Source organism: Chiloscyllium plagiosum, unplaced genomic scaffold (genome assembly GCF_037043375.1).
Source record: "Chiloscyllium plagiosum isolate Xiang-an unplaced genomic scaffold, Cpla_swu_hap1 HiC_scaffold_2, whole genome shotgun sequence".
NCBI lineage: Eukaryota > Metazoa > Chordata > Chondrichthyes > Orectolobiformes > Hemiscylliidae > Chiloscyllium > Chiloscyllium plagiosum.
In genome coordinates, this window is record NW_028270140.1 from 9,487,919 (window position 1) to 9,776,276 (window position 288,358).

A 288,358-nucleotide genomic window follows, 5' to 3' on the forward strand; every position below is an offset into this window, starting at 1 on the left:
GAAACATCGAATCTCCTGTTCCCTGGATGCTGCCTGACCTGCTGTGCTGTTCCAGCAATAAAGTTTCAAATTTGAGAAGGTTCCTCATGGCTGACTGGTAAGCAAGGTTAGATCTCATGGAATACAGGGAGAAATAGCCATTTGGATACAGAGCTGACTGAAAGGTCGAAGAAAGAGGGTGGTGGTTGAGGGTTGTTTTTCAGAATGGAGGCCTGTGACCAGTGGAGTGCCACAAGGATTGGCGCTGGGTCCACTACTTTTCGTCATTTATATAAATGATTTGGATGCAACCATAAGAGGTACACTTAGTAAGTTTGCAGATGACACCAAAATTAGAGGTGTAGTGGACAGCAAAGAATGGGCCAATGGGTTGAGGAATGGCAGATGGAGTTTAATTTAGATAAATGTGAGGTGCTGCATTTTGGAAAAGCAAACCTTAGCAGGACGTATACACTTAATGGTAAGGTCCTAGGGAGTGTTGCTGAACAAAGAGACCTTGGAGTACAGGTTCATAGTTCCTTGAAAGTGGAGTTGCAGGTAGATATGTTGGTGAAGAAGGCGTTTGGTATGCTTTCCTTTATTGGTCAGGGAATATTGAGTACAGGAGTTGGGAGGTCATGTTGCGGCTGTACAGGACATTGGTTAGGCCACTGTTGGAATATTGCGTGCAATTCTGGTCTCCTTCCTATTGGAAAGATGTTGTGAAACTTGAAAGGGTTCATAAAAGATTTATAAGGATGTTGCCAGGGTTGGAGGATTTGAGCTACAGGGAGAGGCTGAACAGGCTGGGGCTGTTTTCCCTGGAGCGACGGAGGCTGAGGGGTGACCTTGTAGAGGTTTTTAAAATTATGAGGGGCATGGATAGGATAAATAGACAAAGTCTTTTCCCTGGGGTTAGGGAGTCCAGAATTAGAGGGCATAGGTTTAGGGTGAGAGGGGAAAGATATAAAAAGGATCTAAGGAGCAACATTTTCACACAGGGGGTGGTACAGGCATGGAATGAGCTGCCAGAGGAAGTGGTTGAGGCTGGTACAATTGCAACATTTAAAAGACATTTGGATGGGTATATGAATAGGAAGGGTTTGGAGGGATATGGGCCAAGTGCTGGCAGGTTGGACTAGATTGGGTTGGGGTATCTGGTCTGCATGGACGGGTTGGACCAAAGGGTCTGTTTCCGAGTAGTACATCTCTATGACTCCATGACATGACTGAATATTCACCAGATCGGCCAGGAATTGGAGTCGGATTTGTTTTCAGCTCAGGAACTTGCTTTCGGTGGGGAACTGAATGAAGTTCACAACTTTGTGGAAGTGAATCCTCAATGCCTATGCGGATGGTTTTCTGGTCCAATTAGAGCCATTGGAGATGGAGACAGAGTGGGTTGGATGAAATGTTATTTAGAAACCCTGTGGCAACCATCACTAAGGCTGTAGGTTGTTCTCATGGTGAAATCTGCTAATTATAGCAAAACCTTCCGCTTCTCAAGAAGAATGTGAGCCAGAGACTGAGAAACTGGAGCAGGGCAGACAATCTGTTCGTGGCTGCTAACCTGGATGTAATGCTGGAGGCTGGAAGGGAGAGGATGGAGGTCCTTGAAATGGTAAATAGCAGCAGGGACATTTTTTTTGCTGAAAATTCCTCTTTGTCTCTCACGTCATGCACCTGTTCCTTCCTCGATGATCTGAATCCGATCAGAGATTCACAATTCTCAAATCCCACACCTCTTAGGAGGGCCATGTTATGGACCATGCAGCAGTTCACATCAATGGACGAGATGCTTGTAAGAGGTTATTAATGGCCACGAGTTGACCGGTTCACACCTCATCTACAGGAGGCTGATAAGCTTCTCAATGGTTACCTTACTGAGCAGATGATTTCCATTGTATCACTGCTATCCTTCTGTCTAATGCTCACACGGAAGAATGATGCTGTATCTCCCTTGTCTGGTAGAAATGATCAACACTTTGGGGACGGAGGATGAGGGAGTCAAGGCAGCTGCAAGAAAAGTGGCAGTAAAGGAAACTCTTTTGGTAGTCACAGACCAGTTGGATGTGAGGAAGGGGAAGGTCTTTCTGTTGCTGGATTTCACTGGCTGGTCACCGGTTGCTTTGGTGGCCACATGACTGCAAGCAATGTTGCCCCTCATCTGGGAAAATCCAGTGAGAGATGCAAATCCCAAATCCCACTTTGCTGACAGAGCCATATCCATCATTAAATGCATGTGCTAACCACCTCCAGTAAAGAGAGCCTCAGGGACCTGTGGAAAGCAGTGGTGTTCTAGATGCCACTAAAGTTTGCAATTGATTCTTGAAATGAGCCAGAAGTGAAGAGGTCCAAGATCATCATGACCACATCAGCCAATGGCAGGGGGACAATGATCAGTCCTATGAAGTTTGAAGTGTTTGGTAAGTACAGATGTCTGGAACTATCTGCCTGATACTTTGCAGTCTCCTGTGATTTTGTTTCTGAATTTGTCTCAATCATCTCTAGGCTGTTCCTACTTTTGCAGTAGATAGTGTATTGAGGGTTTAACCTTCATTGTGCTCCTGCTCCTCTTTTCCCTTCAATGCCCTCCTGATACCTGTAATTATGCCCTTTCCTGGAGACAGCTGCCCCGGTCACTATCCGGGGTCCGAAGTCTGAGAGGAGAAAGTGAGGACTGCAGATGCTGGAGATCAGAGCTGAAAACGTGTTGCTGGAAAAACGCAGCAGGTCAGGCAGCATCCAAGGAACAGGAGAATCGACGCTTCGGGCATAAGCCTGAAGAAGGGCTTATGCCCGAAGCGTCGATTCTCCTGTTCCTTGGATGCTGCCTGACCTGCTGCACTTTTCCAGCAACACATTTTCAGCTCCGAAGTCTGAGAGCCATGTCCCCACTGGCAGAAGGAATACTCCTTCTTATAGTGACCATCCAATGTTTCTTCACAGCCTTTCCCCTTGCTCTTCCACTCCTGTGATGCTCAGGATTTTGAATGCTGAATGCCTATTCTCCCTGCCAACTGCACAATATCAAAAGCATCCCCATATCAAAAGCCAAGTCCCTTTTTGCCCACTGACCCTTCTTCTGGGGTCAGTGTGATGTCATAAGAAAACTATAGTTGAAAAGTGTGGAGCTTGAAAAGCAACAGGTCAGGCAGCATCCAAGGAGCAAGAGAATTGACATTTCGGGCATAACTCCTTCATCAGGAAACTGACTGGCACTCAATTATTTAACTGCCTCCCTTCAGCTAATATGTTTCTGAACTTATAGGTAACTTGTCCAGCTCTCTGAACATTTCAATCTCAGACCCCAACAAATTCTCAATGAGCTTTTCAACAGTTTTGTTTTGGAGGAAAGCATGTAATAACAATTTAATAATAATGTACATACGCAGCTTTTGGAACATAAATTGTAGGTACATTGACTTCACAGACTCATTAGGAAGGATATTATTAAGCTGGACAGGGTTCAGAACAGATTTACCAGGATGTTGCTGGGACCAAAGGGTTTGAGTTACAAGGAGAGGCAGGATAGGCTGGGACTTTTGTCACTGAAGCGTAGCAGGTTGAGGGGTGGCCTTGTAGAGATTTATAAAATCATGAGGGGTATAGATAAGGTGAATGGCAGCTGTCTTTTCCTGAAGGTGGAGGATTTCAAGACTAGGGGGCATAACTTTAAGGTGAGAGGAGAGAGATTTTAAAAAGACATGAGGGGCAATTTCTTTTACACAGAGGGTGGTTTGTGTGTGGATGAAACTTCCAGAGGTTGCGAGTACAGTTAAAACGTTTAAGAGACGTTTGGATGAGTACATAAAGAAGAAATATTTGGAGGGATATGGGACAAGCACAGGCAGGCAGGACTAGTTTAGTTTGAGATTATGATCGACATAGACTGGTTGGACCGAAGGGTCTGTTTCCAAGCTGTATGACTCTATGACTCACACAGACACAAAAAGAAAGTTGGGATGATGGTGATAATGGGATTTTTCCTTAGGTATGCTTGAGCTGAACTTTGCCAATAGGTTTCTCTCTGATACTCCTTCATTGTCCACATGGTTTAATCCTACTATGTTGCAGAGTAATGTTGCTTTATCATTAACCAGTAGTGGTTGCAGCAGAATGGGAATGGCCTTGGGTTGAGGAGAAGCTGCCTTGGACTGGTTCTTTCCTCTTTCCCCAATGAATTCATCCTGACAGTATAAATTGACTACTTTTTCGACCCTCTGCCCACAGAGGAGTCTCTCTATGTCCAACAGTCCAGCCCACCATCACCCACCAGCTCTGAACAACCCCCTTCCCACCCCCCAAATCTCTTCTCTCACATTCCTGATGAAGGGTTTATGCCTGAAACGTCAACTCACCTTCTCCACGGATGCTGCCTGTGCTTTTCCAGCACCACACTTTTCGACTGTGGAAAATCAGCCCCAAATCTGAGTTGAACTCTGTTGAAGAAGCACCTCTGCAGTAGCAGCTCCAGGGTACAGTTGGCCTTAGGTGGAAGGAGAGTGGGATTCCTGTCCAAGCAAGGCTGGCATTTTCATTGCTGGACACACACCCTAGCAGTTATTGCCAGCAATGGGATTAGCACCTTGTAATTGATCTGGCATCTAACCCCAGCCCACCCCCATTCACTCCTCCCTTCTTCACGTGCCTTGCAAATTCCAGCAGGGAATGCATTATGCCAAATGGCCTCCAGATAAAGAGGAATTTACATTAATGTGTTGAATATTTATCAATAACCCCTGGTTAGTGCAGAACAAGCTTATTAAGGAACAGAAAAAAAGAAATAGATGTAGGGCATGGTCAAAAACTCTGTATCCCCTTTGAATTGCTTTTCATGGATAACGTTGCCATGGTCTCCGTGGTTTCTGGATAGGATGAGTTGCTAAAGGAACCTAATCTGCTTGGTGTGTGTAACATTTACTCTGTTGTTCATTTTCACCTCAGAAGCTATTGCTGCCACTTCTTATCTCATGACAACTTTTGGTTCTGCCGTTTCTTTAGCAGACACACATACAATCACCATTCAAGGCAATATTTAATGAATCCTACAGGATCAACATTCAATCTCTTCAAAGCATAAAACCTCAGGATCATAGTGGATGTGTGTGTAGTATAAGGCAGCAATCCTGCTTAAGACGGTGCATCTGCATTAGACTGCATTCTCAAAAACTCAGTACAAGGTTACACATAATAGCACAAAACACCAGACTGAATACCAGACATATGACAAGACACTGTGTTTTTTAGGTATTGATATTCATGTTGCATTACTTGTCAATAATGCAAGAAACATCCAGAATTTATATGAGAAAATAAAAACAATAGGAAGAAGAAAATATCAGCAGAATTTAATTCTATGGGCAGATTACACTGAATATGTCCCTTTTTTATCTGTGCCTGTCTGAAGTAACAACTCCCCTAATGTCCCCCACACTTGTTTATTGTTCCACAGATGCTGCCAGACCTGCTGAGCTTTTCCAGCAATTTCTGTTCTTGATTATGGTTCTCCAGCATTCCATCAAGCCAAGCAATCATAAACCTGCAAGTACTCATTCTGAGAGTCATAAACCTCTAGTTATCCACCATAATCACAATTTGGCACTTGCTGTGGCATGAAATGCTTTGCAAACTATCAATAAAAGGCAAGTACCGATAAAAGCTGATGTGAAAACCCATTAATAAAACAGGAACCTTAGAATGTAGTAGATTCTGGGGCAAAAGAGATGTGAACCTTCATTCTCTACTATAAGAAGCCCATGAAAACAAACTCAGAGCATATCATCAATTTAGAATTGAATGGATCTGAGCTGAAAGCTTCCTTAGACAAATTTAAACAACAGAGCAGGGATTGAAGTCACAAGATTCTTTGCCTTTCCTCTGCTCTGAGACTCAAATGGCAAGTGAGGGCAATTTGCTTCTGAATGGGAAATTATTTGTTTAAGTTCCTCCATCTCAGTCTCATGTTTATTTTAATGACTATAACAATTTTAATGATCCATAGTTTTCTTAAGGTCTCATCATCAATGGCTATGCTTTTTAGTGAACTTGGAGCATCCCACCATCAGGAGTACAATTTTACTATCAAATAGTTAGAGGCCTAGAGGTGGTAACAACCTAGAGATTTATACAGTTGCATGTTGGGAGGCAGTTTAGCTCAGTTGGTTGGACAGTTGGTTTGAGACAGCAGTGTGAGTTCAATGCCTACACCAGTTAAAATTACCATGAAGAACTTTCCTTCTCAACCTCCCCCTCACCTGAAGTACAGGGGCTCTCAGGTTAAATCACTGCCAGCCGTCTCTCTCTAATGAGAGATCAGACTCCCAGTTTGCTGATTTGACTTTTCCATTAGACCTCAACTTTACCACAGTCCCAATCTGCTCAATCCTTCCAATTCGATTCGATTCGAATTCATTCGAGTAACACACTTGTAAAGTGTGAGGCATGGGGGCCCTCGGGTTAAATCACCACCGGTCACCTCTCACTAATGAGACAGCAGCCCTCTGGTCTGGTAAGACAATGGTGACTGACTGTTGCACAAACTGAATGTGTGAAATGGCATGAGTTATAATGTATGTTGTGTTATTTTTTTGAGGAGGTAGACAGGAATAAGGCTAATGAGTTGAAGCACAAATGCAAAGTATATGAAAAAAATGTTGATCGTGAAAGATCAAGTGGCCCAAACAGCCACATGCACCACACATAATGCGGCTGATTTTTGCTTCTGATCTGTCTCGCTGAGTTGAGAAATATCCAGACTTGGTAAACTCTCTAGGTTAAAAGGTGTTCAGCAATACTCATCACGGAGAGGTGGGAGTGGAATCTTGTTCACTCCAGAAGCAAATTCCGTATGGGGAACTGATGCGGCAGGCTGGCGCAAAGGTTCAGCTCAGTTTTCTGGGATTTACCCCAGTTCTTTCAAATGTAATTGGGCACCCGATCCCTCACTCCTCACACATCACACTCCTTTATGCACAGTCCTGTAGTGATTGAAACCAAATGGATCTTATTGTCAATGAGATCCTTGATTGGGATTGTTAACTTGGGCCGATCAGAGAGCCCTGGATGACAGATACAAACCAGAATATCCTGCACACACACAACATGGAGAAAAAAATAAGCAGGAGTATCAGAGGTTTAATAAAAGGAAAAAAAAAACAGGAGTGTTAGTGCTTCTGCTCACTCTAAGAAATAAAAAAAACAGGAGTGTCAGAGGTTCTGAAAAAAAAGAGCAAGGGTATAAGACATCCTGTTCACTCTGAGAGTTGGCTCTGAGGGAGCTGGACCAGTATTCAAGGACTCTCCTCTTGATTGCTTCAGGAGAAAAAAAAACAGAATATCCTCACTTCTGGAACTGATTCAGAGCTGAGTGTTGAGAGCTCATGTACTGTGCAGATGTAAATAAAGGGTGACTTGGTGATGGGATACTGGCAGACGTACAGTTATTTCACCTCCTGTCCCTATTTCTGCACCTGGAAATTCTATCAACAGAGACAGGTGGCTGAATCTATGCTTCTCCAAAGTGGATTGTTATGAATGCTTGACTGTATTCCAAGACTGCCAAATGAGTTAGTATTGCAGGGATTCTGGCAGATTAGAGACATAGAATCATAGAGTCATAGAGATGTACAGCATGGAAATAGACCCTTCAGTCCAACTCGTCTGTGCTGACCAGATATCTGAAAATAATCTAGTCCCAGCACTTGGCCCATATTCTTTTAAACCCTTCCTATTCATATACACATCCAGATGCCTTTAAATTGCTGTCATTGTACTGGCCTCCACCACTTCCTCTAGTGGCTCATTCTATACACGCACCACCCTTTGTTTGAAAAAGTTGCCTCTTAGGTCCCTTTTAAATCTTTCCCCTAAATCTATACCCTCTAGTTCTAGACTCCCCCAACCCAAGAAAAGACCTTGTGGATTAATTAGCATTTGCAATTGATTTTGATCATTTTGAGGTTTAAACAAGTGTTATATTCTTTGTTCTGTTTTGTCAATGTATATTTGTTTAGACATGATTAAGAGGTGTGAAATGAGGAATCACTTCTGTTATATTTGTCCATATATTCATGAGATGTGGGTGCCATTGGCTGGGCCAGAACTTATTGCTCATTCCAGATTGCCCATAAGAAGTTGGTGGTGATTTGCTTTTGATCAACCCACAATGCTGTTAGGGAGGGACTGTCAGGATTTTGACCCAGTGACACTGAAGGAATGCCATTATATTTCCAGATTAGGATAGTGAGTGGTTTGGAAGGGAAATTGGAGGGGTGTTGATGTGCCTATATATTTGCTGCCATTATTCATCTAGAATCAGGTTTAAAAAGTGCTGTCTAAGGATCTTTGTTGAATTTCTGCAGTGCATCTTGTAGATGGTACAGACTGGTGCTACTGAACATTGGAGGTGGATTGACTGAATCTTTGTAGATGTGCCAATCAAATAGGTTACTTTATCTGAATGGTGTCAAGCTTCTTAAGTGTTATCAGAGCTGCTCTCATCCAGACAAATATTTCATCATACTCCTGACTTGTGCCTTGTAGATGGTGGAATCAAGAGGTGAGTTACCTGCTACAGGATTCCTAGTCTCAGATTGGCTATTATAGCTCATGTTATTATATGACTTTAGTTTAATTTAGCTTCTGTTCAATGATAATGATGTTGATAGTGAGGGATTCAGGGATGATAATGCCATTGAATGTCCAATGATTAGATTTCCTCTTGTTGGAAATGGTCATTGCGTGGCATTTGTGTGGTGTGAATATTACTTGGCACTTGTCAGCCAAGCCTGGGTATTATCTGGATCTTGTTGCATTTGAACACAGACTGCTTCAGTATCTGGGGAGTCGTGAACAGTACTGAACATTGTGCAATCATTGGCGAACATCCCCACCTATGATCTTGTGATGGAGGAAAGATAATTGATGAAGCAGCTAAAGATGTTTGAGCCAATGATATTACCCTGAGGGACACTTGTAGACATGTCCTGGAGCTGAGGTGACTGACCTCCAAGCACCATAATCATCTTCCAATGTGCCAGCTTTGACTCCAACTGGTGAAGAGTTTTCCCCAAATTCCTATTGACTCTGGTTTTGCTAGGGCTCCGTGTATTAAACGTAGTCTTGATGTTAAGGACAGTCATTCTCATTTCACTTCTGGAAGTCTGATTCCTGATGAAGGGCTTTTGCCCGAAACATCGATTTTCGTGCTCCTCGGATGCTGCCTGACCTGCTGTGCTTTTCCAGCACCGTCCTGATCTAAACTTCTGGTTTCCAGCATCTGCAGTCCTCACTTTTGCCTAAGTCTACTCCTTTGCCCATTGATATTATGAATGGATATCAACGGGCCAGGACAGGTCAGGAATACAGATTGGATAACTACTCGCATGCTTTTCCCACACCAGTCAAAGTGGATGGCACCAAGAATGGGAGTGGGAATTCTGGATTCAGATTCTGGATGAATTCTGGATTTAACCTTGGTACAGAAATTGGATGACTGTGCAAAAGTCTAGGCAAATTTTTTGTACATCAAATTATAACCAGTCTTCACAAAAACCTGGATTAAGGCAACCTCCCAGGAGAGATGGAACATAGATTAAAAACCAAGGCTAATTAAGTGGAAGAAGTCTAGAAAATGAATTTCAAGTGTGCAAAGAAAGAAAGAAAGTGGGTTATTTTACAAGGAATGTAAGTATAAGCAGAAAAAGAATGCTTCCAATGAGAAGTACTTCATTACTAACAATTCTCACATCTTAAAATAACAAACTGTTCATACTCCTCTGGTTTGGGTAGAAAGTCTCTTTTTGATCTAGTGGACACTGTTGACATTAAGTGTTGTTGGTGTTCAATCTGGCATGCTGCCATCATTGCAGAAGGTATATCGTGGAGCCCACAAAAAAAAGGGAAAATGTACCATATGGGTGTGATTCGTTGAAACAAGATGGGAAATTTCAATTTTGCAACAGCGAGTTAAGGTGCAGTGAAAAGGTAATGATGTGTTTACAGTATGTGTGGAGTTTTATGCTAAACTAGAGGCAGCTTCATTTTGTGATATATCTGCATGCAATGAACACTCATTAATGTGAAACAGTTTTCAACATAGCCCTGTATCTAAAGGTAAACTTAATGATAGACAGGAATACCGAAACACCCAGTTCATGGTCATTTAGACCCAACATACAGCAGTTGGCTTTGGGCAGTTGTGACTGAGGGAAGTCGGTTTTCAGGTGTACTATCTGGGGCAGGCTGGGGAGTGTTTAAAGGCTGATGTTTGGCAGTAGAGAGAACAAGCTGTCATCCTGGATTCTGTGGTCTGTTGGTTGGGGGAAGCAGGGAAGCAATGTGGGTGATTCAACACAGGGGTTAAAACATGTACGGTGGGTCTAAAGAGCACTGGGGTTCTGAGGGTTGAATTGAGGAAGCTGGCAGTGGGCAGAATAGCTGCAGTCAAAGGATCAATTCTGTTCGGAATGGAGGGAGATTCAGAGTCAAAACAGGATATTGGAAGGTCTCATCTGATGGTTCATGACAAAATCATTTAGGATAACATTTAGGCTGTTTCAGACACGTCACTGGACCAAAACATTACCTCTGCTCTGTCTCCACTGATGCTGCCAAATCTACTGCATTTTCCAGTAATTTCTGGTTTTGTTACTGATTTCCAGCATCTGCTATTCTTTGTTTTTTTGTGTGTTTGATCAAGGACAGTTCCACTCTGCTGAGCACAGAGTTAACAAGACACAAATAAGAAATGGGTTGCAGCTCATAATCAGAATGGAGGACAGAGCTTATGCTGTTTTTGAATTCAATGCTGGATCCTGCAAGCTGTAAAGTGCCTAAGCAGAAAACAAAGTGTTGTTCTTCAAGCGTGTGTTGAACTTCACTTGAGCATGGCGATATTTCCATCCTGGGCCTGTCAGCATGGAAACAAGATGTTTTATTAAAAGAGTAAGCAACAGGAAGTTCAGGGTAATCTAATGGAGAGAGGGGAGGTGTTCCGTAAAATGGTCACCCAATTGACGTTTCGTCTCAGCAATTTAAAGAAGTGAATGCAGTAGACTAGATTGAATGAAGTACACATAAAACGCTGTTCTACCTGGACGGTGTGTTTGTGGTCTTGAAAGTTCACAATCAGTAAGATCGGTGCTGTCCATTCTGCAGGATGGACTGATTTGATGTTTCCTTTGCTCTTCAACCTCCTGACTTCCGCCTCTACTTTTGTCAATAAGGCCAACTTGTCTGGCTTTGCAGAATTATAGAATTGCTTCCTGGTCAACATGCAATGTGGCCTTGTTTCCTCTGATAGTCCCTCGACCTTCCTGGAAGTCTTCAGGGTATTTAATTAGGATTTCACTCAAGCAGCCATTTTCTAACTGAAAAATGTGAAACCATTCCAGGTGAATATTTCGCAACCAATTTTTCCCCATCAAGCTTGGGCCCAAGCCTTTTACTACAATCAGTGGTAAGTGAACCAGCTGCTTAATCTATGAAGGTTCCCTGGTATAGGTTCTCGGTCTAGCCAAAGTCTTATGTGAACTTCAGGGCTGGAGTCCAGAGCAAGTTTTATTAAACATCAATTCTGCGATATAACCATGCTGGTATTGACTTCCATTCGAACCAGATGACCATTTAACCAAACATTTATTTTGATTGTTCTGATTTGGATGTTGCTAAGCAATTTAACTGTTCCATTCCAGATGTAGGTGGATTCTCCTGGATATAAGCCTATAAGTTATCTCACTCAATTTTGGTCTAGTGGGACTCTTTTGCTGCCTCGATCCACATATCAGCAGCAACTACAATGGCTTGCCAGCCCAGATCCTGAAGACAATTGTAACTGTTTGGCCAAGACTTGGCTTTGTTTTGGGGTTTTGCTGTTGGCTGCCCCGGGAGTTGCTCTGTTCAGGATTTGTCCTGAGTGAGGCTATACAATTGCCTTCACTCAAGTGGTCTTCCCCAGGCTCAGAGGGACTGGTAAGGGTGTCCACTTCCATCAGAATACTTTGTGATTCAAATGGAACAACAAGTGGTAGTAAAAGAAATTAAGGTGTTACAGGCATAGAATCTTGGATTGTTTCTTGACTGTGTTGTGAGTAAATCTCAGGCCTAGTAAGTTAGGCAGTGTAGTGCTGGAAAAAGACAGCAGATCAGGCAGCATCCAAGGGCAAGGCGAATCAACGTTTCGGGCAAATGCCCTTCATTAGTCTTCACTTTCTCCTATTAAATTAGGTAGGAAGAAACATAGTCTATGAAACAAAGGGATGAATTGAAAATTCAGTTATTAGTTAACGTTTTCATAGCATTAACAAAAATGGATGCAAGTAAAGAGAATTAGGCTAATATGTTTAGTCCATCTGCTTTTATAGAAATGCAACAAATGAACTCAGAATTGAAAAAGTTATGCTGAATAAGCTACTCAGAAATTGAGTCACACACATTACCTAATTATTATTACTTGAAAGACAAAATAGCACTGAGGAAATACAGATAATTTCAAATTTCAATTGCCTGAGGAATAGGCAGTGCTCCTTAAGGTGATAGTCTCATCTAAGTATTGTAACAAAATCTTATGAGTGCCTCATGAAATTCTAATGGCAAATCACTTAGGTATTAGGAAAGCTCATTCCAATATATTAAAATAGAATTACAATCACCCCATGGACTGGGGTCAAATACATGGTCAAAATTTGTCAGAAATGTCATACATGTCAAATGATGGAGAAATCTCAGCCCTCAATTAAACCTATGTCTTTAATTTTCATATCACTATTTAAGAATTATTTTACAAGCTCTTAATAGTGTGTAAGCCCTTTATCTAAAAGCTGGAACAGGAATGAATATATCTTAACGATTATGAATGTTTCTACAAGATTTCTTGAAGCAAAGCCCTTAGATATGGATAACTGAAAGAAGTGCAATCAAAGCAGAGGCCAAATTTTATGTGGAAAATATTCAAAGAAATGATGATTAATTTGGCAATAAAACAAGTTCCATCTTCTGCTTCTTGGTCACAATCTCTTGTACATTGAAAGATGACATCAAACTTTGAAACTCTGATTGGAGCTTATTATCAAAAATGTCCTAATGATTGGGATAAAGAAATTCTTTGTTACTATATTTCCAACAAGTCAACAGTAATTTGTCCCTTTAAAATAACATATAGACATGAGATGACCATTTAAAAAGCTTTAAGGAAAAATTGATAGATTGATGCTATGCTTATGTTTCCAGCTTATGTTTCACATTTCAGAAAGAAACTGATTAAAGTATTTAATTTGACTAATAAGCACCAAGAGGATGCTCAACAAACAATGAAAAATAAAGCAGACAAAATTAACTAAGTTAAATATTTTGTAATTGAAGACAAAGTGGTGGTGGTATTATCTGTCTCAGGAGAATGATTAAAAGCAATGTTCACTTCACTTTATCGAATTAAAAAGAAATTCAGTTATATGAGTATATAGTGAGACAGGAGAAAGACTAAGTGTTCTGTTAATATGTTCAAGAGGTATGGCAAGATGATAATCAGCAAAAGGTGTATTCACATTAGTGAAAGGGAGAGTACTATAAGTGAAAGAACAATTGAAGAATGAATTGGAAATTGAAAATTCTGAAGCTGGCCATTTTGCAATCTGATTAGATAAGATGGGGTGCTTATAAATCTAGAAAGTACCATGTCTTAACTTGCAAAAAAAAACTACTTAAGTTTTTTTACAAAAACTAATTTAGAATTATATATCAATTTGTGGAAATGAGCTTGGAAAAAACAGTTTGGCTGTTTGCATTGATAACCTCAGGTATGTATTAACTATAAAACAACGCCCTTATAGACTCAATTCAGAGAGATTATGTCAATTGAGCGAAGAGATTAAGTTTATGATGAGCAATGAAACTATTGAACCAAGTCTTAGTGGCTGAAGCTCACTTATCAGGATGATGCCTAAACCAGATGAGTTGCAAACATTCTGTATTGATCTTTGCAAAGTCTACCTGGTAACAAAATGGAACAAACAAAATTTTAAGATTGGAGGAATGCATTGAAAAAATTGGACTCAAATGATTTGGCTCAAAAAAAAACTTGCCAAAATGATATTGACAAGTTCACTTGGTAGATAGTGTCAAAGAAATATGGGTTTTTCTGGGTTTTATCAATGCAAAGTCATAACGTTTGGAAAGCAAAACGCACCAGCAATGTTCCAACAATTAACCAATAGATGAAGGACTATCTAACCATATTGTTTACATTATCAATTTAGTTGTTTCGAACCCAACTTAGGAAGAACATTTACAACACTTGACTGAACTTTGATCAGTTATTTTGGATATAAAATGCGATTAAGGTTGAACTTGTCAAAAATGAAGTGACTTATTTGGACCATTTTTTGGGACAAGGACATGGAGCACTTAGGGAATGGAAAATAAAGGTCTGTTTCGTTTTTTCTCATGACCATTGTTTGACAGCCGGTAAGTCCAATAATCTCCTTTACTTACATTCTAATTTCTCAAATACTGATGACAACTGTCAAATACAGTTCTTCCATTCCTTCCCTCTTAGAGTCGCTATAGAATGTGGCTATTGAGGTTACAATCACATCATACACATCATCATCACCATTATTCTCACTGTACTACAAGCTCTAACTTCCAAACCTATGATGCTAATTCGCAGAGCTTTTCAGGGAACATCTCTGGAACACAAGCACCAAACAACCTCACCACTCTGTGGCCGACCACTTCAACTCCCTGTCCCACTGTGCCAGGGACATGCAAGTCCTGGGCCTCCTCCATTGCCAAATCCAAGTCACCCAAGAACTTCAGGAAGAGCGCCTCATCTTTCACCTTGGAACCGTCCAACCACACGGCATCAACATCGACTTCGCCAGTTTCCAAATCTTCCCTCCCCCCCACCTCATCCCAGGCCCAACCCTCCAACTCGGCACCACCCTCTTGACCTGTCCTACCTGTCCATCTTTTTTCCCACCGATCCGCTCCATCCTCTTCTCCAACCTATCACAATTACCCCCCCACCTGCACTCACCTGTCGCCTTCCCAGCTACATTCCTCCCAGCCCCAGCCCCACTCCCATTCCTCTATTTACCTCTTATCCCCCTTCCCCCTCCACATTCCTGATGAAGTATTCATGCACAAAACATTGACTCTTGTGCTCTTAAGATGCTGCCTGAACAGCTGTGCTTTTCCAGGGCTACACTTTTTGACTCCAACCAAAACCTCTACCAACTGAAAAAGGTCAAGGGCAGTAAATTCATAGGAACACCACCGTTTGGAACTATAATGGTGTTTATTATTCATGATCGCAGGATCAAAATCCCTGAACTCTCTTCCTAACCTGTACTGTACCTACACATATGGATTGCATCAGTTCAAGAAAGTAGCTCACCACCAATTTCTCAAGGGCAATTAGGGACGGCCAACAAATGGGAAATTAAAGTGAAGTTTATGGGATGGGGAGTTACCTCAAGAGGCTTCTTGAGATTAAATTTAATTTTCCACATGGTGAGACATTCCCTGATGTTTCTTTGTACCAGGTTTCCAAAATGATTTTGAACATGATTGATGCTGAAATCAATAACATAGTCAATGACATTGCAAAGCTCATTGGAAGTGGCTTTTAGACAAGATGTCAAACATATATTTTAAAAAAAAATTTAGTTTAACTTATGGAACACACCTCAATAATTCACTCATACTTGTGGCCTAAAAGAATCAATAAAAAACATGTTGTAATTTATACTCAGCATGCAATGTCAAATGAATCTCCCATGCAGCATGCCAAATATTAGTGGACCACCCTAATTTATTGGGAACTCCTTAACATACAATGGATATTTCACATTATCACAACTTCTCTACTTCCTTGTTTAGGATTATTCTCACAATAACCTCACTTCCCAAAGTAAAAGGGAAGACAGGTAACAGTTTTCTCTAACTGGGTCCATTGAAGCAAGTCATTGAGAGATGGTCAAAAGCAGCTGGTGCTGCTAAAATGTTCTTTTCTAGATGCGTTAGAAACCTTTCATCTCGACAATTGAGTTCAAACACAGTTGTGCTATTTCCTGCTGTTATTTGTGGTTCGACTTTTATATGTGACATAGAAACAAAATTATTGACTCCCAGTTATATTTGTATCCAAATGGCAAAACAGCAAGTGGCCTCACTCTACCTCATGTGTAGAAGTCACATGAATCTCGTCACAATTGACCGTCCAACAAAATCTACAGCAATACCATCTTGCAAAACTTCATAATGTCAGCAAATTCAGAATTCATTGTAAAGGTAAGATTCCATCAAATGACATGACGTACCCACCATCACAACATAATCAGCAATCAATGACGCGCAGGCATAACAAGGAAACAGTGAGGTCTGCAGATGCTGGAGATCAGATTCGAGAGTGTGTTGCTGGAAAAGCACAGCAGGTCAGGCATTACCCGAGGAGCAGGAAAATTGGAAGACCAGCAGATGCTACCTGACCTGCTGTGCTTTTCCAGCAACACACTCTCAATGCAGGCATAAAAGTTCAAATGTTACTTAATGATGCTTTCATCTAAAAGCTCTTGGTTAAATGAAGTCAATAATGCACTGAGATAACATGTAACATGTACTCAACATGACTTTTTTTGTTTTATTCATGTTTAACAGTGTATTGGATGCTAATATTTATTTGGCTGAATTTGGGAAAATTGTTAACATGAATCACAAATGATGCTGAATAATAATAAAATGAATTTTTCGTGAAATCTTAATGCAGAGAAGAGATCTGATAAAGGGTCTGGCTATGACCATTATCCTACATTTCAGTTGCTGCATGATTTGCTGTGCATTTTTACCATTTTCTGTTTTTTCATTAACGTGCCATAATGATATTGTAAGTTTTAAATGAAAAAGAATACTTAAGACACATAAAATCAATGCACTGGAATTAAAACATCTTTTCAAGATTGAGGCCACAGGAGGCCACCTCATGTACAGAGGACCTTTTCAAAGCTCATTAAAACTGTAATCTCAGCCCTAAATTACAAAAGAAACGTTTGATATTCACCTGGCCCAAGCCAACATAATGAGTCCCAAGGTACAAACAGTTCTTGCTACTTCAATAGGCATCAAAGTAAGTCTTTGAAGTTGATTGGGTCAGGCAATTGAAAACCTGTTTGCCTCAGCCAAACAGTAATGACGAGACCTCCTCAAGAAGCTTTTGGATCATCAGCTTTCCTGGTTGGAATTTACTGAAAAGACAGATAGTTCTGTAAGATGGAGCGCGATAAAACTGACCATAGGGGTAATTTGATGCAGAACTCCAAGAAGAAGACTGTGAGGACCACTCTCGAGAAGAATCACTTTAACCAAGGGAGAACAAAGAGGAAAGATTTGCAGAAAACAGATCTCCAGCATCCGTAGTTCTTTGTTTGATTCTACGGTTAAATGAGCTATATTAATTGAGTTAACTAATATCTGATAGACATGCCTGATACATGTGGATTGTGCAGTATTGTTTCTTAAAAAGACAAACTCTTGTGCTTGATATAAAAGCATATCAATCTTATATTGTGTATTTGACATAAAGTACTCCCATAATTGGTGGGGAATTTGTAAGTATAAGTGACTATCTTTCTATCACTGGTCTAAGAAGCATTTGACACACCACACAAAGGTTCTGAAATGTAAGTCTTCTTGTGTCCACAGTTATGTATAGCAAGCCAAGTTGGAAGGACTGGAAATGACAATTTATGCAACATTCTGCAGTATAATCGTCTGACAATATTCATTCAACTGGGTGAACCAGTTGTGTCAAGTATCAGTAAACAACTCCAGCTTATAGTTGGTCTTCAATAAAGCAACAACAAAGAATGGGAAGAGTTGGTAAAACTGATCACATTTAGCAATTTAGCATTTGTTGAGGATAAACTGTGCATCCAGTCTTTTGAGCTGATGTTGGAGTCAAATCCCAAAGGTGAATAAGTACTTAAAATTCTGTTCTGCACTATTTAACTAATTTACCACAGTACTCAGAGCTAAATACTGCAACTCTAAATTAATTGACTATGCCAGAATGTTACACATTTAGTGGAAAAGGCATCCAGTTAGGTTATAATTAGTTACTTAACATAAATTACTGCTTAAAATGCTTATTATAATATTTTCACAGAAGCTATTTGATCTGATGCTCGTAAAATATTTAGATGGAAGTTAAGTTTAGGGATGTTTACAGCTGAGTAGTCTGTTCTTCTGGGTGTTGAGAACTAGCATCAATTCAAGACTTACCACATGCACTGAGACACTTACAGTGGAAATGTCACTAAATATTTAAATATTCCTCGATGTAAAAGCAGGACGTTAATTAACTGTAATGAATTGTAGCTGTGTCTTGGATTTAAAGTTAACCTCTGCGGAAAAGCTAAGAAACCGTAGTTCTTGCTTTATCCCAGCAGAAATTGTAACTGTGCTACAGCTTGATGTGAATTAAATTATATGGTGTGAAAATCACTCAGATAAAATTACCATTCAATTTGGTGGATTTCAGTGGTGCAGCACATTATTCTGTAATAGGATTGCCAACATTACTTGGACATACTCTTGGAGGTTTCATCACAAACCTCCCATTTACAACTACTTCACCCCATAAAACAGCCTTTTACAACAGTTTTACCACTGATAAAGAAAAGTACTCTAGTATACAAAATGTACACCATACTTGTTTTTTAACAGCTTGCTGCTTTTTATCTTTGGTAGCTTGCAAAAATAAACAGAAGACAAACCCTTAATTCTTGTAGAGTCTTAGATAGTTGTCAAGCTGACTTTATTGAGGCATTGAGTAACGAAGCACCCTAAATGGGAGCTGTAAGGATAAGCAGAAGTCCTAGCCGATATTTACCTCATAGCAAGGCCATACCAGCTTCCTTTTCTTTCATCGCTGAATGCTCTCAGTTGAGGAAGAATTCTTCTCTTGCAGCATGTTCCTGTTTTACAAAACCTTCACACCCTTTCTATTTTGAGAATTACAGGTTGCTGATGCCTGCAATCCTGTGGCTCCAATTTTGCGCTGTTTTCAATGTTTGGAATGATCATCACTTCCAGCCTGTGAAAGTGGTGAAACAGCACCCTGAGAATGGTGGGGAAGTAACGACCTGCTAATTGTTACCTTTGGCACAGCTGTTAAGCCTTTGACCTGGTGGCTCCTGGTGTTGGGCAGTAGGCCCATTTGTAATGGTAAAAACAATGACTGCAGCTGCTGGAAACCAGATTCTGGATCAGTGGTGCTGGAAGAGCACAGCAATTCAGGCAGCATCCGACGAGCAGCAAAATCGACGTTTCGGGCAAAAGCCCTTCATCAGGAAGGGCTTTTGCCCGAAACGTCGATTTTGCTGCTCGTCGGATGCTGCCTGAATTGCTGTGCTCTTCCAGCACCACTGATCCATTTGTAATGGTAATGCATTCCAAAATCATCAACTCGTATAATGACATCATGCATAAAATGACACTCTAGTCGATTTTGCTGAAGCTCCTCGGATGCTGCCTGAACTGCTGTGCTCTTCCAGCACCATTGATCCAGAATCTGGTTTCCAGCATCTGCAGTCATTGTTTTTACCTTACTCCCCTTCCATTGTTAAACTGTTTAAAAAAAAAACCAAATGCCTCTTTCTGAGGTAAGTTCCCTTCCAAGTTCACCATCCTGAATTGGAAATATATTGTCATTCCTTCACTGTCACTATGTGAAAATCCTGGAATTCCCTCCCTAGGCCATTGTGGGTCTACCAGAAGAATGTGGACTGCAGCGGTTCAAGAAGGCAGCTCACCACCACCTTCTCAAGGTCAGGCAATAAATGCTAGGCCAGCCAGCAAGACCCATGTCCCATGGATGAATCAGAAAAAAGTAAAAATGACTTAGACCTTGGTCCACAGGGCACAATTACAAATTATATGAAACTTGGAAATATTGTGAACCATGAGAAGAATATTGTTGAACTCTAAGGTTGGACGGTTTCCAAATGTCACCCCAGGAATCAGACTGGTAAACTGTTCTTGTACTTCCTCCAGAGCAAGCGTGTATTTCCTTAGGGAAGAAGATCATGAATGGACATGCAACAAATTAAATCAATGCAGAGAAATATGAAATTATACAACTCAGTAGGAAGAATGCAGAAAGATAATATAAAATAGAGGGTATAAGAAAGAATCATAATAAAGGACACCAAAATGTAAGGTACAAGGTGTATGTGCATAATATGTGTATTGAAAGTGAGAGGACAGGTTGAGAGAGTAGTCGAGAGTGTGGTGCTGGAAAAGCACAGCAGGTCAGGCAACATCTGAGGAGCAGGAGAATCGGTGTTTCGGGCATAAGCTCTTCATCAGGAATGAGGCTTGTGGGCCGGGGGTTGCTGAGAGATAAATGGGAGAGGCTGGGGCTGGGGAAAAGGTAGCTGAGAATGGGGTAGGGGAGAAGGTGATAGATCGGAGTGGAGGGTGGATCAGATAGATGGGCAAGACGATAGACAGGTCAAGAGTGCAGTGCTGAATTGGAGGCTTGTGACTTGGATAAGGTGGGTGGTGGGGAATGAGGAAACTGGTGAAATCCACATTAATTCCATGGAGTTGCAAGGCGGAAGATGAGGCATCCTTTCTCCAGGCATTAGGTAGTCAGGGTTTGGCGATGGAGGCAGCCCAGGACCTGCATGTCTTTGGTGGAGTGGGAGGGAGAATTGAAATGTTCAGCCATGGGGAAGTGGGGTTGGTTGGTGCGGGTGTCCCAAGATACTCTCTGAAACAATCTGCAAGTTGGCATCCTGTCTCTTCGATGTAGAAAAGAGCACATCTGGTGCAATGGATACAGTAGATGACATTGGTGGAGGTACAGGTAAAGTTCTGTTGGATGTGGAAAGATCATTTGGGGCCTTGGACGGAGGTGAGGGGGGAGATGTGGGTGCAGGTTTTGCACTTCCTGCGGTGGCAGGGGAAGGTAGGGTGTCACTCCACGACTCCCTTGTCAGATCCATGCCCCCTCACTAGCCCTCACGTCACTCCCAACAAAATTCTGACTTACTCCTAGTTTGACAGAGTAGTCAATAAAGCATGAGGCATCTTTGTCTTTATCCAGAGGGACATGGAGAACAAAAGAAAGCAATTTATTTAAATCTATACAAAAGGACACTAATTCATCTGGTGATGGGCAGTACATTTTAGAAAGAATGTGAAGGTATCAGAGAAACAGAAGGAAAGATTCATGAGAATGGCTGCAGGAAGCAGTCGCTTCATTTCTGTAGAAAGATTGGAGAAATGTTAATTGCTTTCCTGGAAAATGAGAAGGTTGAGAGGAGATTTGATTGACAAATGGTTCCCATTGGTGGATGGATGGAGAACAAGAAAGCAGAGATTTAAATTGACAGAAGACGCAATCTAGACATGAGGAAAAATAGTTTCACATATCATGTGTTTGCGGCCTGAAATTGAATACTCACAATTGCCTTGGAGATAGGCTCATTCAAAGCATTCCAGAGTAGAGAGACATACAGAGGAAACCAGTGGCTGGGTTCAGGCAAAGAATTACTTGGCTCCATTCTTCAACTTCAAAGAATCATTCCAGTGCCATTGCATCGACATAATTATTATGTAGGACGGATGCAGAGGACTGAGTAGTGTTCACAGACATTTCCTGGATTTACTGGAGGCTGTTATTGAATCTCATTGTAGCCATTGTAAATCAAGAAAACAAAACTCTTGGAGAACTCCAGCACTATTAATGCACCACTAGTGGCTTCATTGGTGCTGGGGGATCAGGGGACTCTATGGATCATTGCAGAAGGCTCAGGGGCAAGTGACAATGTGGTAAATGCCTTGAGTTTGGCCACAAAGCATCAGTGTCTCAAGGAGTCCAATGCCTTTATGAGGATTGTCAAGGTCAGTGAATGGAAGTCCCCTCCTCCTCTCTCCATCACCAACCACTGAAATCATTGGAAGCCCCTGGTGCTCAGAACTAGCACCCAACATCCAAATAAGCTACTTCATCTTCACATATCTACCAACATAGCAAGTTTCACATCCATCTCTTCCTTCTTCCCTACACCTTCAGCTATTTCCCATGACAGGCACATTCCCCAAACACAGTGCAATACACTCTTGTTCTTCCCTCTCTCTTGAACAACAAGGTGAAGAGGACCAGAGGAAATTTGGAGTGGGAAAGGATTCCAGTATCTCCTGGACACAGGTTTATCTGTGAACGAACTCATGGCTGAGAGCATTGGCAATGAAGTATTATGCCTCTTCTCAATTCATAGCATAGCCTCACTCAGCTGAATGTCATGACGATCAAGCCATTGAGTGCATGACTGCTAATGGTTTCATTTCGAATTCAACTCCTTTTGCTCACAACAAACTACCCTTTCTGATCTTCTGTATTGAGACATGCAAGAACTGCCACCAGTTCCCCCACAGCAGCTCCAGAAGCAAGACAGATAACCACAGCAGAGCAGTAAGCAGTAAACCCAGTCACAGCTCAGATACTGGTACAGGGTTGTATCAGGTTGGGGAGAAGGGCTCATGCCCGAAACGTCGATTCTCCTGCTCCTTGGATGCTGCCTGACCTGCTGCGCTTTTCCAGCAACACATTTTCAGCTCTGTATCAAGTTGGGACCTGGACATCACACTTCACAAGATATGAGTGGGCTGCAGCAAGGGCAAATGAAATGGATGGCTCACTGCAAACAGCCCAATAAGAACTGCAATGAGGGTCATATACAAGAAAGCACGAAGGAACATGCTGAGTATTTTGATGTGCTTCTCCAGCTCCACATCTATTGACTCTGGTTTCCAGCATCTGCAGTCCTTACAGTCTCCACGCTGAGTACATTGGTTGGCCTGCAATAAAGCCTCCTGTCACTGTCACAGAGCATGGAGAAACCCAGGTGTAATTTGATAGAGGGCACTCTACTTGGCTTTGCATCTTTTCAGCTTTGCCCCATCTCCCTGTCATGCTGCACACCCAGCAGAACCTCACTGCAGCAATGTCTATCTGTGTTGCCAGCTTTGTGTGGTCAACCCCGTATACCTGTAGCACAACATCACAAACCCTCCAGAGTACACCCAGAGATTTTGCACTAGCAGCAGTTCTTCAAAATCGCATTACCTGGAAAGTGTGTGCATGGTCCTTTAGGTAAGACTCATGCAAAGCTCCTTATGCAGTTGAAAGTTTGACCTTTATGAGTGATACGTAAATTTGTTAAACAATCCTGCACAGTAAAAATCTGAAGTATGAGAATTATAAGCAGCTGTCTGACTGTGTCACATCATGGTATCAGCAATTCAGCTGCTTCTGAATTCCCGGGCACATCCTTCTCAAGGTACTGCACTATGTGAAAGGTACTGCCAGTGGTTAATGGTGTAATGCGTATTTACAGCTGTAATTAGCTCCTCTAAAGCCACCTCCAGTGACGCTCTGAATCCAAATTTGAATACATTTTCTTTTCTTTCAGATGTAGTTTCTAATTGTAAAAATCAATTGGTTATGGCTTAATTTGGAGTGTAGAGCAAAGCTGCGTTCTTTCAGCCTTTGTTGGAACTTGCTGACTCTGAACGGGTCGTTTCCTCGTCTTTATATGAATTCTGACAACAGAAAGAAGGAGGTTGTTTTTATTTCTTTCCTCTTGACAGATTCATCAGCAGGCCCATCAATGAAACTGACTAACTCTCTTGCTTTGTCAGCTGACATCTCCTGTTGGGTTTAAATGTCAAGGGGCATCCCAGCAATAATAGGTGTGGAGATTTATATGGAGTGGCTGAATTAAGATAACAACACTAGAAGATACCAAATGTTGTCTTACTGCTCAGCTCTTACTGCCTCTAGCTCTAGCTGCATGCTAAATTGTAAACCTTCTTAGATACACTTCAATTCAAATGTCAAAATGTCAATATAGCCTGTTCCCAAATACTTAAAGCAGTTAATCCCAAACATGACAACAGCACTGAATACAACCATGGAATCAAACCATTCAAAGTGCGTAAATAGTTCTAATCACATTTATTCACATTGCTTCCATATCCCTGAAATCATTTATTCCCTCATTCACCTGTTCAATATAATACATTTATGCCTCCACCCTGGAAAGAACTAATCAGCATGATAATTCATGGAAAGAAATATTTCCTACTAAATCTCTTCCATTTAATCATAGAACCACAAGATCACAGAACAGGCCCTTTGGCCCATCATGTCCAAGCTAGCCAAAAGCAACCACCTAACTAGCATTCAACACTCAGCATTCAAAACAGTCTACTTCTCTTTACTCTGGTCTACCTCTTCAAGAAGCTAAACGTATATCAAATCATCATTGAGCCATGACATTTTCAGCAAAAGTGACCAGTTTCTCAACTACCTGTATTTTCTCATATCAGGCAACATTTTAATAAATTTATGTTGCAATTCCTCGTAAATCTAAAATTTCTTCCAGTACCACAGAGTCTAGCTGAGATATTATTAAGGCTTTATATCAATTAATCATACCTTTTATTTTTTGTCTTCTGTTAGCTTGTGACAAAACCTAAAATTCAATTAGCTATTATATTGCCTTATCAATTGGGGCACAGGCTTCTGTATCCTGCAAACTTCTATTACTAAAGCCCTTTGCTCTTGCACAGCATTGAACGTACTATAATTCAAAGTATAATTACTGCCGTTATGTTTTAACCAAATTCAATCACTTCACACTTCCTAGCGCTGTATTCCATGTGCTCCTTTTTATACTTTATTCCCACACATTAGATCTTTACAACATTACTTGGTCTCTGATATAATGAATTACTGCAAATTTCAATCCTGTCTCTTTGACTTTTCAAATTCAGGTGATTTAGAGGTTTCACTATCCTTCCAGAACATGTTCTCCTGGGTCTTTGGTTTGAGGATTGTTAATCATGGTTCTGTTCTAAACCCAATGAAATGTGTAAAGTCTCTCCCCACTAGAGGACCTTTTAACTTTTGGATGCCCTACACGGAGATGTTGTAGTTACTGAAATCATCTCATTTCATCATCTGATATCAAATTCAAACCTCCTGTTACAAACAATTTTTCAGACAGTGTTGCTAACTGTGAATCACCCCACAACCCCGCACCACCCGTTTCTACCTCCTGCCCAAAATCCACAAACCTGACCCATTGTCTCAGCCTGCTCCTGCCCCACTGAACTCATCTCTGCATACCTCGACACGGTCCTGTCCCCCTTAGTCCAAGAACTCCCCACCTATGTTCGGGACACCACCCACGCCCTCCACCTCCTCCATGATTTTCACTTCCCCGGCCCCCAACGCCTTATCTTCACCATGGACATCCAGTCCATATACACCTCCATCCCACATCACGAAGGCTTCAAAGCCTTCCGCTTCTTCCTTTCCCGCTGACCCAACCAATACCCTTCCACTGACACCCTCTTTCGACTGACTACTGGTCCTCACTCTGAACAACTTCTCTTTCCAATCCTCCCACTTCCTCCAAACCAAAGGAGTAGCCATGGGCACCTGCATGGGCCCCAGCTATGCCTGCCTCTTTGTCAGATATGTGGAACAGTCCATCTTCCGCAGCTACACTAGCACCACCCCCCACCTTTTCTTCCGTTACATTGATGACTGTATCGGCGCCACCTCGTGCTCCTACGAGGAGGTTGAACAGTTCATCCACTTTACTAACACCTTCCACCCCGACCTTAAATTTACTTGGACCATCTCAGCTTCCTCCCTCCCCTTCCTAGACCTCTCCATTTCTATCTCGGGCGACTGACTCAACACGGACATTCACTATAAACCGACCGACTCCCACAGCTACCTAGATTACACCTCCTCCCACCCTGCCCCCTGTAAAAACGCCATCCCATATTTCCAATTCCTTCGCCTCCACCGCATCTGCTCCCAGGAGGACCAATTCCGATACCGAACAACCCAGATGGCCTCCTTCTTCAAAGACCGCAATTTCCCCTCAGACGTGGTTGACGATGCTCTCCACCACATCTCCTCCACTTCCCGCTCCTCCGCCCTTGAACCCCGCCCCTCCAATTGCCACCAGGACAGAACCCCACTGGTCCTCACCTACCACCCCACCAACCTCCAGATACATCATATCATCCTTCGTCATTTCCGCCACCTCCAAACAGACCCCACCACTAAGGATATATTTCCCTCCCCATCCCTATCAGCGTTCCAGAAAGACCACTCCCTCCGCGACTCCCTCGTCAGGTCCACACACCCCACCAATCCAACCTCCAATCCCGGCACCTTCCCCTGCAACCGTGAGAAATGCAAAACTTGCGCCCACACCTCCCCCCTCACTTCCCTCCAAGGCCCCAAGGGATCCTTCCATATCCGTCACAAATTCACCTGCACATCCACACACATCATTTACTGCATCCGCTGCACCCGATGTGGCCTCCTCTACATTGGGGAGACAGGCCACCTACTTGCGGAACATTTCAGAAAACACCTCTGGGACACCCGCACCAACCAACCCAACCGCCCTGTGACCCAACACATTAACTCCCCCTCCCACTCCGCCAAGGACATGCAGGTCCTTGGCCTCCTCCATCGCTAGACCATGGCAACACAACGCCTGGAGGAAGAGCGCCTCATCTTCCGCCTAGGAACCCTCCAACCACAAGGGATGAATGCAGATTTCTCCAGCTTCCTCATTTCCCCTCCCCCCACCTTATCTCAGTCCCAACCCTCGGACTCAGCACCCGCCTTCTTGACCTGCAATCTTCTTCCCAACCTCTCCTCCCCCACCCCCTCTCCAGTCTATCACCCTCACCTTAACCTCCTTCCACCTATCATATTCCCAACACCCCTCCCCCAAGTCCCTCCTCCCTAGCTTTTATCTTAGCTTGCTTGGCACACCCTCCTCATTCCTGAAGAAGGGCTTATGCCCGAAACGTTGATTCTCCTGCTCCTTGGATGCTGCCTGACCTTGCTGCGCTTTTCCAGCAACACATTTTTCAGCAATGAGTTCAAGTGCTCATTATTTGTATTTACATGGAAACTTTGCTAGTTTTTGTTATTTGAATTCTCTGTCGCATTCAAAAAACTTCTGCTAACCCTATGTCATCACAGTTTTTATCCTACTCACCAAATGAAGTAATTTTCTTTCACTAACATTGATAATATCAATAGACTTTTTTTGGGGTTCCACCATCAATACCAATTGTTCTCTAACTGCCAGTTCTACAACTGTCTGCTCAATAGCTAACAGCTCCTTGACCTGTGGTTCTACACCTCACTGCTCCTTGACTGATTATTGCCAGACTGGCCTCTTTTTGTAAGCTTAATATAACTGGTTGTTCTTTGGCCTGCTCCCTGTCAATTGTAATTGCCAGACGAATAAGGTTGTGGTCATGACACGTATTCATGCATGAGAGTCAGAAGGCTTGAATGTGAAGTATGCATATGTCTTCAAATCTCTTGCAACCCTTTTGTTGCAGAGTTGCTTGTAGCATACCTTTAATCCTGAGATTTATAGCTTCCACAGAATGGAGTTCCACAGTTGTAGGCCGAACTGTTTGTTTTTCAGCCATACTATATAATCTGTTAATTTGGTGACACCCCAGTATGAAGCTTCAAATCAATGAGATATTGACATAAATTGCTCTTACCAAACCAATTTTTTTTCACATTTTTCCCTGAGTAATATATTGAATGTCTCTTCTATTTCAGATTCTACTATCTTATTTAGATCTTTGAGCAAGAAGGTATTCAAATTCCTGGTGCTCAGTAACTGTATCCTACCACTTGCAGCAAAAGCCCTTCTGAAGAAGGGTCATTGGACCTGAAACGTTAGCTCTGGTTTCTCTCCACATTTGCTCTGAATGGAGCTGCCTCAGGTCGGGTGAGTTTGGGATGGTAATAGTAGGAATTGTGTTTGATGGGCTGACCCCATTTAGCCTGACATTATTTATATAGAATGATAAGTCATTCTGTTAATCCTGTAAAATTTACAATTTTCATTGCCATGGAGAAATTTTGGGAGTTGGGAAGGGAAGACAACAATTTGAGCTAATTCTCTTTTGTGACCTCAACAATATCATTTTGCCATAGGGCAAAATTAGGCACTTTTCCACAGAATGGATAACGTAAAAATCAACTTTATGTCAAAATAATATTGCTGAAGCTACAAAATAGTCAAGTAAATAGTTTTGTTAGAAAAAGGCTATTTCATTGGCTGAGTGGAAGCAGTTCAAAAAACTAAATAATTGTCTTTGCTTGACAACGTCAAAGGAAAGTAAAATCATTGAAATGATTTACCACAGGTAAACATAAGGACAAACAACATCTGAACTATATTAGTATCATCACTGGCCCATAACGTCATCACCCTCCTTGCATCTGCATAGCTACATTCAGGTGGCATGGTGGCTCAGTAGTTAGCACTGCTGCCTCACAGCACCAGGGACCTGGGTTCAATTCCAGCCATGGGTGACTGTCTGTGTGGAGCTTGCACATTCTCCCCATGTCTGAGTGGGTTTTGTCCCACTGTCCAAAGGTGTGCAGGTTAGGTAAATTGCCTAGGTTAGGGGGAATTGGTCTGAGTTGCTTATTCTTCAGAGAGTTGGTATGGACTTGTTGAGCCAAAGGCCCTGTTTCCACACTGTAGGGAATCTTAAAAAATGAAGTTTTTTTCAGTGAAGAAAAATCTTCAAAGTTAAATATTGTGTACTGCACAGCAATGCAATCCATTTTCTAATCTGTGAAACAAAACTAATTATAGAACTGTATTACAAGGTTTATATTATCAATCCCTACAAACTAGAAAGATTAGTGTTCAAAAACTAAGCATCAGAGGGTCTGTGACACAATGATATGTATTCATTTGTGACATGGATGGCTTAGCTTTCCAACTCAATGTCTTGAATTATAGATGTTCTACAAATTGTCATCTGTTCCCAAGAAGATTTTCAAAAATGCGTTATCTTGCAGAATAAATAAATTCTGCCATTGCACTGCTTGGCTACTTGGTGTAAATTTTCAATTTCAATACTTTGTGCTGAAGCTTAAGAGTTGGGTGTGCATACTGAAGAACGGAACATGAGCTTAATCAAATCACCATCAAATGTCTTAATGGTAAGGTCCTAGGGAGTGTTGCTGAACAAAGAGACCTTGGAGTGCAGGTTCATAGCTCCTTGAAAGTGGAGTCACAGGTAGATAGGATAGTGAAGAAGGCGTTTGGTATGCTTTCCTGTATTGGTCAGAGTATTGAATATAGGAGTTGGGATTTCATGTTGCGGCTGTACTGGACATTTGTTAGGCCACTGTTGGAATATTGCATGCAATTCTGGTCTCCTTCCTATCAGAAAGATGTTATGAAACTTGATAGGATTCAGAAAAGATTTACAAGGATGTTGCCAGGGTTGGAGGATTTGAGCTATAGGGAGAAGCTGAACAGGCTGGGGCTGTTTTCCCTGGAGCACCAGAGGCTGAGGGGTGACCTTATAGAGTTTACAAAATTATGAGGGGCATGGATAGGGTAAATAGGCAAAGTCTTTTCCCTGGGGTCAGGGAGTCCAAAAGTAGAGGGCATAGGTTTAGGGTGAGAGGGGAAAGATATAAAAGAGACCTAAGGAGGCAACTTTTTCACACAGAGGGTGGTACGAGTATAGAATGAGCTGCCAGAGGAAGTGTTGGAGGCTGGTACAATTGCAACATTTAAGAGGCATTTGGATGGGTATATGAATAGGAAGGGTTTGGAGGGATATGGGCCGGGTGCTGGCAGGTGGGACTAGATTGGGTTGGGATATCTGGTCGGCATGGACAGGTTGGACCCGAAGGGTCTGTTTCCATGCTGTACATCTCTATGACTCTATGACTCTATAAATGTCAAAAAAAACTTCTTACTGAATGGAAGCAAAAATAAATGAGGAATGGGATTTCCTCTGGGAGGCACATGGGGGATGAAGTCATTTGCAAAGGGATTTCTACTGTAGGGTTGAATGTATTTTTGCAGAATAACTTAGCTATTATGCCCCATAACTATCTATCAAGCCCCCCTGCAGTGTCTCTCATGTCTGATTCCCATCTTAACACAAGCTGTCTCCAGAACTATTTGTCTCTTGTGAGTATCCCTGGATTCACCAGCTTACCCTGCATCCAGGCCATGTTTAAAATTCCGTGGTGTATCCAGACAAGCACAGTGAGTCCAGAGCTGCACTGAAGGGCCTGCTGCACAGGTGATGCAGAGGCAGGGCTCCCTCTTCTGCAGGCCCAGCAGCAGAGCCCATGAAATCAGAACAGAACAGAACAGAACAGGCCTGATCTGAGGTTGCCACCTGTGTTAAAGTGGACATCTGCTCAAGAGGAATGTACAGCTCCGTGAGGAGACCTTCCCCACTGTGACAGCATAAGTACTGCCATTTTTCTTCCTCACACTGACTCTGCTGGTGAACTTACTTCAAGCAAAGTTTCATATTCTCCCAATCTCATTAATGCCTGCTACATCTTCCCCAACTTACATCAATCCCCAACACCTGTAATTCTGCATGTCCAATTGGGTGCTAATTACTCACTCAGGACACCTTCCCATCTACACCCACTTTAATTTGCCTTAAGACCTGCTTCACTCTCATTCCAGGAGGAGAACAATAGAATCATGCCACTTGGTGCCACCTCACCTGTGTGTGTGTCCTTAAGTGTACAATGTCCATGCTGCAGCATTACAAAAGAGCTGCCAGTGCAGCTTGAGATGCAGTATTGAAATGCAGAAATATCCTGTAAGTGAATTGGAGATGTTCTCTGCATGTTAGACCATAAGACATAGGAGCAGACATTAGTCCATTCAGCCTATCGAGTCTGCTCCACCATTCAATCATGGCTGATACGTTTCTCAACCCCATTCTCACACTTCCTCCCCATAACCCTTGATCCTTTTGATATTCAAGAACCTATCTATCTCAGTCGTAAATATACTCAATGACCCGACCCCCACAGCCTTTTGTGGCAGTTAATTCCATGGATTCCCCACTCTCTGGCTGAAGACGTTTCTCCTTATCTCCATTCTAAAAGGGCTTCCCTTTACTCTAATACTATGCCCTCGGGTCCTGGTCTCTCCTACCAATGGAAATATCTTCTCAATGTCCACTCTGTCCAGGCATTCAGTATTCTGTAAATTTCAATTAGATCCCCCCTCATTCTTTTAAACTCCATCAAGTATAGACCCAGAGATCCTCAAAATTTCCTTATGTGTTCGGCTTTTCATTCCTGGGACCATGCTCATGAACCTCCTCTGGACCCACTCCAGAGCCAGTACATCCTTCCTGAGATATGGGGCCCAAAACTGTGCACAATACTCCAAATGTGGTCTGACCAGAGCCTTATAGAGCCTCAGAAGTACATCCCTGCTTTTATATTGAAGTCCTCTCAAAATAAATTCTTAGATGCTGGTTCATATCAGATGCCAAAGTCCATGGATGTGGGTGCCTATGGTTCGTGCCCATAGAGTATGTCTCAAGACATTAGGTGCCTAACATGGATTTCCTACAGAGCAAGTGGTGAGCTAAGTTTGCCTGGTGCCCATCTCTGATTTCAATCTGAGTTTTCTCAACATCTAGCTTGTTTGGTGAGTTTGATAAGAGAGGAAACTGAATATTAATGACATGGGTTGGGCTTGTCACACCTCTTGTCAGGACCATAGAAGATGGGGTGAGAATGTCCAGATCTCTGATTCTGCCACAAATCTCACTATCGTCCATGTCACTCAGCCGCCTATAAGATTCCACCCAAAGTATTTCTGTAATACAGTTGAACATGTCCCAAAGATGTATGTCAGATTAAAAGCAGTGTTGGAGAGGAATGGTAAAGCAAGAGACTAGGGAGAAGATTGGAGATTTTCAAGGGAATGTCTAGATGGAGTTGGGGAGTAAACAGAAAATTGGCAGGTTCTGGAGGATAAAGCAGCCTTGGACGTTATAGTAAGTGACTGAACTGTTGTTTTAGGAGAGAATAAAAAGAAGCTGACAATGAAAATTAGGAAGGAGAAAAGGGAATGGGTGTTTGCAAAGGGTAGCATACAAAGGAAAGAGAACATTGGGGTGAAGTTGCAGAAGCTGAAGGGGGAGTGGGTGCACAGCAAGAGGGAGGAATTGATGTGGGAGAGGACCACTGGTGATTTGAAGAGGAGCAAAGAATGTCATGGTGGTTGTAAATACAATGGAAAGGAAGCTGACAAAAAAAAAAGCAGAGGTAGTAAATGAACAAGTGATGTCAGTTGTGCGTAAGATTAGTAAAGGAGAGTTACAATTTGGAGTAAATTTAAATATAGAAAAAATGATTGAACATGGAGAAAAGCCATCAAAGATAACAAAATGCCTGCTGCTTTCCAAACAAAAGGAACTGGTATTGGAATAAGGTGTAAATGCTCGGTGTCTAATCATGTTATTCTGACATCAGCAGAATAGAATAGAACAGAAGATCATACCAAAGACATTACATTAGAAAGCTATATTCAGTAACCTGTAATCATGTGTTATAAGTGAATATATAAATTAAATATAAATTATATAACTATATAATTATTTAATTATAATTGGAAGTGTTACAGCACTGGAGAGAGTGAGACAGCTTCATTGTTTAGGAATAAGAACAATTAGAGATACAAATGACCATAACGTATGGCAACATAGTTAAAAAGGAACAGACTCAAAGACTGTATGTGTTGCCACCCAAGGTCCAGAAATGCAAGAGCTGATACAGTCTGCTAAATAAAGCAGGCTAGCAGCAGTATTAGTATAAAGCATACCACAAAGGGCAAAACCAGTAATACTTGGAATTGAACACACTGGCCAAACTGGAACTTCATGTTGAAATATACAAGATGAGTGGGACCAATGTATCTCATTCGCAAGAGTAGGGAATTGTGATTTTTCTGGTCACTGAGGGGTATATAATAGAACTGCCTTTGTTTGTTTTGACACAATGGCTACCATACTTAGTGAGATGCTATTGTAGCACCACCTTATGCCAGGGCTTAAGTACTGCAGATAGATTTGTTATGGTTGACGTTGATTGATGGTTATACAATGACTGATCATGAAACATCACATTCATAGTACCACCTAGAGCTGTAATATGAGGATGTTAAGACTGCTCATGACTGCTAATGCCTTGAAATAACTCCACAGAGACTGATATCCCATCACCAAGTCACCCTTGACACTGGTCCACCTTCTTCAGAGTCAGCTCTCAGTGACAGGATTCTCGATCAGTGGTACTGGAAGAGCACAGCTCTGACACTCCTCTTTTTTTTTTCCTTTTTTTCACCCGGGTGGCCAGTGACAAACATTGCCCTTCACATCAAAGGGCAGTGTTGTGTGATCAAAACAGTGAAGGGGAGGGTAGGAACTAAATCAAAATAGAGTTAGAGGGAGAAATAATGCACTCCACTCCCTGCGGCGCCCACCTCTCCCTGAACAACTCCAGGGTGTTGGTTGATACCGCGTGCTCCTTCTCCAAGGACACCCGGGGACACTCCTCTTTTTTTTTCTTCTTTTTTTTAAAATTTAACCCCCACACTACCACCTAAGTGCGGTAGTGCTTATTTTATCCCCAGCACCCATGGTGTGTGTGTGCAGGTGTGAGACACAACGAAAAACACAAGGTACACAAATCTTTATTCAATTTCCACCACCAGGAAGATAGGAAAACACCCGGGTGGCCAGTGACAAACACTGCCCTTCACATCAAAGGGCAGTGATGTGTGATCAAAACAGTGAAGGGGAGGGTAGGGACTAAATCAAAATAGAGTTGGAGGGAGAAATGATGCACTCCACTACTCGTGTTTACTTTTTTTTTGAGACACAGTGAAAGACACAAAGTGCACGAATCTTTATTCAAATTCCACCAGCAGGAAGACAGGAAAACACCCGGGTGGCCAGTGACAAACATTGCCCTTCACATCAAAGGGCAGTGCTGTGTGATCAAAACAGTGAAGGGGAGGGTAGGAACTAAATCAAAATAGAGTTTTAGAGGGAGAAATAATGCACTCCACTCCCTGCGGCGCCCACCTCTCCCTGAACAACTCCAGGGTGTTGGTCGATACCGCATGCTCTTTCTCCAAGGACACCCGGGGACACTCCTCTTTTTAACCAGATTAATGGCCCCAATCAGAGAACTCATACTCTCTGAGGTCTACCTGGCTGACCTCGTTACAATCTCTACATCCATAATAGATAACAGGGACAAATTAATATTTTGCAAAGAAAGAATTGTTTCCCATTATTTAAACAAGGTTGTTGTCGATATTAAATTTTCACTTACAGTGACATCCAAGAATCATATGTTTAAAATCATTGAAGGGATTTGGTTTATTGAGTTATCTAATTATTTCCATTACATTCGTGTAGAATTTAGTAAAATGGTCCTACATAGATTCTAACTATGCCTGTCTTTTTGTGAGGTTTTTTTCTGTTTTGCTGTTATAGTTTTACTCAGACTCCCTGCTTTACCTTTTTTGGGTATGTTAATAGTGCTGTTTCCTACTCTCACTCCTTAACTACAAAATTAATTGAGTTTGTTTCCAATTCCTACTTTCCTTCCCTTCCTTAAATCTCTGTCTTCATTTTCAGGCATAGGCTATTAGCCAATATTCATCAAAACCTCACGAACTCTGACACCCACCCTGACAATATTTCCTCAATTGCTACTTTGGAGCCTTTTCCTTTCTCCCAGTTGCTCCATCATCTTTTGCTGATGCAATATTTCATACTTGTACTTCTGATATAAATTTATTGTCCTCAATTATTAATTCCCTCTCACAGGGGGTAAACAAGGCATTCAACTATGTTTGATTCATCTCATATACTTCTACTCTCAATATTTTTCCCCACTCCCACAGCAATGAAAGGGTTTCCATTTCCTCACTTTCTACACCACAAGTAGTTGTACTCAATGGATCGTTCTCCATCATTTCCACCACCTCCATCACCACTTCCTCTCTTCTACACATTCTAAAGGGATTCCCCAGTCTACTCAATTATTGCTTCCCATGGCAACTTTCCAGTTTTGTTCTGGAAGTGCAATACCTGCCATTTTATCTCATCCTTTCTCAATGCCCAAAGTCCCAAATACACCTTCCAGGAAATCCACCACCTGAAAGTTCCTGTCCAAGCCACTCGCCATCCTGACTTGGAAATGTATCACTGTTCCTTCACTATCGTTCGGTTAGAATTCTGGAATTCCCTCCCTCAGAGTATTGTGAGTCAACCTACAGCACATGGACTGCAGATGTTCAAGAAGACAGCTCATCACCACCTTCTCAAGAGCAATAAACACAAACAGAAATTGCTGGAAAAGCTCAGCAGGTCTGGGAGCATCTGTTGAGAGAAAAGTTAATGTTTTGGGTCCAGTGACCCTTCCACAGAACTGAAGGTAGCTAGGAAAATGTTGGGTTTTATGCAGAAGATTGGGAGAGGGGGTGGGGCAGTGCAAGGAGTAAACAATTGGTAGGGATACAGCCCAAGGAAAGAAAAAGAACAGTTAGACAGATAAAGGAGTGGACAATGATCTGACTAGGAAAGTGAATAGCTGTTAATAGAAACTGTTAGTGGCTAATAATGGGTTGTGTGTAGTAGCTAAGTAAAAACAATGAATGCAGATGCTGGAAACCAGATTCTGGATTAGTGGTACTGGAAGAGCACAGCAGTTCAGGCAGCATCCGAGGAGCAGTAAAATCGACGTTTCGGGCTAAAGCCCTTCATCAGGAATAAAAGGCAGACTGTGTGATAACAAGGCATGGTGTGAGAGGGTGGGGGATGGGGCCTAGAAGAGTTAAAAACAGGCAATAAATGCTGGCCAGCCATCAACATCCATGTCCCATGAGTAAATTAAATAAAAGCAGGGACTTGTTTCAACTTCTTTCAATTTTGGAATCAATACTTAACAAAAATAAGCAAAGAACTGCAGATGCTGCAAATCAGAAACAAAATCAGAAATGGCTGGAAAAACTCAGCAGTTTTGGGTTCTAAAGAGTTCTGAAGAAAGGTCACTGGACCTTAACTGTTAATTTTGTTTTGGGTTCAATACTTCGTTAACCCAAGTACCCAAGGACCCAAGTATCTCTGAGAAACAAGAGAGGGATCTCATCAAGGTGAGGGAGACAGTCTGTGCTCAAAGAAGAGAACATTTTGCAGACCTTCCCAGCAAAGGTCCTGCCTTCAGCTTAAATGGTCATCAACGCCATTCCTCAATATCCCATCTGGCTCAGTCTTGGCATCATCACAACCTGCAGCAAAGTTGAAAAAGTCATTTGACAGTTGGGAAATAACAAGGCCTTTTGAAAAAGTTAAATCCCTGCCAAAGTTCTGAAGATTGTCTATAAAAGCTTCTACTAATTTTTATAAATGTGCCATATAAAGCAGTCTATCTGCATGCATCATGACTTGGTACAGCAGCTAGTCTGCCCAGGACCATAAGAAACTACAAAGAGTTGTGAACACAGCCCAGACCATCATACAAGCCTAACCATCCATCCAATGACTCCATCTACATTTCTCATTGCCTCGGGAAGGCAGTCAACATGATTAAAGAACCCTCCCACACCAGTTATAATATTTTCTAAGCTGTTCCAATGGACAGAAGATATAAAAGCTTAAACACACATACTAATGGGTTCAAGAACAACTTCTTGCCCACTGTTATTAGATTTCTGAATGGACCTCTCAAATTTCAAATTTAGTCTGGATCTCGCTCTTTGTGTACCTTCTCTGCAGTCATAACATTGTATTCCTCGCTCTGTTCTATCACCCAGTGCACTTTTTCATGCAGAGGATGGCACAAGCTGCCAGAGGAAGTAATGGAGGCTGGTACAATTACAATATTTAAAAGGCATCTGTATGGGTAAATGAACAGGAAGGGTTTAGAGCGATATGGGCCAAGTGCTGGCAAATGGGACTAGATTAATTTAGGATATCTGGTTGACCTGGACAAATTGGACCAAGAGGTCTGTTTCCGTGCTGTACATCTCTATGACTCTATGAGTTTTTATGGTATGATCTGCCTGTACTGCATGCAAAACAAAACGTTTCACTGTACGTAGGCACATGTGATAAGAATCAATCAAATCAAATCAAGTCAATTGAAGAATGGCAGAACTACACTGCTGACAGAGCTGTATAACCTCATATCCTTTACTTGGACAGAGCAGTGTAACCTGGAAGATCTCCGGGACATTGATTGCGATCATATTCAAAAAATGAGTACAAGTCTAATTGCAGTAACTACAAAGGAGCCTCCTGCTGACCATCACAGGCAAGATCATTGCAAGGATATTCCTCAACCACCTCTTCCCAGTAACTGAGGAACTTTTTTAGTTCTCAACTCCCTAACCCGGGGTAACATTTTACCTGATGTATCCTGTCTATCCTTTTTGTAACTTAGAATGAGATCACCTCTTATTCTTCAAAACTCTAGAGAACACAGGCTCAGGTTGCCCAATTTCTTTTCACAAGACAGTTCAGCAATCTTGGTGATCAATTCCGGTGAACCTGCATTGCATTCCCTTTAAGTTGAAAAGTGTGGCGCTGGAAAAGCACAGCAGGTCAGGCAGCATCCAAGGAGCAGGAGAGTTGAAGTTTTGGGCATAAGCCCTTCATCAAGGTTGTGGTGGTGAAAGGGAGCTGAGAGATAAATATGGGAGTAGAGATGGGGCTGGGGAAGATAGGTGGGATGGCAATAGGTGGGTGCAGGTGGGAGGTGATGGTGATAGGTCAGTGGGGAGGGTGGAGTGGATAGATGGGAAGGAAGATGGACAGGTAGGTCAGATCACATTAATATTCTTTCTGGAGACCAATACTGCACAGTATTCAAGATGTGGTATCTCTGAGCTTCCATTCAATTGAAGTAAGACTCCTGGTCAACTTCTCAACATACCATGGAAAAAAACTAATCCAAATACACTCCAGAAACTTGTCTTCTACTGTTTTTAGTACTCAATGGTTCACTCAGTATATAAGAATAATGATGGCTATACAACTGCAGAGCTGGAAGCCCTCTCTCTTCAGGCTTTTTCTCTCAATATCTGGAAAAACAGCATCAGGCGATAAAACAAATTGGAGAAATATCCTTTCCTTGAAAACTCAAAAATGTCTACAACTGCTGCACCACTGAGTATGGAACTTATCAATTAAAGATCCACAGTCCCAGCTTAAAACCAGCTTCTCAAGGATAGTAAGGACTTGTTTTAGAACCACATGTTCTATGATGCTATGACGGTTTAATTTTCTTTTTCTACTCTCCCCTTAACTTTTATTAGTTGGCCCTTTGGTCCATTGGACTCAAGTTGTAGTGTTGATTCTTACATTGAATGATCAGAGATTGTTCAGTGGGATCATTACTTACTGGGATCAGTATTCAGTGACGCTCCACTGAAAGCTCCTGTCATCCTGGCCACAGTGTAGTTAGTACAGGCCAGTTAAAAAATGTCAAATTATCCATGCATTTAACAGGAAGTTCAGGTTGTTGCAGAGGAAGCAATAGCAGTGCTGTCCAGTCCCAGATTGCTGTCATTGCTATTCCTCCGTCTTCTTAATCTTTCTCCATGGCTACCGGGAAGAAGACATCAAATTTGCTCCATTCCTTTAAATGTGGATCGAAAAGAATCCTTAACTGGGAGAAACAAATGATGCTCTTCTTTCCTGGTTTCCTGCACTTCAATAATTTCAAAATTGCTTGAACTTTGCTCCCCAACCCATTCCTACACCTACGTTCTAAGTGCAGTACAGTAATAACTGATACAGTGCTAAGAAATTGACATAAAGAAATTTCTTTTTTAATCAGGGCACTGTGGTATCTAAATGCTCATTAGCTTTATCAGTGCAGGAACTCATGGTGATCAGTTTCATGTATGACATTTTCCTTTGGAAAAACCTGTACTATTACACCAACACAGTTTTTGCTGTCCCTTTCTTTGGAAGATTATGGTAATTGAATTTTAATCAGAAAGCTCCAATAGATCTCCAAAAAAAGCATACCATACACTCTCTCTCCTATACACATACACACATTCTCTCACATACACATACTCCCTCAGACACACACTCTCTCATACACACAGACACACACTCTCTCACATACACACAGACACTCTCTCTCATACACACACACACACAGTCTCACATACACATAGATTCACACTCTCATACACACATACACACATTCTCTCACATACACACAGACACACACTCTCATACACACAAACACACACTCACTCACATACACACAGACACACACTCTCTCTCATACACACAGACACACTCTCATACACACAGACACACTCTCACATACACACAGACACACTCTCTCTCATACACACAGACACACACTCTCATACACACATACTCTCACATACACATACTCCCTCAGACATACTCTCTCAAATACACACAGACACACACTCTCATACACACAGACAGACACTCTCTCACATACGCATACTCCCTCAGACAAACTCTCTCACATACACACAGACACACACTCTCTCACATACATACAGACACACACTCTCATACACACATTCTCTCACATACACACAGACACACATTCTCATACACACAGACACACACTCTCTCTCATACACACAGACACACTCTCTCACATACACACAGACACACACTCTCATACACACACTCTCTCACATACACACAGACGCACACTCTCATACACACAGACACACACTCTCATACACAGAGACACACACTCTCATACACACATACTCTCACATACACATACTCCCTCAGACATACTCTCTCAAATACACACAGACACACACTCTCATACACACAGACAGACACTCTCTCACATACGCATACTCCCTCAGACAAACTCTCTCACATACACACAGACACACACTCTCATACACACACTCTCTCACATACACACAGACGCACACTCTCATACACACAGACACACACTCTCATACACACAGACACACACTCATACACACAGACACACTCTCTCATACACACAGACACACACTCTCATACACACACTCTCTCTCATACACACACTCTCATACACACAGACACATAGTCTCTCCCATACACACAGACACACACTCTCATACACACAGACACATAGTTTCTCCCATACACACAGACACACACTCTCATACACACAGACACTCTTTCTCATACACACTTACACACTCTCTCTCTCATACACACGGACACACACTCTCATACACACACTCTCTCGCATACATACAGACACACTCTCTCTCATACACACAGACACACACTCTCATACACACAGACACACATTGTCTCTCATACACACAGACACACACTCTCATACACACAGACACACATTGTCTTTCATACACACAGACACACACTCTCTCACATACACACAGACACACACACTCTCTCATACACACAGATACACACACTCTCTCATACACACAGATACACACTCTCTCACATACACACACTCTCTCTCATAGACACACTCTCTCTCATAGACACACTTTCCCACATATGCATACTCTCTCAGACACTGTCTCTCTCATAAACACACACACACTCTCAAACATACACTCTTTCACACACTCACACACACACACTCTCTCACACATATAGACACACTCTGTCACACACACTCCCACATACACAGTCTCTCACGTACACACTCTCTCACACATACACATTCTCCCACATACAAGCACAATCACACACACACTCTCAAATACACACACATTCTTTAACACACACATTCTCTCTCATACACAATCTCACGCACTCTCTCTCACACACTCTGTCTCACACACAATCTCACACACATAGACACACTCTCACACACTCTCCCTCTCACATACACACACACTCACACACAGAGACTCTCTCTCACACATACTTACACATACACAGTCTCTCACGTACACACACTCGCACGCACACACTCTCTTACACACACACACACACACACTCTCTCTCAAATGCACATAACACGGTGGCATAGTGGTTAGCACTGCTGCCTCACAGCGCCAGAGACGCGGGTTCAGTTTCCATCTCTGGCAACTGTCTGTGTGGTGTTTGCACATTCTCCCTGTGTCTGCGTGTATTTCCTTTGGGTGCTCCGGTTTCCTCCCACAGTCCACAAAATGTGCAGGTTAGGTGAATTGGCCATGCTAAATTGCCCGTAGTGTTAAGTGAAAGGGTAAATGTAGGGGAATAGGTCTGGGTGAGTTACTCTTCGGAGGGTCGGTGTGGACTTGTTGGGCCGATTGGCCTGTTTCCACACTGTAAGTAATCTAATCTAATCAAACATATAAGCTCTCTTTCACACACACACGCTCTCTCTCATACGCATTCTCACACACACTCAATCTCGCGCACTCTCTCTCTCACACACACATTGATACTTCCTCACACAATTTCTCACATACTCTAACATGCAAACACTCTCCCATACTTACATACACACAATGTCTCTTACACATACACACTCTGTCACACACACTCACTCTCTCATATCCATGCACTCTCATACATACGTTGTCGCAGACACACACACATATACACGTTCTCTCTCTCACACATACTCACACACACACTCCTTCACACGTTCACGCTCTTTCTCACACACAACCCTTACATTCTCTCAGACACACACTCACATATACTACACACACACATTCTCTCTCGCACACACACTCTCTATTCACAAACTCTGTCTCACATATACCTACACACTACACTCTCTCTCACGCATATTCTCTCACATACATGTGCAAACAAACACTCACATCTCATACTCCCTCAGAAACACATGCATCTTCAGACACTCTTTCACACACTCTCTCACATGTACCCTCTCCCACATTCTCTCACACACCCTTCTCTCACGTACACACTGACACACCCCTCATCCATTTACAGTTGATATCCAGCTTGTATATTTCATCTTACATTTAATAACTTTCTCCGGGTTAGTAAGCAATAAAATTCATCTTTCTTTCACTCAAGAAATCCTTGTAATTTGCTCCTGTAATTTTAACAAGCAACTATAACTACATGTTACTAAAATGTGATATTATTGAATGCTGAAAATAGTTTGAAAATTTGTCTTGTCAACTGAGGAGATTAACAAAAACAGAGAGAATTCAAACTTTCATGCCTAGTATGTGTATACTAGATACTGTCCTGCACGCAGATAAATGAAATTTGAACAAAAAGCTCCATTTAATAGTTTATTTCAACACACACGCACACAAACACGCACACACAAACAAATACACACATACACACATACACAAACACATACACACATAAACACAAACACATGCACACAAACACGAACACACACAGACTCGCACAAACACATGCACGCTTACACAAACACACACATATACACACATATACACATACAAACACATACACATACACACACAAGCATACACACATACTCTCACACATGTACACACACAAATGCATACACACACAAGCACATGCACACTTACACATACACCCGAGCACTCACATATACAAACGTACACACAAACACATTCAGGCACAGACACAAATACACACAGACACACACAAACACACGTACACACACTCAAACACATTCACACACAGACACACACAAGCACACAAATGCATATACACACACACAAACGCATACACATGCACACACACGAACACACAGATACACACAAAGATACATGCACACAAACACACAAATACACACAAACACACATATGCACACACAACCACACACATAAACACATACACACATAAACACACTTACACAAACAGATGCACACACATACCATAGACACACACAAACACATGCACACTTACACATACACACACCTACACACAGACACACACATACAAACACATACACATACATGCACAAACACACACATGCATACATGCACACATACACACACACGTAGCCACACACAACTACATGCACACTTACACATGCACACATACAAACACACACACATATACATGCAGACACACACACACAAATGCATACACACACAAAAACACATACACAAAAACACACACAGGAATGTGCAAACACATATACACACAAACACACACACACAGACAAACACACAAACCCATGCATAGATACAGACATACACGCAAGCACATACGCAGACACAGATGTGCACACACACACATGCACACACACAAACACATACACACACACAATAACACACACAGACATGTACACACACAAATGTAAACACACACATACAAACAAATACACACACAAACACACACATACATACATACACACATACACAAACAAACACATACACACAAGTAAATAGAACATAGAACAATACAGCACAGAACAGGCCTTTCGGCCCTCAATGTTGCGCTGACCTGTGAACTATTTTCAGCTCGTCCCCCTACACTATCTCATCATCATCCATGTGCTTATCTAAGGATTGTTTAAATCTCCCTAATGTGGTTGAGTTAACTACATTAACAAGTAGGGCATTCCACGCCCTTCCCACTCTCTGAGTAAAGAACTTGCCTCTGACCTCTGTCTTAAATCTATCACCCCTCAATTTGTAGTTATGTCCCCTAGTACAAGCTGACATCATCATCCTAGGAAAAAGACTTTCACTGTCTACTCTATCTAACCCTCTGATCATCTTGTATGTCTCTATCAAATCCCCTCTTAGCCTTCTTCTTTCCAATGAGAACAGACCCAATTCCCTCCAGACCTTCCCTCCAGACCAGGCAACATCCTGGTAAATCTCCTTTGCACCTTTTCCAATGCTTCCACATCCTTCCCGAAATACGGCAACCAGACCTGTACAGTATTCCAAGGGCGGCCGCACTAGCATTTTGTATTGTTGCAGCATGATATTGTGACTCCGGAACTCAATCTCTCTACCAATGAAACCTAACACACTGTATGCCTTCTTAATAGCATTATCCACCTGGGTGGCAATTTTCAGGGATCTATGTACATGGACTCCAAGACCCCTCTACACATCCACACTACCAAGAATCTTTCCATTGACCCAGTACTCTGCCTTCCTGTTATTCTTCCCAAAGTGAATCACCTCACATTTATCTGCATTGAACTCCATTTGCCACTTCTCAGCCCAATTCTGCAGTTTATCCAAGCCCCCCTGCAACTTGTAACATTCTTCCACACTGTCCACTACTCCACCAACGTTAGTGTCATCTGCGAATTTCCTAATCCATCCACCTATGCCTGCGTCTAAGTCATTTATAAAATTGACAAAATGCAGTGGTCTCAAAACAGATCCTTGTGGCACACCACTAGTAACTGGACTCCAGGCTGAATATTTGCCATCAACCACCACTCGCTGCCTTCTTTCAAAAAGCCAGTTTCCAATCCAAACTGCTAAATCATCCTCAATCCCATGTCTCTGTATTTTCTCCAACAGCCTACCATGTGGAACCTCATCAAAGGCTTTACTGGAGTCCATGTATACCACGTCAACTGCTCTACCCTCATCTACATGCTTGGTCACCTTCTCAAAAAACTCAATGAGGTTTGTGAGACACGACCTGCCCTTGACGAACCATGTTGACTATCTGAAATCAAATTGTTGCTTGCGAGATGATTATAAATCCTATCTCTTGTAATCCTTTCCAAAACCTTTCCTACAATAAAAGTAAGGCTCACTGTTCTATGATTACCCGGATCATCTCTACACCCTTCTTGAACAAGGGCACAACATTTGCAATCCTCCAGTACTCTGGTACCAAACCTGTAAACAATGACCACTCAAATATCAAAGTCACTTGACCACTCTGCTATCTCCTCCCTAGCTTCCCAGAGAATACTCGGAAAAATCCCATCTGGCCAGGGGGACCTGTCTACTTTCACTCGTTCTAGAATTGATAACATCTCTTTGTAACTAGCCTGGATTCTTTCTAGTCTAGTATCTTGTATCTCATTCTTCTCCTCTATAATATTCTCCTTTTCCTGAGTGAAAACCGATGAGAAATGTTCATTTAGCACCTCTCCGATCTCCACAGGGTCCACACTCAACTTCCCACTTTTTTCTTTGACCGGACCTATTCCTACCCTAGTCATCCTTTTATTCCTCACATACCTATAGAAAGCTTTAGGGTTCTCCTTTATTCTATTTGCTAAAGACTGTTCGTGTCCTCTCTTTGCTCTTCTTAACTCTCTCTTTAAATTGTTCCTAGCTGATCTGTAACTCCCCATCACCTCATCTGAACTATCTTGTCTCATCAACACATAAGCTTTCTTCCGCTTAAAAAGAGATGCAAACCACTTATCCCTTTCTCCCTGCCTGACAGGGACATACCTATCAAGGACACACAATATCTGTCCCTTAAACCAGCTCCACATTTCCATTGTCTGCATCCCCTGCATTTCGCTACCCACTCTATGTATCCTAATTCCTGCCTAATTACATTATTATTGCCCTTGCCCCATCGATAACTCTTGACCTGTGGCATGTACTTTTCCCTTTCCATCGCTACACTAAACATAATTGAATTATGGTCACTCTCTCCAAAGTGCTCACCTACAGCTAAATCAAACACCTGGCCTGGTTCATTACCAAGCACCAGATCAAATGTGGCCTCCCCTCTTGTCGGCCCTTCGCCATACTGTGTCAGAAAACCCTCCTGTACACATTGGACAAAAACTGATCCATCCGACGTACAAGAGTTATAGCATTTCCAGCCAATGTTGGGGAAGTTAAAGTCCCCCATAATGACCACCCTGTTCCTTTCACTCCTACCCAGAATCATTTTGTATGTGTATGTCTCTCTCCTCCACCTCCCTGGAACTCTGCGGAGGCCTATAAAAAAACTCCAAGCAGTGTGACCTCCCCTCTCCTGTTTCTTACCTCAGCCCACACTACCTCGGTCGACGAGTCTTTCAGCCACTGTTATACTATTCTTGACTAACAAGGCCACACCTCCCCCTCTTTTACTGCCTTGCCTGTTCTTAATGAAAGATCTAAACCCTGGAACCTGCAACATCCATTCCTCACCCTGCTCTATCCATGTCTCCGAAATGGCTACAATATCAAAGTGCCAGGTGAGCTGCAAGCTCACCTACCTTATTTCGGATACTTCTGGCATAAAGTAGATACATTTAAACACACACACACACACACACACACACACACACACATACACAAACACATACACACACACAAACACACATAGACACATACAGACACATAGCAAACACTGTGCACATCACATGCAAACACACGCACAAACACACACACACAAACACAGACACACATTCTCATACACGCACACACAAATGCATACACACAGACAAACACATACATGCAAACATACACACAGACATACACAGACAAACACATATGCACACACTCAAAGACACACATGAGCACACACACACAAACACATGCACAGATACAAACACACACAAACATACACACACAGATGCGCACACATACACCTACACACGCATGTGCACACACACAAACACATACACACACAAACATATACACATACACATACACACAAATACAAACACACACAAACACACACACCAAATTCAGATACACATTCACACACACACACACACAAATCCATACATACACATACAAATACACACGCGCACACAAACACTTGTGCACTCACATACAAAAACATATACACACATACAGACACACTCAGACACACACAAACACATACACATACACATGCGCACACACTCAGACACACACAGGCACATACACAAACGCATATACACACATGCACATATATACACACGGAAACACACACAAAAACATACACAGGCACACAAAAACATATACACACAAACACATACCCACAGACACACACAAACACATACATGCACACACACAAACACATACACACAGACACACACAAACACATATGCACACATACAAATACACACGCACAAACATACACACAGACACACACACATAAAATGCACACATACATACGCATGCATACTCACGCACTCACAAATGGATACATACACAAACACATGCACACACATGCACACACACAAACACACACGCATACTCATACAGACACATACACACACACAAACACATACATGCACACAAGCACACACACAAACACATACATGCACACAAACACACAAACAACCACATACACACAGACACACACAAACACATATGCACACTTACAAATACACACACGCACAAACACACACACATAAAATGCATACATACATACGCATGCATACTCACACACTCACAAATGGATACATACACAAACACATGCACACACATGCACACACACAAACAAACACACACGCACACTCATACAGACACATACACACACACACAAACACATACATACACAGACACAAACATACGCACACACACAAACATATGCACACACAACACACACAAGCACAAACACACAAACACGCAAATACATACACACACAAAAACACATATGCAAACACACAAGCACAAACACACACACACACAAACAGACATGCACACAAACACATTCGCGCACACATACACACAGGCACAAACATACGCACACTCACACAAACACATACATGCACACACAGACACACACAAACACAATGCACATACACACAAACTCACACATGAAGACTCACAGACACACACAAAAATACATACATAAACACAAATGCACGCATACAAACACACACAGACACGCACACAAACTCACACGAATGCATGCACACACGAACATATACACACACATAGACACATGCAGACACACACACAAACACAACCGCACACATTCAGAAACATACATGCACAAACACATATGTACACACAGACAAACTCACACAGACACACACACATACACAAAAAACATGTAAGCACACACACACAAACGCACACACAAACACAAGCGCGCACACACACAAAGACATACACGCGCACACACAAACATACACATATGCACACACACAAACATATATGTATGCACACACAAGCACACACTCACACAAATGCATACAGACAAACACAAACTCACACACAAACACATCCACACACAAACACAAACTCACACACACATACACAGACACACATACACACACAGACACAGGCACACACACAAACCCACACAACAAACACGTATACACACACATACACACACACATGCAGGCATACACACACACAAACACATATGCACACACACATACACATACACACATACATGCATGCGTGCATGCGCACACACACACATAGACATGCATACACACACAAACATGCATACACACACGCCTACACAAATTTTGGTTATATAGCCATTTCCATGATTTAGAGGTGCCATCCATTATTGTGGTTTCAATATAGATAACTTGAATTAAAGAAAAAAACTAAATGGATTTTTACATGTTGTTTCTGTGGATAATTACCTGGGAGACTTATCAGCGTCAGACAGACCTAATCAGAATAAATGGCAAAAGCACTCAAGGCGTCAAAAGCCTGCTTGCAGATTTTCTTTGGCATCTAAAATTTAAATGTCACTATGTTTCTCTGTAAACACATAAAAACTTTATAACTTTAGTAAACCTTTATTCTATTGGATTGACAGTCTCTAACACATTTATCTGAAAATAACTGATAAATATCAACAAAGAAATAAAAAGTTAGTCAGGAATTCCAAGTCGAGGGGGCATATCTTTAAGGTGAGAGTCGAAAGTTTTTAAAAAGACATCAGGAGCAGTTGTTTTACATGGAGAGTGGCTCATGCACGGAATGAACTTCCAGACAAAGTGCTGGACATTGGCACAGTGACAATGTTTAAAAGATATTTAGGTAAGTACACAAATAGGAAAGGTTTGGAGGAATATGGGCCAAATGCCGGCAGGTGGGACTAGTGTAGTTTGGGAACATGGTTGGCATCAACAAGGTCTGTTTCTATGTTGTATGACTCTGTGACTCTAGAACGCTAATTGCAGTGTACCTCTACATAGCCACTTACTCTCTTCCCATTGCCCCTGCAACAATACACTCACCTTCTGTATTGATGTTCAGACATAAAACTACCTTTCAAACAATGAACATCACTGAAAGAATACAACAGAGATAAGGACTTCCCCATTTAAAACCTATCAGGTTAATAAGACTTAGAATGCTCTTCTGGAAATAACAATAAAATTATGGAACACTATCACACAGTAGGTAGCCATTCAGTCCATCACACCTGTGCCAGCTCTTTGAAAGGAGTATTTGATTTGTTGAGTTTGAATGAAGTTGCTTTATGGCCCTGCGAATTTTTACTTGTCAAGTATTTATCTACCTTCCTTTTCAAAGTTATTACTGCATCTGCTTTGAGGAGAAAGTGAGGTCTGACCATCCAAAAAGGTTCCTGAAGAAGGGCCTGTGCCCGAAACGTCGAATCTCCTGTTCCCTGGATGCTGCCTGACCTGCTGTGCTGTTCCAGCAATAAAGTTTCAACTGCATCTGCTTTCACAACTCTTTCAGGCATGAACCCCAGATCACAGCAACATAAATATTTAGAATCATAGGATCTCTATAGTGTGAAAACACACCCAACAGGTCCACACTGACCATCCAAAGAGTAGCCCAAACAGACCCATTCCCCTACCCTATATTTAGCCTTGACTAACGTACCTAACCTACACACTTCTGAACACTATCAGCAATTTAGCATGATCACTTCACCTAACCTGCACATCTTTGGACTGCGGGAGGAAGCTGGAGCACCCAAAGGAAACCCGCACAGTCATGGGGAGGACGTGCAATCTCCACACAGACAGTCGCCTGAGGCTGGAATTGAACCCGGGTCCCTGACGCTGTGAAGCAGCAATGCTAACCACTGATCCACCGTGCCACCCTAATTTCTCCTCAACAAACATCTCGCTGTTTCTCCAATTACCATAATTCTATATTCTTTAGTTACCAATACTACTACCGGTGAAAACAATTTATCCTTAATTACATTATCAGAACTCATCATCATTTTGGACATACTTTGAATCCCTCCGTAATATTTTCTATCATAAGAAGAACCACCCCAGCTTCTCTGAGTATCCTACATTGATGTTAATATTCCAGTAAAAATCTTCAACATCCTTTTAAACATTTGGCATCTTCTGACAAAATGAAACCGTGCATTTATATAGAACAGCTACTAGAAAGCTGAAAATGCTTTACAACTCATTAAGGTACGTTTGAAGTGTAGTCACTTGTGTGAATTCAGAAATACAGGAACTACGTTGTGGGTGATATCGGCCCAATTGTTTTTGATGATGCTGACTGAGGGACAACTACTGGGAAGGACCAATGTCCCCTTCAACCTGCACAGTCATTCTGAAGTTCTTCCAAGGTTCTGCCAATGTCAATCTGGATGCTGTGCACAGATCTCAGAGCTCCATGTACCAAAATCAGATTAGAGGAAGTACTGTTCAGGAAATATGCTGTCATGTGATCTTTGATGACTCCCTGATAAGACAGACAGCCTGAGTTTAACTTGCCTTCTGAAAGACGATTCATCTGATAGTGCTGTACTTTTTCTATACTTCCTAAATCATCGATTCTGAGATCAAACACCGTCCTGATTTGAGAGTGACCAATGATCTATGACTGACACTTCTTTAAAGTGTGATGCCCAGCATTTGCTAACACTGTGGCTCAGTGGTTAGCACTGCTGCTTCACAGTACCAGGAGACGCAGGTTCAATCCCACCCTCAGGCGACTGTCTGTATGGACTTTGCACATTCTCCCTGTGTCTGCATGGGTTTCCTCCAGGTGCTCCAGTTTCCTCCCACAGTCTAAAGAGTGCAGGTTAAGTAGATTGGCTTTGTGAAATTGCCCCATAGTGTCCAGGATTGTAGAGGTTAGGTGGATTAGTCATTGGGAAAAATTGGATTACAGAGAGTGAGATTGGGGGGAGGGGGGTGATGGGTCTGAGTGGAAAACTCAGCTGAGTTGGTCCAACAAAATTTTCCAAAAACACATTTAACTTTCTGGATATCGAAGAGCTTCTTCTTGAAAATGGGAAGGTGCCAGGATCCCAAATGCATTTCACCTAATTGAATATACTGGGGGTTGGTGTACCTTCAGAGAGATGGGTGGTGGTTTATCTCTCTGATCAAAAGGAAGAGATCCTCATTTGAAATCTTCGGTAACAGCCTACATCAATATGCAGAAATGGGGTTTGATGTTTGCTCAACAAAATTGATATTAGATACATAAAGCATTTGGTTTCTCATAGGTCCATTCTCCTTAAGATTTGGAGACTGCATATTCCAAATTCTGACATTGTTTGCAAATGAATATGCATCCAGCAGAGGGGGTGCGTCACCAGAGACAAAGATTATATTCAAAAGCTGTATTTGACATTTACATTGAAATAAATGGGTTAACACCCTCCCATTAAAATAATGGAGAGAAGAATGTCAAGCAGACACATTAAATGGCCATCCGCTATTATCATCAACAGTCATTCTCAGCCTATGCTACTCTTTTGTGACTGTTAAAAAGGTTTAGTTGCGCCTACTACAAATAAAAATCATTACTTGTTTTTTAATGATTGCTGTGTGCAAAGTGCATATAAAAGTGGTTTCTCAAAACAGGATTAGGAGCTGAATTTTATGCTCTCAGATGCACCTAACTGCTAACCACTCAACTGTAGGCAATCTATCACTGTTTCATTGATTATTAATGCCAATTCTTAGATTTCCCTGTGGATGTTGACTACTTTAATCATGGCATTGTGAGCCGCCTCTCTAGTTACTCAACAGAAACAAAGCAGCATTAACCTTGTGTGTTAAACAAACAGCATAAACAGAGAAATTATAGAACACAACCAGGTATTTTAGCCAAGAACTTCCTTTCTAAATCATAAAGTCAAATCGTCATATGTATCCTTTCAGGCTGAGAAGCCCACATCTCTCCAAGCTGATGACATTGGCATTCAGTCTCATAGATTTACTATGCAATGCTGTGTCCTGGTCATCAGAACTGGGCATGGTGTCCAAGCTGTGGCCTGACCATAACACTGTATAGTTTGAAACCTCGCAGAGGGTGGTACACCTATGGAATGAGCTGCCAGAGAGAGTGGTGGAGGCTAGTACAATTCCAACATTTACAAGGCAACTGGACGGGTATATGAAGAGGAAGGGTTTGGAGGGATATGGGCTGGGTGCTGGTAAGTGGGACTAGATTAGGTTGGGTTATCTGGTTAGCATGTTAGACAAAAGGATCTGTTTCCGTGCTGTACGTCACCACGACTCTATGACTCTTGTCACTTTTTTTCTACCTTGAAGGCCAAATAGGTGAACATCTATGGACTTTTGTCAATTATTGTCCTCATTGCTTTTACATGTATTATCTGCACTTATTTCAATATAAAGTCAGTTGAAGAGTCAGCATAGAGATTGTACCTGTACTGCATTGTTATTAAATATGATCCTGGTTTGGAATCATAGCAACATGACGATATAATTTACAGTTTGTGATATATGCATCTGCATAAACAGGTATTTAAATAACTACACTTACTTGCACTATTACAAGTTTCACATTCAGATAAAAGATGTCACTAAATGAGCTTCTTTGTGTCTTTTTGTGGAATACAGAGGGTTCCCTATTGATGAACATCTGACTTACAAATGCTTGAACTTACAAACATGATCCTGTACAGGGGTGTAATTTTGAAGACCTGACATAAGAACACTTCCTGTACTTACGAACAGCTCATTATTGTGGCATTGTGTCACAACTTACTTACAAATCGAATTGCAAATAGACTCAGAAACAGAACCTGTTTCAAACCTGGAAACTGCCTGTCCATGGATATTCTGGGTAGATTCTTCCCAGGCATTGAATGACAGGGACTCTGGGGGAATATCACGTGAGATCAACAGTGAAGATTCTCCAAGTCAAAGTTGTCCCATTTTCCAAGCAAATGTTGCTCAGCCAGTTGAGACTCATTAACATCTCAATATTAGTTAGTGTTTGTATGTGGCTTTGAATTCTCTTGATAATGCTTGTGAACAGAGCCAGCACAATGTATAAGAGGAGACAATACAGCATTGGAATGAAAGAGGTAATGCAGAAGTGAGCAGTCATTGACAGACAGCACCAGCCTAGCTTCAATGAAGGAAACAGGGCATGACCATATCTGGCATAAAAACACAAAAATTCAGGCAGCCATGGAGAGAAAACAAGTGAACAATTCAAGTCTAGTTGACTCTTCATCAGAGCTTTGAGTACAAATGGTTAGAACAATGTAGTGCAGATATGTATGCATATCCAGCTGGTACTGAGTGCACTGAACCTACTTTTCCATGGCAGCTGCCAATCTGTCCATGCCAGGTGCTTGCATGGCAGAAGCAGTATAGTGTTAACTGCATTGATACTAACCTACAAACTTTGTGTCAGTCGTCTAAGTGCACTGGACAAACCTTCCTGCCTCTCTTCTGTCTGTTTGTGCACTAGAATGAAGTTCCAGGGCGGCACGGTGGTTCAGTGGTTAGCACTGCTGCCTTACAGCACCAAGGTCCTGGGTTTGATTCTAACATCTATACAACCATGGAGTTTGCGTGTTCTCCCCATGTCTGCATGGGCTTCCTCCAGGTGCTCCAGTTTCTTCCCAGACACCAAAGATGTGCAGGTAAGATGTGTTGGCCATGGGAAATGCTGGGTTACGGGGTGAGTCTGGGTGGAGTGCTCTTCAGAGAGTCGGTGTAGACTGAATGGGCCAATGGCCTCTAGCTGCAGTGTAGGAATTCCATGATTCTCAGTTGTTAACTGCCAAAGTGAGGGGATCCTCTGCAGGGCCTGAGCAAATGCCTGGTCTCCTGATGCTTTCTGAGAAAGCGATCTGCACGTTTCTTTCTTGAATAGTTGAGGACGTGTGAGTATCTCTTACCAGCACATTCTGATCGAGCTAATATTCCCACCAAGGTTCCTGCAGCTGAACTGGTGGAGGGTATGAGAGGTAACCTGGCCAGTACATTCTCTGAGGGACCTGTTGCTTCTTCCGCAGAAATGAAGGGAAGATTGTGAGAGGGGCCTAGTCTATTGGTGGCTGAGACAGTGCAAATGCCACTAGCATCCGCAGGAATTAAAAGTTCTGAACAAGGATTAGAAGTTTAGGCATGTTAAGGACACATACTCAGTGGTGGTTAGGTGAGAGCAGTACAGCAATGGGCGATATTCTTACTTGGTTGCCAGGACTAAAGTTGAAGTTTCACCGTCACCACAGGAACAGTCACGATCTTCACCAGCCAGGGCCATGATTCTCTCCTCTCCATCCTACTGTGGGCTATTTCCACCTATGAGCAAAATGAAGGATTGAGTGAGTGAAAATATCTGGCACAATTGTCAGTGCTGGGGCAGGTATGGGAGGATCAGTATGGTGTCCCGAGTGAGTGAGTAGGTAGTTCATAGCTGTTATGTTGCAGGACAGGCCCATTGTGTCCTCCCTAGCCTTCGGAGCATATAGTGCAGACGTCCACCTTTCCTCTGTAACCCTGCACATCATTTCTGTTTAAACAATCTCAGAAGCATCAAGAAGTCAAGAAAGGGAAGGGATGGAGGAGCTCAGGAAAATTGTGGCCACCAGAGAAGTGATACTAAGTAAATTGTTGGAGTTGTGGGCTGACAGGTGTCAGACTCTGATGTAATTTATCCTCAGGTCTTAAAAGAAGTGGCTAGTGAGATAGTTGATACATAATTTTTAAATTTTTCAAAAATTCCCTTGATATGGCAATGGTCCCATTAATCAGAAAACAGAGGATGTAATTACTTTATTCAAAAAGGGAGGGAGACAGAAAGTAAGAAATCTACATGCCACTTAGTCATTGAGAAACGTTTAGAAGCTGTTATTAAAGAAAAGATAAAAGGGCACTTGGGTACGTTCAAGATAATTAGGCAGAGTCAACATGGTTTTGTGAAAGGGAAAACATATTTGATTAATCTATTGCAGTTCTTTGAGGAGATAGCACATCCTATGGATTAAAGGGAACTGGTGGGTGTACTGTACTTAAATTTCCAGAAGACATTTAATTAGGTGCCACATCAAAGATTTTTGTCAAAAGTAAAAGCTCACAGTGGAGAGGATTGTGCATTGACCTCAGATCGAAGATTGGTTGGCTAACAGGAAGCAGGGAGTTGGTATAAATGGGTCTGTTTCAGGTTGCTAACATACAACAAGGATTGTGCCACAAAGATTGGCACTGGCCCTTCACCAGTTTATCATTTATGTACATGGCGTAGAGGAAGGGATGGAAGTTAAGGTTGCCAAATTTGTTGACAACACAAATATAGGTATAAAGGAGGCTTTGAAAAGGACACATGGAGGTTACAAAAAGGTATTGATAGTTTGTGAGTGGGCAAATGGAGGTTAATGTAGTAACATTACATTGCATTTTTTGGCAGAAAGAATAAAAGAAGCATATTTTATTAATGGTAAGAAATTGTAAAGATTGGCATTGCAGAATGATTGTGTATGAATTGCAAAAGATGAGTATGCAGGTCAAAAAAATAATTTGGAATGCTGATAGAATATTATCTTTTATCACTAGGGGAATAGAATAATGAGGCTATGAAACCACATTTGGAGCACTTTGTTGTCTATTAGCCATTTTATTAAAGGAAGGATGTAAATTTATTGGCAGCAGTTCAGCAAACTAGACAAATCTGAAACAACTGGAGTAAATGTAGGAAGGACATTCTCCTTTGTGGGACAATCTAGAACTGGAGGTCACTGTTTGTAAATAAGGGATCATTTACCTAAGGTAGATAAGGAGACATTTTCTGAGAAGGTTGGAAATCTTTGGAACTCTCATCCTCAAAAGGAAGTGGAAGCCGAGTCTTTGGCTTTTCTTTTAAGGCCAAGGTAGACAGAGAAATCCTTGATAAGCAAGTGGGTCAAAGGTTATCAAGGAATGGGAAGGAATGTGATGTCATGATCTTATCGAATGGCAGAGCCAGCTCAAGTGGTCTACTCTTGCTCCTAATTATTGAGTTCATGAGGGAAATACAGCTGGAAGACTTGCTTTAGCTTATTGCTAATGGTTGAAATCCCAATGTTACTCATAGAGCCTTATGATAGAAAATCAGGCAGCAGAGTTAACATAGAAAGTTGTGGAAAGGTGTTGCATCTGGCTGCAACCCAAACTAGGAGTTGAGACCTTCATTGTTATGGAAGGTTGTGAAATGGAAAACAAATGGAAGGAATCTCCACTGAATCTTATCTTTGAATATACATTTGGATGGGTATATGAATTGGAAGGGTTTGGAGGGATATGGGCCAGGTGCTGGCAGGTGGGACTAGATTCTGTTGGGATATCTGGTCGGCATGGACAGATTGGACCGAAGGGTCTGTTTCCATGCTGTACATCTCTATGACTCTATAAATAGAAACCTGAAGAGAACAACAGTAAATTCTGGAGAGCTGTGGCATACATTTTGGGTTGGTCACTTGAAAAGTAAGCAAATGTTCAAAATGTTGTAAGATAAGGGAACTCTGGGGGGTGAGAAGATGGAATAAAAAGTAGAACAGAGCTTTAGTATAAGTTTCTATAAGCTATAGTGTTAATGGGACATATCATGAAGTTTGATCTTCTGATAAATGGGCTGTTGGTATACTAACAAGTGCCAAGCAATGTACAAGTCCAACAAGGAAGAATTAGCTATTGTCCCATGACATTCAATGTCATTAGCATTGCTGAAACCCCCATCATCAACATTGTTGGGTTCACCATTGACCAGAAGCTTAACTAGATCAGTCATCAAAAACAGTGGACTTGTTGGGCCGAGGAGCCTGTTTCCACGCTGTAGGGAATGTAATCTAATCTAATCAAACAGGCCAGAGGCTGTTAGCTCTGTGAAACGTAACCCACCTCCTGTGTCCCCAAAGCCTTTCCACCATCTACAAAGCATAAATCAGGAGTCTGATGGATTCTGTCCATTTAAGAGGGTGCAGAAAAGGTTTACAAGGTTTTGTCACGACTGGAGGATTTGAGTAAAAGGATGAGGCTGAATAGGCTGGGGCTATTTTCCCTGGAGCATCAAAGACTGAGGGCTGACCTTATAGAGGTTTATAATATCATGAAGGGCATGGATAGAGTAAATAGCCAAGGGTTTTTTCCCTGGTGTAGAGATATCCAAAACTAAAGGGCATAGGTTTAAGGTGAGAGGGGAAAGATTTAAAAAGGATCTGCAGGGTAACATTTTCCACACAGAGAGTGGTACATGTATGGAATGAGCTGCCAGAGGAAGGGGTGGAGGGTGGTACAGTTACAACATTTAAAAGGCATCTGGATGGGTATATGAATAAGAAGGGTTTAGAGGGATATAGACAAAATGCTGGCAAATGGGACGAGGTCAGATTGGGATATCTGGTCAACATGGTTGGACAGAAAGCTCTGTTTTTATGCTGTATGACTACGACTCTACAAGGGGCTATACAGGATTAAGCAGTCTGGATTGGGAGAGTGTGTGTAAAGGAAGATGATACATGTAGTATAGAGCATACTAGGCTATGAGCTTTGGTGAGATGTGGGTGCAATAGCAAAGAGAAGGTAGGGGCACTTATTCTGATAGAGTGGAGGAGTATATTGACCTTCATGTGGTATTGTGGCACATTCCTCTGAAATGTGATCCACACTGACCCTGTGGGAATGTTAGAACAGCCTGGCAGTGTCTGGTGTTATGGTCTCCTTTGCCAGCCTCAGGGGAGGAAGATACCCATTCATTCCTCCAGGTCCCTCTTAGCAAAGCAGGGCACCAACTTTCCTTTGCAAGGTGGCTCCAGACAGACAAAGCATGACCAGGTGCATGCCTGGGATTGAAATTGGCATTAGTGCCAGGAATCATAGGATGTCCCAGCAGTGGAGAATACTCCCATCTATGGCGAGTGGGAAAATGCAATGAGTGGGCACCAAAGGGTCATGATGCACAGGTAATGAGCGGAGTTTAGGAAGGTAGTTAGGCCTCGTGGAGAAAAACCCTTCATGAAATAAACCAAAATTAACATTTTGCAGATTTCTGATAAAATTCAGCCCTCTGTGTTCTACTTTGCCACAAAGTTCTCTGCCTCCTAATCCAGCACACTGGTGGAAATATCACTGCAATTTCCTGCTCTCATCCAGAACAGCAACAGTCCAATTAATTTTGCTTTCAATTTCTATCTCTCGACTAAGTACCTAATGAAGGTAGACGAGAAGTAGCAGCGCTCCGAAAACTAGTACTTCCCAATACACCTGTTGGACTATAATCTGGTGTTGTGTGATTTTTAACTTTGCCTTTATGTGGTTCATCTTTGTCTCTTTCATCACTCAACTTCTCTTATCTTCATTCTGAGTATATACGAACTGATTCCCATAGTTCCATCAGTTATACCTTGCCTTATTCTGCTTCGTAAATCCCATTCTCTGTCCCATCTGTTCAGATGATGCAACCTTCACACCACAGCTCGCTTTTCGTCTTTCTCCTGAACCAAGAGTTCCCTTGCATCATGCTTTGTTTGTCTGATTTCTTTTGACTTCACTGCCCTCCCTTTCTGCCAGAGCTATGAAAGGGTTCTCCGCGTTCTCACATCTGACACCAGCCTCCATAGCCAATGGATCATTTAACTTTCTACAATATCTGAACAAACAACCTGGCTGTCTAGCATTGAGTTTCTGAATCTAGATCACTGATATACCTTATAAACAGGGATGATTCTGGCATGGAAAACCTCTGAGGTATCCCCACTCAGGTCTGCTCCCCAACACCATCATAATTCTTCTTTTCCTGCTTTTGAGACAGCTTCTTTTCTATAGCAGGGCTAATCTGCATCCTCACCATGTTAACCTAATCAGCAGCATTTCTTATGGAGGTAGCAGTATGTTTCACCATAGTCCTTTTGCATTGTCAGTTCCTCAATGATATCACAGGGGCTGATCAGGTAGAAATTTATCCTGAATCCAGGCGGAATTGCTGTTCGAAGATGCTCAACTTTATTCCTAAGAAAGCAAATTCATTATTTTATAAAGACTAAAACAAATTCATCTGTAATTACTTGAGCCCATTTGGCATCTTTGTTTGACACAGGCACTGCATTAACTGTTTCCATGTTGCTGATATCTTACCAGAATCCAATGATTCCCTCAGAATTATGGTCAGTGCCTCTAGTATCTCCTCCCTAGACTCTCTAGAATACCTACAAGAAACTAGATTGAAGGCAAAGTGAAACAGTAGGAACCATAACAGCTACTTAATCCCAAGAGAGCCACAGCTCAGTCTCCTGACAGGTGGTCAGTTGGGGCCATTGTTGATCCAGTTGAGACCAACTGCATTTGGGCCTTCTGGGAATATGCTCTTCTTTGAAGGGCATGAGCTGCTGGAGTCCTTGGTGTAATACTGCTGCCAAAACCCTGCCTTATTCTTGTGACCTCCAGCCCACCTTCATTCACTGGCAGCATGGGTTCACTGGTGATTGTAGGCCTCTCTTTGATGATCCTAGATCTCTCCTTGGTGATCCTAAGTCTCTCTTTGGTGGTCCTAGGCCTCTCCCTGGTGCTGCCAAGCCTCTCCTTGATGATCCTAACCTTCTCTTTCATGCCAGCTGCCACCACTCCTGATTGTGATGCTTGTAATGGACAGTTGCCAACCTGTGATTGGCCAGATACTACTGACGGGCTTGACTTATGTCCACTGGTGCTCTGAATATGGAGGACCCCCTACCGCTGACCAGTTTAATGCCTGATAGGTCAGTCCTCTAAACAGTTAGTTTACCCACATCAATTACATTAAATTCTACCCCATCCATCCCTGTGGATTGATTTGTTTTGAGCTCATTTAGTCTGTCTATGACTTCCATGTCATCTATACTGAAGTGTCTGATTATACTTGGCATAAATTTGTTTGGCAAGGGCTGGTAACTCATCTTCTGTTGTGAATTCTCTAAGGACGTAATCATTCAGAATATCTATTATTCTGTACTCATCTTCAGATTCAAGCCATTTGCATCTTTTATATTTATCTTATTTCTTCTCTGACAGTACTCTGATCCTCTTGGGCTTTGCTCACATACAATTTATAGTTGCATACGGTACATCTGTTCTGAGTATTATGGTGGGAGGATAAAAAGAATAAAGGATTTTTTTTTGCTGAGTTTAAGAACTTTCAGACTATGTATTCACTATTATAATTCTCTGGTAATTATGAGAATTGAACCACTTAGACAGACCATTGTTCACAAGATAAAACATGCCATTTCATCTTCAAGCCATTATGGTCACAAATTGACTCTCAACATTCTACCTTCTTAACCTAAGGCATATTTCCAACTCCAGCTGTGCATAGCCAGAGCCCATTAAGGCGATTATATGTCCAAACAAGCCAGCAAGCATCCAGCTGTAGTTTTGACATAACCCCTAGCTATGCAGCATATACACAAACTAGCACAAAATACTTACAGATAGTGGATGAAAATGAAGATCCTTGCTTTAAGCTTTGCATCAAATGTGCTAGAGGCTAGTGCTGAGTTTAAGATTTTACATATGCCTCAAAATCAGTTTTTGTTTCACGAATAAATAGTTGCCCACTGTGTAGTTTAAACACAAGCTTATCATTTACAACAGACTTAACTGAGTGAAAAAGAACAATGAATATTCAAAGGCTCAGCTATATTTTAAAATTTGTTTTGAACAGGTGTTATAATGACTGGCATACGTTATGATCTTTATTCTCTGGAATGATAATTATTAAAAGATAAATTAAAGGCAGACATCACAATGCATAATTAGGGTACAGTCTAGTACTGCATATTAACATAGGATCATGCCCTTGATGTGTGAGTTTTAGAAAGAAATAGTCCAATTTTTTAAGCAAAATTAGTATTCAGAAATTCTGCACATTTTATTAGGTTGTTATTATTGTATTACTAGAATTTTAGTCATTAGTGCTCTTTGAGCTAAAGTGACTCTCTATCAATACCTCAAAGTGTGCGATTATTTCATTTGAATAAATTAAAAATTAGTTGATTTCTCACAGGTTTAGTTCTTATTTGCAAGGTCTAGGTGTTTGATTTCTGTGGAACTTAATCTTGATATTGCTCGTATGACAGAACTATGGTTTTGAGAAATGTAATTTGTCCTGTTTTGTATGAAGAAAGGTTGAGGCAGAGGTGCCAAGCTGGCTGCTCAAAGCTAATAAAATAAACATCACGTGAGACCTTGGGTTTTTTAGAAGTTGGAAGAATAGGAGCAGCCTGAATGGGTGTGATCAATTCCCACAAAACCAGTCTTGAAGTTGGATGTGAAAGCTTTTATTCCTCTTTCTGTTACAGCTAAAAACTGGGGTTCTCTTCCTGCTGCTTGAATTGCATGACCGAGAATCTATTTTACTGAATTTGTCTTTGCCAAAGATTTGTTTATGAGATATTGCTATACTGAAATGGTTAAATAGTAGTAGTTAATATACAGAGAATGTTTTTATAGAATCCCCACAGTGGAAGGCTATTTGGCCCAACAAGTCCACACCAACCCTCCAAAGAGCATGCTACCCAGACCCAGACCCCTATTGAACCTGTAACCCTGCATTTCCCATGGCTAGTGCACCTAGACTACACATCTCTGGACACAAAGGGTAATTTAGTGTGGCCGATCCACCAAATCTGCACATCTTTGGACTGTGGGAGGAAACCGGAACACTCGGAGGAAACCCACGCAGGCACAGGGAGAATGTGCAAACTCCATAGAGACATTCATCTGGAGGTTGATGTTCCTGATGAATGGCTCATGCCCAAAACTTCAACTTTCCTGCTCCTCAAATGCTGCCTGACCTGCTGTGCCTTTCCAACACCACACTTTTTGATTCATGTTTCACAACATGCCTCCTGTAGCAGGGAGACCAGAATTGCATTCCAAAAGTAGAGCCGTAACATGGCCTCCCAACTCCTATACTCAATACACTGACCAGTAAAGATAAGAATATCAAACGCCTTCTTCACTACCCTCTATACCTTGGACTCCACTTCAAGGAAATATGAACCCACACTCTAAGACCTCTTTTTTCCCCAACATTCCCCAGGATCTTACCATTAAGTGTATAAGTCCCGCCCTGACTGGCCTTTCCAAAATACAGCAGCTCACATTTATCGAAAATAAACTCCATCGGCCACTCCTTGGCCCGTTGGCCCATCTGATCAATATCCCATTGTACTCTGCGGTACCCTGCTTCGCTGTCCACTACACTTCCAATTTTGGTGTCATCTTCAAACTTACTAACCACACCTCCTATGTTCACACCCAAATCATTTATGTAAATTATGAAAAGCCGTGGACCCAGCACCGATCCTTGTGGCACACCGCTGGTCACAGGCCTCCAGTCTGAAAGGCAACCCTCCACCATCACCTTCTGTCTTCTACCTTTGAGCCAGTTCTGTATCCAAATGGCTAATGTTGCTAACCGGTCTATCATGAGGAACCTTGTGAACGCCTTACTGAAGTCTTCTCGATCACATCCACCACTCTGTTATGGACTAGGTCAGACCACTCAAAGCATTCTTAAGCAGGCATCCCAAACCATAACTTTGCAATTTGTTTTGGTAAGTGTATAATGAAAATTACCTGGAGTAAGTTAGCTAAGTTGACGACTAGGTTTTAAAACAGATAAAACCTATTCATAAAATTATACAATGAAATACAAAGAACAGAATAAAGAACTCAGTTTATCCAAACTAGAATTAATTATGCTGTTCCGAATATACACAACAGTCACAATTAGCAAACCCCCTTAAAACACAGCAAAATGAAACAAAGGCTTACAGGTGGAAGTTAGAAGGCCAGAAGGAGAGAGAGTCCAGCAGCCTGTTTCCACACAGCTCACTGCTGAAATGACTCTAACTTAACTTGAGTTTCCAGGACTGGCCACTCCCCTTTCATTATGCAGGTTACTTCTAAAAACATGAAAGCTTTGGCCTGAAGTCTCATCTGTTTATGTATCAACAAAAAGGCCTCTGAGTACTCTTTTAGCTCTGTACCAAACCCAGCTGTTTCAGGGCCCGGAGTTTTTTATGACCCATCTGAAAAAAATCAAGGACACAGTAGCTTTGAGAGAAAGAACAGCTTTTTGAGAAAAAGGACCAGCTTTGTGACACCTCCCCCCTTTAAAAAAATGAACCATCAATATCAAAAGATGGCTTAATTTTTTACAACCCTTCAAAATCAAACTGGCTAGTAGTCTAAAACATACAGATACACTATACTATCTCTACACATGTAAACATGCACAACCGGATGTGAATTCAGGCTGTGCCACACCCGCCACCGAATGCCTCCGTATCTTATTTGAGTCTCGCTAACGCATCGGCTATCACATTTTCAGGACCTGCCACATGCACAATTGTCAAATTGAATGGCTGCAGCAACAAGCTCCATCTAAACAGGCTGGCATTTTTGTCCTTGAATTTCCGCATAAATGTTAATGGATTATGATCAGTGTGTCCGATTGTCTCAGATGCATTGCTGGTAATATAAACACTGAAAAGTTGTAATGCCAACACCAAGCTCAAAGTCTCTTCCACCACCACTGAATATTTCTGTTGATGAATGTTCAACTTCCTAGAAAAATACCCGATGGGTCTTTCTATTCCCTTGTCATCCTCTTGCGGGAGCACCGCACCGACACCCACATCACTGGCATTGATAGCCACCTTACAAGGCTTCATGAAATTAGGTGTGGCTCATACTGGGGCAGGGCTAACACAGTTTTAGGCTGTCAAATGCTTTTTAACAGTCTGCTGTCCACTGAAACGTCTTGCCATTTTTTAATAATTCAGTGAGTGGAGCAGCCACACAGTTAAAATTCAGCACAAATGTTCGGTAAAACCCATTTAACCTCAGGAACCGTAATACTGCTTTTTTCGTCGATGGTTTGGGAAATTCCCCAATTACTTTCATTTTTTGCATCTCATGCAGTCATTTGTCCATGTCCAATAACATGGCCCAGGAAGATGACTTGACCTTTGGCAAATTCACTTTCAGCCAGGTTTACCACCAAGCCTGCCTTCCGAAGTCGATCGAACAAGTCCAATAAATGCTACAAATGTTCCGTCCGTGAGTGACTAAAAATCACCAAGTCATCAATATATACCCTACAGTTGGGTAATCTGGCAATGGCCTTATTAGTCAGTCTTTGAAATGTGGTTTGAGTATTTTTCATACCAAATGGCATGACTTTGAACTGATATAGTCCATTTGGCATTACAAAAACCAAAATTGCCTTTGGTCTCTCCGACAGAGGAACTTGCCAGTACCCTCTGAGCAAATCCAACTTAGAAATTAAGTTGCTTATCCCACTTTTTCGACACAGTCCTCCAACCGTAGAATTGGATATGTGTCAGTCTTTGTAACGGCGTTGACTTTGCGATCGTCCATACATAACCATTGGGTGCCATCTGGCTTTGGCATTATGACTATGGGTGAGCTCCAGCCACTATAACTCTTTTCGATTATGCCATATTGGAGCATGCACTCCATCTCCTCCTGAACCTGTGCCACCTTTAGAGGGTTATGCTGATAAGGATGTTGCTTAACCAGAACAGCATCTCCTATATCTACATCATGCACAATTAGGTTAGTACTTCCCAGTTTATTTCCACATATCTCTACATCATGCACAATTAGGTTAGTACTTCCCAGTTTATTTCCACATATCTCTTGTGATAGTAATACCTCTTTCAGGTCATTTTGATTTTCTTGTGGAAGGTAAATCAATAATTTATCACAATTTTTGACAACTTCTTCATTGTCCAATTTGATTTGAGGAATGTCCAATTCAGTATCCTGCGATTGTGAATCTTCCTTCTGTGCTGTAATCATTAACACCTTCTCCTCTTGTTTTCCTTCCTGATCGAAATACCTTTTGAGCATATTCACATGACATACCCTGTGAGATTTCTTCCTGTCTGGAGTCCTTATCAAGCAGTTCACTCAATTTCTTCTCAATACGATCCACTAAACCTGGCCTTTGAAGGCTCACCTGTTCCTGGAAGTAACACCAATACCTTATCCCCAATTGCGAATTTGTCATTTCTTATCTGCTTCCTATTTCAATGCATGCCGTGATATTTTTAAATGCTGTTCCGCCAACTCCCCAGCTCTATTTAATCATTCTCTAAAATTTGACACATAGTCCAAATGGGTGGTCTCTGAATTTTTAATTTCTCCTTAATCAATTTTAATGGTCCTCTTACTTCATGCCCCAAAATTAATTCAAACGGACTGAATTTGGTTGATTCATTTGGTGCATCTTTGATTGCAAAAAGTACAACCGGAATTCCCTTATTCCATTTATCTGGATAATCCTGACCATAAGCCCTCAACATGGTCTTTAATGTTTGATGCCATCTCTCTAGTGCTCCATGCGATTCTGGATGGTATCCAGAAGATTTGAATTGCTTTATTCCCGCATTATCCATAACCTTCTTGAATAGTTTGAATGTGAAATTTGACCCTTGATCTGACTGGATCTCTATTGCCATTCTGTATCTAGTAAAAAAATTTGATTAATTCTTCTACAACACTTTTAGCTGTGATGTTGCATAATGTGATTGCCTCTGGAAATCTAGTCAATACATCCATTATTGTTAGTAAATGCTTATTACCACTTTTTGTTTGAAGTAGGAGACCTACGCAATCAATGAAGACTCTTGTAAAAGCTTCCTCAAATACCTGGAATAGGTATTAAACATGCACATCTGGCAAAATTCAACTACATCTTTGTGTAGTCCAGGCTAGTAAAAATGTCTTTGTATTTTAGCCTGTGTTTTCCTCACCCTAAATGACCTCCAAGTGGTAGCTCATGCCCCACTCGCAACACTTCCATTCTATACCCTATTGACAAAACAATCTATGAACTTCTGCCCATTTCTCATCTGCTTGATTGTGTGATGGTGTCCATTTCTTCATTGAGACATCATTAAGAGACACAGTAATAACGCACAAGGACACATTCACTTTCCTTTTCTGTATATGCCTTTTGATACAACTGTTTTAAGTTCTTGCCCTTCTGCTGTAACTCAATACGCTTAGCAGAGCTAAAGATACTTGTATGTTTACCTATTCCTGTTCCTGTTTTGTTCCACTTATGTGATCAAAAAAGGTCTCTGATAAAGCTATGTCAGTTCTCTGGACACTCCAGCCTCACTTTACATAACTGAGCACATTTTGTCTCCTGTTAGTACTACCTTTTCTGGCAATAATCCTTCAGGAGTACATATCTCCTCATCCTTCAGCATCACAGACTGAGAGGATCCTGTGTCCCTTAATATTGTAACCTTTTACTGGCTACTCCTAGTCTAGGTGAATAAACATTACCCTGGCATGTATTTTTTAAAGCAAATCTGCCACTTCCTCCTTAATCATTCTCTGATCATGTTGTACACTCTGAGGCAGTTGTCTAACTTTCCTTGTGCTTTTTGTTACTAGCCCAACAAAACTCCCAGGCTTGTCCGGTTTTCCTACATCTGGCTTTCTCCTAACCCACCAACACTGTGATTTCATGTGTCCCACTTTATTACAATGAAAACACTGGAGCTTTTTAACTTCTTTGTCCCCCTCGAGGGTTTTTTTTTTTACCCTGTGGAAAGTTATCCTTATGATCTTCACTGAGATCTATCTTTCCCTTTCCACATGAGGATTTCTCTTTGCCCTAGTTTCTATCCCTCATGGACTGAAATTGATTCTGGAAGCCGAACTGCATTTTATGGACCAGTTCATAATCAGCCACTTCAGCTGCTAGCCTTGTTGTTTTAACTCTCTGCTCTTACACATGAGTTTGTGCTACTTCCTCACTAAGGTTACCTTCAGCCTTCATTTCCAGTCTTTTAAGATGATTTTCATTTTTAAACGTCAGGTTTTGAAGTTCAAATACTCCCTCTTTCTCTCCCTCTCTCTGTTCTGCTGCTCTCTCTCTTTCCCTCTCTTCTGCTTTTAATTGTAACTAAAACTGTTTCAATTCTGCTGCCCTTTCCTTGTCTTTCGCCTCTAACTCAAGCTGCTTCATTGAATTCCTGCCATCTTTATAGATCCTAATGGTGTTTCCAGCAAAATTAAATGTTGAGTTACTGCTGTAATTATCTCTCCTTTCCTCACAGAAGCAGGCAGTTCCAACCCCAGCTTGTCTGCTAATTCCTGCAGCTTGGTCTTATTCACCTTTTGCAAACCTTCCAAATTCATTGCATCCATTTCCAAAAACTTTTTGTCGACGGAAAGAGCTATTACTATTCCAAGCTTTGTCTAACCAACCAAACCAACACCCGAAATAAAGACACTAGATCCTACCACTCCCTGTTTAAAATCCCACAAAGAGCCCCCAATCTGTTACAAACTAGGCCAGACCACTCAAAACATTCTGAAGCAGGCAGCCCAGACCATAACTTTGCAATTTGTTTCAGTAAATGTGCGGTGAAAATTACCCGGAGTAAGTTAGAGAGGTTGACTACCAGGTTTTAAAACAGACAAAACTTTATTCATAAAATTACACAATGAAACACAAAGGACAGAATAAAGAATCCTTACACAACTCAGACTATCCAAACTAGAATTAATTATGCTGTTCCGAATATGCACAACAGTCACAATTAGCAAACCCCCTTAAATGCAGTAAAAATGAAACAAAGGCTTACAGGTGGAAGTTAGAAGGGCAGAAGGAGAGAGAGTCCAGCACCCTGTTTCCACACAGCTCACTGATAAAATGACTCTAACTTAACTTGAGTTTCCAGGACTGGCCACTCCCCTTTCATTATGCAGGTTACTTCTAAAAACATAAAAGTTTTGGCCTAAAGTCTCATCTGTTTACATAGAGGCCTCTTCATACCCTTTTATCTCTGTACCACATCTAGCCATTTTGCAGCCCAGAATGTTTTATTACCTCTCCGAAAAAAATCAAGGACACAGTATTCTTGAAAAAAGGAACAGCATTTCGAAAAAAGGACCAGCTTTGTGACAGTTACTTCTTCAAAAACTCAATCAAGTTTGTGAGACTTGACTTCCCTTGCGCAAAGCCATATTGAATATCCATAATCGGTCCTTTCCTTTCCAAATACATGTTCAGAGTTCCCTCCAACAACTTGCCTGCCATCGATGGCAAGTTCACCAGTCTATAGCTCCCTGGCTTTTCCTTACCACCTTCCTTTAATAGTAGTCATGATTTGGAGATGTCGGTATTGGACCGGGGTGTACAAAGTTAAAAATCACATAACACCAGGTTATAGTCCAACAGGTTTAATTGGAAGCACACTAGCTTTCGGACAATCACCTGATGGAGGAGCGTCGCTCCAAAAGCTAGTGCTTCCAATTAAACCTGTTGGACTATAACCTGGTGTTGTGTGATTTTTAACTTCCTTAAATAGTTGCACCACGTTAGCCAACTTCCAGGCTTCCACACCTCATCTGTGGCTATCAATGATACAAATATCTCAGCAAGGGGCCCAGCAATCACTTCCCTAGCTTCCCATGGAGTTTGAGGGTACACTTGCTTAGGTCCTAGAGATTTATCCATCTTTATGCGTTTTAAGATATCCAGCACTTTCTCCTCAAGATGTCACTATTTATTTCCCCACTTTCTCTATCTTCCATATCTTTTGCACACTGATGCAAAATACTCATTTAGTATCTTCTCCATCTCCTGCAGTTCCACACATAGGCAGCCTTGCTGATCTTTAAGGGGCCCAATTCTCTCCCTAGTTACCCTTTTATCCTTAATATTTTGTAGAATCTCCCTGGCTTCCCCATAACCCTATTTGCCAAAGCTACCTCATGTCCCTTTTGCCCTCCTAATTTCTCTCTTAAGTACGCTCTTGAAGTCAAGTAATTTGACCAATTGAATTGCGTCTAGAGTGTAATGTCTAACACTTACCTTTAAAATGAGAAAAAGTTAGGGTCTATGGCTGTCTACTTGATATATTTTAAGGGAGTTTGGTCTGATCCATAACAATAGATCAATTGTCAGACAAAATGCAGTTTCTTCAGTGTTTTGCAATTGAACAATCAACAACTGTAGCATTGACAGGCTAATCAGCAAAAAACAAGGATGTTTACACTTCTTCAAGCAAACTTTACACAAATGTTTAGGAAATTCAAAGGACTTTAGGTAAATTTTCAATGTAATACTCATATCTATAATCAAATTTGAAGGGCTTATGCCCGAAACGTCGATTCTCCTGCTCCAGGCCTGCGGTGTTTTTCCAGCACCACATTTTTCAACTCTGGTCTCCAGCATCTGCAGTCCTCACTTTTTCCTACTCTACATGTAATAATGCAAGTGATATTGAAATCTGCAAGCGTTTGCAAAGTATGTGCACTGCTTCAATAATGAAGTCTTGCTAAGACTACACTATTTTAGTGAAACCACTTCTGGACAATTGTGTGCAATTTTGGTTGCTAAATCTACAATAGAATGTTCTTGCATTGGAGATGAACCAGCAAAATTTCAACATTTTTGTTGCTGGATTGGGACATCTCCCCTTGATGAGATATTGAGTAGGTTGGGTTTATATATTTTATTGATGGGAAGAATGTGGGGCAATCTCAATAAGATGTATAATATAATGAAGGGGCTTGTTATGGTGAAAGCCAAGAGATTGATTTCATTGGTTGGGGAATGTAAAAGATTGGGGTAGGGTGGCAATCTTAGGATGATGAGCCTGTCGTGTAGAACTAAAACTTTACCCTTGATGGTTGTGATTGCACCATCATTGAATAGATTTACGGCTAAGATATATGGATTTTCAATGTGTGAGGGAACCAAGGGATATGAAGAGAGAGCAAGAGGGTAGAATTGAAGCTCATTATCAGTCATTATTGTGTTAAACAAAGGAGCATGCTGTGTTCATGTACCTGTCTAAAGTAAGGAATAATAAATTGTCACTAATCGTCAAGAAACTGAATGTAGAGAGAAAACAAAGAATTATAGACCAATTACGCTGACATGAGTAGTAAAGAAAATACAATATTCCATTATGGAATAGTAATACAGTCTGAGTACTTAGAAAGCAGTAACAGGATAGGGCAGAGTCAGAATGGATTTACTAAAGGTAAATCCAGCTTGACAAACCTGCTGGAATTTATCAAGTACATAATGAATAGAATTGATAATGGAGAGCCTGGGGATGTGATTAACTTGGATTTTCAAAAGGCTTTTGATAAGACCCCACGTGAAAGACTAGCTTCTAAAATTAAAGCACATGGGTGTTAAAGATAGAGGCTTGAACTGGATTGAGAACAAACAGAAAATAAAAAGTAGAAACAAGCAGGTCTTTTTTCTGAGTGACAGCCAGTGACTAGTGGGGTATGCAGGGTCAGAGCTTCTGCCCCAGCTATTCACCATATATATGAATGATTGAGATGAGGGAACTCAAAATAATATCTCCAAGCTTGGAATCAACGCAAAGCTGGGTGGAAGGGTGAGCTGTGAGGAGAATGCATAGCAGCTGCAGAGTGATTTGAGTAGTGGGCAAATGCATGGCATCTGCAATATAATGTGGATAAATGTAAGGCAATCCACTTTGATAGTAGAAACATAATGGCAAATTATTATCTAAATGGGGATAGATTGGGAAAATGTTGAGCTGCAACAGAACCTAGGTATCCTTGTACTTCAGTCCCTTAAAGTAAGCAGGCAGGTACAGGCAGGAGGTAAAGAAGGTAAATGGTATATTGGCCTTTATAGCGAGTGGATTCAAGTACAGGGCCATGGTGAGACCACACCCCGAGTTCTGTGTGAAGGTTTGATCTTCTTATCTGAAGATAATGTGATGTTAAACATATGTTGAAACTTTATTGCTGGAACAGCACAGCAGGTCAGGCAGCATCCAGGGAACAGGAGATTCGACGTTTCGGGCACAGGCCCTTCTTCAGGAATGAGCAGAGAGTGTTCAGCAGGAGAAGATAAAAGGTAGGGAGGAGGGACTTGGAGGAGGGGCGTTGGAAATGTGATAGGTGGAAAGAGGTCAAGGTGAGGGTGATAGGTCGGAGTAGGATGGAGGCGGAGAGGTCAAGAAGAAGACTGCAGGTCAGGAAGGCGGTGCCGGGCTGGAGGGATCCGGCTGAGACAAGGTGGGGGGAGGGGGGATGAAGAAACTGGTGAAGTCCAAGTTCATCCCCTGCGGTTGGAGGGTTCCCAGTCGGAAGATAAGACGCTCCTCCTCCGACCGTCGCGTTGTTGTGGTTTGGTGGTGGATGTCCAATGACCTGCATATCCTCGGTGGAGTGGGAGGGGGAGTTGAAATGCTGTGCTACAGGTTGGTTGGGTTGGTTCGTCCGGGTGGCCCAGAGGTGCTCTCTGAATCGCTCCGCAAGTAGGCGGCCTGTCTCCCCAATATAGAGGAGGCCACACCGGCTGCAGCGGATGCAGTAGATGATGTGGGTGGAGGTGCAGGTGAATCTGTGGCGGATATGGAAGTTTCCTTTGGGGCCTTGGAGAGAAGTGAGGGGGGAGGTGTGGGCGCAAGTGTTGCACCTCCTGCGGTTGCAAGGGAAGGTGCCGGGAGTGGAGGTTGGGTCGGTGGGGGGTGTGGATCTGACAAGGGAGTCGCGGAGGGAGTGGTCTCTACGGAAAGCTGATAGGGGAGGGGAGGGAAATATATCCTTGGTGCTGGGGTCTGTTTGGAGGTGGCGGAAGTGACGGCGGATGATGCGCTGTACATGGAGATTGGTGGGGTGGTAGGTGAGGACCAGTGGGGTTCTGTCCTGGTGGCGGTTGGAGGGGCGGGGCTCAAGGGCGGAGGAGCGGGAAGTGGAGGAGATGCGGTGGAGGGCACCGTCGACCACGTCGGGGGGGAAATTGCGGTCCTTGAAGAAGGAGGCCATCTGTGTTGTACGTATTTTGAACTGGTCCTCCTGGGAGCAGATGCGGCGGAGACGAAGGAATTGGGAGAATGGGATGGCGTTTTTACAGGGGGCAGGATGGGAGGAGGTGTAGTCCAGGTAGCTGTGGGAGTCGGTTGGTTTGTAGTAGATGTCCGTGTTGATTCGGTCGCCTGAGATAGAAACAGAAAGGTCTAGGAAGGGGAGGGAGGAGTCCGAGACTGTCCAGGTGAATTTGAGGTTGGGGTGGAAGGTGTTAGTGTAGTGGATGAACTGTTCAACCTCCTCGTGGGAGCACGAGGTAGCGCCGATACAGTCATCAATGTAGCGAAGGAAAAGATGGGGGGTGGGGCCAGTGTAGTTGCGGAAGATGGATTGTTCCACATACCCTACCAAGAGGCAGGCATAGCTGGGGCCCATGCGGGTGCCCATGGCTACTCCTTCCCACATCATCTACTGCATCCGCTGCAGCCGGTGTGGCCTCCTCTATATTGGGGAGACAGGCCGCCTACTTGCGGAGCGATTCAGAGAGCACCTCTGGGCCACCCGGACGAACCAACCCAACCAACCTGTAGCACAGCATTTCAACTCCCCCTCCCACTCCACCGAGGATATGCAGGTCATTGGACTCATCCACCGCCAAACCACAACAACCCGACGGTCGGAGGAGGAGCGTCTTATCTTCCGACTGGGAACCCTCCAACTGCAGGGGATGAACTTGGACTTCACCAGTTTCTTCATCCCCCCTCCCCCCACCTTGTCTCAGCCGGATCCCTCCAGCCCGGCACCGCCTTCCTGACCTGCAGTCTTCTTCTTGACCTCTCCGCCTCCATCCTACTCCGACCTATCACCCTCACCTTGACCTCTTTCCACCTATCACATTTCCAACGCCCCTCCTCCAAGTCCCTCCTCCCTACCTTTTATCTTCTCCTGCTGAACACTCTCTGCTCATTCCTGAAGAAGGGCCTGTGCCCGAAACGTCGAATCTCCTGTTCCCTGGATGCTGCCTGACCTGCTGTGCTGTTCCAGCAATAAAGTTTCAACTTTGATCTCCAGCATCTGCAGACCTCACTTTCTCCCCGATGTTAAACATATTAATGCATGCAAAAAGGCCTCTTGGAACTCACTAACAAGAATCTAATCTTGCCATTCAACATTTGATTGGGAGATGTGACCTTTTGCTTTCGAAATCAAGAAACCTCTTGCTCGATTTTCTCAAGTTATTCTTCATGGCTCACATTGTTTGGAAGATTCTGCTCAAACTATCAATGAGGATAAATTGTATTTCCATTTCAATGTCACGAGACCAATTGTTTGTTTTAACACTGTGTCTGAGTCAAAGATACTAAAGGCATGTGGAACAAAAGTAGGTGTTTCCAAATTGTCTTTCAGCCATGACCTCACTGAATAATGAAACAGGATGAAAGGGAAAACATTTTATATCTGTTCCTATGTTCTTGAGCGTTTAGCTGGCAACATGCAAGATCTTTACTCAACGAAAAAAAAACAAATTTTATCTAGTTGCATTACTATAGCAACAGATAGCTTGAATCTTACAGAAGCCTTCAGAAGAAGTAAAGCCTTCATTAAAGGTTACCAAAGCCAAACTATTATAATATATAGGCACCTTGATTACTTAAAGTCAGAGGTTTTTGTTACTAATATAAATAGAAATCTTGATGTAGGCACTAATCAAATAATGGGTGGGAATATTCTAATGTGACAAATTCACATTTGACAAATTATTACCAAGCCTTTTCAAGGTATGATAAGTAAATGGCAATATTGAACAACAGTTCAAATCATGAAAGTAAAATACAATGCATTTTGACAGCTTCAAAAATGACTGCTGTGATAATATCTTACGTTGTGACATAAGGTTGATGTTTGAAAGCATTAAATAAGGTTTGGATATTCTGAGAAATATTCAGAATATGATTGTCATGAAACATAAAGTACTCTACAAAGTGAAATAGGTATGGTTAGATTTCCAAACAGAAGAGAAGGAGCATCTAATATCAGTAACCGGACAGAACCAATGACAGGTGAACTGTGAACTACTCCACTTTGTGGACTAATGAGACACCAGAAAGATTTATAATGATGATGGAGTACAGAGAATTTGATAAAAGGGCTTGATGGAAGTGCATGGCTGAAGCTGAAAACAATAGAAATTCACAAGGAAATCTCAAGTAAGGTAGAAAATATATGGTAATTTGTTGAGGAAGTGATGGCAGACAGGGGCTAAAGGAAGTGCACAGTGGAGTGCCAGACGATCAATATTGGAACCCCATTGTTGCTAATCTAAATTACTGGCCTAATTAAATGAAACACAATACCTTCACGCTAATGGATGCATTGGTAATTATCTTTCAAAATTTTATTAATTCTGCGATGGTCCCTAATACCGGAATGTTTCAAATGTAACCCTACAGAAAGGAAGAAGATTGGAAATAGGAAACTATAGACATGGTAGCCTGATGTTACTATTAGGGAAAATGCTGGAATCTATTATAAAGGATGTAGTTATGAGATAACTAATTGGACAGAGTCAATGTGGATTTATTCAGGGGAAATCATGTTTGACAAACATAATTAAGTTACTGAAGATGTTACTAGCAGAGTTGATAAGGAGGAACTAGTGGATGTGGAGTATTTGGATTTTCTCAAGACTTTCGAACAAGTCCAAAACAGAAGGTTAGTTTAAAAAAAGCACATACAAATATTCAAACATCGCTGAGGATTGGTTAACAACAAAAAAAATCAGAGTAAAAAAAATGAAGAATAAATTATTCGCTCTCAAGTTGACAGGTTGTGACCAGTGGGGTAACACAAATTCAACCAACATCAAGGATTTTAATGTAGAGGCCAATTATAATATTTCCAAGTTTGCAGAAGAGGCAAAGCGTGGATGGGCATGTGAATTGTGAAGAGGATTCAAAGAGAATGCAAGGGGATTTGGACCATTTGAATGAGTGGGCAAGATCAAATATTATGTGGATAAATGTAAGGTTATCCATTTTGGTCACAGGACTGGAAGTTCAGAGCATTATTTATAGAGTGAGTTTGGAAAATGTTGAAACCATACGGTTGCCAATCTATATTACTGACCGAATTAAATGCAACACTGTACTTTGGTGTTATCCAAAGAGACTTCGGTTCCCTTATTCATAAATTAATGAAAGCTATCACCAATTAAAAACTGATGCTGCAAGCAGTTTAGAAGGTAAATGATATGTTAATCTTTAAAATGTGGATTTGTATCAAAGACGAAAGGACTTTTGCCTCAGTAGTAGAGAACATGGTGAGACTCCAACTGGGTGTGTGCAATTCGGCTCCCTTTGTCTCAGAAAGGATATACTTGCCAAAAGAAACTATAACAGAGGTTCCTGCAATGATGGGACTGTCCCATGATGAGATGTCAAGGAGACCGGTCTGTGTTCTCTGCAATTTAGAAGAATGAGAGGTGACTACACACTTCTGAAAAGAATAGAGAGAATGGTTGCAGAATTGATTTTTCCCTGGCTCTAGGGTGAGGAACCAAGGGAGATAGTTTCAGGAGAAAGTGCAAGGCACTTAAGACTGGGATTCGGAAGTGTTATTTCACTCAGAGGGCAATAAGTCTTTTGAATTCTCTATCCCAGAGGGCTGTGGAAGATCGGTCATTTAGTAAGTCAAAGAAAGAGAGTGAGAAATGATAGGTTTCTATTTGCTGACAACATCAAGTGTTATGGAATATAGCACTGAGACAGATTATCAGCCGTGACCTAGAATGGCAGAGCAGGCCTGAGATTCCAAATGGCCTAACTCTGCCCCTATGTTCCTTTCATCACAAAGTAACCAGAGACCTGAAGAGAAGGAGCATCTAATATCAGTAATCAGACAGAACCAATGACAGGTGAACTGTAAACTATTCCACTTTGTGGACTAATGAGACACCAGAAAGATTTTTAATGATGATGGAGTACACTGATACAAGTGACAATGTACTGAGAATTAGGGGAAAGCACAGGGACTACCTCAGTTCAGAGGCCTTGTGCCAGCATGGAGGTCTCACCCTGGTGTGGAAGTCTTTGTCATCCTCAGCATCTAGGTGCTCCAGTGGCCCAGCAGATGGTCTTGTCCAGGACTTGTGGTCTTTGGCTGAGGCTTCCAGCCTAGTATTCAGCAGCCCGGCTGCGTTTTCCAGGTGTTCCATTGTTCCAAAATTGGCGTTCCCCAAGGCCAGGAAATGCTAACTGTGATGAACTTTGTCTTAATTTTTTTTGTTATTACACATGACTTCTGTCATTGATATAGGCATCAAGATGGGGCAACTTATAAAACCTTTCACTGTATTTTTCATTTAAAGGGCACGTGACAATCAATTGCTATTCCATTCAAAAAGAATGTGAGCATTTACTGTAAATAAAGCTTTTCATTCATGGAAAACACCTAGGATTCAAGCAGAGTTTGGGTAACTATTTGCAGTGAAGCATCATACACATGAGAAAACATGGTGGCAACAGCAAAGACAGTGATTGAAGTGAACCTCATGGTCAACAAAAAGAAAAGAATATGTTTCTTGGCTCACTGGGATGTTGTGGGTGCAACAGAAGACTGAAAAAGCAGATGCAGAAATCAGACAGCAGTGAGCACTAACTGGTAGACCATGCTCTGCAAAAGGTCCTTGTAGTTCACGTGTATAATGCTCTAAAGAGGACCAGACAAGTCGAAACTGTTGTTGACAAGGCTAAAGGTGTCCTTGGTTTATAAATAGAGGCGTAGCGTGTATAACCAAGGAAGTGATGCTACACCTCTACAAATCTTTGATCAGACCACATTTGGAATATTGTGTTCAGTTCTGGGCACCTTATTTAAGGAAGGATATTAAAGCCCTGGAGACAGTGCAAAGGAGATTTACTAGAATGACACCAGGAATAAATTATTTAGATACAAGGAAAAATTAGAGAAATCGGCCTTATTCTCATTGGAGCAGAGAAGATTAAGGGGTGACCTTACTGAGTTGTTCAAAATTATGAACAATTTTGACAGAAGGATATTTTGTTTTTGTTTTGACAGAAGGGTATGTCAGTAACAAGGGGTCACAATTTCAAGATTGTCAGCAAGGGAGCTAGGACTGAGATGAGGAGAAACCCCTTTACTCAGAGAGTTGTTAGGATTTGGAATACGCTACCTGGGAGAGGGTAGAGGCAGATTCCTTGTCAGGTTTCAAAAGAGAACTGGGTGTATATTTGAAAGTGATGAATTTAGAGGGCTACGGGTTAGGGACTAACTAGGAAACATTTTTTGGGAACCCGTTCAGCCACAATGGGTTGAATGGCCTCCTTCTGTACTGTAAAATTTTATTACCACAGGCTCAGTCAATGGAGCCACTCCAGAGCTCCATTGAGGTATCAACACGAATCATAGAATAGAATCCCTACAGTGTGGAAGCAGGCTATTCAGCCCATTGAGTCAACACCAATCCTCTGAAGAGCATCCCACTCACACCCTGGTTGGCTCTGTCCCTGTAATGCCACACTTACCATGGTGAATACACCTAGCTTGCATAGCTTTGGACTGTCAGAGGAAACCAACAGAGACCCAGGAAAAATGTGCAAACTCCATGCAGATAGTCACCCGAGGCTGGAATTGAACCTGGTTCCTTGTTGTTGGGAGACAGCAGTACGAGCCCCTGAGTCACTATGCCACCCTAGTCTACTGCTCCCGAGCTTTTCCAGGTGATTGATAGAATTGGAGACTCAGCAATCAGATTTGAAAGAAAAAAAATGCAAGATATTGAACAGCTTCAGGTGTGGAAAAGAAAAGGCAAAAGGACCTGATGAGTATTTATTATATGTGATGGGGATCATTGTAAACAATACTGTAAAAAGGCAGAGAATTGATAAAAATACTCCATTGTCTGAAGAAGTGTTGAGGACTTTAAATGTGAGGAGAAATTAAATAACAAAGCATTGCAAAATGTAATCAGAAAAAAACAGAGGCTCATGAAAAGCATGGATTTATTCACATTATACCTTTACAGGCTAGAAAATATTGCAGATATTAAGAGCTGAAATGCAGAGCTAATAGATGACCAGACCGTAGTTGGGGTTTCAGATGAAGCATTCTTCAATCGTTTGCATGCCAGAGAGAATTTGATTCTACAACACAGGGTTACAGATCACTGAGAAAGCCGAAGGTTAAGGGCAGAGCAGAATGTTCGTCTGAGGGGAAAATGAAGTGTGATAGAAGAAATTGAGCAAGGCAGTTCAGAACATAGACTGCAGAGAAGAAAGCATGTAAAAAGTGAAGCCCACCAAAATGTCGAAAAAAGTGCCAAACACCACCTTAAAAGGTGTGAGATATAGAGGGGAGAAGCCACCTAAATGGAACAATGACCAGGTAGGGAGAACACGATGTCACTTCTCTGGGAGATGGATCATTTGTTAAAAAAGTCTGAAGAACTTAATTGTAGAATGCAATGTACAACTGTTTGTGAAACCAAAGCATATTCCAGTTGGAAGTATCACAAAATCAGAAATTTATCATTCGCATGGGAAATCAACGAATCTACAGATATATTCTGGAGTGTCCAACTAGAAAGGAATGAGTAGACCAAGAAGTTTAAACTGGATACTGTTTGGAGTATCTCCATTTTACCAGCTCATTTTAAGTGACTTCAAAAGATTAAATTCCAGTCATAGAGTCATAGAGATGTACAGCACAGAAATAGACCCATCAGTCCAACTCGTCCATGCCGACCAGTTATCCCAACCTAATCTAGTCCTATTTGCTAGCACTTGGCTCCTCCATGAAACTACAGAAACATGGAGGAATATTATTTTAAATAACAGCTGCAGAGGCAGGGAAACCATAGAATCTCTGTTTGTCATCCACAGCCCAGAGTGCTCTTTGTTAAGTTTGAATACATGTTTAAATCTAAAATGGGGTCACTAAGATTGCAGATGTAGACCAAGGAAGTGAAATTTGAATTGCGAACATTCAAGTATGAAAAAAATTGAACCCAGAGTGCCATATTAACCTCAGGGATACTGCAAAGCTAATATATTTGTATTTCTTGCAGTTCTTGGGGCGAAAGGGATCAAAGGATATGGGAAGTAGGAGCAGGGTATTGAGTTGAATGATCAACCATGATCATATTGAATGTTGGAGCAGATACAAAGGCCTAACTGGCCTACTCCTCTTCCTATTCTTTTTTCTATGTACATACAAAGGGAAGTATCACACCCACTCTCGAATGAAGTTAAAACATAAAAAGATTCTATCATCAGACAAGGAGAAAAATTTCACCTGCTGCATAACTAATGAGGTGGTGTTCAAGAATGGCTACAATAACAAGACCTGACAGCTTAATAAGAATCTACGTGGCGTTAACTGAACTGAAAGGTTGCATTTCAATGAAAGGAGACAAAAGGCCTCAACATTGCCACTTCTATCTGAAGTAAAGTCAAATGGAAAGTAAAGGATTCTTGAGAAACAGGTACCCATCAATGAGTGCATGGGGAGGTTATGAGTGTGAACCTTTGCTCCCACAACAGGAGGACAGAGTTTGGTAAATTCCTGGTTTCACCAGCATGAGAAACAACACCAGTCGGTCAATTCCAGTGTTACGGGATGGAGGGTCACTGATGTTGGGTTTGCTACCCCAGCAAAGAGTTTTTGGGAAGATAAAGGAGAAAGTAGGTGCAGAGGCTGGCTAAGGAGAAGCATCCTTCAAAACAATACACTACTTCAGCCCTAACTCCTCATGCACTCCTAATGACACTTTATGCCATTCACCCCTTAATCCTTAGTGACAACCTATGATGACTGCCCTTCCCCATGGCCCTCTATAATCCATAACAAATGAACCACTTTCAACCAATCCTATGGCCCCCTCATACCATCCATGCCTAAATAGGCCCCTCTACCCACCTCCAGTGGCCCCTCATACTTCCCTTGCCAACCTATGCCCCTCCACCCATTCCATCACCCCTATGGACCCTGTACCAACCATGTGAACTTATGCCTCCACACTCAACTCATTTTCCTTACAACTTGCAAGTCAACTCACCGACATTCACCATGATCAAAACTATAGACATATGCCAAGATGAAATACAATAGTTTGAAACATCTTTGAAGAATCTGCTATTGAAAAGGACACAGGGCCATTAATGAAAATCAATTTATTACACGTAACTTCCTCCAACTACATATTTTTAGATTAGATTAGATTACTTACAGTGTGGAAACAGGCCCAACAAGTCCACACCGACCCGCCGAAGCGTAACCCACCCAGACCCATTCCCCTACATTTGCCCTTCACCTAACACTACGGGCAATTTAGCATGGCCAATTTGCCTAACCTGCACATTTTTTGGATTGTGGGAGGAAACCGGAGCACCCGGAGGAAACCCACGCAGACACGGGGAGAACGTGCAAATTCCACACAGTCAGTCGCCTAAGGCGGGAATTGATCCCGGGTTTCTGGCGCTGTGAGGCAACAGTGCTTGCCACCGTGCCGCCCACATATAAAAACAAACATTTATATTCACAATCCCACTTTGAAGAAATTTATAAGAACCTAGAACCAGGAGAAAGTGAGGACTGCAGATGCTGGAGATCAGAGTCGAGAGTGTGGTGCTGAAAGAAAAAGCAGGTCAGGCAGCATCTGAGGAGCAGGAGAACTGATGTTTCCGGCATAAGTCCTTTGACTCTGATCTCCAGCATCTGCAGTCCTCACTTTCTCCTCGTTGATTTCAACCCAACTGCAAAGCCTCTTCCAAGGATGCCTACATTAAAGAAGTTCTCCTCCTCTATTGGTGTTACTCCCAAAACATCAATTCTCCTGCTCCTCGGGTGCTGCCTGACCCGCTGTGCTTTTCCAGCAAAACAATCTCAATCAAGAACTTAGAGCTATCAAGTATGCTGTGAATGAGCAGACGCCTCACAATGGTAGTGTGAGGATGCACAAATAGTCATACTGGACAGATATTAGAATAATATTCTTCAGCTTTTATCAACAGGGAGAGTGAAATTGACTTCTCTTTACACTGCAGACATTTGTTTTAATTCAGAGCTTTAAGGGCCAAGTATTTAAAATGCCTTGGCAGCTTGAGAGTTCCAATGAACTTGACTATTTATTTGACAGGTTGACAGTTCCATTAACAGTTTGGCAATTTCAATGAGCTTATTCACGTTTATGCACGCATTCATGTCTAATTTTAGCAATCTCAAGACACAATTGACCTCATGCAAAAGACACCTAATTTCTTCCAATATGAGGGGTATCTAATTCTCCCCACAATTCAGATAATGTTAGACGTTTTCTGAAAAGTGTGGAGATCATAGGATGTGTTTTAGACATCCCATGTGCAAAGGTTGGACCTGTTTCCATGAGAAAAGTAATTTTTAAATTCCCAAGAGGCACAAGCAGACTTTGATAGCTTTCAGAAAGCAGAATAAATAATGTATGATGTATTTTAACAGATTACAAAAGATCATTATTTTAAAAATTACAATGTTTAATTTGGAGTTCACTAGACAAAACTGGGGTTGAAATTTGGTAATTTGCTGAGTTGTCTCACATGGACAGTTATTAAGTTTGCAGATGATACCTCGGATTACAGTGGGATCTTGGTGAGATGGGCCAATGGGCTGAGAAGTGACAGATAGAGTTTAATTTAGATAAATGCGAGGTGCTGCATTTTGGGATAGCAAATCTTAACAGGACTTATACACTTAATGGTAAGATCCTCGGGAGTGTTGCTGAACAAAGAGATCTTGGAGTGCAGGTTCATAACTCCTTGAAAGTAGACTCGCAAGTAGATAGGATAGTAAAGAAGGTGTTTGGTATGCTTTCCTTTATTGGCCAGGGCATCGAGTATAGGAGTTGGGAGGTTATGTTGCGGCTGTACAGGACATTGGAATATTGCATGCAATTCTGATCTCCTTCCGATAGGAAGGATGATGTGAAACTCAAAAGGGTGCAAAAAAGATTTACAAGGATGTTGCCAGGATTGGAGGATTTGAGCTATAGGGAGAGGCTGAATAGACTGGGCCTGTTTTCCCTGGAGTTTCGGAGGCTGAGGGGTGACCTCGTTGAGGTTTATAAAATCATGAGGGGCATGGATAGGATAAATAGACAAAGTATCCACGCCCCCCCTACAACCTACCCTCCCATCCTGGCACCTTCCCCTTCCACCGCAGGAATTGCAAAACCTGCGCCCACACCTCCTCCCTCACCTCCATCCAAGGCCCTAAAGGAGCCTTCCACATCCATCAAAGTTTTACCTGCACATCCACCAATACCATTTATTGTATCCGTTGCTCCCGATGTGGTCCCCACTACATTGGGGAGACTGGACGCCTCCTAGCAGAGCGCTTTAGGGAACATCTCCGGGACACCCGCACCAATCAACCACACCGCCCTGTGGCCCAACATTTCAACTCCCCCTCCCACTCTGCCGAGGACATGGAGGTCCTGGGCCTCCTTCACCACCGCTCCCTCACCACCCGACACCTCATCTTCCGCCTCGGAACACTTCAACCCCAGGGCATCAATGTAGACTTCAACAGTTTCCTCATTTCTCCTTCCCCACCTCACCCCAGTTCCAAACTTCCAGCTCAGCACTGTCCCCATGACTTGTCCTACCTGCCTATCTTCTTTTCCACCTATCCACTCCACCCTCCTCACTGACTTATCACCTTCATCCCCTCCCCCACTCACCTATTGTACTCTATGCTACTTTCTCCCCACCCCCACCCTCTGCTCACTTATCTCTCCACCCTTTAGGCTTTCTGTCTGTATTCCTGATGAAGGGCTTTTGCCTGAAACGTTGATTTTACTGCTCCTCGGATGCTGCCTGAACTGAATCCAGAATCTGGTTTCCAGCATTTGCAGTCATTGTTTTTACCTAAAGTATTTTCCCTGTGATGGGCGAGTCCAGAACCAGAGGGCATAGGATTCGGGTGAGAGGGTAAAGATATAAAAGAGACCTAAGGGGCAACTTTTTCATGCAGAATGTGGTCCATGTGTGGAATGAGCTGCTAGAGGAAGTGGTGGAGGCTAGTACAATTGCAACATTTAAAAGGCATCTGGGTGGGTATATGAATAGGAAGAGTTTGGAGGGATATGGGCCGAGTGCTGGCAAATGGACGAGATTAGGTTAGGATATCTGGTCAGCATGGGCGAAGAGACAGTTTCCATGCTGTACATCTCTATGACAGTTTCCTGTCTCTGAGAGAAAGAGTGCGCATGCGTGCTAGAGAGAGAGAGAGAGAGCGAAAGAGAGAGAGAGAGAGAGAGGGAGAGAGACCCTGTTTATTCGGATATATGCTGCTTCAAAAGAAAGAATAGAGGTTACAATTTGCCAGATTTTAAAATAAGCCAGACCCTGGTCTAAACAGCCCAGAGGTTAATACTATAAAATGATTAAAGATATTGAGAATGAGCATGAATCTTTTAGATCTTATTATTAAAAGAATAACTAAATGAAGCTTAAGATTGTCCAAAGTACAAATATTAGGTAGTTCAGGTCTGACTTTAAGTGCTATAGCAACAACAAAAACAATTTATACTTCGTTCACACCTCTAAGAGACACCCAAGGTGTTACGTGGGAGTATTATAAAAAAAACTCTAAAGATATAAAAGAAGATCTAATTTAGATGGCCATGTAGTAAATGTAGTTTTAAAGAGGTAATTTTCACGGAGTGTCTTCCAGGGGGAAGTCAAGCTAATGGGGCTGAAAGGTGTGGGGAAGGAATTCTGAATTTAGTTCTTTGGAAGCTTAAGGCATAGTCATCCATGGTAGAGCAATGATAACTGGTATTGGAGAAGAAGCCAGAATTAGAGGAGAGTAGATATTTTGAAGCTTGTGGTTTTGAAAGAAAACACAGAGATAGAAAGGGGTTAGATCATGAAGGAATTTGAAAACAAGAATGAGAATTTAAAAATCAACATTTGCTTCTCCAGAAGCAAAAGTAAACCCATGAGCACTAGGGAGTTTGGTGAACAGGCTTTGCATCAATTAATTGATTCTGCCCATAGACATCACAGGACTAAATATCCTTCTGACCAGTATAATCTGTTAAAACTAAACATTTCCTTCAACAATTTTAAAAGAATGGTCTGTTTAGGTATTATATTGAGGCTCCCACCCCTCCACATTCAGCAGTTAATCTTGGTCATGCATACTAATGACAGTCAGCTTACCATCACCTCTTTCTCTTCACTCCTCCATCGTTACTACTCCTTATCCACTTCACCTGATAAAGGAACAGCGCCCCAAAAGCTTGTGTTGGACGATCACCTAGTGTCATGAGACTTCTGATCTTGCAACAATTAAGACATGGGCAGCAGAATTTTAGATAAAGTAGATTTAACAGAAGTTAAATGGGAGAGACCAGCTGTCAGTGCAATGGTTTAATCTAGTGGTAACAAAAGCACGGTTGAATGTTTTAGCTGCAGATAAACTGAGTTGGGGCAAAATTGAATGTAATGATAGATGTGAACTTTAAAGGTAGAATGATTGTGAGTTTTGGATTTCATTTCCAGGATCAACTGTGCCACCAATGTTATGAAGACGCTGGCTAAATCTCAGACAGTCACCAGATTATGGGTGAGTCAATAGTTATGGCATTGAGTTCGGAGCAGGGTTCAAAACAAATGTTTTCAGATTTCCCAATATTTAACTGAAGGAAATTTCTTATAATCCAGTACCTGGACGTTGGATAAGCAGTCTGAAAATGTAGTAATGGTGGAGCAGTCAAGAGAGAGAGGTGATGGTCAGCTGACTGTTATTAGTATGCATTTGAAAATGACCATGATCAACTGCTAAGGGGTAGGGGCCACAAAATAATACTTCAACAAGTCATTCTGATAAAACAAACAAAGGTAATGTTAAATTTTAACAGATTATACTTGTCAGAAGGATTTTTAGTCCTGTGATGACTATGGGCAGAATCAAATAAGGGTCTGAGTGACATGGGCTATGGCAACATTTGTGGCAGAATTAGATGAGAAGTCAGACAAAGCCCATCTCGATGGCAGGATTGTTCATGAAAATGGTAAAATAGCTGGAGTAAACCATTCTATACAAATAATGATCTCGTCCCTGGTGGAGTACAAATGTAGCTCCATAAACTTTTCATGAAAAAGACACAAATGGAACTGGACATGAAGGATGACACATCAAGATTTTTGTAAAGTTAATGGATCTGCAATTTACCCAGTCAAGGGATTATTGTACCCCCCACCCGCCAAACAAAAGCTTCTGTTTCTTTGAGCATTGACAAGTACTAATGCTATCAGTGAATGAAGATAATCATAGATTCTCTACAGCATGGAAGCAGGTCATTCAGCCCATTGACTCTGCACCGAACCCCCCGAAGAGCACCTCACCTAGACCCACCTCCCTATGCTATTCCTGCAATGCCCATGGCTAATCAACCTAACTTACACATCCCTGAACACTATGGGTAATTCAGCATGGCCAATCCACCTACTTTGCACATCTTTTGACAGGGGGAGGAGACCAGAGCCCCCAGAGGAAGCTCACACAGAAACAGGGAGATTGTGTAAACTCCATGCAGACAGTGTGGAATCGAACCCACATCCCAGGCACTGTGGGGCAGAAGTGCTAACCACTGAACTAACTTGCTGCCCTAATAAAAGATATCAGTGAAATCTGTGAAATGTTTTGGGGATGCTGTCATATTCTTTATCACCATGTGACTATGACAAGTGATTATCCATGGATCTAAGGACAAGGGATAAATATTTGGTGACCAGATTTAGTCATTCTCTAACAATATGTACTAAGGAAAAGGTATTTTATGGGCAAAATCTCAGGAAAATGGATTTAGAGCAAATACCGAATTTTGTGAATAATCACAAATGTTGAGTTACGAATGAAGAAATCAGAGACATATGTGAAAATATGAACATTATAGTCACAAATACCAAAGCTGAAATCACTGGATTCTGTGAAAGGAATTGTACAGTGATTATGCAGTGATTAAGTGGGGATTATGCAGGAATTATGCAGTGATTATGCAGGAATTATGCAGGAATTATGCAGGAATTATGCAGGGATTATGCAGTGATAATGCAGGGATTATCCAGTGATTATGCAGAGATTATGCAGTGATTATGCAGGGATAATCCAGTGATTATGCAGTGATTATGCAGAGATTATGCAGGGATTATGCAGGGATTATGCAGAGCTTGTGCAATGATTAAGCAGTGAATCATGCAGAAATTGATGAAGTGCTCCATAAACTTTTAGCTGATCAGCCAAGCTGCAAGTTGATGACCACTCTTGCATGGAATCTTTCAAAATTCAGTACAGTTGGTTGGAGGCTATCAGCCTTATCAATTGGTTTATGAACCCAATGCCTTCTGTGCTACGTGGCAGTCCTCCTGGTTTAGAAAGTACTGCAATCAATTCATTTTTATCTGCAAATTTGAATGCCTTACTTGAATGCAATGGAAAATCAAGGCTTTGGATAGGGCTGAGCTTTTGGAGAAAATTTCACCAGGGAGAAAATTTGACTTTGACTAATTGTACAGAACCATTTAAGATGAAATTTATTTCAGGAGACTAGAAATATGATAAAAGCGAGTCTCACAGATAATGGAAAAGAAATAGATTGTGATGTTAGGACAGTAATGTCAAACATGGCAATCAAACTTTTAAGGGCAATTCTTCACAATTAATTGCAAAATCTAAGACTCTGAGCAGCTTAGTGAAATAAATGAGGCACCTTATGCTTCAAGTACTCATGAGAGTTTTTGCGGAGCAGATTAATGTTGATCAAGACATGTCTTATGGTAATATGAGGGATCACGGCCTACAAGACAGAGTTATCATATCCAAAGGACAATTTCCCAGAGTGGTCATTGACATAATTTCAAGTGGTGTTCTAGAATGGATGCACCAAGTGTGAGTCATGCAGGAAAAGCTACTGCTGAATTTACATTTTGGGCAAATGTTCAGGATGATGGTCAAGAAGCAAAATCCATGGACTGACAAAGTGGAATGGAAGAGTGTAGACTATGAAAGCTCAGTGCAAGAACTGATGATGAATTCAGAAGTGACTCCTGCATCAGAAAGCATAAGTGAAACTGAGAACGAAATCCCAATAAAACAAATTTACTGTAGCATTTCTGACAAATATTAAAATGCAAATAGTAATGATAGTTTCAGTACACAATTAAAGGCCAGGGAAAAAATTCAGAATTGAATTAAATGCAAGAGTTCCCATGATCATGAAGTTTTAGTGGTTGCAAATAAAGTTGAGGATAAACTTTTTAAAAGGTTAAGATGAAGGCAGGCAGGTGGGACTAGTTCAGTTTGGGATCATGGGTGGCATTGACTGGTTGGACCAAAGGGTCTGCTTTCATGTTGTATAACTCTATGACTCTATGAGGGAGTTCATTCAAGAGAATTTGTACTTATACTAACATACCATGTTAGGGACCATCATTCTTCATCACATTATAATATAAACATCTTGCACGTGGTACCTAAGGTTAAAGTGAAGTTGAATGTTAGAGTTTTGAAGAGTGGTTGGCTGACAGAAATATTAGAGTGTAGTCTCCCAGAGATGGAAAAGTAATGTTAAAAATTGTTTTAACTCTTTTGACCATATTTTCTTGGGGGACCTAGTTCAAGCAACAATATCCACAATGATACTACTCAGGGAGAAGTGTTTTAAAAACTCCAAAAGAGTCAGTAAATGCAGAAGGAAAACAATGGAAACTAAAGAAATACATCTATGGCATGCTTGATGCTTCTAACAACAGAACCTTTTTGATTATATCTGTTTTCTTTAAAATTGGTTGTGTTCAGATAAAATCAGATCCCACACCATTACATTAGTATCAAAAAGCAAATCTTTCAGGCATTTTCATGACACATGTTGATGATTTCTTATTGGGTAGTAATAAAAAAAGTTGAAGAAATATGAAGAAGTGTGGGCGGCACGGTGGCACAGTGGTTAGCACTGCTGCCTCACAGCGCCAGAGACCCGGGTTCAATTCCCGCCTCAGGCGACTGACTGTGTGGAGTTTGCACGTTCTCCCCGTGTCTGCGTGGGTTTCCTCCGGGTGCTCCGGTTTCCTCCCACAATCCAAAAAAAAAATGTGCAGGTTAGGTGAATTGGCCATGCTAAATTGCCCGTAATGTTAGGTGAAGGGGTAAATATAGGAGAATGGGTCTGGATGGGTTACGCTTCGGCGGGTGGGTGCGGAATTGCTGGGCCGAAGGGCCTGTTTCCACACTGTAAGTAATCTAATCTAAATATTATTAATTACATTAAGGGTAGCATTTAAAATGGGAGTCGGACTTATCAGTTTTTAAAAGTATTTTCAGTTTGATATTAAGAAAAGTAGGTCTTGAATAATTTTACATCAGTAATTCTATTCAGAGAGGTTGTCCAAGTTAAACACACCAGGTTAGCACACAAATATGGCGTTGTTTCCTGAGATCAGACACAGCAATTTCAAAGCTCGACTGAGCTCTCAGGCGAGATCAAATTCTTAGCTTTGTAGCTTTGGAGTTAAGTATTACAATGAAACACTCAAGAGAATTCTTCTGGGCACATATAATTAAATCTGAAGATTTCGCTACAGCCTGCTATAGAAAAGAAGCTGTTAAACTTGAAACCATCATCCCTTTATATTTCTTGCTCAGTGCCTCCTCCCTTCTTCTTAACTCTGACCTCTGATTCAAGTTCCATCTCACACCCCCAGACTCCAATCTTGCTCCATCCTCGGCTGCTGACTTGTCCCTCCCCATGCTGACTGGTGCTCACAAACACCCACAAACACTTTTCCTTCCTTAGACATAAGGGTCACAAATATTCTGTTCCTTGGGTCTGTATTCAAAAAATTAATCAGCCTCTCAGTCCATTGCAAATCTAATTTGGAAAATTTAAGTTGGTTCTTACTGTTAAAATCAATAGAACCTGAGGGTACACTGTTATTTCTGGGTTCCCCATCTGCTAAGCCTGCAGTTATTATCAGGGCTATGGTGTAAGTTACTGTAAATGGTCAAGAACTAATGAGAATCTCAGCAGGAGAATAATGTGCTAATAACACTCTTTTTCACAAATAATCAAGGCTCCAACTCTTAAATAGATGAAGGGAGCACACAAGTTTTGAGTAAAATACTGTGCAGGTACAATTTAAAAGGAATATAAACTCCTAAAGGGATGTAACGGAACAGGGGATATAAATTCCGACATAATTTGGAAAGATGGTTTTTGCCAACACTGAGGAAGAGACGATTAAATTGTGACAAGCAAAAGTGTAATCTAAGGAAAAGCCATGTGTAAGCATGTAACTAAGGCAACACAGAAGCTAAACCTCCCTTAGCATCAATGGTGGGGAATTTGTTGCGATGTTAGTCTCCCATGTTATTCTGCACACGACAATGTAAATGGGTTGTGACAGTTTTATGTTGCATATTAACTGGACCTCTGGCAACCAATTTAAAATCTCAGCATTTGGTTCTCTGCTGGCTTGAAGCCTTTGAAGCTAGTTCTCCACAATTATTGCCAAACTACAGAATAATACCTGCAGGTATGGCTAGTTGGAATGTAGACAGAATCAAGAAATACCACTTGTTGCTTACTACGGAATACCTTATTTCATGCATTATCATTAGAAACAAGGATATTCCATTTTGATTCCTCAGCCAGGAAAGCTTATGGAGTATCCTCCTCAAGTTTTGATCCCCTCAGGAATTTGACACCATTCTCCATCGCCTCCACAATGATATGCAAGCAGCAATCTCCACCAATGAAAACAACATAGATTCTATCTCAGTGAAGACTGGTTGGGATCAAACAAGGCTTTGTCATGTCTAAACTCTCTTTGCAAAACTGCACCTCAACTCCCACAAATTGCTCATAGACAAGGAGGTAATTTAGAGAAAGGTAGGAGTTCAATTTATGTCATCACCATTCCCAGACCAAGGTCTTTCCAATTTCAGTTATTGAGCTACACAAATGAAACTCTTATTTGGTTACAACCAGGTAAGCAGTGATGAACCAATGGCTCTCTGTGCAACTTCCTCAGTTAGTCACAATGTTTTGCATAATTTTTGCATGAGGCTATACCTCTCTCAATTAAAAATGTAGTTAATTATTATTGCTATGAGCAATAAAGAACCAATCATCTTTGTATATGTCAAAGTCAAAGCAAATTAAACTCAAGAAAAGAATAAATTAATTAATATCAAGCATATGGCCTTCGTACACTTGGGTTGTGCACACATGTCCACTTCGAAGAGAGATAAAAGAATATATAGCCTAGCATCTTTTGGTTTACTTTGAGGCATTAGGTTTCAACCTGAGACAGATATTGATTAGTTTTTTTTTTAAATGCAGTCAGTCATAGCAAGTTATGGAAAATTCTTGGCTCTTTGATAAACTTTCTTGGTAGGTATTTCCCTTGGATCTGACTGCTAACTTCTCCAGTGAGTGAAAAATGGAAACAGTAAGTATCTAAAAGGAATATTCTCAGAACCTCCCTTGAAATATTGGTTCCATTATGCATTTTCAAGATGGGGCTGTCTGTGGCAATCATATCCATATTTTATATTTGTTAGCGTTTTCCTGACACATAGTGGAATTCAATGGATGGAAGTTTGGCCTACAATGTGAACAATTAATTTTGATAAGGCTTTTAATGGTTCCATTATCAGAACTCCCCTTTCATGTAGATAGGTGGTGGCTTCAATTCTTCTCTCTGCATAATGAATTTCACATTTAGGCCTCTGTCTTGTAATTACTATAGTTACATCCTCATGCACAGACATTGGAAGGTCTCATTTATGAGCTTTATATTTCAGGTAATGAATTTTAATGTCCAGGTAATGACCACTTAGATGGGTTTTTCATCTGCAGTATTCAATAACAACTATGAGACTTTGCTTTGCATATTCATGTCGGAGTTTGACTAGTTTAAAGACGGGTAACTTTGGTGGCTATTTTTAAACATCCTAATTCATTTCACTGACTTTCTCTTAACCTAAAGCCAGGGCCTTTTATATTAGTCAATGAAATATTGAACATAAATAGTGCATAATTTATATCATCATGACAATGTTCATTCACTCAGAAACTGAGTACCAGCAATTTGTCAAGTCTTAGTCTGAAGTATTTGGGAAAATGGTCATTTCACTAAAGACCCCAAAACTAAAATCCTCTACCAACATGCTCCATAACGGTTTACCTTCTATAATAGATCATATCAACAGTAAGATCCTGGAAAATGTGGGCTGTTTTCCACATGTCCTATTAACAAAGACAGACATTGATAACAAAATTCACCATTGGTTCCAACATGCCAGTTCCCCCGTTGGTTGACTGAGACAAAGAAAATTTGAGGATCAGGATCTTAAATCTTAAAGAATCAGTTTCTCAGAACCAATTGAACTGGAGAGGAAACAAGTCATCCCCATTTCTAAGGGACTGCCTCAGAACAAGGCAATATTACACTGAAGTCATTATCAGCGGTATTAAGTTTGCTCGATGTTAAAACTAATCTGCTTATAGGAATGTCATAATAAAAATGCGAAAAAGTAAAATGTGTGTTTTTCTTGAAACAGAATATATATATACTTTGTGCTGTCACGGGCTCTCGCAAATTTGTTTAATCTATTATATAAAATGAACAAGTGTAGTTAATCTTTATTAATTTTAAAAATCAATCTTTTTCCCTTTATAGCTGTTTATTTATCTTGTTCCAATGGAGTGTAAAGAAAGAGAATAATCCTGGATTCTACCTGCTGTTGAATCACTGGTAAGGAGAACCTTTCTTTGTATGATAAACCTTGTCTCTATGATAAATGGAGCACGTCTACACACAATGGCAAAGTCAGCCTACATATGGTTGGCCAGTTGGAATGCCAGTCACTGCTGAGACTTGGACCAGTGAACAGAACAGTGTGACAGTACCCTGCTGTTTCTTCTGCTAAAAATGACATTATTTAAGCCTAGTCACATTCTCAACTAAATGAAAATGCCAGTTCTGAAAATAGCCACAAAATCCAAATGTCATTTCTCACACACACATCTAAACTCAATGTTATAAATGCATATATTGCAGAAACCAGTCATTTGTCATATTTCATGCATGACCAATGCCTTATAAGATTAGAAAAGTAATACATTTTATGACCTTTTACTGCATATTTCTAATTTTTATAACCTAATGGAAAACATATATTTTATATTTTAGTCTTGATTGAAAAGGTTTTAAAGGTCAGCAGGAAAACTAATGAATGCAAGTTTCTGCTTGGTGTTTTTCCTTCCTTTTAAAATATAAATTGAATTATATGATTAATAAAGAGAGAAAGCTTGTATAAAGTCAACTGATTACAAAAAGAAAGAAGATGACTTACATTTTTATAACATCTATTAGGATGTCCCAAAACCCTTTATGGAGTGGGTACAATCACAGCATTTAAAAGGCATCTGAATAAGTATATAAATTGGAAGGATTTAGAGGGATATGGGCCAAGTGCTGGCAAATGGGACTAGGTTAATTTGGAATATCTGGTTGGCATTGTCAAGTGGCACAGAAGGGTCTGTTTCCATGCTATACATCTCTATGACTTTCCAAATACTTTTGAAGGGGAGCCCTGTTATAATATAGGAACAGAAGAGACGATGGCCTAGTGGTATTATTGCTGGACTGTTAATCCAAAGACCCAGATAATATTCAGGGGACCTGAGCTGAAATCCTGCCATGGTAGAATTTAGCGGGTTGTGGCGTGGGGGGTCTAATGATAGCCATGAATCCATTGCCAACCGTTAGGGAAAATCCATCTGGTTCACCAATTTCCTTCAGGGAAGGAAACTGCCATCCTTAACTGATCTGACCTACATGTGACTCCAGACCCACAGCAATGTGGTTGACTCTTAACTGCTGAATGGGCAATAAATGCTACCTGGCCAGCGATGCTCACAACCTGTGAATGAATAAAAAGGGAAACAAGGGGCAACCAATTTAAACACAGTAAGTTCGCATTAATAGCAGTGTCACATAACCATAAATGCTTCTGAGACATTAATTAAAGGACAAATATTGGTCAGGAGAGGAGGGAGATACCCTGTGCAGTTCTTCAAAATACTGCTATGCTTTTGCAGCTACTTGAAAGATAGATGGAACTTTAGGCTGAATATTGCATCTGAAGGATGATGCCTCTGACAATCATCGTGCCTTCAGAACCATGCTGGTATGTTAATCTTGATTTTTTTTGTTCTCAAGTCTTTTCAGTGGGATCAGTCCATAAACTTCGAAACTCCAGAGACAAATTGATGATCATGTTTCTGACGAGCAGGAGAGCTCAAAAAAATGAGATCAGAACATTAATGTCATTCAATAAAAGAAGACTTTCATTTACTTAGTGCTTTCCATGACCATTAGATCTCTTAAACCGCTTTACATGAAATGAATTAATTTGTGAAGTGTATTTACTATTTCATTTAGGAACTGTCAGGTACGTATTCCCTGATAACAGTTAAAAGAAATCAGAACTCAAAGGAATTTCTGAAACCCTTTTGCATTCATATTTCTCGGTCGCATTTCACTTAGAATTTCAAAACTCACACAGCTGGACCACTGCCAGGTCCTTCCAGCAAGTGTTGAATCCATTTCACTGTTAAGATCACTTTTGTCATCTGCTTTTAATTCCCTATGATAGAAACCCCAATGGTAGACATTTACCAATCAGGCTAGCCAACAAAGTATGAGCCGAAAGAGAGCAAAATAAACTAGAATGAATCTTGGTAGCAATGGCTGTACCAAACATTTGTGACTATTAAATGAATACAGGCATCTTAGTTGTGCAGCAGATGGTTAGGGTGCCTGTGAGCTGTCACAATATTAATGAGAAGGGCAGTCGTTGGAACACACAGGACATTGAGGTAGTAGAATGGCATTCGAAAACACTAAATGAGCACCACCTACTGACACTTTCCACACATTGCACAATAAATACTCATAAAAAGATATATTTCTTTAAAAGCCTGCAATCTCAGGTAGCAAGGTTTTAGTCTCACTATAGCCCCCGAATTAAGATGTTAACTGGAAATGTGGCAAAACTGATTCAGATAATTTCCATTTCTTAAGCACTCATTCAGCAGGGAAATTAATCATTAAGTCAAATATGGGGTAAACATCTGAAGTGGAGAAAGTGAGGACTGCAGATGCTGGAGATCAGAGCTGAAAATGTGTTGCTGGAAAAGCGCAGCAGGTCAGGCAGCATCCAAGGAGCAGGAGAATTGACGTTTTGGGCATGAGCCCTTCTTCAGCAATTCCTGAAGAAGGGCTCATGCCCGAAACATCGATTCTCCTGCTGCTTGGATGCTGCCTGACCTGCTGCGCTTTTCCAGCAACACATTTTCAGCTCTAAACATCTGAAGCTCCCACGTTAAACAGGCTGGAACATTGTGACTGGACACAGAAAGGGACAAGAAAGGGATGAGCAGCATTGGAAACAGGTGAAAGAGCCAATTGAGTAGGTGAAAGTATCTTGGTGCACTGAGGCAGAGGCCATAGACTAAGAGTTCAACATCATTCCAAGCACAACATTTCTTAATCAAAGCACATTTTTGGGCTGTGTGTTCAAATATTTTTCTATAGCATGCATCTTTATGGTCGTGGATAGATTTGATACTTGATTTAAGTAGGGTTTGGGAGTGTGGGAGGTGGGATTTGTGAGGAAGCCAGGGCAAAGTTTTGTCTCAATGCTTGCATTGGCTTATCAGCTGTGGTACATTTGATAGTATCTATGTCGCTAGTTCAGAAGAATTTGAATTCAAGCTCCAATTCACTGAAAAGGGCCATCATTCAGAGAAGCCAATTGCCTGACTGCCCTTAGCTACATGGTAAAAATTCCATGGTACTACTCAAAGAAAAGTGCAGCATAGTTCTCTGATGTTCTTGCAAACTTGTTCCACACCATGAACACCTAAAATCAGATGAAATGGTCACAGGTATATTACTATTCGTGGAGTGCACAAATTGGTCATCACATTACAACAGTCAATGTACTTAATCAGCTGTGAATGATATAAGACCATAAGACATAGGAGTGGAAGTAAGGCCCATCGAGTCCACTCCGCCATTCAATCATGGCTGATGGGCATTTCAACTCCACTTACCCGCATTCTCCCCGTAGCCCTTAATTCCTTGTGACATCAAGAATTTATCAATTTCTGCCTTGAAGACATTTAGCGTCCCGGCCTCCACTGCACTCTGCGGCAATGAATTCCACAGGCCCACCACTCTCTGGCTCAAGAAATGTCTCCGTATTTCTGTTCTGAATTTGCCCCCCCTAATTCTAAGGCTGTGTCCACGGGTCCTACTCTCCTCGCCTAACAGAAACAATTTCCTAGCGTCCACCCTTTCCAAGCCATGTATTATCTTGTAAGTTTCTATTAGATCTCCCCTTAATCTTCTAAACTCCAATGAATACAATCCCAGGATCCTCAGCTGTTCCTCATATGTTAGACCTACCATTCCAGGGATCATCCGTGTGAATCTCCGTGTGCGCTCCAGTGCCAGTATGTCCTTCCTGAGGTGTGGGGACCAAACCTGGACACAGTACTCCAAATGGGGCCTAACCAGAGCTTTATAAAGTCTCAGTAGCACAACAGTGCTTTTATATTCCAACCCTCTTGAGATAAATGACAACATTGCATTCGCTTTCTTAATCATGGACTCAACCTGCATGTTTACCTTTAGAGAATCCTCGACTAGCACTCCCAGATCCCTTTGTACTTTGGCTTTACGAATTTTCTCACCGTTTAGAAAGTAGTCCATGCTTGTATTCTTTTTTCCAAAGTGCAAGACCTCGCATTTGCTCACATTGAATTCCATCAGCCATTTCCTGGACCATAAGACCATAAGTCCATAAGACATAGGAGTGGAAGTAAGGCCATTCGGCCCACCAAGTCCACTCCGCCATTCAATCATGGCTGATGCGCATTTCAGCTCCACTTACCAGCGTTCTCCCCGTAGCCCTTAATTCCTCGAGACAACAAGAATCTATCAATCTCGGCCTTGAAGACATTTAGCGTCCCGGCTTCCACTGCACTCCGTGGCAATGAATTCCACAGGCCCACCACTCTCTGGCTGAAGAAATGCCTCCGCATTTCTGTTCTGAAATGACCCCCTCTAATTCTAAGGCTGTGTCCACGGGTCCTAGTCTCCTCGTTTAACTGAAACAATTTCCTAGCATCCACCTTTTCCAAGCCATGTATTATTTTGTACGTCTCTATTAAGTCTCCCCTTAATCTTCTAAACTCCAACGAATACAATCCCAGTATCCTCAGCCGTTCCTCATATGTTAGACCTGTCATTCCAGGGATCATCCGTGTGAATCTCCGCTGGACACGTTCCAGTGCCAATATGTCCTTCCTGAGGTGTGGGGACCAAAACTGGACACAGTACTCCAAATGGGGCCTAACCAGAGCTTTATAAAGTCTTAGTAGTACATCTCTGCTTTTATATTCCAACCCTCTTGAGATAAGAGACAACATTGCATTCGCTTTCTTAATCACGGACTCAACCTGCATGTTTACCTTTAGAGAATCCTGGACTAGCACTCCCAGATCCCTTTGTGCTTTGGCTTTATTAATTTTCTCACCATTTAGAAAGTAGTCTATGCTTTTATTCTTTTTGCCAAAGTGCAAGACCTCGCACTTGCTCACGTTAAATTCCATCAGCCATTTCCTGGACCACTCTCCCAACCTGTCAAGATCCTTCTGTAGCCTCCCCACTTCCTCAGTACTACCTGCCTGTCCACCTAACTTCGTATCATCGGCAAACTTCGCTAGAATGCCCCCGGTTCCCTCATCCAAATCGTTAATATATAATGCGAACAGCTGTGGCCCCAGCACCGAACCCTGCGGGACACCGCTCGTCACCGGCTGCCATTCTGAAAAAGAACCTTTTATCCCAACTCTCTGCCTTCTGTTAGACAGCCAATCCTCAATCCATCCCAGCAGCTCACCTTGAACACCATGGGCCCTCACCTTGCTCAGCAGCCTCCCGTTTGGCACCTTATCAAAGGCCTTTTGAAAGTCTAGATAGACCACATCCACTGGGTTTCCCTGGTCTAACCTACTTGTTACCTCTTCAAAAAATTCCAACAGGTTTGTCAGGCATGACCTCCCTTTACTAAATCCATGTTGACTTGTTCTAATCAGACTCTGCTCTTCCAAGAATTTAGAAACCTCATCCTTAATGATGGATTCTAGAATTTTACCAACAACCGAGGTTAAGCTGATTGGCCTATAATTTTCCATCTTTTGCCTTGATCCTTTCTTGAACAAGGGGGTTACAACAGCCATCTTCCAATCATCCGGGACCTTTCCTGACTCCAGTGACTCTTGAAAGATCTCAACCAATGCCTCTGCTATTTCCTCAGCCACCTCTCTCAGAACTCTAGGGTGTATCCCATCGGGGCCAGGAGATTTATCAATTTTAAGACTTTTTAACTTTTCTAGCACTATCTCTTTCATAATGGCAACCATACTCAACTCAGCCCCGTGACACCCTTTAATTTTTGGGATATTACTCATGTCTTCCACTGTGAAGACTGACGCAAAGTACTTGTTAAGTTCTCCTGCTATTTCCTTATCTCCCATCACTAGGCTTCCTGCATCAGTTTGAAGTGGCCCAATGTCTACTTTTGCCTGTCGTTTGTTTCTTATGTACTGAAAGAAACTTTTACTATTATTTCTAATATTACTGGCTAGCCTACCTTCATATTTGATCCTCTCCTTTCTTATTACACTCTTTGTTATCCTCTGTTTGCTTTTGTATCCCTCCCAATCTTCTGATTTCCCACTGTTCTTAGCCACTTTATAGGATCTCTCTTTTTCTTTAATACATTTCCTGACTTCCTTTGTCAGCCAAGGTTGTCTAATCCCTCCCCGGTTAATCTTTCTTTTCTTGGGGATGAACCTCTGTACAGTGTCCTCAATTATACCTACAAACTCCTGCCATTTTTGCTCTAATGTCTTCCCGGTTAGCCTCTGCTTCCAGTCTATTTTAGTCAGTTCCTCTCTCATGCCCTCATAATTACCTTTATTCAACTGTAACACCATTACATCCGATTTTGCCTTCTCCCTTTCAAACTCCAGACTGAACTCTATCATATTATGGTCGCTACTTTCTAAGGGTTCCCTTACTTTAAGATCTTTTATAGAGTCTGGTTCATTGCAAAGCACTAGGTCCAGAATAGCCTGCTCTCTTGTGGGCTCCATGACAAGCTGTTCCAAAAAGCCATCCTGTAAGCATTCCATGAATTCCCTTTCTTTAGATCCACTAACAACATTATTTACCCAGTCCACCTGCATATTGAAGTCTCCCATGATCAATGTAACCTTGCCTTTCTGACATGCCTTCTCTATTTCCCGGTACATGTTGCGTCCCTGGTCCTGACCACTGTTAGGAGGTCTATACACAACTCCAATTATGTTTTTTTTGCCTTTGTGGTTCCTCAATTCCACCCACACAGACTCCACATCATCCGACGCTATGTCATTCAATACCATAGATTTAATTTTGTTCTTAACTAACAAGGCAACCCCACCCCCTCTGCCCACCTCTCTGTCTTTTCGATAAGTTGAAAAACCATGGAGGTTTAACTGCCAGTCCTGACCCCCCTGTAACCAAGTCTCTGTGATGCCTACTACATCATAATCATTCACTTTTATCTGTGCCATTAGTTCATCGGCTTTGTTATGTATGCTACGAGCATTCAGGTAAAGTGCCTTAATGCTAACTTCCTTATCATTAGAGATGTTGGAAGTCATATGTCCTAAGTTATCCTTGCTTTTTACTGCATTCTCAGTCTGCCTCAATTTTAAATCCGCCTGGAAACATTCTATCCTGCTGCTTATCTTGCCATTTACCTCCATACTCCCTGTCGCTTTCACTTTCCCTTCCCCCCAACTCAGAAGTTTAAAGTCCTACTGACCACCCTATTTATCCTCTTCGCTAGAACATTGGTACCTGATCGGTTCAGGTGGAGACCGTCCCAACGGTACAGATCCCCCCTGTTCCAAAACTGATGCCAATGCCCCATGAAGTGGAATCCCTCTTTCCCACATCAATCCCTTAGCCACGTGCTTACTTGCCTAATTTTCTTGTCCCTATGCCAATTGGCACGTGGCTCGGGCAGTAATCCGGAGATTATGACCCTTGAGGACCTGTGCTTCAATTTCCTGCCTAGTGCTTCATAATGCCCAAACAGGTCCTCCACCCTAGTCTTGCCTATGTTGTTGGTACCAACGTGGACCACAACAACTGGATCCTCCCCCTCCCGCTCCAATATCCTTTCAAGACGGTCGGAGATGTCTCGCACCCTGGCACCGGGCAGGCAACACACCATGCGAGACTCCCGATCCGGCTTGCAAAGGATACTATCTATCCCCCTAATTATAGAATCCCCTATAACCACTACTTGTCTATTAGCTCCCCCCTCTTGAATGGCCTTCTGGACCATGGTGCCGTGGTCAGCTGGCTCATCCTGTCCAGAGCCCTTTTCCTCATCCGAACAGGGAGCAAGAATCTCGTACCTGTTGGACAAGGTCAAGGGCTGAGGCTCCTCCACTCCTGAACTCCGGTTCCCCCTACCTGCCTCACTTACAGTCACACTCTTTTGTGCCTGATCACTAGCTGAATGTGAATTACTTAATCTCCCAGGTGTGACTGCCTCCTGAAACAAAGCATCCAGGTAACTCTCCCCCTCCCGGATGTGCCGCAGTGTTTGAAGCTCAGATTCCAGATCATCAACTCTGATCCGGAGTTCTTCCAGCAACCAACACTTGCTGCAGATGTGGTCACTGCCGTTCACAATGGGATCAGCCAGCTCCCACATCATACAGCAACAACACATCACCTGCCCAGCCATCTCTGCTTAGTTAGTTAATTAGTTACTTTGTACAAGTATGAATTAGAATACCTTCTGATACCTCTCTGCTATAGTTTTTTTTTTACCCTAAATAAGGACTTGATGTATACACACACAAAAAAAAACAGAGTAAATTTTTAACTAGTCCCTGGTAAAGAAATAAAAATCCTTACCTTAAAAGAAAAAGCAGAGTAGTTAAGAAGGTTAGAGGAGGAGGGTGGGAGGAGGGTGGACCACTCTCCCAAACTGTCTAGATCCTTCTGCAGCCTCCCCACTTCCTCAATACTACCTGCCTGTCCACCTTACTTCGTATCATTGGCAAACTTCGCTAGAATGTCCCCAGTCCCTTCATCCAGATCATTAATATATAACGTGAACAGCTGCGGCCCCAACACTGAACCCTGCGGGACACCACTTGTCACCGGCTGCCATTCCGATAAAGAACCTTTTACCCCAACTCTCTGCCTTCTGTCAGACAGTCAATCCTCAATCCATACCAGTAGCTCACCTCAAACACCATGGGCCCTCATATGAGATTATGAAAGGTTTCATATTAATGCAATTCTTTTAACAATAATAATGACCTACTTAAATCAAGTATCAAATCTATCCCTGCACAATCATAAAGATGCATGCCATAGAAAAACACTTGAACACACAGCTCAAAAATGTGCTTTTATTAAGAAATCTTGACCTCAGAATGATGTTGAACTCTTTATCTCTGGCCTCTGCCTCCATGCACCCAAGATACTTTCACCTACTCAATTGGCCCTTTCACCCATTTCCAATATTTTTCCTCTACCTGGAGCTCTTTTTCCTGGCTTCTTAACTTCTTTTGATCCTTTCATTTAGAACTGCCACAGTGATAGCAACCACCTAAATTCTTTTCCTCCTCTCACTCACTCAAATATGTCACCATCAGAATTTACTGCATACTATCAGAGCTAAAACTGTCATCAAACCTACTGATAAACAGTTGTTATTGTTAGCTGATGATCTGACCTCTACAGTGCAGAGGCTGAACACCAACTCTTCCATATTTCTACTGGCTTCCCCCCTGGCATGACCCTATCACTGAACACCAAGCCATTATTTCACAACATTCACTGAACTCATTTCTTCTGAGGATTTTCTCTCCAGGAATTTCCACCCCAGTTCTGTACAGTTTGTCTTCCCAAGATTCACAGCTCGGATTGTTCTTGAAGAGCTATAATTTCACTCTGTGAAATGTACTCCTGTCCAACGACAATTATTTCTTCCCCTTCTACAGTCTCTTCATATTCATAACATCAACTTCTCTGCTGCTCTCCGGCAGGTTAAAAGTTTGCAATTTCTTGGCCATAACTGTCTCTTCTTTATTAAGTATATGCAATTTCTTCATACCCCATCAGGTTGGCCTGAGAGTTCTCTATTTCTTCTGCAAACTGAAGCCCAACCAGTCCTGTATTCACTACCCACTCCTCCAACTGGCTGAGCTTTGTGTCACTCTGAAAGATTTATTCTTCAACACCTTCAAATAGGGTGTATCCACATGTCCCCTAGCTCTACCTGCCTTGTGTATAATATGTTGGGAATGTTTTATTCCAGTTCCCCACCCTTCGTTGTTTTCTTTTGTCACACATTAACTTTAACTTTCAATTTCCATCCTTCTCTCACTTTCACATTGCTGATTCTTCCCTTCCCACCCTCAACCACTCTGTCTGCATTACCATCAATCCATTATTAAAGGACATCAATTATGAGCCCTCAGATTCCCATAGTTATGCCAACTACATTCCCTCTTAGCACACACATGTAAGAACTCTCATCAACATCCCACACCTCCACCCTCAGACCCCACCCCTCCAACAGTAACAAGGACAGAAAACCCCCGGTGCTCACCTTCCACCCTACCAACCTTCGCATAAACCAAATCATCCGCCGACATTTCCACCACCTCCAAACAGACCCCACCACCAGGGATATATTTCCCTCCCCACCCCTTTCCGCCTTCCGCAAAGACCATTCCCTCCATGACTACCTGGTCAGGTCCACGCCCCCCTACAACCCATCCTCCCATCCTGGCACCTTCCCTGCCACCGCAGGAATTGCAAAACCTGTGTCCTCACCTACTCCCTCACCTCCATCCAAGGAGCCTTCCACATCCATCAAAGTTTTACCTGCACATCCACCAATATCATTTATTGTATCCGTTGCTCCCGATGCGGTCTCCTCTACATTGGGGGGACTGGAAGCCTCCGAGCAGAGCACTTTAGGGAACATCTCTGGGACACCCGCACCAATCAACCACACCACCCTGTGGCCCAACATTTCAACTCCCCCTCCCACTCAGTCAAGGACATGGAGGTCTTGGGCCTCCTTCACCACCGCTCCCTCACCACCCGACGCCTGGAGGAAGAACACCTCATCTTCCGCTTTGGAACACTTCAACCCAATGGCATCAATGTGGACTTCACCAGTTTCCTCGTTTCTCCTTCCCCCACCTCACTCCAGCTCCAACCTTCCATCTCAGCACTGTCCCCATGACTTGTCCTACCTGCCTATCTTCCTTTCTACCTATCCACTCCACCGTCCTCTCTGACCTATCACCTTCATCCCCACCCCCATTCACCCATTGTACTCTTTGCTACCTTCCCCCATTCCTACTCCCTGATCTCTCACCTCCATCCCCACCCCCATTCACCTATTGTACTCTATGCTACCTTCTCCCCACCCCCAGCCTCCTCTCATTTATCTCTCTACCCTGCAGGCACTCTGCCTGTATTCCTGATGAAGAGCTTTTGCCTGAAACGTCGATTTTCCTGCTCCTCGGATGCTGCCTGAACTGCTGTGCTTTTCCAGCACCACTCTAATCCAGAATCTGGTTTCCAGCATCTGCAGCCCTTGTTTTTACCCATTGTCCTCCCACCTGCAACTCTTCACAGAAATTGCAATACTTACTCTTTTATTTAATCTCTCCTTACCTTGGCTGTCTGTCATGTATTTCAAATAATTTATTGACTTGCACTCAGTGACAGTCTACTGTGCTCTCGCTGATTCACGCTCAATTGCATTGTTATTCACTCAAATTCTCAATCATACTTATTCATTCACCCTAAGTTGCAGCATCTTAATACTCACCCCTTTACTTCCAGATACATTTACTCAACCTTCCCTTAATCATTCAAGTTTTCACACATTCATAGATCCTATCATTTTCTCACTCACTAACTCACCTATTTTACATACATTCACTTGTTCACTCTTGTTCATTCTCAGACTATTTATTCGCCACGAACTTTAACCAGGAGAGCTAGTTCTGGAGCCTTTTGTAGGTTGGAAGAAAATCTTCATGTTGACCTTTTTGTGAAGACTATGTAATTTTAACCACAGGGCTTCATATGCATTATCTTGGAGTCTACCCTAAGAAACTATCAGGCCATTTGGTACTACCACATAACAGGCCATGAGTCTTAGTTCTGAATGAAACAGTGAAACAATCCTCAGCATGAAGATAGTGTTGAGTAACCAATACCAGTCCAGAAAGAGTGAAACAAAGCTGGTGTTCTGTGGTTGAAAAAAAAACTCAGGAGAAGGATAGAGCTGAAACTATTCTGTGCACACTTGTATATTTACGAAATTATGTGATACAAGCATATGAAGGCCTATGACCAGTGGTGTGCCACAAAGATCGGGGCTGGTTCCACTGTTTTACATCATTTATACAAATGATTTGAATGTGAACATAGGAGGCATGGTTAGTAAGTTTGTAGATGACACCAATATTGGAGGTGTAGTGGACAGCAAAGAAGGTTACCACTGAGTACAACAAGATCTTGATCATATGGGCCAATGGGCTAAGGAATGGCAGATGGAGTTTAATTTAGATAAATGTGAGGTGCTGCATTTTGAAAAGGGAAATCAGGACAGGACTGAGACACTTATTGATAAGGTCTGGGGGATTGTTGCTGAATAGAGAGACCTTGGAGTGCAGGTTCATAGTTCCTTGACAGTGGGGACCTGGGTAGACACGTTATTGAAAACTGCTTGCCTTTATTGGTCAGAGCATTGAGTATAGGAGTTGGGATGTCATGTTGCAGCTGTACAGGACATTGGTTAGGGAAGTCTTGGGATACCGCTGGTCTCCTTGCTACATGAAGGATGTTGTTAAATTTGAAAGAGTTCAGAAGAGATTTACAAGGATGTTGCCGAGGTTGGAAGGGTTGAGCTATAAGGAGAGGCTGAGTAGGCTGGGGCTGTTTTCCCTGGAGGGTCAGAGGCGGAGGTATGATCTTATAGAGGTTTATAAAATCATGAGGGGCATGGATAGGGTAAATGGCCAAGGTCGTTTCTCCATGGTAGGGGAGTCCAAAACTAGAGGACATAGGTTTATGGTGAGAGGGGAAAGGTTTAAAAGGGACCTAAGGGGCAACTTTTTCACACAGAGGGTGGTACATGTATGGAATGAGCTGCTAGAGGAAGCAGTGGAGGCTGGTGCAATTATAACCTTTAAAAAGCATCTGGAGATGCCTGAGCCCTGTTTGCATGTGTTCCTGACAAACACACCCAACTAAAGGAATCAAAACAGATACTGAAAAATAGTACTATGTTACACTCAGTTATGAGCTTAGCGCTGAAAGGAAGCTGTTAAAGAATAAAGCTGATTAAGTTCTTATAGCTCCAAACACCAATATCCTAATCATGTCCCATGTGTCATTTAACTCTGAAAAGAAGGGCACTGAGGACTCACATACAGTGGTGAAGATAGTGATAATATTCATGATAAAGTCAATCAGAATCATGAGTCAAGTATGGCACAGAGGCATTACGGGCATGCTTTACAATTTTAAAATATCAAAATACTTTGGTTGCCATTAGTTATAAGCTAATGAACTCATTTTGTAAAGACAATTTTTTTTTGTACTGTGGAATGTGAAAGGGAAAATTTATTGCTATAAACTAAGGAACTGTAGAAGAAGATAATATGCTTTCAAAATACAGGTTACCAGAGCTCATTGTATGCTCTATCTGCAATGTTGCCTTGTACAATCAGTGGAGGGGATGGCTGTGAGTCACCTTGGCTCTATGAGTGTGTATTTATGGCAGATTTGCCCAGTGACAGGCATTTGACCAAGACCCATCATGTGTGTTCAGAAATACTCAGCACAGCAACAACTTCTCGAGTGGCTCCCGGAAAGTGACTACAGCTTTGTCTTAGAACAATAAAGCATAAACAGGCAGCCTGTGGAAGGGAAAGCAACTCTCCTCTCCCTGCAAAGTTGCTTTCTGAATGGGAAAGGGGTTTAAACGCACTCAGGGCAAGTCTCAACTAGTGAACTCAAAGTTGAGAATTGGTATGTCCACAATCTCGATTGAAAGGAACCAGAAGGGAATTGAAGGAAAACAACTCATAAATGCCTGTATTCCAGACTGGTGTCCGACTTTGGTTTCCTGACTTTTCTCCTGTTTGTTCCCCATCCATAGTATTTGTGATCTCTTGTTCTTTCTCTGTTTGTACATAGATGGGATTGGTTTTGAAAAGGGATAGAGTTTGAATTACAGATAGTTATAAGGTAGCATTTGGTGTTCCTTTTCTGCTGTCAGTTCAAAACTGTTTGCAATAAATGAGCAGGAGAATCGACATTTAGGACATAAGCCCTTTATCAGGAATGCCCGAAACGTCGATTCTCCTGCTCCTCGGATGCTGCCTGACCTGCTGTGCTTTTCCAGCACCACACTCTCGACTCCGATCTCCAGCATCTGCAGTCCTCACTTTCTCCCCATTTGCAATAAATAGCTGTTTCTTGTTAAGGATAGAACCTGGTGAATTTGTGTTCATCAGTCAGGTAAATTGGGAACGTTCGATAGTTTTATTAAATCTTTTAACATTTTTGATGACTCTAGGAATAATGGAACTTAACTTACAATACATTACCCCAGAGAGTAGTACCAAAGTTTGGGTGCTCTTCATCTCGGGTTTTGAACAGTTAGAATCATTGAAAATAGTAGCAGGAGCAGGCCTTTCAGACTTTGAGACTGCTCCACTATTCAGTATGATCATGGCTGATCATCTAACTCAGTACTTTGTTCCTGCTCTCTCCCCATACCCTTTGGTCCCTTTAGCCCTAAGGCCTGTATCTAACTCATTCCTGAAACCATTTAATACTTGGGTTTCAACCGCTTTTTGTGGCAGAGAATTCCACAGGCTCACCACTCTTTTGGTGAAAAAAAATCTGCTCATCTCAGCCCTGAATGGCCAACCAGGTAGAAGTGAGTACTGCAGATGCTGGAGATTAGAGTCAAGATTAGACTGGTGCTGGAAAAGCACTGCAGGTCTGGCAGCTTCTGAGGAGCAGCAAAATCGATGTATTGGGCAAAATCCCTTCATCGGGAATCATTCCTAAACGTCCTAGCACCTACCCTTAGACTGTGGCCCTTGTGGTCCTTGTCCTCTTGGAACTTTATAGCTTTCTTCGAGATTCTTATAATTTCCTGTGAATGTAAATCTAACAATTCAGCCTCCCTTCATATGCCAGTGATGATATCCTAGGAATCAGTCTGGTAAACATTTATTGCACAGCTTTACTTTACACACTTTACACAGCTAAAATGTCTTTTCTCAGTTAAAGCAAGTCAACACTGCACACAATATAGCAGATGTGTTTTCATAAAGGCCCTGTACAATTGCAGCAAGATGTCCCTGCTCCTGGACACAAATCCTCTCACTGTGGCAGCCATTTATCTTCTTGACCACCTGCTGCACCTGCATGCTTACTTTCAGTGATTTGTGTGCGAGGAAACCCACATCTCATTGCACCACTCACTTTCCCAATTTATTGTCGTTTCGATAATAATCTGCCTTCCTGTTTTTGCTCATGTTTATCCACATCATCCACATTACCTGCCAAGCATTTTGCATTCACTCATGTTGGGACCATCACTGCTTTTCTTTGACTTTCTCATTTTTGGTTTGGAACTGTAAACTAAAGTCAACAGTTGAACTCTGAGAAACGTTTTCTTTAATTAAAAGGAAAGAACAAACAGCCTGATGTATGTTTATGGGAACTGGCCTGGAAAGTTAATTGCAGATTGGTTATTCTTCCAAGTACACTGTAGACATTGCAACCTCTGACATGTATTATGCTTAAGAACTACTTGGATGTTAAAAGGGCTGGTTAGAAAAGAGAATGTTGAAAAACTAAAGATTGACGTTTTCAGGCAGAAAGCTACAAGCTTGAGTGCTGTTAGACTGGCTGCTGAGATTTTACTCTGCAGTTTGTATCTAATCATCAAATTATTGATTGGGACTAAGATAGCATTTCTTATTATTTGCTGCCAGAAATACCCAAATAGGATTTAGGTTATTTGAACAGATCAATGACCATGAGATAAGAAGTCCATTGCATTTGATAAAGGAAATGTTCTTAAAATGAAAAAGGCAAATGTTGGATTACATTTCTATGTTTCAAGAGAGACTCACTGGAGAACATAAAGTCATGCAGGAGCATTTAAAAATATTATAAGTAAAAATCAAAGTGTGTGCAGACAAGCGTATTACAACTAGAACATTTCAAGCAGGGAATGAAGCATGGATATTATTGGCTCTACAGGATGAGCTTCTGAAAGTAAAATTCAGTGTGAACATGATAATATTGGGAAGTGCATTAGCAAAGTGACAGACACCAATATTGTCAGGTCCTGCCTGCCACTGTTTCAGCCCCTAGGGGAACAAATTTTGTCTAAGTTGCTTCTTCCATAAAACTTCAACCATATAGGGGCACAAAATTTACTATGTTCCTTTGAAAAAAAATCAAATGTGCCCATAGTAGATTGACACAACAAAATTAAATCATTGACAGTCAGGGTATTAAATCCAGGCTCCAAAAATAGTAAATTGGCAAATTTTGATTTTAAACTCTAATATTCTCAAGTGAAGAGACTTCATGCAATAAATCAAGATAGTGCGCATAGATATTTAATTGTAAATTGGAATTGAAGATTGTAAGAATATCTGATTTCAATTTTTAAAAATGTAATTTTTATCAATGAATGCATAATTCTGCATTATCTCTTCACATAAATGGGGTGGCATGGTGGCTTACAGTGCCAGGGACCTGAATTTGATTCTACCCCTGGGTGACTGTGTGGAGTTTGCACATTCTCCCTGTGTCTGCGCGAGTTTCCTTCAGGCTCACTGGTTTCCTCTCACAGTCCAAAGATGCGCTGGTTAGGTGGATTGGCCATGCTAAATTGGCTGTTGCCCATAGAATCCAGGGATGTGGAGGCGAGGTGGATTAGCCATGGAAAATGCAGGGTTACAGGGATAAGATGGGATTCCCTTTGGAGGGACAGTCTGGGCTGAATGGCCTGTATCCACACTGTAGGGATTCAATGATTTACTATATTATTAATAAGAAATGTTTGCGTTTGAAAATAAACAAAGTAATAAGTAAACATCTGACTGAAAGTACAAAAGAGCACAAGAGAAATGGATGTAAAGTGTTGTAACTTTTTTCAACATTAAATGTCGTTAGTAATTCTGCCACAATATCAAATATTTGTTATTCATAAATATGCAAGTTTGTATCATTCAGTATCTGAACCTCACCATCAATTCAAACAGCAGGAACCCATGATCTACTTTTCAATAAAATTTCCTTTCAATTATTTAGTTTGCTTCAACAAAGATCAGCTTCTGCTGATGTCAAAAATCTTCAGGAAATGAAATGCAGAAGAGATAAAGAATAATTTATGCTTCACTATTTTAGCAAACTCAATCCGATGGTATCAACAATTCCAAAAAAAAAGGAAGTTGAATTAATACTGCACAAGTATTGAAAAAAGACACTGCTTTAGAGGCAGAGAGCAAATATTGAGCAAATAAACTGACAATATGTTTAAAGCTTACCTGGAATACTCTTTCCACCAATGTTTAAGACCAGGAAAAAAAGGGACTTGATAACCTTCTGAGCTTTTCAATCTTGCCTACAGTATACATTCAAGGATTTTCTTCTTCTCTCATTGATGAGTGCCCACTTGACTTTAATATCAATTTGCTGAAAGTTCCTTCCTCAGCCATCATTTACTAAGGAGCAGACAATTGCAGTTCAAAAAGGCTTATAAACTCTTTAATGCATCTGTGGAGGAGTTATTGGATAATATCAGGACAGGTTCAGGTCAACAATAGCACCCTCAGGGGAAGGTACACGTTAATGAGGTTACAGAGACTGTCAGTGGTGCATATTGCATATTTTCAAACTCAAAGCAAGGCAGAGATGACATTAGTTTCCATAGGTGAAATCTTTTACGAGATGTTTTCTAAGCAACCTGCTCAGAGATATTACTACACACCTCTGGAGCAGGTGGGACTTAAACATGGACCTTCTGGTCCAGGAGTAGAGTCAATACAATGGTACCACAAGAGCGCTTGAAATCCTGTGCTACACCTGGGAGCTAAATGAAATGCAGACTGGTGAAATTAATTGGGCAGGAAGCGAAAATTAGGAGTGCTGACATTGGATTGACTTTGCAATTAAGTTCTTGGACTTTGAAAGACCAGTTAGATGTCTGACAGCAAGCATCAGGAAGACCTTTCACACACTTTGAATTTCATGGATGCCTATTAAACAGCCAACTCACCAGAACTAATTTCTACCTCTCCATTAACAGTACATGCCTCTGGTTTCCAGCTGCATCGAAGAGACATGCAGCCCATGAGGTGATGTACTTGTTTGACTTTGGAGTGGTGGCTGCTAGGTTAAAGACCCTGGAATGAAGTCCATTAAACCCCAAAATGTGCCAACTCACAACTCCAACAATTTGTTTACTTTCCTTGGTGATTACAATTCTCTTGAGTTTGTCATAAATCCCTTTCTAATTTATCGCTATTTCTGGTTGATGAAGACCGATGCAAAATGCCTGTTTAATTCATCTGTCAACTTTTTATTTCCCATTATTTATTCCCCAGATCCAGTCCCTGTAGGATCAACACTAGCTTCTTTTATAATTTTATTTTTTTATATATCTAATTGAAACTCTTCCTATGTGTTTTTATATTTCTCTGTAGCTTTCTCTTGTACTCTAATTTTTCCCTTCTTATTAATCCTTTGGTCATTCTTTGTTGTTTTTAGGCTTTTGCCCAGGGCGTCAATTCCCCTGCTCCTCGGATGCTGCCTGACCTGCTGTGCTTTTCCAGTACCACATTCTCGACTCTGATCTCCAGCATCTGCAGTCCTCACTTTCCCCCTGTTTTTATATTCTCTGACCTACCACCCATTTTCGCACAATTACATTTTCTCTTTACATTTGATATCATCTTTATCTCTATGACAATGCTTTCACAAGGTTATGTTGTTGTTTTTTTTCCAAAAGACAGAGGTTCTGATTTGTCTGGAATGAGGCTACTTTGATTATATGGAACAGACACTGCCGAAGGCAACAATCAGGGAAAAGAATTTTTAGAAATTTTTAAAAACATTTGTACAAGGAAAGGGGAGTGGCCGGTTTTCCCAGTTCAGGGATATTTCGACTTTGGTTTAGTATTAGCTCGGAACCCCAAGAAGCTGCTGGGGGAAAAGAGGTTCCATGTTTCAGCCAATGGTCCTTGCTTGATGCTCTCTGCCATCTCTGTCTATTGTAAGAACCTGTGTTTAAATGAACCTTTCTGCCAAGGGGTGTGTTTATGAGATGGTGCAGAACCGTTCCTTTGTTAAATTGTAAGGGATATTGTGTCAGTCAGGTTTTCAAGCAGTTGTTATTCTAAATTCTGTTTTCTTTTGCTTCTGCTTCATTCAGTAGTTTGTAAATAAATTCAATTTTGTTAAAACAGAATGGTTTGACCAGCTATATCACACTTTGGAATATCATATTTATATTAGCTTAAAACAACTAGAAAAGCTAGGGTCTAGTTTATCTTCTTGAATGTTTTTTTGGGGGGAGGCGGAGGTGTTGGCCTAGTCCAAACACCACGGATCATAGATACTTTCCTCTGATTCTTTTGTTCCTTGTTGGAATGTATCTATTCTGTGTATTTTGAAATATGCCCGCCATGTGTATCCACTGAGCTATTTATTAACCTTGCTTGTTAGGTCACTTGAGATAACTCTGCATTTTTCCCTCACAATTTTTTCTAACTTTTGTTTAAAAGTAGACAGGCCATTGTCCATAAAAATGTAATAATCTGTTGGGAATTAATAAAAACAAGCACCAGGTGCCCTCTGGAAATGAGAAAGTAGGATTCTATTCGCACAATTGACCATTTGTTTCTGAAACAGTGTGTCAATAACCTTTCTTCACAAGGACATCTGCCTTACATTATGACCCTTTATGGTAAAACACTGAACCCGATTTCTAGATTCTCCCATAAGTGAAAACATCATTTCCATGTCCAACTTGTCAAGATCCCTTAGGATCTTAAATGTTTCAATCAAGCTGCCCCTTGTCAATTTCAAGCAAGTACAACACTGTCCAACCTTTACTTCAAAGTCAACTCACTCATTCAGGGAGGCATGGTGGCTCAGTGGTTAGCACTGCAGCCTCACAGCACTAGGGTCCTGGGTTCGATTCCGCCTGTCTGTGTGGAGTTTGCACTTTCGCCCTGTGTCTGCATGGGTTTCCTCCCACAATCCAAAGATGTGCAGGCCAGCTGAATTGGCTATGCTAAATTGCCCACAGTGTTAGGTGCGTTAGTCAGGGGGGAGTGGGTTTCTCTTCAGAGGGGCGGTATGGACTGGTTGAGCTGAAAGGCCTGTTTCCACACTGTAGCTAATTTAACCTAATTCCAGATATTTGTCAGGTCTTTCCTTGAATAAGGAGACCAATACTGTACACAACACAGAACAACCTCGGTTATCCAAATTTCGGAATATCTGAACAAAATCTCATGGTCCCTGCATATGCATTTCAATTGATATAGGAAAATTCTATTCCTCATCTATTTAAGCATCAATTTGTAAATTTGAACAGAAAAGTAGCTGCAAGTAAGCTTTAATAAATAATCAACTCAAATATACACTTGAGATGTGACATTCGAGTTAAGTCTTACAGGTTTTATAAAAAGACTCTCTGATACTTATTCTCCCTGAGTACAAAGGTTTGTGACTGTGCAAACCCCAGCTGTGTGCACTAACAGCAAGATTCCCTCTCAACATTGACTCACTCTGTTTTGCAAACCCAACAATTTTTTTTCCTCAGCTCATTCTCCGGAGAGTTAGGTCAAACAATGTGCTCTCCCTTTTTGTTTCTGTTGATTTTTCCTGCTGTTATCCCATGACAACTCTTTTTTACCAAACAAAAAGTACTTCAATATCTTTCAGCTGACAAGGAAATTTAATGTAACTTTTCGTTTTGAAGAGGCAGAGCAAGTGGTCGTGAATTAGCACACGTGAAAATAAACAGGAGGAAAACATGACAGGAGGAAACACGAGGAAAACATTACACTCCCCAAAAACAATTGATGAGAGTATAGAAACTGAAATCAGCGAAAAAAATCTTCCCTGTCTTGTGTTCCCCCTGTATTTTGCGCCTCTCTCTCTCCCCCCCTCTCTCTCTTTCTCTCCCCTCCCCCTGTCTCTGTCTCTCTCTTTCTCTCTATCTATCTCTCTCTCTATATATATATATATCTCTATATCTCTATCTCTCTCAGGGCTCACCTGTCACTGAGGAGGGAGGGACAACACCTGGTTAGTCTGGAGGGCGGGATGACAGCAAACAGAAAGATGTCGGCTGCTGTTGAGGACAGGGTTAAATCTGGGAAAATGTCAGAGAAACATTTCACAGACTTCAGTCAAACTCTAGCCAAAAAATGATTGAATGAAATAAAAACTCTAAAAACATGCTTTTTTTACCTAATTGTTTTCAATATTGTTTCCTTTGTTTAGGATCAGATCAGTTATCCGAACAATCATTTATCCGAACAAAATGCTCTCTGCCCGTCTCGTTCAGATAATCGAGGTTGTTCTGTACTCTCGATGTAGTCTCAGTAATGCATTTTATAAATAAATTCTTTCCACTTTTTCTATTAAACTCCCCTCTCAATAAAGCATAACATTGTATTTGTTTTCCTATAACTTGCTGTACATTTTTACTAACATAGACTGGGACACGCAGATCTCTCAGCATCTCAGAGATCTGCAATCTCTCATTGTTTAGATAATATACTCTCTTTGTTCTTCTTGTCAAAATGGGCAATTGCACATTCTGCTCTATTTACCAGATCCTTGCCCTCGCTTAACATACCCATAATCCTTTTAAAGCCTCCTTATGTCCTCTTCACAATTTATTTTCTTACCTCTTATTGTATCATCAGCAAATTTAACAACCACATTTTTTATCCAATTTGCCTACATAAATTATGAAAAGCTGAGGCCCCAGCACTGATCCTTGGATCACACCGCTCGTTAATTATTGCCAGTTCTCAGAGTCCTTGGACCTGAAATGTTAACTTTGCTTTCTCTCCACAGATGTTGCCAGACCTGCTGAGATTTTCCAGCAATTTCTGCTTTTTGTAAACTGGAACAAGCTGCGAAGGAAATAGTCACAATCCAGCATGACAATTTCAAGACACATCGCTAGATAATTTCCAGTTGAAACATTCATTATCAAGTCTACCATCTCTGCAAATAATGCCTGATTAGTTAACTCCATCATTAGAAATGTCAGCAGTATACATTGACCGTCACAACTAAAGCAGATGTAGGAGAGAGTGCAAGTGTTGCTGCTTGGTGCTTCTCTCAAAAGGGGATCTGTATGCTGTGCTCATCTGCCTTGTATCCTCCTCATGCATCCACTGGAGCTCATCTGCAACTTCTGTTTGATGCCTGTCATCTAACTATGCCTAGGTATTTCCCTCATTCTGCTGTCCTTCATTTTGTCCAGCTGATGAATTCTCTGTAACTTTTCAGCTTTGATCAAATGATGAAATACTAACAATTTATTTTCTGGATATCACTTTTTTTTGATCTATCAGTTTCACCCATGTGGAACTGAATATGAAATTTGAAACAGATATCTTACTATCTAAGTTTCTTCTACAGATCTTTATGTATGCGCTTGACTTCTAAGGCAAACATGTGGATAGCATGAAACTTTCTTTTATTGTTGCATGCTTAAAGCTTTTTTTGTCATTAACACATCTTTCATCTTCATGAATTGCTCTGACGCTCTCTATTGGGGCTCAACAGTGAATGCTCCCAATTCCCTCCTCACCACTAGACAATTTGCGTACTGCAAGCTCCCACAAATAACAATGGGATAATAACCAGATAATCTGGTTTTGTGGTATTGATTGAGCCATAAATATGGACCAGAATACCAGGGAAAACTGCCTTAAAATAGTGGGATCTTTTGCTAATACCAGAATGAGGATAGAGTTCTTGATTTAATGTCTCATGTTAAAAACGACACTTTCAATAGTGCAGCATTCCCTCAGTTCGACACTAGAGTTCAACTGGGATTCTTGGTCTTAGGTTCTGGAGTAGGACTTGAACACTCATCCATCTAAATCGGGGTGGAAGTATTACGCCCGAGGCACTACTGACACTAAATAGAGTCATAGAGTCATAAAGTTACACAGCATGAAACAGACTCTTTGGTCCAACTCATCCACACCGACCAGATATCCTAAATTAATGTAGTCCCATTTGCCAGCATTTGCCCATATCCCTCTAAACCCTTCCTATTCATATAACCACCCAGATGCCTTTGAAATGTTGGAATTGTACCAGCCTCCACCATGTCCACTTGCTGCTCATTCCATACATGCATCGTTTCCTGCACAAAAATGCTACCTCTCAGTTGTAGATAGATTGGGTAAAACCAAGCCAATGCAACATTGGAGCTGGGTTACATGTGGGGCAACTTTTTTTACAGATGATGATTGATCCACGAAAGAAGTGGGTAGTTAAAGCAGTTCTTGGACTTTCAGGTAAAGTGCTGGAGCAGTTTTGAGTTGGGTTACCTATTGTATTTTGTAAACAGCTAAGTGAAGTTACATATAATACAAGGTTGATCAATGCAGTTTCTTTGAGTAGTGTTAATCATCTAAGTGTGTCAGAGTGAAACTTCATTGTTTAGTTTAATTAATCTTTTAATTTTGCTTAATCTCAAAGGTGGAAGATGGCAATTGAGCTTGATAGATCAGGTGGTCTTTGCTAACCTATCATTTCTATACATACAGTTAGATTTCATCATCCAATAATTTTCCATGAATAAAATCAGAAACATAGAAAACTTCAGAAAAAATCCAATACCAATCCTAGCCCACCCTATCCTCCAACCGATGAAGTATTTGAAATTTTCTGGTTTAGGTATCCAATTGTTTCAATTATCCATCTTCTATCAATTTTCTTCAGCTGCAGATTCAATGAGTTTTAGATCTTACATCGTTTTGCTTTGTCGAATTATTTGTGGTTGTACTTTGGCAATGTCCATTCAAAATTGATGAGTCTGAAGACTTTTGTTCATTAAATGGAAACTGAGAGACAACATTTGTCTTCCCAGTCTCCGACATAGAATACATGAGCGAATTTGTGTGACACCGCAAGGATTACATTCTATTTTGTCAAGGGTTTGAAGAAAATAACATGGTCATTGGTTTCTTGTAAAATCTGAGAGATGGTTTTCCAGATCAAATGTTTTTTTTTAAATTTGGTTTATTATTGTCATGCGTACCTTGGTACAGTGAAAAGTTTAGTTTTGCATGCAGTACAGTCAGATCATACCATACTAAGTGCAGTAGGGCAATAGAACAGAGGGAGGAATGTGATGTTATGGTTGCAGAGAAGGTGCACACTAAGCACGATCAGCATTAGCTTTAAAATTTGAAAGGTCCATTCAGAAGTCTTGGTACAATTATAACATTTAAAAGGCATTTGAATGCATATATGAATAGGAAGTGTTTAGAGAGATATGGGCTAAATGCTGGTAAATGGGACGAGATTAGTTAAAATTATCTGGTTGGCATGGATGAGTTGGACCGAAGGGTCTTTTTCCATGCTGTACATCTCTATGACTCTACGAGTCTAACAGTGAGGAGGAAGCTGTTCTCGAATCTATTTGTACCTGTATATAAATTTAATATCTTCTGCCTGACAGAAGAGAATGGAAGAGAGTATGACTGGAGTGGGAAGGGTCTCTGATTATGTTGCTTGCTTTCCCGTGGCAACAGCAAATACAGATGGAGTTAATGGATGGCAGCTTGGTTTGCGTGGTTGACTGGGCTATGTTCTGAACGCTCTTTAGTTGTTCACAACTGTCTGTAGTGTTCACAGTTCTCTGTAGTTCTTGGAATGTGAACATTGTTGACTGGGCCAGCATTTGTATTCCATCCTTAATTGCCCTCGAGGAGAAGTTAGTAAGCTACATGTTTGAATCAGCTGCAGTCCTTGAGCTCTCGGGGCATTCATAGTGTGGAGTTGCTAAAGCTGGACATCCAGGAATTTTGACGCAGTAACAATGAAGGATTGGAGGTTTGGAGGGGAACTAATGGGTGGTTGTACTCCAATGCATCACTGCCCATTCCTTCCAGCTGGTAGATGTTATGGAGGTGGTGTTGAGCAAGCCTTGGTGAATTGCTGCTGTGTGTCATATAAACGTTGCAAACTGCTGCCACTCAGCATCAGTGGTGCAAGGATGAATGTTAAAAGTAGTGGATGGTGTCCCAAACAAGTGATCTGTCTTTAATGGGTGGTTTCTTGCTTCTTAGGTATTGTTGAGGTTGCATACATTTTGGAATGTTCAATATATCATCACAGAGCTTACTTGTGACTTCTAGATGGTCCACAGGCTTTAGGGAGTCTTGAGGTAGTTCCCTGTGACAAGACTTTGAAACTCTGATGTTCCAATGTAGTTGTAGGACTTATATGGTTAGTCTAGCTCAGTTTCTGCTCAAATTATAACAATACGATCTTGATAATAGAGGATTCAGCAACAGTAATGCTATTAAATGTCAAGGGTAATAGTTAGATGTTGTCTTTTTGGAGGCGATTATTACCTTACACTTGTGTGGCTTGAATTTTATTTGCCTGAATATTGCCCTGACCTTGATGCATATGGATCAGAAGGTGTTATGAATGAGAGAGAATATCAGCAAACATCCCCATTTCTGATCTTATGATGGAGGGGAGGCAATTGATGAATTTGCTGAAGATGGTTTCATCCAGGACGCTCTGCTGAGGAACTCTTACGGTGATGTCCTGGGACTGGGGTGCTTGAATTCCAATATTCATAACCATCTTCTATTGTACTAAGATACTACTGTGAGGAATTTCTGCAGTTACTTCCTAGAGTTGAGACAATTACCTCCAACAAACAAACCAGCTTCTATTGTGCTATCTATGGCTCCAAGTAGTGGAAAGCATTCCCCAGCTTCCCATTGGTTCTAGCTTTGTTGAGGCTCTTTGATGCCAATTTCTGTTAAATGCTGTTGTGTGTCAAGGGCTGACACTCTCACCTCACCTCTGGAATTCAGCTCTTCCGTCCATGTTTGAACCAAGGCTTTAAAGAGGTGAGGAGCTGAGTGGCCCTGGCAAAACCCAAGCAAAGTATCCATGCATAGCTTATTGCTGCTTGTCACTTGTTAGCATATCGATGACACCTTTCTGATGATTAGGAATAATCCGACAGTGATTACCAGTTCTGGAACACAAGTCTTCAGGACTGTTGCCAAAATGTTGTCAGAGCCCACAGTCTTTGCAGTACCCAGTGCCATCAGGCATTTTTTGGTATCATATAGAGTAAATTGAATTAGCTAACAATTGGTTTCTATGATGCTGGCGATCTCTGGAAGAGGACCAAGACGATCATTCATTTTGCACTTCGGGCCAAAGATGGATGTAAATATTTTTGCAGTGTTTTTCTGGACTTTCCTATTATTGAGGATCAAGACATTTTTGGACCTTCTCCTCCTGTTTGTAGTTTTATCACTGTTCACAGCTGGATACATCGGACTGTAAGGCTTAGAGCTTATCCATTGTTGGATCACTTAGCCATGTCTATGCATAGTGCTGTGTTGTATCCCATTGGGTTGTCACCTCAGTTTTAAGTATGTCTGGCGTTGCTGCTGTGCTCCTAATATGCTCTTCTGCTCACCTTGTTGAACCAAGATTGATTCCCTAGCTTAACGACAATGGTAAAGTGGATGATAGCCTAGGTCATGATTTACAGACTGTAATTGGATAAATTTCTGCTTCTGTCAATGGTCCACAGTGTCTCATGATGCTTGACTTGCTGGATCTGTTTGAAATGTATCCCTATGAACAGGGGATTTCATCTCCACCAGGAGTGTATGAAGACTGCTTCTACCAATATTGGGCAGATGCATCTTCAATCAGTAAATTCATGAGAACGTGGTCAATGAGACATTTCTCTAGTTGGTTCTGTCGCCAACTGCTGTAGACAGCATGGTGGCTCAGTGGTTAGCACTGCTGCCTCACAACGAGGGTATGATTCCAGCCTTTGAGTGACTGTGTGGAGTTTGCATATTCTCCCTGTGCCTGCGTGGATTTCCTTTGGGTGCTCTGGTTTCCTCCTACAGAGCAAAGATGTGCAGGTTAAGTGGATTGGCCGTGCTAAATTGCTCATAGTGTTTAGGTTAGATGCATTAGCCATGGGAAATGCAGAGTTACAAGGACTGGTAGGTGGGTCTGTGTGAGATGTTCTTTGCGGGAGTCAGTATGGACTTGATGGGTTGAATGCCTGCTTCCACACTGTAGAGATCCTATGACTCAGCCTAGTAACTCATGCTATCCAGCTTATTCTCATTGATGAATATTCAGATCCTCCACCCAGAGTACATTCTCTGCCCTGGGTATCATCAGTGCTTTTGCCAAGTGGTGTTCAACATGAAGCAGTACTGATTCAACAGCCAGGAGGCATATATTTGATTTGAACTCTCTTTGTCTCCAAGGTGTAAATGTATTCAGTTCTTGTGGTTCAATTCCACATGTGTTTTTCAGGTGAGTCAGAGTTATCTGAACACTATCACAGATGAATGATAATTTGAGTTCTTAATTCACATTGCTTTTTTTAAAATTAGCCACTGATAATTTTATTGCCTTCATTGTAATTACTTTTGTACGATTAGTTCTTTGAATACAAGCATTCTTTGTTATCACGCTTTTTAATAATCTAACATTGTTTCCTATTTTAAGTTTAAGTTAAGATGCTCAAAAATGCAAGTTTTCTCATTTTTTAAATGTGAAATGACACCACTATTACTACCATCCAAACACGAACTGACCTTAAAGAACACAGTCTTGCAGATAATTAGGTACAAAAGGATTTAATCATTTTTAAATGTTGTGGACTGGGATTTTCTATCCTCTGAGTGAGGTACTTAATCAATTTTAATTATTATATAACTTATCTTTAGTAATTTGAGGTCACTACTAATTAAAATTTGCGATCATTTAATTAAGTTAGTCATGGCAATATAAAACCATTATTATAATATTGCAAGGGGTGTAATAAAACAAATGAAGTTTTCATATGTAAATTAATCTGTATTTTATAATACAATGTGTGGAGTTTTTAATGTAATATTTGGAATTCGTTCGAGTCTGGCGTGGTGTTACTGCAGGGTAAGATGAAAAAGGTGAGCAGTGTTTTGAGTGAAGCATTAGAAAATAACCTTGGTCGAATGGCCATGTCTGTGCTGTATGTTACCCTTTGCAATTAATTGATAAAAATAAATGTCCATTTTAAAAGAGTAAAATCGTAATAATTCAATATGTAATTATCAGCTTATTTTAATTTACAACAAGCATTTCACCAATGGATATTCCTGTGCTCTGCTTTCTCAGATTGTATGTATAAGTACATAAAACTGATACACAAACCACTTTCAGATATTGGATTTATAGCATTCTGAAGTAGTGACGTATGGTAATAGCAAAAGAGCAATCTGCCATACGATTCTTAATGTTTTCCATGGAAGTCATCTTAGAACAGACAAGATCTTTGAATCCCTACATTGTGGAAAGAGGTTATTCAGCCCACTGAGTCTTCACCAACCCTCTGAAGAGCACCCACCCAGACGCAGTCCCACCCTATCCCTGTAAACCTGCAATGACCATGGTTAATCCACCTAGCCTGCACATCCCAGGACACTACAGGGCAATTTACCAAGGTCAATCCACCTAACTTGACCATCTTTGGATTGTGGGAGGAAACTACAGCACGCAGAGGAAACCCATGCAGACACGGGGAGAATGTGTAAAGTCCACACAGGCAGTCACCCAAGGGTGGAATCAAATCTGCGTCCATGGTGCTGTGAAGGCAGCTGTCCTAACCACTCAGCCACCATTTTTGCCCATGTGACTAAAGGCTGATAAATTCCCATTGTCTGATAATCTACATTACAGGGTACTAGTGGAAGTAGCCATGGAAATAATGGCTGCATTGGTTATCATCTTCCAAAATGATGTTGTTTCTGGAATATCATAACAGACTGGAGGATGGCAAATGTTTAAAAATGTGACAACTTATTTAAAAATTGAGGGAGAACAGAATTGCACACAGGTTAGTAGACTATTAGGTAAAATATTGGAGTCTATTATAAAGATATGATAACAAAGCACTTAGAAAATACCAATGGAATTACACAAAGTCAGCACAACACTAAAATGAGAAAGCTTGCATTTTTGAGCATCTTTCAACTTAAAATAGGGAAAAATAGTAGATTATTAAAAAGATTGGTAACAAAGGATGTTAGCGTGCAGAAAGACAAAGCATAGAAAAGTAATTACAAAGAGGAGAATAAAATTATCAGTGGCTAATTTAAGAAAACTGTGTGAATTAAGAACAGAAATGCTCACAAGGTCAACATAGGCTTATGAAAGTGAGATCAGGTTTGACAAGCCCACTGGAGTTTTTGAATACATAACGAGTAGAATAGATGAGTAAGAACCTACTCACATGATGTATTAAGATTTTTGGAAAGCTTTTGATAAAATCCCACAAAAGGAGTTGGTGTATAAAATCAAAGCATATGAGATTGCTGTGATATACCAACAAGGATTGAGAATTAGTTAGCAAAGAGTAGGAATAAACAATTATTTTCCAGGATGTAAGGCAGTGACAAGTGGATAACAGCAAGGATTGGCTATGCACAGCATATTTCAATGATTTGAATAAGGGGATCAAATGTAATAATTCCAGACTTGCTGATGATACATACTTAGCTGGGTTTAGGAATTGTGAGGAGGACTTACAGAAGTCTGAGGAAATTTAGACAAGTTGATTAAGAGGGCAAATGCATGAGATTCATAGTATAACATGGATAAGAGTGAAGTTGCCTGATTCAATAGGAAAAACATAGAGCAGCAGAATATTATTTAAACAGTGAGATATTGGGAAATGCTGATGTACAAAGAAAGGGGATGCATTGTATTTGAAGAAGCATAGCACAATGACACTGTGGAATGAGAGGGAATTCTCCTCCATCTATATGACGATATCAGGGAGGCAATGGCCCAGTAGTATTATTGCTGTTAATCCAGAGACCCAGATAATGTTCTGGGGACCTGGATTCAAATCTCACCATGGCAGTTGGTAGAATTTGAATTGAATCCATACCTGTAATTAAGGATTTAATGATGACCATAAATCGATTGTCGGAAAACCCCATTCGGTTCACTGATGTCTTTTATGGAAGGAAACTTCTTCACCTGGTCTGGCCTACATGTGATTCACAGCAATGTGGTTGACTCTTAACTGCTCTCTCGACAATTAGGGATGGGCAATAATGCTGCCTCGCCAGCGATGCCCTCATCCTGTGAATGAATAAAGAAAAAAAATTTCAATCTGTTGCCAGATTGTTACCACCACTAATTAGGGCATTTCAAAGGCTGAAAGGTCCCCCCTTCTCCTCCATTGTCTGTCAAGTTATGGTAATTTGTACTGCCTACTCTCCACCCCACCCTCATCCCAAACTGTTCAAAATGTATGTTGCAAGATCGGTGCCATTTAGAACAAACACAGAAAATGCTGGTGAAACTCAACAGGTCTGGTATGATTTGTGACACACAGGAGTTAACTTTTCAAATCCAGTATGAGTCTTCTTTAAAACTTCTGGAAACTTGGAGAGAAACAACATTCTGTTTAGTCCGTTCAATATTACAATTTCACATATAACTTAGGCAGATATAGCCCCCTTAACACAGCAAAGCATTCTAAGGCACTTAACAAGAGGAGATTTAATAAAATAATTTTACGATCAGTCCCAAGAGTAAATAACAGAACCGATGACCAAAAGTTTGATCAAAATATGGGATTGGCTCATAGAATGAATTAACACTGTTACATACAAGTTTCCCACACCAGGCGGGGGAGTGCAAACCCATTTTAAGCTGTTATCTTAGCCAAGAAGTCAGCACAACCCATACAGTCATGTCACATCTAATGAATCTACTATGAGGGATGCTATTTATAAGTCAAATTATGTCTCAATTGATTTTACAAGAAGTCTTGGAATTTGTCTGCTGCTGGCATCCATTTGAGGAGTCAGACCAGATTAGATTGGAACGCTCTTGACTAGATTTTTAATTCTGGAAATTTGAGGGATCAGATTGGAGTGCTCTTGACTGGATTTTCATTTCTGGAAATGTGAGGAATCAAAACAGATGAAATTGTAATGCTGTAGTCTGGATATTCCCTTTGTTCTGGGAAACTTAGCATTTTCTTTTCCTAGTTGCTTATGATATATGGGTTAAAAACAAGGACTGCAGATGCTGGAAACCAGAGTCTAGATTAGAGTGGTGCTGGAAAAGCACGGCAGGTCAGGCAGCATCCGAGGAGCAGGAAAATCGATGTTTCGGGCAAAAACCCTTCATCAGGAATAGAGGCAGGGTGGAGAGATAAATGAGAGGGGGTGGGGGTGGGGAGAAAGTAGCATAGAGTACAATAGGTGAATGGGGGTGGGGATGGAGGTGATAGGTCAGGGAGGAGGGTGGAGTGGATAGGTGGAAAGGAAGATAGGCAGGTAGGACCGGTCATGAGGGGGGTGCTGAGCTGGAAGGTTGGAACTGGGGTGAGATGGGGGAAGGGGAAATGAGGAAACTGGTGAAATCCACATTGACGCCCTGGGGTCGAAGTGTTCCAAGGCAGAAGATGAGGCGTTCTTCCTCCAGGCGTCGGGTGGTGACGGAACAGCGGTGGAGGAGGCCCAGGATCTGCATGTACTCGGCAGAGTGGGAGGGGGAGCTGAAATGTTGGGCCACAGGGCAGTGGAGTTGATTGGTGCGGGTGTCCTGGAGATGTTCCCTAAAGCGCTGTGCCAGGAAGCGTCCAGTCTCCCCAATGTAGAGGAGACCGCATCGGGAGCAACGGATAGAATAAATGATATTGGTGGATGTGCAGGTAAAACTTTGATGGATGTTATTGGAACAGTAACATTGTGCAGGATAATGGAGAGAAGGCAGAAGAATTGAATGAAGTGAGATGCCTATTTGGAGAGCTGGAGAGATTTCCTCCTGCATTGTAACAATTCTGTAAAATGCATAAACAGGTGTAGATTCACAATTACTGAAATTTATAAATTTTCCCTGCACCCTTCCATATGAAATATGCAGAAATAAGAGAATGTGTTGCATTCACTTTCAATAAAGCATGTATAAGAGCACAAATTTTATGACACAAGTGGGTGAATTTTCAAATTTTTTAAGTGAATCACTTAATTTTGCTGTACATCTGTAAAATAGACTTTCATTTCCTGACAACCTAATATTTCTGTGACTTACTGATGACCATGGTCATGTCACTGTTGTTTGAATTTGCTCACAGTGGATGTTTGTTACAAAGATGCTTGATATTTATGTGGGAGGTTTGCTGTTAGCTTGGAAGACCCTGGTTTGCAATGTAAAAGGATGCCAACAGCACGGGTTCAATTCCAACTGGCTGAGGTTATCATGAAGGATTCTCAGTCTCAAACTTGCCCCTCTCCTGAGACACGGTGACCCTCAGGTTGAATAAACGCCATGTGTCTCTCTCTGATGAGAAAACACCCTTAAGGCCTGGTAAGGCTATGGTGACATTACTTTTACTATTGGTGTCAGTGGAGTTCCAATGATCATATGCTCTTACAGGTGAATCAATGCTGGATATTAATGAAAAGAAATAAGTAAGTTGAGGTGAGGTGGGTGGAATCAAGTGCCAGAAATTTGATTTTCTTTCTTTACTCAAAGAATGTGGGTATTGCTCTCAAGATCAATATTTACTGCCCATCCCTAAATTCCCTGGAGAAGGTGATGATGATCTGCCACTGCAGTCCATGGGTGTAGGTGCAGCCACAGTGTTGTTAGAGATGTATTTTCATGATTTTGGACCAGCTACAATGAAGGAATTGTAATTTAATTCCAAGTCAAGATGATGCATAGCTTGGATGGGAATTTGCAAGTGGTACTGTTGGCATACACCTGCTGCTCTTCTCTTTCTAGGTGGTAACACGTGGGTTTGAAAGATGTTATTGAAGGAATCTTGATGAGGTGCTGTAGTGCATCTGTTCGATGGACAGGATAGAGAAGAAGGTGTTTATTACGCTTACATTTATTAGTCAGTGCATTGAATATAGGAGTTGGGAGGTCATGTTGCAACTGTAATAGGACATTGGTTAGACCACATCTTTTGCATTCAGTTCTGGTCTCCCTGCTATAGGAAGGACGTTGTGAAACTTGAAAGAGTGCAGAAAAGATTTTTAAGGATGTTGCCAGGGTTAGAGGATTTGAGCTATAGGGAGAAGCTGAATAGGCTGGTAGTATTTTCCCTTGGGTTTCATAGGCTGAGGGTTGACCTAATAGAAGTTTATAAAATCATGAGGGGCATGGATTGAAGTGCATTATCATGGCCTTTTCCCCAGGGTAGAAGAGTCCAGAACTAGAAGCCATAGGTTTAAGGTGAGAATGGAAAGATTTAAAAGGGACCTAAAGGGGTAACTTTGTCATGCCCAGGGTGGTACGTGTATAGAATGAGCTGCCAGAGGAAGTGGTGGAGGCTGGTACAATGACAACATTTAAAAGGCACCTGGACAGATATATGAATAGGAAGGGTTTGGAGGGATATGGCCAAGTGCTGGCAAATGGAACTAGATTAATTTAGGATATCTGGTCCACATGGATGAGTTGGATGGGAGGGTCTGTTTCCCTGCTTTATATCTCTATCACTCTTTGACTCTAGAGCAAGTGGTAGACTGGGGCAATCTAGGGGTTGTATTGGTAGTTAATAAGGCAAGCTTGATAAGATATGCCAAGAGACCTATCTAAGTCTCATAACAAGAAACACTCTGTGAATCTCAATGAAACTGAACTTAGCCAAAAAAAACATAAGATTCAGCCCACAGAGTTTAATCCAAACCAATGATCTGTCAGACTGTATGTCAGTAAACTGGAGCAATATAATAATGGGATGAAATGGTGGGAGGGAAGGAAATCAATAGATAAATAATAGAGTTGTAAGAACAAATTCTACCAGTTTGATTTATTAAATGCCAGAGGGACAAAAGGATCATTTGAGATAATGGACTGTGCATCCTTCTGTAAAAGAAAATGTCAGTATAGTTACAGATGGACAGACAAATAACCTCCAAAAGATACAATGAATACAGGGGAAGTTTGTACAAACAGAATGCCACTTTTTCTCAAATAAACATGAAGTGGTGGAAAGGAGAAAATATTTGCAGTTAATTCAGTGCTTCTCGTTTTCATCAAAATTTGCAGAAAGCTCTTCATATGCTCTTCAGTCTTCTGCACTAGCTTCTGAAGATTCACAATGTGTTAATGACTCCATATATATTCATCATTTCACCCAAGAGCTGCTTTACCAAACACAAATTTTCAACATTTTAATATTGAAAAAAAGTCCATCACTTTTTCAGTAAAGTTTACACAATAAACTATATAAATATAATAGATTATTAACAAAATTGCATTAGCTTAATGACTTTTATTTGTAAGCATAAAAATCAATGATGAAGAAGGTACCTGGCATGTTTGCCTTCATTGGTCAGTGCATTGAGCATTAGAGTTAAGATGTCATGTTGTGGCTGGACAGGACATTGATGAGGCCACTTTTGGAATATTGTGTTTAATTCTGCTCTCCCTGCTATTGGAAGGTTGTTGTGAAACTTGAAAGGGTTCAGAAAAGATTTACAAGGATGTTGCCAAGGTTGGAGGATTTGAGCTATAGGGAGAGGCTGAGTAGGCTGGGACTGTTTTCCCTGGAGCATCAACAGCTGAGGGGTGACCTTATAGAGGTTTATAAAATCATGAGAGGCATGGATAGGGTGAATAGCCAAGGGTCATTTTTTCTAGAGTCGGGGACTCCAAAACTAGAGGGCATAGGTTTAAGGTGAGAGGAGAAAGATTTAAAATGGATCTGAGGAGAGAGGGAGGAATAAGCTGGCGGGGGAAGTGATGTAGGTGGGTACAATTACATTATTGGATTCAATGGACAAAATAGCCTGCTTCCACGCTGTAGGGATTCAATGGGTACATGAATAGGAAGATTTTAGAGGGATATGGGCCAAATGCTGGCAAATGGGAAGAGATTAATTGAGTATATCTGGTCAGCGTGGACTCGTATATCTGTGCATCAAAGCTCTATAACTGGCTATTCGTGCTTGTCTGCATACATGTAGCTTCCAGCAGCATTTACCAAGTAGCAATCATTTTTCTCTTTCCCAGCCTAGAGACAAATAGATCTAGGATCAGCTAACTCAGCACTGGCCAAGAACTGAACTTGGAAGTTTCCTTGTCTGTGCAATTCAGTACATCAGGAGTAACATGTATTTGAGCCACGAAAAATAACTGTTGCAGAAACCATTCTCACCTTGGGACCAACACTGCATCTGTTTTTTTCACTTGTGTGCTTTCCCTGGCTGAGCATTATCAGGCTGTCACTTGCCTTGATTGTCACTGTACAGAAGTCACACATGATTTAAGTTTTCTTTCTCCACAATCATCATAGACTGTAATTGATGCTCTGATCCTGTATATTCATTCTATTCATGATCGAAGATAAACTGTGTTTCTGTCTAAAGTAATTGTAATTATCCAATACTAACTGAACCGTAAGAAGAAGCTAAAGATACTCAATGATCCAACGCAAGCACCTTCTTTGAACCTACTCTTTGCGCATTTTCTGTTTCAATATGACCTAAATTGAACACCTAAATTGAAATAACTTCTTTTTATATTTGATTGCTACATTTTTCACATTCTGCCATTGAGTTTGCTTTGGAAACAACAAAAGTGAAATGTGAAAGCATTGTCATAATTTGTTCAACTTGAACCCAAGGCTTTTAACTGATCTGTGATGTTCATTAATGTCTCCTTCATTCCAAGACAAGTATAATGGGATGGCATGGTGGCTCAGAGGTTAGCACTGCTGCCTCACAGTGCCAGGAACCCAGATTTGATTCACCCTCAGGTGATTGTCTGTGTGGAGTTTGCACATTCTCCTCGTATCTGTGTGGTTTTCCTATAGGTGCTCTGGTTTCTTCCCACAATCCATGTTAGCTGCAGGTTAGGTGAATTGGCCTGCTAAATTGCCCTGTAGTGTCGAGGGATGTGCAGGCTAGGTGGATTGGCCATGGGAAATGCAGGGTTATGACGATAAGGTTCTTAGAATCTTACAATCCCTACAGTGTGGAAACAGGCCCTTTGGCCCAACAAGTCCACACCAACCCAGCGAAGAGTATCCAACCCAAACCCAATCCCCATTACTCTACATTTACCCCTGATTAATGCACCTAACCAGCACAGCCCTGAACACAATAAGCAATGCCAATTCAACTAACCCGCACATCTTTGGTTTGTAGGAGGAAACCAGAGCACCCAGAGGAAACCCACACAGATCCAGGGAGAATGTGCAAATCCCACACAGACAGTTGCCCGAAGCTGGAGTTGAACCCAGGTCCTTGACACCGTGAGACAGCAGTACTAACCAATGAGTCACTCATTGGTTAGTAGGGGTAGAGGGGTAGGTCTGGGTGAGATGGTCTTCAGAGGGTCTGTGTGGACTCGATAGGCCAAATGGCCTGTTTCTGCACTGAAGGGATTCTATGCATGTATAATTTCTTGCATGAAAATATTAATTCTGTAAAGACTGTATCTTTTTACTTTTCTTATTTTTGATTGTGGTCTAAAATGGGAAAAGGACTGTTTTAAGAACGCAAAGGTTGTGGAATTGCTTACTGCACTTTTTAAAAGCAAGTTACTGAAACTCATTGTAAGTTGTGTTTACCCAGCTGTTTTGTTTGACTGATGGAGGAGGCTGGTTGCAGACGGGCTGGCACATGTGGGTGTGTACAAGTGAGATTTGGCCAGCAACAATCTGATTGTTTTACTTGGAAACATAGAAAATAGGAGCAGGAAAAGATTATTTGGTCCTTCAAGTCATTCAATATGATCATGGCTGATCATGCAATTCAATACACCGTGCCCATTTTTACCCCACATACTTTGATCACCTTAATCCTATATCTAAATACTTCCTGAAAACATTCACTGTTTTGGCCTCAACTGCTTTCTGTGGGAGAGAATTCTCCACATTCTCTGGGTGAAGAAATTTTTGCTCATTGCATTCCTACCCCATATCCTTAGACTGTATCCCATAGTTCTGGACTCCCCAGTCAACAGGAATATGCTTTCTGTGTTTATCCTTCTCTAGTCCAGTTGGAATTTTATATGATCCCTCCAATTCTTTTAAACTCCAGAGAACATATGCCTAACTGATGCAGCCTCTCTTCATACATCAGTCCTGCCATCTCAGGAATCAGTCTGGCAAACCTTTGTTGCACTCCAAGCAGGGAACGTCCTTGATCTTCTGTGTATAGTGCTGAGCCTTCCTCCAGATGGTGAAGGCTGTGTTGACCTAGGCTGGGAAGGTCTGATCTTGTGGCAACATCTGCTGATCCTGAGAGACGAGGACATCACTGTCTTGCAACATCACATCCACCAGGACCTCTAGCTTCAAAATCATCATCCTCAGTTCCACAGCCTGCATAAGGCTCGGAACCTATTCACTGAACATTGGATCACTCCACTGTAGGGCAGAAAGAGTCAAGATGGGTGCCGGGCAGTCTGACGTTTGGCCGACCTCAACTCTTAGGTGGAGAGCACCCTGACTCTGACCACCCCAAATGGTTGACTGACCTTATCCAAGCTCCTGGGGTGATTTCAAATGCTGGCCTTGACGTGTTGAGTAGGACCACCCTGAGTGAAATTGATCTCCCTTGACTTGACTGAGATCTGTTGACAACCATGACAAATTCCTGTCTTTGTGTCTGCACTAAACGACAAGGCACACCCAAAATAATATCAGAAAGGAAAGCATTATAGGACAACACAAGGATATACAGAGCATGTGCTGCGAGCATCCAGCTCAGAGTGAGTTATCAGATGACATGAAGGTTGGCTGGGTGGTTGGCAGTGACAAAGGAGGTTTTAGGTTACAGAAGGGTTTAGACAGATTGGTCAGATGAGTAGATCAGTGGCCGATGCAGTGCACTATGGAAGATGTAGCAAGACAAGGGAGTACTCAATGAATGGCAGGAAGCTCAGAGAAACCGAGGGACCTTGCTGTGCTTGTCCATAGATCTCTGAAGGTGGCAGGATAGGTTAGTAATGGTGTTAAGATGGCATATCAACTGTGGCACAGAGCATAAGAGCAGAGAGGTTATCATGGATCTGTACAGAACATTAATTAGACCACAACAGGAATATTGTGTGCTGTTCTGGTCAACACACTGTTGGAATTATGTGGTCACACTTGAAAATTGGCAGAGGAGATTCATCAGGATGTTGTTTGGGATAGAGCTCTAAACCGCAGAGAATTATCATTAGGCAGATGATCGTGGGTCCCAGTTGAACAAATCAAACGGTTAGTTGTCACCTCCAAATCTCACCTTGTACACACACCCTAAGACATATTATCAACTTACTCCTTTGCCCACTGCTCACAAAGCAACGGTGTAAACACAACACACAGTAAGTCTTAATAACTTGCTTCTGAAAAATACAACAATTCTTTGCTCAGTTCTTGGGAGCAATACAGTCCTTCTCCACAATCAAAAATCAGCATACATATTAAAAATAATGTAAATGAAAATTTGTATTCTGTTTAGCCTGAACATCAAACGTCAGGAAATTTTAAGCATGCATGGTTAAACTGAGCTGGCCCAGTAAACACTGTATGCAACCAGCATATATCAGAAGTCAAGGAAATCATCATTCTTCTCCAAGTGACAACCCGAGATATCTGCGTTCCTCAAATTCTGGCCTTGTCTGCATACCCAAATTTAATTGCTCGATCATCAATTGCCCCACCTTCACTTACCTAGAGTTTAGTTTGGGAGAAAATACTTACTCTTCTCTCCCTCAACACTCTTATTAGGATACTTTTTAAACCTACCCCTTTGAACAAATTTGTTGTCATCTGACTTAATATGTTCATATGTGAATGAATATTATACTTTATTTTGCAATACTCCTAGGAAGGGTTTGGACTGTTCATTATGCGTAAATATATTTTTGCTTTAAAAAGAAAATCAGAGTCCCCAACACATTTTGCACATTTTTTTCTGATATACTAAATTCTTAAACAGCTAGTGAGAACATCGACAATGCTAATAGTATGGAGTTCTTGTTCACTCAACTAGAAAATTACATTTTTTGAATATTTATTGCTCTATTTAATATTCCTTTAAGGCTACTGATTATGTATGGCATCAGAACAGACTTAAAATCTTTATGTGATTATGTCATCAAATATTCCAAGTTTCTTTAGTGCTGAGGAACAGTCATATTGGACTTGAAATGTTGATCCTGTTTCTCTCTCCACAGATGTTGCCAGATTGGCTAAGTTGATCCAGTATTCTGTTACTTTCATATTTCCAGCATCAACAGTACTTTGCTTTTACTAATAAAAAGTATAAGCCCTATTAATGTCTCACATATTCACATTTATTAAATTTGCTACAGCTCTTTATCTGAAACTATTTAAGGTACAAACTTTTTCAGAATATAGTTGTGAAGAAACGTTACAGGAAAAAGCTGATCACAAATCAAACTGCTGTGTTCACACAGCACATCTGCCAGCCCACATGATTCTGTTTATTTGCACAGCTTCTAAATCACATTAAAATAGAAATACATTTCACTTTTCATTGAGGAATTAATCATTGCAACTTTCACACTCCAAAAATGTGCGATATCCAGGGCTTGACAATCAGCTCAGAAAACTCAGCGAAAGTTTGACATTTTGCTATGAGTTTGATTTCTTTTAAATAAGGTAGCTAAGGTAGTACCAAATAAAGAGAAAAAAAGTCACAATCTAATTATTATCCCTGATTTTTGCTTCTGTAAAAATCAGTGATAATAATTAGATAATGATTTTTTTTGGATTGGTGCTGTTGTTTTAGGTATCTTTAGGAAGGAAATCCAGAGGCTTGGATATCTACAGCAAAGTCATTGGCATTTTTCCTTTTGAAATGATGCCATAACAGGACGTAATGACATTGCTATATTTTACCTGTAGTGTTATGTCTTGTGGTTCTGAAATAATCACATGTTTAGACACAACATTGAAGCTGATGGTGAGTGCATTTCTCCAGATCTCACCATGTGCTGAGGAATGATGTAATGTTGGTTAACACAGACAAGTGTACATTAATGAGAATCATTGCATCCTACATACTTAGGAACTTTATTGTCATACTCATGCATATCAACTACTTTTTGAATAATGTAAAAAATATAAAATCCATCTTCTTTGAAAAAATGTAATGTTTCTATTGATCAATATAATTGTTTCAATCATTCATTTTTTTCATATTATGTCTAGTTGAAGACAATTAACAATCAAATGCATAATAAAGCTACATACCATAACAGCCTCTTATATTTTGTTTCCTTATTTCCAAATCATTCTCAGTATCACTTAGTTGGCATAATGTTGTGCATGTAACTTGTAAATTTAATCTTTATCAATCTCGAGCATGCGTTGAGATGCTTTACCAGCGATGTTGTGTATATTCAGCCCAAATCTCTGGACTTGTGCATGTTGTTGTTGTTGTGTTGCTTTTTTGATGATATACCACTTGTTGGTGAAGCTATTAATGTTATTTTTCTGGATAGTGATGTTGCTGAAGAGTTTTATTGCTTTACCAGTTCAGGGTTAGGTCAAATAAGCCTCGTTCTTCGCACTGGCCACTAGTTTCTGTTTCAGTGATATAACACTTTTGTGTCTCAGCTTGACCAGCCTTTGTTGATTCCCAGTACTCACTTTGTCCTCTCAACATTTCCTTCAAGGATCTGGCATGCTTGTTGAAGTGTAAAGTTCCTTCGATCTGTGCATCATTGAATTGTTGTCTTATTTCCTGCTGGTAAAGCTGTTTTGTGCTTTTTAATATTGAGCAACTCTCTGAGTGATGACTTGAGAGGTGCAGTATGAAGTCTGGATCTTTCTCTACCTTTCAATGTTTTGTGAGGGTTCTCTTGCCCATCCGTCTTTTTATAAATCTGTATTCCTGTGAGTAATGTGGTGACAAGGTAATGTTGAACCCACAATGCTCAATAAACTCCTTGAAAACATTAACTTAATTTAATTTTCACATTTAACGTTTTCAAGAAAACCTTGTTCAGTAAATAAAACTCATACTGGTCAGATGATTGTTGTAATTCAGACTTTTTACTTTTCTACTGGATGGGAACTTTCAGTAATAGTCTGCTACTATCAGACACTATTCTTAGTTGCATATAAATCATTGTCTTCCAGAGCATCCCACAATATTGGTGATGCTGCAATGGCACTTATAACATTTTGCTGTTGTTTTCTTATGTTTGGCACACACCCCATGTAGATACCATCCTTTGATGTCTTTGTAGATGCAATACACAGTTGATCTGCTTCTGAGTTTGCACTTTTATGAGGTCTTCATTTATCTTCTGGAGAAGTTATCACTGCCCTTATTTTGGGTATGATAATGCTGGATCTGGCCACTATCCTCCAGTGAGATCACATCTCTGATTGAGCAGTACTACTGTGTTCCTCACTGTTTTTGATGGATCTTTTCAGGCATTCTCTGGACCACTTGATGACAGAGTACCTGTAAACTCCTTGTCCTTGCTGGTTTCATGTTTCATTTGACTGAGTTTTAATGGTATTATATCCTCCAGCTGATGGACGTCCATACCTGGATCTTCCATCTCATCGCAATAAAACAGAAAGGACATCTGTCAACACCATTTGTCTTCCTGGCTTGCATTTCAGAGCAAAGTTGTAATTCTGAAGCCTCAAATATAACCTTTTGCAGTCTTGCTGGTAATCTACATAGATTTATTTAAAGATCTTCTCCTGAAGACCAGGTTAACTTTTGACTGTGAACTTTCTTCCAGAAATGCACCATTTCTGAAAGTTTTGTCTATGTTGGTGTATCTAATCTCAGTTAATTGTCAGGTGTAGACTATGAATGCTATTGAATTTTTCTCATGTATCAAGATTCTCTCAGTCCTTTTGTAGAATTGTGTGCATGTAGGGTTTTTCTCTGTAGTAGTGTGAGAGTCTTGCTTCCTTGCATCTGAGTTTGCTAAAACAGCTGTTTTGTGACTAATCATTCATAGGTTATCTTCTCTCATCGGCTGTCAATGGTTTATTATGTGTTTGTACTTATGAGATATGGAAGAATTCAGCACAGGATCAGAAAACTCCTCATCTCTTTTGTTTGTCTGCTGAAGCTTCTACCCTAGAGGTGCCTGTGGCTTTTTCAGGACTTGGCTTGACTCTGTCAGGCGTGCACACAATTCTGGAGAACTGGCATTTAGACAATAGACAATAGACAATAGGTGCAGGAGTGGGCCATTCTGCCCTTCGAGCCTGCACCGCCATTCAATATGATCATGGCTGATCATCCTTAATCAGTATCCTGTTCCTGCCTTATCTCCATAACCCTTGATTCCACAATCCTTGAATGCTGTATCCAACTCCTTCTTAAATGAATCCAGAGACTGGGCCTCCACTGCCCTCTGGGGCAGAGCATTCCCACACAGCCACCACTCTCTGGGTGAAGAAGTTTCTCCTCATCTCTGTCCTAAATGGTCTACCCTGTATTTTTAAGCTGTGTCCTCTGGTTTGGCACTCACCCATCAGCGGGAACATGTTTCCTGCCTCCAGAGTGTCCAATTCTTTAATAATCTTAAATGTCTCAATCAGATCCCCTCTCAGTCTTCTAAACTCAAGGGTATACAAGCTCAGTCGCTCCAGTCTTTCAGCGTAAGGTAGTCCCGACATTCCAGGTATTGACCTCGTCACTTTCAGGATACATTTTATCTGCACTTAAGTTGATCTCACAACACCAGGTTACAGTCCAACAGAATTTTTTGAAATCTCAAGCTTTTGGAGCTTAGCTGCCTCATCAGGTGAAGTCTTCACTTCACTTCAGGTCACTTCATCTGACAAAGGAGCAGCACTTCATAAGCATGTGACTTTAAATAAACCTGTCAGACTGTAACCTGGCGTTGTGTGACTTTGACCTCATCCACCCGAGTCCAACACCGGCACCTCCACCTAAGTTGATCTCAGCTTTCCTGATTCTCACCATGGCTTGATGTAATTGGTAGTCATGACCTTTTTCATCTCGAACATAAACTTGGACATCATTAGTTATGCTTACTGCTCCTTTGTACCCCTTGTGTGTGTCGGGTACATTTTGCTGCAACATTGTCTGGCTCACTTGAAGACAGTAATTTGTACCATCCAAAGGGTGTGTTGAATGTTGTCAGACAATCAAGATTCTCATCAAATTTCACATTACAGTAGGCAATCCTGCTCCAAGCATACCTTCGTCCCTGCAAGTGCTGATCTGATTTCTTCCAGTGTTAGAATAGATACTGATTCCTCTTTATTGTTTGATATAGATGCAGGCAAATTCATAGGGAAGTTTCATTTTCCTCCTGTCACACTATGATGAAGTTTACCCGAACTATAACTCTGTGAGTCTGATAGTCATTTTCTTTCCTTCTGCCTCTTTGAGTTTCTTTCAAGTTTTCATTTTATCCATATTAGTATTTTTCAGGGGGAATGAATCATTAGGTTCTTCCCTGAATCAATAATGATGTGACATTCCACATCTTCAAAGCAACCATCCCATGCTCTGGATACATTTTAGAGATATCTTGCTTCTGATCACAGGGCATTTTTTAACAGGAGTACTGCCTTCAACTTTCACTCAATGGTTTACTGAGATCAGTTGTAACTCTTCAGCAACAGTTTATCATCAGGAATCTGAGTCAATTACATTGGGGATGTAATTAATATATTTTCCTCTAGTGGCCCCTCAGTTGTGAGCACTCCTAATTGTTCATAGAATCCCTACAGTGTGGATGTAGGCCATTCAGCCCATCAAGTCCACATGAACACTCAGAAGAGCCTCTCGCCCAGACCCAACCTTACTTCCCTATCCCTGTCATCCTGCTTTTCCTATGACTAACCCACCTAACCTACACACCAATGGACATTGTGGGGCAATTTAGCATAGCCAATCCACCTAATCTGCACATCGTTGGACTGTGGCAGGAAACCAGAGCACTCGGAGGAAACCCATGCAGTCATGTGCAAACCCCAGACAGGCAGTCGCCTAAGGTTGGAATTGAAACCGGGTCCCTGGCGCTGTGAGGCATCAGTATTAACCACTGAGCTACCATGCCACCTAAAGTGCTTAGGTATTTTTTTAACGCTTTCATTGGCCCTTTTGCTCTGCATCAGGCAATCCCTTCATCATCTGCTTTCTTTGCTCTGTACTACTTTTCCCAATGATTCGGCTTTCCACGAGATTTGCAGTTTGATTCCTATGTGAGGCATTTCTTTTTGTCCAAACTGCTTTTGCATGTCTTTCTCTCTATTAGGTGTGTGTTCTTTTGTTCCTCTTTCTCTGCATCAACCCTTCTTCCTGATTCAACTGAAATATTTGGTAAACAGTGTCTTCCTCCATCTGCTTGTAGTTTTGTGTACTCTGGCAATATCTACAGTCTGCCAATATTGTGAATTTATCATTTTCGATCAAAACAACAAGCTGTGCAGAGCTCCAAAATCAACTGATGAAACAAACCTTTCATTTATCTTTGAAATCAAACTTGTCGGTTCACTTTCTCAATCTCATGAAGAAATTATCAAAAGGATTCACCTAGTTCCTACCTTGTGCTTTGAAATTCATATTGGTGGATCCGATGGTTTGACTTTGGCTAGAAATGTGTGCTGAATTTTTCAAAACTTTGTCTGAGTTTTTACTGTTGGCCTCATCTCACTCATCTCCAAACTACCTTTCTCCTCTGACTGCAAAAAAAATGTAACTTGACTCTTTCTTCTTCACTAGTGCCATTTAAAAAATGACTGAATGTGATGCTGAACTTTTGGTTAAACTTTGCAATTGCCTATTTGACTTCATCAGCCTTACAATTCATCCTGAACAGATCAATGAAATGATATAAAAGAGGCTTACTATTAATTCAAAATGTACAATCCAATCACAAACATTTTGTAAAAATATTTCTAGAAATGATTTTATTAAATAGTTGGGTTAATTGTGACAGGTCCAATTTTAGCCTTAGCTATCAAATAGAGCTGGATACAAGTTAACAAGTCAGTCAATATCGGGTTTCAAATTTCCTTGATAATTTAATTGAATTTTTTTATTCAGCGAGAGCAAGTTGAGCTCTGATCGTTGTGTTTGCATAACCTCAGAGCTTACAACAGTTTCATTTACTATGAAAGGTCATCACAAGCTTTTCACAATAATGTTTTAGAAAGCCTTTTTTTTAACCCCTATTAATTTATTCCTGTCACATACACCAATAAGCTATCTTACCCCAAACCGCAAGATGTCTTTCCCAAGCTCTTTCACTTTATTTTCATTTGAATCAATCTATTCTATTGGGGAGAGTTTTTCTTATCAGCCATGAGCCAGATTAACTATGGAGATATGGAGAATGGATATTCGCACTATTCATTATAGAATTTTGAATATTGCATTAACATCTACACAACAATAAACCACAAGGCTTTCTGAATAAGCTTGTAAACTAACATTTATCTTTAATAAATATTTTCTGTTTTGTTTCATGATTACACCTGGGATATAAATAGCATGTGTGTTCAAAATTCGCTGTATTCATTGTTACTTTTTAAAATGTGGAACTAGTTATAGTGATGTTCTTACACAAAGAAAATGCAGAATATTAAAATAAGTTTAACGCTGCAACTAGAAATGACATGGTGGTTCAGTGGTTATACCTCCTTGGAAGTGGAATTGCAGGTAGATAGGATAGGGAAGAAGGCATTTGGTATGCTTTCCTTTATTGGTCAGAGTATTGAGTACAGGAGTTGGGAAGTCATGTTGCGGCTGTACAGGACATTGTTTAAGCTATTTTTGGAATATTGCATGCAATTCTTGTCTCCTTCCTATTGGAAAGATGTCATGAAACTTGAAAGGGTTCAGAAAAGATTTACAAGGATGTTGCCAGGGTTAGAGGATTTGAGCTGTAGGGAGAGGCTGAACAGGCTGGGGCTGTTTTCTCTGGAGCGTCAGAGGCTGAGGGGTGACCTTATAGAGGTTTATAAAATCACGAGGGGCATGGATAGGGTAAATAGACAAAGTCTTTTCCCTAGGGTGGGGTAGTCCAGAACTAGAGGGCATAGATTTAGGGTGAGAGGGGAAAGATATAAAAGAGACCTAAGGGGCAACCTTTTCATGGAGAGTTTGGTGCATGTTTGGAATGGGCTGCCAGAGGAAGTGGTGGAGGCTGGTACAATTGCAACATTTAAAAGGCATCTGGACGGGTATATGAATAGGAAGGGTTTGGAAGGATATGGGCCGGGTGTTGGCAGGTGGAACTAGATTGGGTTGGGATATCTGGTCGGCATGGATAAGTTGGACTAAAGGATCTGTTTCCATGCTGTACACCTCTATGACTCTATGACTCTTTGTGCAGGTTAGGTGGAATTGCCGTGGTAAATTGCCCATAGTGTCCAGGGATGTGCAGATTAGGTGGATTAACCATGGGAAATGCAAGATTACAGGGCTAGGTTGGTGGGGTGAGTTTGGGTGGAATGGTCTATGGACGATGGGACAAATGGCCTACTTCCTCACTGTAGGGATTCTATTTTATTTGTCTTAGATTTCAAATTATGAGATATTTTAAATGCTTTTGGAGCATCAGCCCTTTGTCAGGTGGAGTGAGCAGAACGACAAAGGAGCAGCGCTCTGAAAGCTTGTGATTGTGAATAAACCTGTTGGACTATTACCTGGTGTTGTGTGATTTCTCACTTTATCCACTGCAGTCCAACTCCGGCTCCTCCAAAACCTTTCAGAGAGAGGAGGGAGGCTGTCTTCCTGGACATTGGCAGCTGCTCACCTCCTCATGCAACAGGAGGACCTTTCCATTTTTATTTTGTTATCTCCCTCTGTCTGCAATTCCCCTTCTCTTTCCTTCAGACTCCAGCTCCTCTCCCAGTAAGCTGTTCCCTTCCAAGGCCTCACTTTCCTGAAGGTTCACATTTCAGGAGGCATAAAGTATGGCTCACACATCAAACCATCACACACTGCCTGTGATACATACAGGAGGGTGCTACAGGAATCAAGCTAACTGTACCAAGCACTGCACCCTCTACACTCATGACATTCTATCAGCTGTGATTCTAATATTTTGTCCGAGCTTAGTTAAAATTAAAGGTAATCAATACAGCTGCCTAGAGATACCACAGAGGTCCATAGCTAATAAGGGTATAGTTGTCTGTGACCGTTTGCCTAGAGAGTCACAGTCACCCTTGGCACAGTTTCTCAGTCATCTCGAGGTCTCTTTTTCTTTGTCTATACATAGTGGAGGGGCGGGCAATCCTCTTCACATCTGTGCCCCTAATTCCATTCTGCCGGCTATCTAGTCCACGGTGCTGTTGGTTCTGATATCACGTGATAGTTCCACTCTTGTGTGATCTCATGTTATAAAAAAAATCAAGCATTAGCCGTGTCATTTAAACTAAAGGCACCGAAACGCATTATAGCCAATACAGGTAAGGAAAGGTTGCGTTCTACAAAACAGTCTAAATTCTTCAATTTAGAAACATGTGTTGTAGCAGAACTGACTGTATGCTGCATCTTGGTGCATTAGTTAATGCAGGCTCCTGCTCCTCATCTTGAAGAGCCTCCATTTCTGATTGTGTAGCGCCTATTTGCATTATCAGCCTTCCTAGTGCTCAGCTGGTGTCCAAACAGTAATGGCAATTGTTCTATTACCCACATGATACTAGGGTGATGATCATCCCTTGGAATGGCAAAGTTCTTAGATCTGGTTCAACCCTTGCATACCACTGGTGATAGTGTCCTTACCTCTGAACCAGAGGCTTGGGTTCAAATCCTACCTGCTCCAGAGGTATGTAATTATATATCTTAAAAGGTTGATTAGTAAATATCTGTGACAGACTGCTGCAATTTTAATTTCAAATGGTTCAGCTCTTTAACAGTGTTTCACTTCTCAACTCCCACAACATTCTCCAGGCATTGTCTTCACTTCCACTGGTCTGGCACAGACACCCACTAAATCCTAACCCACTCTGGAAACAGTGGAATGGTCTTAGAAAAAGAGGTTTTACTAAGACTTTTAATTTTTATGAGTTTAATTTTAATAGTACTTTGGAGCAGAGAAGGATGAGGGAGGATCTGATGGAGGTGTAAACGATTACAAGGGGCATGGACAGGGTGAATAGAAAGCAGCTGTTCCCCTTAGTCAAAGGGTCAATAACAAGGGACCATAATTTTAAAGTGAAAGGCAGGAGGTAATTTAAGGAAAAATGTTTTTTACAGGAAGTGGAGGCCTGGGACGTACTGCCCAGGAGGGTAGATGAGACAGGAAACCGTACAAATACTTGAAGTCTCATAACATTCAGGGCTAAGGGCTTAGTGCAGAAATGTGATGCCAGTGTAGGTATCTTTTTGGTCGTACAGACTTGAAGGGTTTAACGGCCACTTCTGTACCATTGATTCCATCATTCGAAGAATACAATGATCTAAATAGAATACTGAATAGATGTGAGCCTGTTGAGAGGCACATATTCTCCCCACCCTAAGGAAAATTGACAAGCATGGAAACGGTCAAGACCTCCAGCCATGTGATGATGTATCCCTCTTCTACCCATGCATTTCCATTCTGGCCTGATCAAGACTTGGAAATTCTGATCCAATGTCTTCACTAATGCAAGAAGTGAAATCACAGGATTATGAAGAAAAGCTAGACAACAGAGATCACCAGATGCTGATCTGCAGCATGGTTTTTCATTTGTAATCAGGGTCACAAAATCCAAAGCAAATGCAAGTTCCTAACTGTAACATGTTGACAGCAGTAACCTGAAAACAACCCTTGAGGGATCGGCCAATATGTAGCCAGAGGGAATGCTTGCTGTCCAATTGAGGATGATGGGCAGTCTCTCAAAGCTGGAAGGTCAAGAGAGAGCCTTCCAGCACTGAAGGGAATTCAGAGCTGAAAAACACTCATACTAGACTCGAAAAGTTAACTCTGTATTTTCTCTCCACTGATGCTGCCTTTGTCTCAGATTTACAGTAACTGCAGTATTTTATTCTTCTTGGACCAGGCCGGCTTGGGTTGTAGACAGATTCTGCACAACCTCATCCATCTGGACCTTTAGGTCGTTGCCTACAGAGCAAGCTGCCAATATTCCCTTCTCTGTCCACGTCCAGGGCAAATTTCAGGAATTGTGCAAGACAGCTCCAAATTAACATTGCTTCTTTGGGTGCTCAGGAATTCATGGAAATCCCAGCAGCAGCAAGTTGTTCCATGTCCAGGGGTGGTACAATAGGGTTAGGGTGGGATGCTGTAGGGGCGGTGTGGGTAGTTTTTTACAGGAAGTGGAGGCCTGGGACGTACTGCCCAGGAGGGTAGATGAGACAGGAAACCGTACAAATACTTGAAGTCTCATAACATTCAGGGCTATGGGCTTAGTGCAGAAATGTGATGCCAGTGTAGGTATCTTTTTGGTCGTTTGATAGGATACAGTGAGAGAACTCACTAATCCTCTCAGAGAAAAACCCACCATGAAGCTCAACAAAGCTACTGGGCAAAGAAAAAATGTAAGATTGAACCCCATGTGCTTAACAATTCCAACCCTTCGAGGATGGACTAACTAAATCGGTCCAGAGCAGGTTTCAACCTGTATCCTTCACAGTCAGAGCTCCTGGACAATTTGGAAAGTTGCCCAGAGTTTATTTTTACAAATATGAATATTCCTGACTTCGTTCTCAATGTAATTGATATCCTGCACCCAAGAATGAGACTCAGTCCACATCAACAAATTGTTGTCTCCAGTACTGTAGACTGGAGCTACTAATTGGAGATCGAGAGTTAGAGTCAAATTGCAGCCTTAATTTATGCTGAGCATACTGTGAGCTAAATTGATAAATTGAAAAGGTGCAAAAAGACGAAGATTCTTAAATAATATTTCTGACAAGATAGTCAAAAATTGCCATATAATAGCAAAACACTTTGAAATATTGTCTGCAGATGCTATTTAATAGGGCTTCAAGCCAGATAGCAGACAAGACAGAATCTAAAAGAAAAGCAACCCAATAATGAAAGAGAAACACTGTAATTATGAATGTATTTTCTATTACATGCAAGTCATAAAAGATTGGTTAAATACTTGAGTATAGCTATGTCATGAACAAAACAAATTATATTTTAGTAAATGGACAGTTTCTATTGGCTCCTGTAACATTATAAGTTGACAATTTTTTTGTTAATTTTGTGAACAACATGCATCTTGCACAAACACAATAAAAGCAAATTCCATTCTTATTATTTCTGGAGAAACTGCATGCTATGCAGTGACACAAACATGTCGTGCCACTATGGATAGATGTTGCACATATGATCTTCCACTACTATATTATATAAAGCCACAGGACAAGTTCCACAGCTCCAGTTTAATTTACATCGGAGCAAAAGTGAAAATGACTTATTGTTTATCTCTACACACTCTCCATCTCAAAAAAGTTACATTCCACAGCACTACACGGTCGGTTTAAATGGATTGTGGCATTTATACATAATATAATGAATGAAGAAAATTTTGAAAGATCGTTAATGAGTATTTCTTCTTCAACAACAACAACTATTTCCATTTGTATGGGGTAGGTGACATGAGCAACAGAAATAGAAATTGCTGGAATCTGTGGAGAGAAATCAGAGTTTGTGGGTGGCACGGTGGCACAGTGGTTAGCACTGCTGCCTCAAAGCGCCAGAGACCCGGGTTCAATTCTCACCTCAGGTGACTGACTGTGTGGCATTTGCACATTCTCTCCGTGTCTGCATGGGTTTCCTCCGGGTGCTCCGGTTTCCTCCCACAGTCCAAAAATGTGCAGGTTAGGTGAATCGGCCATGCTAAAATTGCCCGTAGTGTTGGGGGCAGGGGTAAATGTAGGGGAATGGGTGTGGGTGGGTTGTGCTTCGGCGGGTCGGTGTGGACTTATTGGGTTGAAGGGCCTGTTTCCACACTGTAAGTAATCTAATCTTAATGCTTTGGGTTGAGTGACCCTTCCTCAGAACTTATGAAATGAACTTGGGTGACCAAAGGCTTGGTCAAAAGATGAGCTTTGAGAAAAATCTGAAGGAGAGACAAATTGAGATGCAAAACCAGCTTTATGCAAGTTGGGTTTAAGGCCCAGATTGTGATGAAGAGGGTGGAGGATTTATAAAATGATATGAGATGGAGGAACACTGATTTCTCAAGTTAGAGAGCTGGAAAGAGTGAGCGAAATAGGGCAAAGGCAAAATGGTGGGGGGGCCGGGGCAGGGAGAGTTGATGCTGGGGTTATGGGGAAGAAGACATGGAGGTATTAAAAGATTTAAACATGAGGATAACCATTTTAAAACTGAAGTGTTGATATCCTGGAAGGCTAAGTTCTCTAGTCATACATTGCATCCATCTCCCTGACCAGTGAACCTAAGTGCAAATAGAGTTTGCTCTGAATTAGCGATAAAGACAGCACAATTCTAGATGAGCTTCAATGATAGAGGGAGAAAGATGAGAGCCCAGAAAGGAGAACATCCGACAATTGAAGACCAGAGATGATAAAAGCATGATTGTGTTAGCAACAAATAGTTTGAGCTAATGATTGTCGATATTATGGAAGAGTAACTTGCTGATTTTTGAGCTGGGTAAGTAAGTTGAACACAATCAAATGAGACCCTGAGGTTGTGAACAATCTGGCTCAGCTTGCGAGAGTGGTCAGGGAGATGGATGCAACGTCTGACTAGAGAACTGAGGCTTTGGTGGAGTTTGCAGACAATAAGTCCAGGGTCCTTTTGGCAGGGTCAGCGCGGAGGTAAATTTGGTGGACGGTAAAATGTTAGTTTCCTGACAGCAGGTTAAATTTTTGGAGGGCTGTTGTAGATTGCAGCGAGACATTGTCAGGCTGCAGAACTGGGTTGATAAATGGCAGATGGAGTTCAACCTGAAAAAGTGTGAAGTCATTCATTTTGGAAGGTCAAATTTAAGTCCAGAAGATAAGGTTAAAGTCAGGATTCTTGGCAGTGTGGAGGAACAGAGGGATCTTGGGGTTTATGTCCATAGATCCCTCATAGTTGCCACCCAGGTTTTTAGAGTTATTAAAAAGGCATATGGTGTGTTTGTTTTCATTAGCAGGGGAATTAAGTTTAAGAGTTGTGAGGTTATGCAGCAGCTCTATAGAGTCCTGGTTAGACCACACTTGGAATATTGTGTTCAGTTCTCGTTGCTTCATTATAGGACAGATGTGAAAGCTTTAGAGAGAGTGCAGAGGAAATTTACCAGGTTGCTGCCTGGACTGGAGGGCATGACTTATGAAGAAAGTTTGCGGGAGCTAGGGCTTTTCTCATTGGAGCGAAGAAAAATGACAGGTGACTTGATAGAGGTGTATAAGATGTTGAGAAGCATAGATAGAATGGATAGCCAAAGACTTTTTCCCCAAGGTGGAAATGGCTGTCACGAAGGGGCACAATTTTAAGATGACTGGAGGGAGGTTTAGGGGAGATGTTAAAGTAGGTTATTTACGCAGAGAGTGGTAAATGCGTGGAATGCACTGCCAGCAGTGGTAATAGAATCAGATATATTAGGGACATTTAAGCAACTCTTGGATAGGCACATGGAAGTTAGTACAATGAAGGGCATGTAGGTTAGTCTGATTTTAGAGTAGGATAAAAGGCCAGCACAACATTGAGGGATGAAGGGCCTGTACTGTGCTGTACTGTCCTATGATTTATAAGTTCTCAGAATTATTTCAGCTTGTTTATGTTACTCAATAATCAGTGGGATAAACAAAAAATTACAGATGCTGAAGATCTGAAATAAAAATAGAAATTGATGGGGAAATTCAGCTGGTCTGGCAGGATCTGCGGAGTGAAAGCTGAGAAGGTCACTGGACTTGAAACTTTAACTCTGCTTTTTCTCTCCTCAGATGCTACCAAACTTGCAGAGTTCCTCTGGCAATTCCTGTTTTTGTTCCATAATCACAGGGAGGTTATTTTTCATTCATTAGTATGGCATGAATGCTTATGAATATCCCAGCTCACTGAAATTATACTCACAGGTCCAACTCTGTTTGTCTAAAATGGGAAACTGATGATATACAGATGGTATGTGTCTGACACGGCCAACTGCTTCCTCCAGGAATAAAAGCCTCTTCAGTAACTTGGGCTGTCCCTGAGGAAAATAATTTCTTTGCACAAATGTTTCTAGTATTAGGGTTGATGCTTCTACATGTTAATCAGTTCAATTATTGCATTCACCCTCATGTGTACCATCCAGCTTCTGTGTGAACAATGGAAGTTTGCTGGAGAATACCCTACTAAAGGGGTCCTCGAGCAAACCTTCCATCAGGCAACACACGTGCATAACAGGAGGAAGGAGCAGAATTTTCAGTCCATCCATATCATGAGAAGATGCCTAATTGGAATGTAATCATCACTGATACTTAGAAAATTGTTTTGTAAGAATGATATTTATGTCTTATTTAGCATCTTAGTGGATATGTTAAATCTACTGGAAATGTGTTGCTGGAAAAGTGCAGCAGGTCAGGCAGCATCCAGGGAACAGGAGAATCGACGTTTCGGGCATAAGCCCTTCTTCAGGAATTCTTGAAGAAGGGCTTATGCCTGAAACGTCGATTCTCCTGTTCCCTGGATGCTGCCTGACCTGCTGCGCTTTTCCAGCAACACATTTCCAGCTCTGATCTCCAGCATTTGCAGACCTCACTTTCTCCATGTAAAATCTACTATCATGTAGTTGGATGCGGTCTCTGCTACCGGACAAAAATATCCGGGAGTGGGTTACTGACTATTCCACAGTTTATTTAATAACTTTTAATCAATTTCCAGTTAAGAGCATATGAAAATTAAGGCATGGAGCAATCCTCACACATTTACTGACTTTCCCATCTGTACTGAACTGATGCAGTCAACAGCATCCCTGGTATTGCTTCATAATGCCATCCAAATATCCACAACTCTGACATACCCATACTTTGTTTTAACATGTTGATTGTAAGAAGCTTGTCAGGCCCGAAATCTACATCATCATCACTTCTCTCAGCCTCTTTGTATCCTTTTGTTTGTCAGACTGCTTGATCTGTATGCGGTTCTCAATGAGATGAAACTTTCTCTAATTTTAAGTGAAAAGACCAAAGTCATTCAGTGGAATTTACTTTTCAGAGGCTCGGTGTCCATGGATAGCCCTAATTGAGGCAGAGGTTTCTGCTTGGAAGGAGTGGTGGATTTTCTTGTGCAATTATTATCAGGAGTCTCCTAAGTCTATCTTCTTAGTGTCTCATGTTTCCATTTTGAATACTGGGGAGCACATTTTTAAATTGAGAGGTGAAAGATTTAAAAAAGACATGAGGTTCAACACATAAATGATTTTGTTGATCTCTAAGGATCCCTATTCTCTTTCTAGTTGATTTTCATTAGACGAGAGCCATCTCCAACACAAGTTATGATGATTTGACCCTGGTTGTCCAATGAGGATTAGCTCTTCCATAATCATGGCTAGGCTTCTTTTAAATTTAAGTTTTATTATTTAAAACAAGAAGCACTCTTAAGACCATCTCCGAGGGCATCGGTATAAATTGCTAGAAAGCTTTGGGAGATCATAGCTGGTCAGGGAGCATCCGAGCAGCTGATCCCCAGCATCTGCAGTCCTCTCTTTCTCCCGGTCTTAGGAGATCACCAAGCATCATTAATTGAACTGCACGCACATCCAGACCATTAATTTGTCAATGCTGCAAATAGTGCTGTCATATTGTTGTCGACATGATATGGAGTAAAGACTTGCACTTAACAATGACATTGGTTCTTGTTCCCAAGCAGAAAATTGTGCACTTTCTCTCTATGATGAGTCTAGCGGTGAGACTACTGATGATTCTGGAGAATTTAGCACAATCACAATTCCTGCACTGATGTAGCAGCTCATATAGAGTCATAGGGATGTACAGCACGGACACAGACCCTTCGGTCCAACTCGTCCTTGCTGACTAGATATCCCAACCTAATCCAGTCCCACCTGCCAACAACCGGCCCATATCCCTCCAAACCCTTCCTATTCATATATCTATCCCAATGCCTTTTAAATCTTGCAACTGTACCAGCCTCCACCACTTCCTCTGGCAGTTCATTCCACATACGCATCACTCTCTGCATGAAAAAGTTGCCCCTTAGGTCTCTTTTACATCTTTCCCCTCTCACCCTAAACCTATGCCCTCTAGTTCTGGATTCCCCCACCCCAGGGAAAAGACTTTGTCTATCCATGCCCCTCATGATTTTACAAGCCTCTATAATGTCACCTCTCAGCCTCCGATGCTCCAGGGAAAATAGCATCAGCCTATTCGACCTTTCCCTACAGCTCAAATCGTCCAACCCTAGCAACATCCTTGTAAATCTTTTATGAACCCTTTCAAGTTTCACAACAACTTTCCGATAGGAAGGGACCAGAATTACATGCACTATTCCAAAAGTGGCCTAACCAATGTCCTGCACAACCGCAACATAACCTCCCAATTCCTGTATTCAATACTCTGACCAATAAAGGAAAGCATACTAAATGTCTTCTTCTCTATCCTATCTACCTGCGAATCTACTTTCAAGGAGCTATGAACCTGCACTCCAAGGTCTCTATTCAGCAACACTCCCTACAACCTTACTATTAAGTGTATAAGTCCTGCTAAGATTTGCTTTCTCAAAATGCAGCACCTCGCATTTATCTGAATTAAACTCCATCTGCCACTCCTCAGCCCATTGGCCTGTCTGATCAAGATCCCGTTGTAGTCTGAGGTAACCTTCTTCGTTGTCCATTACACCTCCAACTTTGGTGTCATCTGCAAACTTACGAACTGTACGTCCTATGCTTGCATCCAAATCATTTATATAAATGACAAAATGTAGAGGACCCAGCACCGATCCTTGTGGCACTCCACTGGTTACAGGGCTCCAGTCTGAAAAACAACCCTCCACCTCTACCCTCTGTCTTCTACCTTCAACCCATTTCTGTATCCAAATGGCTAGTTCTCCCTGTATTCCATGAGATGTAACCTTGCATATCAACCATGTCATAACTTGAATGACATTAAATTTGGGTAGATAAGTAGCAGGTAGCACGAAATACCACATTAGTAACAGGCCACTCCCATAACCCTGTAAAAATTTGGCTCTGAAGTGCTACTGGCTAGAAGCTAAATTGGACAGCCAATATCATTACCATGGTTACTGTAGCAGAGGAAAGACTGGGTACTTTCATGACATGGTCCTTAATGCCTGGCCGCTCAACTTTAGAGGCTAACTCCTAAACTAAGGCAGTGTGGGACTGAAGACATGGAGATTATCATCAAAATTTACTTGATAGTTCTCCAGATTAGCCACAGTAATCTCAGCACAGATTGGTAGAAACACCAGATATAATTATACAATAAATGGGAATTCTGCCAATTTAGCACTGAAGGTACAGAGGCCAGTTGAAAGTAATTTACTCCATCTGGTAAATCAAGATGAATTAAATAGCTAATCGTAAAAAGTTATTTAACAGTTTGAATGCAGCTTCATGATGTACAGCAATAATAGACCTAATATGGAAGGTATCCAGTCAATGATGAGACTGTCAGCTCAGCAGCGACAATGCTCTGCAGTTAAAGACTGACTCTGGAGGTACAAAGACCTGTCTGTGTGAGACACAGCAGACAGCTTACTTTGATACAAGGTGCTCAATCTGACAGATGAACAAAAGCAGTTAGTCCCAGCTCAGGACATTGACTGTAATTAGCCTGGGGCCAGGTTTTCAGAGTGTGATCAGACTCAAACTGATACAAAGTCACAAGAACAGATAGCTGACAGAGGATTCAACATTGCTGGGTTTTACTTGCATCAGAAATCTTTGCCCTCTCCCAAGCAGCATTCAGTGTTAAATGACACAATTTTCACACATTCCCAATGCTCTTGTCCTCACTGTATGTAATGAAAGATTCACTCTGGCAGTTGCAGGGAATGTTTTACTATTTGGAAATGGTGACTGACATTTCACCTGATATTTTGAACTAGTATTCACATTGAATGCCAGTAAGAGTCTTCTTTCCAGTGAAATCTACAGCATTTGACAGATGTAAGACATGTAATAATTTATTAGATTTCAGTTTTATAAGTTTATCTGAAGTTTCCAAATTATTGCACTGCACTACGCTTCTATGATCTTGTGGATTCCTGAAATATTCTGATATTTCAGACAAGGAAAGCAAGAAATGCAGAACCTGGAGATCAGAGTCGAAAAATGTGGTGCTGGAAAAGCACAGTAGGTCAGGCAGCATCCGAGGAGCAGGAGAATTGACATTTCTGGTATAAGCCCTTAATAGGTAGAATCGAACCTGGGTCCCTGCCATTGTGAGGCAGCTGTGCTAAGCACTGAGCCACAGTGCTCATACCCAAAATGTTGATTCTCCTGGTCTCCGATGCTGCCTGACCTGCCGTGCTTTTCCAGCACAACACTTTTTGACTCTGATATTTCAGAGAGCCAAGTAATCGCGTTGTAACAGAACCTCTGCCAACAGATGGTGATGGTGAGAAAGGCACGTGGAACAGCTGAATGGACTCCCAATGGAAAGAAATGGCGTATTTAGTGGAGTGAGGGCTGTTGGGAAGAGGAAGCAGACAAGACTATAGAATTCCCCAGTCCAGCAGTAACCCACACAGCTAACAATAAACAAAATCCATGGATAAATTGTCCCTCAGAGCTGCTCAACCCCCTTACTCAATGTCTTCCATCACTATTGCCACCTGCTGTTGAAGGTTCTGTTTCAATGAAATTACTAGGCTTTCTAAAATATCAGAATATTTCAAGAATAGTTCCTTGTTTATCTTTAATTTCCCTTCCCGATTATAATGACCTGACGACCATGGAGTAAAGAATCCTTACTTCATGATCTTTGGGATGGCCATGTATTCAAATAGAGTCATAGAGTCATAGAGATGTACATGGAAACAGACCCTATGGTCAAACCCGTCCATGCCGACCAGATATCCCAACCCAATCTAGTCCCACCTGCCAGCACCTGGTCCATATCCCTCCAAACCCTTCCTATTCATATACCCATCCAAATGCCTCTTAAATGTTACAATTTGTACCAGCCTCCACCACTTCCTCTGATCACTTAAATATTGCTGTGATTATATTTTTGTCTTAAAGCAAATAAATGTACACACACACAGGAAAATGAATCATCTTTGATAAAATGGAAACCAGGAGAGATTAATTGATACAAGGGATGACCATCAACGGCAACAGGAGTGGTAAAGGGAAAAACATATATTTATGATAAATGATATATTTTTTAGATTACTCACAGTGTGGAAATATGCCCTTCAGCCCAATAAGTCCACACCGACCCTCTGAAGAGCAACCCATTCCCCTACAATTACCCTTTCACCTAATACTATGGGCAATTTAGCATGGCCAATCCACCTGGCCTGCACATCTTTGGACTGAATACAGAATAAATAATTTGGAGAGGCAAAACTAAATATTATCATGGCGATTCAAGAGGTACAGCTAAGATTGAGAACTACACAGTTATAAGAATGATATGGGAGCCAGAAATTCAATTAATGTTTACTGAGTCACCTCGACCTATTAGAGAGTAGGAACTACTGGATTATATAAATTGCATTGGTAGGGTTCATTCTCAGTCATGTACAACAGTATATAGATCAGTTTTCCCAAGTTTGTAAAGAAGTTGGAGTGACAATCAATGACAGTAAGACTAATGGTACGGGTTAAGATGCAGATTTTGCATAAGGTAAGGACTATAATTCTGAAAGAGTTAATATGGAGCTGCATTAAGACAGATGCTTGGCTGCTGGAAGGCTTTGTAATTATGTGTAGTTAGCATGTATCCTGTGTAAGTCAAGTACCTTTTCCTGTTGAAATTCAATGGCGTTTTATCCATTATCCTTGTTATTTCAATTGACCCTCAGCAACCCACACTCCTGACCTATGGGCATCCCATGTGGGGGAGGACAGGTAAGTAGGAAAATTTAATTCCTTCGGAGGTCTGACTGGAAAGAAGCATTATTTATTTTTGAACACCAAAACTCAGCCATTAGTTGTGGCATACATAGAAAAATTCCAGCACAGAATAAACAGTATTGCAAATCCATTCCTGAATCTTTTATATATATATATGTGTGTGTATATATACCCAGTACTGCTATCACACATAACCAAACCTTTTCTCCACCAGCAAATCACCGTGACTTTTTTTTTGTTTTTAACTACTCATCACCACCAGTAAATCAACCTTCGGCCAATTGAATATTTACAAGCAAAGCGCATTAAGAGTGATTTAACCAATAGAAGTTGAGGGGGAGTTAGGGAGAGTAGAAAGGGGACTACATCAAAATGGAATTGGAAGGGAAAATAAAGCACTCTAACCCCTTGCTGTAAACCTCAGAGACACTGCGTATTCCCTCTCCAAGGACAACCGGGCACAAGTTAAGTCTGCTTTTATTTTTAATCAACCTGTTCAGAAATGTTACTACACACCTCTGGAGCAGGTGGGACCAGATTTCAGGTCCCCCGTCTCTGAGGTAAGGATACTACCACTGCACCACAAGAGTTCTCTCCGGGACTGCATGACTTTTTTTAAACGTAATTTTGAATCAAACTGCTCAGTCATGTCACACCTCTGGAGCAGGCCTCCTGTTCCGGGGATAGGGACACTCTATTGCGCCACAAGAAAACCTTCTGGGTCTACTGTTTTTTTTTAATCTACTTTCCAATCAACCTGCTCAGTGATATTATTACACAGCTCTAGAGCAAGTGGGATTTGAACTGAGGCCTCCACAGCTCTGAGGTAGGGGCATTATCACTGTGCCACAAAATCCTAAATGGGAGTTGCGTTTCTTACCCACAAGAGGGCCCTCTGGGTCTGCTTTATATTTTTCCACGCTATGACTGAGACACAAGAGCAGTGATGTTTATGCTTTGTATATAACTTTCCATCTCCAGTCATGAATACCTCAAGACATGTGCTAAGGGCACTGAGTACTAGTACACACCTTCTCCACAGAGGTTGGTATCAGTAATTACCAGCCTCGCTGCACTATTACAGCACAGCTCTGACCCACTTATAACACAGTTCTCCATTTCAACATTGCACTTTGGAATATACCTGCACCTTTCTTTGTCTTACTGTTACCAGACACTCTGCAACATGGGGACAAGCACCACTCATGGATTCAATCAGAGTGTACTCCAGAGCTCCTTGTTTGCTCTCTCAGTGGTCATTGACTTTGGGCCATCCTAGATGCTCAGAGCCTTGCCTGGTCTTGACCTTTTCCTCTTTGACCCCTGACACAGAGTTCAAAGGTTCACAGTACTTCCGCCTTGCCTTTCCTTTTAGTTCAGACAGAGTTGGTAAAGTGTGGAGCTGGAAAACGCGCAGCAGGTCAAGCAGCATCAGAGGAGCAGGGGTCAAGGGCCTTTCATCAGGACGGGGGAGGGAGAAGGGGCGCTGAGAAATAAATAGAGGGGAGAGGGGCTGGGGGAAGGTAGGTGGGATGGTGTCAGGTAGATGCAGGTGGGGGGTAGTTGTGATAGATTGAAGGGGAGGGTGGAGCAGATAGCTGGGAAGGAAAGTGGACAGGTTAGCTTAGGTCAAGGGGATGGTGCTGAGTTGGAGGGCTGGACTTGGGATGAGAGTGGTGGGGAGATTTGAAAGATGGTGAATTCTAGATTAGATTAGATTAGATTAGATTACTTACAGTGTGGAAACAGGTCCTTCGGCCCAACAAGTCCACATCCCCCCGCCGAAGCGCAACCCACCCATACCCCTACATGTGGGCGGCACGGTGGCACAGTGGTTAGCACTGCTGCCTCACAGCACCAGAGACCCGGGTTCAATTCCCGCCTCAGGCGACTGACTGTGTGGAGTTTGCACATTCTCCCCGTGTCTGCGTGGGTTTCCTCCGGGTGCTACGGTTTCCTCCCACAGTCCAAAGATGTGCAGGGTCAGGTGAATTGGCCATGCTAAATTGCCCGTAGTGTTAGGTAAGGGGTAAATGTAGGGGTATGCGTGGTTTCGCTTCGGCGGGTCGGTATGGACTTGTTGGGCCGAAGGGCCTGTTTCCACACTGTAATGTAATCTAATCTACATCTTACCTAACACTACGGGCAATTTAGCATGGCCAATTCACCTGACCCGCACATCTTTGGACTGTGGGAGGAAACCGGAGCACCCGGAGGAAACCCACACAGACACGGGGAGAACGTGCAAACTCCACACAGTCAGTCGCCTGATGCGGGAATTGAACCCGGGTCTCTGGCGCTGTGAGGCAGCAGTGCTGACCACTCTGCCACCGTGCGATTGTAAGCTCCCAAGGTGGAAGATGCCATGCGGCTTGTCATGGTCTTGCTCAGCGTTTATTCAATGGGGTGAACAAGTTGCTTTTTGGGACCGTGCTGCATCAATGTTACAGCCATACCATGTGCCAGAGCTTACACAGCAAACACACACTGCCTGTGCTCCACCATTTGACCATGTCTCAAAGTCCAAGTGAAGTAGTCCTCAGTCAGTTCAAGGCATATAGCCTTCACTCTGGGGCTACCAGCCCATTAAGCCAAAGGCACTATCTGGTTTGCGTCCAGGGTCTTGGACACAATCAGTCGACTGCCTTGAGATGGTCAGGGTCAAGGTCAGGATTTGTACATCCACAGTCCAGAAAGTGAGCCACAGTCAGGTCTAGTTCAGCCTGTCTGGAGAATCATGGTAAGTCAGTCAGGGAGCTCAGGGACATCATTTGAGGGTTTGTTTATTCACCAGTCAAGGCCATCGTTTGACATTGGTCAGTAAAGTAGGCCACTGGGACTGCTGGGGTCTCACCACTGGAGGTCAGGGTGGGAAAGGATGTTGCTGTGATCTGGCAGTAAAACTGGGTGTGTGAATTGTGGGGATTGGAGGTTCCATGCTGCGATATTTAGGAGCTAAAAGAGTGAAGGGAGGCACCTCAATACACAAGGAGGGGGATTTATAAAGAATGGGAGAGTGGGAGGATTAGCAGGGAGTACAGTTAGCCTTTCAACAGTGAGGAGAAAGTGAGGATTGCAGATGCTGGAGATCAGAGTCAAAGTGTGTGGTGCTGGAAAAGCACAGCAGCTCAGGCAGCATCCGTGGAGCAGGAGAGTCGACGCTTTGGGCATGAGCCCTCTTGGACAGGCAGCACTTGCAATAGACTTCAATGAGGTGAGTGAGGGAGGAGGACCAGTGCACTACCAGATCTGGTGTTATATTATCACGCAACATGCTTGGGTGCAAGTGGTAAAGTACATTGTTGAACAGTTAAATAAATGGTTTGGGTGTAAGCGTGGGTAAGATCAAAGCTAATGGGGTTGGCAGGGAGGGCAAGGAAGATGGGAAGGTGAAGATTTGGGGACTGCTAGACAGAGAGACTGAACTTGTGACTCTCTCCATAAACATGACCATTGTTGCCTTCTAACCTCACCCAAATCGCAAATACATAATGGGAATGAAAATGGCTGCCACCAAACCTGGAGAGGACGCTGTAAGTGCAGTCTGAGGTTGGACAAACTTGGATTGCTTTCATGAGAGTATTGGAGGCTGAGGGACGACATGATTGATGCATATAAAACTATGAGAGGCATGGATAGAGGGGATACTCAGTGTCATTTTCCTACAGTGGAAATGTCAAATACTAGGGGGCATAGGTTTAAGATGGGTGAAGAAAAGTTTAAAGTAGATGTGTGAGGATTTTTTTTTTTATGCAGATAGCAGGTGCCTGGAATGCACAAGCAAGGGAGGTGGTGGAAGCAAATACAATAGCAATACTTATAGGTAGGATGTTATTAAACTGGAAAGAGTGCAGAAAAGATTTACAATGATATTGCGAAGACTTTTGTGTTATAAGGAGCGGTTGGATAGGCTGGAACCTTGTTTTCCTGGAGCATAATAGGGTGAGATGTGACTTTATAGAGGTTTGCAAAATCATAAGGGACATGATGAATAGTTAAAAGTCTTTTCCCCAGAATATGGCATTTCAAAACTAGGTAGCATTGTTTTAAGGTGAGAAGAGGGATTTAAAAGGGAATGAGAGGACAACTTTTTCACACAGAAGGTGGTGCAATTATGGAATGAGCTGCCAGATGAAGTGGTTGAGGTGGGTACAATTATTTGAAAGACATATGCACAGGTTAAATGGATAAGAAAGATTTAGAAGGATATGGGCCAAACACAGGTAAATAGGGCTATTGCAGTTTGGGAAACCTGGTCGGCATGGACAGGTGGGCCGAAGGACCTTATTTGAAACTTTATTGCTGGAACAGCACAGCAGGTCAGGCAGCATCCAGGGAACAGGAGATTCGACGTTTCGGGCACAGGCCCTTCTTCAGGAATCCTGAAGAAGGGCCTGTGCCCGAAACGTCGAATCTCCTGTTCCCTGGATGCTGCCTGACCTGCTGTGCTGTTCCAGCAATAAAGTTTCAACTTTGATCTCCAGCATCTGCAGACCTCACTTTCTCCCCGAAGGACCTTATTCCATGTTGTATAACTCTATGGAATCAAGATGGGCACAGACATGGGTGGGCCGAAGGGCCTGTTCTTGTGCTGTACTGTTTTATGTTCTATGTTCTATGCGTGATATTGGGAGAGCAGAACAATATTTGACAATGAGTCTTACATGGTTCCCAGGAAATGGCGGGGGGTCTCGCATCACCACGTGAGCAGTCTCTATTCTCCCTGCTCAAGCAAGGATCCTCTCGTTATAGAGATGGGTGGGGAGGAGATGCATGTTGGATGTACTCATTCCTCTGTTTTGGCTCTCTCCAGCCTATTGTGAGCAGTTTTCTCCTGGAATGAGACAAGGGGAGACTCTGGGTGTAGTGAAAGTTGGTGGCTCAGCTGTTAATGCTGCTACAGGTGGGGCGAAAGTGGTCCCATGAGTCAGTAGAGAATAGGGAAACCTTGAAGGGTTAGTAATGTTAGGGTATTGCGGTGAGTGTGTGAAGATGTTGCATCCAGTGGTGAGAGGGGTAGACCCTGACCTGGTGGGTGCGATAACAGGGGTGGAGAGAGTGTGAAATAGCAGGAGAAATGATATTTCCATCAAGATTTAAGGTCAGGCACGTGTCATAGCGCTGCTGAGAAGATTGCTTTGAAGTTCAAGCCCTATTTTTCCACCAATTGTCACAGTAATACAAATGATCAACTTAATCAGTAAATGGTTAATTTATCTGACTTTGACCACCAAGACAAAGGAAGCTCTCAACAGAGAGTTTTATCAATAAACAAAAAAAAACTTTATTTATTGTAAACAACCTTATCCTTTAACCAACTGGCAAAATGGTTAATCACTAATGTGCAGATTTAAACTATACCTGCTTTAAATCTCAAAACACATTCTCAACACATTCATTCACAAACAGATTGGACAAGACTAACAGTTCTGCAGAAATATCACGGGTAAAATGGAACAAATTGTGTGGATCAAGAGTTCAAACACGAAGGTTGGACTGAGGTGTCTTTCTCACAGTATTTTTGGCTTTTGCTGATGATGTCCTATTGCTGTTTACTGTAGAAGATCCTCAATTCTGTTGCTTAACATTTTCACACGAGTTAGAAGTTCAATTTATCAGACTCTTTGGGTGCTATTTCCTTACTAGTCAGAGACATGGAGACAGAGAGAGAGAGAGAGAGAGAGAGCAAGCGCAAGACAGACCTGTCTTGGCTTGTCATCATTTTTTTTTTAAGTTTGAGTACAGCTCCCCTTCTGTCAGTTCTGTGACAAACTAACCTAGCTATTGCAGTTATTTCTAGCAGCACTTTAAAATAAACCCACCTGATGCCAGTATATCCCACAAAAGTATCAAGACCAGCTTCTTAAAAATGTTTTTGACCTCATGTAACCAGTAACTCTGGTGGTGGAAGCAGAGTCACTGGGGACATTTAAGCAACTGCTGGACATGCACATGGATAGCAGTGAGTTGAGGAGTGCGTAGGTTAAGTTACTATATTTTACATTAGGATTAAATCTCGGCACAACATCATGGGCCAAAGGGCCTGTTCTGTGCTGTACTTTTCTATGTTCTATGTTCTATAACTGAGCACCACACATTCCACTTTTCTCTTGAGCAACAATCTTATCATTTTAAAGGCAAAATTTAGATCAACTGGGCTAATTCACATTGTCAGATGCAATGATGTAGTTTCCTCTTTCTTTAGCTAGCTAGGCTACCCATTTTGCACCAATGTAAAGCAATTTCAACATCACATAGAATCATGGAATGATAGAATCCCTACAATGTGGAAACAGGCCATTTGGCCCAACAAGTCCACAACAACCATCCGAAGAGTAGCCATCCCAGACCCATTCCCCTATCCTATTACTTTAAGTTACCCCTGAACTAATGCACCTAACCTACACATCCCTGAACACTGTGGGCAATTTAGCACAGTCAATTCACCTAACCTGCATATATTTGGATTGTGAGAGGAAACCGGTGTACCCGAAGGAAACACAGACAGAGGCGGGGAGAATGTGCAAACTCCACACAAACAGTCACCCGAGGGTGGAATCGAACCCGAGGTTTCTGGCGTGATCACTCCGTCCCTGGGTGGTCAATTACATCAGTTGTAATGTAACACATAACTTTATGTGAAGTTACTGAAGTTAAAACTCTTTAGCTTTTAGCAAGTGTTGTGAGAAAACTGTAAAAGGTAATCTCAATTCGCATTATCTTTTCACCACCTTCAATGAAACTGAAATAAGCTTTCTCTCCGCAGATGAAGCCAGATCTGCTGAATTTCTCCAGCACATTCAGATCTTGATTAAGCTACTTAATGGCCATTTAAAGTGGACATTCATATTATTAGCAGATAATGTTCAACATTTTATTTTCCCCCAACAATTTGTTTCACATTCAAAGCTCAGTAATTGCTTCCATGAGTAAGCAGACCTCTTTTTTGTCTGAAACCCCTTATTTGCTGCTGTCAAAAATACTGATGGCACAGGGTGAGGAAATAGAGACAGAGGATGCTGAAAATTACTCCCAAATCAGACAGCACCTGAGGAGACAGAAGTGGAGGTTCCATTTCAGATTGATCATTTTTCATTAGAACTCCTGAACAAATCCTTCAGAACATATGAATGAGAGTAGGCCATCAGTCCCTCAAGCCTGTAATGCCATTCAATGGGACCTGTGGTCTAACTCCATATACCTGCCTTTCCTCCATAAGCTCTTACTACCTTTGCTTGACAAAATATTATCTATGTCAGATTTAAAATTAACAACAGATTGAGCTTATTTGATCACATCTAGGATAATGCATGAAGCGGTTAACATCCTTGAACAAACTGATCTAAAAACACAACTGAGTTTTCCATGATACCACCTGCTCAGAAGACAAATGTCATAATTCTGGTTGTAAGTACCCATTCCCAATGCCCCGTCACCACGGGAAGCGTTGCTCCTTCACGAGGGTGAACAAATTTTCAGAAGTCAAAAACAAGGCACAGTGAAAGACTTGTGAAGACAAAGCTCAAGATGATGCAAGTGTTGGGTGACCCATGGCAGGTGTTTGAGGGACAGGCAGTTGAACTGAGAAAGTCATTCGATGATATGCAATGGTGCAAAAGGAGGCCACTTGGCCCATTACGTCAACACTGCCTCTCTGAATTAGCAATTCACTTCTCCCCATAGTGGTGCATATTGTTCATTTTCAACTGACAGTCTAATTACCCTATTTTCTGCCAGAATATGTCCATCCAGACTTGGAAACCTTATTAAGACAAGCAATCACTGAAGATAGTTACAGGTCACATTTCTGCCTCATTTTCTTCAAAGAGCTGAACCAAGTTTTCTTGTCACAGAAAGAGGGTGGTGCGTAGGAGTGTCACAACCTCTAGTCCAGAAACTCTGGGTTCAAGTACAACCTCAGACTTGATGACGACAATGAAGAGTGCAGGAAGACATGACAGGAGCAACACCAGGCATACCAAAACATGAGGTATCTGGGAAAGGTCCAAATCAGGACTACTTGCACACCAAACAGCATTAACAGCAACTGATTGATGAAGTAAATGATTCCCTAACCAATGGATCAGATCTAAGCTCTGCAGTCCTGCCACATCCAGTCATGAATGGTGGTAGACAATTAAGCAACTCACTGGAGGAAGAGAGCACATAAATATCCCAATTTTTCTGACTTCATTACAGCCATGGTTCAAATGTGGACAAAAGAACTGAATTCCAGAGGGGAGGTGAGAGTGACAGCCGTTGATATCAAGGCCAAATTTGACTGAGGATATCAGAAGGTCTAGTAAAACAGGAGTCAATGGAAATCAGTTAGAAACGTCTCTGCTGGTTGGAGTCATATAGCACATAAGAAGACGGTTGTGGCTGTTAGAAGTCAGTCATCTCAGCTCCAGGACATCTCTGCAGGAGTTCCTCAGGTTAGTGAACTTGATCCAACCATCTTTGGCTGCTTTATCAATGACTTTGCCTCTGTCATTAGGTCAGAAGTAGAGATATTCGCTGATGATTGCACAATGTTCAGCACCATTCAAGACTTCCCAGATACTGGAAGTAGTCCATGTCCAAATGCAGCAAGATCTGGACAATATCCAGGCTTGAGTTGAAAAATGGAAAGGAGCATTTGCACCACACAAATGTTAAGTAATGATTGTCTCTAATAAGAGACAATCTAACAACCACTGCTACTTTACATTCAATAGCCTTCCCACCACTGAATCCTCTACCAGCAACATATTGGGTGCTAATGACCAGAAACTAAACTGGACTAACCATATAAATACAGAGGCTACAAGAGAGTTCAGAGGCTAGGAATACTGCAGAAATGTGATGGTATAGTACTCACTTGTATGGATGGGTCAGCATATGTTCTTCAGTCCAACAACACTCAAACAGCCTGACACTATCTCAGACAAAACAGCCTGCTTGATTGGCATAACATCCACAAAAACCAACACTTCTACCATTGGTGCTCAGTAGCAGCAGTGTGTAAGATGCATAGCAGAAATTTACCAAAGATCCTTAGGCAACATCTTCCAAACCCACATCCACTACCACCTAGAAGAACAAGGGTAGCAGATTGATAGTTTCACCACCACCTTGAAGTTCCACTCTAAGCCATTCACAATCCTGATTTAGAAATATATCGCCATCCCTTCACTTGTTCTTGGTCAAAATCCTGGAACTCCCTTGCTAACAACATTGTGCGTCTACCTTCAGAACATGAACTGCAACAGTTCAAGAAGGCAGCTCATTACCACCTTCTAAAAGATAACTAGGGACATTCAATAAGTGGTGTCCAGCTAGTGACAACAATGAATGAGTAAATAAAAGTATGGTAAATTTGGTACTGTGAGTCACAAGCAGGAAAGTTCAATAAGATGTTTGGGTTAAGGTCCAGAAGCTCAACCTAACATTCCCACCATCTTCCTTAGTGTTAATAGATTGTTTATCAATGGGGCAACATCTGGTTTTCTTATCGAGCGTGGCTTGTGCTTGGTAGTTACTGCTATAAAGTGTCTGACAATGTCCATAAGATGAATCCTTCTTTGCTTCAGATACTATGCAAAAGAGTTCTGCACATGCAGGAGCAACCTGGTTCTGCTGGGAAATGGATGACACCCGCTCTCACGGGTACAGCACAGGTTTTCTGACAGCAAATGGAAGACAATGAGAGAAATAAAAGAGAAGGGACCTGGGAGCTGAAAATTAGATCAGTTTGGAGAAATATGGCAGGACTTTGGAACATTTAGTGAAGAACAGTGATAGTTCCAGCAAAACCTAAAACCCAATCTGTCTATTAATTCCATACCCTCCCCATTCACACATTTAGGTTCAAGAAGTCCAAACAAGGCCTTGACATCCTGGTCAACTCAGAAGTAAATTGCTCGCCATTTATGATAATAAGCATACGCACTTCTGCTTCTAAAGCCTTACTCGCCTTCTTCCATTTTAGCACCATTGTAATTGAACCACGGAGCTGCAATCACCCCAATGCCCTTCTTGTTATCCTGATCTTCTATTCATTGTAAAACAACAAGTAGTCCAAAATTTAGCTACCTGTGTCCCACTCCAAATGAAATCATCTTGCACTATCTCTCCTTTCCTTGCTGTGCCATATTGCATAGCTGTGCCACTAATTATTGAAAATAAAAGTTCTTCTTCTCCTGTAATTGCTTGAGTTTCAAATAATTCATTCTCTGCAACCTCCTCCAGCTTACACATCCTTTCTCATCGTCCAGTCCTGTGTGAATCCACCCACCTTTTTGTTCCAGTATTACTGATGCACCTTTCAGTCACTGCGACCCAAGTTAATGTCAGACGTCACACAATATCAGGTTATACCCAACAGGTTTATTTGAAATCATGAGCTTTTGGAGTGCTGCCCTTTCACCAGGTGGAGACTCCTAACGTTGTCCATCCCAGTTCAACACTGGCACCTCCACAGCATGGCTGCCAAGCTAATGGTATTCCTTTCTAATTTATCTTTAAGAAGTTCTAAAAATTCATCATTTCAAGCATGTGTTTTTGCTCACATCTGTAACTTTCCTATCACCACTAGGTTCCTATTCCTTTAGCTCTCTTAGATCTCATTCATTCCCTTATTCCCACTGTCCACATCGTCACTCCAATGCATTGTGATAACTTTCTACAGTGTGCTTTATAAATGAAAATTGTTTACATTGTAGCATACGTGTAATTTCTGAAGCATTAATTCCTACAGCATTGATTAATGACTTTTATAAAAGTTTGCTACCATGGTTAAACAAGGTTGGGATAAATTGATTTGGGAGTGTCACCTCAAATTGATTATGGTTCAGAATATTAGATGTTTTGTCTGCTAGGCTGTTTTTTCCTTTTCATAAGGCTATTATGGTATAGATAAACTGGACGAGGAAATAACCCACTAATAGGAATTCAATAAATACCAGAACAGGGTTTGTTGGCTTTCTTGAGTCTATGTCAGAAAAAAAATGCAATTATTTAAACTGACTTTTAAAAAAATCACTTTTACTTTTCCTCCAGTTCATTTCCTACTTACTAAACTACATTGAACAAATCTAGCTCAAACCGATTGTACTGCCAGTGCAAAAATAACCATTCACTTCTATTAGTTCTCTCAGGCACTATGATCTTGAAATTACTGCTGCTTTAGAATGAGATTTTTTTTGTTTTCTTTGAGAAAATAATGTCAGTGTTGCTTATAGCCCTAGCTCTACATGATCACACTTGTTCAGCAAAATTGCAAATTCCCCAATCTGCTAGGAACAGTACCACACATATTTCCCAGACCCTTTTGTTTTTACTTTGTCATTTGAAGAATGAATACCCAATTAAGATTTTGAAAAAAAAACTATTCAAAGTAAATATTTTGCTCCCTAATTTACTTGTCTGGAGGAAACAAAAGTCATAAATTCTAAGATTTTAGAATGAAGTGCCACATTCCATATGCAGAAATAATTCTGACTTGGGAATACCAAAGAGGTTGGAATGAGTGAGAGGACATGGATTTAAAAGGATTTTCTAAAGAAATCAGTGTGATGTTGGAAGAAATGTTTTTCATGCAGTAACTTGCACATCTCTGAAATGTATTACTTGGGCATATGGTGAGGCAGCTTCAATCAATTTGAGTTGACTTGATTATATTTATTATTGTCACATGTACCTAAGTACAGTGAAAATTTTTGTTCTGCGTGCAGTACAGGCAGATCATGACACACAAAGATCATAAGGTGATCAAACAGAGGCAGGAATACAAAGTCACAAAAAGCAAGATCGACATTGTGTTTTGAATATTGAGAGGTCCATTCAGAAGTCTAATAAAAGCGGAGAAGAAGCTGTTCTTGAATCTGTTGCTATGTGTGTTTAAGCGTCCGCATCTTCTGCCTGACAGAAGAAGTTGGAAGAGATTATAACAGGGGTGGGAGGGGTCTTTGATGATGTTGGCTGCCTTTCTGAGCCAGCATGAAGTATAGATGGAGCCAATGGATGCGAGGTTGGTTTGCGGGATGGACTGGGCTGTGTTCACAACTCTCTGTAGTTCCTTACGGTCCTGGGCAGTTTTCCTATCAAGCACTGGTGCATCCAGATGGAATGCTTTCTTTGGTACATCTGTAAAAATTTGTGGGAGTCCTTATGGACATCAAAGTAGTCATGAGCACATTAGACAATTACCTGAGTGGAAATAATGTGCAGGCTTATGGGGAAAAAGTGGGAAAATGACAAAGTCATGACACTCAGTCAGGGAGGCAGTGCAGATGTAATGGTGCAAGTGGCCTTTTGACACAATTCAGATATGATTGCATAAACAAATAAGAAATGCACCAATATCAACTTCAATTGGTTGACGGGCATTTTGATACATAAGTATTTTCTTTCAAAAAGCGAGGGCCACCCCATAACAACTGATGTTTCTCTTGTGCCAATTGCATAATTGGATTCTGTGTTGAAGAAGCTGTAAAGTTATAACTGAAAAACAACTGAGGTTTTTTTGGAGGAGATGAGATTAGGAGAGGATCTAGAAGGCATATTGAAAAGTTTTAAAGACCCTGTGAAGCCAAATAGTGAGTAAGTACTTTTACTGGTCACTGAAGAGCTAGCAAAGAGGCACAGATTTAGAATTAAGTGGTAATTAAATATTGTTATCATATCCAGTATTGTAAGAACTTGTGGATCTCCCATGTTGATGTCCCTAGATATAGATAATGCTATGTGTCAGTATTAAAATGGACACCTTCTGGTGGAATTTCAACTGAAAAGTTGTTTGGAAACTACCTATGGAAGTCTATAACATAATACTTTTTTATTAACATGGAACTGTATTAAATTAGCCTGTGCCACTGTTCAAGTGGTGTTTGTGAGAAAATCATCTAAACTCAGCAAAAGCAGATAAACATTGTTGTCTGTAAGCTCATCCAATTACGTAAAAGTTTTTAATACTTGTAAATTTCTGATTTTATGATAAAACCATTGTTCAGAATGGAACTGGCTTTTCTAATAAAGTATTATTTTCTATCTTCAAAAAATCTAATTCTTTGCTCTATAATATTGACCATTCGTACACTAGATCTAAGTTTTTCCTACACACTAATTAATGGATGTCCAAAGATGTTGCTCCCAAGTTTCAGAGCATATTTCATAATGTATTGTCAGGTAGTGGCTATGTCACATTATTTTTACTTTTGAATAAAAACAGGAGAAATTAAGTGAATGATTCAGCTCATTAGAGCCCTTTCTTTAATCAGAAATGTTAACTACATTTTTCTTTCCTCATGGACCTCTCCACTTGACCTACTGAATAGTTCCAGCATCTTGCGCTTTAACTTCAGATTTCTATTTAACCAAATAATTTACTTTTGAGATTTTTCTTCTCTTATTGCATTTTCTCTTCTTCAAACTGCTATATACATAAAAATGGAAAGATGTGATTACTACAGAGTACATTAATGTGAATATCCAAAATTCTTGCTGACTCCAAACTTGACGATTTAGATACTCCTTTGCTCCAATTCACATTCTTCTCCTTGTATAAACCTGAGCTCAGCCAAACCTATTCTGTCCATGTCTTATCTCATAATGGTCCCTTCATTCACTTACCCTGTACTCACTGATATACATTGTGTCCTATTCCAGCAACCCATCCACTTTCATATTTATTCTCATATATAGATTCATAGTCATAAAGCACAGAAACAGAACCTTTGGTCCAACCAGTCCATGCAGAACATAATCCCAAACTAAACCAGGTCTACTTGCCTATTCCTGATCCATACCCTGTAAACCTTTCTTATTTGTGTATTTTTATAAGTGTCTTTTAAACATTGTGACTTTTCCTGTAGCCATTACTTCCTCTAGAAGCTCATTCCACATGTGAACCACCCGCTGTGTAAAAAATTTGCCCTCATGTATTTTTTAAATCTCTCTCCTCTCACCTTAAAAATATGCCCCCCGGCATTGAAATGCCCCATCCTAGGGAAAAGACACTTGCCATTAACTCCATCTATACCCCTCAGGATTTTATAAACTTCTATGAGGTCACCTGTCAACCTCCTAAACTCCACTGAAAAAAAGTCCCCACTCAGAATTTCTTTATTACTCAAACCTTCTCCATGGTTTTGCTCTTTCTTAACTTTGAGGCTTGCTCCAGCACTATAATCCTTGAAAATCTCTGCACTCTCTCTCTAATTCTAACCTTTTGCCAGTCTCCAGGTTTGGTCACTCCATCATTGGTGACTAGGCTATATGTTAGAATTCTCCTTCAAAGCTCATCACCTCCACACCTCCCTCCCTCTAAGATAGGCTTAAAACCTACTTCTTGGCCAAACTTTTAGCTCCATTATCTTCTTCTGATACTCAGTGTCATATTTTATTTTATAATTCCTCAGTGAAGGGCCTTGGCAAGTTTTATTATGTCAAAGGCAGGATATAAACACAAGTTACTGTTGTTATTCAGTTAAATACAGAACAGGCAGGTTTTCCTCAGTAGTGAAAATCAAACAGGTAATGTAGGCATTTTAATTTTCTACAGGAAATGCACATTACAGCTACTGCTTAAAACACTGAATCAATCAGCATAGGTTCCCTAGTCTTAAGAAAATGCCGAATTGTCTATTTTCTATGTTAAAAATCACACAGCACCATGTTATAGTCCAACAGGTTTATTTGAAAGCACTAGCTTTTGAAGTACCGCTTCTTCATCAAATGGTTGTGGAGCAGAATTATAAGACAGATAAGGAGATATTATAGCCACAGGATTGCAGTGTTATGGAATGTAATATTAAACAAATTTAGCTGATGTCTTCCATCTTTTAGAGTGACCATGTTAGTTTCAGCTCCTTCATATGTAAATCGCAGAACTTTTTAAAAGTTATATTCTCAAGATAGCTCAAGATGTCCAGTACTTCCCGAGAGCCAAAGAAAACTTTGTCATGTTCTTCGCAGCGTGCAACCCAACCACCTGATGAAGAAGGAGCACTTCGAAAGCTAGTGCTTCCAAATAAACCTGTTGGACTATAACCTGGTGTTGTGTAATTTTTAACTTTGTCCACCCCAATCCAACACCGTCACCTCCAAATCATGAGTATTTTCTATCGTATCTTCCCTTAAACATTATCCAAGCTCATTTTGTCCTGAGATCTCTGACTACATGCAGGCTGCCCCAAGGCCCTTTCTAGTCACTTATATGGCTGTCATTGTCAATGTAGGAGAAAGTGAGGACTGCAGATGCTGGAGATCAGAGCTGAAAATGTTTTGCTGGAAAAGCGCAGCAGGTCAGGCAGCATCCAAGGAGCAGGAGAATCGACGTTTTGGGCATGAGCCCTTCTTCAGGAATTGTCATTGTCAATGTTCCTACCTCCTCTGACATTGTAATTTTCTCCTTCAAAACAGCCATCTTTTCCTGTTCCTAAGCCATGTCTCTCTGAGAATATTACCTCATTTACAACATCCATTCCCTCTCCAAAATGATTAAGTATGTTATCACGTACCAAATCTGTCTCTATTTATCTTCTGTAAAAGCATGGTTAAATCTCTGAAATCAACTTTCCACTCTATCTATAATTTAAAGATATCTTCAGCAAAATGGTGCACGCTATTTTCTGCCATCTTAACCTTGGGGTATCATCCCTTCTTGTGCAGCTTTTGACATGACCAGTGAAAGCATCCTCTTCCAGCATCTTATCATCATTCTCCAGCTCAGGGGGTGTAATCTTGATTCCATTCTTACCAATCTGATCAAATCCAGAGCTTTACAACAATTGATTCTCCTTCTCTCCCTGCACCATTCCTCTTTTCCATCACCTCTCCTGACCCCTTGACTATCCTGTCCCACATCAAGTCTCATCGCCCCCCCCCATTATCAATGCTCTCACTGATTTATATTGGTTGCAAATTGCTTTTAATATCGAAACACATTCTCATCCTTTCCCCTTTCTACCTCTGTACTACTACAATCCCCACTGAAATTCTGCCCAAAACCTTACCAATCCTCCAAGTCCTTTGTCACTACACATCTCTCTAATTGTTTAAGATTATTCTTAAAACCAACTTTGTTGACCCAGTGTCTTTTTGCCCTTCCCCCATAACTCTGTCTTTAACATATCATCCATTTATTTTTGATTAAATCTTTTATCAAAAACTTTTGTTATTTTTCACAAATAAAGTCACAATACACAGTTGTTGTCCTGCATAGATTGTTTGATTTAATTGCAGTTACGTGTACCTAAGTACGGTGAAAAACTTCCATCAACAACTTGCGCCTATGTAGCATCATTAAACCAGCAAATAATTCCTGTGGTGCCTCACAGGAGAATTATCAAAGGAAATATGAAACTGAACCACATAAGGAGATATTAAGGCAGATGGTCAAAATTTCCATCGAAGATTTAAGAAGACTTATTTAAAGGAAGGTGGAGAAATGGATAGGTCTATGTTGGGAATTCCAGACCTCAAAGACTCGACATCAGTAGATATGACAGTCAATGAGTAAATAAATCAGGCCAGAGTTGTAGGCGTGCAGATATCTCAGAAGGTTCGTGGATTTGAAGATATTACAGAGAAAGGAAGTGAGAGGTTCTGACAGAATTTAGAAACAAAGGTGATAATATTAAAATTGAGGTGTTGATTAACTAATTATGGGTATTATCAAAAAAGGAGTATATTCATCATATCAAAATCTTATTTCACTTCAATTTTATTTTGTTACCTTTAACAAAAAATTGACTGCACTCTTTGGTCAAGTACATGAGTAACAGCTTATAATAAAATGACATACGTTTTTGCTCATTTTTTGAAATGAATTCAAATAGATCCTGCATCTTTTTCTGCCCCTGCAGAAGGTTTTTTTTCTGTAACACCTATTAAACAGGCAAAATAAAAAGTCCTCAGCCTAGAAATGACAAAACAAACAGCTCCGTGGTGAATAACATCTGTATATTATCAGGACTGGAGATTTGTGCTTCGAGAATATGAGAGAATGAAAGTGCCATTTAATGCTAAACATGACTTGTTACGAAGGGTACTCATCAAATTCTATTAAAAAGTAATGCCTGGCAAGGGGATTTTATTTTTATTAATTTGCTTGGATATAATACATCAGATGGGATTTTTTTTCTCGGGAAACAAACCGATTAATTCTTTTCTTTTCCAGTAGGGATGCAGTTTTTGTTAATTTTTTATGTAAAACCCAGGTCCTCATTCTGATCAGTACCTTTGAGATCATGATTATCATAGGGAAGATGAATTAATAAATAACGCACATACGACTCATTGCAAAGGAAAATGCTGTTTTCTTTGAAATTTCAGTTGAGGGTATAAAAGAATATACAAAATAATAAGCAGTCCTTTCAAAAAGAAAAGGCTCCACTTATTATTTGGTTCAATAACCTACAGTAATTTTACTGGGAACAGGATTTTTTTTATTTAGTGACAATGAAGACCTAAGGGAATTAGAATATGAGGTATTCCAGTGAGAATGTTGAAATTGAGAAAATGGTTTGTGTGTTTAGGTTAATTCAGATGACTGAAACAGAATTCCATGGTATCTGAAACAATTAGGCTTTCAAAGGGACAATTCTTCAGCAGGCAATCAGGAGACATCGAGTCATAGAGTCAAAGAGATGTACAGCACGGAAACAGATCCTTCGGTCCAACTCATCCATGCTGACCAGATATCCCAACCTAATCTAGTCCTTTTTGTCAGCACTTGGCTCACATCCCTCCAAACCCTTCCTATTCATATACCCATCCAGATGCCTTTTAAATGTTACAATTGTACCAGCCTCCACCACTTACTGTGGCAGCTTATTCCATACACACAACACCCTCTGCGTGAAAACGTTGCCCTTTAGGTTCCTTTTATGTCTTTCCCCTCTCACCTTAAATCTATGCCCTATAGTCCTGGACTCCCTGACCCCAGGGAAAAGACTTTATATATTTATCCTACCCATGCCCCTCATGATTTTATACACCTCTGTAAGGTCACCCCTCAGCCTCTGATGCTCCAGGGAAAACAGCCCCAGCCTGTTCTGCCTCTCCTTGTAGCTCAAACCCTCCAACCCTAGCAACATCTTGTAAAACTTTTCTGAACCCTTTCAAGATTCATACCAGCCTTCCAATAGGAAGGAGACCAATGTGGACTTCACCAGTTTCCTCATTTCCCCTTCCCCCATCTCACCCCAGTTCCAAACTTCCAGCTCAGCACCCTCCCCATTACCTGTCCTACCGGCCTATCTCCACCTTCCTCTCTAACCTATCACCTTCATCCCACCCCCATCCACCCATTGTACTCTTTGCTACCTTCCCCACCCTCCTCCCTGACCTATCTCCTTCATCCCCCCCTTCACTCACCTATTGTACTCTATGCTACTTTCTCCCCACCCCCACCCTCCTCTCATTTATCTCTCCACCCTTTAGGCACTCTGCCCGTATTCCTGATGAAGGACTTTTGCCCGAAACGTTGATTTACCTGCTCCTCGGATGCTGCCTGAACTGCTGTGCTTTTCCAGCACCACTCTAGTCCAGAATCTGGTTTCCAGCATCTTCAGTCATTGTTATTACCTGAGTCCACACCAACCCTCCCAAGAGGTATGGGAAGTCATACCATGACTATTCTTTTGTGTTTGTTGACCACAAGGTCTACACAATGCAAGTGTATGACATTTCAGAGAATTGTGTCTAAGCTCTTATATGCTCTGATTGGAACTTTCCAGAAATTATAGGAAAACTACATCATGCAATCAGCTGTGGCCATGTCTTTGTCAAGCAAAGTCCATTTTGACATTAAACAAGAAAGATTTTTTAATGTAATCCATGATCTCCTTCATGTCTCATCAACGTGACATCTGTTACATCAATGATTTTCACTCGAGTGTAAAATCGGAAGGAATGGTGTTGGTTGATGATATTATGTTATTGAGCACCTGAGTTGAGAAATGACAAGTAACATTTGTACTACAAGTGTCAGCCAATGACCATCTCCAACCAGAGAGAATCTAATCAGCTCCCTTAGACTGTTAAACACATTCACATCCCTGAATCTCCCACTTCAATAATTTGGGGCTCACGATTGACCAGAAGCTGAACTGGATCAGCCACATAAATATTTTGGTAACAAGAGCGGGTCAGAGGATCTGATTTCTGCAACCAGCAAATCACCTCCTGACTCCTCAACTGTCCATGTCCAGGGTAAAATAGTCAGCTGTGTCATTGATTATGTTCCACTTGCCTGGATCAATATGTCTCTGACAACACTCAGGAACCCAAGATCTTTCAGGACAAGGAAGCCATATGATTGGAACCCCATCCATACCTTCAACTTGTGCTCCGTCACTACTGGCAAAAAAGTGGCAACAAGGTGTACAAGATGCACTGAAAAACTCACCAAGCCTTCTTTTTCAAAATCTTTTGCCATCTCAATGGTCAACTGCATTAGAGAAATGGAAACACCTCCATGCCAGTTCCCATCAAATCTACTTACCACCCTGACTTGGAATTGACCTTGCCTTTCCTCCACTGTCAAAACCAAGGCATTTCTTTCTGAACAGCATTGAAGGTGCACCGAAACATTATGAACTGCAACAGTTCAAGGAGGCATCTCACCATCATCTTCTCAAATACATTTAGGAATGGATAACATACAAATTGTGGACGCCTGAAAGTTAAGGCAATTCGAGTGATTGTTAATGATTTTCAGCAGCAAGAACTTCAGCAGCACACCTGGAACACAAAAAGAGAATTCCTGACAGTAATCTTTGGATTTTCATGTGGGTACCAGAGTGCTGTCAGATTCATTAGTTGTGATGACAGACACATGAACAGTTTTGCTGTTGGTACAGTTTGGAAAATGTTGGCCAGTATTTGGTTCAGCTAATGTCTGGGAACTAAAAACAGAAAGTCTTTGAAGAATATAGAGAAAGTAAAAAGAAGTTCAAACGGGGAGTTAGGAAGGCTAAAAGGTGCATTGAAATGTTCTTGACCAGCAGGGTTAAGGAGAATGCCAAGGCATTTTATACATATGTTAGGAGCAAGAGATTAGCTCAGGAAAGCATAGTCCCATTCAAGGATAAAGGAAGGAGGTAACGTGTAGAGCCAGAGAAAATGGATGAGATACTCAATGAGTACTTTCCATCAGTAGTCACCAAAGAGAGGAGTTTGAAAGATGTTAAAGTTAGGGAAAGGTGTGTGAATACTCTCAGGCAGGCCAACATAATGAAGGAGGAAATTTTGGGTGTCTTGAAATACATTAAGATAGACAAGTCCCAAGAGCCAGATGGGATCTATCCCAGAATTTGTGGGAGGCAAGGGAAGAACTAGCTGGGGTTAACAGGAACAGCACGCTAAAGCTTATGAATTCAAATAAACCTGGCGTCGTGTGATTTCTGACCTTGTCCATCCCAGTCCAGCACCTCCACACAATGTATGCTGTGAAGGGTAACTCCTGGCTGCCAGCATTTGACATGGTGCCTGGTTGAGCTTTAAAAATAACAGCCCCATCAGGAATCCCAAGATGTCCTGGCAGCAGCAATTATTTCTGCCATTGCTGAGCGGAAGTCACCTGACTGGGGTGTGCCACAGAGGACTGGTGTATCGCTAATGAGGTGAACTGTGGAGAATACTGTGAGAAAACCTGCAAACACCTAGCAAACTTCCCAAAATTGACAATTTGCTGAAATCTGATAGAATTCAGCCCTCACTATTTTGTTTTGTATTTCGAGAAAGTCTAATTAAATTGTCTTGTTTTAAGTTCATTTGGGTCTGGGAGGAGGTCAGTTAGTTCATTTAGCTGGATGGCAGGTTTGCAATGCAGAGTGATGGGTTCAATTCCTGCACACAGCTGAAGTTACCATGAAGGACTCTTCCTCTCCCTTCAACTGGACCTCAGGTTAAACCACATCTCTAATGACAGAGCAGTTTAATGGTTCTGGTAAGACTATGGTGACTTTACCATTACCTTTACATTCCTGATGAAGGGCTTATGCCCGAAACATCGGCTCTCCTGCTCCTTGGATGCTGCCTGACCAGCTGTGCTTTCCCAGCACCACACATTTTGACTCTGATTCTCCAGTATCTGCAGCTCTCACCTTCTCCTTTATCTACAAAGAAGGGGATTCTTTTAAAATTAATCTTGCTGTGACCAACCGAGGGGATAATCAAGGAAAACCGGTTTGACCCTCCTGACCCTGGAGCCTAATGGATTGAAATATCCAGTCTGGATCCAGACAAATTGGGGAACCTTCAGGAATGGTCTTAAATCTAGTGAAGGCAGAACTCTTAATAAGGTCACCACAGAAAAAAAGTGAAAAGCTATAAACAAACTAAAATGTTGTGTGGGCCAGTATATCTGAACTGGACCAAATACTCAATGCAGAAGTTTCAAGGATAAACCCATTACAAAACATTCAAGAAGTTTTCAGTTAGAATAGACTTTGCACATTTCTCCTTTTCTGAATCAGTGAAGCAAGAGTCCTGTAATTTGCTCTCTGATTATATTCCATCTCTTTTGAGCCTTCAGGAGAAGAAACTGGCAGTCAGTGTGGTGAAGACTACAAATAATGTTTGAAGATAACGATGTCAGCTGCAGTGTGCTGTCAGCTCTTTTAGAGTGTGACTGTTTCTGGCTGAAACACCTACACACTACATTTTCTGGCACTAAAGTATAATCTCTTTCAGATAGTGTATAATAGATCTGGTGCTCTGAAACAGAAGACATTTGTTTTGTGTTGAAACAAAAAGTATTGAAGTTTTTAAATGAATCACAGAACTGTTACATCAAAGGAAGAGGCCATCTGGCCCATTGTTCCAGTACCAGCTCTTCAATCAAGGATCATTACCTGGCACACAAGCTCCCAGGCTGCGAGTGGGTTCCACACAAGTCCATTCTCAAGTCAATTTGTCAGAGCACAATGGAGGACAATGTAAAATAGCTGTTCGTGACAACAGCAAATGTTTGTATGTTGGATCTTTAAAATTACACCCTGTATGGGATTGCATTTGTAAGTCAGATGTTCGTAAATTGGGGACCCCTGTGTCAACCTCCTGTTTTCTCCCATCCATGATCCCCAGATCCAAGTCAAATGGAGAATGCATATTGGTTAACATGAAGTTGTCGAAAAGGTTAGTGCACAAAAGTTACACAGAATCTCTGCAGTGTGGAAACAGGCCATTTGGCCCAACAAGTCCACACAGACCCTCTGAAGGTTAACCCACTCAGACCCATTCCCTCACCCTATTACTTTATATCTTCCCTGACTAATGTACCTAACCAACACATCCCTGAACACTATGGGACAAATTTCCCATGGCCAATTCACCTGACCTGCACAACTTTGGACTGTGGGAGGAAACCAAAGCACCCAGAGGAAACCCACACAGACATGGGGAGAATGTGCAAACTCCACACAGACAGTGCCCGAGGCTACAATCAAACCTGGATCCCTAGCGCTGTGAGGCAGCAGTGCTAACGACTGAGTCACTGTGCCACCCACAAAGTGTAAACTATTGAATCATAATTCCTGAAATGTATTTTGTACAAGTAAAAGGTATGAAATTTCAAGAAGAGTTTTCCTTCATTATTGAAGGTGGTAACTTCTTGCATGTAAAGAATTATCGATACTGCTCAGTTAGGTAATGTTGAGAGTTCCTGATGAAGGGCTTCGGCCCGAAATGTTGATTTTCCTGCCCATCAGATGCTGCCTGACCTGCTTTGCTTTTCCAGCAACACACTCTCAACTCTGATCACCAGCATCTGTAGATCTCACTGTCTCCTCAGTTTGATAATGTCTGCCTGTTGACAGCTATATGTGTGTGTACCTCTGTGTGTCTGTGCATGCATGTGTGTATATGTGTATGCATCTGCTTGTGTGTATCCATATGTGTCTGTGTGTGTGTATATGTGTGCACGTGTGCATATCTGGTGAATGCACGTTGTATGTCTCTGTGTGCATGTGTGTGTGTGAGAGAGAGAGAGAGAGGTTAATTAAGCCTGAGAGCGGTAAATAAGAAAGAGGAACTAAATTTAATCAAACCACTGTGAACATGAAGACAGGCATTTTAAAAGGAATTGGGACTAAAGATCCCTTCACACAGATTCTGGTGTGTTATCTCTCATTATCTTTGAGGCATGTAAAAAGTCACCTATTCTGTTTTCCAACATGGTTATGGAAGTGAATTGCAGAGCTGTATGGCTTTCCACAATGTGGGAAAGAATGAATTTCTGTTGAATTCCCAATTCTTCTTTTTTATCTCAATTGCAATATTTTGTAATGTAATGAATTCGAAAGGAGTGCAGGTCAAGATATAATGGGACACGTGTAAAGAAGTTGATAAAATGAACACAGGAGAAACACCTGCACGTGAGTTAATTACGGTGGAGATGGATTGATTTTTGGCTTGATTCTCGGTCTTGCACATTTGTTCACAAAGGCCTAACAAGTCAAGGTGATTGGCGATGTAGCTGACTGCACTGGATGATATGCAGCACCTCCTACACCTCTGCCAATGAACTTTACAGCTGCCCACATAGCTGTGCTGTTTTACTTCCAGTTCCAGTAAAGAAATACCACTTCCTCTTTCAAATCTTTCAAAGTGTTTTTTTTCCCTTTAGGCACTTGAGCCTGGAACTGAGAAAACTCCAGAACTTAAATCTTTTATGTGCCATTTATCCATGCATATCAATTGATCTTTTCTACAAACAATTTAGAGTCATAATAGGTAGGTTAGCGGAAATTGGCAATTGACATTGGTTGGAGGGTTTGAGCTAAAGTGAGAGATTGAATAGGCTGGGGCTGTTTTCCTTGGAGTGTCGCAGGCTGAGGGGTGACCTTGTAGAGGTTTATAAGATCACGAGGGCATGGATAGGATAAATAGACAATTTTTTTCTCTGGGGTGGGGGAGTCCAGAAATTGTGGGCATGCATTTAGGCCGAGAGGGGAAAAATTTAAAAGGGACCTAAAGGGCAACTTTTTCACACAGAGGGTGGTGCGTGAATGGAATGGGCTGCCAGAGGAAGTGGTGGAGGCTGATACAATTACAACATTCAAAAGACATCTGGATGGGTATATGAATTGGAAGGGTTTAGTGGGATATGGGTCGGATGCTGGAAAATGGGACTAGATTAGATTGGGATATCTGGTCGACATGGACGGGTTGGACCAAAGGGTCTGTTTCTATGTTGTACATCTCTATGACATGGAACCAAGTACTTGGAATATGACATGACAAAGAGGTTGGAGATGGATGTTCTCTCTCTCTCATGTAAGCAACAGTCTGCATGTTGTACCCACTAGGTCTGGCCAGCAGACCAGTGCCATTGCCAGGCTGTGGCTACTTCTGTGTGTAATCAGCTATTGTGGAACCAGGGTTGGCAGATTGGCAAGGACCATATACAGTTTTCCATCCAGCTATGCGGTGGGATGCAGTTGGCCCTGGATAAGGGACTACCTCTGATATACTTCCCACACACTTCCTGAGAATGTGATCCCTTGTTCTGTGGACCCTCTGTGAGTGGAAACATCATCCTTACATCCAGTCTGTCTAGTCTGTCTGGATTTCATTCAAGTCTATGAGATCCCTTGTAATTTCTTCTAATCTCCAGTGAATGCAGGTCCAGTTGACTCAATCTTTTATCATACAACAAATCCTGCCTTTCCAACAATCTAACTGGTGAACCGTTGCTGTACGCCCACAATACTAGGAGACCAAATCTACGCAGTGCTCCAGATGTGGTCTCACCAAGGCTTTGTACACTTATAATTCCCTGCATTGTTTAAATACTCAAACTCTTCATAATGAAAGCCAACTTACCATTTGCCTTCCTGCCTGCTAGTGCATTCTGTATGCTTGCTCTCATTGACCAGTGTACAAGGATATCAGGTACATTAACCTTTCCAAATCTAGTGTCATTTCAGTAATACTTTGGCATTCAGTCTTGTTTTCCCTACTCAAGTGGACAACGCCATTCTGACTCATATTATGTTGTATCTGCCATGCAGGTCCTGGGCCTCCTTCACTGCCACCCACCCACTACCCAACTCCTGGAGGAAGAACACCTCATCTTCCACCTTGGAACACTTCAACCCTAGGGCTTCAATGTGGACTTCACCAGTTTCCTCATTTCCCCTCCCCCCACTTTACCCCAAAGCCAACCTTCCAGTTCAGCACCATCCTCATGACCTGTTCTACCTGCCAATCTTCCTTCCCACCAATTCACTCCACCCTCCTCTCTGACCTATCACCTTCATCCCCACCCCCATCCAACCATTGTATTCTTTGCTACCTTCTCCCACCCTCCTCTCTGACCTATCACCTTCATCCCCACCCCCATCCACCTATTGTACTCTTTGCTACCTTCTCCCCAGCCCCACCCACTCCCATTTATCTCTCTATCCTGGAGACTCCCTGCCTTCATTCCTGATGAAGGGCTTTTGCCCGAAACATCGATTTTCCTGCTCCTCGGATGCTGCCTGACTGGCTGTGCTTTTCCAGCACCACTCTAATGCAGACTCTGATTTCCAGCATCTGCAGTCCTCACTTTTGCCTCTGCCATGCATTTGTTCATTCACTCAACTTGTTGTAATTGCCTTAATGCTTCTTTATTGTACATCCTCATTGACCCTCACAATCCCATAGAGCTTTGTGTCATCAGCAAATGTGGAAATATTACATTTGATTCCCTCATCCAAATTGTTGATTTATATTATGAATATTTGGGAACACTGCAACTGACTGGCCATATCAATTTCAAATGCTAATTCACACATCTCTAGTGCAGTAGGAATTTGTCTTTTAAATGCGTAGCTTCTAGGAAGGATCTAAATAATATAAAATGCTCATACCTTTTCGTTACTGTTGGATAGAGTCTTCTTGGATGTGCAAATAACTGTGATATCAAAATGGAAAACGCACATGAAACATTACTAGTAAAACCACTGAAAGAGATAATTGGTCTACAAAAGTAATGTTTTTCCATCTTTATACAACGTTGAATTGCTTAATTCTTTTTCTGTGTTATTTCTCACCTGTTTTCACTCAGGAAAAGGAGAATATTGTAGAGGAGAAGACTGAGATACGGGCTATTAAACTTGGAAGGATTGAGGTTAGTAAGGAGGAGGTCTTATCAATTCTAGAAGGTGTGAAAGTAGATAAGTCCCCTGAGCTGGGTGGGATTTTTCCGAGAATTCTCTGGGAAGCTAGGAAGGAGATAGCTGAGCCTTTAGGTCGTCATTGTCTACAGGTTTAGTACAGAGGACTGGAGGATTACAAATGTTGTGCCCTTGTTCACGAAGGGCAATAGAAAAAACCTAAGTTATTATAGACCAATGAGCCCTACGTCTGTTGTAAGAAAAGTTTTGGAAAGGATTATAAGAGATAGGATTTATAATCATCTAGCAAGCAGCTAGATGCTCCGGGTGCTCCGGTTTCCTGCCAGAGTTCAAAGATGTGCAGGTCAGGTGAATTGGCCATGCTAACTTGTCCGTAGTGTTAGGTAAGGGGTAAATGTAGCGGTATGGGTTGGTTGCGCTTCGGCGGGTCGGTGTGGACTTGTTGGGCCGAAGGGCCTGTTTCCACACTGTAAGTAATCTAATCTAATCTCAGCAATTTGATTGGAAATAGTCTACATGGATTCGTCAAGGACAGGTCGTGTCTCATAAACCTCATTGAGCTTTTTTGAGAAGGTGACCAAGTATGTGGGTAAGGATAGGACAGTTGACATGGTGTACGTGGACTTCAGCAAAGCCTTTGGTAAGGTTCCACATGGTAGGCTACCGGAGAAAATGCTGAGGCATGGATTTGAAGGTGATTTAGCAGTTTGGATTAGAAACTGGCTTTCTGTAAGAAAGTAACGAATAGTGGTTGATGGAAAATATTCAGCCTGGAGTCCGGTTACTTGTGGTGTGGCACAAGGATCTGTTTTGGGACCACAGCTGTTTGTCATTTTTATAAACGACTTGGACGCAGGCATAAGTGGATGGGTTAGTAAGTTTGCGGATGATACTAAACTTGGTAGAGTAGTGGACAGTGTGGAAGAATGTTGCAGGTTGCAGGGGAACTTGGATAAACTGCAGAACTGGGCTGAAAAGTGGCAAATGAAGTTCAATGCAGATAAATGTGAGGTGATTCGCTTTGGGAAGAATAACAGGAAGGCAGAGTACTGGGTCAGTGTAAAGATTCTTGGTAATGTGGATGTGCAGAGGGATCTTGGTGCCCATGTACATAGATCCCTGAAAGGTGCCACCCAGGTGGATCGTATGTTGGGTTTTATTGGTAAAGGGATTAAATTCTGGAGTCATGATGTCATGCTGCAACTGAAAAAAATGCTAGTGCGGCCTCACTTGGAATATTGTGTGCAGTTCTGGTTGTCCCGTTACAGAAAGGAAGTGAAAGCATTGGAAATGGTGCAGAGGAGATTTACCAGGATGTTACATGGTCTGGAGGGAAGGTCTTATGAGGAAAGGCTTAGGAACTTGGGTCTCTTCTCATTGGAGAGAAGAAGGCTGAGAGGGGATTTAATAGAGACATACAAGATTATCAGAGGATTAGAGAGGGTGGATAGTGAAAATCTTTTTCCTAGGATGATGACATCTGCTTATTGAGGGGGCATAGCTGCAAATTGAGGGGTAATAGATTTAAGACAGATGCTAGAGGCAGGTTTTTCATGCAGAGAGTGGTAAGGGCGTGTAATGCCCTGTCTGCCAATGTAGTTAACTCAGCCACAATAGGGACATTTAAACAGTCCTTGGATTAGCATATGGATGATGATGGGATAGTGTAGGGTGATGGGCTTAGATTAGTTCACAGGTCGGCGCAACATCGAAGGCCGGAGGGCCTGTTCTCCCCTGTATTGTTCTATGTTCAGAAAAAAAAATAAAAGTCACTCACTTCTTCAATGCAGGCAGGTTTTCATAGAAAACATACAATGTGAAATCAAGCCATTCAGTCCATTTGACTACACGCTGAGCTTGTGAAAGCAGCCCACCCAGCCCTACCCTATCCCAGGATTTCCCATGGCTAATCCACCTAGATAGCAAATCCCCTGGACACCTCAGGCAATCCACTCAACCTACACATCTTTGGATTGTGTGAGAAAACCAGAGGAAACCCATGCAGACACAAGGAGAATGCACAATCTCCACACAGATGGTCGCCCAAGATGGGAATTGAACCCAGATTCCTGGTGCTGTGAGGTAGCAGTGCTAACCACTGAGCCACTATGCCATCCCATTTTCCTCCATTTATTCAGCTGTGTGTGGAATACAGTACTTAAAGAAAAATCAGTCAAACCTGTAACGTTGATCACAACCAAATATAGTCATCAGGGTACATTATCACTGATTATACTGAAACACTAGAAACTGAAGTAACTCCACAGAGGCCGGTTTCCTGTCAGCAAGTCATCCTTTAATTACACATGGCGAATCCTTGTCACTGATCCAGCTCCCTCAGAGCTAGCTCTCAGAATGAAAAGAACTTCTGACCCTCCTGTTTTTATCTGTCAGCCAGGGCTCCCTGACTGGATCAGGTTAGACCATAAGAAATGGGAGTGGAAGTAAGGTCATTTGGCCCATTGAGTCCACTCCACCATTCAAAATGGCTGATGGGTATTTCAATGCCACTTACCCGCATTCTCCCCGTATCCCTTAATTCCTTGTGAGATTAAGAATTGATCAATCTCTGCCTTGAAGATATTTAACCTCCTGGCCTCCACTGCAGTCCACGGCAATGAATTTCACAGGCCCAATTCCACAATCCAGATTAATAATTCCAATCAGGGAACTCAGATTCTATGAGGTCCACCTGGTTGATCTTGTTACAATTACGACAGGAACAATGAACCCTAACCCTATCAACCAGTTCTATGGTATCAGAATTAGTCACTTTTGGTATACTAGTTCATTACGTTACTGATGAGTTGACAAGGTTTGACTCTATAGGTAGGAATACAAATCACATTCAGAGGAAGATTAGACTCTACGGATCCAGTTTCTAATAAATGTCTCTCTGTATTTTCTTTGTAAGATTGGCAAAGAAAGCTTTTCAACGGAACCTAACTGATAGGTTTGTCTCTTTAATCTTTCATGAACTGGTTCAAGGTTGCTGTTATTTGAACTGACTTCAGCTACTTGTTGTCACTCTTTGCTGCTGTGAATGATTGTTTGGTTATTTTGTCTAATCTTCAAACAGGGTACTCTATCATTGATTATTTGCTCCAGATAATGAGCTTAATTTCACAAGAAGTACAATTTTGTCAACAAGAACTCTTACATTGGCATGAAAGACGTTTGGAGGAGTCAAAATTTGAAACAGAATCTCTCGGTGGAACTTTCTCCTCCCAGGACATGTAGACTAATAGTGAACGTGGAACATGGGTGAGAGTTCAAAACCTAGATTCTCACTTGAGAAAAATGGCCACAATTAAGTTCTCTCTCCCACAATGGTGAGGTCACATTCTCACCAGAAAGGTGCCAAGAAGTCTATTTGCATGCATTTCATCTCATTAATTACTTAACTCACCACACGGACTTCCCCTTCCCCATTGATATGTGGTCAGTCTGTGAGTTCAGATTTGGGAGGAAAGATCCATAACCTTAAGGATTTTAGGGTCAATTCATGACATCATCAGGGTTGCAAGCAGAACAATGAGGAGAAAGTGAGGACTGCAGACGCTGGAGATCAAAGTCGAAGAGTGTGGTGCTAGAAAAGCACAGCCAGTCAGGCAGCATCTGAGGAACAGGAGAATCGATGCTTCAGGCATAAGCCCTTCCTCAGGAATGAACTGACCTCAGGAATGAGAATGTCTTCATCAGCTCATTCCTGATGAAGGGCTTATGCCTGAAACGTCGACTCTCCTGCTCATCGGATGCTGCCTGACCGGCTGTGCCTTTCCAGCACCACACTCTTCGACCCTGCAAGTAGATCAAATCTCAGAGTTGGCCCCCTTGTACTCAGACACTGAAGAAATGGTCATGGTGATGGGAGATGCAGGGGTCAGTGTTGTGAACACAACTATTCACATCCTATATTAACCATTTGGACAAAGGAACTGAGAGCATTGCTCATAACTTTGCAGATGACATAAAGATAGGTGGACGGGCAGATACTGTTGAGGAGGCAGAGAGGCTGCAGAAGGACTTGTTCAGGCTAGGAGAGTGGGCAAAGCAGATGGAAAACAATGTGGGAAAGTGTAAGGCTGTGCACTTTGCTGGGAAGATTAGAGGCATGACTATTTTTTAAATGGGCAAGTCTTTGGAAATCTGAAGCATAAAGGCCCGGGTGATAACAGGCAGTGAGTTGCAGGATTAAGAACATAAGAACCTAGGAAATAGCAGCAGTGGTCGGCCATCTGGCCCCTCGAGCCTGCTCCGCCATTCAATAAGATCAAGGCTAATGTTTTTATTGACTCAGTTCCACTTACCCTCCCTCTCACCATGACCATTTATTGCCTTACAGTTCAAGCATCTATCTATCTTTGCCTTAAAAACATTCAATGAGGTAGCCTCAACTGCTTCACTGGGCAGGGAATTCCACAGATTCTCAACTTATTGAGTGAAGACATTCCTCCTCCACCCAGTCCTAAATCTGCCACCTCCCACTCCTTATTTTGAGACTATGTTCTCGTATCACCCAACAGTGGAAATAATCACCCTGCTTATCTATTCCCTTCATAATTTTATATGTTTCTATAAAATCTCCCCTCATTCTTTTAAATTCCATTGAGTATAGAGCCAGTCTACTCAATCTCTCCTCATAAGCCAACTCCCTCAACTCCGGAATCAAAAGAGGGAATCTCCTCCGCACCCCCTGTAGTGCCAGTACATCCTTTCTCAAGTAAGGAGACCAAAACTGTACACAGTACTCCAGGTGTGGTCTCACCAGCACCCCGTACAGCTACAGCGTAATCTCCCTGTTTTTAAACTCCATCCCTCTCGAAATGAAGGACAACATTCCATTTGCCTTCTTAATTACCTGCTGTAACTGCAAACCAACTGTTTGTGATTCATTCACAATGACACTCAATGTACTGCACATTTCACTATTTAAATAGTAGTTCATTTTGCTGTTATCCCTATCAAAATGGATGCATTGGCTGCTGAATCATGATGATAGCAGACAGTGTGTTGCAGGGCTGGCTGCATGTCTGCTGGGTTTGAGTGATAACAGTTAGTGTGTTGGTAGAATAGCTGCTTTGCTGCAGTGTCTGAGAAATGGCAGGCAGATGCAGTGACTGCATGGCCACAGTTTCTCAGGGCCAGTTGCCTCCTGAATGCCTGTCTGCCACTGCTGGTTTTCCCTGCATATCTGGACAAAGTCCCACATGGGTGAAACCACAGGGTGATCTGCTGCCAAGGGTTCAGCACAGACCTGGTCTTGGGGCAGTCCTCCAACTCCTAATGGTGCGGGGTATTTCTGCCTCACTGTGTGAAACTCAGTGGGCACCCTCTCAGAACCCAGTGATGCGTCGCTGTCCATGCTGCAGGCGGCATGGAAGACAATGGTCCCTCCAATGTTTCCCCACGATGACCCGGGGAGGCCGGGGAAGTCTCCTCTCAGTGGGAGATGGGCTGCTCTTTGAGAAGATGGGTCCACTTGTAAGGTACAAGAGGCAAATGTCATTGTAGCTACTCACTAGTCGTGGTATTTGAAGGTAATGTGACCAAGGCAGTGGGAGGGTTGTTACAAGAGTTACTTATTCAGGTCTCAGGACGCGGATTCTCTGCATCCCTCAGGAACGGCTCCTGCCATCTCTTGGCAGGAACAAGAATGATATCGTCAGATGGAACGACGACACAGATACCCAGCACCCATCTGCAACCCTGTAAGGGATCGCTCTGCCTTGTCATCATGGAATGTCTTCGCCTGCAAATGCAATAAAGGTGGGAAATAAATAGGACCCATGTAGAGGGTAGTCCTGTTTGGGCAGATGCATGTGGGGGAAATGTGCTGACATGAGGATGCTCTGCAGAGGACATGCCAGGTTGAGAGGTGAGGACAGGTGAGTTAGGTCAGGGGGCAGGAAGGCATAGACCCAGTGGTTTTGTCAGTGGATTATTAATCCAGAGACCCTGGTTCTGGGGAGCTGTGTTCAAATTCCCACCAAGGTATATAGTAGAATTTGAATTCAATAAAAGAAAAATGTGGAATTAAGAGATTGATGATGACTATGAATCCATTGTCAATTGTCAGAAAAGCCCATCTGGTCCACTGATGACATTTCAGGAAGAAAACTGCCATCCTTACCTGGTCTGGCCAACATGTGACTCCAGACACACTGCAATGTGGTTGACTCTTAACTGCTCTCTGGGCAATTAGGGATGAAGTATAAAAGCTGCCATGAATCCATCATGACCAAGAGAGTCTTGAGTAAAACCTTGGGCTTCATTTTGCTGTCAATATAACAGTGAGGTTAAAGGTCTCAATATACATTTGGGTAAATGATACAGCTTCATCGGACAAGGGGCAGATTTGCAGTTCACTAATAATCCAAATACTACTGTCAGTCACTTTCAGAAAACTACTATCCTGCTGCTTGCTGCACCATTGAAATGCATCAAATGTTGTGAAATTGCTGTGTTGGCATTGCCTGAAATGTTTAAAAAGTATTGCAGAGTTTTAACTGTAAGTATATACTTTTGACAATGTGATAATTGTTCATCAGCATCAATCAATCCCACTGACACTGATAATAGATTATTAGAAGTGTAGAGTCTCATTACTTCAGGTGCTAATTGTAGATGCCAAAATGATCATGCTTTACATTTTGCATTCTTTCATTATTTTACATTATTTTGTCTGCTACTCATATTTCAATCTCCTTCTCTCTCTTTATTTCTCTTTCTGTATTTGAGAGGATATTGAATTCATCCACCTTCACTCACGTTCCCCCTCAGTCCTTTTATATTTACAGAGGAAATAGTGGAAGTGCTAAATGAATATTTTTTTTGTCGGCATCCACACTGGAAAAAGACAATGTTGTCAAGGAGAATACTGAGATACAGGCTACAAGACTAAATGGGATTGACATTCACAAGGAAGAGGTGTTAGCAATTCTGGAAAGTGTGAAAATAGATAAGTCCCCTGGGCCAGATGGGATTTATCTAGGATTCTCTGGGAAGCTCGGAAGGAGACTGCAGAGCCTTTGGCTTTGATCTTTATGTCATCATTGTCTACAGGAATAGTGCCAGAACACTAGAGGATAGCAAATGTTGTCCCTTTGTTCAAGAAGGGGAGCAGAGACAACCGTGTAATTATAGACCAGTGAGCCTTACTCTGGTTATGGGTAAAGGTTTGGAAAAGGTGACAAAAGATAGGATTTATAATCATCTAGAAAGGATAAGTTTATTAGGGATAGTCAACACGGTTTTATAGGTAGGTGATGCCTCACAAACCTTATTGAGTTCTTTGAGATGGTGACCAAACAGGTGGATGAGAATAAAGCAGTTGATGTGGTGTATATGGATTTCAGTAAGGTATTTGATAAGGTTCCCCATGGTAGGCTGTTGCACAAAATATGGAGGCATGGGATTGAGGGTGATTTAATGGTTTGGATCAGACATTGGAGAACTGCAAGAAGATAGAGGATGGTGGTTGATGGGAAATGCTTATCCTGGAGTTCAGTTACGAGTAGTGTACTGCAAGGATCTGTTTTGGGACCACTATTGTTTGTCATTTTTATAAATTATCTAGATGAGGATGTAAAAGGATAAGTTAGTAAATTTGTGGATGACACTAAGATCGATGGAGTCTTGGACAGTGCGAAAGGATGCTGCAGGTACAAACAACCATAGATATGCTGCACAACTGGACTGAGAGGTGGCAAATGGAGTTCAATGTGGAAAAGTATGAGGTGATTCACTTTGGAAAGAGCAACAGGAATAAAAAGTATTGGGCTAATGGTAAAATTCTTGATAATGTGGATGAGCAGAGAGATCTCGGTGGTCATGTACATAGATCCCTGAAAGTTACCACCCAGGGTTATTAAGAAGGCATACAGTGTGTTAGCTTTTATTGGTAGAGGAATGAGTTTTGGAGCCACGAGGTCATGTTGCAGCTGTACAAAATTCTGGTGTGGTTGCACTTGGAGTATTGCATACAGTTCTGGTCACCGTATTATAGGAAGAACGTGGAAGCTTTGGAAAGGGTTCCAAGGAGAGTTACTAGGATGTTGCCTGGTATGGAGGGAAAGTCTTCTGAGGAAAGGCTGAGGGACTTGAGGCTGTTTCATTCAAGAGAAGAAGGTTGGGAGGTGACTTAATTGAGACATACAAGATGATCATAGATAGTGTGGACAATAAGAACCTGTTTCATTGACTGGTGATGGCTAGCTTGAGGGGGCAGAGTTTTAAGTTGAGGGGTGATAGACATAGGACAGATGTTAGAGGTAGTTTCTTTACTCAGAGAATAATAGGTGGGTGGAACACTGCCTGCAACAGTAGTAGACTCGCCAAATTTAAGGGCATTTAAATGGTGATTGGATAAACATATGGATGGAAATGGAATAGTGTAGGATAGATGAGCTTCAGATTGGTTCCACAGTCAATGCAACATCAAGGATCAAAGGGCCTGTACTGTGCTGTAATGTTCAATGGACACTAAGGACAAATTATCATGGCTAATCCACCTAACCCGAATATCTTAAGACTGTGGGCGGAAACCGTAGCACCTGACGGAAACCCACGCAGAGATGGGGGAGGATGTGCAAACTCCACCCATACAGTCACTGGAATCAAATCTGGGTCCCTGGCACCGTGAGGCAGCAGTGCTGACCATTGACCCACCTGCCACACTTTCCCAATCTGATTCCAAACAGAATCAACTATCCAGGTCACTAACTGTCGAAGTAAGATCAGCCATAGAAGTTAGACAAGTGACATATAAGAAGTGATTTCTTGAAATTATCTGAAGGTACCAGATTTGTAATAATTTTCTTTTTTAAATGTTTCAGTGTTTAAGGGCCTTTCAATGATTTGTATTTCTCCAAACTTATCTTCATAGAACTTGAAATTTACTACAATCTTTCAACATTCAAGTCCTCCAAAGAAATATCAAATAAGGAACATCTTCATAATTATTGACTTTCTGCTTGCACTACTTTCGGCACTATGCTGCCACATTTTGATTCAACATTTTCCACCACAACCCGGCCACAAGACGGCATATAGAACATATTTGTGAATCTATTCTAAAAGGCCTACTGCAATTTGACTCTTAATTCATGTTCTTCTTTGTTCAAGCAAGGTATTTTTAACTTAATTGAAAACTTTATACTTTGTATTTTAAATAGTTTTCATGTATGAATTAAATGCTTTACAATTGTCCATTTGAATTTAAACTGGTCTGTTCTTTTACAATAGTGAACAGCTTATTTTCAGTATCCTGGTCTTGTTCAAACTTCAGACTTCCTATTTAATCCAAGTCAGGTTCTGTAATGAGGGATCTACATTCTTGTGAGTGAGTAGCAAGAGCTTTATTGAGTATAATCTATAAAGAGGATTGTAAGAGAGGACATTTTACTTGCAACCCTGGAGACCCAGACACCTGCTGCATCCATCATAGCTGACGTCATTGCAGCATAGATTCTTTCACTTCTGCACTTCTGAGTAAAAAGATATAATTTTCATTACAGCTTTTTACTTCCTCCCCCAGCTTAATTCCCTCAGTGTTCTCCATTTCCTGTAGCTCATTCTTGGTTCATAAAATTGATAAACCCATTCTCAACCCACCCACCCACCCTCCAAGTCAGCCTCTCCACTGGTTGTATTCCAGCAACTGCCTGTGGCCAACTCTCACTACCTCTAACCCTCATCCTCATTGGCTGCAATCCTAAAACCCACAGGTCTGCTGTTCTGCAGCTGACTGAATTATTTTTATACCTGTAAATTTTTTTAATGAATTAATTACATAATAGATTCATCACATTTGTGAACATAGACAAGTTCCATATCAGCAAAAAGGAAAAATGTATTAGATTTGCCAAATCAAATTAATTGCTTTCAACTTTCTTGATTTTGCAATTGCTAAAGTTTGGAACAATTTCTGCCAAATGTAACTTTAACTGTTAATTATGCTTCACTTCTTTGATTAGTTTTTTTTTTGCCTGTAGTATCAGCATTCCTAGAATTAGAATGCATTTTATCCCAACAAGTTCATTTGAAATCACAAAGTTTAGGAATGCTGTTCCTTTGTCAGATGTACCTGACAAAGGGGCTACACTCTGAAAGCTTGTGATTTCAAACAAATCCTGTTCCCTGGATGCTGCCTGACCTGCTGCGCTTTTCCAGCAACACATTTTCAGTTCATTTCAAACAAATAAGCTTGGACTGTAACCTGGTGTCATGTGACTTCTGGCTTCATCCACCCCAGTCCAACACCAGCATCTCCACATCAATGCATTTTATGGCATCAACTCAAGATTGAGATTTGGAGGGATTTCTTCTCTTCGAGGCGAGAGCGTCTTTGGATCTCGTTACCACAGAAAGCTCTGGGGATAGAGCCCTTGAGTATGCTTAAAGCTGAGATAGATAGATTCTTGATCAGTCAGGGAATTAAGAGTTAGAAGTAAAGGGCAGGAAAGGGTACTATTGGATCAGCCATGATTCTATTGAATGGCAAAGCAGGCTTGAGGGGCCGGATGGCCTCTACTGTCCCTATTTCTTATGATCTTATATCATGTTAAACAGTGTTTGAATTCAACTATGAGTAGCAGAGGGTGTTTTGCCCTTTATCAAAATAATCTTTTTTTATCCTGAAAACAATGGCCACTCTTGTGACTATAAGGCACGATTTATATTTTAAAGAAAATGGTTGGGATTTTCCATGTTTTGAATGACATGGCCAATAGCAAGAACCATGGGAAATCACGGCGAGAATGAAAAAATCTGATTTACAAGAAAAAAGAATTTCCAATTTTTTCCTGAAGGTTTAATCTCACTAATAATGTATTTGCTTCTAATTAATAACCTGGCTCACCTCATTTGTCTGCCGCTTGCAATTATCCCCTCTTCTCCTGAAAACAATAAATGGCAAGAATTTTGAGGCCGAGTGCTTACTTAGCCAGCTTCTTCTTCAAACGTCAATTATAGTGTCCCTCCAATAATGTCTTTGAATATTCTCCGGACAGCACCCTCCTCCAACTCGCTTGCTATTATCCTCAGTATCATGGAACCAGTACCATCACCCACATTAATATGGCTAATTTCAGACAAATTTAGAATCCACTTCCACTCTTCTGACTTCACTTTGGGTCTCAGTGATACCTTTGACCTTCATGCTTTTGCCAGGTCATTTTGCCCATAGGGGCATCTCATGCATCTACACAGGATATACCTTATGACTCTTGGCTTCATTTCTCAACGCTCACTTAGTTTGGAGCATTTGCAGTTTACAGAGCTTTCTAAGCCAGAGAGCAGCAAGTATTTACTTTATGGATGAGATGAGCAAGTGAAGTTGCTGCATACAATAGTGTGCATTGGTGGTCATAGAGTCATAGAGGTGTACAGCTTCAGTCCAACCCATCCATGCTGACCAGATATCCTAAATTAATCTCATCCCATTTGCCAGCAGTTGGTCCATATTGCTCTAAACCCATCCTATTCATATACGCATCCCAATGCCTTTTAAATATTATAATTGTACCAGCTTCCGTCAATTCCTCTGGCAGCTCATTCCATACACAGACCACCCTCTGCATGAAAAAGTTGCTCCTTAGATCCTTTTTAAATCTTTTGCCTCTCATCTTAAACCTATGCCCTCTAATTTTGGACTCCCCCATCCTGGGGAAAAGGCATTGGCTATTCACTCTATCATGATTTTATAAACCTCTATACGGTTACCCCTCAGCCTCCGATGCTCAAGGGAAGACAGCCCCAGCCTATTCAGCCTCTCCCGAGAGCTCAAAACTTCCAACCCTGGCAACATTCTTGCAAATCTTTCCTCAGCCCTTTCAAGTTTAGCACAGTGAGCATTGGCGGTCAGTGAGCATTGATGAGGTTTGTGTGCAGTGACAGAAGCAGGGTGCAAGATAGAGGAGGAAAGATGGCGGAGCTACCTTTGTGGCTGACAGAAGATCCTTGATATTTCTTCTGCACTGCAGTGTTTTCTGACTGACCTGAGCTGTACTTCTTTCCAGGCCAGCTGTGTTTGGCCTTCTCTAGCAGTCTAAAAAGTAGCAGATGGTCCTCCTCTTGACCACCTCTTGTTCACTCAGACTTCTGTTCTCGAATATTACTGCCAGCTTCCCTTCTTGATGTATTTCAGTTTCCCCTGAGGGCAGTGATCAAGGTAGTTCCTGGCCAACAGCATCTGAAGTGGTGTAGAGCTGATCTATATATCTGGTACCAGCAGCTGAGGGATTCTGGGAGCAGTGGAAATTGTATCTCTCCTGGCACATGATTTAACAAGAAGCAGACTGAGGAGGTCATTTACATAATTTATGAGGCGAAGATGGTGTCAAAAAAGTTGCAGAGAGCCACGATGGGACACCTGTCAGGAAAATCCTGAGAAGAAAATAACTTCAAATTGAGAAAAACCTAATGGTACTGTTTAAAAAGGGTCTTATCTCTTTTTATGAACCATGTATTGCATCCTAGTTAGTTGTTTGACTTACATGATTAAGTAATGATTATGTTGCGAATTTTCCTTGTGATTTGCTGTAAAATGTAAAAGAACTGTGTGTTCTGGCTGACTTTTACACCTATTTCATTAGTTATCATTGAAAACCAAACTCAAATTAAGATTTTAAAACTGAATAGTTGTTATACTGTTTAACTGTAAGACTTATAATCTTTGGCTTCCTTGACTTTCAGTTTCAAGGTTATGCAAGAGAAGAAGAAATGTATTTGGAATTTAAGTGAATTCTATGGAAATGTTGTAAGCTGGGAATCAGCTGAGCTGTTTCAGTTTCTAGTTCATCAGCAGTGCACCAAGTCACACATGGCTTATTTCCTGCCTGTCTCGTAGCTGATGTATTCAAGGAGAATTGAATTGGATTTTTTTCTGCATTAATGTACAGCAAGTGACTTTTATAATGTAGGGATTGGATCAATATGGATATCAGTGAGCATGGAAATGCAATATAGCGTATGCTATGTCAGACATTTCAAATAGCTAAGCAAAAGCCTGAAAGTTTGTCAAGCTGAACGCTGATGGTAACTGTGTACTGCAGCAGATGGTTATCAAATCTGTCATGATCTGTGGTAACACTTTGAATTTTTTTCTTCCAAAGGAATGAGGGCATTGCTGGTGGTGAACTGACTAGTTGAACCGCTGCTGGTTGAACCGCTCAGTACTGCTTGGAAAGGAGTTTTAGGCTTTTGACCGAGTGTCAGTGAAGAAACAGCAATGTAGTTCCAAGTCAGGATTGTGTGAGACTTGGAGAGGACTTGCAGTGCATAGTGCTCCCGTGCACTTTCTGACCTTTTCTCTCTAAGTGGTAGCGGCCTTGTCTTTTGTAAGGTGCTGTTGAAGTAGCCGTGATAAGTTGCTACTCTGTATTTTGTAGATAGTAGACACTGTTGAATTGTGCATCAACATTGAAGGGTTTAATTGGTCAAGGCATAGATGGGACATCAGTCAAGTGGCTTGCTTTGTCATGGATGGTGCCAAGCTTCTTAAGTGTTGTTGGAACCATTCCCATTCAGACAATTGGAAAGTATTCCATCACACTCCTGACTTGTGTCTTGAAGACAGTGGTCAGGTCTAGAGAAACTCACTGCCTCTGGCCTGCGATTGTAGCCACAGTATGTATATAGTTGGTCCTGTCCACTAGGAGAAAGTGAGGACTCACTGCCTCTGGCCTGCGATTGTAACCACGGTATGGATATAGTTGGTCCTCTCCACTAGAAGAAAGTGAGGACTGCTGATGCTGGAGATCAGAGTCGAGAGAGTGGTGCTGGAAAAGCACAGCGGGTCTGGCAGCATCCGAGGAGCAGGAGAGTTGACATTTCGGGCATCAGGAATGAGGCTTGTGGGCCAGGGCTGAGAGATAAATGGGAGGGGGGTGGGGTTGGAGCGAGGTAGCTGGGAAAGCGATAGGTGGATGAAGGTGAGGGATAAGGTGATAGGTCAGAGAGGGCAGTGATGGACAGGTCTGGAGGGCAGTGCCGAGTTGGAGGCTTGGGACTGGGATAATGTGTGAGGAGGGGACATGAGGAAGCTGTTGAAATTCACATTTATCCCATGTGGTTGCAGGGTCCCAAGGTGCAATATGAGGCGTTCCTCCTCCAGGCATCGGGTGGTCATGGTTTGGTGGTAGAAGAGGCCCAGGACCTGCATGTCCTTGACAGAATGGGAGGGGGAGTTGAAGTGTTCACTATCTGGTTAATGGTAACCCCCAGGATATTGATAGCAGGGGACTTGGAAATGCTAAGAGCAATGGCTTGATTTTCTTTTCTTAGAGATGGTCATTGCCAGACAGTTGTGTTGCCTGACTGTCCACCCTGTCTTGTATGAGATAATCAGAGGGTTAGTTAGGGTGGACAATGAGAGCCTTTTTCCTCAGATGGTGATGGCTAGCATGAGGGGACATAGCTTTAAATTGAGTGGTGAGAGACATAGGACAGATGTCAGAGGTGGTTTCTTTACTCAGAGGGTAGTAAGGGTGGGGGTGTGGAACACACTGCCTGCAACCATAGTAAATTCGCCAACTTTAAGGGCTTTTAAATGGTCATTGGATGAACATATGGATGGAAATAGAATACTATAGGGCAGATAGGCTTCAGATAGGTTCCATATGTCAGCGCAACATTGAGGGACGAAGGGCCTGTACTGCGCTGTGATGTTCTATGTTCTGTGACTGATGTTTGCCACTTATCATCCAAAGCCTGGATGTTTCCCAGGTTTTGCTACATATGGCCAAGGGCTAACTCAGTTGTCGAGAAGTTGTGAATGATACTGAACATTGTGCAATCATCAACAAACATTCCCACCTCTGCTCTTCTTTCCATCATAAGCTTACTGATAAAGCAGCTTATGTCGGTTAGGTCCAGAACACTACCCAGATGCCCTGAGACTGTGCTTATTGACCCCCACTAACCACAAAAACCTTCCTAGTGTTCATTATGACACCAACCAACAGTTTTCCCCCAAATTCCCTTTGACTCTCGCATTTTTTCACTGACTCTTTTACTGTTGTATTGACTTAAATGCTGTCTTGATGTCAAGAACTTTCATTCTCACCTCACCTCTGAAGTTCATCACTTTTGTCCACATTTGGAACAAGGCTTAAAAGCAGTCAAGGGCTGAGTGATCCTGGTTAAAAACCGAACTGACAATCAATGTGCAGGTTATTCCTTTGCAATTGCTGTTTGACAGCCCTGTTGATGACCCCTTCCATCACTTTGCTGATGATAGAGGACAGACTGATAAGGAGGTAACTGGCCAGGTTGGAATTGTCCTACTTTTGGGGTATAGGAGATAACTGTAATTTTCCACATTTTTAGCTTAATATACCCGTGTTTTAGATTAGATTACTTTACAGATTAGATTACTTTACAGTGTGGAAACAGGCCCTTCGGCCCAACAAGTCCACACCGACCCGCAACCCACCCATACCCCTACATTTACCCCTTACCTAACACTACGGACAATTTAGCATGGCCAATTCACCTAACCTGCACATCTTTGGACTGTGGGAGGAAACCGGAGCACCCGGAGGAAACCCATGCAGACACGGGGAGAATGTGCAAACTCCACACAGTCAGTCGCCTGAGGCGGGAATTGAACGTGGGTCTCAGGCACTGTGAGGCAGCAGTGCTAACCACTGTGCCACCGTGCCGCCCGGTTGTTACTGTACAGGAAAAGCTTGAGCTGGTTTTACAGCTGATCCTTTTGAAACCATGCCATTCTTAAAGTGAGCCAATGCAACAAGTAAAAGAGATCATCAGTCACAGTGACATCAGGACACCATTATCCTGATTACAAACCCAGAAAAATGACGTGCAAGGATTTTTTTAACATGTTAACTGGAAGACATCATCACATCATAAGCAGAACAGAAAAGTGTCATAAGGAGCTCAATTAAACCAAATATGCTCTCCTTACTGAGTATTGCTCAACTGTAATATTTCTGTTGATTGACAACAGGAAGTCTCAGTGGAGGAATACAATGATTTATTCAACTGAACGGAGGGAGAGTATATTCCAGACTACCAAAAAATAACTCTGTTGAATCTAAGTGCATCACTTATAGATACCTTTGGTCACATTCAAATCCGACACTGTCATCAAATACTTGACCATTAAACAAATGTCTTCAGTGTTAAGGATGTATCTCCATTCATAGAGTCATAGAAATGTAAAGTACAGAAATAGACCCTTTGGTCCAACCCGTCCATGTTGATCAGATATCCCAACCAATCTAGACTCATCTGCCAGCACCCGACACATATCCTTCTAAACCCTTCCAAGTGCTTTTTAAATGTTGCAATTGTACCAGCCTCCACCACTTCCTATAGCAGTTCATTCCATACACGTACAACATTCTGCGTGAAAAAGTTGCCCCTTAGGTCTCTTTTATGTCTTTCCCCTCTCACCTTAAACCTATGCCCTCTAGTTCTGGTCTCCTCCACCCCAAGAAAAAGACTTTGTCTATTTATCCTATCCATGCCCCTCATAATTTTGTAAATCTCTATAAGGTCACCCCTCAGCCTGTTCAGCCTCTCCTTATAGCTCAAATCCTCCAACCCTGGCAACACCCTTGTTAATCTTTTATGAACCCTTTCATGTTTCACAACATCTTTCCAATAGGAAGGAGACCAGAATTGCACACAATATTCCAACAGTGGCCTAACTAATGTCCTGTTCAGCCGCAACATGACCTCCCAACTCCTGTACTCAATACTCTGACCAATAAAGGAAAGCATACCAAACAACTTCTTCAATATCCTATCTACCTGCGTCTCCACTTTCAAGGAGCTATGAACTTGCATTTCAAGGTCTCTTTGATTAGCAACACTCCCGAGGAACTTACCATTAAGTGTATAAGTCCTGCTAAGATATGCTTTCTCAAAATGCAGCACCTCACATTTATCTAAATTAAACTCCATCTGCCACTTCTCATCCCATTGACCCATTTGATCAAGATCCCGTTATAATCTGAGATAACCTTTTCACTGTCCACTACACCACCAATTTTGGGGTGTCATCTGCAAACTTACTGACTGTACCTCTTATGGTCACATCCAAATCATTTATATAAATGACGAAAAGTAGAGGACCCAGCACCGATCCTTGTGGCACTCCACCAGTCGCCTTAGGCTGGAATTGAACTGGGATCCTGGTGCTGTGAGGCAGCAGTGCTAACCACTTAGCCACCATGCCACCCCATGATGTTTCAGATGTAGCTGTGAAAGGTGAATGGCAAACTTCTTAACCATCATTTGGGTGATAATAAAGCAGAACAGTTAAAACATTTTATGACTCACATTAATAAAATTAGTATGTTTGTGTTTTAAAGGTCTGAATTTGTACATGCTACAAATGAAATTTCTAACTGATCCTTGCACTGGGGAGGAAGTTTGTTTGAAGTCTCCATAGTTATCACTGAGGTAGCTTCTCAATTGTACATGAATGAACATCATGAACATCAAGAATGAATGCTATTCCAAAAGAGAGAAGCTTTTTTATTTCAGACATTTTTATTTTTTATTGTGTCTTGAGAGGTATCCCAAAATTCAAGAGGTTCCATCTGATTTACCTTCTTCATTCTGTCCATGTCCTGTCTTGTGCATATAAAATTGAAGCACTGAACTTTGGTAACTCCAGCTCACTCGTCAGAATTGTTACATTTATGCACAAATGGGTGTTTGTGATTGGTGTGATTATTCCATAATTAAATTAGTTTCTGCGGGATGCCACTATTCTCATTAAATGTTATTTCCCATCCTTCTAAACAAAATGGAATTGTTCAGCGATTCAATCGCATTCTCATGAAACATTAATGAGACTGCCCATACTTAGTTAAAACTGTTTTAGCTCAGTTGGCAGTCAGAAACTCCAGTGCTGTTTGCAAGATGCCATTAAGGTATGAAGTCCTTCCATATGATGCAAATTTAATTCAAATTATCCAGTAAGGTTTACAACATTCAGAAACTCTACTTGACCAGGCACAGTGATTACGATGGTTAAGAATTCAGACACTACAAAGTGACACAGCATGCAACAAGAAAAGATGGCGTCGATCTTAAAGGCAAAACATCTGCAGATAAGTAGGACGCTGGAAGAACACAGCAAGCCAGGCAGCATCAGGCGGTGGAGAAGTCAATGTTTCAGGTGTAACTCTTCTTCAGGACTGGGAGTAGGTGTAAGGGCAACTACCGATAAAGGGTGAGGTAGTGGGGTGGGAGGGGATGGGGGAGGGTTTTGGGTGGGGAAAGGGGCGGGGCGGTGAGGTAGGTACATGTGAGCACAGGTAGAGAGTACGGCCTGGTCGGTCGATGGGAGGAATGAATTCAGTTGATGACTGGAAGGAAGGGTCGATCAGAGGAACGCAAGGGAGGGGGAGGGGCAGGGAAGGGAGTCGGGGAATGGGAAAGAAGGTTATTTGAAAGAGTTCACCCGTTTCAAATAACCTCCCTTCCCATAGAGATGTACAGCATGTGGGCACATTTTCCCCTTGTCTGCGTGTGTTTCCTCCCACAATCCAAAGATGTGCTGGTCAGGTGAATTGACCATGCTAAATTGCCCATACTGTTAAGTGCATTAGTCAGAGGGAAATGGGTCTGGGTGGATTACTCTGCAGAGGGTTAGTGTGGACATAGAGTCATAGAGATGTACAGCATGGAAACAGACCCTTCGGTCCAACCCGTCCATGCCAACCAGATATCCCAACCCAATCTAGTCCCACCTGCCAGCACCCGGCCCATATCCCTCCAAACCCTTCCTGTTCATGTACCCATCCAAATGCCACTTAAATGTTGCAATTGTACCAGCCTCCACCATATCCTCTGGCAGCTCATTCCATACACGTACCACCCTCTGTGTGAAACATTTGCCCCGTAGGTCTCTTTTATATCTTTCCCTTCTCACCCGAAACCTATGCCCTCTAGTTCTGGACTCTCCAACCCCAGGGAAAAGACTTTGTCTATTTATCCTTTTCATGCCCCTCATAATTTTGTAAACCTCTATAAGGTCACCCATCAGCCTCCGACGCTCCAGGGAAAACAGCCCCAGCCTGTTCAGCCTGTCCCTATAATTCAAATCCTCCAACCCTGGCAACATCCTTGTAAACCTTTTCTGGACCCTTTCAAGTTTCAAAACATCTTTCCAATAGGAAGGAGACCAGGATTGCACGCAATATTCCAAAAGTGGCCTAACCAATGTCCTGTACAGCTGCAACATGACCTCCTAACTCCTGTACTCAATACTCTGACCAATAAAGAAAGCATACCAGACACCTTCTTCACTATCCTATCTACCTGCGACTCCACTTTCAAGGAGCTATGAACCTGCACTCCAAGGTCTCTTTGTTCAGCAGCACTCCCTAGGACCTTACCATTAAGTGTATTAGTCCTGCTAAGATTATTTTCCCAAAATGCAGCACCTTGCATTTATCTAAATTAAACTCCATCTGCTACTTCTCAGCCCATTGGCCCATTTGATCAAGATCCTGTTGTAATCTGAGGTAACTCACTTCCCTGTCCACTATGCCTCCAATTTTAGTGTCATCTGCAAACTTACTAATTGTACCTCTTATGCTCGTATCCAAATCACTTATGTAAACGACAAAAAATAGAGGACCAAGCACCGATCCTTGTGGCACTCCAGTAAGCCTTACTTCTGTTGTAGGAAAGGTTTTGGAAAGGATTATAAGAGATAAGATTTATAATCATCTAGCAAGCAACAATTAGATTTCAGATAGTCAATATGGTTCTGTCAAGGGTAGGTCGTGACTCACAAACCGCATTGAGATTTTTGAGAAGATGACCAAGCATGTAGATGAGGGTAGGGCAGTTGACGTGGTATACATGGACTTCAGTAAACCCTTTGATAACGTTCCACATAATAGGTTGTTGGAGAAAATGCAGAGGCATGGAATTGAGAGTGATTTAGCAGTTTGGATTGGAAAGTGGCTTTCTGAAAGAAGGCAGCAAGTAGTGGTTGATGGAAATTATTCAGCCTGGAGTCCGGTTACTAGTGGTGTGCCACAAAGATCTGTTTTGAGACCACTGCTGTTTGTCATTTTTATAAATGACTTAGACGCAGGCATAGGTGGATGGATTAGTAAATTTGCAGAAGACAGTAAAGTTAGTAGAGTAGTGGACAGTGTGGAAGAATGTTGCAGGTTGCAGGGGACTTGGATAAACTGCAGAATTGGGCTGAGAGGTAGCAAATGGAGTTCAATGCAGATAAATGTGAGGTGATGCACTTTAGGAAGAATAACAGGAAGGCAGAGTACTGGGTCAATGGAAAAATCCTTGTTACTGTGGATGTGCAGTGGATCTTGGAGTCCATGTACATAGATCCCTGAAAGTTGCCACCCAGGTGGATAGTGTTGTTAAGAAGGCATACAATGTGTTAGGTTTCATTCGTAGAGGGATTGAGTTCCGGAGCTGCAATATCATGCTGCAACTATACAAAACACTAGTGTAGCCACACTTGGAATATTGTGTACAGTTCTGGTTGCCCCATTACAGGAAGAATGTGGAAGAATTGGAAAAGGTGCAGAGGAGATTTGCCAGGATGTTGCCTGGTCTGGAGGGAAGGTCTTATGAGGAAAGGCTGAGAGACTTGAACCTGTTCCCTTGGCAAGAAGAAGGCTGGGAGGGGATTTGATACAGACATACAAAATGATCAGCGGATTAGATAGAGTAAACAGTGAAAGTCTTTTTCCAAGGATGATGACGTTAGTGTGTACAAGTGGGGCATAACTACAAATTGAGGGATGATAGATTTAAGACAGATGTCAGAGGCAGGTTCTTTATGCAGAGACTCATAAGGGCATGGAATGCCTACCTGCCCATCTAGTCAACTCAGCCACATTAGGGAGATTTAAACAATCCTTATGTAAGAACATGGATGATTTTGTAATAGTGTAGGGGGACGAGCTGAGAATACTTCACAGGTCGGCGCAACATCGAGGGCCGAAGGACCTGTTCTGTGCTGTATTGTTCTATCTTCTATGTTCTATGTTCCACTGATCACAGGCCTCCAGTCTGAAAAACAACCCTCCACCACCACCCTCTGTCAACCTTGTCGAACGCCTTACTGAAGTCCATATAGATCACATCTACCACTCTGCTCTCTACTATCCTCTTTGTTACTTCTTCAAAAAACTCAATCAAGTTTGTGAGACATGATTTCCCACGCGGAGGAGAAAGTGAGGTCTGCAGATGCTGGAGATCAGAGCTGAAAATGTGTTGCTGGAAAAGCGCAGCAGGTCAGGCAGCATCCAGGGAACAGGAGAATCGACATTTCGGGCATAAGCCCTTTGGCTTATGCCCGAAACGTCGATTTTCCTGTTCCCTGGATGCTGCCTGACCTGCTGCGCTTTTCCATGATTTCCCACACACAAAGCCATGTTGACTATCCCTAATCAGTCCTTGCTTTTCCAAATACATGTACATCCTGTCCCTCAGGATTCCCTCCAACAACTTGCCCACCACTGACGTCAGGCTCATTGGTCTACAGTTCCCTGGCTTGTCCTTACCACCCTTCTTAAACAGTGGCACCACATTAGCCAACCTCCAGTCTTCCAGCACCTCACCTGTGACTATCGATGATACAAATATCTCAGCAAGAGGTCCAGCAATCACTTCTCTAGATTCCCACAGAGTTCTAGGGTACACCTGGTCAGGTCCTGGGGATTTATCCACCTTTACCAATTTCAAGACATCCAGCACTTCCTCCTCTGTAATCTGGACATTTTGCAAGATGTCACCATCTATTTCCCTACAGTCTATATCTTCCATTTTCGTAAATACTGATGCAAAATACTCATTTAGTATCTCCCTCATTTTCTGCGGCACCACACAAAGGCCGCCTTGCTTATCTTTGAGGAGCCCTATTCTCTCCCTGGTTACCTTTTTGTCCTTAATGTATTTGTAAAAACCCTTTGGATTCTCCTTAATTCTATTTGCCAAATCTATCTCATGTCCCCTTTTTGCCCTCCTGATTTACCTCTTAAGTATACTCCTACTTCCTTTATACTCTTCTAAGGATTCACTCGATCTATCCAGTCTATAACTTACATATGCTTCCTTCTTTTTCTTAACCAAACCCTCAATTTCTTTAGTCATCCAGTATTCCCTATACCTACCAGCCTTTCCTTTCACCCTAACAGGGATATACTTTCTCTGGATTCTTGTTATCTCATTTCTGAAGGCTTCCCATTTTCCAGCCGTCCCTTTATCTGCAAACATCTATCCCCAATCAGCTTTTGAAAGTTCTTGCCTAATACCATCAAAATTGGCCTTTCTCCAAGTTAGAATTTCAACTTTTAGATTTGGTCTATCCTTTTCCATCATTATTTTAAATCTAATAGAATTATGGTCACTGGCCCCAAAATGCTATCCCACTGACACCTCAGTCACCTGCCCTGCCTTATTTCCCAAGAGTACGTCAGGTTTTGCACCTTCTCTAGTAGGTACATCCACATACTGAATCAGAAAATTGTCTTGTACATACTTAACAAATTCCTCTCCATCTAATCCCTTAACACTATGGCAGTCTCAGTCTATGTTTAGAAAGTTAAAATCCCCTACCATAACCACCCTATTATTCTTACAGATAGCTGAGATCTCCTTATAAGTTTGTTTCTCAATTTCCCTCTGACTATTTGGGGTCTATAATACAATCCCAATAAGGTTATCATCCCTTTCTTATTTCTCAGTTCCACCCAAATAACTTCCCTGAAAATATTTCCAGGAATATCCTCCCTCAACACAGCTGTAATGCTATCCCTTATCAAAAATGACACTCCCCCTCCTCTCCTGCCTCCCTTTCTATCCTTCCTGTAGCATTTATATCCTGGAACATTAAGCTGCCAGTCCTGCCCATCCCTGAGCCATGTCTCTGTAATTGCTATGACATCCCAGTCCCATGTTCCTAACCATGCCCTGAGTTCGTCTGCCTTTCCTGTTAGGTAAAAGTAATGACTACAGATGCTGGAAACCAGATTCTGGATTAGTGGTGCTGGAAGAGCACAGCAGTTCAGGCAGCATCCAAGGAGCAGTAAAATTGACGTTTCGGGCAAAAGCCCTTCATCAGGAATAAAGGCAGAGAGCCTGAAGCGTGGAGAGATAAGCTAGAGGAGGGTTGGGGTGGGGAGAAAGTAGCATAGAGTACAATAGGTGAGTGGGGGAGGGGATGAAGGTGATTGGTGGGGGGGGGTGGGAGGGTGGAGTGGATAGGTGGAAAAGAAGATAGGCACGTAGGACAGGTCATGGGGACAGTGCTGAGCTGGAAGTTTCGAACTAGGGTGAGGTGGGGGAAGGGGAAATGAGGAAACTATTGAAGTACACATTGATGCCCTGGGGTTGAAGTGTTCTGAGGCGGAAGATGAGGCGTTCTTCCTCCAGGCGTCTGGTGGTGAGAGAGCAGCGGTGAAGGAGGCCCAGGACCTCCATGTCCTCGGCAGAGTGGGAGGGAGAGTTGAAATGTTGGGCCACAGGCAGTGTGGTTGATTGGTGCGGGTGTCCCAGAGATGTTCCCTAAAGCGCTCTGCTAGGAGGCGTCCAGTCTCCCCAATGTAGAGGAGACTGCGTCGGGAGCAACAGATACAATAAATGATATTAGTGGATGTACAAGTAAAACTTTGATGGATGTGGAAGGCTCCTTTAGGACCTTGGATAGAGGTGAGGGAGAAGGTGTGGGCGCAGGTTTTGCAGTTCCTGCGGTGGCAGGGGAAGGTGCCAGGATGGGAGGGTGAGTTGTAGGGGGGCGTGGACCTGACCAGGTAGTCACGGAGGGAACAGTCTTTGCAGAAGGTGGAAAGGGGTGGGGGGGGAAATATATCCCTGGTGGTGGGGTCTTTTTGGAGGTGGCGGAAATGTCGGCGGATGATTTGGTTTATGTGTTGGTAGGGTGGAAGGTGAGCACCAGGGGCATTCTGTCCTTGTTACAGTTGGAGGGGTGGGGTCTGAGGGCGGAGGTGCGGGATGTGGACGAGATGCGTTGGAAGGCATCTTTAACCACTGTTAGGCCCCTTGCATTGAAATAAATGCAGTTTAATTTATTGATCTATCCAAGGTCCTACCTTGTCCCTGCCTGCCCTGACTGTTTGATTCACTTCTGTTCTCAATTGTACCAGTCTCAGATTGATCTCTTTCCTCACTATCTTCCTGGGTCCCACTCCCCCCTCCCCCCCCCCCCACCTTACTAGTTTAAATCCTCCTGAGCAGTTCTAGCAAATTTCCCTGCCAGTATATTAGTCCCCTTCCAATTTAGGTGCAATCCGTCCTTCTTGTACAGGTCACTTCTACCCCAAAAGAGATTCCAATGATCCAAAAATGTGAATCCTTCTCCCATACACCAGCTCCTCAGCCATGCATTCATCTGCTCTATCCTCCTATTCCTGCTCTCACTAGCTCGTAGCACCGGGAGTAATCCAAGTATTACTACTCTCGAGGACCTCCTTTTTAAATTTCTGCCTAACTCTCTGTAATCTCCCTTCAGAATCTCAACCTTTTCTCTTCCTATGTCATTGGTTCCAATGTGGACAATGACCTCCTGCTGGCCCCTCTCCCCCATGAGAACATTCTGCACCCTCTCTCAGTCATCCTTGATCTTGGCACCGGGGAAACAACACGCCATTCTGCTTTTTCACTGCTGGCCACAGAAATGTCTGTCTGTACCTCGGACTAGAGAATCCCCTAACACAATTGATCTCTTGGAATCCGATGTACCTCTCATTGCATTAGAGCCAGTCTCAATACCAGAAGCTTGGCTGTTCGTGCTACGTTCCCCTGAGAACCCATCACCCCCTACATTTTCAAGTGGGTATATCCACAAAAGACTCCTGCACTAGCTGCCCACCTGTCTTACTTTTCCTGAAGTTAACCCATCTATGTGACTGTATCTGAGACTTTCCCCATTCCTATAACTGCCATCCATCACATACTGTTGCTGTTGCAAATTCCTCATTGCTTCTAATTGTCTCTCCAACTGATCCATTTGATCTGATAAGATTCACAGCCAACAGCATCTATGGCAGATATAATCCGCAGTAACCCTTAAACTCTCTTTAAACTCCCACATCTGACAAGAAGTACATATCGCTCGTTTAAAGGCCATTTTTGGGACTTGTTAGGTTGAAGGGCCTGCTTCCACACTGTAGGGAATCCAATCTAATCTGAAACAGTTTAAGTTTGTTTAGAAAGGCAAACATACTTTGCAGTTGTTCAAGTAATAACTTTATCTCTCCATTCCAGATTTGATTTGTCCAGATGCAGTGAGATATCCACTGGAAAGGCCCATCAAATCAGACTAAACATTGCCCTCTTCTTCCAGATCACAAAATTGAGCAATTACAGGAGTAAGCTCACTTTCTGCTAGAAAGGCTGTATGATACACAGTGAAACACAAGCATCTGTAGAAATGTTGCAATCAGATTTTTCACTTGCCTGTAATTCACTGTATGAGTTTCAATGTAGTTCACAATTTCTAAAACTATTTCTGTGATGGGCTTCAAATTTAGTTACTCTGGCACCAACTGCTCCTGACAACTGACATAGCAGAATGTTCCGAATTCAGAAAAGCTTTCATCATCTTTACAAAATCCTACAGCTTCAATATTGATCTTAATATGGTTGTTGTGCCATCAGCAACAATGGCAATCCATTTCTGTAAAGGCACCAAGACTACAAAGCTCAGTAGAACCCAAAACAGAAGTGGGGAGCATGATGTACAATTTACCTGCGTCTGCTACTTCTATTGCAGTCAGCACTAAAATTTCACACTCATTTAAATGATTGCATGCAGCCAATATTAAATGTGCTGTTTAGTCTCTGAATTTCTAGGAAGGGCTATAATATTGTAACAGACTTAAATCTAAATTGCACCTCTTAAAAAGGAAGTGTGTTCTGGATGTAACACATGCCAGAAGGAGTTAGGAAAGTGTGTAAGAGACAGACACTGACGATGGAACAACATGGCAGAGAGTGAGTTCCAAGATTGCCTACAAATGCACTGGAGCCCTTGTGTTGCCTGGATGAGTGCAACTCCAACAACACACAATATTCCAGGAGTCAGTAGCCCGCTTTATTGCACCACGTTCTCAAATATTGACGTCCTTTATCATCAATGTGCAGTCACAGCAGTATGTACTATTTACAACAGAAATTCACCATTTCTTAGACAGCGCCTTCTAAACCCATGATCATTACTCTCTAGAAGAACAAGAGCAGCAGTTACATGGAAACACCAACATCTGGAAGTTGTCCTCCAAGCCATTGATCATTGTGAGTATATCTACATTCCTTCACTGTCACTGGGCTAAAGTCTTGGAATTCCCTATCCTAACAGCACGCTTGATATTCCTAAATTCCAAGGACTGCAGCAGCTCACTATCAGCTGCTCAAGGGCAATTAGGGATGGGTAATAAATGCTGGCCTGACCAGCAATGCTCACATCCTGTGAAAACTAAAATGGATCACTCAGTGAGATGCTCCATCCAGGCAGAGATAGGTCCATTTAATTTCCCCCTTGCTGTGGAATAATGGCAGAATGAACATGAGAGTTTGCTATGATTGCCGGCTTTCCCATGATGCAGGAGACCATTGCCAGTCACAATGTGACAATAGCTGTTTAACCACCATGCCAAAGCAATGGCAACATTGTTTGGTCACTGACAACATTGCTTAGAACTGGGGTTCGCAACAACATGAAAGTGTACAATATGCATTCAATGCTGTTGTAGAAAACATCACTCAATCTGATGATCGACATGTTAAAGTAACATTGTGCTACTTAGAGGAGCCCTGTAGGTCTCAAGGTTTGTGGTGGTCTTCTACACGATGCACAAGCTCACGATCATGAGGGACTGCCCTTGCCACCAATAATTGGGGAAAGTTTTCAGAGGTTGGAATGCAAGGTAGAAGAGAGGAGACAGAAGAAAAGAGAAAGGGGAGATGGAAACCTTGATATCTCACTTCTCCCAGTGCTGTCAACAGCTATTTCAACGCTATACCTACAACCAGAACCCCAAATTCCCATTGTTGTGATATTCTATATGATACATCTTTAACAGGGTATATCTTAAACTGGTGTCAAACACTGCTACTGAGACAGGGTCAGTTTGTCACTTTGTACTCAGAATACAACTCAGCTCTCCTGGGCTGATGTACATCCTTAGTCTCTCAGTTAAATACTGTATGCATATAGCCTTATCTCCTAATATAAAGAAAGCAGATTATTGCTTTAGCAATGCTTGTCAGGGGATTACAATGAATAGAGGAGCACTATTTCATGGCATCATGGTCTTTGATGGTTTTACTGAGAAATGCATGAGCCTTATTCCTTTCATGTGCAGGTGATCGGATGTGAAAGTGGAATGACTGTCTAGTACTCACCATGTCTTCGCGATACTGCAGCACTTTTGGATTAATTTTTTGAAGATCATAGATCAGTTGGACTTTTCTAAAAACATTATTAATTTTATGGGATGTGTGCTGCACAGTATTTATTGTCCCAACCCTAGTTGCTGTTGAGAAAGTGGGGGTGAGCTGCCTTCTAGAATCGCTGCAGTCCACCTGCTGTGGGTTGACCCACAATGTCCTTAGGGAGGGAATTCCAGGATTTTGACCCAGTGACAGTGAAGGAACGGCAATATATTTACAAATAGGATGGTGAGTGGCTTGGAGGGGAACTTGAAGTTGGTGGTGTTCCCATGTACCTGCTGCCCTTGTCCTGCTGGATAAAAGTGGTCGCGGGTTTGAACAGTGTTGCCTGATGATCTTTGGTGAATTTCCAAAGTGCATCTTGTCAAGAGTATACACTGCTAAGGAAGGAAGTGAAAGCCCTTTCAGTTTAGGAATGTTGCCCAATGACCTCCCAGCACTACATGTGTGCAATAAATTGCCCCTAGTCTGCATGCAAATCCAGCAATAACAGCAAATCATACAAACTCTGGCTGAGAGCCTGTGAGGGAAGTAATAAATTCAATGGCTCTTCTAAAGAAGAATTTACTGTCCTTCCTGAAGTATTCGAGAGACGATAGCTATGATGTCCCCTATAAAACCCTGGAAAGGCCCATGGATGCAGAAATTCAACATCACAGTGACTTTTAAAGCTAACTGGCATTGGATTTCCTCTCAATCCACATGAACATAGGTGGATGACAGGAATCTGTAGAACCTTGTGGTAGTTTAACTGCCAGTAATATGTTCAATTACAGAGCAAAGCTCGATGTTGCACTAACTCCTAGCTGCCAGCTACCTAAAGCTCTACTGGCACTTGTTAGAACAAAGAACAAAGAACAGTACAGTACAGGAACAAGCCTTTCAGTCTACTGAGACTGCACTGACATATGATGCCTTTCTAAACTAAAAGCCTTTTGCCTGTTTATGGTCCATATCCCTGCCTATTCATGTACCTTACAAAATGCATCTTAAACGTTGTTATTGCATCTGCTTCTACAACCTCCTCTGGCAACACATTCCAGACACTTACCAACATCTGTGTAAAAAAGTTGCCTTTCACATCTCCTTTAAACTTTCCCCCTTTTACATGAAACCCTATTTCCCCTCATAATTGACAATTCTATCTTGTGAGAAAGACACTGACTATCCATTTTGTCCTTGTCTCTCATCCTTTGGAGTGAAAACAAACCACATTTGTCTAACATGTCCTCATAGCTAACACCCTCCACACCAGGCAAGATCCTGGTAAACTATTTTTGTACCCTTTCCAAAACTTCCACATTTTTCTGGTAATGTGGCAATTAAAACTGTACACAATATTCCAAATGTGGCCAAACTAAAGTTCTATATAGCTGCAACATGACTTGCTAGTTTTTATACTTTATTCCCTGACTATGCCATGTGCTTTCTTGACCATTTTATCCACTTGTGTTGCCATGTTCAGGGGACTGTGGACCTGTATGCCTAGATCCCTGTTATTGTTAATGTTTCTAAGGGTTCTGCCATTTACCGTCTACTTTCCTGCTGCATTAGAACTTCCAAAATATATCACCTCGCCTTTGTCCGGATGAATTTCCATCTGTCATGTCTCTGCCCAAGTCTCCAGTCTATTGCTATCCTTCTGTACTCTCTGGCAATCCTCCTCACGAGCCGCAACTCCCCCACTCTTTATGCCATCTGCAAACTTACGAACCAAACTTTCTGCATTCTCTTCCAGATCATTTATAAATGTTACAGACAACAGGGGTCCCAGCACTAATCTCTGATAAACACCACGAGACACACTTCTCCCATTGGAAAATAACATCCTTCCACTGCTCTTGTCTGTCTTCAATGACAGAGCCAGTTCTGTATCCATCCACCAGCTCACTGCGGATTCCATGTGATTACACCTTCTGCATCAGCCTTCCATTAGGGCTGTCAAAGGTCTTGCTAAAGTCTACATAGACAACATCTATTGCCCTGCCCTCATCAATCATCTTTGTCACTTCCTCAAAAAACTCAATGACGTTTATGAGACATGATCCCCTGCACAAAGCCATGTTGCTTTTCACATCTTTCCAAATGTCAGTAAACCCTGTCGCCAAGAACCTTCTCCAATAATTTCTCTACCACTGACATAAGGATCACTGGCCTGTAATTTTCTGGATTATCCCTGTTGCTCCTCTTAAACAAAGGAACAACTTTGGCTAGTCTCCAGTCCTCTGGGATCCTGTGACTAAAGAGGATACGAAGATTTCATCCAAGGCCCCAATTATTTCCCTCCTCACCTCCCTCAATATTCTGGGATGGATCCCATCAGGTCTTGGGGATTTGTCTACCTTAATGTTTTTCAAAACACCCAATACCTCCTCCTTTTGTAAATCGACATACCCTACAATATCAACATTTCCCTCCCAAGACTCACCCTCCACCATGTCTTCCTTCTTTGTGAATAACAATGCAAAGGACCTCACCCATATCCTATGGCTCCATGTATAAATTTCCTCCTTTGTCCTTGAGTGAACGTAACCTTTCCCCCAGCTACCCTCTTGCTTCTTATTAAAAAAAACCTTGGGATTTTTCCTTAATCCTGTTTGCCAAGAAGCTTTCGTGGTCCCTTTTAGCCATCCTGAGTTCTTGTGTAAGTTCTTTCCTGTTTTCTTTATATTCTTCATGAGCTCTGTCTGGCTTCAGTTTCTAAATCTTACCTATGTCTCCTTTTTCTTTTTGACTAAGTTCATAATTTCTTGTCATCCAAGGTTCCCAAATCTTACCACTTTTATTCTTCGGTTTCATGGGAGGAGCCGGTCCTGAATTCTGATCAATAGACCTTTAAAAGATTCCCACATGATGCAAATTTGCTGTCAAACAGCATCCCCCGCCCCCCCCCCCCCCCAACCCCCCAAAACAAAATCCACATTCTCCAGTTCTGGCTTAATATTCTGGAAGTTAGCCTTTCCCCAATTTAGCACTTACACCAAAGGATTATTCTTATCCTTGTCCATAAGTAACATAAGATGTACTGAATTATGGCCACTATGCTCTCCCCTGAAACTTTAATCACCTGGCCAGGCTCAATCACCAATACCAGGTCCAGTATGGTCCTTTTCTGAATATTGTTTCAAGAAACCCTCCTGGACGTAACAAACTGTCCCCATGTAAGCCCCTGGCACTAAGTGAGTCTAGACAATACAGGGGAAGTTAAAATCAACCACCACAACAACTCACATTGTCCCATAATCTGTCCATATATCTGATCCTCTATCACCTCCTGGCTGTTGGGAGGCTTGAAGTACAATTCCTTCAAAGTGATTGAACCTTCCTATTCCTGACCTCTACTCATATGGTCTCACCGGATGAACCATCCAAGATATCCTCCCTCAATACAGCTATGATAGTCTCCCTGATCAGTAATGCAACTCCCCCACCTCTTTTACATCCCTCTCTATCTCGTCTGAAACATTTAAATCCTGGAACATTAAGCTGCCCGTCTTGTCGCTCTCTGCATTGGCTACACTATCATAGTTATACGTTTAATCCAAACCGTATGTTAATCTGCCTTACCTGTCATGCTCCTCGTTTTAGAATAAATACACTTCAGACCACCAGTCCTGCTGCGTTCAGTCACTCTCCCTTTCTGTTCTTCCTCTTAGTCTTACTTGTTGTACTCTCTGACTCCCCCTCTGTAATTTCACTTGCTGACCTGCTCCCATCCACCTGCCACTCTCATTTAAATCCTCCTATTTGACACCAGTAAACCTCCTTGCTGGGATATTGGTGCCCCTCCAGTTTAAGTGCAACCCATCCTTCTTGTACAGATCCCACCTGCCCTGGGAAACATCCTAATGATCCAGAAACTAGAAGTCCTCCCTCCTACACCAGCTCTTTCGTCCACGTCCTTATAACTGTGCTATCTTCCAATTCCTGACCTGACTGGCATGTGGCATAGGGAGATTACAACCTTGGAGGTCCTGCTTTTCAACTTAATACCTAACTCCCTGGTATCTCTTTGCAGGACCTCATCACTCTTCCTGCCTGGGTCAGTAGTACCAGTACGTACCATGACCATTGGTACTACCGTGCGTGACCTCCCCTTTGAGAATGTCTGGCACCCGCTCAGAGATATCCTTGATCCTGGTACCCAGGAGGCAACACACCATCCTGGAGTCTCATTTCCATCCACAGAAACGCCTGTCTGTGCTCCTAACTATAGAGATCCTGCCACTACTGCTCTACTGCACTTTGACCCTCCCTGCTGTACAACAGAGCCAGCTGTGGTTCTGCTCTGGCTGACACTAACCTCTGATAGGCCATTCCTCCCAAGAGTAGCTAAAATAGTTTATTTGTTAGAGAGAGGGAGTACCACAGGGCACTTCTGCACTGATTGCCCGCCCCTTTCTAGTGATTACTCATCTATCTGCCTGAACCCTGGATGTGACCAAGCCTCTAAAACTGCTGCCTATGACATTCCCACCCACAGCACGCCCTTGAATGTGTCCACCTGCCGCTCTATCCAATCCACAAGAACTCCAATTGGACACACTTTGTACAGATGGTGCCATCAGGGATGTTCAACCTGTCTCTGATTTCCCACAGTTCACAAGAGAATACTAACCTGCTGAAGGTCATTTTTTACCCTCTAGCAACTACTTAAAAATAATTCTTTGTTAAATTAATTTACAGCTAACTCGGTGGTTCCTAGTGTTCGATTTTCACCAAAAACATTCAAATACATTATTCTGTAACAACAGTCCAGGTACAACCCTAATTCCTTGTACTGTACTATTCTATCACCAGCCTACATTCCACGACATTAAGACCATAAGGACATGAAAGTTAATGGAAATTAATGGCAAGAAATTAAAAATAGAATCACTTGACCACTACTTACCAATCAGGAGCCCAAAGCATCACTTTGAACTTGTGATATGACCAAGTGTAGCTCCCACGATACTCCACATGAAATCAATCAAGGTCAATAGCCCACTGCTCCATATGCTCTGTCCTCCGTCTGGCCTCTCTGCTTCCAGTTCATGGCTGCACAAGTCTCATTGAAACCATTGTGCAATCCTCTCCCAGAATCCTCCTTGGTCTTCTCACTGGCGCCCTCTGTTAGTGTTTTTAATATTCAGGCTATTGCTGTATCTGTCTCTCGGCCATTGTCTATTGATTCCTCTGAAAGTTGGACCACAGCTGACATAAGCACAGGGTTCACTTGACCCAATCATGTCTGCCCAAGATAATCTACAAATAACAAACAGGAAGCAACCTGATCAGCAGAGTCTTTAAGGCTCTTCCTTCTTTCCTCTGCATCTTTAACCAATGGGAATCCCCCTTATTAGCACTGGGCACACTCTGGTCTCCATCTATTCTGAGTAATGGAGAGGTCAAATGGGAGTAGGACAGAGAATTAAAATGACAAGAGAGCAGAAGCTCAAAGCATTGCAAGAAAATTGAATGAAGGTGTTCTACAAAGTGGTAACCCAATCTGTATTTGGTCTGCCCAATGTACAGCAGAATGCCTGAGCAACAAATCCTAGAAATTAGACTAAAAGAATTACAGAAAATTTTAATCTCACCTGGAAGGGGTGTCAGGTCTCTAGACATGGGGAAGGTTCAGCAAAGAGGCATGTGAAGGGGAGGGAGAAGATCATGTTTGAAAATAAAAGGTTCCTTTGTCCCTCCTCCCTCCCTATCCAATGACACAGAACCAGTACAGAAAAAGAGGCCCTTCAGCCCATTGTGCCCACACCAATCACTCGACCTTTGCTGCTCAAACCTTTGATTACTCATGTTTAACTGCATTGTAATAAGGTTGCCATAGTCTTACCAGACCATAGGGCTGCTTTCTCAATAGACAGAGAGAGATGACTAGTGGCGGTTGAACCTGCGGGTTACCACACCAAGGGGAGAGGATAAGAAGGAGAATCTTTTGTAGTAGCGTTAATCTGCATCACAAACCACCCATCTGAGTTAACCAACACGATGTATAGAAATAAATATAAGAGATGATCATCAAAAAATTGAGTAACCTTCACATGCCCCTTCTTTGGATCTTCCGTAGGTCTAGAGCTCTGACGCTCTATCACCAGCGTAGCTACTGCAAAGTGCCAAGTGTGATGCAGAGATCTGGAATATTTCCAAATGTTAAGCATGTTTTATAAATGCAAGATCGTGCTCTTGTTAAATAATTTACCAATTTCGATAAACCAGAGCTGCAGGAATGAGTTGACCAGCGTGCTGAGAATAATTTCAAACGACTTATTACACTGTTGAAATAACAGGCATAGGGATTTTATAAATATATAAACATACGACAGTGGAAGACAGCAAACTTTTGCTCCAGTCCATCCTACCTATCTTAAGTGACTGCAATATCTTTTGTGTCATAATTTATACACCCGTCTTTAACTTCAGTGACTATGTCATTCAAATCCTCAAAGAAAGGAACCTACTGTCAATCATAGAGTACAGGAAGATAAAAACACAGGGCATTCAACCATCTGAACCTGTTCAATTAGATCATTGCCAATCTTTATCCTAATTCCATCTACCCATCTTAATTGCATAGCCCTTAATAACATATTCCCATAAATAGCAATCACAGTTTGCAAATTCGAATTAGTCTAACCTCAACACTGTTTTGGAAAGGAAAAGTGCAAGGCTTTCCTACAACTCCTGTATAAAGAAGCAATTCCTGTCATCACTCCTGAACAACTTAAGTCTTGTTTTAATCTTATACTCTTTCACTTTGGACTCTCCCATCAGAGAAAGTAACCATATCTTTTATTCTCTCTCCCTCTCATCTTTCAAATAATCTAAACATCTTAAACACCTCCATATAAAACACCCCTGTTTTTCTCTATTCTTTTTGCTTTATGTCATTATACTTAACTTCACTCTCTTCAAAGCTGGTACACCTTTAAGAGGTATGTTGTGGCACAGTGGTAATGTCCCTACCTCAGGGCAAGAAGGGTCAAGTCTCATCTATGCCAATGGTGTGGCAGAACAAGTTGGCAACACTCTGAAAGGTAATGCTTCCAAATACACCTGTTGGACTCTAACCTGGTGTTGTGTGATTTTTAACTTTGTCCACTCCAGTGCAATACTGTTGCCTCCACAACATAACAAGTCCAAGCAGATTTATTTAAATAACCACAGGTGTTAAGCCTTTGTCTTTACAACTCAATGCAACATTCCAGGTCGGCTCTGACCAGAGTTCTATCTATCTTTCTTTGACAGTTTCCAATCTAAAGTGACAGTTCCCAGAATCAAGACACTTGAAAGACAATATCTGTTGTACCAAACATTTTCCACCTGTTCTATTTTTAAAAGATAGAAACCATTAGTTTCTATAGGTTTGTCTCTGTTTAAACTTATTCATTTCTCCATCATCATCTTTTAAAACTTAAATTGAGGAATGAACGAGATTCATGTTACTTTAACCATACCTTGCTCTGATAAAGTTAAAAATCAAACAACACCAGGTTATAGTCCAACAGGTTTATTTGGAAGCACTAACTTTCAAGGCACTGCCCCTTCATCAGGTGGTTGTGGAACAGGACCATAAGATGCAGAATTTATAGCAGAAAGGTTACAATGTCATGGAGCTGTAATGATATATTGGATCACTGGGGTATGTTTTGCATTAAGGATAAATTATACAAGAGGGGATGGGTTGCACCTTAATAGATGGGGGACCAGTATTCTGCCAGGCAGGTTTGCCACTGCAACACAAGTGTGTTTAAACTAAGTAATGGAAGGGGGAGGGGACAAACTGGAAATTCAAGAAGGAAGTTAAAGGGAAAGTGAGAATAAGAGAAGTTAAGAAAGACAACAGAATCAACGGAGCAGAAAACTCAAGAAGGGATCATACAGTATGGTCAAGTGAAATAGGGATTGATAGGAAGGTTGGGGGGATTAACAAATTAGAAATATTATACATGAATGCATGAAGCATAATAAACAAGGTGGATGAACTTGAGGCTCAGTTGGAAGTTAGCAGGCACGATGTTGTGGGGATAACTGAGGTGTGGCTTCAAGTGGACAGGGCCTGGAAAATGAATATTCAAGGATATACGTGCTATCGAAAGGACAGACTGATGGGCAGAGGGGTGGGGTGGCCCTGTTGGTGAGGAATGATATTCAGTCCCTTGTGAGAGGAGGCATAGAATCAGGAGATGTAGAGTCAGTATGGATAGAGCTGAGAAATTCAAAGGGTAGAATGACCCTAATGAGAGTTATCTACAGGTCCCCAGGTCTGGATGTAGGGTGTAAGTTGAATAAAGAGTTGAAATTGGCCTGTCACAAAGGTATTACTACAGTTGTTACAGGGCATTTCAACATGCAGGTAGACTGGGAGAATCAGGATGGTACTGGACCCCAAGAAAGGGATTTTGTGGGTTGCCTCTGAGATGGATTCCTAGAACAGCTTGTACTGGAGCCTACCAGGATGAAGGCAATTCTGGATCTGGTGTTGTGCAATGAACCGGATTTGATCAGTGACCTCAAAGTAAAGGAGCCATTAGGAGGTAGTGACCATAATAGTTTTAATCTGCAATTTGAGAGGTAGAAGGGAGGATCAGAAGTTTCAGTATTGCAATTGAACAAAGGGAGCTATGGAGCTATAAAGGAGGAGCTGGCCAACGTTCAATGGTTCAATACCCTACCAGGGATGGCAGTGGAACAACAATGGCAGATATTTCTGGATATAATGCAGAAGGTGCAGGATTGGTTCATTCCAAAGAGGAAGAAAGGTCCTAAGGGGAGGCAGGGGCAGCCATGGCTGATGAGGAAAGTTAAGGACTGTATAAAGATAAAAGAGAAGTATAACATAGCAAAGATGAGTGGGAGGCCAGAGGACTAGGAAACTTTTAAAGAGCAACAGAAGATAACTAAAAAGGCAATACGTGGAGAGAAAATGAGGTACAAAGGCAAACTGGCCAAAAATACAAAGAAGGCTAGAGAAAGCTTTTTTAAGTGTGTGAGAAGAAAAAAAAGGTTAAGACTAAAATTGGACCCTTGAAGACAGAAACAGGTGAATTTATTATGGGAAACAAGGAAATGTCATAAGAGTTGAATAGGTACTTTGGATCTGTCTTCACTGGGGAAGACACAAGTAATCACCCAGATGTAATAGTGGCTGAAGGACCCTCGGTAATGGATGAACTGAAGGAATTTATATAAGGCAGGAAATGGTGTGGGACAGACTGTTCAGTCTAAAGGCTGATAAGTCCCCAGGACCTCATGGTCTGTGTCCCAGGGTACTTAAGGAGGTGGCTGTAGAAATCATGGTTCCATTGGTAATCATTTTCCAATGTTCTATAGATTCAGGATCAGTTCCTGTGGATTGGAGGGTGACTAATGTTGTCCGACTTTTCAAGAAAGGAGGAAGAGAGAAAACAAGGAATTATAGACCGGTTAGCCTGATGTCAGTGGTGGGAAAGATGCTGGAGTCAATTATAAAAGCTGAAATTACAACACATTTGGATAGCAGTAACAGGATAGGTCAGAGTCAGCATAGATTTACGAAGAGAAAATCATGCTTGACTAATCTTCTGGAATATTTTTGAGAATGTAACTATGAAGATGGACAAGGGAGAGCCAATGGATATAGTGTACCTGGACTTTCAGAAAGCCTTTGATAAAGTCCCCACATTGGAGATTAGTGAGCAAAACTAGGGCACATGATACTGGGGGCAAAATACTGATTGGATTGAAAATTGGCTGGCTGACAGGAAGCAAAGAGTAGTGATAAACAGGTCCCTTTCAGAATGGCAGGTGTGTGACCAATGGGGTATCTCAAGGTTCAGTGCTGGGACGCAGCTTTTTACAATGTACATTAACGATATAAATGAAGGTATTAAAAGTAATATTAGCAAATTTGCTGATGACACAAAACTGGGTGGCAGGGTAAAATGTGAGGAGGATGTTATGAGAATACAGGGTGACTTGGACAGGCTAGGTGAGTGGACAGATGCATGGCAGATGCAGATTAATGTGGATAAATGTGTGGTTATTTACTTTGGTGGCAAGGACAGAAAGGCAGATTACTATCTAAATGGAATCAAGTTAGGTAAAAGGGAAGTACAACAAGATCTAGGTGTTCTTGTACATTAGTCAATGAAAGCAAGCATGCAGGTACAGCAGGCAGTGAAGAAAGCTAATAGCATGCTGGCCTTCATAACAAGAGGAATTGAGTATAGGAGCAAAGAGATCCTTCTGCAGCTGTACAGGGCCCTGGTGAGACCGCACCTGGAATATTGTGTGCAGTTTTGGTCTCCAAGTTTGAGGAAGGACATTCTGGCTATTGAGGGAGTGTAGCATAGGTTCACCAGGTCAATTCCTGGAATGGCAGGACTATCATATGTTGAAAGAGTGGAGCGACTGGGCTTGTATACACTTGTGTTTAGAACTGTGAGAGAGGATCTGATTGAGACGTATAAGATTATTAAAGGATTGGACACTCTGGAGGCAGGAAGCATGTTTCCGCTGATGAGTAAGTCCAGAACCGGAGGACACAATTTAAAAATAAGGGATAGGTCACTTAGAACAGAGTTGAGGAGAAACTTCTTCACCCAGAGAGTGGTGGATATATGGAATGCTCTGCCCCAGAAAGCAATGGAGACCAAGTCTCTCGATGCTTTCAAGAAAGAGATGACTAGAGCTCTTAAAGATAGTGGAATCAAGGGTTATGGGGATAAGGCAGGAACAGGATACTGATCATGGATGATCAGCCATGATCATAATGAATGGTAGTGCTAGCTCGAGGGGCCAAATGGCCTACTCCTGCATCTATTGTCTATTGTCTAATCAGCAAATTAAGATTAAGTCTTTCATCTTTTAGAATGGAATATGCTGGTTTCAGTTCTTTAATATTTAAATTACATTCTCAAGGTTTCAGCTTTTCTTACAATAGGTACCATCTCAGCTCAGACAATGCATTGAAGGTATGAGGTTAAAGTCTGTCTGTGTCCTAATGTTGAATCAGACTGCTCTGATAAGACAGTAACTCAGACCTCTTTCACTTTTCCTGTTAGCAAGATGGTCAATTTTTACCTCATCCTAGAAAGTCAAGTTTGCTTTTGTTTAAAATCTTCACTCAGGACTTGCGCTTCTCCTTCTCAAATCGAATGCTAAATTCTATATATTTCAATCACTATTATCCAGGTGTTACCTTAACCTTCAACTATTGACTGTTTCAGGTTAAGTAGCCATTGTGTTTAAAACAGCTCGTCTTGTCATTAATTCAGAAACATATGGTTCCAGAAAAGTCTTCTATGTGTGTTCAATAAATTGTCATCTTTCAGATTCGAGTTGTTTGATTTCCTGACATGGTGATTCAATAGTTAGCACTGCTGCTTCATAGTGCTCAGGACCCAGATTCAATTCCAGCCTTGGGCAACTGTCTGTGTGGAGTTTACACATTCTCCCTGCATCTGCGTGGGTTTCCTCTGAATGGCCTGATTTCCTCCCACAGTCCAAAGATGTGCAGGTCAGGTGGATTGGCCATGCTAAATTGCCCAAAGTGTCCAGTGATGTGCAGGCTATGTGGGTTAGCCATGGGATTTATAAGAATAAGGGAATGGGTGTGGGTGGGATACTCTTCAGAGGGTTGATGTGGACTTGATGGGCCAAATGGCTGGCTTCCATGCTGTAGAGATTCTGTCTATGAGAAAGATAAATAACTCTCAAAATTGAATTCCTTACTGTATTTTTTTTACAAAAGGCTTATCTTGTTTTCCCGTTTATGTATTCTGCTGCTTTATCATTGCTATTTAGTTGCCTGCAGTTGTTCCTCGTTTTGCAACCAGCATCCTGTTTCCAATCTAAAGTCCAAGAGCCTGTCATTGATCACAACCATGTATGACACCTCCTTGTTCCAGCTCAGAGCACAGAAACTGCAGAAATTAGCATCGCCAATGACTATGTGACTAGAATCATATCAAAATCAATCTATTTTAAATTCTGCAATAAAATTAGATATTCTCATCTGTGCTTTTTACCATGACTCATTCCATTCCCTTTGAACTTCTGTCCTTCAGAATCCAACTTGGTGGCACTCCTATGCGGTTCCAGTCACACTATTAGATTATTTCCAATGGATTCTTCTTGTATGGATAGACAAATGCTACTGTTGCAGTCCAGATCTCCATCTTTGGTCCACCCCTCTCCATCATTTCTATTGATTCCCTGGTGATAATTTCCGAAAGCCTGGATTCAATATTCACACGTGTTCTGGAAACACCCAGCTCCATCTCATGATTGCCATGGCCATCTCCAGCTGACTATGACACATTAAGCAAGAAACATAGAAACATAGAAGAAAGGAGCAGGAGGAGGCCATTCGGTCCTTGGAGCCTGCTCTGCCATTCAGCACAATCATGGCCGGTCATCCAACTCAATAGCCTAATCCTGCCTTTGCTCCAAAACCTTTGATCCCATTTGCCTCAAGTGCTATATCTAGCCACCTCTTGAATATATTTAATGTTTTGGCATCAACTACTTCCTGTGGCAATGAATTCCACAAGCTAACCACTCTCTGGGTGGAGAAATGTCTCCTCATCTCTGTCTTCAATAGTCTATCCCGAATCCTCAGACTGTGACCCCTGGTTCTAGGTCCACCCATCATCCTCTCTACATCTACCCTGTTTGGTCCTGTTTGAATTTTATAAGTCTGTGTGAGATCTTTCCCCTCACTTGTCTGAACACCAGTGAAAACAATCCTAACCTAGACAATCTCTCCTCCTATGTCAGTCCTGCCATCCCCAGAATCAGACTGGGAAACCTTCGCTGCACTCACTCGAGAGCAAGAGCATCATTGCTCAGAAAAGGAGACCAAAGCTGCACACAATATTCTAGGTGTGGCCTCACCAAGGCCCAGTATAACTGCAACAACACATCTCTGCTCTGTACTTGAAACCTCTCGCAATGAAGGCCAACATACTGTTTCCCTTCTTTACCGCCTGCTGCACCTGATGCATACCTTCAGCAACTGATGCACAAGGACATACAGGAGCAATGTTCAATAGAGCGCAGCTTGTGAGAGCTATTCTGGAGATCTTGGCTAGTACACATTGAAGGGCATCTCCAGATCCATCCAGGCAGCTGACCTGCATTCTGAGAATGCTGACAGCTTGTTCAATGAAGCATCCGGTGGTGTTATGGTGTTCGCTCATCATGTTCCTAGACCTCATTTCTTGTCAGTCGCCATGATTTAACTGAGTAGCTCTTGACTCCAAGATTGAACACTGCTTCCAGACAGACTGGGGAGGATGGAGGGGATGAGAGCATCATGGAAACTGTCCAGGCATCTTTCACACAGCTGTGTAATTCATTGCTGGAATGGTGGCGTTAGCAGATGGTGAATCCTCCTGGGTAATCCGGAGGCTCTTCAACACGATCTATCTGCATCCCATAGTGCCCAGCCCTTGTGGCAAACTAGACACAACTCTGACAGGGTTCGTCACAGCGCAGCTGATATCACTGGGACCTTTACAAAGAAGCCACCACATGAGCCAGTTGAGCACAGCAGGGCAGTGGGAGAACACAGAGGCAGGACGGGTGTGACTTTGCGGGCACTGGTACAACCGGACCATCAGGTCAAGCCGGCTGCAAACATCTGTTACCACCTGAGGTGACATGTCAAGGAGGTATGTACTCTCCCTGCCAGCAGACCTTGTGGACCGTGTGTGGCCTCCTGGAAGCTGAAACTCTGCTACTCCACTATGCAGCTGCAGGCTGCTGCTGACATTGCAGGTTCAGCAGATGGTCACAAAGTCAAGCCAAAAGAAAACATCAGCAGCACCGACATCGTGAGAGCTCCATGTGAGTGTAGGTGACAACTCTAGGGAAGGAATCGTCTCAGCACAAGATATGTGAGCAAGCCCCTCACACAGGTAGATAAGCTGTAAGTACTGAGTACATACTGGGGTATATTTCCTTAACATAGTTTCAACCCAATACCCTCAATTCTATCCCTCCGTTCTCCTCTTGCCTTTGATTTCCTGGGTACTCAGGAAATCATGTGGAGACAAAGTTAAAGAGCAAATCTTACATCCATATTTCTGTACCTGAACAACACGCTGTGGGTTGGGGGTGGTGTAGTGCTACTCACAGGGAGCTTGAAGCACCCCAACTAATTGCAGAACTAAGCACATTGAAACTAACTCTCTCAAGGCCTTGTTTCTCTTTGGGTTTTCCCACCCCAACATCACCCAAAGCTCCCCCTTGCTGAAATATCCCTCTCTCCCCATCATTCAAGAGGGCCTGCCTTGAAGACCTTTTTCTCGCAGCCACAGACGGTCAGGTACAACTGCCTGGAGCGGGAGAGCGAGCTGCATATGTAGCAAAGGAGAACAGAAACCAAGGAGCTTTCAGGAGCTATTCCGGTACCTCAAACTCAGCAGAACAATTGCTGTCAATTCCCAAGGGAGGCTGTTGCTGAGCTAGGTCACCTGCAGAGCCAGAACCAAGCCTGAAATGAGGAACTCCGGCCCCTTAAATGTTGTGCAATAGTTGGTATCGAAGAGTCTATTCCTGTGCTGTTGTTTCAGAGCTTGCAACTATCCATTGTATGGTTATTGTTGCTCACGTTTGTAGCTTCACAGCGTCTTCAGATTATGGAATTAGTACAGGCCTGAGTGTTTAACTTGTGACGTGTGGGCACGCATGCAAGTCAACGGGGAGCTGCAATGCCAGCCAGCATGTCACTTCCATGGTTCCATATGTCCCCAGGCCATTCTCTTTGAAGGGGAAAAGGATAGCCTAGCAGCCCTCTGACTCTCTCCCTCTCTCTCTCTCTCTCTGTATCTCTATATATCTCTCTCTGTCTCTCTCTCTCTCTCTGCCTCTCTCTCTCCCCCTCTGTCTCTCGAATGGTGAGATTCTACTCTGTCTGAGCTGGAGGGCTTTCAGTTGGGTCTCCAACTCCAACACCTCGAGGGTAACAAGCTACACTCCAGTCACTAACTAGCCAATTTTGGGGGGAAATTGTGGCTGAGTTACAGCTTCCCACACTCGGAGGTCTCCCTGACCCATAAATCAACTGGATAGCGGAGGCTCAAAGCCTGCAGGAAAACTCCTGCCTATAGTCCTTCTGTCAGAAACTATTGGAATTGAGTTGGCCCTTCCTCACAAGAACATTTTTAAATCACTCAACTAAATGGACAGTATTATGAATGATATTCATTTTATCCATGTGCTTTATTTCTTATCCATCAATTTCAAATTTATTTTACCATCTATTTATCCAACTGCTTAACTGAGTTAAACTCTGCAGATGTTAACCATCCTCTTTCTCTGTTGTTCTCACTATTTTTTGCGTTGTCAGTAAATGACCCTTAGAGAACGCGGCTAGGAAAAATAAACACAGCGAATCAGGAAATGGCAGAAGAGTCGATCAATATTTTGTATCATATTTCATGGTAAAAAGTACTATCAGTATTCTACAAATACTAAACAACTAAAGAGAGGAGGGGAAATGCATTCAATAACTATCACTAGAGAAACATTTCTGCAAACACTAATGGAGCTAAAGACTGATAAGCTCCTGGATCTGAGGGAATGCATTCTAGGATATTAAAAGATATAGCTGCAGAGATAGTGGATACACTCTCGCAGTATTCCAGGAACCTTTATATACTTGAAAAGTGCTGGAAGATTGGGAAACTACAAATGTAACACCCTTATTCAGAAGAGGAAGGAAACATAAAGTCAATGTGAATATTGGCCAGTTACCTTAGCATCCATTACTAGGAAAATGTTAGATTCTATTATAAAGGTTGGAATAGTAGAGTACTTAGAAATACAAACAACCAGAGTTAGCATGACTTAATGAAAGGAAAATCATGCCTGAAAAATCTACTAGAATAATTTGAGGTGTTAAAGAACAAGATAAATAATGGGGAACTATTGGATGTAAGATATTTGGATTTCCAGAAGGCATTTAACAGGGGTAAGCTAATTAGCAAGATAAGAGCCAATGGTTTTGAAGGTGGTATATCAGCATGGATAGAGATTGGTGAATTGATAGAAGACCGAGAGTTCAGATACAGGGGGCATTTTCAGAATGGTAACCTGTACCCAGTGAAGTGCCAAAGGGAGCAGTGTCCAGATCACAGTTATTTACCGAGACATGTTAATGGCTTAGATAAGGAAAGTGAATATACAATAAAAAAGTTTGCAGGTGTCACAGAAATAGTTGGGAAGGCAAGTGGTGAAGAAGACACAGATTCTACAGATGTAGACAGCTTAAACAAATGGGCAAAAATAAACAAATGGCAGATGGAAGGAAATGTGGAAAAATGTCAGATTATGTACTTCAGTAGAAAGAATGGTGTAGCTGAGTATCATTTAAACTGAGAACACTACAGAACAAAGGGACTTGGAAGTCGTCTTGCATAAATCACAAAAAGACAGCATCCAAGTTCAGCAGGTGATAGGGAAAGCAAATGGAAAGTTGACTTTTGTTTCAAATGGAGGTCTTGATAAAACTATATAAAGCATTGGTCAGACCATAGCTGGAATACTATGAACAGTGTTGATCCCCTTATCTAAGGCCAATGAGCTGAGAAGTGGCAGATGGAGTTTAATTCAGATAAATGCGAGGTGCTGCATTTTGGGAAAGCAAATGTTAACAGGACTTGTACACTTAAGGTAAGGTCCTAGGGAGTGTTGCTGAACAAAGAGACCTTGGAGTGCAGGTTCATAGCTCCTTGAAAGTGGAGTCGCAGGTAGATAGGATAGTGAAGAAGGCGTTTGGTATATTGGTCAGAGTATTGAGTACAGGAGTTGGGAGGTCATGTTGCGGCTGTACAGGACATTGGTTCGGCCACTGTTGGAATATTGCGTGCAATTCTGGTCTCCTTCCTATCGGAAAGATGTTGTGAAACTTGAAAGGGTTCAGAAAAGATTAACAAGAATGTTGCCAGGGTTGGAGGATCTGAGCTATAGGGAGAGGCTGAACAGGCTGGGGCTGTTTTCCCTGGAGTGTTGGATGCTGAGGGTAACCGTATAGAGGGTTACAAAATTATGAGAGGCATGGATAGAATAAATAGACAAAGTCTTTTCCCTGGGTCGGGGAGTCCAGAACTAGAGGGCATAGGTTTAGGGTTAGAGAGGAAAGATACAAAAGAGACCTAAGGGGCAACTTTTTCACACAGAGAGTGGTACGTGTATGGAATGAGCTGCCAGAGGATGTGGTGGAGGCTGGTACAATTGCAACATTTAAGAGGCATTTGGATGGGTATATGAATAGGAAGGGTTTGGAGGGATATGGGCCGGGTGCTGGCAGGTGGGACTAGATTGGGTTGGGATATCTGGTCGGCATGGACAGGTTGGACTGAAGGGTCTGTTTCCATGCTGTACTTCTCTATGACTCTATTTACTGGAGTTGGTCCAGTTGATCCCAGGTAGGGAGGGAGAGGTTGAACTGGTTTAGTCTGTAGTCTTTGGAGCGGAGGTGAATGAGAGTCAAACTGACTGAAACATTCAAGATTCTTCAGGGACTTGATAGGTTAGATGTGGAAAAGTTGTTTCCCTTTTTGGGAGAGTCTAGCATGAGAGGGCATTATCTCAGAATAAATGGAGATTTAAGACAGAGAGGAAAAGGACTTTTGTTTTTCTCTCAGAGGCTTGTAAATTGATGGAATTCTTTACAACCGAGGGATGGAAAGAACAGGAGAAAGTGAGGACTGCAGATGCTGGAGATCAGGGTCAAGAGTGTGGTGCTGGAAAAACACAGCAGGTCAGGCAGTATCCGAGGAGCAGGAGAATTGATGGAAAGACAAGGCTGTTAAGGATATTCAAGGCTGTGTTAGACAGATTTTTATTCCATAAAAGTATCAAAATTCCATAAGTGAAAAAGGTTAAAAAAAAAGTGCAGGTAAGGGTAATTTCATCAGACATGATTTCACTGAGTAGCAGAGAAAATTTGACGAGCTGAACAGCCTACTCTGCTCCTATACCTAATGTGGCAAACTCAGGCAGATTTTGATATCCAAACCATTGATGTGGATTATAAACAACAAGCAGCCCTGTCCTGCACTTGTCAGTGCAGGGATGCAAGAAACAAACTTGAAACAAAGACACCATTTGGTACAGGATGAGAAGAGGGTGCTGGTTGATTGGGCTATCATTGCCATGGTGATGCAGGAAAATCAGTTAACTATCAATCTTAATTCTCAGACCAAGCAAGTGGATTCTGATCGGTCAGGGTATTGCCATAGGGATGCAGCACTGTGGTCATGGTCTCATGTTTGGAAAAAGTGCAATGCATATATATACAAATTTGTTTTGCCTTCAGAGAACAGTATCGAGTATTTTACATACATAACATCTTGCCCATGTAAATGCATCACACTACAGGCCCAACTCAGTAACTCTTCAAACAATCTGGAATACATTGTAAATGATTTTCAACAGCAGATGCACCACATTTGATGAGAATTATGCTTCAAAAAGCTTCAATTTCTCATCTGCCTTCAATAATGTTTCAAATATGATATAGAGCCGTTTTATTAGGATTTACTTAATAACTGTAGCATCAGCGTAAAGTGGTATCACTTTAGGTTAATGTTAAATGAGCAATCTTAACCTAAAAGCAGAACCCAACCTGACTCTGGGACAGAATGGGTTAAGGGTTCTTGAAGAAGGGAGAATGGGAGATGTTTATTCAGGTGAAATGTTAAAGGTAAAAAAGTTTCAGAACCCAACCCACCTCAAATTTATCAAGCTTTGGATTTAACAGGCATGATCAACTCATGTACTTAAACATCTCAGTGGGATAACATCCAACCTCCTTTATTGCAGTCCTCTCCTTCAATCTCCAAATTTCTCCCTTTTCATTATCAATCATGGGGTCTCACTGGATTTCCTGCCAACATCTGAGCCCCTGATCACTGGCATATGATTCTACCCACTGTCATGGAGTATTTCCTTTTCTTTATTATTCCAGACTGACTGTGAGTATATACAATTACCCAGCATCTAACTCAACTCAGGCTCCAAAGCTAACACTCTGGGGTAAAAATCTGACTCAGGCAGGAGCCATACTGGGTGGTATTGTATTTCTGCCTGTAACCTGTTTTCCAATTCAATTGACTGCAATAGATCTGAATAAGAAATACAGCATAGAAGTGATGGCCCATTCAATACCACCCAAGACAAACTTACAAATTCCTAATTATAAAAGTTCAATAACACTATAACTCTGTCCATGTAAAACCTGCATTGCAGGATATCTGTCAAATAATTACTTGGAGAATTGAAAACATGCAGAACACTTTTAATTAAATTTCACACTACCTCTTTCTACCTCCCACTCAACCAATACTACCACAAGACTTAGCATGCATTTATAAACTCTTCTCTCATCTCTACGGCATGTATACTTTATGGACAGTATTTTGGAACCAACTTGGCATGTTGAGTAATGCATTGCATTCAACTGCTTTTTCTTGACTATAAATCATTTAACGTAACTAATTTTAATCGTGAAAATACAACTCCTTAACATTGTAATTTGTCTTTTACGTTGAACCAATGCAACAATTCAATACATTTCTTCAACATTTTACAATGGTGCAATGATTCATTTCATCGCCAAAAATGATGGGAATACACTATTTGCATTTTTATTTGAAGTTTGTAACTCTGTTGTGCTGTGCTCCTAAATTACAATGTCACCATTGATAAAGTACTAACCAATTAATAGTAACTGAAGTTCATTCTGAATTCATTTATTCCATTATATGTATTCAGAATACATAATAGACAAGTTGAGATTTTTAAATGAAAATTGATAGGCTGATAAACATTCAGAAAAAGCACTCAAGGATGCACAAATCATTATGCACGTAAAGTCTGACTAGCTAATTGACTGCTGACGCTAATTGATAGCTAAGTTCTCATTATCTGAGTAAAACCATTATTCTAATTAATAGAATTATGCACCAAGATTAGCAGAAGTGGTTTAAATAGTGGAGCTTTTCAGAACTAGTAACATTATTATTGAACTTTTCCCAAAGTTTGTGTATGCATCTCATTGCTTTGTTCTCGACACATGAATGTTAATTGCAATTTTTATAAGGGAGTTAATAGGCCCACTTAAATCAAGCTTTTGATTATCTAGTGTTGTGTGATCATCGAAGTGAATAGATGGTGCTTTCCAAATCCTGTATGTTTTGAAAATGCCAGTGACTATTGTTCTTTGTAAAGCTAAGAGCAAAATTGGGTCCAATAGCATTAGGTTTCAAAATGGTTTTGCCATGCCAACAGGAAGTGTGCTGACTCATGTACTGTAGTGTGCAGACACCTAAAATTCATCTCCAGCACGCACAGTAAGCATATTATTTAACATACAGTGAAGATATAATGTCAGTGCCATTATGATGAGCATCCACTTTCCATCATACAAACTCTCTCAGCCTCATACATTGATCAACAGAAGGACACCTCATCCGTACTAATAGAGTCATAAAGTCATACAGCATGGAAACAGTCCCTTCAGTCCAACCTGCCTATGCCAACCATAGTCCCAAACTAAACTAGTCTTACTTGCCTGCACTTGGCCCATATCCCTCCAAGCATTTCTTATTCATGGACTTATTTAAATGTCTTTTAAACATTGTAACTGTACCTGCATCTACCACTTCCCCTGGAAGATCATTCCACACACGAACCACTCTCTGCATAAAAAATTGCCCCACAGCTCTTACTTAAATCGTTCACCTCTCATCTTAAAAATATGCCCCCAATCTTGAAATCTGCTACCTTATGGAAAAGACATCTGATATTCACGTTATCTATACCGCTCATGACTTTATAAACCTCTATAAGGTTCCAGGGAGTAAAGTCCCAGCCTATTCAGCCTCTCCCTACAACTTATGTCATTTTCTCTTGCCAGGGAGCTGCAGTTAGAACAAGCAAGAAGTGTTTGCAAGGAATGCAGGCTTCCCCAAGATGCAGGTTACCAGTAATTGTATGCATAATATTTTGCATACACCTCAAATCAGTCCTGTCATGTATTTGAACTGAATAGGGTTTGCATTCCCATACCTACAGCTGGTATGTGATCATTGGCAAAAAATCATGCAGCTTATTTGGTTCCAAATATAATACTTCCTTTTTCTGCAGTAGTTCACTGTGCCAGCTTTATTTTAGCCATTCAGAAAATCTAAAGAATGGCCCATGGATCACAACATGGCTCATTACTCCATTCTAAGACCCACATAGATGTACAATGTGCATATAATGAAAAGCGTGCTACAACATGAAAGGTTAGACTACTACTGACCTGAAGCCTGATTCCACTGACTGGACTGTTCTGAAGGACATGATGTGGAGGTGCCGGTGTTGGACTGTGGTGGGCAAAGTTAAAAATTACACAACTTCAGGTTATAATCTAACATAATAATACTTATTTGGAAGTATTAGCTTTCGGAGTACTGCTCTTTCATAGGTAGGAGTCTGAAGTCATGTGGAGGAGTCATGCATAACTCAAGATATATTACAATATGTTGCATACTGCACAATATTGTCACCCTAAAAGATCAGTGCTTACCACGATCTGTCAGGTGAAAATCTGAGAATCAGGACTATGGAGAAGAGAACAAAGATGAATCTGAGAAGGAGGAAAGGTAAGGGAGAATGAAACCTAGATACTCTATTCTGGCCAGTCTGTTCTTGAAGGTTTACTTCAAATATAATACCAGCAACTTTAACCTTTGATTCCCTATTCATCAATTATCTCACAATTTTAACATCTCATCTATCACTGACAAAAGCAGTCATCTTGCACACAATTTCAAAAATACATGTCAACAGAAAATACGCTTCCAAATCCAAATTTGTAAATCAAATCATGCCGTATTGCATACACAAATAAAGTCATGACCTCGTTCAAACTCTGGCTCTCCAGGAGAAATTGTTGAACCAACAATTAATTCAAACATGAACTAATTTATTATATTACGAAGGAACTACATACAGCTTTAAAAATAAAGTATGTCTAACTCTGTTGAAGCCATGAACAATCTCCTGCAAGTCTCACTGTCATGTGTTCTCTTATGTCATCATTTTGGGAGGTGTTATTCACTCAGTCCCAGATGTTAACCCTTTCAGTACTCCATCTCTTCCCAAGTCTTTATTCATAGCTTTTACACATACTTTTTATGACCCTGTCTCCTCACCTTCCTCAGGCCTGTGACATCATACATTCGATCTGTTTGGATGCTTCACAAATCTCCCTGATCAAATTCTTTTCAGACACAGAAGACCAATAGTTTTCCTTTGAATTCTTGAGTATTGACTTTGGTGGTCTTTCTTGACACCATAAAATTTGACCCTTTGTGAATTTCTGGCTCAATATCTAGTTCATCTAAATGTGTAACTGACTGACATCTTTGATGAATAAGAACAATATCGCCTCTGTTTCAATGTAGAGGAATTTCACAATATGTACTAAATACCATCTGTTATTATCATCTCTTTGGGCAATTATTCCTTCATTGTCTTGGTCTCTTACCCACATCTCTCTTTTCATCATTTTCACTCGTTTCACGCTATGAATCTTCTTTTATGGTTAGAGCCTCATAATTTTCAAGAATCCGTTGGGCAATGCCTGAAACGTCGATTCTCCTGCTCCTCGGATGCTGCCTGACTGCTGAGCTTTTCCAGCACCACACTCTCGACCCACATTGAAAGAGAGTAGAATTTGAAAGTGCAGTTAGAAAATCTTCAGTCACCTTTAGCAGTGCTTTGATGGTACTGATTACACTTTCAGCTTCATGGTTGGAGTGAAGATATCTAAAGGAACTTGAAGGATGGACAAATCCATAGCTTCCCATTAAATTTGTGAAGCAATTGATGGGAAATTGTAGACCATTATCAAAGACAACCTGATGACGAATAGTATGTGAAATTTATGTTAAAGCCTGAATTGTCTCAGTAAGCACAGGGTACAGATAACTGATCCACCTGGAAAAATAATCAATGTCAATCAGGTAGGGTTTTCTGTTAAACATGAATATATACATGTTTCATTGTTCCTGGAGTCTAAATGGGAATTGTGATAAAGGGTTCACTTTATTTTGGTCAGTGGATTGTGGCATTGAGAAATTATTTCTGTCAATATCAACAGAAGACTGAGCTTGTCTTCCCATGCACAAATCTTGATGTCCTGTTTGACCTGAGCTGAGCTTCAACCCTATATCCATTAAGAATGCCCATTGCTGCCGCTCCTTCAGATAATAGAGTTGTTGACTTTTTGTGGGAATAAAAATTATTTCAGATTTCCAGCTTCGGTACTATTTTGCTTTTGTATGTTTTATCTCATAAATTTATTTAAAATGAATAAGAATAAATGATTATTATGCCTGAAATTGGACGCTAAAGAATACTAATTTCAGGACAGACTATAGCACTGCAATTTTCTTATATATCAGGATCATTGTCACACAATTTTGATACAATGGAAGCATTTAATTCTCAAGGACAAAGAAACACAGAATTGTTACAGTGCAGAATGAGACCATTCAGTCTCTTATGTCTGCAGCAGCTCTGAGCATTTTTACTTACTGACAGACTCCTTTTCACCAATGTCCGATGAAGACTTACAGGACTTGAAACATAAATTTTGCTTACTCCCCATAGATGCTGCCAGATCTGCTGAGTTTTGCCAGCGTTACCTGTTTTCCTTTTGTTTTAGTTCATCAGAATCTGCAGTTTTATGTTTTATGTTTAGGTATATGTGCACCCAGGCCTCTCTGTTCCTGTACACACTCAAGCTCATATTGTATCTCATGTTCTTTGAAGCAAATTGTACACTTCTCCCCAGTAAAATTCATCTGCCACTTCATCAGTGTGTTCATGTCCTTTTAAGTTCGCTACTGTCCTTCTCACAGTTTACTCTTCTCCCAAGTTTTGCGTTATCCACAAACTTTGAAATTGATCCCTTTACACCAAGACCTAGATCATTTTTTTTACAACAGGAAAAACAAGATTTCAACACCAACACTTTGGGAACTCCACTACAAACCTTCTTTCAATCTAAAAATACCCATTAACCATAAGTTCAGTTACCTACTCCTTGGTCAGTTTTGAAAAGAACTCTGCTTTCCCTATTATTCCATAACCTGTAACTTTCCTCACTGGTATGTTATATGGAACACCTTCTGGGAGCTCATGTGCACCACATCAATTGCCTTCCCCTTATCAACTCTTTTGTTACCTTGTCAGCACTCCAGCAAGTTAGTTAGCTATGATTTCCCATTAAAATATCTACACTGACTCTTCTGAATCAATCCACATTTTTACACATGACTGTTAATGCTACCCTGAAATGGTGTCCAAGGCTACCCTTGACTTATTGTGTCAGGATCCCCTGACTGAAGGCTATAGCCTGTCACTGATTGAGACACATTGACAACCATGATAAGCTTCATTCCCTGTGTCTGCACTAAACAGCAAAACAAGCCAGAAGTAATATGAACCTGGTATCTCTAGCTAAGGGGTCAAAGTGCAAAAAGGCAAAGAAAGGAAGTGCAAAACAGGGATTCTGTGAGGATCCATGCAGCAGCAAAATTAGTACAGTAGAACCTCAATTATCTGAACAAGATGGGAGGGCACTATTTTGTTCAGATAATTTATTATTCAGTTAATCGATTAAATGCCTTTCCTCTGGTGCTCGGAGTTTTTAAAGTCTGTTCCTGTTCAGGAGACTGCAGTAGCACACAGCGTGCATGATCCCACTCCAACCCCGCCCTCCTCCCCCGTCCAACACCTCCCCCCATCCAACACCACCCCCCCACCCCCTGCTCCCCAACCTTCCAACACTGCCACCCGCCCCACCATCCCCATCCAGCACTGCCCCCACCCCCTCTCTGGGAGAGCCAGACAGGACAACAACGATAAGACTGGTGCGGCTGCTCCCTTTGTGCAGTAAGTTTCCAAATAGCGCACACACACACAGCCACACACACAACATTTTACTGCAACTTTTTGACAGGTTCCATGTCTGCCCTGTACAGGACAATGTTGGTCAGATTATCTGGGAAAGGGGGGTGGAATTAGGGCGCACCCCTTCAGGGAAAATGTGGGGAGAGAGAGAGAGAGAGAGAGAGGGCGGGAGGTCAGCCATTTGGAGACAGTACCTATTTAATCACTGTAAACAAAAGATGCGATCACTGTTGGAAACACATCTTTGATGTAATGTTTTTATTGGGACCTCGAGATCTCCTTCGGATAATCCAATTTTCAGATAATTGGTATTCGGATAATCGAGGTTCCTCTGTAATTGCTATAACAATGAGCAAAGAGCCTAGAGATGCAGTCTAGTGCCATCCATGAGTTAAGTGTGTGTCCCTGAATGCACAGTGTCTTTGTTGCAGCATTACAATGGGAGTTCCTGATACAGCCTGAAGTACAACATTGAAGCACCCTGTAAGTGGATTAGAAATGTGTCAAGAGGTTCTTAAATGGTTATAACATATCAGAACCCAATATCCTTAGTCATAGGTACATATGGCCAATGCCCATGGAGCCCGCCCTGAGATGTTAGTGTCCAGTGTCCAACATAAAGATTGTTCCAAACAAGTGACAAGTTGAATCTGTCAGGTAACAACTCTGAGTTTGTTTAATAAGATAGAAAGATAGATAGAAAACTAAATATACATGAGGTGAGTTGAGCTATTAAAAAGGTATTTAACAAACAAGAACCCCTGAATTGGCAACTTGCTGCTACCCAACTGATTGCAAAAAGGTTAGGTGCGAGATGCTCCTGACATCAAGGTTGGACTCACTGGAAATCTCTGCCAAATCTGCCACAGATCTCACGGTAGCCCATGTCACTCAAACTCCAATAAGATTCTGCTTTTATAGTACAGGACATTTTCAGAGTTCCAGACCCATGCTCTTTGGAAGTTATCTGAGGTACTTATCAACACTGCATCAAGATAACTGAGAGGTCCCTATGAATATCTCTCATGGCAAGCCTAGTCTTCAACCATATGGAGACTGACAAACTTGGGCCAAAAACTCTAAAGGGGATTTATATAAGTTAAGTTGGTGGGTAAAAATTTGGCACATGTTGTATAATGTGTGAACATATGAACTTGTCAATGTGGCATACCCACATTCCTGGAAAGACTAAAAATGCAGGAATCTAGTGTACTCTGGGTGTCCTGGTACATGAATGTCTAAAGGTTAGTACGCAGGTACAGCAAGTGACTCGGAAGACCAATGGAATGTTGTAACTTATTGCATGGAAGGAACACAAAAGGGACAAAATTTTGTTACAGTTGTACAGGGCATTGGCAAGATGACATCTTGAATATCATGTACAGATTTGGTGTCTTTATTTCAGAAAAGAAATAATTGCATCTGAAACAAATCAGAGAAGGTTGATCGACTGATTCCTGGGGTGAAAGAGTCAGTCAGCAAAGGTTGGGCCTGTACCCTTTGAAGTTTAGAAGAAAAGAGATGAGCTTGTTGAAATGTATCAAGACCTGGAGGAGACTTGACAGCTTGGTACTAAGAGGACTCTTCCCTTTTGGGAGAAACTCGAATTAGAGCACACAGCTTAAGTTAAGTCGTTTTCGATTTGAGACTAAAATTATGACATTTAATTTCTGAGGGTCATTGCCATGGTCTACCACGACCACTTTCTTTGAAATTATCTTTTACAGAATTGCAGAGATGGTATATTGAATATTTTTAAGGCTGAATTCAACAGATTTTTGATTGGCAAAGGACTGCAAGGATATAGGAAGCTGAGAGAAATATAGAATTGAGGCCATAGCCCATGATCCTATCAAATGGCATGATAGGGAATGCAAATGGCCTGCTAATGCTCCAAATCCTTTGTAATTATAAGTGTTCATTGGTTTTTGCTTTATTGCTGACGTCTGGAGGTGGGGTAACTTTTAGGTGTTAAAATGGGTTTGCAAGTAAAATACTTTGTGAAGGCACTGAAATGGGGTGCAAGTTATCTAATGAAGAAGATGCCATCTTGACAAGAACGGCAGACACAGCACATGTTCTTATGCTGAGCCATTCAGGAAATTGTCAGGTTCAATTTCAGAAATGCACTGATTTTCACTCAAATGAAAAATTTTAAAACGGTGCAGATGGATAACAAGCAACTCCTGAACCATGTAAACTCAAAAGCAGCTGAAAATAGTAATTATTGAATTAATGCATGCTTTGCTACTGGATAGGTGGGATTCTAGAAGTGATAGTTATAAAGTTCCAACAGGCAAATAAAAGCAAACACAATTAGCAGTCTTTGACATTGTTATTGGGAATTTACACATCTATTTGTTCTAATTACATTTAATTTATACTCTGTATTTGCATTGATAACCAAGCTTACAAGACAGAAACAGGAAAGGCAAACCCACTTAGACCCAATTGTAGGCATACGATACATCAGTTCAATCTGCATTGACCACTTTTGTATTTTTTATCTCCTGGAATTTAATGGAATGCAAAATGTTCAGTAATGATCAGCCCAGTCTTGTCATACAAACCCTTGAGTTGTCAATTACAGACAGTCAAAGTCAAATTGGCCTTCCATTTCCTTTTACCAAAAGCAGCTGGTGTTTCTATTTTGTGTTTTCATTGGTGGAAATCCACGGGTAATTTTGTTTTAAATTAAGTCCAGTCACTTGAACAAATCTATAGTAGATGCACATCACAATTATATTATCCCTCAATGGCTTCAAAGGACAAAAAATCTATTATAAATTGTGAATCAGTCCTTACATACCACAGTAGAAAATAAAAATCACTTTGTCAGTTATAGTCTGTTATCAAGCCAAAAACGTCTGGTGGGCAGAATGATGATATTGTGACAAATAAAATGCATCAGATCATATAGATTGCAAATTCCCAATTGCCTGCATTATCTTTGGCAGTCAAATGCCATTTCAAAAATCCTTTGTTTACTAAATTTCTGTGTTCTCTAATATAAATATGTTCATTGTATAATTGCAACATATCAGTACATGATCATCCCAAGCAGAATTCATCTGTTTGTTTCTTATGAGATATATGTGTAGGAACAATAAAAAATTAAACAATGTTGCCTGATATGTGGCAATGAATGATCACAAACTCAAAGAAATATAAATCACAAAGGTGAAAAATCATCTTCAAGTTATTATAAGACAGCAAGAAATGTTTACCATTAAAAGGGTGACTCAAAAACAAACTCATACATTTCTGCTGGAATTTAAAGAGTGCAAAGTGATGTCGCACTTCCAATAGCAACATGTTAGCACCTATTCCTGTCCCAGAAAATGACAAATGAATGCTGCTTAATATTTTGCTTGAACAGTTTTCTTCTTCCACGGAACCATTTCCAATACAGTAATGAGAGGAACAGCACCGTAAAGAATGCAGTTTTGTATGGATGACAACCTTTCTTGGGTAAATGATTTGATACATACATTGTTTATCTGGTGTGCATTCAGTGGTTAAAATGATTAATTGAGCCTATTACATGTTAGTCATACGTGGTTAGGCTAAGAAGGAAATATTATTTCTTACCAATGATTCATTACATATATAGAATACTATGACACATTCAAAAGAAATGGTCCTGCTAAAAATAGTGTTTCATAAATCACCCCAATGAGCTAATTTTAACTTATTCAACTGTCCTCTTTCAGTATTTGCAGACATTTTCCCAATTACCATAAAAGCTGCATAATCTTACAAATAACCCCTATCTTCTCCTGCCATATCCCTGCATTAGCTTCTTCCTCAATAAGCTGTTGTTCGAGGCGTAACTCATCCTTCATGTTTCTTGTCTTATTTCTTTTTGACCCAGATTTCGGAAAGATGCTGTCAGCAATCAACTCGCATGGTGCATGGTTTTGACTGATCATCTTGTTTAATGACGATCCCATTTGCTCTGTTGCACACTACCTCTACCACAAACCTCCAGTTTAACACTGACAGTAACTAGCAGATAAGTAACTAATGCTGTTAGTGAAAACATCTGTAAATTTGTACAAAGGTAAGGAACAAATTATAAGTCTGACTAACCTCAGAGGCCTGTTGGCAAGTCTTTTGTCTATTTATGTTTTCATTTCTTTTCTAATATATCTAGAAAATGATAAGCACAGTTTGATCAATTTTGTACATTCTCACAAATTGTTCACAAGATGGAAACAACCATGAAAAGAGGTCAGTAGATTTAATTTGCTGTGATTCAGACAGCAACAATTAAAAGGGACTGGTTACAGTGTCCAGCCAGTCAACCACTTTTAATCTGAATTATGACAGATTATGACGCAACTCGAATCCAAATTGGAATTTTAGGCAGACCTGTTTACAGCCTGTGGAACAATGCCTCCAAAGCTATAATCCTAAATTACTTTTGTGGTACCAGATAAGTAGATATGTTCCTCTTGGGTCAGAAAAATAACCTTGGTCACTGTTTCCCTGGTACCTCTTTCCATTGAACAAAGGCATAGTGGTAATGTCACTGGACTCATAAGCCAGAAACCTAGGCTGATGTTCTGGGGCATAGCTTTGACTCCCATCATGGAAATTTGAATCAACTATAAGTAAGGAGGGGATAGTTAAAAGCCAAAATTCTGGATGAAACAGTTATCCTAATTGCAATCATTAGCAATTATTATTTTTAATAATAATCGCTTTCTCGTTCACTCGTACCCTTTACGGAAGACATCTATTATCCTTACTGGTCTGGCCTACATGTGACATTAGGCCAATAGCAATGCAGTTGACTCTTCACTGCCATCTGGATGATTAAGGAACTGCAATAAATATCACCCTGGGCCGGAGATGTCTAAGTCTCAGTTCAAAAGAGATTTGCTCAGCAGATTCCTAGGATGAAGCGGCCTGACTTATCAAGAATGGTTAACCAGGTGTTAGGCCTTTATTCATTAGAGTTTTGAAGAATGAGGGATTATTTAAAAGATGGCAGATGATACTAGATTCTGAGGGGCTTGACAAGGTAGGTGTTGAGAAGGTGTATCCACTCAGAGGGGAAATCTCAAAGTAGGAGTCATACGCAGAATAAGAGGACATTTGTTTAAAGTTGAAATGTGAAGGAATGTCTTCTGTCAGAGGGTTGTTAATGTCCACAATTCTCCAACCCAGAGAGGTGTTGAGGAGAGATCACGGAGAGTATCTAAAGATGATATATATAGATTTTTGAATTATTCAGGAGTTGAGAGTTGTGAGGAGCTGGCAAGAAAGAGGGGTAAATACCTGGGCAGAAGAGCCATCATCTTATAGAATACCAGGGAGGCTTGAGGACCTGAAAGACCTATATCTGTTCTTTTTATTTATGTTCTTATTTGCTTATGACTGCCCGAAAGCCAAATATTACCATAACATGCTACATTTCTACAGAAATTGCTGGATAAGCTCAGCAGGTCTGGCATCATCTGTGGAGAGAAATCAGAGTTCACTCAAGAAGTTCTGACGAAGGGTCACTCAATCTGAAACAGTAACTCTGATTTCTCCAGACCTGCCGATCTTATCTAGCAATTTCTGTTTTTGTCTCTGATTTACAGCATCCGCAGTTCGTTTGGTATTGTTTTTTATGCTAAAATGTTTCCTGAACAATTAATGTACTTGGCCCATATAAATAGTTCCATGTAATTTATTAGCCTTTAATTTGCTATACCAGTGAGGGAGGCAACTGTCAACATTCATTATTATTAGTGTACAACTTCTGGCATTAACATGTGTTGCACTACATGTGGAAATCAGGAGTTTGCTGTCTGAGATTATAGCCTGCACCTCCACATTGTGTGATTATAAACTCCCAAAGGCTGAAACCCACAGAAATCAACATGATGGCATAACTTTAGGGTAATTTAACACCACTATGTCACAAAAATCCAATAAAACATAAACCTGTCTAAATCAGCCTTTTTCTACTGAGTCGTATTTATGGATGAGCAACCTCGTTGGCCCTGAAACATTCAATTTGTTGGAGCAGAATGTCATTTCCTCAAAAAAAATTAATATTATGGACTTTTAAAAGTAATTATCTATTTACTGACTTATTTCATTATTATTATTTATTCTTAATCTAATTTCTCTGCTATGTTTTTCCCAGTATCTCTCCTTTGTCTGGTCAGTCTTTCTTCCTGTATTTATGGATTTTTACCGATTAAGTTATCTTCATTAATTTGGCTCTCTACTTTCTTCTCTCATCCATTTTTTCAGCATTTCTTCTGAGGATTTTCCTCACAGTTTTCTAACTCTTTTGCTCTTAATTCGACTAATATTTTTTTTCACACTTCCTAAAATGACATGTTTCAATATATCCCACTGACAAGGACAATTTCTTTCTGAACTGCTATTTGCATCTAACATTCTCTCTGCAGTTTTACAAAACCTGACCGCATCAGAGCCCAGTGTCTTCTCATTATCCCACCTAGGGCTTAGATTGCTGTTCCTTATTTTCTTCAGCAGAATTTTCATTTCATAGCAAATAGACTGGGGCGGCACGGTGGCTCAGTGGTTAGCACTGCTGCGTCACAGTGCCAGGGACCTAGGTTCGATTTCACTTTGGGCAACTGTCTGTGTAGAGTTTGCTCGTTCTCCCTGTGCCTGTGTGAATTTCGTCTGGATGCTTCAGTTCCCTCCCATGGCCCAAGGATGTGCAGGTTAGGTGGATTGGCCATAATAAATTGCCCGCAGTGTCAAGGGATGTGCAGTCTAGGTGGATTAACCATGGGAAATGTGTGGTTACGGGAATGGAGTGTGCCTGGATGGAATGCTCTTCAGAGGGTCAGTGTGGACTTGATGGGTAGAATGGCCTGCTTCCACACTGTAGGGATTCTATGAAATGATTATGTTCTGTGCCTGTATGTATAGCAGGCCAGACACAGGAATTCTTTATGCTGTTCTGAATTAGATAAACTACAGAAATAAAGAAGGTCAGATACCCTCTATGAGAGAATTAAGAAATTGATTGGAAGATGAAAGGATAAGCAAGGGCAAAGAGGAGTTTATAGTCAGAATTGTGCACTGCCTACAGAACTTCAGGAACCAGGAAGGGAATATTGAAGATCTGTATGATAAAGATGGCAAAACAGCAGAGCTAGAACCGAACAGAAAGAAGACTTTTCCTAGAATGATTTAGGAGCTGATCTTTTGGGTGTGAAATATTTACAACTATGGAATAATTAAAGCTAATAAATTCTGAATGGTTTGATGAAGCCCTGAACAAACTGATAAGAAAGACTTGAAAAAAGGCACCAAGTTGATTGATTAATCTATGTAGTGGAGTAGGCACTGAAGGAAAATGGCAGAAAATATTTTCAGGAGTTCCATTGGTGAAGAAGGTAAGTACTACAAAAGTGAAGAGCATTGCACCATAACTTTGACTACATGTATCCTAGCAACTTAATTAGAAGCAAACCAGGCTATGCATCATATGTAATCAATTCAGTTTCAGGAAGAGTTAAGAATCAAGAGAGGCTATATTCATGCTGAATATTAAATAAGTGAAACACAGAATACTTGTAAGAAGAGTAGATTGTAGATTATAGAAAAGGTTTCACTGGATGAGCTGGCAAATGGTAGTAACTTGCGGAGGCAGAAGTGACGAGAGAAATTAAAGTATGATGAGGCAGACTGCTACAATCAGAACAATATTTGGTGTAACTTAAAATAATTTGTTAAATTGAGCATGGGTAAAATGTTTTTGTCTATCATCACCATTGCTTTTTAACATCTATTTGGAAATTATGATAAAAGAAGGATTAAATAAAATCAGAATGGTGTCAAAGTAGGAGGTCATCTGATAAAGGTAGTGAGATTTCCATATGACCAGCAGAAGATTGATAGGTACTAATGGATTGAATGAATAAAATCAGGAAAGCTCATGAAATAATTTTTATGTGAAAAGATGGAGGTTATGAAAATTTATTTAAACAATCGCGACATAGTAGGGCTCAAAATAAATAGGTAACAAGTATCTCAACTTAAACTAAAATAAAAATCAAATAAACAAAGAACTATGGATGCTGTAGATCTGAAATAAAAACAGAAATTGTGAGAGAATCTCGGCAAACTTGGCAGCAACTGTGAAGAGAAAGCAGAATTAAATCTTTCTGGTGCAGTAACCCTTCAGAACTGGGGTCTGTGATCAAAACCCCACAATATGTCTGTGGAAATCAATTTTCAAACTGAAGGATAAGCGCTTTGTTGCTGACCCCAAAATTGAGGACAACGTTGAACACACTTCATGCGACTGTGGCAAACAATTTAGAGAGTTCCTCTTCTTACAAGGAATGAGATGATTGGATAGGGAAATATTTTGCATAATAGCATTTAGAGAGCCAGAGATGACAACAGAGATACAATGCATTGAGAAATGGAGAAGATGGAAAATGGAACATGGTATGTAATAGGACAGAGGTGGCAAAGTGCTGGTGACAGAGTGCTTGAATGCTAAAGCTTATGACATCACCTGGGAGAGGAATAGAAAGGGGAATGTGGAGCTGAGAAAAGATTTGTTTAACTGTCTTTTGGTTCAGCGCCAAGGTATTAATAGGAGCAGGCAATGAATGACAAATGGAACTGCAGTCCTGTGCCTTATCTGCTCTGCTCCAACTGTGGTTTCTTGCACATCTCCAGTGTTCATGACTATTCCATTGGTAGCCATCTTTCCAGCTGCCTAATCCCTGGCTCTGGAGTTTAAATGCTTTGTCTCTCCACTTTTACTCCTCATTGCTTAAAATCCATTTCTTTCACAAAGCTTTTCATCATCTGTTCTTACAGATGGGTATCAAGAGATGTCTGGTAATGTTCTGATGAAGTGCTATTATGAAGTGTCTTGTAGCACCTTTCTATGTTTAAGGTTCTATGTAAATGGAAACTTCTGTTATTGGTAATGGCTTTGTACTCTATCGATACGGAATTTGAAGGTCAGTGGCCCAGGGCAGAGCAATGAGCCAATGAGCCTGAATCAAAGATGGCTACTGGTTGAGAACCAGTGGAGCCTGGTCAGACCGTGTGAAAGCTCTTTTAGTGTCTATCTTTTTCACATTATTTCTTATCTCCTGACTTAAACTACGTATATCTGTAATACAGTGCCACTTGTTTTCTTTATTCTCCCTATTTTTTGGTATCTAAGATTAGTACCCAGACACTCTGTACCTAAGATGGTGCCATGTGTTGGCAACATTGTACACTTTTCAATGTACTCCTATTGCTTTCTAACCTGAATGCACGTGACAATAAACCTAACTCAAATTCTAAAGGAAAAGCCATTCATTAAGGTTGAGTTCCACTAGCAAGCAGCTAAGGTGGATACAGGATTACATGTTGTATATCACATAGAGACTACAGGGCAGAAACAGACCATTGAATCAAACTTATCTGTTCTGTCGTTTATACTCCATGCACTTGGGAGACAAGAATGCAGATTTTTATGTGAAAGTGGAACAGAATGACTGATAGTCAATGTTTAACTGAAAGGAAGTCTGAATCAAATAGCTACAAAATGATATATTGTGTAAAGAAAAATCAATATTTTGCATTCTCTCTACGAATTATCTAGTTACAGCATCTGCTGCTGTATTCATCTGAAAAAATCACAGTCTAAGAAAAAACAAACTATCCTCTATTAGCGTAGTTTTCATTCTTAGAAACATTTTTGTGCTGGAAAATGTTTTTACTTCATTTCCCTTTTCTTGCCCATAATTGGAAAAGGTAAATGAGTGGGGGAATAAGAAAAGCTGTGGCATTTTTTAAACTGAATATCATAAAGATTAGTTGGAGATAGGACCATGAACTATTACCCCAAAATGACTGTGAAACTTGAAGAAATTACTCACTGGATGACAAGAACGAATGTTAAGTAATGAGAAATGAGCCTAATTTACATCAATAGGATTAATTGGAAACTGGAATTGTTCCAGTTTTATTTGAAAAAACAAATTAGAAGTCAAAATAACAACTACTATTCATCAAATGCGATCATGCTTTTAACCAGGTCTTCAAGAACTGCTTGTCTTCATTTTCATCCAGTTAAAATTTGCAGGTTAGTCACCTTAAGCCATTTTCGTCTGGGGCATGAAATCTTAATGACAAGCAAACTTAGCTGAAACATGGGAGTAAGTCTCCTGTTTGTTGCTATGATAAAACAATGACACTGTGCAGAAGACAACATAAAAATAGTTTACCAAGAGAAACTAATCCTACATTTTAAGATAAACACCTGATATTTTACGCTTGAAAACATGTAGTAATATCAATAGAAATTGTGTGTTGTAGTGATTGAGGTGTCAGCCTGGACCTTTAACCACAAAAACAAGTTTTAGAAAGGGCTGTCAGACATTAGGTGTTTGGTACAGGGCAGTGGGTGACATTGGAAATCAGGGTAAGTGATTCCGGATTGGGAGTGGAGAATGCCAGGTTTGGAGACAACCTGGATGGAGCTTGGTGATACTGTGGCTCAGTGGTTAGCACTGCTGAATCACAGCACCAGAACCCAGGTTCAATTCCAGCCTCGGGCAGCTGTCTTATGTAGAGTTTGCACATTCTTCCTGTGTCTGCATGGGTTTCCTCCCACAGTCCAAAGATGTCCAGGTTAAGTGGATTGGCCATGGCAAATATAGGGTTACAAGAATAGGTTAGGGGATTGCGTATGGGTGTGAACTCAATGGGCTGAATGGCCTGCTCCCACACTGTTGGGATTTTATGATTCGATCTGTGTACCAGCATAGAAAGATGAGAATAAAATAGTACTCTTTCCTTCACCAGTTATGCTCCCTTAGCCCTGGAAGACATTCCCTATGTCCCATTCTTGCCAACTTATGCCATCTCATGCCCTGTACCATCCCAACCCTCATACAACCATCACACCCAATACCCTTGTGCTCACATCCATGGTCTCAATGCCAACTTAGACGTTCAAGTACGCACCTCCATGTTCTGTTTTACCTTCCATGCCAACCTCTGCAAACCCTGCATGCATAATTTCTGACCTCACTTCCTTCCCATCCCCACTGTGTTTGGGTCAGAGTTTGAGATTAGATTACATTACATTACATTACAGTGTGGAAACAGGCCCTTCAGCCCAACAAGTCCACACCGACTCGCCGAAGCGCAACCCACCCATACCCCTACATTTACCCCTTACCTAACACTACGGGCAATTTAGCATGGCCAATTCACCTGACCTGCACATCTTTGGACTGTGGGAAGAAACCGGAGCACCCGGAGGAAACCCACGCAGACACGGGGAGAACGTGCAAACTCCACACAGTCAGTCGCCTGAAGCGGGAGTTGAACCCGGGTCTCTGGCGCTGTGAGGCAGCAGTGCTAACCACTGTGCCATCGCACCACCCACAAATTGAAAGAGATTGAAAGACAAATCTGTTATTATCATAATGAAGGAGAACCTCACCATTGCAGCAAAATTATTTGCAACTGCAAATTATACTGAAAACAATGTGTTTCTCTCTACCTACAGTTACCAAAGTTTGTGGTCAGGAACAGGACTCCCGGAAGATATGTTGTGTCCCAGTGCCAGGGTCTGGGATGTCACCGATCGGGTTTACAGGATTCTGAAGGGGGAGGATGAGCAGCCAGTAATCATGGTGCATATTGGCACCAATGAAATAGCCAGGAAAGGGATTGAGGATCTGAAAAGTGACTACAGAGAGCTAGGTTGGAAGCTGAAGAGCAGGACGAGTAGTGTAGTGATCACAGTTTTGCCACAAGATAGTGAGGTGAGGAACAATCAGCTGGACACATGGCTGCGAGGCTGGTGAGGAGGGAGGACTTCAGATACTTAGACCATTGGGATGCCTTCTGGGGAAGGTGGGATCTGTACATGAAGGATGGGTTGCGCCTGAATTGGAGGGGCACAAATATCCTGGGTGGGAGATTTGTTAGCATGGTTCGGGAGGGTTTAAACTAGTTTGGCAAGGAGGTGGGAACCAGAGCTACATATCTGAGAGGGAAGTAGTTGTAGATGGGGCAGTGACAGGATGCAGTGAATCTATTGGAAAGGTTTTTCATGTGATGAAACAAAGGGATCGTTAATGTGTGTCTGCTTTAATGCAAGGAGTGTCAGAAATAAGAATAATTAACTTAGAGCATGGATCAGTACTTGGGACTATTATGTTGTGGCCATAATGGAGATGTGGGTTTCACAGGGGCAGGAATGGTTGCCAGATGTTCCAGGGTTTAGAACATTTAAAAAGAACAGACAGGATGGAAAAAGAGGAGGGGATATAGCATTGCTAATCGGAGAGTGCATCACAGCTATAGAAATGAAGGTTGTCAAGGAAGGTTTGTCTACTGAGTCTGTATAGGTGGAAGTTAGGAACAGCAAGGGAGGAGCAACTCATTGGGGGGTTTCTACAGACCCCCTAATAGCAGTAGGGCGATTGAAGAACACAGAGGCCAGCAGGTTTTGGAAAAATGCAGATGTAGCAGGGTAGTTGTTATGGGTGACTTCAACGTTCCCAATATTGACTGGAATATCCTTAGTGCAGATGGTTTGGATGGAGTTGTTTTTGTCAGGTGTGTTCAGAAGGCTTTCCTTACTCAGTATGTGGACAGACCGACGAGGGGAGAGGCCATTTTGGTGCTCGGCAATGAGCCAGGACAGGTGTCAGATCTCACGGTGGTGACAGTGACTACAACTGCCTCACATTTACCATAGCCTTGGAGGGGGAGAGGAGCAATTACCAAGGGAAGATATTTAATTGAGGAAAAGGAAATTAAGATGCTATCAGACAGGAGTTGAGAAGTACAGATTGGGCGCAATTGTTCCACAGAAAGGGCACAACAGACACATGGAGACTGTTTAAGGGGCAATTGTTGTGAGTGATGCACAAATTTGTTCCTCTGAGACAGACAAGAAGGGGTAAGCTCAAGAAGCTTTGGATGACAAGAACAGAGGAGCTTCTCGTCAAAAGGAAGAAGGCAGCTTACATAACATGGAAGAAGCAAGGATCTAGCACAGCTTTAGAGGATTACAGGCTTGCTAGAAAGGAGCTCAGATATGGACTGAAGAGAGCCAGGAGGGGGTACGATAAAGGCTTGGCAGGAAGGATTAGGGAGAATCCAAAGGCATTTTACTCATACGTGAGGAATAAGAGAATGATCAGGGAGAAGGTCGGGCTGGTCAGGGATAGCGTAGGGAACTTGTGCATGGAATCTGAGCAAATAGGGGAAGCCCTAAATGAGTTTTTTGCTTCGGTTTTCACTAAGGAAAGGGACCTTGTTGTGAATAAAAACTTTGAGGAGCTGGGAAACAGGTTTGAACAGATCAAGATTGTTGTGCTGGAAAGTTTGGCAAATATTAAGATAGATAAGTCCACAAGGCCAGACCAGATTTATCCTCGGTTGCTCTGGTAAGTGAGAAAGGAGGCTGCTAAGCCGCTGGCAAAGATCTTTGCTCCCTCACTCTCCACAGGAGTCGTACCGGAGGATTGGAGGGAGGCAAATGTTGTTCCTCTTTTCAAGAAGGACAATAAGGAAATCCCTGGCAATTACAGACCAGTCACTCTTACGTCTGTGGTCAGCAAGGTTTTGGAAAGAATTCTGATGGATAGGGTTTATGACTATTTGGAAAAGCACAGAGTGATTAAAGGCAGTCAGCATGGCTTTGTGAGGGGCAGGTCATGCCTCACAAATCTTATTGAGTTCTTTGAGGAGGTGACTAGACAGGTTGATGAAGGTCAGGCAATGGATGTGATGTATATGGACTTCAGCAAGGGATCTGATAAGGTTCCCCATGGCAGGCTCTTTCATAAACTCAGGAAGTATGGCATACAGGGAGATTTGGCTGTCTGGATTCAGAATTGGTTGGCTGACAGAAGGCAGACAGTGGTTGTAGATGGAAAGTATTCTGCAGTGGTCAGTGGTGAGTGGGGTCCCGCAGGGCTCAGTTCTTGGGCCTCTGCTCTTTGTAGTTTCTATAAATGACTTGGATGAGGAGTTTGAGGGGGAGGTTAGTAAATTTGCCAGTGACACAAAGGTTGGAGGTGCTATTGATAGTATCGAGGGCTATTGCAGGCTGCAGCATGACATAGTCAGGATGCAGAGCTGGGCTGAGAAATGGCAGATAGAGTTCAACCTGGATAAATGCAAAGTGAAGCATTTTGGAAAGTCAAACTTGAATGCTGAACATAGGATTAAAGACAGGATTCTTGGCAGTGTGGAGGAACAGTGGGATTTTGATTTTCAAGTGCATAGATCCCTCAAAGTTGCCACCCACATGAATAGAGTTGTTAAGAAAGCATATGGTGTTTTGGCTTTCATTAACAGGAGGATTGAGTTTAAGAGCTGCGAGGTTTTGCTGCAGCTCTACAAGTCCCTGGTGAGACCACACTTGGAATATCGTGTCCAGTTCTGGTCGCCCTGTTGTAAAAAAGATACAGAGGCTTTGGAGAGGGTGCAAAAAAGGTTCACAAGGATGCTGCGTGGACTGGAGGGCTTGTCTAATGAAGAGAGGTTGACTAAGTTCAGACTTTTCTCTCTGGAGAGAAGCAGGAAGAGAGGTGACCTGATCGAGGTGTACAAGGTAATGAGAGGCTTGCATACAGTCAATAGCCAGACTTTTCCCCAGGGCAGGACTGACTGACACAAGAGGTCATTGTTTTAAGATATTAGGAGGAAGGTATAGAGGAGACTTGAGGTAGGTTCTTTATGCAGAGAGTTGTGAATGCATGGAATGCATTGCCAGTGGTGGTGGTGGAAGCAGAGTCATTCGGGACATTTAAGTGACTGCTGGACATGCACATGGACAGCAGTGAATTGAAGGGTGCGTAGGTTAGGTCATTTCATTTTAGATTAGGAATAATCCTCGGCCAACATCGTGGACTGAAGGACCTGTTCTGTGCTGTACTTTTCTATGTTCTATGTTCTGCGGCAGCACAGCTAATGACATTCTCAATTAATCTATTCATCTCATCCTGCAACTTTTAGCTCCAAATTATTTAGAGCATAAAGTTCCCAAGCCTATAGAAGCACAACAAGGAACACATGGCTAGAGTAAATGGCTAGGGCAACCAGCAGGTTTTCTCAAATCAGTTGGATTGCTGAATGGGGAAATAGTGAAAGGTCTTTGAAGAAGGGTGACTTTCATTGTGGGAACTCAATATCAAACCAAGAAGAGAAGAAGTAGTAAAAAGATTGGCAGAAGGAGAAAGCAAAGAAATAATATGAAATAAGAATGAAATATTTAACATTTCACATTTTTAAAATCACCATGAGGAATGAATTGCCATGTTTAGGATAACTAATTTTTGTGCAAGAGATGCTGTCTGGCAATAATTGACAAATATCACAATGTTAAAAGATTCTTATGCTTGCAATAACAAGACTTAGCTTTCTGTTCAGGATTGATGAGTAATTTATGGGTAAACACAACATATGTCTTAAGGAAATTAGGAAGCTAAGGAAGAAATGCTGATTTTGTAGAGCTAACTGGAGATTTTACCCCTGATTGTATTGGCTTCAATTTTGTTAGGGCTCCTTGATGCAACTGATGAATGCTGTCTTGATATTGAGGGCAGTCACTCTCACATTATCTTGAGGTCAGCTTTTTAGTCAATGCTCGGACCAAAACTGTAATAAGGTCAGAAGCCAAATGGTCCTTGAGCCACACTGAGTGAATATTAATGGGCAGGTTGTTGTTGACTGAATGTTTCTTGACAGCATTAACACCAACAAAAAATTTATTTTCTGATGATTGAGAATAGACTGATTGACTGGTAATTGGGCAGATGGAATTTATAAAGCTTTTTATGAAATTCATCTGGGTAATATTCCATATTGTTGGCTAAGTGCCAGAGAGTTGACTGTGCTGCAAATGTTTTTTCATAACTCCAAACTGATTTGTGTCATACCTAAAACAAAAAAAATTTGATGCTGGAGGCTAATCATCTCAGACCAAGGACATCATTGCAGGAGTTCTTTACCACAACTATCTTTAACTGTTTGGGCGGCACGGCAGCTCAATGGTTAGTACTGCTGCCTCGCAGTACCCAGGGACATGGGTTTGATTTCAGTCTCAGGTGACTGTGTGGAGTTTGCATGTTCTCCCCGTGTCTGCCTGGATTTCCTCTGGGTGCTCTGGATTCCTCCCACAATCCAAAGATGTGCAGGTTAGGTGGATTGGTCATGCTAAATTGCCCATAGTGTCCAGGGATGTGTAGATCAAGCAGATTAGCCATGGGAAATGCAGGGTTATAAAGAGATTGTGGGAGGGTGAGTCTGAGTGGGATGCTTTTCAAAGGGTCGATGTGGATTTGTTGGGCCGAATGTACTGTTTCCACATTGTGGGGATTCTATGAACCCCAGAGTGAGTTCTTAAGTAAGCTATTTGATCAAGAACTTTCCTGCCATCGTAATGTCAAACGCATTTGCTAATATGGATATACCCATGGAGTCCAGAAGATAGTCAAGGACATTTAGGTAATGTCAATAAGTACTGAATTGGCATCAGCAGTCACATCCCATGGGCAAATTAAAACAAAGCGCCAGTCAAAACATTTTCCCAGCACTGATTTCATGATGGGGATTGTACCCTGGCAAGCTGCACATACAACGTTATCATCTTGTCTTTGAAAAGCAACTATCTTTATGAACCATGCATACAACAAAATAAAAATGGCACCATGCAGTGAATGATAAATATGATAATAGTTGCATGCAGCAAGAACTTTGATGCCATATGAGCCTTTTAGCCAGTGAATACAATAAGGAATGAGTGAAGGAACATTTCCATTTGCAGGTTGCCTCCATTTAGTGAATTGATGGTTAACAATTTAAGCACTCTAATAGTGCGAAGGGAGTTAATGCAAGTAGCAGACATGCTTGATACAGGCTTTCCAAAACTAAATTAGATGATCTCTTCTGATCTTTCAAACCTTGGTAAAGTCAGCTCCAGAAGTCATCAACAATGGAAAGCTGACATTTTATCCAGATCAAAACAAAATCAATTGTTTCCAGCCTATTATTGAACCTTGACTTTTCGAACCTGTAACCAGTAACAATAAGAATCGTCATGTTTCACAAAGTATTTCACCATCTATTCTTCTGAAGGTGTTATAATCATAAATACAAATTCCTAATATGCCCTTATCAATGCTGTTTTAATCAATAATTATAGACACTCAAGATGCATTTATCCATGATGTTCCAGGTCACAAAATTAATATTTCCATTGTGGTATTTACAAACATTCAGATTATATTTCCAAAATGATGAATAACATTGCTCCACACAGCAATAGGGCTGCTTAATATATGAATAAGAAAAGCACAGGCATGGTGGCTCAGTGGTTAGCACTGCTGTCTCACAGCGGCAGGGACCTGTGCTAGATTCCAACCTCGGGTGACTGTCTCTGTGGAGTTTGCACATTTTCCCTGGGTCTGCGTGCGTTTCCTCTGGGTGTTCCGGTTTCCCCCCACTGTCCAATTCTGCAGGTTAGGTAGATTGACTGTGCTAAATTGACCATAATGCCCAGGAATGTCCAAGCTAGGTGGATTGGATTAGCCATGAAAAATGCAGGATTACAGGGTAAGAGGGGTGGATCTGGATAGGATGCTCTTCGGAGGATTGGTATTAGACTCGATGAGCCAAATGGCCTGCTTTCACATTGTTGCCATTAGATGATTCTAGTCCGAGTGGACCATAGAGCTGCTGTCTCATTAGAAATGGATAACTGATGCTGGGAAAAAGTGAGGATTGCAGATGCTGGAGATCAGAATCTAGATTAGAGTGGTGATGGAAAAGCACAGCAGGTCAGGCGGTGTCCAGGCATAAACCCTTCATCAGAAATGAGGCTTGTGAGCCAGAGGGGTAGAGAATTGGGAAGGGGATGGGGCTGGGGGGAGGGTAGCTAAGAACACGATAGGTAGATGAAGGTGGGGGTAATGATGATAGGTCAGAGGGGAGGGTGGAGCACATAGGTGGGAAGGAAGATCGACAGGTAGGACAGGTCATGAGGATGGTATCGAGTTGGAAGTTTGGATATTGGATACAGTGGAGGGAGGGGAAATGAGGAAACTGGTGAAATCCACATTAATCCTGTGTAGTTGGAGTGTCTCAAGGGGGAGGATGATGCGTTCTTCCTCCAGGCATCAGGTGGTTGAGGTTTCTTGATGAGGAGGCCCAGCACCTGCATGCCCTTGGCAGAGTGGGAAGGGGAGTTAAAACCCCATGGGGCAGTGGGTTGCTTCATGTGTGTGTGTCCTGGAGATGTTCTCTGAAGCATTCTGCAAGTAGGCATCTTTAACTGACAGTGGTTTCACATGAAAGTCACCATGCTTCAGGCAAGGGGTGTAGGATTGAGCAAAAATCCTCATCGTCTAAAATACTGGACAAGAACCTTGACTTTTCTAACATCTAAAATACTGGACAAAAGCCTGAGCTCAGGCTGCAGCAAATACACTCAAAGCCAGAATGATTTCAGCCTGGAATTCCAATTTACACCTCCACTTTAAAGAACAATCAACCAAACCTAACACGCTGCACCGAAACTAACTTTTATACCTCAGTCTACCCAACACAGGCAGTATGGGGCTTTCACAGATACTGGACATTCAATTTCAATCAAAATATATTCACTCATACTCTTAACAATCAACTGACCTCAAAGGGAACACCAGAAACGTAATGGCAACACAGATTTGAGAGGAGATAACGGGGCAGACTGTCTGTATAACTGCCAGGCCCGATCTCACCACAGGACAGCCTTTTTCAACAACAAGCTTCTGCAGAAACGGATCCCCCCAGAAGCTTCCGACCCTAACAAGCAGCTTCAGAACCAAGAACCACAGAGGCTGAACAGAGAAACTGAATCAGGAGCTAAAACAGGAGCACTGTCGCATTTAAGGACATCTGAGAGAGTAGGAAACCCAATCAAGCACAATCCAAACAAGAACTTCCAGGCACAGGCCTGTTCTGAACCGAGAGAACCGACAGCAAGAACCCCAACAGCCAGCTGGACTTCAAAATTGCGATTTCCTCAGTGGTGAGCTTAGAACCCTGAGACCTCCAAATTTTCCAACCTAGTGAGCAGGTAGGGAAGGCAGGTGGTGACAGTTCAGGGAATCCCATGAGTAGAAAGCCTGATTTAAGTTTCTGTGATTAAAACTGCTGTTTAGGTTCTAATAATATTTCATCAGTGTTTAATTTTATATGTATTTAATTACTGTTTTCTGTTTAATTGATAGTGTTAATTTCACTGTGTATTGCATTCACCTTTATTTCTTGTGTTACTTACCTTTTCGTATTTAATAAACGCAGAGATTCTTTTGCCCTGAAACACGAATCTACTGCCTTCTTCATTTCACATTCCCTAAATAAGTCCAGTGTCAGAACCAGGGATATGGGGGTGATTCAAACCACCTAAAAATCAGCAAGTGACAGTTGGCAAACCAGAATCCTACAGGGGAGCGGTTGAGAAGACAGGACCTTAATGGTAACCTTAGCCAGTGTGGGAATGAGAATGGTTCTTTTGGCGTCACTCTGCATGGAAATCCATTTGTTCAGCCAACCATCACCTGACCACATAGCCACCTATTTGCATAGTATAATAATGATTATAATTATTAATCAGTTGAGATCAATCAAAGCATATCTCTACAAAAGCTGTTCCTCACTTCAAAGGGAGTGATGAATATATCTGGGAAGCTGCTGAGGATGTTGAGCTTACATGAGTCAAACTTATTTCCATATCTCAGCAGTAAATCAGAAATCTGTAGAAAAAGTGAGTATGCTTAAATAAAATATATACCTAAAATATTCTGTTAAAATATCTGTGAAAACATTCTGAAATTTTAGTTCCAGGTAAGAAATAAATTGTGCAGTTCTATTTTTTATTAATTCATTTACTTTCCATCTGAATTGTTTTATTTTGTTAAGTTTGACTCACAGTTTAACCTAACAGTGTCATATTTGTCCATCCATCAAAAAGATCAGTAGCTGCATGTTTGCATCACACATGTCATCAGAGACGAAAATCAGAATTAGAAGGCAATTTTTAATCAGTGGCATATAAATTCATTAATTCCATACATAACATAATCAGCTTAGGTTCATTGGCTTTGAGCATGGAAACTCTAATGCTGCTGTAAGCATTGATAAAGAAATGGGGAAAATGTCCAAGTTGTAGAAAACTGCCAACAACGTTGCTTCGGTTAACACTAATGAAAGCAGTGTCTAACTCATTATGCAAAATTCAAATTTTAATTTGCAGTTGCTGAACTGTTTAATTTGATTTTTTTTTACAATTAACATCTCATTGGATGATTTTTGCTTTCATGCAAATGTCTTCCTGTTATAAATGGGATTGCTAGTTTAGCCTGAACCAGAATCTGGTACCATGTTGATTTTCTATCTACTTTCATGTGAAACAGAAAAACACAATAAATTCCACACTAACACTTGAGTATTAAATGCACTGAGGTAACTTCTATTTACTGTGTGAATAGTGTGAACAGTTGCAATGTTTTCAATGTATTTTCTTGATTTACTTTCAAAGTCAGCAACAAACTTTGAGCTGAATTTTCCTGTCCGCATGCAGACATTCATCTTGTTTGTTACTTTGTCAAAGTCCTCTATTAAATGAGAATAATCTCTCTTTCTGAAAGCTATATTAAATCTGTCTGGTTATGTCATAATTGTCCTGCTAAAAGTTTCTTAAAAATGGATTCTATCAATTTCTTTAGAGCATATTTTAGGCTCATTGCTTCCTGCTATCTGTCTCCTTCCTTTGCTAAATAAAAGTATTATATTTGCTATTTTCCAAATTCCTGGAACCATAGCAGGTTTTGAGAAGATTTGTAGCTCAGGTTGAGGTTCTAGATGTAGGTTTGCTCGCTGAGCTGGAAGGTTCATTTTCAGACATTTAGACATCATACTAGGTAACATCTTCAGTGAGCCTCTGGACGAAGCACTGCTGATGTTTCCTGCATTCTATTTATATGTTTAGGTTTCCTTGGGTTGGTGATGTCATTTCCTGTGGTAATGTCATTTCCTGTTCTTTTTCTCAGGGGGTGGTAAATGGGGTCCAAGTCAATGTGCTGGGACCTGGCACCATTATAGAATCTAATGAATTTTATGAAGATTATAACAAATGCATCCACCATCTCAGTCATCATTTCTTTTAAGATCCTCATACTAAAGTCTGGGTTAGGTCCATACTGTCACAGTCAGATAAAAGCAATGAAGTCAGGTAATAATACACCTGGCAGTGCCTGGTGATAATTATGAGTTCTCAAAATGGACAAGCATTCCAAACTCCTGTAAAGGTGAAAATCGCTTTGAACAGCACAGAAAATTAAACTAGGCAGCAGCATAATCAGACGTTTCAACCCATTACCACTTACGTGTGGAAATCTTCCAACTCCCAATCTCAAGAATGAAGGAAACTGCAGAACACACAAACTGCAAATAAAGCCAGTGGAACAACAGCAACAGAAAGACAGATGACTGAACTTGTATCTTGGAAACAGTGATGTGCTTCCTTTTATTCAGCAGTGCACTGTATCGTTTCTTGCATTGAAAGTGCAATTCAATTAACTTGCTTTTAGACACATTTATAGTGGTATGTCTGAATTCAGTTGGAATGGGAAACATGTATTTTCTTCTTCTGCACTGCCAGTATTCTGTCCCTCTGGGGACAGTACTTGCTAAAATAAGTGCACCATTTAGTAATGTAATCTTCATAACAGAAATAAACTGCAGCGAAATGTATCTGCATTGCAGCAGGATGTCTGTCTTGCAAAATACAAGAGCAACAAATTTAGTTTGAAATAAATTGATCAAAATCCTGCTCACAACTAAGAAATCTTCAAAAACATCTGAAATACAAAGATGCCAGCAATCAGGAGTGAAAGAATCAACCTCCACAGAATCAAATATTAAACCTGAATAAATCAGAATACTTGACATTTGTAGAAATTAGTTTTACTTTCTGTGGGGATGACACAACCTCAATATGTTAGCGGTGCCAGTCTAAATCAATTAGTCACCAATTCCAAAATTGACTGTATTTATTGCGATTAATTCATTGTTTGTCCCTTGCAGGAGCCAGCACACATTGAAGTAACAGATAGTTCCAAGGACTTGCTGCATTTGTCAGTTCCAAGCTATTGGTTTAAGTTAAATATTGCCTAGAAAGAAACAGCGGACGGAGATTATCTCAAAATTTGCATTATCACCCAAACCAATTCAGATGTCAGGAACACAAGTGAAGGAGACAAACAAAGACAGAAGCAAGCTCTGCTGGGAAATTCACTGTATAAGCTGGGCGACTGAAAAGGTGTCCAGCCTATTTTCCTGATGAAGGGCTTTTGCCCGAAATGTTGATTTTCCTGTTCATCGGATGCTGCCTGACCTGCTGTGCTTTTCTAGCACCATTCTAATCTTGACTACTGAAAAGGCAGCTAAGCAGAGACTGAGTTTGTGTCGTTTGGGACATAGTGAGTAGTCAAGATCAGCTCGATATGGTGTGCTGCCTGAACCCCAGCAGAAGATTGCAGGAATTAGAAGAGAACTAAATGTCGGAGTCCAGGCTCTGAGCCGGGGCTCAGGAGAAACAGTGTGCCACCAATACTGCAATACAGTTATGAATAAAAGTGAAGGAAACCCTCACACAGTATTTTCTTTATCCGGATTAGCAGATTAGAACTCAAGAAACAAACCCAGGGGCCGTACTGACTTGTTGAAGCTTGCTGTGTGCAAAAAGCTAAAATTGTTCCTCAAACAATGCAGAATAGTTTAAATCCAGGTGAAGAAGGTAAGCTACCAGAACATGAGCAGTCAATGACGGAGTGATCCTTCAGGCAATTTCAAGGCTCAGGCATCAAAAGTGAAGAAATGTAACTCCTCGTGAAAATTTAATGCAATTCAGTGATCTACAGAGTCACTAACATCTCACACTAGCCTCCTGTGCAACTAGAAGGTTATCCCTTGCAACCCATGTTGGGTTTGTGTGTGGTCTGACAAGTTGTTTCTCATTGACAGGCACTCAATGTTTGATCGAGGGACCTGCAATTCAGAAGGGAGGGATTGCTGAAAGCCACCCGACAGCCAATCCAAACGCAGGCAAATGGGACAGGTTAAAGCTTAAAATCACACAACAACACGTTATAGGCCAACAGATTTATTTGGAAGTGCAAGCTTTCTAAGCACTGCTCCTTCATCAGGTAGTGGGTGGGGCAGGATCATTGGACACAGAATTTGTAATAAAAGATCAAAGTGTCATACAACTTGATGCGCTGTATTGAACAAACCTAGATTGCTGTTAAGTCTTTAATCATAGGGTTGCAGGTTTCGATTCATTAATATGTAAATCCCAGAACTTCTTTCAAGTCACATTCCAGAGATAACTTAAGGTTTTATTTAAAAAAGTAACATCTCAGCGCAGACAATGGCTCAAAATCGGGACTAGTTAACCTTCGGATACCTGATTGGCATGGATGAGTTGGACTGAAGGGTCTGGTTCTGTCCTGTATGACTCTATGATTCTGGCAGGATCACTTGGCTGATAATTTGCATCCACTGCCTTCAAACCAGTCAACCTCATAAATGTTTTGTCTTGGAGCTGTAGCATTAATATAGCCATGTTACAGGGGACAACACTATCTGAATATGTTGCCTTCCTCCAAACAGCCTGCTTAGTTTTTATAAGACTCAACTATGCAATAGATACCTCAGATATTTTGAGCAGCTGGGATTTCTCACTTCAGAATAGATTCTTTCCCAATTAAGGAGTGTAGAAGAGAATAAGGAATCAGAGTTCTTGTGGCAAATTGGTGATCTCCCTACCCCTGACCCAACGGGTCTGAGTGCAAATCCTATCTGATCCAGAGGTGTGTAATAATATACACTGATTTTAAAACATCTTATTGCATAGGGTTTGTTTCATTGCAACAGAAAAGTTCAATAAGAAAGCTTGTTAATTTTAATAATAGAAATTAAAGAATACACTTTAAATGGATTATTTAACTCCTGTGCCAAAAAACACTTTGAAAAAATGTAATAACAAATCTGTTAGAATCTTGGTTGATATTATTTATAACTATTCAAGACTATCTGATAGTATCAAAGAATACTTTGAAATATCTAAGAATTTAATATACATTGATATTTAAAGTAATGTTTTAATTTAAGGCCTCCAGTGATTAACAAACTTCCCCAGTGAAAAAACCATATCTTTTTAGTATTAAAAGCATTTGACGCTTATCCATTATCTGTAAATCTCTCAGATCTTAGGCAGATTTCCATCGGTGGTTAGAGAATCTCTGAGGAAATTTTTTTTTCAGATTTCCAAAATCTGCATATAGCAATATCTGGAGGACAGAAATATAATTTTTCTGCGTGCCTTACAATGGTAATCCTGAACTCAGAAGCAGTGAGTGTGCATTTTATACCCAGCACCTTCCTGCCCACACAGAAATGGTGGGAGATTGGAAAGCCAGTTGAATTTTTTTTTCAGTAAAAGACAATGTTTCATGTTTTGTGATTTAGTTTCTGCCTCCTTTGGAAATTGGACCTGAATAAAAATCATGTCTCTGAGTTTTGTTTATAAAGCCCAGGTTATTTCACCAACTTCTAAACACTTGCTGCCTTCAATAACTCGTGCATACATACTCCCGGGTCTCTTTATTCTTGATGATCATTTCAAATTGCGTTCTTTATTCTTCCAATCAAAATGTATCATTTCACACTTCTCTTCCATTGTGGGGATTTTAAACAAATGTTAAACCGCTTCTTGCAGCTGGATGAATACCCAATCCCTCACATAGAGGATATATACACAAAGCTAGCAGAGGGCTGTCCTTCACAAAGCTGGACATGAGCAATTACAGTTAGATAAGGATTCCCAGAAGTATGCTACAATTAATACTCATAAAGGTTTGTACCAATATACATGACTGCCATTTGGAGTATTATTAGCCTGTGCCATTTTTCAGCAGATGATGGAGAACATTTTACAAGGTGTACCCCAAGTTGCTATTATCTGAATGATGCGCTAATAACAGAGAAACCAATAAAGAACATTTGGAGGACTTGGCCATATGCCTTGGTATGGAAAATTGTGTGTTTCAGATGCTTCAAGCAACCTACTTAGAGTACAGAGTTGACAAGATTAGATTTCAGTCATTGGAAGATAACGTGAGGGCAACCAGAGGTGCCCCAGCTGTCACATCTTACCAGATATTAGGTCTTTCCTTGGATTGGTCAATTTTTATGGAAAGTTCACATGTAATCTTGCCTCCATCCTGGCACCCTTGCACCTGCTATTGAAGGAAGGTCAGCCTTGGAAGTGATCTCATAGCTAAGATGTAGCTTTTGGTGAAGTGAAGAAACAGCTATCGTCATCTCAGGTGTTGGCAAACTATGATCCCAAGCAACATCTAGTACTGACATGGGATGCTCCCCATACGGTATCAGGGTAGCATTGACTCACAGATGGCCCAAATGGAGGAAAACCCAATAGCATATGCTTCTCGGACTTTGGCTGACGCAGAGTGCAAATACACCCAGATAGGGAAACAAGGTTTGGCAGTCTTTGTTGGTGTGAGAAAGTTCCACTAATACCTTGATGGATGTAAGTCTGTAATAGTAACAGACCACAAATCCCTGCTCGGGCTACTCAAAGAGGACAAGGCTGTGCTACCCATAACTTCAGGTCAAATTCAGCAGCGGGCTCTCATTCTAAGTGCATACAATTGCAAGTAGGAGCACCATCTGGGAGGCCAAGTGGCAAATGCAGATGCCTGGAGCTGCCTCTTGCTGGCAGATACAATACCCGTGGTGCTGTCATTGGAAGTGTCCGTTCTGGTTTTAAACTTTCGGGACACCCTCCCAGTCACCACTGACAATATCAGACAGTGGATACAAAAAGATACCATCCTGGCAAAACTGAAACAGCTGGTGGTGATGGGGGAAAACAAACAAGACACCTCTACTGGAATTGAAACTTTTCTGGAGCTGGTGTGACTAGATCATCATAGAGGACAGCATATTATTACGGGGAGCAAGCTGATTGTCCTGAGTAAAGGTACAGGCTGAACTCCACCAGGGTCATCCAAAGGTTTCCAAAATGGTGATGTTGGTGGGAAGTTATGTCTTGTGGCCAGGGTTGGATGCAGATATTATTGCATTGATAGGGCAGTGCCCACAGTGCCAACAAGAATAAAAATTACCAGCAACAGCTCGCCACATTCGAGAGAATGGCTGGGTAAACTTGTTTACATATCGACTATGCTGGCCTTTTCATGGGGTCAATGTTCTTAGACAGCGTGAGCATCCCTCAACGTGGTTGGACGTATATGGAATTCATTCGTCAAACACGGGGGCGACAGTAGAAAAGCTTCGAGCATCTTTTTCAATACACTGACTCCCAGAAGAATTGAGGATTATTAGGTTCTGGCACGAAAGAGGAATGGGCAGCCATGATGTGATAGAATGGTGGGGCGGACATAATGAATGGCTTGCTCCTAATGCTGATTCATATGCTCTCATGTCCAAAATGTGTGAGTGATTTGTCTTTTCTTCAATTCTGATATTTAGATGTGATTGGGAAAATTCTCTCAAAGCAATAGCATTTCAGAATGTAGCAACTGGCCTGCTGAAGGTCATTCCAAAATTAAGCACGGCACTGACATAGCAGATATTTGTTTTCAGCCAAATCCAATGAACGTTTGGTGACCACACGTGGTGCACTCCACAAATTATTTTGCAGATACACATTAATTTAAGATGCTTGATGCCATTCCATGCTATGACAGCACGTGAAGAGCCCAGACCAAAACAGCCTGGTCCAGTCCATGAGCTGGGTATGTGTGTCCCTGAATCCCCAGTGGCCTTGCTGCAGTGTTACAATGGTACTTGCCATACAGCCTGAGGAGCAGCACTGAAGTGCAGAAGCATCCTGTAAGCAGATCAAAGATGTGCCCTGGGGATTCTTAGAGGCTTCTACACATTGGATGCCATTTGATTGAGACTGACAATAAAATGACTGAGAAGAGAAACAACATTGAGAAAAAAAGAAGATCAGAGTTCAATTTCTTTTCAGAAGAGAATAAAAACAAAACAGCTATTAAGATTCTGAGTTTAAGTAATGCTTATTTCAACAGGCTGAGAAAAAGGCTATCTGCAGTAAACTGGATAAATCTGTTTGTGGATAAAATGACAGAAGATCGATGGGAGGTATTAAATAGAATTTAATGCAGTATAAAACCAGTGTTGCCTTAAGACTAAAGCCTTCTGCTTGCCAAAATAAAATCCATAGATGAGTAAAGGCGTAACAGGCAAAGTAAAAGAATTAGCATACAATAATGCAAACAATAGCACAGATCCTAGTGAATCGAAAAAGAAATACACAGAACAGCAAAATACACAATAAATCATAAGAGGTCCAAAATAAGAAATATTAAAATAAAATCGAAAGGGAAAGCACAATTGATACATATAAGGAAAATGAGGTCAGAATCTTATAAAGGATCTGAACAACGTGGGGTGTAGTGAAATTCGTGGCAAAACCAGATGAAAATTCTTGCAAGTCTGATTCAATCTCGAGACATCTCATTCCATCTTTTCCACTTTTCACATGTAGCATGCCAAGATTCTCATCAGATAACGATAAGTTGCCAATTGACAGAGATTACAGCTTGTTAAACTCCTCGTTAATGGCCCCATTGTCTCATAATATTCAAGCTCTGACTTTACCAAAGGCACCAGACTTTGAGAAAACCTGAAGGGAGGTCAGAGCAGACAAAAAACTGCAGATGCTGGAATCCAAGGTAGACAAACAGAACACTGGAAGAACATAGCAAGCCAGGCAACATCAGGAAGTGGAGAAGTCAGCATTTCAGGTGTAACCCTTCTTCAGGCAATTGGCAGATTCCGTTTGCCACTTGCTCCAAATGATTTCCACGTTGGAAACGGGCACCAATATTTCAGGACACGATCTATGGGCATCAGCCACGTGTCCCCCACATCCACAGACATTGGCATCCAATGTGTATAAGCCTCTAGGAACCATCCGGGCATATCTCTGATCTGCTTACAGGATGCTTCTGCACTTCAGTGCTGCTCCTCAGGCTGTATGACAAGTACCATTGTAACACTGCAGCAAGGTCACTGTGCATTCAGACACACACACACCCAGCTCATGGACTGGACCAGCCTGCAGCCCTGGGCTCTGAGCTCTTCACGTGCTGTTATAGCACTCACCCACTCTAAGCCTGAGCATTCCTTGCATCTCTGCTTTATATTGCTTTGCCTCACATTTTTGCACTCTGCTCCCTCTGCCTGATGCAGCAGGGTCAAATAACCTCTGTCGAGCCTGGCTGTTTATCACAAACACAAAGGCAGGAATCTTGACATGGCTGTCAGCAGACCTCAGTCAGGCCTTTGCTCAGGGATCTTGGCGGAGTAAGTCAAGGGAAGACATGATATTAGTCCAGGCCATGTTCAGGTCATGCCGAGTCAGGGATATTCTCCTCATGAAGGGTCAGCAGCTGAATGATAGGCAGAACACTACCTGTCTTGAGTTTCTCTTTCCTATTGTGGGCTGTTTCGCCTGTGGAATGAGAGAGAGGGGTTGCTATAATGCGAGATAGAAGTAGGTGGCAAATCTATCACTGTTGTGTTAGCTGTGGAAATGTCCCGAGCGAGTGAGTAGGCAGCGCAGAAGGTGTGCAGGATTCCTGGAATGTGAGTGTCTGGGGCAGATGAGAGTGCATGGAGAAGATGTTATCGGTGAGATATTTTAAGTATGAACCTTGGTGGGAGGTAGATACACTAACAAAGATGGAGTGAGTGTGAGATATTGGAGAGAAGATGGTGGGTCATAACCCTGGAAGAGTGAAGAAGGTCATTGACCCTCTTCCCACAGTGCTGGGTATTCCTCCAGACAGCTGGAACTGTTTTAGTCCAGGTGGATGCTTCAGACTAGATTGATACTGGTTTCACGGCCTACACTGGGGGAGGAGAGAGTCCTATTCAACCCGTCAAGCAGGACCTCCAGGATCCTTGTTTGCAAAACGTGGCACTGGTTTCCCCTGTCAGTCACGACTGAGGCAAATATCAGGAACCATGCTGAGCAGGCCTAGATTGACAGTGCTTGTCTGGTGTGGCTGCAAGGCATGCCAGTGAATTCTGGGATATCTGCTGAGTGGCGAGTTGTTGTAGGATGTGGTAAGATGGGATAGAAATCAGACAGTCTAGTAAGATATGGGGAAAAAACTAGTTGAACCTTCCAGTAAGCTATCATTCCATACGACTTGGCACAGCTTGCAATTAGATGAAAAAGTCGTAAGTTTCAGTCAAGTGTTTATAAGTGACATGGGTCTATTATTACCTGACAATGTTTTTTTATTCATGCATGAGATTTGGATATTGCTGGCAAGGGAAGCATTTATTGTCCATTCCTAATTGGTCAGTTAAGGCACAACCACATGTCAAGGTTTTTAGATTAGATTAGATTAGATTAGATTACAGTATGGAAACAGGCCCTTCGGCCCAACAAGTCCACACCGACCCGCCAAAGCGAAACCCACCCATACCCCTACATTTACCCCTTACCTAACACTACAGGCAATTTAGAATGGCCAATTCACCTGACCCTGCACATCTTTGGACTGTGGGAGGAAACCGGAGCACCCAGAGGAAACCCACGCAGACACGGGGAGAACGTGCAAACTCCACACAGTCAGTCGCCTGAGGCGGGAATTGAACCCGGGTCTCTGGCGCTGTGAGGCAGCAGTGCTAACCACTGTGCCACCGTGCCGTAAAAACAATGACTGCAGATGCTGGAAACCAGATTCTGGATCAATGGTGCTGGAAGAGCACAGCAGTTCAGGCAGCATTTTTATTCCTGATGAAGGGCTTTTGCCCTAAATGTCGATTTTGCTGAAGCTCCTCGGATGCTGCCTGAACTGCTGTGCTCTTCCAGCACCATTGATCCACAACCACATGTCAGCCAAACCAGATAAGGGTAGCAGACTTCCTTCCCTAAGTCGGTGGAACATTCTTGATGAGAATTGCCAGTTGCTATATGGCTGGCATTTTATTCCAGATTTTTGTTGACTTATAATTTTGCACGCTGCCATGGGTAGATTCAAACCCAATTCCCCAGCACATCACAACATTTACAAAGTATTTGGATGGATATATGAATAGAAAGGGTTTCAAGGGATACAGGGCCAAGTGTGGCAAATGGGACTAGATAAGGTTAGCATATCTGATCAGCATGGACGAATTGGACTGAAGGATCTGTTTCTGTGCTGTACATCTGTGTGACTAATGTGACTCTACAACATTAGTCTGGGATCTGGATACTAGCTCAGTAAGATTACCACTACACATTACCTCATTTTGTTTTATGAATGAAAATAAGGAAATGTTGGACTTTGAGTCAGTATTTACATCAGTGTAGAACTGTTAAGATGGTGACTAAAATATTGAGCAGGGAATATCTATAGATATTCTTTATATGGACTTTCAGAGGCATTTTTTTGAAGGCTGATATAAGAAAATGTTAGCAAATTCTAAACTCATGGGTTAAAGGGAATGTGTTGAGTTAAGAATTTGGCTGAACAGTAAGAGACAGAGGGTAGGGATAATGTCGATGCTGTGTCAATTGCTAATTTTAAGACTTAGAATGATTTCCATAAAGCAAATATATTAAGGATTATGGATAAAAGACATGTATAAGGATTTAGGTCACAGATCAGATATGGCCTAAGTGAGTGATGGAATGGTCTAAAATAGCTTACTCCCATATCAGTGTTCCAGTACAGTTACTACTGCTTGTGCAGAATATAATTTAATTACATAAAGGGAGTAATTTTGAAATGTAGTTTGCCATTCTTTTGTTTGGGTGGCAAATAGACAAAATGTTTTATTCATCTAGGCAACAATAGCTGCGAGATTTGCAAATATTTCATTCAGTTTATATAGTAACAAAGCCTTTTCACATCAATAAAATGGAAAATGCTTTACCTTTCATGTTTAAGAGGAGCAAGACAGGATGATGGTAATAGGTTTTTTAAGTCTCTGCTCTGACACAAAAAACAATTTAAACACTTCTTTCTTCACACCAGATGAGATTGGGATTGTCAGTAACTATGGCACATAAATCATTCATTAAATGACATATACACAGAGTGCCTTTCTTGCATTTTAGTAGTTTCTTGTAAATTATAGCCATGTGAAAGAAAAATGGTATTTAAATTACATAATGCCATATTCTGACTCCCAGGCAGAAGTTGCAGGTCTTAAAATATAATTTCTAGACAACAATGCACTTTTAGGTTTAATTGGGGACATGTCAATAAGTTTTAGAATGAATTGATCAATTATCACCAAAAAGTACCCACATTATCTAAAGCTATCAGAGCAATATTTTAGAACAGTAAATTTAACCACTTGTTTTCTTTTCATTCACAATGCATTTGCATTTTCCTAACACATTTTGCAAATGTGAAAAATATTTGTTTTCAGATCAGCTGCTGTGTGATGCAATATTTTACTGGAATTCTGATCTTAAGCAATAAAATACCCAATATAGTGTTACCAAGAGTTACCACTAATTTTATCACAATAAGGTTAAATCAAATGAAAAGCAAACAAAATTAACAAGCTCAATGCAGTATTGGATCTGAGCCATACAGGACTGAGATGAGGAAGAATTTCTTCACTCAGAGAGTTGTGAACCTGTGGAATTCTCTCCCACAAGACGCTGTTGGGGCCAGTTCATTAGATAGATTCAAGAGGGAGCTGGCTGTGGCCCTTCAGGTTAAAGGGGCTTAAAGGGATGGGGAGACGGCAGGAGTAGGATACTGAGGCTGCATGGTCAGGCATGATCATATTGAACAGTGGGGCAGGCTCGAAGGGCTGAATGGCCTACTACTCCACCAATTTTCTATGTTTTTATGTTTAAAATAAGTATGAAATAACACTTTGTTTTAATACTGTAATACCAATACTGTCTCAGGGACCATGCTACATATCCCTTGTTGATTCTGAATGATGGGATATAACTAATCAGAATCCTACATTGGTGCAATAATATCTTCCACTGGGACAAGCTTCAGTTACTACATAAAAAGAAAAAATAGCATAACTTGCGCACTACATGGCAATTTGTGGCCACTATCAAGTTATTGTAATTGAAGTAGATGTGTAATGAGGAAGTGTAATCTGTCATTGCTGTTTCTTTTTTTGACAATTGGTGGTTGTCACAATTATAGCTTGCAGAAGATTCTTAAATTACAATATTCCCTCTTTGATAGAGAGAATGTTCCATTAAAATTGCTATCTGATAATTTAAGTTATCTTTGCGTGGTATGTTTAGCACCTGTCTCATACAAATTCACCACACTGCATTGCTGGAAGTATAATTGAAGTTCTCACTACAAGTTTAGAATTGGAGTTACAAACCAGAATAATATTTTAATAGTTTCTTCTTTAATATTTTGGAAAGTGGAAAAGGTGATCAATTGTTCCAGTAAATTTTCTCAAGTAGTAAAAGCCTCATTAACATCCTGAAACTGTCAAGTGAGACCACGTGCACATCCCGAGCCCAATGAATAGTACAATGTTATCTGCTCACATTTATCTCTGACAAATGCATCTGAAACAGCGAAACCTCAAAAGCTGGTCTTCCCAAAAAATACATAAGTTACTTATATTTTAGCTTAAATGGCAACGTTATGGCTAGTGCTAGTGCTGGATGCTCAGTCTTTCTGACTTCTGTCAGGATTGTCATGAATTGAAGTGTTGCTTTTCACTTCTAATGCTCTTCCGACTGTTGCTCAATCAGCTCCCGAAGCTCGGAGAGAGGCAGAAATGGGAAACAGGCAATCAGGGAAATGAAAACACATTTACTGCAAGAAAAAAATAAAGAAACGAGAGCAAAATAAAATTCATAAAGTTATTTATCTGTCTTTGTTCAATGGACCCCACTATAACTCTATGCAAAACTGCATTCAGATTATGTTTAAAGAAAGTCACTGGAAAACAATAATGTGGCACAGCTAGTGAGAATATTCATTACTAAATTTATGCATGAACTAATATCCATGTCTCAAATAGCTCTTTGACTGAACTGCATTAAACAACTCCATCTAGTGGAAGTTATGTACTTAAACAGATATGGGGTTGTATGGGTTTTTTGTAAAATGAATATCTTTAATAGAAACAAACGTTTATTGAAATGTTTTGGTTTCCTTTGACTAACAGCTTTCAGGCAACAAAGACCAGTATTCAACAGGTATGCTTTCAGCACCAACATACAGCTGAGGAAAGGAGAGGACAGAGTAAGAGATCAATGGATATCAATGAGGAGAGAAAGAAGAGAGAAATTTTCTCTGTTGTGTTTTTTGACTGGTGGGACATGGGTGTCGCTGACAAGGCCAGCATTTTTTGCCCGTGCCTAATTGCCTTTGAGAAGCTAATGGTGAAGTGCCTTCTTGAACTGTAGTCCATGTGCTGAAGGTTGACCCACCATGCCCTTAGGGAGAAAATTTCAGGATTTTGACCCAGTGACAGTGAAGGAACGGCGATATATTTCCAAGTCAGGATGGTGAGTGGCTTGGAGGGGAACTTGCAGGTTGTGGTGTTCCCATGTATTTGCTGCCATTGTCCTTCAAGCTGAAGGTAGTTGTGGGTTTGGAAGGTGCTGTCTGAGTACCTTTGGTGAATGCTGTGGTTCTGTTCGCCGAGCTGGAAGTTTTTGTTGCAAACGTTTCGTCCCCTGTCTAGGTGACATCCTCAGTGCTTGGGAGCCTCCTGTGAAGCGCTTCTGTGGTGTTTCCTCCGGCATTTATAGTGGCCTGTCCCTGCCGCTTCCGGTTGTCAGTTTCAGCTGTCCGCTGTAGTGGCCGGTATATTGGGTCCAGTCGACTGGGACAACACTACCATTATAGGGCAAGCCAAACAAAGAACAGCCAAGGAATTCCTAGAAGCATGGCACTCATCCACAAACTCCATCAACAAACACATCGACCTGGACCCAATATACTCTTATGTTGTTAGTCCCAACAGCACCCAAATCCAAGTATCCTTCTAGGTTAACCACCTCTACCATTGCTTCAATAGATAATCTTAATTGTCTCCCCACCAAAAAAATCATCAAATCAAACTTTATCCCTAAGCCATTTTAGAAAATATTTGCAAGTTGAATAAATCATGCTCGAATGCTCGCAAATTTTCAGGAAATAACTTGATTGTGTTTGTTACATCATACGTAACTTGCAAACATTATTGCGCAGAACATTTCTAACTAACTATGCACAGTACTGGTTACTTTTCTTTGTCAGAATACAAGGTGAGGCCATGTGATTTACAATCTTCTCCAGTATTAACTGAGATATGTGCTCCATGCATGACTAATGAAATTGTCTCCAAAAAGCTGAAAAGGACCGAGCAAAGACAATTAGGTTCATTGTAGAGTTAACTGCCACACTGGCTTAACAGAAATGATATTCAACTGGTGAGGGTGCCAGATTAGATTAGATTCCCTACAGCCCAACAAGTCCACACCAACCCTACAAAGAGTAACCCACCCAGACCCATTTCCCTCTGACTAATGCACCCAACACTGTATGCAATTTAGCATGGCCAATACACCTGACCTGCACATCTTCGGACTGTGGGAGGCAACTCACACAGACATGGGGAGAATGTGCAAACTCAGTCCCTGGTATGTGAGGCAGCAGTGCTAACCACTGAGTCACCATGCCGCCACAAGATGCCAGTGACAATCACACACACCTAAGCCAAACCAACCTTAAAGAAAGGTAACAGCTCAAACAAGTATAATGCAGTTTTAATCCATATTCTGAAGAATATATTAGAAAAATTCAACTGCCTATGATAGTGAATCCCAACATGAGCCACTACCTATAGATGACAGATTTAGGAAGATAAAAAGGTAAAGGAGAGAAAAAACAATTTTTGTTTCTTTTGGCAATAAATCAAAATACATTTAATTTAAATCAAGTGTTCTTCCATTCAATATTCACACCTTATTATGTTTATTACTTCTGCTTCACCCATCTGTCACCCTGTGGATTGTCTCACTGCTTTTGATTTAAGCAAATAGGAAGGGGGAGAATACCTGGCAAGTCTAACAATTATCTGATGAAAGGAATCTGGAGAAGTAACCTGATATTATCCAGCATCATACCCAGCAGGAACCACACCCATCCCCCAGTCTAGATGTCCCTGTGGCGGATGTGGAGAGGGGAGGATGGTGCCAGTTAGATTAATTTGGTGGGTGGACTGGTTTGCAATGCAAAGTGATTCCAACAGTGTGGGAACACTCCTGCACTGACTGAGGTTACCATTAAGGATTCGCCTTCTCAATCTCTCCCCTCACCGATGTGTGGTGACCCTAAGCATAAGCCACCACCAGTTGCCTTTGTCATGAATGAGATAGAAGCCCGATGGTCTGGTAAGACTATTGCAATTTACTTTAGGTATTCCTGTACACTTACGATGCTAGCATCTGCCCAGTTGTAGAGTCTCTGGTGATGTCAAGTCTATGAATAATAAACTGAACCTAATCGGTCGAATTACCACATTCTGAGGAAGGGTCACTGAATCCAAAACATTAACTCTGATTTCTCTCCACAGATGCTGCCAGACTTGCTGAGCTTTTCCAGCAATTTCTGTTTTTGTTTCTGATTTCCAGCATCTGCAGATCTTTAGGTTTTTACCACATTATCAACTTTTTTCTAATCATCAGTCAAGTTATAGAATGTGTCATCAATATTTTACTATTTAGAACCTACTTGCGAATGATTTGCTCATCCTCTTTCAATTCAGGTTTGCAAGTAATTATTTGGTTTCAGTCCACTTCACAAGGTTAATCCAGACAAAATGTTGTTGGCCTTGCTTGGGACAATTCAACCAGTTTATGCATCAAAAACACTTGACTTTAGTACCGTTGTTGGTGAGGGGGACAAAGCAACAAAGACTTCAGTTTGCAGTTCAACTTGATTTTATTAACAAAATGTTCTTTATTAAAAATATTATGTGAGAGTTTTCCAAATGCAATAATACTTACTCTTTATCTAGCTCTATCCATTTAGGAAAGGATATTATCTGCAACGATCCATATGTAGGGCCCATTGGAATCTCCTTCCTCTCCAACATAGGACTGGCTCTCTTGCATGAAAGTGGGTCCTGCAGGTCAAAGCAGATCTTCTCCTGGGTCTTCTTGGGTTACCACACAGTCTCCTGCCACAAAACCTGATTTAAATCTTTCTTGCAACTCCTCCAAGGCTTCATTGAGTCTTTTCTGAAGGGGCTGGCTCCCAGGTCTGTGTTTTTATCCCTGCAATGCTTCCCTTTGGATCTTCCAAAATATTCTGTGGCCTTTGGCCAATGGAATCATGAGCTGGGTTCAAATTATCCAATGGAATCTCACTAACGCCTTTCACTGATGCCATGCGGGGAAGTATAAAGTGCACATTCACAGGCAATCAAGATGCCAGAATGTCTGATCGAAACTTCCCCAATACACAACCCTTGGCTGGTTGTAATTGATTCCCCTTGAACCTTTGTAAGATTTTTACTCTTGTTTCTCACTGTTCTCTGTAGCCAATAGTTACTGATTGCCCTTTAATTTCTGCCAACTTTCTGTCAAGTCTGTTTGCTTTGGCTAAAGTCGAGAGTGTGGTACTGGGAAAGCACAGCAGGTCAGGCATCACCTGAGGAGCAGGAAAATCGGCATTTCAGACATAAGCCCTTCATCAGAAATGAGGCTTGTGGGCCGGGGTCTGAGAGATAACTGGGAAGTGGGTGGGGCTGGGGGAAGGTAGCTGGGAATGCGATAGGTAGATGAAGGTGGGGGGTAATAGGTTGGAGAGTAAGGTCGAGTGGATAGGTGTGAAGGAAGATGGACAGGTCAAGAGGACAATGCCAAGTTGAAGGCTTGGGATTGTGATGAGGTGGGGGAGGGGAAATAAGGAAACTGGTGAAATTCACATTAACCCTGTGTGGCTGCAGGGTCCCCAGGCAGAAGATGAGGTGTTCTTCCTCCAGGCTGTAGTGGGATTAGGGTTTGGCAATGGAGGAGACCCAGGACCTACATGTCCTTGGTGGAGTGGGAGAGGGAGTTGAAGTGTTCAGCCATGGGGCGGTGGGGTTGGTCGGTGCGGGTGTCCCAGAGATGTTCTTTGAAACAATCCGCAAGTTGGCATCCTGTCTCCCTGATGTAGAGAAGACCACATCTGGTGTAATAGATACAGTAGATGACATTTGTGGAAGTACAGGGTAAATTTCTGTTGAGGTGTGGGTGCACATTTTGCACTGAGGAAGATGCCAGGACTGGGGTATGGGCTGATTGAGGAGGGGGTAAGGGTGAATCTGACAAGGGAGTGGTGGAGGGAATGGTCTCTCTGAAATGCTGATAGGGGTGGGGAGGGAAAGATAGCCCTAGTGGTGGGGTCTGTTTGTAGGTGGCGGAAGTGGAGGAACATCATGCAGTGTATATGGAGGTTGGTGGGGTGGAAGCTGAGGACTGAGGAGAGGGGTTCTGTCTTTGTTGCATTGGGAGGGATGGGATTCAAGGGTGTGAAATGTAGGAGATGTGCTAGAGGGCATCATCAACCATGTAGGAGGGGAATTGCGATCTTGGAAGAAGGAGGCCATCTGGGATTTTCTATGGTAGAATTGGTCATCCTGGGAACAGATGCAATGGAGATGGAAGAATTGGGAGTAAGTAATGGCATTTTTACAGGAGGCAGGGTGCGAGGAGGTTAGTCCAGGCAGCTGTGGGAGTCGGTGGGTTTGTAGTAGATGTCCATGGTTAGTTGGTCACCGGAGATGAAGATGGAGAGGCCCAGGAAGGGGAGGGAGGTATCCAAGATGGTTCAGGTGAATTTCAGATCAGGGAGAAAGCTGTTAGTGAAGTTCAACCTCCTCATGGGAGCACGAGGTAGCACTGATACAGTCATTGATGTAGCCAAGGCAAAGATGGGGGATGATGCTCTTGCCAAAGGTGAATTTAAACCATCCAATTTTGGGCTCATGGTCCCTTGAACACTGTGTGAGTACTTATTCTCAACATCAAACTAAATTCAAACAGCTATGAAACGAAGGAACAATATCTAAATCAGGCCAATCTCGATGAAAGCGGAAACCTTTCAGTGTTAACTTTCTAATTAAATTTTACTTGGTAGTTGAAGGAAAATCCATGGTATCCACGATGGCTCAGTGGTTAGCACTGCTGACTCACAGCACCAGGAGCCTGGGTTCAATTCCAACTTTGAGCGACTGTGTGGAGTTTGCAAATTCTCTCCATGTCTGTGTGAGTGTTCTCCGATTTCCTCCCACAATCCAAAGATATGCAGGTTAGATGAATTGGCTATGCTTAAATTGCCCATAGTGTTTAGGAATGTGTAGGTTAGGTGTATTAGTCAGGGGAAATGTTGAGTAATAGCATCTGGGTGGGTTACTCTTCGGAAGGTTGATGTGGACTTATTGGACCAAATAGCCTGTTTCCACACTGTAGAAAATCTATGATTACTGCAGGAGTTCCTCAGGGCAGATTTCTTGGCCTAACCACTTTCAGCTAATTCACCAACAATCTCACCTTCATCATAAGGTCAAGGGTAGAGTCATTCACAAACCTACAGCCCTACAATGGTCAACTCCATTCACAGCTCCTCCAATAATGAAGCACTCTATGCAACATTGGAGAAATATTAAAATTTAAAACATTTGTGCCATCGTATTTCAAGTTACTTACAACTGAAGCCCTAAGTCATCAACCATCAACAACACTACTCAAACATCTAATAGTCACTACTAACCAGACGTTTAACTGCAACATCACCACAGTGAAATAATGCAATTTTGGATGTACTGTAATCAAAAATTCACACTGTAAACATATACAGCTAACATCTAAAAGTCTCAAGTCAGGAATATATTGCTTCTATGGCATAAATGGGTGCAGTTGCAAAAAAAAATATAAATCAATTCGCTTGAGAGAAATTTCTACCCATTCCACCCCTGGTGCATAGTGGTTGTGGTATGTATGATGTACAGGTTGCACTGCATTCATTCAAAACTTACTGCAGCCACACATTGATCACATAAACCCTCAATCACTATAAATCACAAGTATCATGAGACTGCCCTAACTTCCGATTTCCTCTCCAGGTCACACGTTGACATTCTGGTTTGGGCTTATGATTTATTTCTTCATCATTGTTGAGTTAGATTTCCTCAGTAACACCACCATGTTACAAAGACTTCAGCAGTTCAATGAGAAGACCCACCCCAATCTTCCGAACTAAGGAAAGACAATCAAAGCAGCCTTGCCAATGATGCAGACATCCTGTTAACAGATTTGTAAATATTCAGCAGTTTTCCTGAGAAAAGCAATTTATTTTCTTCAGTCTAGGATAGTACAGATTTTGAGCTCCAAGTATTGTCCTGTCACTTAAGAGCTCTGAAAATCTACCTGTCAAGGTTGTGTGTTAAACCTATTCAAGCACAGAATAGACTGATGGCTTCAAGGGAAAAGAAAATTGGGCATGCTGTTATACAGTCATCAATTCATTCAATACACCTAGCTTTAGTAACTTCACACCTCTCTATTCTCTTAAAAACATCAACAAAACTAAAAGTAATTCACCATTGTTTTAAGGGCATGGAATTATTTTGTGATAAACCAGAAATTACTACTGAGAAGTCGTGAAAACAGACGATAGCAAATTGGCCACCCATTTAGCACTCTACTTGATGTATTTTCCATATTATACTCCCAAGAGGATCCACAGCTTGATTGAAAATACAATGCATAAAGCATCCCGAGACCCAGTAAAGGTAAACTTTGATTCAACTTTTATTCAAGTATATTCCACTTCTTACTTTTTGGAACAAGCACAGCTATCTATATAAATATATCCATCAAAATTGTTCATATTAAAGCAGCTTGAGTAGATTATAATAACACCCCAGGCCCAATTTGTTGGGCTGCCACACTCCCAAACCTGAAAGGATATTTGTGAATTAGTTGTCTTCTTAGACCAGAATATCAGCTTTCATAGTAATCTATTCCATTTACATGAAATCTCATAAACCTACAGTCGAAATGTGCCTTTGATATATTTCCAATCTAATGGATAGACAAATTGGGGAATCTACAGCTGTCGCCAAATTCTCATATTTATTTGTTTCAGAACATTTGACTGTCTCACATTCAAAGGTAGGAAAGTTTCATTCTTCTGTGGATCACAAAAAAAGTACATTATTAAAGTCCACTCTTTTTTGTCAAAAGTAACCTTCTTTAACACACCCGTCCCCATCCTATTCCTGTAACCCTGCATTCTCCTAATCCACCTAGCCTGCACATCCCTGAGCAATTTAGCATGGCCAATCTACCTAACCTGTAGGAGGAAACAGGAACACCCAGAGGAAACCCACGCAGACGTGGGGAGAATGTGCAAACTCCATGCCAGACAGTAACAGCAACAATTGCTGTCAAAACTTTGACAACAATCATCTCAGGAGTTTGATTTAATAGACATAAGCAGTCAATGAAAAGCTATGCTGTGGGGTGGACAAAGTCAGAAGTCACACAATACTAGGTTATAGTCCTGATTTGGAGATGCCTGTGCTGGACTGTGGTGTACAAAGTTAAAAATCACACAACACCAGGTCATAGTCCAACAGGTTTAATTGGAAGCATACTAGCTTTCGGAGCGACGCTCCTTCATCAGGTGATGAAGGAGCGTCGCTCCGAAAGCTAGTGTGCTTCCAATTAAACCTGTTGGACTATAACCTGGTGTTGTGTGATTATTAAGATTATAGTCCAACAGCTTTCTTTAAAATCAGAAGCATTTGGAGTGTTGCTCCTTCATCAACTGAGGTGCTCTGAAAGCTTGTGATTTTAAATAAACCTATTGGATTATAATCTGGTGTCATGTGATTTCTGTCAATGAATAGCCAAAGTGTAAATCCAGTTTTTATTCTGTCTCAACTGTCCAAAATCTTTTTAACTTTCAAATAATTCAATGAAATAATTTAACTCACATCCAAAGTATTAATTCCTCTGGGTCTGATGATAATAGTTTGATTCTCATTTCTTTTGTGAAATGTACAAAAAATGGATTGGTAAAATATGTGCATTAAAGAATAATAGTATCATAACAAGATGTGAGATAACCTTCTTATTCTGCTTGCAAATTCACCATCTTCAACAAGGTTTTTGTATTCATTCCTTATATTGTCATATTTTTCATAACGAAAACTTGGTCTACTTGCCTGTTGGAGATTAACCCTCATACAGAAATGAATGCTGAGAATTGAGTGCAGTGCACCTAAAGCAATTTGCTTTGCTTGAATTTTAATGTTGCCCAGCAGGATATGTCAATCACAGTTCCATCCAACTTCAACCAATGCTGTTGGCCAATATTTTCCAACTGATTGGCACAGGTGCTACAAGAGGCACATCATCACAACTGACAGACATTTATGGGCTGAAAACTATCTGATAACAGAATATGCTGCTATTAATGTTATGACTGTTAAAAGTTGAAACCAGCCCTTAAACAAAAACACACATTAATTGACAGAAAATTGAAAGGAGCAAAGTTGAATAGCGAGAAATTTGCTTTTCAATTGATTCCAAGATTAGAATCATAGGATCCTTACAGTGTGAAAGCAGGCCATTTGGCCCATCAAGTCCAAACCAACCCTCTGAAGAGCAACCCACCCAGACACACCCCTCCCCACCCCCCACCCCCTATTCTTGTTACCCTGCATTCCCCTCATCCACCTAGCCTGCACATCCCTGGGTGATTAAGCATGGCGAATCTACCTAACCTGTGGGAGGAAGCTGGAGCACCCGAAGGAAACCCACGCAGACGTGGGGGAGAATGTGCAAACTCCACACAGACGAAATTGAACAACACCAGGTTATAGTTCAACAGGTATATATGGAAGTGCAAACTTTCAGAGCACTACTCCTTCATCGGGAAGCTGTGGAGCAAGACCTTAAGACACAGAATTAATAGCAAAAGATCACAATGTCATGCAACTGAAACGAGATATTGAACAAACCTTGATTGTTGTTAAGTCTTTCATATTTTCGAATGGGTTGCAGGTTTTGGTTCTTTCTAAACCCATTCTAAAGGATGAAAGATTTAACAATCTAGGTTTGTTCAATATATCATTTCAGTTGCATGACGCTGTGATCTTTTGCTATTAATTCTGTGTCTTAAGGTCTTGCTCCACAGCTTCCCGATGAAGGAGCAGCGCTCCAAAAGCTTGTACTTCCAAATAATCCTGTTGGACTATAAGCTGCTGTTGTGTGATTTTTAACTTTGTCCACCCCAGTCCAACACTGGCTCCTTCACATCCACACAGACAGACAGTCACCCAAGGGTGGAATTCTGAGCCACTGTCCAACCCCACAATTAATTGATTAAGGCTGTTTTCTCTGCAGTGTCAAAGACTGAAGGGTGACCTTATAGAGGTATATAAAATCATGAGGGCCATGGTTAGAGTAAATAGACAAGGTACTTTCCCTGGGGGTGAGAGAGTCCAGAAATAGAGGCCATAGATTTAGAGTGAAAGGGGAAAGATTTTAAAAAGTCCTAATGGGCAACCTTTTCATGCATAGGTTGGTGCAAATATGAAATGAGCTGCCCGAGGAAGTGGTGGAGGCTGTTACAATGACACTATTTAAAAGGTATCTGGATGTATATATGAATAGGAAGGGTTTAGAGAGATATGGGACAATTGCTGGCAAATGGGACTATATTAAGTTAGGATATCTGGTCAGCATGGACAAGTTGGACCAAAGGGTCTATTTCTGTGCTGTACATCTCTGACTCTAAATAGAAAATTATGGCATTAGAAAATAACTGAAGAGTTATTTCTGCTGGTTCAAGATTAGAAATGGTATATATGTTAAAACAATCATTTGCATAGCAATAGGGAAAAGAGAAAGGGAGGTATTAATTACAGGTAATGAGGTAGATTTTGCCCAATTGGGGAACACCAGCTACTTTAAGGGTGAGACTTCTGTATCGTCTCAATGGCAAACTGCAACCAGAAATCAAACAACTCATTAACTCTGAGCAACCTCAAGGTTAGGTAGCCATGGTGGAAGAGGTTAAGTGGAATGGGAAGTGTTGATCTCAGGTCTCAAGGTGTCTCAATTGAGCCTGGAAGCGCAGACCAGCCTGGCAAGCAAGGAAGGAAGGGAAGATCCAAATGAAAGTCTCTGGTTCAAGCAGAGGGTTGGAGAGATTGAAGGATGAGAAGAGTTCTGTTCGAGATCTTTTGTGGGAAAAATAACATAAACAACAGGTGATGGCACAATTGGAAATTTCAGAAATCTTACCAAAAGATACTTTCTGAAAAACATTGGGATAGTTTTTCAAATGATCCCTGGAAATGTGTGGTCTTGATGTTGAGTGTAATGTGCTTACTTGGAAGATGCCTCAAGCATAAATTGAGCTTCACTGAGCAGAGCCTGACACTGAGGACAGAGAGATCAGAATGGAGTGGGGCAAGGAATTAAAATGACAGGTAAATAAAAACTTCAGGTCATACATTGTGGGAACTGAATGGAGGTGTCTCGCAAAGCAGTCACCCAGTCTGCGTCTGTACATCTTAAATATGCTAAATGTTCCTTTCTTTAATTTTAAAATGTATCACAGCACTGAGGGTTCAATTCCAACCTCAGGCGACTGTCTGTGTGGAGTTTGCGCATTTTCCCCATGTCTGCATGGGTTTCCTCCCGCAGTCCAAAGATGCGCAGGTTAGGTGAATTGTCCATGGGAAATTGCCCCATAGTGTTTAGGGATGTACAGGTTAGATGCATTTAGGTAAATGTAGGGAAATACGTCTAGTTGGGTTACTCTTCGGAGGGTAGGTGTGGACTTATTGGGCCGAAGGGCCTGTTTCCACACTGTGCGTATTCTATACATTTACACTTCCTATTCATTACAGAGATCCAGATTTTTTCTTTTCTGTAATAGCTTCTACTGTTTTCATTGCCTACTTAAACTTTTGCTACTACAGAATTTGTTTTTTCCTTACTCATGTAAAGTGGACATTACTGGCTGGGCCAGTATTTATTGCCCACCCTTAGTTACCCTTGAGAAGGTGGGGGTGAGCCACGTTCTTGAACCACTGCAGTCCATGTGCTGTACAGAGGAAGTTCACAGATTTTGACCCAACAACTCTTCAGGAACTGTGATATATTTCCAAGTGTGGATGGCGAGTGGCTTAGAGGGGAACTTGCAGATGGTGGTATGCCCATGTGTCCATCGCCCTAATCACTTTACTGATGACCGAGAGCACACTGATATGACAGTAATTGACCAGACTGGATTTGTCCTACTTTTTGTGTACAGTAAGAACCTGGACAATTTTCCATGTTGTCAGGTCGATTTCAGAACTGCCGACTAACAATCTTCCTATCCGATTAACCCTATTTGGCTGTTTATATGAAACTCATCCAATACAATTGCTAATTGAATTGTGATCACTCCTTCCACAGTTTACAGTCCTCTAACTGGTACTCTTCTTCATCCAGAATTTAATACCTTCTTCGCCATTGGACAGATGGCAGATGAAGTTCTAGACATTCCAAATCAAACTGTCATTTTTCATATGATAATCATTTTCAATATCTCAGTCAATTTTTGAATAACTAAAATTCCTTCCAATTACTTTCAATACATGCCTTTTCTAGATCGTCTATAAATTTTACCTTCCATTTTCTTTCAACAATTAAATTAAATATGCAACAATATGATCTATTCCTTGTTCTTCCCCAGGTCAAATGCGCAAACTCCACACAGACATAATACTATAGTGCTTTGATATTAGACTGAATTTTCAGATCTTTCACCCCTTGGAAGCTACTAAACCGGTAGATTAGTTGAGTTTAAATTACACAACGAAATTACACAATCACAGAAATGTTCTAGTACAGAAGGAAGTCATTTAGCTGGTTGTGTTTGTACTGGCTTACTAAGCATTTTGACAATCTCCTTTTTCTTGTAATTCTGCACATTGGATGATTATTTATATAGAAACAATGCCCTCACCACATCTCTGGGCAGTGCAATCCAGACACCAACTGCAATCATAGAACCACTACAGTGTGGAAGCAGGCCATTCAGCCCATTGAATCCACACAATCTGCTGAAGAGCATCTCACCCGGTCCCAAGCGCCCACGTACCAACACCACCACCACTCCCCCACCCCCCGCCACCTTATCGCTGTCATGCTGTGTATTCCCCATGGCTAATGTACCAAGCCAACACATCCCTGAACACTATGGGGCAATTACCCATGGCCAATCCCACCCAACCTGCACATCATTGGACTGGGGGAGAAAACCCACACAGTCATGGGGAGAATGTGCAAAATCCAAACAGACAGTTGCCCAAGGGTGGAATCAAACCCAGGTCCCTGGGCACTGTGAGGCAGTAGTGCTAACCACTGAGCCACCCCCACCCCCACCTCGACTCCCACCCCCACCCCGACTCCCAATCCCACCCCTACCCCCACCCCCACTTCCAGTTCCACTCCCATCCCCATTCCCACCCCCATTCCCACTCCCATTCCCACTCCCACACCACCCCCACCATCACTCCCATCCACACCCCCACTCCCACTCCCACTCCCACCCCCACTCCCACTCCTACCCCCACTCCCAACCCCACTCCCACCCCCACCCCCACCCCCACTCTCACTCCCACCCCCACTCCCACTCCTACCCCCACTCCCAACCCCACTCCCACCCCCACCCCCACCCCCACTCTCACTCCCACCCCCACTCCCACTCCTACCCCCACTCCCAACCCCACTCCCACCCCCACCCCCACCCCCACTCTCACTCCCACCCCCACTCCCACACCCACCCCCACTCCCACTCCCACACCTACAACCACCAGCACTCCCACCCCCACCCCCACTCTCACTCCCACCCCCACTCCCACTCCTACCCCCACTCCCAACCCCACTCCCACCCCCACCCCCACTCTCACTCCCACCACCCCTCCCACACCCACCCCCACTCCCACTCCTACCCCCACTCCCAACCCCACTCCCACCCCCACCCCTACCCCAACTCCCACTCCCACCCCCACTCCCACTCCCACGCCCACTCCCACCCCCACCACCACTCACACGCCCACCACCACTCACACGCTCACCCCCACCCCCACTCCCACGCCCACTCCCACTCACACCCCCACCCCCACTCCCACTCCCACCCCAACTCCCACTCCCACCACCACTCACACGCTCACCCCCACCCCCACTCCCACACCCACCCCCACTCCCACTCCCACTCCCACGCCCACTCCCACCCCAACCCCCACCCCAACTCCCACTCCCACCACCACTCACACGCTCACCCCCACCCCCACTCCCACACCCACCCCCACTCCCACTCCCACTCCCACGCCCACTCCCACCCCAACCCCCACCCCAACTCCCACTCCCACCACCACTCACACGCTCACCCCCACCCCCACTCCCACGCCCACTCCCACTCACACCCCCACCCCCACTCCCACTCCCACCCCCAGCCCCACTCCCACGCCCACTCCCACTCCCACCCCCACCCCCACTCCCACTCCCACTCCCACCCCACCCCCACCCCCACTCCCAACCCCACTCCCACTCCTACCCCCACTCCCACCCCCACCCCCACCCCAACTCCCACTCCCACCACCACTCACACGCTCACCCCCACCCCCACTCCCACGCCCACTCCCACTCACACCCCCACCCCCACTCCCACTCCCACCCCCACCCCCACCCCATTCCCACTCCCACTCCTACCCCCACCCCCACTCCCACTAATTGGCATGTGGAAAAATGTCCTCATCCTACATTTGCTTCTTTTGCAACGCACTTTAATTCTGTGTCTGCTGCTTCTCTTTGAATTATAATTATTATATCCAGGTCCATCATGATTTTGAAAATTTCATCACTGACATTTCTCATCCCTGCAACCTCCTCTGTGCTAACTCCAATACACTCACATTACTCCTAATGTAAATTTAATTGCCTGGCAATATTATAGCAAAATTTTCCTCAAAATCCAGGTCATATTTCAGACTGATGGAGGATGTGAGGACTGAAGATGCTGGAGATCAGGGTCGAGAGTGTGGTGCTGGAAAAGCGCAGCAGGTGTCAGCATCCAAGGAGCAGGAGAATCAACGTTTCGGGCATAAGACCTTCATCATAAATGAGTCATGTCGGCCTTCACCCCAAGCAATCATCCCAATGTACACAAATGAAGCTAGATTAGTACATTATTTCAACAAGCCACCACACACTGCAGCACAGAGGGACTACAAAGAGCAGAGGAAAATCATCTATACAGTGTTTTCAAAAAGAGCGGGTACCCAATGAACACAGTCTGCCGATTTCTCAGCAACAAACCCAAACAAGCAGACAAACATGTCCAGAAACCCCAGCCACTCTCCCCTACATCAAAGACATCTCGAAAATGACTGCCAGACTACTCAGACCTCTTGGCATCGCGTTAGCCCATATACCCAACAACACACTAAAACAACAGCTAATGAACTTGAAAGATCCTATACAGACAACAAACAAAACTAATGTCATGGACAAATACCTTGCAAGAACTGTAACAAACATTGCATTGGACAAATAGGCAGAAAACTAGCCACCAGGATACGTGAATATCAACTAGCCACAAAAAGACGTAACCCAATCTCGCTAGTATCCTTACATACAGATGAGGAAGGACACCACACACCACTTTGACTGAGACAACACATCTATCCTAGGACAAACAGAGTCACGCATGAGAACTCCTAGAAGCATGGCATTCCAACTGGAACTCTATCAACAAACACATTGGCTTGGATCCCATTTACCAGCCTCTGAGAAAAAGAACAGGAAATGACATAATCACAGGAAATGACATCACCAATTTAAGGAAACCTAAACACATAAATAGAAAGTGGGCCATACCATTAGTGCTTCATCTGAAGGCTCACTGATGATGTTACTTATTATGGTGATGAAACATCTGAAAACGAAATTACCAGCTCAGCAAGCAAACCTACATCCATGAATGAATACTTTATTAAAATTATAAAATAGCTTTTTCTGTTCATATTGCTTTTTTTATGTAAAAAGGAAGATCATATTTTTATCTTTGTTTTTTCTATTTAATCTGTACTTAAAACAAATGAAAATTGTGTCTGGGTCATTGCGCAATACCATAGAAAAACACAAGATGGCACCAGTGCTACATTAAACAGCCATCAAAAAGTTGCACATTATTGAGAAGGTCTGGAAAGGTTGAGATGACAGAGAGGATCAATGAAATTTTGAACCAAATAAAGTCATTTAAAGATTTTTAAAGTCATGCCACAATAAGCTTTGGCAGGAAAAGTCGTACCTAGTGATAAACTAAAGCACATCTTTATTTTGTAGAGTGATCAGATTTTTCTGTGATGTAATCATAGAGCCATAGAATCCCTGCAGTGTGGAAGCAGGCCATTCGGCCCACCGACCCTCTGAAGAGTATCCCACCCAGACCCACCCCCCCCCCCCCCCCCGAGCCTATCCCTGTAAATCTGCATTTCCCATGGCTAATCCACCTAACATATACATCCCTGGATGCTAGGAGCAATTTAACATGGTCAATCCACCCAACCTGTGCATCTCTGGAATGTGGGAGGAAACCAGAGCACCTGGAAGAAACCCGTGCAGAAATGTGCAAACTTCATACAGACAGTCACCCGAGGTGGAATCGAACCTGGGTCCCTGGCGATCATTTCATCTATTCACCTTAAGTTTTGATCAAAATGTAAATTAATGTAATTTCTTTCTTTTAAAAAAAGACAATTTTTCAAAGTGAACCATTAAAATCTGCTATGAATTCTTATCTTCTGTTACAATCGAAGTCATCATCCAAATGTCTTTAATTGTGTGCTCTCCTAAATGATTCCTGTTTAACTAGTTTTGGAAATCACTCAGAGATTTAAGGTGTGGCACATGACAATGGAAGGAAAGGAGAGATGTAATGGGCAGAAAATATACCATTTGTATATAAGAGACAATAACATAAAGTTCCTAAAGTTTGCGCCATGAGTCTGTCCTTACTTACTCCATTCTCAACATTCATACCAAATGCTGTCACAGTGTAGGCAACTAGATTTATTGCTGAAAAAGACACATTTTGTTGAAATTTTACAGCTTGCACTCATCATAACAATACAATTGTTTCACAACAATACAAATTTGCATATTGCATGATGGAAGAGCACTGATTGGTTAACAAGTGGACTCTAATTGGTAAAAGCATTGCTGTGACAAAGGCACTGATTAATGATGATTGACAGTTAACAGCCAGGTTTTTGTTTACATTTTAAAGTAGGCAGGTTGAGGTAGATTGATCAGGGCATGTATATGTTCATTTTGTCTCCAAGACATCAGGGCTCTGTGTACAACTGAGCTTGCAGTACACACAAGCACCACACAATCCTAAATTAGTTGTCAGTGTAATTCTTCAGGCAATCAAATGGTGTTACAAAACACATCTAATATTGACACTGTATTATGAATTTTACAAGCAGATGCTACTGGGTTATGCTTATTCTATACAGCTAAAGACAGAACACATTGTTTGATATGACCCCTCCAATCTTTGGAGTGTGCATCTCACATACTTGGCATCACACTGGCACTGAAATTCATGTACCATATTACTCATTCGTGTAATAAGCAGAATGTCTTTTTGGCTTGGTAGCTGCATTCTGACAAACATCATTCATATTGCTACCACAGAGTACAGTGTGAAACAGCTGGGTTCATCTGTTGTTGAAGGTTCTAAGATACCTTAACCTCCAGCTAATCTGAGACAGACTGGATACTTTTAAGGTCCATATTTTTAAGCACCAGCATTTAAGCGCTTTGGGACCCCTCATGAGTTTGACTACCCATCAGGGTAGCCATTATCCCATAGGACGGTTTTGATGTTCCCTATTTCAGCATCAACCTTGCACAATAAGCAACTGGCTCAGATTCAACTAATGAGATTACCAGTAAGGCCAATGTTGTAGAATGTGGACCTGTAGGAATCCCAACATGAACACTGCTCAGTGATGGGAGGTGAACAGTGGACCTTTTTTTGATTTGGTCATGGGCTGTACGCATCACTGGGTACTCCATCATTTAATGTCCATCCTTAATTTTCCTGAAACCGAGGCCACGTTATAGAGCAGCTAAGAGTGAACCACATTGCTATCGGTCTGGAGTCACATGCAAATTTCCTTGTTTAAAGGGCATTCATGAAATAAACAATAAACAGTGATTACATTGTCACCGTTCGGCTAACATTTAATTCCGCGTTTCATTGAATTAAATTTCACTATTGAATCATATTGTTCACCAACATTGCTCCAAAAACATATGTTAGCCATGACTTCACTTGTCTGTTTTGCCAGCATGGCTTTTCCATTTCCCGCACAGTCAACTTTGCGCACGTAAGATAAGCAATTTATTGCTAATTTGTACCAATTTGAAAGCATTTTTATGTATGGACCAATTTCAATTAAACATTATAACTGGGCTTTTCAAAACGTACTTAGGTTTACATAAAGTAATAGGGAGGAGATTTACTTTCATTATTGTGGACTGGATTCTTCCAATTAATTGCCCTTGAAAGCCATGAGGAGACTTTAATTCCTAAAACATTTTTAGCCTTTGACCCAAGCAACCTCTCACCTCAAGAATGTCAGTCTTCATTTAAGTTCCATTGTGTCATCACCTCAAACCTCCTTAGTCTCACCCTCACTTCATCTCACTCATTAGCCCATCCCCACACCCCATTCCCAGCCTATTCACTCCACTGGTACCTTCTGATGATACAATTGCACATGAGCAATAGGTCATAACAGAAATGGGAACATCTGAGATCATGTTCCCATTCTGACCCTATTCCTACCTATCTCCAACAGCACCATTATGCCCCATCCCCAGGAATGCCTTCCCTCGAAAGTATTCCTATAAACATGGCAGCTCAGTGGTTAGCACTGCTGCCTCACAGTGCCAGGAACCTAACTTCAATTCCAGCCTCGGGTGACTGTCTGTATGGAGTTTACACATTCTCCCAGTGCCCTCGCGGGTTTCCTCTGGGTTCTCAGGTTTCCTCCCATAGTCCAAAGATGGGTAGGTGAGATGGATTAACCATGGTAAATTGCACATAGTGTCAAAGGATATGCAGGCTAGTTGGGTTAGCCATTGGATATGCAGGGATATGTAGATGGGTTGGCTGTTGTTGGGATTCTCCTTGAAGGGCTAATGCAATCATGATGGGCTGGGTGGCCTCTATCTGCACTGTTAGTTAGAGACAAAGAAACTGCAGATGCTGGAATCCAAGGTAAACAAGCAGGAGGCTGGAAGGATACAGCAAGCCAGGCAGCATCACAACGTGGAGAAGTCAATGTTTTGGATGTAACCCTTCTTCAGGCTTGAGGGGGGCGGGAGCTTCTCTACATTGGTGGCACCAAACGTAAGCTTAGGGAATGTTTCACCAAGCAGGTCATCCGGGCTTGCAGGGGCTGACCTGACCTCCCAGTCACCGCTCATTTTAAATCCCCTTCCCATTCCCTCTCTGACATGACCATCCTCGGCCTCCTCCACTGCCACAGTGAGTCAGACCGCAAATTGGGGAACAACACCTCATCTTTCGTTCTGGCAGCCTACAGCACGGGGGGACTCAACAATGAGTTCTCCAATTTCAAATAACCTCCCTTCCCATCCCCCAGCTCCCTTCCCAGCCCCTGCCCCCCCCCCCCCCTTCCATTCCTCTGAACGACCCTTCCTTCCATTTACCAACCGGATTCATTCCTCCCATTGACCAAGCAGGTTGTACCCTCTACCTGTGCTCACCTATCCCTACCTCACCACTCTACAACCCCTACTTCCACCGCCTCTCCCTCCCTCAAATCCCCCCCCCCCACCCCACTTATCTGCAGCTCCCCTCACAGTCACCCCAGTCCTGAAGAAGGTTACAATGGAAACGTTGACTTCTCCACCTCCTGATGCTGCCTGGCTTGCTGTATTCTTCCAGCCTCCTGCTTGTCTATCTGCACTGTAGTGAGTCTATGAGTATTGGGAATAATTTTGACATTAGGTGATAGTATGAACAGGAAACATTAGAACAGCAAACATTAAACCACTCTCTTAACTTCTACTTCCTTTAAAGTTAAGTAAAATATATTTGTTGGAGGGGTTTAATAGCTAGTCTAGGTAATATCGCATCAAGGATTCAAAGAATAATATAGCACAGGAAGATCCCATTCAGGCCTTGATGCTCCATGTGCTCTTTCAAAAAGAAATCCAATTAGTTTCTGAAAGAAAACCAGAGAATGTTGAAGAAGGTCGTCAGGTCTGGCAGCATTTGTGGAGAGAAATAGAATTAACGTTTTGAGGCAATATATTAGTTTCACAATCTTGTTCTTTCCCAATGTCCTGCAATTTGTGCATCTTTCAACTCTGTATTAAATTATCTATTGAAGGTTATTATTGAAAATGCATCCACCACCCATCCGACATTCCATTCCAAATCCCAAGCAATTGCTGTATAAAAAGATTCTTCTCATTTTTTTCCACTGTTTCCTTTGTCAATCTAAACATTTCTTAATATTAAATATTTGTATTTAATCTACTTTTAACCTCTCTATTGTAAAGAGAACAACACTCATGCTTTCCATGTATCCATGAAATGCAAACACTAAAACCATTCCAATAAAATAGACAGAAGTCCTAAACTAGGCACTCAGCTGTATGAAGGGCAGAGTTGTACTGGAGTTTCCAGATATAGTGTCAGTAAGGCTTTCCAGCTTGTTATTATAGCCATTTCAATGATTATTCAATTCACTAAATGCAGGAGTGCAAATAATTTGTGAATTGCTTTGTTAACATGCCCTGTCACTTGCAACGATATATACATCTCATCTTTCTCTTCTTGTGACACCCAGTGAAAATATGTGTTCATTCTTACTGAAATGTATCACCTCAGACTTAAAAATCACACAACACTAGGTTATAGTCCAACACGTTTAATTGGACGCACTAGCTTTTGGAGCACTGCTCCTTCATCAGGTGGTTGTGGAGGACACAATTGTAAGGCACAGAATTTATAGCAAACGTTTACAGTGTGGTGTAACTGAAATTATGCATTGAAAAATAGCTTGAATGTTTGTTGAGTCTTTCATCTGTTCGAATACCATGATAGTTTCACTTCTTTCATGTGTAAATCACAAAACTATTTTTTAAAAGTTACATTCTCAGGTTAACTGTAACAATTGGTGTTAACCAGATGCTATGTTGAAGGTGTTAGCCCCCTGTGTTCTCTGTCTGTGCCATAATGTTTAGACTGATTCTAATCTAACAAGTGAGTTAACAGAGTCTTACATGCACACCTATACATATACATTTGTGGGGTGAATTTGTACTTGCAGAGTTACATTGTACTTTGCTCAAAAACTACGTAAATTTATGTAAGACTCTGAGAATGTAACTTCAAATAAAAGTTTTGTGATTTACACATGAAAGAAGTGAAACTATCATGGTATTGGAACAGATGAAAGACTCAACAAATAATCAAGCTATTTTTCAATGCGTAATTTCAGTTAGATCACATTGTAAACTTTTGCTATAAATTCTGTGTCTTACAATTGTGTTCTCCACAATCACCTGATGAAGGAGCGGTGCTCTAAAAGCTAGTGCTTCCAATTAAACCTGTTGGACTATAACCTGGTGTTGTGTGATTTTTAACTTTGTGCACCCCAGTCCAACACCGGCTCCTCCAAATCATCACCTCAGACTGTTTCTGCGGTGAATTTGACCTGTCATAGGCCCACATGCCTGTCTATTTACTTTTGAAGTGCATTGCTTTTGTCAATACTTTTCAGTGCACTTCGAAGATTTCTGGAAATTATGAAACTGTGTCTTCCAGTTCAAGAAGTTAGTGAATACCAAGAACAGCAATGATTCTCAATCCAACTTTGGCGGAGCTCTGTACATCTTCTCCCATTCCAAAATCAGCAAACCATCATACTTTCTGTTTTGTATCACTTAGCCAAAGGCATCCATGCTGCTTTTGCTACTCCTGCAGCCTTTTCTTCCATGGATTTCAAATATGCAAATAACCTAACTGTGATATTTTATTAAACACCTTTTTAAAGTTCATACACACATCATCAACTGCAATACCTTCATCCACTCCTCCGCCTACTTCCTCAAAACAGGGAGAAAGTGAGGACTGCAGATCCTGGAGATCAGAGTCAAGAGTGTGGTGCTGGAAAAGCACAGCAGGTCAGGCAGCATCTGAGGAGCAGGAGAATCGATGTTTTGGGCAAGGGCCCTTCATCAGGAATGAGGCTTGACTAAATGCTCTTTCCCAAAACGTTGATTCTCCTGCTCCTCAGATGCTGCCTGACCTGCTGTGCTTTTCCAGCACCCACTCTCAACTTTATCAAAACACTCCACCCACACGAATATCCACACATACTCTCAAATATTCACAATGCTGCTGCCAGGCTGCTTAACAGCATCTTCAACTCGAAAGCCTTCAAGCCTTATACTGAAAGGCTAAAAACTCAATCCTCAGATTTGTCAAATTTTACTTTGCTTATCTTGGGCTTCATTTTCCACCATAAACCAACAATAATGTAATTTTGTAATGCCTGTAATGCAAGGAAATGTCCCATAGTGCTTCAAAGGAACATTATCAAACAAAGTGTAACACTCAGGCAATTAAGGAGAATTAAGTCAGAGGGCTAAAACTTTGTCAAAAAGGTTGGTTTTTAAGATTTTATTTAAAAAATAGAAAATGGTGCATGAAAATTTCACCAGAACAATTACTATGATTTGAGGGATTGTCCAGTAAGTGGCATTAAGTAAATTGAGCCAACATCCTCTATCTTCTCCATATATCCTCACACAATCAGCTTTTATCCATTCAACAACAATTACACAGCATTTTAACCTCTTTCCCCAACTTCCCCTCTGTTTTACCCAAACTAATTTCTGCCATGAACCCAATTCCTAACAACTGAGCTACCCGTTATCACTGCTATTAGCAAATCCTTTGGCCTGAGTATTGCTACCCTGATCTTTAGAACAGCCGTCATCAGAAATGTCTCTCAATTTCCTGACCTTCTCCAATTGCAGCAAGTGCCTCCTCAACTTTGATTTTTGATTTGATTTGATTTATTGTTGTCACATGTTCCTATGTACAGTGAAAAGTTTTGTTTTGCATGCAGTACAGGCTGATCATTAAATATAAGGACATACAGATCAAAAGCTGATTGAACAGAGCAAGGCATACAAACTTATGGCTGAATGTATTCCCTGCATTTCTGCTGAAATCTTTTCTACAATATCTGGTTGTCAGAATATTGAGAAACCAAGCAAACCTCAGTTCACCCAAAAACCTCACAGCACTTATCCTGCCTGCTCAGCCATCGGTTCAAATTCTACTGGCTAGCTGGTCTCCAAGAAACTGAATTCAAAATCCTACAAAGCACTTCATGACCTGTTTTACTTTATTTGTGCAATTTAGTCCAGTCTTCAACTCTAACCCCATGTATACCAATCAACATTCCTCCATTGACAACAGACACCTAGTTACCTCCAGTCTGCAATGCCTTTTATCATTCTCTCGGTGTTGCTATTGTTTTGCCTGCCTTTGAAAATCTCATTGCAACATTTTCAGCATATCTTTGATCAATTTTCTTAACCATTATTCTACTGCTTGGTATGCAGTAATTCTGCATTAGATGCCGTGAGATGCTTTATTACTTTAAAGGTTCTATATAAAAGCAAGTTGTTGGTTACACAATTACATCAGAGTGAAAAATATCAGTGTGTTTCTCATGTATTTCATTTACATTACATTACTGTATATTTTAGCTTTTATTTTAATATGTTTTACTACGTATGGCCTTCAAAAGCCCTTGGTTTAAAATAAAACAATTTCTTCGGAGGTATATTTAATGAAATATCTATGACTTCACTCTCCACAAAACAGTTGTGGATTATACTTTATTCCAGGCACAGCGAAGTAAATTACATCAAATAGCTTGCAATCACCCATGACCAGTTGCTGTTGAAATAACCAGCTCCAAACAACGACGTTCAAGCCCACAGGAAATGTACTCAGATAGGAAACAACAAAGAGGATATTCTATGTGGAGATTTACTTTTGAGAGTCTTATTAGTTCAACTGGAATAACTTTGACAGTGACAACCTATTCTTGAATCTTCTACTGGGATATAATTAAATCCAGATTGCCTGGCCAACAATTCCATCGTGTCATGGGTGGGCCTTGTGTTTGCTCAGCCGATGTTTATGTACCCAGGTGCATTCTCATGAAAAGATTCAACTAGCAGCCACCTGTGCAGCCTGAGACAGTCTTCTGTAACCTCAAGATAATCATAGAGGACAGCACCATTGTCTATTCTGTTTGCAAGAAACACGTGAAACCACCATTTTAGTTTACCGAATCTAAAACTCCTACTGAAGTCTCATATTTCGCGGATACTGGATGTTGTTAGCAGATTTCAGAATCCTTGCATCTTTCAAGTCTTTCTGAGATCAGAGAAGGTAGTAAGTTTCAGAGCAGGACTGTCCCAATACCATCAACATTCCTCTATGTGAAATCTCTGCAAAACGAAACAGTTTTAAAAGCATTAAGTGGCACTCATGAAAGTAAAAGGAAAAAAGTCATTTTATGTCATTTACATTCCCAAACTTAATGCCAAGTCAATTGTCCAAAATCATACAAAATATGTTTTGCTTTTCATTAAATGAGCATTGTTGAAAATATGACAGAATTATTCAGTTTCAGTCATTGGTGCTGATTCAAAGATCATCTACTTCATTTTTCATGCATTTGGAGGTTAGCCAATTCAGCCTCTCAGTGTTTTCCAATGTGAGTCATACATTCCTAAGTAGCTCATGTTAGATTTGTCATGTGATGCAAGATTCAAACATCCACAGGCAGCGAAATATCCACGGTCAGTATCGGGGTTCTGTTATATCTAACCATTTTCATCAGATTTTACATAGGTTTGTTGCATTTATTATCACTAAAAGTTACAAACATTAAGATATTTTTTATTCTTTGTTTAGCTTTAAAGTTCCCCCTCTTTTCCTAATTAATAAAACAGACAACGGAGTTTTCTTTTCAATTTGACTAATGCTGAACCATAACCAGTTTTAGATATTTATAGAAAAGAATGTTGACTTTTAAAGTGCCTTGCCAGTCCTCTTTTTAATTAATGCAAATGCAGTAAAATTTGATCCATTATATTCCATTTCTCTCCTTATTGTTTTTCATGGGATTGTGGGTGTTACTGGCAAGATTAGCAATTGTTGCCTGTCCTTAATTGTCCTTGAACTGAATGGTTTGCTCAGCCATTTCAAAGGGCATTAAAGAGTCCACCACATTGCTGTGGATCTTGGGTTCACCAGGTAAGGACAGCAGATTTTCTTTCCTCACGAACATGGATACTTTTTACAACAATAAATGACAGCTCATGATGGAGACCAGCTTTATATTCAAGATTCATTCGTTGAATTCAAATTCAACCAGCTGTCACAATACAATGTGACTGATTTATTGACCTTTGGGGTGGCACAGTGGTTCAGTGGTTAGCACTGCTGCCTCACAGCACCAGGGTCCCAGGTTTGATTCCAGCCTCGGGTGACTGTCTGCGTGGAGTTTGCACTTCTCCCTGTCCCTGTGTGGGTTTCCTCTGAATGCTCCGGTTTCCTCTCACAGTCCAAAGGTGTGCAGGTCGGGTGAGTTGGCCATGCTAAATTGCCCATAGTGCTGTGTGCATTAGTCAGAGGGAAATGGGTCAGGGTTGGTTACTCTTCAGAGGGTCTGTGTGGACTGGTTGGGCTGAAGGCCTGTTTCCACACTGTAGGGAATGTAATCTAATCTTATTGTCATGTGTACCAAAGGACAATGAAAAACGGCACAGGCAGACCATAGTAAGCAAGCAATATAAACCCATGCCCCCAGGGCAATTAACCTCTGGTTTACCAGTCCAGTGATAATATTTGATATGTGCCTACTTCCACACCCCCTCTGAGTCTGCTACTCGTCTTCACCCCTATCCAGCTCTGATGCTCTCCTTGACCTTGCCAGTCTTCACCGCTTTGTGCTCAGAAAGGGTGCTCAGCCAGAACCCATAGGCCACATTGGAACCTGCAACTTGCATAGGAAGGAAACTGTGGCTTAATAATCAGCATTTTGGGAGTTAGGGGGAAAAAATAACAAAAAGGATCTCAAGTGTAATAATCCCCAGATTACTTCCAGCGCCACATTTAAATCAGTACAAAAATAGAAGAATGTGAATGTGTGGCTGGAACGATAGGGCAAATCAGGGGACTTTGGATCCTTCAGCTGTAGGATGGGAAAGATGGAACCTGAACAAGCCAGATGGGTTACACCTGAAAAGAGCTGGGACTAAGTTCCTTGGAGGGCATTATGCTAGTGTTACTGTGAAAAAAATTAACTAACTCATCAGGGGAATGGGAACCAGGAGAATATTAGAAAGGAACGTCAGAGTGCACAAAATTCTTGGAGAGTCAGATAGAACCAACATAGGGAAGAGTAAGTCAGGAAGCTAAAAGGAGAAAGTAATTGAGTTAAATCTGGGTTATTGTCTCCATGAGTGTGATACGTATGAGTAGGGATTTACAGGTACAGATTGTCATGTCAAAAAATGATGCTGTGACAACAGACACTTTGCTCCAGGAAAAGCTGGATTAAGACTTTTGGGTTCGCGATGTTTGAAAAAGATAAGAAAGTAAGGCTGGGAGTAGGGCTGGCAGTATTGGTTAAGGAGTGTTCTGCAGTTTTGGAAAAAGAGGATGTCCCAGAGGATTCAAAGACTGAATCGAGCAGTGTATAGCTAGGGTACAAAAAGGGTGCAATTACATAGCTCAGTGTAGTCTAACTAGAGGGATACATGTAATGGAACAAATCTGCAGGGAAATTACTGATTTGTGCCAACATACAAGGGTTATAATTAGGGATTTTAACTATCCGAATGTAAAGTGACATGACGGTAGCACTAAGGGCAGAGAGGGGAAAAATGGTCCCACTTTGCATTCAAGAAAAATTCCTAATCCAGTGTCTGTCCTGTCCAATAGGAAAGGATGCATTGTTAGACCTGGCTTGTGCAAATGATGTTGGCTAAGTAGATCAAGTATCAGCTGGGGAATAGTTAGGAGACAGTGATTACTGTATTGTAAGCTTCAGGATGATAGAAGATGACAGCTGGGGGACAGATTATTGTAATGGGGCAAAAATGAAACTGGGTCAGATAGACTGAACCAAAATGTTGATAGGAAACACTGCAACTGAACAATGGGCAATCTTGAAAAATGGTTCAGGCACAATGAAGGTGCTTTCTCTGAAAAGGAAAAGGGACAGAAAACAAATCCAGAGCTTTCTTGATGGAAAA